Raw genomic sequence first — 278,765 nt, forward strand, 5'->3', positions numbered from 1 at the left:
ATTGCTGTGATAAATGGAAACTGAATTTTGTTTGTTGTTTTTTGTTTTTGGGTCACACCCGGCGATGCACAGGGGTCAGTCCTGGCTCTGCACTCAGGAATTACCCCTGGCGGTGCTCAGGGGACCATATAGGATGCTGGGAATCGAACCTGGGTCAGCCACGTGCAAGGCAAATGCTCTCCCCGCTGTGCTATTGCTCCAGCCCCCCATTTCTTTTGTTTGTTTGTTTGTTTGCTTGTTTCTGGGAAAACTGAATTTCTGAAGTAGACAGCATCAAAACTAAACTCCAGGTGGCCCCAGCTCTGACCGAGCTGAGGCCTGGCCAAATGAGTGCACTAGCAATGTAGCGGTGTGGCACATGGGGGGCCCTGGGAGGAAAGGTGACCTGACTTTCTAAGGGAACAAAACATTGTCTGAGTTTGTGTCGGTTTGGGGGGGTCAGGCCCATTGATGCTCAGGAGTTACTGCTGGCACTTTACAAAGGAATTACTCCTGGCAGTGCCCAGGGGACCATATGAGATGCTGGGGATTAAATTCGAGTTGGCCGTGTGCAAGGCAAACGCCCTCCCCGCTGCACTATCCCTCCGGCCCCTGTCCTAGTTTTCTTTTTTTTTTTTTTTTTGCTTTTTGGGTCACACCCAGCGATGCTCAGGGATTACTCCTGGCTCTGTACTCAGGAATTACTCCTGGCGGTGCTTGGGGGACCATATGGGATGCCGGGGATCGAACCCGGGTCGGCCGCGTGCAAGGCAAACGCCCTACCCGCTGTGCTATCGCTCCGGCCCCTCTTTCTATCTTTTTCTGTTTTTGGTTTTTGGGTCAGGGGTTAAGTCCTGGCTCTGCACTCAGGAATTATTCCTGGCGGTGCTCAGGGGACCATATGGGATGCCAGGGATCGAACCCAGGTCGGCCGCATGCAAGGCAGGAGCACTGTCCGCTGTGCTATCCTCTGGCCCCAGCCCAAGTTTTCTTATCCTGTGTTCACACAGTCTCTATGGCTTCGTGTTGGATTCCAGTCCTGATGGCCTCATCTCGTTTATGAACTTCTGAGAAGCAGTGAGGAACCGGGAGAAGGGAGAGGCAAGGACAGCCCCCTCCAACTCCGATGTTAAGCTGGAATGATCCCTCCCACCCACAGCAGCTGCCTCCTTCAGTGGCCCTGACAGAGCCGTGAGTGCGGGCAGGATGGACTCCTTGGGCAGTCAGTCATCGCCGTTTGCACAGAAGCCCGGGAGGGGCAGGAGCGCTGCCCGTCAGAGTAGGAACAGCCAATCCTAACCCTCCCTCTCCCCAGGCCCCGCCCCAGCTGCCGCGGGATCAGTTTCACCTGAGGTTTCTGTCTGTCAAGGCCTTTTTGTCACGGGAGACTTGCCAAATTCTAATCCTAAATGAAAAGCTTCAGGACTTGAGGGTAGAAAGGGAAGCTTAGAAGAAATATTTTAATCTCTGAAGAATTCAATTTCCACGGTTTCCATTGTCAGGGCAATTGATGACCTGCAGCATTAGAAAAAAGGATGAGTTCTAATATTTTTTTAATACAAAAAAAATACCTTTAATCTAGCCCTACCTACCCAGACAAATTCAAACATCTTCAGTGGAAGTATTCCAGGCTTGCTCTGCAAGCCAGAGTTCTTCTTAAGCAGCTATGTTGCTTCTTTGCCAGTTTCCACTCCGGAGAAACCTGTGCGCTCTCTCTCTCTCTCTCTCTCTCTCTCTCTCTCTCTCTCTCTCTCTCTCTCCCTCCCTCTCTCTCTCTCTCTCTCTCTCTCGCTCTCTCTCTCTTTCTCTCTCTCTCATTTTTTTTTTCTTTTTGGGTCACATCTGGCAATGCACAGGGGTTACTCCTGGCTCTGCATTCAGGAATCACCCCTGGCAGTGTTCAGAGGATCATATGAGATGCTGAGAATCGAACCCGGGCCGGCTGCATGCAAGGCAAACGCCCTCCCCGCTGTGCTATTGCTCCAGCCCCTCTCTTTTATTTTAATGAATCACCATGATACAGTTACAGACTTACAGACTTTCATGATTGCGTTTCAGTCAAACAATGAGTACCCATACCTCCACCAGTGCCCATTCCCACCAGTGTTCCCAGTATCCCTCCCCTGACCCCACCCCAACCTCCTGCCTCTGTGGCAGGCACATTTTCTCTTACTCTCTCTGTCCTTTTGGGTGTTATGGTTTGCAATGCAGGTACCAAGCGACCATCATGTTTGGTTCATAGTCTACCTGTGTTCTCTCTTAAACACACTTCTCTCTTTCTCTCCCCTCACATCTTGCTAAATAAGTTTCAGTAAAAACTATCTTGCTTCACCAAAACAAGTACAAGTTCATGAGTCTTAAAATCTAACATCCAGAGCGCCACGGGACTTAGCCCCATGGGCCACCCCAGATTACAGTGGAGTCACAAAGGAGAAGGGGTGCATTATGGTTTCCTCTAACTCAGTAATTCGGCACTGTCATCCCGCTGTTCAACGATTTGCACCATTAACGTCTCCACTGTGAGACTTGTTACTGTTTTTGGCATATCGAATTTGCCATGGGGAGCTTGCCAGGCTCTGCTATGCAGGCGGGACTCTCGGTAGCTTGCCAGGCTTTCCGAGAGGAATGGAGGAATCGAACCCAGGTCAGCCACGTACTCCAGTCCCTCTACTCCAGTACTAAAACCAAAAATAATGATGCTGGAGACTGGCTGTTCAGTGACTAACAACCAAGGCCTCGTTTAGCACGTCATGGGACCCAGCAGTTTTTAAAAACTTGAATAATGACCTTGCCGTGATAAAAACGTTTCTGTTCAAGTTCGCTAGTGGAGAAAATGTGCTTGCTCTCCCAGCAGCCGTCGCTGGGGGCGCTGGTGAGAGAGAGTAAATGTGACCAGGTGGCTTGGAATCTCATTTGAAGCAGCTCTCAGGCGGCTGTGCCCATCACAGCCTGGGGCTGTTCGGGCACTCGAGACTATGGACGTGCTATTTCAGTCGGGTAGGGGGTCTCTTGCAAGGGGTTGAAAGGAACTTCATACACATTAGGAGTTTAAGAGGCGGGGGGCTGTAGCTCAAAGATGGAGCATGTGTGAGGTCCTGGATTTGACCTCCCCCCCAAAAAAAAATTAAGTACATTTGAATATTATTCCTCCTTTCCACAAAGCAGGGCCTGGCAGTATCTTCTTCATCTTTTTTTTTTTTTGGTGGTGGGGGGAGGGAGGCTGAGCCACACCCAGAGATGCTCAGGGGTTACTCCTGGCTCTGCACTCAGGAATTACTCTTGGTGGTGCTTTGGGGACCATATGGGATGTCGAGGGTTGAACTTTGTGCTATCGCTCAGGCCCCAGCAATGTTCTCCTAAAGTGTCATCTTAATATTAAATCTCATTTTAGAAATTTAATAAAGAAAAATTGTACATCCTGCTTCCTTTTGAGTCAGACATTAAGGCCGGTTAATTCGTGTGTTTCTTTTTGTCTCAAATCTCAGGAAGCATAGAACTAAATTTAATTCTCGGTTACGGTAATTCTGTTAGCCTTGTTTTCGAGGGTATTTGTTTTTTTCTCTATGACTTCTATACTCTCTTATTAGGTTTTCCTAATAAGAGTGATTTTACAAATCACTAAAAAGACTTTCCGAAAACAAGCGTTTAGAAAACAGAACCTGCTTCTAAAATCAACCTCTTCTTGTTTGCCAGGCTCCACACAAGATAAAAAAAAAAAAATTCTTTAAACCACCTGCCTAAGTATTCTCTTCATTCTTTTTTTTTTTTTCCCTTTCTGGGGTCACACCCAGCAATGCACAAGGGTTACTTACTCCTGGCTTTGCATTCAGGAATTACTCCTGGTGATGCTCAGGGGACCCTATGGGATGCTGGGAATTGCACCGGGTCAGCCGTGTACAAGGCAAACGCCCTCCCCGCTGTGCAATCGCTCCAGCCCCTCTCTTCATATTTCTTTTGCATCTTCTTCTACTTCTCAGGATGCAAGTCGCTTAAGGGTTCCCATTTGCCATAAAGGTCTCTGCTGCCGCCCTCCTCCTGCTCCCTGCAATACCTGTTCCTCTCTCCCCAGGCTCTGGGCAGCCTCTGCCTGGTCCCAGCATGCAGCACCCCCTGGTGGAAGGGGAAGGTACTCACCGACCCTTCAGCCACTCAGACTTCCTCTGCAATGAAAGAGAGAAATGGTCTCTGCTTACAATCAAACCTTACTTTCAGGAGCATTCCCTGTCCACGACTCCCTCTTTCCCTCTCCCTTGTTCTAATGTCCACCCATTTGTAACTCCTGTCACATGACCATCTGTCCCCCTTATGAGGCCTGAGGTCCAGATTCCTTCATTCCCACTGTATCCCGGTGCTAAAAGATGTCCGTGGGGCCAGAGCCATAATACAATGGGAAAGGCATTTCCCTGGCATGCAGCCAACTAGGTACTATTGCTGGCACCCCAAGTGGTTCCCGGAACCTGCCAGGAGTGATCTCTGAATGCAGAGCCAGGAGTGAGCCCCGAGCACCGCCACGTGTGGCCCCAAAACAAACAAACAAACAAAATATTCATGGGCGCAGGAGCTGCGACTGGTTGGAAAAGTAGATGATGTCAGGGGCTGGAGTGATAGCACAGTGGGTAGGGCGTTTGCCTTGCACACAGCCGACCCGGGTTCGAGTCCCAGCGTCCCATATGGTCCCGTGAGCACCACCAGGAGTAATTCCTGAATGCAGAGCCAGGAGTAACCCCTGTGCATCGCCAGGTGTGACCCAAAAAGCAAAAAAAAAAAAAAAAAAAAAAGTAGATGATGTCAGAAATAGGCTTGCTAGTGATATAATACAGAGGGTAAGGCACTTGCCTTGCATATGGTCAACTCAGATTCGGTGACCAGCACCCCAGACAGTCCCCCATGCTCCATCAGAAGTGTCCCTTGAGTGTAGAACTACTGAGCACCACTGTATACTGGTGGGTGTGGCACAAAAACAAAGCAAAAGGATTTGCAAGGAAAAAGAGAACTAACATTGATGTTCAATGATGAATGAGTAAAGTTCATGAATCACCTCTCAGGGACAGGCACTGTCCGTGCTCTTTATAATGCAGGAGTTCTCAGCAGTATTTTTCTTTGTTTTGCAGAGCTGGGGAGGGAGGGGGGTGTTGGGGCCACACCCAGCTATGCTCAGGGCTTACTCCTGACTCTGCACTCACCAACATCAAGTTTACTTATTTAAATTGTGTGATTTGGAAGCCTGAGAAATAGTACAAGAAATAGTACTTGTCTTGCATGTGGCTGTCCCCAGTTTGATCCCCAGCATCACAGAGTCTGAGCAATCATACCTCATCCTCCGCCCTCACATTGAACCACTTGGGGTGGGGGGGGACTGGAGAGAAAAGTGCTTCCGGCTCTGTTTGACCCACCTCAGTCACCAGCACTTGGGAAATGCCTCACCTGGGTCAGGACTGGTCAAAGTCAGCTGCAAGCCCTTACAGGGCACAATGTTTGTGTCCCACCTGCCCCACGAGTGAACAACCTGGAGTCCACTTGTTCTGCACGGCATGGGAGATGACCCCAGCCACCTGACTTCCCAGAGAGCCACAGACTCAGGCTGGAACAAGGAATTGCTTTTTTCAGGAAAGGAAAGTATGTCCTCACTCAGCACAGGCATTCTGGGTCCCACCCTCCCTCGAGGAGGTGAAATTGAAATTATAAAGCAAGATAGTCTTGTTTGTTTGTTTGCGGGCCACCCCCAGTGGTGCTCAGGGCTTCCTCCTGGTTCAGTACAAAGGAATTACTTCCGGGTCGGAAAACAGTTAACCCCCTGGGCTGTTGCTCCAGTCCCACCCATGGGATTTTAGACCCAGCCGACTCCTGCCTGGGCGGGAACCACCCCAGCCCCCAACCCCCCAGGGCTGGACCAGAGCTCAGAGACAGAGCGGGCTGGAGGACGTTACGGTCCCTCACACACGCCTATTGCCCACGTCACTGGCAGGCTGTGCCCTACCCCGGCCTTGGCCGCTGGTGCCCCTGCGAGAGGGGGCGGGAAGCCCGTTACCTTTTCCGTCCGCCTTGTAGTCGTCGGGGAGCAGCTTGTCCTGCCGGTAGCCCAGCACAAAGGCCAGGAAGGAGAGGATGAGCGCATCCCCGATGCTGAGGATGGCCAGCATGAAGGCCCAGCGGATGGTGCAGTGGCCCAGCGTGTACTTGCCCGTCTGCTCCCCACACATGCGCCGCACCTCGCTCGAGTCCCACCCATCCGGGTAGACCAGGCAGCCGATCATCAGGCCCGTGGCTGGGGGACACAGGGCCACAGAGTTAGCTCAGGAGTGCCCAACCGGGCGGGGCTACAACTTGTCACCTTCTTTCTCCTTTTTTTTTTTTTTGGCTTTTTGGGTCACACCCAGCAATGCTCAGGGCTGACTCCTGGCTCTGCACTCAGGAATTACTCCTGGCGGTGCTCGGGGATGCTGGGAATCAAACCAGGGTCAGCTGCATGCAAGGCAAACGCCCTACCCGCTGTGCTATCGCTCCAGCCCCACCTTCTTTCTCCTTTGACTTTTTTTTTTTTTTTTTTTGCTTTTTGGGTCACACCCGGTGATGCACAGGGGTTACTCCTGGCTCATGCACTCAGGAATCACTCCTGGCAGTGCTCAGGGGACCATATGGGATGCTGGGAATTGAACCCGGGTTGGCCGCATGCAAGGCAAACGCCCTACCCGCTGTGCTATCGCTCCAGCCCCACCTTCTTTCTCCTTTGACTTTCTATCAGAAAGGCTCATTTAAACAGTTCATGACAGGTCATCAAAATCCCCCAAGTGCCAATTTTCTCTCACTCCTGACAACAGTTAGAGCGAATAAGCCATAATTTCCCATTTGACAGGTTAGAAAACTGAGGTCAAATAGCTGAGGAAGTGACTTTCTCAGGCATACAGCCATGGCAGCAGGAAGGCCGGAATTCACAGCTTCGGGCTTTCTTGACTTCAAGGTTAATTCTCCTCACATGCTTCGCACTGCACACATGGGCCCCTGTGCACTGTGCAGAGTGACTCCTGAGCACTGAACCTCGAGTAACCTCTGAGCATTGCTGTGTATGGCCAAGAATAATAAAAAAGTTTAATTCTTCCTACACCTGTCTAGAAGCATCTCTCCAAAGAGTTTAATATATTTTGTGACATTTCAGACTTAGCAGCAACCTGAGCACTGTTTTGGGAAGATACTTTGGGCGGGGAAAGGGAACCTGCCGGCGCCTTTGGTAAAAAACGTACACTTTCCCCCATTTGGGCCTGGCCTGCGCAGGTGAAGGGGCAGAGGAGCACCTGCTCCAGACTCTCCCTCCTCCTCTTTGCTCCTCCCTTTGCCCTCCCCTAGTGCCTCCCCTTAGGCGCTCTGGACAGACCCTGAGAGTTGGAAACAGATGGTTCCTCAGGGGACACAACTCACCCACCTACAGGCCCGGGCACAGTAAAGGTCACCCCCACCCGGGAAGCCTCCGGGCAGCGGCCAGCTCCGCATTCACAGGCTCTTCTCCCATCTGTGAGGCCGGGGTCTGCAGACTAAGGAGACCACGAATAGAAAATGCATGTGCCCGTGTCTGGTACATGGGTAAGCGGCCCACTGAGGGTGCTTCCTGTTAGTATCCATGGCAGTGGAGCCAGGGAGAAGCAGCTTCCACTGGGGTGAGGTGGCCATCGTTAGAGCTGCCCCCAGGGCAGACATGTGGCTCAGGGGGAGAGGGCTTGATGGACACATGTGAAGCCCTGAGTTTGATCCCTGGCACTAAGAAAGGAAAGCAAAGATAAAAGGGAAAGCAAAAGAGGGAGGAAGGGAAGGAAGGAAGGGAGAAAAGGAGGGAGGAAGGAAGGGAGGAAAGAAGGAAACAAGGAAATAAGGAAGGGGGGAAAGGAAGGGAGGGAGGAGCTCACAAGATGGGGTGCAGCTCATGGGGCTGGAGTGATAGCACAGGGCATTTGCCTTGCACGTGGCCGACCCCGGTTCGATTCCCAGCATCCCATATGGTCCCCTGAGCACTGCCAGGAGTAATTCCTGAGTGCATGAGACAGTAATAACTCCTGTGCATTTTGAGGGTGTGACCCCCCTCAAAAGAAGCAAAAAAAATGGGGTGCAGCTCAGGGATAGAGACAGACCTTGCATAGACCTTGCATATGTGAGGTCCTGGGTTCAATTGCAGGAACAGGCAGAATGGGGTGGGGGAGGGGCAGACAAATTGTTCGCAAAGGTGCCAGGTACTTAGTACTTAGCTGTAGGGTACTTAGTACTTAGCTGAAGGATTATGCAGCCTTGCCCCAATCCCTTGGTTTGTTGTCGTTGTTGTTTTCTTTTTGGGTCACACCCAGCGGTACTTAGGGGTCACTCCTGGAATTACCCTTGGTGGTGCTCAGGGGACCATATGGGATGCTGGGAATCGAACCCGGGTCAGCCGCATGCAAGGCAAACGCCCTCCCTGCTGTGCTATCACTCCAACCCCAATCCCTTGGGATCGGGCCGGGTCATATGACTTATTTGGCAAACCCAACCCGAGCAGAAATGCTTTCCAGGCCACAGCAGGGCTGCTGGACTCAGGTCTTGCTGAGTTGTCCCCAGCCCTGCCAGTCATGTGCTGGGAGCTGACAGCCCAGCTGCCTGGATTCCAGAGAACAGCAGAGCTGGGCTCCCAGTGGCTCCTCTGGGAGAAACAAACCACGGGGGGTGTTTGCTGCGGAGGCACCAACCACCTCTCCCATCCTTACAAAGCTCTCGTGCATTGTTTTTCCCACTGCTGGGGCACCTAATAATCAGGCATTATTCCAGGTGTCTTTTTCTTTTTTTTTCTTGGATTTTTTGGGTCTGACCTTGGCCCTGCACAGGGGTTACTCCTGGCTCTGCACTCAGGAATCACTCCTGGTGGTGCTCCGTGATGCTGAGGATGGGATGCCTGGGATCAAACCTGGGTCGGCCGCATGCAAGGCAAATGCCCTCCCCAGCTGGACTATCACTCCAGCCCCCTCCAGGTGTCTTAAACGCATGGTATCAGCCCGTCTTTGAAAGAGCCTTGGGCGAGGTGTACCGGGGTGAGCTGGACGCAAGCCCTGAGGCTCAGAGAGGCGAGCCTGCCCTGCCTGCATCCCTTGAAGCCACGCTCAGGCCCAGTCAACAGTTGGCGCCCAGAAGAAGCATCGCCATGTTGAGCTCCAGGCCCACCATCTTTCTCTTTCCCTGGCCCCAGGCTTCCTGAGGTTTAGCTCAGTCCCTGAGGCCCCTGGCAACCCAGCCCTGTCCCAGCTGCCGGCCAGGGGCCTGTGCCCCCCGTCAGCCCTCCCTGGGCTCATCTTGCATGGAACATGAGCCGCCTCTGCGCTCCCTCTGAATGTTTCATGCAACGGCGCCTGAAACTCTGTCTCGGCTCAGTGACCCAGGCTGGGCCTTACTCAGGTGTCCTGGGGGCCCCCTGCCCCCACGACCCCCAGCACTGCTGGTTCAGCAGAGGATGCCTGTTGCGGGTGGTTGAGGAAAGGAACAGAGTAAGGAAGGGCCAGGTGGGGGGGACTCCGGCACCCGTAACTCTGAGAGAGGCCCAGCCGGCAAGCAGGCCAGACTCCCCTCCACAAAGCTCACCAAACGGTCTTCCCGCTCGGCCTCAGCCTCATGGGGAGGGGGGTGGCAGGGCCGTGCGGAGGGCAGAGTTGCCTGGAATCAGCCGTGGAGTTGGAGTCCAAGAATGGGAATCCAGGCTTGGGTCGAACCCTCCCTGTGGGGACAGACAAGAGCCGCTTCACGGGGCTATGTGGAGGCTCCTCCAGGGAATGTTTTGCAAATCATTTTACTTGTGCAAACATGTGGTGCAAGAAAAATGTCCCGAGAGTAGATCCAGGATCCATTTCTTGGATCTCGCCACCTTCATTCTCCCCGGGCATGTCAAATTTGATTGTGTGTGTGCATGTGTTTGTGTGTGTGTGTGTGTGCGCGTGTGCGTGTGCGCCACACCCCACGGTGCTCAGGGGTTACTCCTGGCTCTGCTAAGGCACTCCTGACAGTGCTCAGGGGACAATATGAACACCGGGAACCAAATCCAGGTTTGACCACATGCAAAGCAAATACCGTATCTGCTGTACTATTGCTTCAGCCCCTCAAATTTGATTTTCTATAGCCTGGCCGAAGTCCTGTCTTCTCTCTGAACCACAGATTTTGCATCTGTAGTTGGGTTAGGCAGGCTAATAATCTCTGGGGTCCCCTTCAGCTTGGCTATAGTCTGAGACTGTGCCTGATGGCCTGAGTTCAGATCCCTGTTCTGTCCCCAACAGCGCACCATCAGGGTCATTCTGATGCTCCTTCTAAGCAATAATTCTGAAATAATTTCACCCTGGCCTAAAGGCCGTATGAACACTGTGTGTGAAAACCAGGTGTTGGTACCCCATTTCTTTCTCTCTCCCTCTCTTTTTTTCTTTTTTTTTTGGCGGGGAGGGAGGCACAACTGAAGGTGCTCAGGGCTTACTCCTGGCTCTACACTCAGGAATCACTCCTGGCAGGACTCAGGGGACCATATCGGGTGTTGGGGGATCAAATCCAGGCTGGCTATGTGGAAGGCAACTACTCTACCCACTGTGCTCTCTCTCTGGCACCACAATACCCCATTTTCTCCTTGGCCCTAGAGAGCAGAACAAACTGGCCCAAGGACCAAGAGGCTTGTTTGACACAGGAGCAGGAAAGGAGATGGGGTAGGCTTTGCCCTTGAACATGACCACAGCCCCCCAACACACATATTGTTTTAAAAGATCCTACTCTCTCTCTCTCTTTCTCTCTCTCTCTCTCTCTCTCTCTCTCTCTCTCTCTCTCTTTATCTCTCTCTCACGCACACATCATCTCATCCTCACTTGCTGGAGTCATATCATCTGCTCACATTGACATTCACTGTACAGTTAAAAAAATTAAGGGAATTTAAATATCAGGTTCTACAGGTCAGGCCTCGCTCAGCCTAACCGTCCCAGGTTAGCTCCTGTGCCCAGCTGGCTGACAATGACAGACACGTCCCTCCTTTTCCCTCCCAGGCACTCTGGGAGTCAGCTCAGCTGACTGTAAGGTGCGGGCCTGGACGAGGAACTCTTGCTGTCCTTTTGTATTCATCTATTTATGTTCTGGGGCCACATCCGGGGTACCCAGGGCTTAGTCCTAGGGATCACTCCGGGTAGGGCTAGGGCGACCATATGGGGTGCCGGGGAGTCAAACGTGGAGTCAGCCACGTGCAAAGCTGTACTCTCTCTCCCTGTTTGGGATCCTTTTGGAGTCAGACATTCTAAGATTCTCCACTCCTCGGAGACTTCAGCAGAGCACTGAGCAAGGCGGAAGGAGTCAGAGCCCCCCAGCAAGCTCAAAGCGGGGGAGCTGTAAGCTGTACCTGCGACCTGGGCTGGGGGTCCTGCCTGCCATTGCCCCGTTGCCCCCTCCCCCCGCTCACCCGCGGCCAGCTGCATCCACGCACAGATCTTGTAGACGGTGGCCGTGTTGCAGACGAAGAACAGGCTGAAGCAGATGATGGAGCCAATGATGAGGAACATGGCCAAGGCGATGAAGAACATGGCCGTCTTGAACGCTCTCGACGGGATGGAGGCGAAGTCCAGCGGGCCCCCCTTGCAGATGAGCTCGGAGGACAGCACGTTGCCCACGCAGTAGGAGAACAGGCCGAAGTAGCCTGCCTGGGGCGTGTTGACGCTGTCTCCGATCCAGTAGGGCTGGATGAAGAGGGCCATGACCAGCACGGAGAAGCAGATGGTCAGCGTGCCCCACATCACCCCCACGGCCCTGGCATTGCGCACGTAATTGGTGTGGTAGATCTTCGCGGCCTCCTGGGCGGGCAGTAGCTTCACCATGGTGAGGGGCCTGCAAGAAATCGGGGCTCTCGGCACCGCAGGACCTAGAAGGGAACTGGGAAGGAGGCTGAGGTCAAGGTTCTGGCTTGGGATTCTTGGCGCGCAGGAGAGGGCCAGGAAGGAGGACCACCCTGGCTGCTGGATGGGGAAGCCGGTCGGCGCGGTGCCGGTGTGCCCGCTGCCCGGTGCGTTGCCCCGCTGCCGGGCGCCCAGACAGCGCCGCCCCGCTGCCCCGCCCCGCCTCCACCGCGGGCGCCGCTTCAGCACCGCGGACAGCGCTCGGCGCCCGGGGAGGCGGGGCGAGCGCGCCCGGGGGTCCCCGCGCCGCGCACCCAGACCCGCGCACCCCGCACGCGGCGTCACGCTCCCGAGCCAGAAGGTCGAGCCGTGGCCCACGCAGCCAGCTCCAGCCCTGCAGCTCCAGCCCCGCCGCGGAACCGCTTCCGGGGTGCTCTCCCCACCCCTCCGGGCCCTCGGCTGGCTTGCTCGCTCCCTGAACCCCCAAAACCCTGGAGCGCAGCAAGGTCTGGGTCTCCTGCCTTGCTCTCAGCGGTCACTAAGCGCCTGGGCTGGGGCTAAGCCCTTTGGTTGAGGCCGCCTTCCCTAAGCTAGAACCGGAGACTTGAAGAGGTCAGGGCTCCTGCTCGCCTATGTGCACGTGTCTTTTCATGCACCTATGTGTTGCCTGGATTCTTTTTCAAACTCCTACTCTCATTACTTCTGAGAGTGTGATGACAGAAGCAGCTAGGAAGCACTGCAAGCTGTCTTGGGTCGGGAAGTTATCTGAACCAGGAAGTTATTCAGCAGCGAGAACGCATGCTTCGCCTCCAGGAACCCTGCTTTTGAGCTTGAGCACCCATGGTCCTCCCCCGTGGATACCACCAAGAACGAGCTGGAGGGAGCACTGAGCTGAGAGTAGTCCCTTCCTAGCGCTCCAGGATGTGCCTCCCCGTTAAAATAAATAAATAGATAAATAAAGTCCTGCTGTCTTTCTTCCTCTGAGCCTCCTCAGACAAAAAAATAAATAAACTTTTTGTTCTTTTCAATATATTTCTTCTCTTGTTTTTCTGTTTTTGCTGCAGATTTTTCCTCTTTTTCAAAACATGTATTGCTGGGGCCGGGGAAATAGTGCGATGATTAAGTGTGCTTGCCTTGCACGCGGCTGAACCAGGTTTGACCCCCAGCACTGCATTTGGATCCCCTCAGGGCTGTCAGGGTGATGCCTGAGCACAGAGTAAGCCCTGAGCACGACAGGATGTGGCCCCAAAGCAAAACATTCTATCACATATCTCATATTTATGTTAGGTAAGGTAACATGTAAAATTGCTAGCCCATGCTCTCACACATTTTAAAAGTATTGAAAATGTTCAGTATTGGTATTGGGTTTTGGTTTTTAGTTTGGGGGCCACACCTGATCATTTCTGCCAGGCTTAAGGGACCACATGGGGTGCCAGGGACAGAATCTGGATTGGCTGCAGCAAGGAAAACACGCTACCCACCGTACATCCTCTCTGAGCCTCGAATTAATATTTTTGTCTCTATTAACATATTGGTATATTCCTTTCCTTCTACAAACTTTGCATTACATGGCTGGGTAAAATTTAGTGTCTTTTTTTCCCACTCATTTCATCATTAATATTTTGATATTAAAAACATTTTAGGGGCTGGAGCGATAGCACAGCGGGTAGGGCATTTGCCTTGCACGCGGCCGACCCGGGTTCGATTCCTAGCATCCCATATGGTCCCCTGAGCACCGCCAGGGCTAATTCCTGAGTGCAGAGCCAGGAGTGACCCAAAAAGCAAAAACAGAAAAATTAATGCCCATACAAGGATGTATAATATGTACATATAAAATCATTTAGTTGCTTCCTCTATTTTTTAAAAATTTTTTTCTTTTTGGGTCATGCCCGGCGATGCCGTCCCTCTCAGAGAGCCTGGAAAGCTACTGAGAGTATCCCACCTGCATGGCAGAACCTGGCAAGCTACCCGTGGCATATTCGATATGCCAAAAAACAGTAACAAGTCTCACAATAGAGACATTACTGGTGCCCGCTCAAGCAAATCGATGAATAACGGGATGACAGTGCTACAGTGCCTTTGGGCTACTGCCTGCAGGGCTAGACTCTCTCTCATATATATAATATATAATTATATGTATTTTATATATTACATATTTATATATAATATATCATATATAATATATAACATATATTACATAGGCCATACGATTCCGATAGGCAGGTGGTGTGGACAGACAACACAAGCATTCAGTCTGGTGGATGACAGATGCAGACTGGAGGTCCACAACCAGCAACTGTCCACAATGATGACCAGCCAGTCGCCAAACAGCAAAAGTCTCAGGCCATGGCCCGAGCAGCGGAGCAGCGGAGAGGCAGAGTGGTGAGGACCAGCCCGTCCCAGGCAGCAATGCAGCTGCGACGCGGGAATCAGTGAAGAGCCACTGGTGCGGCTCTCCCGGCCACAGGGGCCCCAGGCGCCAGGGCATCAATCTTCCGGAACTGTTGGAATAAAGAGCCGTTTCACCAACGACATCTGGTGGTGGGCGTGGGCATCTTCCACACTGCCCACCAGGACCCACAAGTTAGCGAGAATCCACTGTCACAGCTTTCTCTCAAAGGGGCTATTTCGGTGAAATCATGAAGACACTTCATTTCCGGAACCAGGTCCCAGCTGCAGTCACATTACAAGGCAAACGCGTCACCTCCTGGGGCTGGAGTGATAGCATAGCGGGTAGGGCGTTTGCCTTGCACGCGGCCGACCTGGGTTCAAATCCCAGCATCCCATATGGTCCCCTGAGCACCACCAGGAGTAATTCCTGAGTGCAGAGCCAGGAATAACCCCTGTGCATCGCCAGGTGTGACCCAAAAAGCAAAAAAAAAAAAAAATGTGTCACCTCCTGCAGTGTCCCACCAGCGCCATTCCACTTCTTTCATCTTTATTTGTGGTGCTTCCATACTCTGGAGGCTCACTCTTCAGTGGGGTGCTCACGCATTCTGATTGCTCACTGAGAGGTAGAACGGTGCTCACGTGGGTACTTGACAGGGGTTGCACTTCCTGGCCAGGGTGGTCAGGTGTGTTGTTGTTGTTGCTGCTGCGGCTATTGTTGGACCACAACCAGCTGTGCTCAGGCCTGCTGGCTACGTGTTCAGAGACCATATAGAGTGCCGGGGATCAGGCCCGGGTCAGCAGCATAGAAGGCAAGCTAGCACCTCATCCTCTGTGCTATCTCTCCGGCCCCCTCACAAGTCTTTTGTTTAGTGGGATTCAGCAGGAGTCACCCACCTTTCACTTGGGGTGCTCACACACACACATCTGTTTGTAATGCCACGGGCAGTCATTTGCGTGCTGGAGGTCACAGCAGAGCTGCCAGGCTCAGATCCCAGAGCAGCCAGGACCATGCATGGCACATGCAGAAATAGGAGGGATTGAACTCTTAGTGTGTGCAGGTCACTGAGCCATTCCCAGGGGCTCAGGGGGGATTTTTATTCATGTTCCTCACACCCCAGGTCAAGACTTCGAGTCATTCCCGCACTCCAGACATCCCTCTCCTGCCCCTTCCCGGTCAATATCCTCCCACACAAGACTTGTCTCACGCGAGGTTGATTTTGCATCTCTCAAAGCTCATGTCTGTGGATCACGGGCTCGATTCTTTTGTTCTGTGGCTCATCTTACTCAACATCAAGCCAGTGAGAGTAAACCATAGGGTTGCATGTGGAAGTCAGAACTTGAGCCATTTGTTTTATTTCTTATTTATTTATTTTTGGTTTTTGAGTCACAGCAGGTGGGGCGTTTGCCTTGCACACAGCCGACCCGGGTTCAATTCCTCAGTCTGTCCTCAAGCCCGGCAAGGTACCTAGAGTATCCCACCCGCATGGTGGAGCCTGATAAGCTACCCATGGCGTATTCTATATGCCAAAAACAGTAACAACAAGTCTCACAATGGAGACGTTACTGGTGCCCGCTCAAGCCAATTAATAAACAACGGGACAACAGTGACAGTGACAGTGCTACCCAGCAGTGATCAGGGCTTCCTTCTGGCTCTGCACTCAGGGATCATTGTTTGCAGAACTCAATAAATCATACAGGGTGCTGGGATCGAACCCAGGCTGACCGTGTGCAAGGCAAACACCCTGCGTGGTGTACTATCTCTCTGGTACCCAGGTCTTTTTTTTTTTTTTTGCTTTTTGGGCCACACCCGGTGATGCACAGGGGTCACTCCTGGCTCATGCACTCAGGAATCACCCTGGCGGTGCTCAGGGGACCATATGGGATGCTGGGATTTGAACCCGGGTCGGCCGCATGCAAGGCAAACGCCCTACCCACTGTGCTATCACTCCAGCCCCCCAGGTCATTTTTTAAAGGGGAAATCCCCCAGCAAAAACACTTTAGATCAGGAAAGGGCTGGTTAAATCTTGTGAGGCTCTGGTCCAGGAAGTACCTAATAGTTCTGTTCGCATTTCAGAAGCACATACATGGTTAAAATTTTCTTTGCCACACTTTTCACTTATCACAGACAAAATGCCAACAGGATGTGTTCTCCGTTTCATTCACAGATGGAAATAACTTGGCTGGCTTCTACCCAAGTCTCCCAGTCTTGTGAAAAGGAAAAGCAACTATACTGCCCCCTCTCCACAACCAAACACACACACACACACACACACACACACACACACACACACACACACGCACACACTTCAGCTCAGCTCAGGAGTATGGGGGTGGGGTGGGGGGGTAGAGACAGAAGAAGGGACCAGATGAGCTCACAGGGAAAAATGGTTTTGGACACTGAGCCCATTCCTCCAGTAAGAGAGGCTGTGCTCCTTTTAAAGTGCTCTTTGGGGAGGTGAGAGGTGCTACACCCGGTGACAGTCAGGAGCTACTCCTGGCTTTGTGCTCTGGCAGTGCCAGAGATTGAACCCAGGTCAGCCCCGGGCAATGCAAGTGCCCTATTGGCTGTACGGGGCTCCAGTCCCCCAGGCCGTGTTCCTTCATCAGGGGCCTCCTCTGTCTTCGGATGGGAGAGTTTTCTGGTGGGTTCCTCCAGCTGCTCTTCTCGAGTCCCAAGAGTGGTGTAAAGGGGGTGGCACCCACCATGTGCCCCTTCACAAGAACTCCTGAGACGGGGGGTGGGGGGAGTGTGAGGGGGGTGGTGCGTGGTGTTTGGAAATTTCAGTCGGTCACTTCATGCTGCGGCCAGGTCTGCGGGTCAGAGCCGAGCTGCGGCCGTCACCATCCAGGACTTTCATCGGGAGCTGTCCTCCTCCTCCTGGATGGCCTTCGAGAATACCAAGCAGTGGCGGGGAGCCTCTTTCTCAGGGAAAACGCCAGTGGGCCCCAGCTGAGCACACAGCCACAGCTGCGGCTTCCCAGCCCGGGGGGACCCTGGCCGCGGGACTCCTCCCTCTCCGTGCGGCCCAACAAGCCAGCAAACAGGCACGGCCTTGGCTGGGGGAAGCATGGGCGGAAGCTTTAATGGGGGGCGTGTCTTCCGTGCCAGCATGGAGCGAGGTGGGAGGGAAACACAGAATCACTGAGAAGTGCCTCCTAAGGGTCCCAGTTGAGGGCAGGACAGGGGACACTCAGAGCAAGCTCCCTGACCCGCAGTCGCAGGGCCCAGCAGGTCCTAAAACCCCCAAGGGGACTGGGAAAGTTGGGATGCAGGAGGCAGGGCCCCTTCTTCCCTGAGTCTGACCATCGTCAGGAGCCGGCTTGAGCAGACCCAGAGCAGGGTCCAGGCTGGGCTTAGGAAAGAGAGGTGCCCAGGCAAGCAAAATGTAAGGAAGTCGCCAGCTGGGGTGACTCTGCTCTCACCTGTGCCCACGTCGAGGTGCTCAGGGCACAAGAGAGGGTTACATGACCACATTGGAGCAACGTCCACGACCTCTTTCCTGCCAGGCCTGTTCTGTGTATGCCTTAAGCATGTATGACCTGAATACAAAGAAACAATGTTTACTCTCTTGACCTTCCTGTTCTTGAAATGTCTTCTGCACACTTGCCCTCGCGAATGCCTCGTCAGCCTCCTGAGACAGGGGGTGGGGGGAGCGTGAGGGGGGTGGTGCGCGGTGTTTGGAAATTTCAGTCGGTCACTTCATGCTGCGGCCAAGTCTGCGGGTCAGAGCCGAGCTGCGGCCGTCACCATCCAGGACTTTCATCGGGAGCTGTCCTCCTCCTCCTGGATGGCCTTTGAGGATACCAAGCAGTGGCGGGGGGCCTGAAATGGGGGTCCCATTGACATAGAAGGAGTCTCAGAATAAATCCTCCAGAAAGAACCTGGACAGCAAACGGTGTCCCGGCGCCCATAGGCTGGCCCATGATGCAATAGTCCCTGCCTCCCCACAGCTGCCAACACACACACACACACACACACACACACACACACACACACAGAGGCACAAGTGCAGAAGGAACAGGTGCCCAGGTGCTGCCCCAGCGGGCTTATCAGGAACCCCCCAGCCCCCACCGCCAGCAGCTGAGGCACAGCTGGGCCAGTGCTCACGGCAGACCCTGAAGCCGAGAGGGTGGGTCACACGTGGACGTCCGCCCCTTTTAAAGTCGCCGGGCCCCAACGGACCCTGCCTTCTGCCGCCTGCCCTCCTGGTTGCTCCCGCGCTAGCCCTGCTCCTCATCATGAAGGTTCTGGCCCTCCTGCTTGTCGCCGCCATCGCGGTGGCCTATGCAGTCCCTGACCCCCGGGGCATCATCATGAACCTGGTAAGGATTTCCGCAGGGCCCCCATCTCCGGGAGAGAGTCCCGGGGCTGAAGTCCCAGTTAGATTTCTGGCACTGTCTGCCCCTACCCACCCCCACCCCCCACCCAGCACTAAGCCAGACTGAAAACACGCCCAGGTGGGGGTTGTTACAGCCTAGACCCCAGGGAGGTGCGGCCTCAGGACCCCAGAGAAGGCTGATCCTAGAGAGGATCAGCGGCTGAAGGAGCTTTGTGCAACTCCAGAGCCCAGGAATCCTGCCCCCAACCCTGGTCCAGAACGTGCAAAATCGCTTTTGCACTTTCTGAACCAGGTGCGCAGACATCGCTCTGGGCCTTGCAGGTGTCATGGGTCGAGGTAGATGCAAAATCCCAAGCGGGTAGAGAGAAGGGGTGGAGGTCGGGGAGAGATGTTCTCCAGGGAGGTCCTCTCACTCATGTAAGGCACAGGTTTGCAGAGCCTGTCTGGGGTCACCCGTTCCAGATGGGAATACTGAGGCACGGGAAGGAAGCGGATCGCAGGGGGTTGGTGGCGCATCCGCGGCTGAACTCCCAGGGTGGTGCCCCTCCCAGGCTTCTCACCCGCCTCGGAGGTCGGAGGTCGTCGCCCACCCTCCCCTCCCTTGAATTCCTTCATTCGGGCCCCGCCCGCCCGGGGAGGCATTGTCGGCGGTCGCGGATGGGAGCGGGGGCGAAGGGGGCCTGGTGGGGGGGGGGGGTCCCCGCTGACCGTCGCTGCCCGCAGGACGAGGGTGAGCTCTGCATGAACAGCGCCCAGTGCAAGAGCAAGTGCTGCCACCGCACCAGCGGCCTGAGCCTGGCCCGCTGCGCCCCCAAGGCCAGCGAGAACAGCGAGTGCTCCGCCAAGGTGGGTGCCCCGGCGAGGGGCGCGGGGGAGGAGGGGGCGCGGGGGTCCTCCACGCCGCGGGGTTGCTCGGGGAGGGCCATCAGCCTGAAAGGGCGGGGGGAGGTGAGCAGACATCAGAGCACTGAGATGGGTGGGGATTTCTTGTTTCTAACTCTTGACTGGGTACATCGGGGACACCCCCACCCCCACCCCACCCCATCCCACCCCACCCCACCCCGAGATCTCTTGTTACTAAGAGCCACGGTGGCAACGGGGACGCGGATGCTCCGGCTGCACAGCGCCCCCTGCTGGGGCAGCCCGGAGACGCGCCAGTCGCGAGACCCGCCCCGTGTCTCTGCAGACCCTCTATGGGGTTTACTACAAGTGTCCCTGCGAGCGCGGCCTGAGCTGCGAGGTGGACAAGACCATCGTGGGTGCCATCACCAACACCAACTTTGGCATCTGTCACGATATTGGCCGACGATCCCAGGAGTGAAACCAGCGTGTGGCCGGCGCCTAGCCCAGCGCGCCCGAGCCCGGTCCTCCTCCACCCTGGACCAGCATCTCCGTCTTCTGATTGGGTTCTTGGCCATTAAAGCCTCTCCTGCAAACCGCCCCAGGCTCCGGGATGTTCTTGCCGAGTCAGCGTCTGGCTCCGCGGGATGAGGCGGACCGTCTTGGAGGCCCCCCTCTATTTCTGGGGAGCAGGAACCCCACCTTAGCAGGTGCTGTTCTGAGTTGTCCCATATCCGCTGTCCTGCATCAAAACATCCCAGTTCCCTGTCCTGGGCTCTCAGCGTTCCTCCGGCCCCGGCTTGCAGGCACAGCCCACGAGGCCAGTAGTGGTGGTCCAGAGCGCAGGCGCTTCCCTTGCACACAGCCAAGCCGGGTTCAGCCCCTGGTACTCCACATGGTCCCCCAGACCCCTGAGCACAGAGCCAGGAGGAAGCCCTGAGCACCGCTGAGTGTGGTTCAAAAAACAACAAACAAAAGACCGCTAATGATTTCTGACTCCTAGAGGGTATTTATCTCCTTTTTATAGATAAAAGAAATAAGGTTCAAAGAGTTAAGTAACTTGCCCAGTGCCACACAATTAGAAAAAGTTGGAGCTAAACCCACGTACTTCCGCTGCTTCCTCCCCCAACACACACACACACACACACACACACACACACACACAACATGCGCCCTTTTACCATTCCCTATTTTTGCTCAATTGTCCGAGTGAAACAAATAGTGTCATGGTAGGGAATTTAGTGTGGGCTTAAGGTAAGTATTCCAGGGCCAGAGAGATAGTACAGCAAGTAGGATGCTTCTCTTGCACGCAGCTGACGCAGGTTTGATCCTTGGCATCCCATATGTTCCCCTTCCAGGGGTGATCCCTGAGTTCAGAGCCAGGGGAAACCCCTGACCACCACCGGATGTGGCCCAGGGAAAAAAATAGAAATAGGAAAGATAAATATTTTAAGGCTGGGAATGTAGGACAGCAGGTGAGTACTTGTCTTGTGTAAGGCTCTGAGTTTGAACCCTGGCATCAACCACACACACACACACACACACACACACACACACACAGTGAGAGAGAGAGAGAGAGAAGGAGGGAGGGAGGGAGGGAGGGTGGGAGATTGTAACTTTGGGGGTCCCTGGGTTCCCAGATGATGCTGAGGTCTTCATCCCTGATAAGGATCACAGAGCCTCAGTGAGGACACTGAGGAGGGGACGCACACACAGATCCGGGGGCTGTGAACAGAGTGAAACTGGGGTGCTCCAGACTTCACCATTTCCAGATTCTGAAATCAGTGACTTCTCGGGGAAAGCACTAGGTTTAGGAGTTAGATCTGGATTCGGCTAAGTCACAAAACCCCAAGTAAAGATGGTTGGAACGAATCGGGGTGTGGACGTCTCTGGAATTAGAGATCCCGAGATAGGCTGTGCTGGCATGTGTGTGGCAGCTGTGGGCTGGGCTGCTCTGCCCGCTGGACACAGGCTGGCAGCTCCTGGCTTCCTCTCCTCTTCCCCTGGTCCAGGCTAGGAAGCAGTGGGAAGGAGTGGGGGCAGGGGTGAGGGGAAGTGTTTCTCTGATTGTTCTCGGAACCTTGCCACAAAGCCTCCAGTCTGCCTTCCCCAAGGCTCCGTGGCCACAGCTAGCTCTGCTGTTTGTAGCTGCAAGGGAGGCTGGGAAAGCAAGCCTTGGGCAGTGGGAATGCAACTACTGTGACTGGTAATAACAGTTGTCTCCCTGGTCCCTCTCCCTACCCACACGATCCTGGTGTCAGGGAGCTGGGAAGCAGTGAATGGCTCTTGGGGAACTGAGTGACGGTGTCACGGCTGCCTTACATTCAAGGAGAAGCTTTCCCATCCTTACCTCAAAAGAGGACTCTGGCCCCAAGGGAGACCTGGGCTCCTTCTTGCTGGTGTCCAGAATTGGCAGTGAGGGAGGGACATCCATTCACTTCTTCACACAGCTGCTGAAGAGCCGCAGGGCCCACCACTGCGTTACGGACATGCTGCATCACTGCGTTACAGTGTTAGGGACACAAGTGTCCCGAGTTTCCAGGAGCAAGCAGAGAATTGGGCCCTATAGAAGCAAATGGCAAAGCCCCCAGCCCCTGCTCCCCTATGTTAAAGCCCCTCCACCTGAAATACTCAGTTGGGAAGGAGGGAGAAAGGGGCTGAGCTTGTACTTTGCATCCGTGAGGCCCAGGTCTGATTCCTGGCGCCACATGGTCCCCTCTGCACTGCCAGGAGTGAGCCCTGAGGACTGAATGTAAAGTGGGCTCTGAACTATGACCTACTCCCGCTGCCACCCCCAAATTGAAAAAGTAAATACGCAGAGAGGTTCTTATTTTTCTAGACTGAATCGGGCTAACACAGCCTGCTGGAAGAAGCGGCGCATTGGGTGATTTGGTGGTGAAAGTGTTTTGACTTCGTGTGGGGTGCTACATCTGGCAGTGTCCTGGAACTGTGTAGGGGTCACTCCTGGCAGTGTATGGGCACCACGTAGTGTTGGGGATCAAACCCAGGCTTCCTAGGTGCAAAGCATGTATACCCCAGCCCCTTGGGGGGTGCTTTGTTTTGTGTTTTTTATTTTGTTTTGTTTCTGGGCCACACCTAGAAGTGCTCAGGGCCTAGGCCTGGCACTGTGCTCAGAGCTCACTCTTGGCTTGGGGGACCATGTGGAGTGCCAGTCAGCTGTGTACAAGGCAAGTGCCTTATCCGCTGTGATATTTCTCTGGGCCGTGGAGGTGGTGGTGATTAAAAAGCGTCTTTTTTCTCACCAAGCCCAGAGTCCACAGGAATCACCACTCTCAAACTCACATAAAAATGTCCTTGGAACTGCGACCCTGGCCTTGGCACTGCCCCCCTTCCTGTCCCCATTCCAGGAGGTTCTGTCATTGCAATAATTTTGTTTCTAGATTTTCAGCTATAGGAGCAGGGTGCTTCCAGCCTCGAGCCCATAACAACTCCCAGTGCTAAACCCTTAGACTCTTGTGTGATATGGTGAAAAGTGCCAGCTCCACGTTAAGTGCTCAATATGTGGCTTATCCAAATTGGGATAAGTAGAATGTACAAATTAGGTTGTTTTGTTTTGGTTAAGGACCACACCCAGCAGTGTTTAGAGGCGATTCCCAGCTCAGGGGCCACACACAACCGAGTCAGAGAACCACGCAATGCAGAGGATCAAAGCCTGGGCCTCACCAATGCAAAATCCAGTTTGCATTGGATTTTGAACACCAAAAAGAATGAAGAGAATATGGAGCACTTTAACATGATGACCATTTGGAATTGGGTTACATATGATCAGAACTGGTTCCACCTGTTTTTTTCTTCTTTTTTTTTTTTTTTTTGGCAGGGAGGGGCCACACCCAGTTGTGCTCAGGGCTTACTTCTGGCTCTGTGCTCAGGAATTACTTCTGGTAGGAACCTTGTGAGGATCAAACCTGGCTCAGCCATGTACAAAGCAAGTGCCCTAACCACTGTGATATCTCTCTGGCCCCTCCACCTATTTTTGTTCATGTTGTCACGATAGCTTTAGAATAATCCTAAATAGATTATTTATTTATTTATTTATTTATTTTCTTTTACTCTTATTTTATTATATTGAATCACTGTGAGGAAAAAAATACAAAGCTTTCAGGTTTAAGTCTCAGTCATACAATGATTGAATCCTCGTCCCTTCACCAGTGCACATGTTTCACCACCAAGAATCCCAATATACTCCCTCCCACCCGCCCCCACCTAAGTAGCTAATGATCTTCATTTTATTCTCTATACTTTGAATACATTCAATACTTCAATAGAGAACTCACTATTATTGTTTGGAATTTTCCCACAACAATCAGGCCTGCTAAAAAGGCATCATTTAAGATTCTATGAGCTCGGTTTTGGATTTCTGATATTTTAGTTCAGTTTACAGTCTAGATGCATGTCTGTAAGAAGCCGCTCTGGGTGCCAAAATGGGTTAGAAGACCTCTTGGGTCATAGTCTGTACTAGCAGAGGGTCTGTTTCATGAGCAGCAGCTCCGGATCTTATCTGGGCCGAGGGTGTGCCGGTACCGCCCCCATCCCACGATAACCTATGAGCCACAGCATTGTGAAGTTCCTACCTCTGGGTGCAGGTCTTAGGGGGTGGCTCTCACCACGTGGATGATGCCACCACCGCCATTTTCCACACAGAAAAACAGGGTGGAAAGGGAAAATCCCTCCCTGGGCGGCACATACTCGTAGTACAGCTCACAGTCTAGATGCATGTCTGTAAGAAGCCACTCTGGGTGCCAAAATGGGTTAGAAGACCTCTTGGATCATAGTCTGTACGAGCAGAGGGTCTCCTAAATAGATAATTTAGAATAATTAAAATAAAGTTGGGTTTTTCTTTTTTTTTTCCGCTTTTTTTGGGTCACACCTGGCGATGCACAGGGGTCACTCCTGGCTCTGCACTCAGGAATCACTCCTGGCGGTGATCAGGGGACCATATGGGATGCTGGGAATTGAACCCGGGTCGGCCGCATGCAAGGTAAATGCCCTAGCCGCTGTGCTATCGCTCCTGCCCCTTATAGCCTAGTTCTTCCTCTGGGAGAAACTGGCAAGCTGCTGAGAGTTTCCTGCCCACATGGGAGAGCCTCGCAAACTCCCCATGGTGTATTCATATGCCAAAGCCAGTAACAAGCTGGGTCTCATTCCCCTGACCCTAAAAGAGCCTCCAATGCGGCATTGTTAGGAAGGGCGAGTAGAGAGAGGCTTCTAAAATCCTAGGGCTAGGATGAATGCAGATGTTACGGAGACCACTCAAGAAATTCAACAATCAACAGGATGATGATGGTGATGATGATGATGATGGTGATGAAAGCTGGGGTTTAGCAGGTCTTCACACGCGTGTGCAGCTCACATTTTCTTCCTGGGTGCTGTAGAGAAGCCTATTGCTTTCTTTTTTTTTTTTCTTTTTGGGTCACACCCGGTGATGCACAGGGGTCACTCCTGGCTCTGCACTCAGGAATCACCCCTGGCGGTGCTCAGGGGACCATATGGGATGCTGGGATTCGAACCTGGGTCGGTCGTGTGCAAGGCAAACGCCCTACCCGCTGTGATATCACTCCAGCCCCAAGAAGTCTATTGCTTTCTACTGCTGGTGGTTCCAGGGACCAAACCCACAGCCTCGCATGTGCAAGGCAAGACTTCTACCACTGAGCAGCACCCCCAGGCCTGAGGAGTGACTTTCTCGGCCTTCCAGCATCAGAGAAGCTCCTCTCTCCTGCAGTGCAGAGGCAGCGCAGCTTTAAGCCCTAGGGCCCTTTCTCCGCACAAACATCTCCAGTCTGGCAATGGTGCCACACCACGTGTGCACCCAGGGACCTAGGGAGCCAATAGGGAGCCAAGCTTTGTGGAAGGGTCCAGAACATATCACAGTGGGATAAAAATATTGAATGCACTTGAAAATAGGCTTTTTTTTTTTTTTGACGGTGCGTGGCACACCCAGCGGTACTCAGGACTTCAGGACTTACTCCTGGCTCTTCACTCATCGATCACTCCTGTCAGGGCTCAGGGGGTCATACGTAGTGCCAGGAACTGAATCTGGGCCAACCACTTGCAAGGCAAATGCCTTACCTCCTGTACCCTTCTTATGTGCCTAATAATAGCATCTCCGAAAAGATCTCAGTTGCCATCTTTTCCACCTGGAGCTTGACTTACTGGATGCAATTCCAGGCTGCAGCTAAAGAGAGGGCTCAAGAGCTATTCAAGGGGGGCCGGAGCAATAGTACAGCGGGTAGGGCGTTTGCCTTGCATATGGCCAATCCGGTTTCGAATCCCAGCATCCCATATGGTCTCCCAAGCACCGCCAAGGGTAATTCCTGAGTGCATGAGCCAGGAGTAACCCCTGTGCAATGCCGGGTGTAACCCAAAAAGGAAAAAAAAAAAAGAAAGTCTTTGGGGCTGGAGCGATAGCACAGCGGGTAAGGCGTTTGCTGACCCAGGTTCGATTCTCAGTGTCCTATATAGTCCCTTGAGCACCGCCAGGAGTAATTCCTGAGTGCATAGCCTGGAGTAACCCCTGTGCATCGCCAGGTGTGACCCCCCAAAAAAAAAATATAGCCAACTGGGTTCCATCCCCAACCCACTAGGAGTGATCATTGAGTTCAGTTGAGTTCAGAGGCAAGAATAAGTCCGAAGCACAACCAGGTGTGGCCCTGCAAAACAAAATAAATAAACACAAATTTGGAGTGAATGCACAGACTTGCCAAGTGCAAGCCTCTAATAAATTAGGCGGCATCTTATCTCCAGAAACAGGAGGGCTCGGAGTGGGAGGGATTTCAGAGTCTCCCCGGCAATGCAGCTGTGCAACATCAAACAAGCGAAGGAATATCTTGTTTCTCAGATGAGCTGTGGGAGACCAGAGAAGTTGCAACATTGCCCCCACAGGGCTATCAAGTAACAGAACTGAAATTCTAGCTTTGGTCTTCCCACCTCCTCTCCGCTGTAATTATGATTTCAGGGACTTGGTCTCCTGTCTGAGTGCATTTCTGTGGCTGGTTTGGCGAGCCCCAGAATGCCGAGCCCAGGATGTACCACCTGTGTGTGGGCAGTGGCAGCCAACAATTGCAACAGACCCAGAAGGCCTGGGTCAGGGCAGCGGGAGCAGAGGAGACAGAGCGGGGAGAGTCAATTTGTTATTTTTATTTATTTGGATTTTGAGCCCCTCTGGGTGTGCGTGTGAGTGAGTGAACAGGGCTTACTTCCTATTCTATGCTCAAGGATCACTCCTGGCAGGGCTTAAGGGACCATAAGGCATGCAGGGGAGAGAACCTGGGTCAGTCTTGTACAAGGCAAGTGCCTTCCCTGCTGTACTATCTCTCTGGCCCCATGAGACTCTGTTTAAAATGTGCCAAGAGCAGGCTCGGTGCTGCTATGGGGGAATGTGCCCCAGAATCACACAGACATCACAGGGCAAAGCTTGATTTCAGGGCTGGAGCAATAGCACAACAGGTAGGGTGTTTGCCTTGCATGCGGCCGACCCGGGTTCGAATTCCAGCATCCCATATGGTCCCCTGAGCACCGCCAGGAGTAATTCCTGAGTGCATGAGCCAGGAGTAACCCCTGTGCATCGCTGGGTGTGACCCAAAAAGCAAAATCAAAAAAACAAACAAAAGAAAACTTGATTTCTTGGTGGTTATTTCTTGGGGGGAGTTGGAGGGGGGTCACACCTGGCAGTGCTCAGGGCTTCCTCCTGGCTCTGTGGCTATGGCTCACTCTTGGCAGAGCTCAGGGCACCCTATGGGGGGCTGGCATCAAACCTGGCTTGAACACCTGCAGGGCAAGCACCCTCCCCATTGTACTATCTGTCTGGCCTGGAAGTGGATTTGTTGCTGAAGCCAAGCCTGCTGGGTGTTGGGAAACCACCAAGGCAGCCAGCCTTCCTGCCACCCTTCCTGCCACCCTTCCTGTCACCCTTCCTGCCACCTTTTCTGCCACATTTACCTCCCCTGCCCAGCCCCCACAGCTCAGCATCAGGGCAAGGAAAGAGAATTGGAACAAACATCAGTTTTCTAGGAGGCTCTAGAAAGGTGAACTCAAACCCTGCTCAAAACTGGTTCCGAGGGGCCAGAGGGGTAGTATAGAGGGGAGGGCGTTTGCCTTGCACACATGCGCTTGACCTAGGTTTGATCCCCAGCATCCCATCTGGTCCCTGAGCACTGCCAGAAGGAATTCCTGAGGGCAGAGCCAGGAGTAACCCCTGAGCATCACTGGGTGTGACCCAAAAAACAAACAAAAAAAATGATTAATTAAGGAAGAAGAGCTTAAACAAACAAACAAAAACCAAAAGAACTGGTTCTGAGGCCAGAGAGACAGCTCGGTGCTGAGCTGAGGTCCCGCCTACAGAGCCACACGGTCCCCTGGACACCGGCAGGAGTGAGCCCTGAGTGCAGGGTCAGGCGTAAGCGCTGAGCACAGCTGGTTGTGGCCTCAAAATTAAGCGAAAGACCGATCAGTGGCTGCCTCCCTTTTTTGGTGGGTATGGGCCATTTTTTACAGAACTTGCTCATAGCAAGGTTGAGTCTTGCGGTTCAGCTATGCCTCAGTCCTCGGAGATGCGATGCTTTCAGAATCTCCTGTTCTTGGTGCGGTTGGGAGTCCTTGGCTTTGTTGCATTGGAGGAAAGAATATGTGGATTTGGGTTTGGATTTTCCCTGGATTAGGAAGCTCAGGAGAAAGGCGTGCTCTCCCTGTGTGTTGACGGTGGGAGTCAGGGAGGAACCTCCGGTTTCCCCTGCCCAGGGGCTCCGTTTAGCTGTGCCCATTCTCCATTTTAAATAATCCTGTGGTTTCCGGAACTCTCTTTATGTCCCTCATTTTTAAAAATTGTATCACCATGAGTGATAGCATAGCGGCAGGGCATTTGCCCTGCACGAAGCCAACCCGGGTTCGATTCCTCCGGCCTTCTCAGAGAGCTCGGCAAGCTACAGAGAGTATCTCGCCCTCACGGCAGAGCCTGGCAAGCTACCCATGGTGTATTCAATATGCCAAAAACAGTAACAAATCTCACAACGGAGACGTTACTGGTGCCCGCTCGAGAAAATCGATGAGCAATGGGATGACAGTGACAGTATCACCATGAATTTCAAGGTGACAGAAATATTTATGATTGAGTTCCAGGCATACAATGTTCCAACCCCAGTCTCTTCACCAGTCTCCATGTCCCTCCACAAATGTCCCCAGCTTCCCTCCTGTCCCTCGCTTTGCCTTCCCTAGTTTATCCCCCAACCTGAGTCCAGCAGCCGGCTTCTTCCTGAAGACCAGGGGTGCTTGGGACCTAACCTAGGGTGGCCAAGAGCAAGGCAGTATTTAGTACTCGCTGTACTGTTGCTCCAGCCTGTCTGCCACTTAATGTTTTTAAAAACGCTTTGGTGACAAGGGGGGAATAATTATGGTGTAATAATAGAGAAGGGAAAACGAGTCCTGATTTCAGGGTGAGGTGAAGGACTTGAACTACCTGGTGGTTATGTCAAATAAAGGGTGGCAAGTGCATCCAGGACAAGGTGGCCCTGAGGACAGATGGGACTTGGGGTGAGGCAGAGTCTTGGGGTTCCAGCAGGACATAGGGGAATGGAGTGGAAGCTGGCCGGGAAATGGGTGGTTCGCCCTCGCCTGTGAAGACACGGGACCAAATCCACGCCCGCTCCCATCAGCATTTGCGCCGTCTCCACCCTGCACGGAATCTTGAATGTCATCATCGAACTCCAGAGGCTGATTCAGGGGTGAGCTTCAAGAGGGAGCCCTCTGGGTCAGAACCAGTCTTGGCATATTGGATGGTTGCCTTGTTTTGGAGGTAGGACCACACCCACCTCAGGGCTAAGTCCTCAGGGCTTCCTTCCTGTTCTGTATTCAAGGATCACTCCTGGCGAGGCTCAGAGAACCATATGGGGTGCCGGCCTTTGAACCCAGACTGACCGTGTATCTACAAGGCAAGCGCCCTCCCTGCTATGACTCTGGCCTGTTTGACATGTTTACAAGCATTATGGGACAGAGATGTTTCCGTTCTCTGAAAGGCATGATCGAGGACGGATTGATGGTTTAAAAATCTGTGTTTTGGGGGCTCGGAGAAGCAGCACAGCAGCTTGAGAGCGTATGGTCATGAGTTCAAATCCTAGGGTCCCACATGCACCAAGCATGATCCCTGGCACCGCAGCCCAGAGCATGAACACCCCATAAAAAGGGGTGTGAGCCCTGGTGAAGAACTGTGAACACCAAGACCAGAAAGGGGCACCATGACAGCACCCCCATCATAGAGAATACTTGGGGGATTAGGGTTTTTCAGGGGGTGCAGGGGCTCCCTAGTAGAGCTGGAGAGCCTGGGTCCACTCCCAACTGTCCTTGCCCAGTAATGTGTGCCTGATGGTTCAGGGCTCCTGGGGTCCGACAGGGCTTGGGGGCCACCCAGCCTATATGGTATGTGGTTTGGGGTGTCCTGCAGTGTGGGGCTGGGATGCTTCTTCTTTGGCTGCCTGCAGCACAAAATCAGCCTTCCCTGACACCCCAAAAGGTGACTTGGGGAAGGCATGTAGCTGTCTGGACCCGCTTCTCTCTAAAACGGACCAGAGGAGCTGGAGTGAGAGTACAGGAGGTAAGGCGCTGGCCTTGAACATGGCGGACCCGGTTCCACCCCCCCGCCCCCGAGCGCAGAGCCAGGAGTCAGTAAAATAATGAGAAAATAAAATGGAGCAGATGCATGAAGTCGGGAATGGGCAGTCTCCCCCCATTTCCCTGTTCTTCTGGGAGTCTGGCGTCACACTCACGAGCTGCCTCTGGGCGCCATGTAAGTTCATTAATGGCCATGATCCAGAGACTCACAAATGAATCTCAGAAGAGAGCAGCTAGCTGCAGAGATGCCTCCAGGTCCCAAAGTCACCATCCAGTTAAAAATTTGACTCTGGGGGCTGGAGCGATAGCACAGCAGGTATGACATTTGCCTTGCATTCGGCCAACCCAGGTTTGATTCCCAGCATCCCATATGGTCCCCTGAGCACCACCAGGGGTGATTCCTGAGTGCAGAGCCAGGAGTAACCCCTGTGCATCACCAGGTGTGACCCAAAAAGCAAAAAAAAAAAAATTGACTCTGTCTGTATCACCCTATTTAAAATTTTAGAATTCCTGGAGCGAATCCAGCCATGCGACATCTCATATTCTACACCACTGATGTACCATATTTGGTGAGGTGTAAAGAAGAAAGCATCCTACCTCAATCAAATATATATATATATATAAGCACACAAGACTCAGCCTGTAACAACATGTTAGTAGTATCTTATATAAGGGCTTCATGGCTCGAAAGTGAGATACAGCAATCTTCATACACTTCCTCTAAGGAAATCTTTTTCGATCATTTTTTAGCAGATTATTCATAACAAGCAATATAAAAGAAATTATTTAGGATCTGTCTTTGGGGCAGGCTTGGGGGTGGTGGGAAAATTTGAAAAAAAATGGTGGTAGTAAGGTGCAATGGTGGTGGGACTGGTGTTAGAATATTGAATGTAACAAATTATTGTGAAAAACCTTATATTGTATCACTGTTATCCCCGTGTTCATCGATTTACACGAGCGGGCACGAGTAACGTCTCCATTGTGAGCCTTGTTGTTACTGTTGTTGGCATATTGAATACAGGTAGCTTGCCAGGCTCTGCTGTGCGGGCGAGATGCTCTTGGTAGCTTGCCGAGCTCTCCAGGAGGGATGGAGAAATCGAACCCGGGTCAGCCGCATGCAAGGCAAACGCCCTACCTGCTGTGCTATCACTCCAAATAAAATACATAAAAAATAAAATAAATGGAGCAGAAAAGGTGTATGTGAGAGGGTGGGTCTTTGGCCCTCCCAAGCTCCAGCGTGTGCCCGGCACATGCCACACTGAGGCTCACCACCCTTCTCAGTGCCCCTCACTGAGGGAGACCCTCGGCCGGGATTCCCACACACCCCTCCATATTCCTGAAGCAGACCTCTCCCCCCCCAACCCTCCCCCCAACCCTCCCGCCAACCCTCCCTTCTCCCCACCCCTCCTGCCCCCAGGACCCAACCCCCTCTCCCAGGAAGCCAGGCAGAGGCTGAGCCTGGACCCACTTTATTGTCTCCGGGGCTGGTGCCAGGCAGGCAGCCTGGTCCTCGTCTAAATCCAGTGGCATCGGCGGGGACAGTTGGGGTCTTGGCTTGAGCAGCTCAGAACCCTTCTGCAGGGGCATATGATGTTGAGGGCTCCCTTGGTCTGTGTGTGGGGTGGAGGGGAGAATTGGGGGTCAGTGGGGTGCAAGGGGAATAGGGGCATTAAACTTCGTGGGGGGCAAGGGCACGGAGGGTGGGTGGGTGGTGTGAGCGAGTCCTGGGGTCAGACTCATGAGCGTCTGCGCCTGCGTCCTCATCAGCACAGGACACCCAGCTGTGGGTCTGACCGGTTCCTCGGGCTCCGGCGGTGCAGACAGGGCCTCGGGGCGGAGGGGGTGGCAGGAGGAACTGACCGCGCTGGGCCCTGAGAGAGTAAGGTCTCCCGGCTCCGCCGGCTCACGGCCCTGCTCAGGGCGCATGCTCGCAGCCAGGCTCCGACCCGCTTCCCAACGGCCCCGCAGAATCTGTTCATACTGGCGGGAGCGTGAGGTGCTTCCAAGAAGGGCAAACTGAGCCCCAGGGCCTGGACCCTCCGCCAGCTCTGGTTCAGTGCTCAGATTCCACCATGCAGTGCTGCTGGCTGGCCAAGCCGCCTGGTTCTCCTTTAAATCCAGACCCAGGACCACACCCGGTGGCACTTTGTGGACTCTATCCAGAGGGAGTCCCCGCAGGGGAGGGATCAAACCTAGGGTCCCCCTTACAGGCATATGCCCCATCCCTGAACTGTCTTTCCACCCTGGAGGGAGTTCTGAAGCCCCACTTTACAGATGAGAACACTAAGGCTCCACCAGCAGATATGCCCTGGCTGGGGTCATAGGAATAAGCCCGGACTCCAGTTCAGGTCCTGCTCTCAAGCTGCAGGGCCAGGCTCTGGGCAGACCGTCAGGTCCTGGTGGCAGGAGCAGGGCCGGGAGGAGCCTTTGCCTCTGTGAGGCGGAATGGATGGTCTTCATCCCACAAGCCTTTGCAGGGCACCTGGGTGTGTGAGCTCGGGCAGGGGGTCCCAGGAGGAAGGCGCTGCCCTGGCCACGCGGGGAGAGTGCCCCAGCCAATAGCAGAGGCAAGGAAGAGGGCACAGGAGGTCAGTTCTGTGGGGTTGAGCCTGGGACAAGGAGCACTGTAGACAGAGGCTTCCTGCTGCAGACGGCTGGTGTAAAATTGCAGGGCAGGTAGGAGTTTTCCAGCACAGGGAGTCAGAGCAGGTGTGCCAGGCGGCTGTGTTCTTTTATTACTGCTTTGGTGGCCACGCCTGCTGGTGCTGGGGTCTGCTGCCGGCCCTGAGCCAGCCGGGCTAGGTGGGCTGGGGCCACAGCCTGCAGGGTCAATCTGGGGCCTCCCAGGGCTGGAGCCCTCGCACAGCAGCTAAAAGGCATTTTACCTTGAGTGTGGCCAACCCGGGTTCAGTTCCCGGCATCCCATAGGGTCCCCTGAGCACCACGAGGAGTAATTCCTGGGCACGGAGCCAGGAGTAACCCCTGAGCACCGCCGGGTGTGGCCCCCAAACAAAAACAAAACAACAACAGAGCCCAGGCCCCCAGCCCCCAAAGCAGGAGCTCAGGCCCGTTGAACCCCTCTCTCTCCAGCCGCCTTCTGAAACCTCCCCCACCCTACTTGCCCAAAGGTCCCCCCCACTACCCCCCCCTCCTGCTGCACCCGGCCTCACCTGGGGCAGACACAACATGGTAAGTCGTGCCCTGGGGGCACAGAAGGCGCCACCGAGATCGAAGTTGATGAGGCAACAGTCACTGGAGCACTGGGAGTGGTGGGAGCATCTAGCCCCTTCCTTCTGTGGGGATAGCCCCTGTCACCGGCAACACTCCCCCTCCCCCACCCCACCCTGCAGTGCAGCAAGAAGGGTCCCTGCCTTGACAAGGCTCTGGGGATCCTGGAAGAGAAGCCCAGGGGGTCACGCCCAAGAACAAATCCTCCATGGGGCGGGGGTGGGGGGGCTTACTGCCGACTCTCTCTGCACCCACCCGGTTCACAGCAGGCCACAGTTGTCTCACCTTCGAAGACTGCCTGTGGAGATGAGCCCCGCAGAGAAGCAGGGCCCCGACCAAGGTCACCAGGGTGTTGCCCATGGCCTTGGCGGCAGAAGTGGGGCTCTCTGAGCCGGAGGGAGCAGGCAGGATGAACCCCTCCATGGGCGGAGGGGAGTTAATGGTTAACGGCTGGCTGTAGGCGGGAGACAGCCAGGAGGGAGGGAGGGAGGGAGGGAAGGAGCAAAGACGCTGCTGTGAGAGCCGGTGAGAGCCTGCAGCCACTGGGCCCCAGCATTTAGGGGTCCAGGGGGGCTTCTACACATGTTACTTTTTTGGTTTCGGTTTTGGGGTCACCCAGCAGCACTCATGCCCTCTGCTCAGGAGACTCTCTACCACCCGACCCACTTTCCGGTGGGGGGGCGGTGAAGGGGAAAGTAAATGTTGAACGGGGCGTAGGAAGGAGGCACAGCCCAAGCTGAGCACATGTGGGACACCAAGGATTTGAACTCATAGCCAGACTCTTGTAAGGTAGCCACTGTAACCCCCCTGCTCTGTTATTCTGGGTCCTGCTTTCTGTCTGACTGGCCAGCATGTGAGCATCATCCCACCAAATCTTACCAATTCTCAGCCAATTGCCATGGACGCGGCATCATGGCCCACGAAGGGTTGGGTCCTCTCTTTCCTGCGGGCAGAACACCGGGTCCTTCCTGGAAGACTGGTGTCCAGTCTCCTTTGGGTCCAGGAGTTAAAGAAGCAGGCACAGGAGATGAGCCGTGCAAGAGGAATCAAACATTCTTTAAAAAAAAAAAATTGTACATTTTTGGGGCTGGAGCCAGAGCACAGCGGGTAGGGCATTTGCCTTGCACGTGGCTGACCCAGGTTTGATTCCCAGTGTCCCATATGATCCCCTGAGCACCTCCAGGGGTAATTCCTGAGTGCAGAGCCAGGAGTGACCCCTGTGCATCACCGGGTGTGACCCAAAAAACAAAATAAAATAAAATTGTACATGTTGTTTTTGGGCTCAGGGCTTGCTCCTGGCTCTGCACTCGAGGGTCACTCCTAGAGGGGCTTGGGGACCTTATAGGATGCTGGGGATCAAACCTGGCCAGGAGCAGGGTATGTGCCTCTCCCCTGGGCTACTCAATCTGGAATTGAGCTTTCTTTCTTTGAGGGGGGGTGTTGGGGCCCACACCCAGGATGCCAGGATGTTCAGTGCTTACTCTGCACTCAGGGATCACTCCTGGTGGTGCTCAGGGGTCTATATGGGACACCAAGGATCGAACCCAGGTCAGCTGCATGCAAGGCAGTCGCCCCACCCGCTGTATGATTGCCCTGACCCCAGATTGGAGGTTCTTTGCCGGCGCATTCCCCGGCCCCACACCCTGTTCCTGGTCTCCACAGGGCAACATGTCTCTGACAGTGGCCTTGGCAGCTGGCTGTGGCCCTTGGCCGTGGTCCTGCTGTGCTGCTCTCAGGGCCCCTGGCGGCCTGTGCCTTTCAGGCCTCCCCCAGCTCTGCGTTCTCTCTCTGGGGGTTGGGCAGTGGTGACCTCCTGGACCCCCCTCTGCTCTCTGGGCCCATCCCTCTGGCTGGGCGCTGCTCTTTGGCTAACGCACCCCTGCAGTGCCTGTTCTCCCGAGCTCCCTCCCTCTGTCTTACAGGAAACCGAACAAAGCTGGCTCTGGCCCAAGGCCAGTCCCGAGCACAGATTCAAGGTCTCTCTGTTTTCTCTGGGTCCCACTCCCAAGGCCCCGCTGTTTTGCCCAAACCAAGAACTCTTTCCCGTTCCCAAACGTGCTCTCGGGCACGGAGTCAGTCCCTCGGCCTAGCGAACTGCCTAGTGTTGGAGAAAAGATTACTACTAGAATCCTGCCTGCCTGCCTCCTGCCCTCCTTCCTCCCTTTCTCTTCCTGTCTTTCTCTCTTCTTCCTTCCTTCTTTCTTTTCTCTTTCTTTCTTGCTTTCCTTCCTTCTTTCCTTCCTTCCTTTCTCCTTCCTTCCTTCTTTTCTTCCTTCTTTCCTTCCTTCCCTTCTCCTTCCTTCCTTCCTTCCTTCCTTCCTTCCTTCCTTCCTTCCTTCCTTCCTTTCTTTCTTTCTTTCTTTCTTTCTTTCTTTCTTTCTTTCTTTCTTTCTTTCTTCCCTTCCTTCCTTCCTTTCTTCTTTCTTTCTTTCTTTCTTTCTTTCTTTCTTTCTTTCTTTCTTTCTTTCTTTCTTTCTTTCTTTCTTTCTTTCTTTCTTTCTTTCTCTTTCTCTCTCTCTTTCTTTCTTTCTTTCTCTCTCTTCCTTTCTCTCTTTCTTTCTTTCTTTCTTTCTTTCTTTCTTTCTTTCTTTCTTCCTCTCTCTCTTTCTTTCTTTCTTTCTTTCTTTCTTTCTTTCTTTCTTTCTTTCTTTCTTTCTTTCTTTCTTTCTTTCTTTCTTTCTTTCTTCCTCTCTCTCTCTTTCTTTCTTTCGTTCTTTCTTTCTCTCTTTCTCTCTTTCTCTCTCTCTTTCTTTCTTTCTTTCTTTCTCTTTCTCTCTTTCTCTCTCTTTCTCTTTCTTTCTCTCTCTCTTTCTTTCTTTCTTTCTTTCTTCCTCCTTTCTTCATTTTCTTTTTCTCCTTCTTTCTTTCCTTTCCTTCTTCCTCTCTTTTTTCCTTCTGTCCTTTCTTCCTTTCATTCTCTTTCTCTCCTTCCTTTCTGTCTTTCTCCCTCTCTCTTTCCTTCTTTCTTTTTCTTCTTTTCTCTTATGCCAGGATTGAGCCCACAGTCTCACATGCCAAACAATCTCACATGCCAAACAAGTGCTCTACTGCTGAACTGAATCCCCGGCCTCTGCTTTCTTTTCTTTTCTTCATTTGAATTTATTTTATTAAAGAACCATGAGTTACAAAGTTCTTGATAGTTGAACTTTTGACAAATAATGTTCTAGCACCAATCCCAACACTGTGTCAACTTCCTTCTTCCAGTGACCCCAAGTTCCCACCCCCTGCCACCTGGACAGACATATTTTAAAGTTCTGTGGTTGTGGTTTGGATCTCGTGTTTTCAGTGTCGTTGGCTCTGTGGCTAGCACACTCCTCCACGTTACGGATGTACTAAGGCCCCTGACCCTGCTCCCCCTAACTTCCCTTCCTCATCTTCTTACTTCCCCCCTTGATTTCTTTTTTTAAATTTGACTTTGGCCTACAATATTAATTTCAGAGTTTCACCTCAAATCTCCATCTCTGTCATTGGTCCTTCCACCTGTTTTCTATTTTTTAATTTTTTGGGGGGGCCCTACCTGGCAGTGCTCAGGGCTTACTCCTGGCTCTGCACTCACAGATTACTCACATATGAAGGACCATAGGGGGTGCCAGGGATTGAACCCAGGTCAGCTGTAGAAGGCAAGTGCCCTACCCATTGTACTATCTCTCCAGCCCCACCCACCTATTTTCTAACTCCACAAATCCCCCCTAACCCATGCCCCGGTCCTCTCTCCTATCTCCTTGGCAATGCTCTCTCTTTTGTGCTCTGTTCCCAACTCACTGACTCCAGCACGGCCCGAGTGTTAGGAGAAGGTGCAGTGAAGCTTCCCTCTCCTTGACTGAGCCTGGCCGGCCTGATTCACGGGCCGAACACAGCGGCCACTTGACTCCCCTTGTAAGCAGTGCTGAATTGCTTCCTGCCCGGCGCATGTCACTGGGTTCCCACTGCACGGAGACGCCTCCCTCTTTCCAGGGACTCGGTCTGAGGGCTAGAAAAATAGCACAAGAGTCAGGCACTCGCCTTGAGTGTAGCCGACCCCAGTTCCATCTACCTTGCGAAATTAAAAACCTGAGGCTGTAACCGGGGGCACCTCTAGCCTTGAGAGCCTCCTCCGACCCCGCCACAGCAGGGGTCAGAACTCAGGAAGGACCTGAGCCTCACCCCGACTCGTCCAGTCCTGCGAATGCTCTTGTGGGACCCCAGGAAGGGGCAAGAGTCGTCGGGATCCACGGACTCAGCCCTCTCTGCCTTCCTGCTTCCTTCCTGCTCCGTTGTCTGGATCCGGGCCCCGGCGTCTCCAACAATCACACAGCGACAATTTTCAGAAGTCACCTCTCTCTGTTCTATTCCTATTGACTACTCACTTATTGTTTTGCCACTTGTGACTCATCAGCAGATCGGGCGGGAGCAGGTGCCAAGCATGTAAGGGAAAAAATCTCTCTTCACGTCTGTTCTCCCTCCCCGGGCAGGAGAGGAGGTGCTTGCTGTAAGGCAGCTATGATGGGGGAAGAGAGGGAGAGAAAGGTGGGGGGGCGGGGCTGGCAGTTGAGCTTCTGCTTCAGCCTCTGGCTCCTTGGCAGCTGGTCACAGAGCTCTCAACGGCCCCAAAGTTCCCACATTTGAGTGGAAAGTTGGGAACTGGTCTGGTTTCTTGGGTTTTGTGATTTGAACCACCACTGGCAATGCTCAGGGCTTGCTTCTGGCTCTACACTCGGAGATCATTCCGGGTGGGGTTTGGTCGCTGGGGATAGAACACATGCAAGGCAAGCAACTTACCCGATACACTATTGCTCCTGTCCCAGGAAATAATGTATATATATTTTTTGCTGTCTGCACGGGGTGGGGTGGTAAGGCTGAGGGGGCTACATGGTTGGGGGGTGTGGTCTGCATGGTGGGGGTGGGGGAATGCACTGGTAGGTGAGGGGGCTGAACAATGGGGGGGTGTAGTCTGCATGGTGGGGGTCGGAGGCTGCTCAGTGAGGGGGGTGGTTGTACTGGTGGAGGGTCGTGTTCTGCATGGCCAAGGTCACGAGGCACCCACAGAGGACCGGTTGACGTGGAGGCAGGAAGGGAACTAATTTTTTTTTTTTTTTTTTTGCTTTTTGGGTCACACCCGGCATGCACAGGGGTTACTCCTGGCTCTGCACTCAGGAATTGCCCCTGGCGGTGCTCAGGGGACCATATGGGATGCTGGGAATTGAACCCAGGTCGGCTGCGTGCAAGGTAAATGCCCTACCTGCTGTGCTATCGCTCCAGCCCCAGGGAACTAATTTTTAAAATAAATTTAAAGGTTTGGAGAAAGAGTACAGAAAACAAGGCGCATTACGTGGTAAGTGATCAACCTGGTTCCATCCCTGGCACCACATCTGGTCCCCCAAATACCTTCGGGAGTGACCCATGATCAGAAAGCCAGGAAGAAGCAGGTTGAGGCCACAGAAATGACAAACCAAAACAGTGGCTGAAGTGATAGTACAGCGGGTAGGGCATTTGCCTTGCATGCAACCAACCCAGGTTCGATCTCCGGCATCCCATATGGTCCCCCAGGGCACCACCAGGAGTAATTCCTGAGTATGGAGTAGCCCAGGATTGAATCCCGCTTGGCCATGTGCTAGGCTAGTATTTCACTCCCTGTACGATCTCTCCAGTCCCATCACACATTTTATGGCAGCGATAAGTTTGTGGTGGTGCTCAGGGAGATGGGATCAAACCAGAGTTGGCCACAAGCAAGACAAGCATCTACCATTGTACTAACTCTCTGCCCGCTCACACCCCTTTTTCGTTGCGATGCATGCAGGGGTGCGATGCATGCAGGGGTCTCGCCCCTCTTGGTGGCTGTTTGGATGCACTCTGCTGCATTGCAGCTGGAAACCACAGTGGCATGCCAGCTTGCTGACGTCAGAGCTGCCGGAATTGTTCTGGGCACCTACATATACCTGGGACTCGGGGTCCATACCCCTGTAAGGCAGGCATTGCAAGCTGGAGTGCCTAGACTGTGGCACTGTTGCTCTGGGAGCTTGTTTCTTAGCTTGCTTCTTCCTAGGAGCAGCTCTGCAGTTACTTGCAGGTGAGGATAATGCAAGGAGAGGAGAGGAGAGGAGATGCTCAGCATTTTGGGGTGGTGTCACACCCAGCTATGCACAGGGGTTACTCCTGGTCATGCACTCTGGAATCACTCTTGGCGGTGCTCAGGGGACCATATGGGATGCTGGGAATCGAACCGGGGTCGGCTGTATGCAAGGCAAACGCCCTACCCGCTGTGCTACCGCTCCAGCTCTGAGAAGCTCAGCTTTAAGGCAACCCCATTAGCTCAAGAACCTGGCGAGACCAATCTGCAGGAAGTTGTCTCCTGAGGGCCACATTCCCTTTGACCTTTTCTTTTTGAAACAAATTCAAAACAGGGGCTAAAGCGATAGTACAGTGGATAGGGCATTTGCCTTGCATGGGGCTTATCTGGATTCGATCCTGGCATCCCATCTGTTCCCCCAGAGGAATAATTCCTGAGTGCAGAGCCAAAAGCAACCCCTGAGCATTGTCCGGTGTGGCCCAAAAAGAGAAAAAAAAATTTCAAAACAGCTCTTTGAAATGCCCTATTACCTTGCTTACAGCAAAAAAATACATTTTCCATCATTTTCAACATGACTTTAAAAATGAGACACCAGGGGCCGGAGTCCAGGGAGGAGGGCATTTGACATGCACGCGGTCGACCTGGGTTTGATCTCTGGCATCCCATATGGTCTCCAGAGCATCGTCAGAAGTAATTCCTGAGTGCAGACAGGAGGAACTCCTGAGCATCGCTGGGTGTGACCCAAAAAGCCAAAAAAAAAAAAAAAAACCCAAACCAAAAAACAGACAATAGTTAAATGTATCTGAATAATCCCACAAGTAGGAACTTCAGTCTTATTCTCCTGCCTCTATTTGCTCAGTGCTTCAAAGATGGCAAACTTGTTACAAAAATGAGTCTTCTGGATGCCTAGCCTAAGAGGAACCCAGGAAAGCATCATCTGCCTGCACTGGCCTTCCCTGGAGAAGCTGTGAAGACGCACACACAGAGTATGAAACTGTTTCCCCTATAAACGCTGCCTCAAAGTTCCTGATAATTGTTGCTGGCTTGTTTTTATTTCCAAGAACTGGGGATGGAGCCAGGCTCTCTACTTGCTAGGCACGTGCTCTCCTTCTGAGCCACACCTTTGTTTTCGCCTCTCCTACATATCCCGGAGGAAAACAACTACAGAAGTCTTGGCAACTTAGAAGCCAAATACTTTCCACCAGCACCTCAGACTGTACCGTAATTCCATCAGAGGGGAACTGATTTCGCCCTCCTAAGCCCAGGCAGCCTGCCGTCATAGAAAACTCTTCCTTCCATTTCCTGGAAAAGCAACCCAGCCCCGCCTCTTCCATGAAGCCTTCTTAGAATCAACAGAGAAGATCAAATGTTTTCTTGAAGACATAATGTTCAATCCTCCTGAGCATCTCGTAGGATCCTCTGAGCATCACCAGGAACGATCCCTGAGCACTGAGCAAGGAGTTAAGCCCTAAGCACTGCCTGTGTGGCCCAAAATTAAAACAAACAGACAAACAAACAGGATCCAAATGTTATTTTAGCAGATTACTGTTTTATTTAAAATAATTCCCCCCAGGGGCTGGAGCGATAGCACAGTGAGTAAGGCGTTTGCTTTGCCTGCAGTCAACCCGGGTTCGATTCCCAGCATCCCATATGGTCCCCTGAGCACCACCAAGAGTAATTCCTGAGTGCAGAGCCAGGAGTAACCCCTGTGCATCGCCAGGTGTGACCAAAAAAAAATTAAAAAATAAAATAAACTAAGATAATTCCCCAAAAAAATATATAATTATTTGCCTAATTTGATGATACTCTGCCATTTAACTTCCATTGATACATAAAGATCATCAGTCCAGTTTAAAGGACAGGGTGAGCCCATGTGGTGTATTTAGGAGGCCCAAGTTCAACTCCCCAGCACCTTATGGTTCCCCAAGCACTACCAGCTATGCCCTCTAAACTACACCGAAACAGCCATTCACCCAAGCCCGAGGTTTTTCTTCAACAGTCTTTAGTTGATCACAACTGTCGTCTTTTTTACTGTTGTTTTTTAATGTTGAAATTTTCTTTTTTTTCACTATTTTTTTTTAATTGAATCACCGTGAAAAAAGTTACAAGGCTTTCAGGTTTAAGTCTCAGTCATACAATGATCAAACTCCCATCCCTTCACCAGTGCACACGTTCCACCACCAAGAACCCCAGTATACCTCCCATCCCACCCCCACCCCCTGCCTGTGTGACTAATGATCTTCACTTTACTCTCTCTTTACTTTGATTACATTCACTATTTCAACAGAAAACTCACTATTATTATTTGGAACTTTCCCCCCAACAATCAAACCCGCTGAAAAGGCATCACTTGATAATTTGTTTTCCATTGCTGAGAATGAAGAGTATATGAGGTCGAGGCTGCGCGGTTTTGGATTTCTGGTATTTTAGTAATTATGTCCAGAGAAATTTCTGCCAGAAGTCGCGTCACTGCAAGCTCGTACCTCCGGTTAGTGGGCTCTATAAGATGGCGGTCGCCACGCGGCCACCACCGCCGCCGCCACTGTGGAAAGAAAAGGCCGAGAGAGAAAAACCTTTCCCCTCCCGGGGCGGCATGGGGTCGCAGCTCAGTTCATAGTCTAGAGGCATTTCTGTAAAAAGTCTCTGGGTGCCGAAATTAGTTAGTGGGCCTCCAGGATCATGGTCTTTCAGGAGCAGAGGAGCCATTCGTGTGCGGCCACTCGGGGTCTCATCTGGGCAGAGAGCGTTTAACGTTGAAATTTTGCCTCACAAATTTGTTGTCATTCCTTTTGGGTCATACCCGGCGGTGCTCAGGAGTTACTCCTGGCTCTGCACTCAGGAATTACTCCTGGCAGTGCTCTGGGGACCATATGGGATGCCAGGGATAGACCCTGGGTCGGCCGCGTGCAAGGCAAACGCCCTACCCTCTGTGCTATCGCTCTGGCCCTTGCTTGTCATTCTTGCCATGGACCTGGTTTCAGTTTATGTTGACTTTAGTTCATCCCAGCTTTAATATATGTTCTGCCCAAGTGAACATTACAACAGCTTCTGCTATTTTGTGCGCCTGGGTTTTTTGTTTTATTCTCTTGGTGAGGGGGAACATACCCAATGGCACTCAGTACCTGCTGCTCCTGGCTCTGTGCTCACCATTCACTCCTGGTAGTGCATGGAGAGGGGGAGGGGCATGTGGTTCTGAGGATCCAACCATGTGTGAGGCAAAAGCCTTGTCCCACCGCCCCCCACCCCACCCACCTGGCAAACGCCTTGTCCCCCCCCCAACCCCGTCTGTCTCTACGGCTCCATTATTGTGAGGTTTTCTTTCTGTGTTTGTCCACACCTGGTGTTGCTGGTGGCTTCCTCCTGACTCTGTGCTCAGGCATCACTCCTGCAGTGCTCTGGGGACCATGTGGGGTACCCACGCAAGGCAAGTGCCCTCCCTGCTGTACTATCTCTTCAGCCTTTATTGTGGTTCTGAAAATCAAATTCCTTGCTGCTCTCCCATTCACAAGCTTATAGAGCCTTATTTCCTTGCCACCGAATGTTGGCGAGAACAAAACTGCGTTGGTTGTAAGCACGGTTATTTGTCAGATCATAGGACTTTGCTTTGGGACTGAGAAAGGGGTCACTATGGCAGCGGGAATCCCTGAAGCTTTCAAGCATGCTGCAATACATAGCCGGGGGTGTGTTGGGATAGAGAAGACCAAGAGCAGAAGGCATAAAATGATGGCACCATTCTTAATGTGGGCAGCAGAAACGGGAGAACGGGGAGCCTCTGAGAGGCTCAGTGTCGCCATTATAGGTGTGGTATGAGGCAGAAGCTGAAGATCATGACCTAGCTGGTTGAGGAGTGGGAAGAACAATTGTTATTTTCAAACGTGTTCTGTCGGGGTTACTGTTGTGTACCCGTGTCTCAGGGAGAACTGGCCAGCCAGACTCAGGAGTGACAGGACTGATGATTAGACAGCACGCAGCCTCCAAGGTGACAAATAATCAGGATTGTCCCTTACTAGGAACTGGCTCTTCCCCATAGGCCTGTCCCTAGTCCCAATCCCACCAGCAGTCTCACATCTCGCTCAAGGATGTGATCTTGAGTCAGGAATTCAGTTGGGACCGATTTGCTCAAGCAGTTCTGTCCTGAGCTGAACTGAACTCAGCGCGACAAGCCAACAGCACTGAGGTCCCTCTCGCGTGCCAGAGCCCGGCTCAGCCCACCCTCTGGGGGCTCACGCGGGGCAAGGCCTGTGCAAGCCAAAGCCTAAGACGAGGCGGTTTTAATTCGATTTCTACCCCGGACCTGTCACTTTTCCTTATTTTCCTTTTCAGTGAGATGTCAGGGTTGGCCTGAAAACCGGGCTGTGGTTTTCAAATCCTGCCTTTGAAAAGTTCTGGGGTTCCAAGCCGCGCCAACATGGTCTGCCCCCTAAATCAAGTAGTGGTAGAGTGTGAACAACTCCAATTCAGTTGTTTTTTGCCCCTTTTTCTTTTCAAAGTAAATGTTTAGTTCATTAGAAAACCATGACCTCTACAGTGATTGATAGTTGAGTTGAAGCTTATAATATTTCAGCACCAACGCCACTGCCAGTGTCAACTTCCGCCCACCAGTGTTCCCATACTCTATTTCCCCCCGACCCTCTGGGTTTTATTTTTTTCTTTCATAACATTTCCTTTTTCAAACCATCGGCAACCACTAACAATTTACTTGTGGGCAAAGGCTCCCAGATAGCAAATGAACAGTCATGTGAAACACACAGTGGGGACGGGGTGAGCATCTTTGTTTGGACTCTCCTTTCTTGAACTCTCGCATCTTCCTGGCTATGGTCTTCCAGGGTGGCATTGCAGGGCTCTTCACAAATGGCTCTGGGGTTCCCCAGATACCCCCCAAAGTGGCCTGAGAAACACTGAACTCAGCTCACTGGGACCTGGCTCAGCAAAGCTTCCCTTCTCTCCACATGATTTCATAGATCCCCGAGAGCCAGTCTTCGATAAACTCATGCTGTGTGCCCTGTACTCGGGACCCCTTCTTAGTCCCCATGTCACCCACCAGCCTCCAGAGATAAGTGAGAGTCTTCATGTCACAGAGAAGGGCACAGAGGCTCATCCAGGGTCCTCGATTGGTCCCAGGTTTCACAGCAAGTGACAGAGCTGGGATTTGGACTTATTCTGATTCTAGAGCTCTCACGTATATCCCACAAACATTTTTGGTCACTAACGCTCTCACCAAATATGTTCAGTTCTTCCTCATATATATGGTAAGACTGATCTTTCTTATACAGTAAAATTCCTCTCTGCGGCCAGAGAGGGTCGAACAGCGGGGAGGGCGTTTGCCTTGCACGCAGCCGACCCGGGTTTGATCCCCGGCATCCCATATGGTCCCTGAGCACTGCCAGGAGTAATTCCTGAGTACAAAACCAGGAGTAGCCCCTGGGCATTGCCAGGTGTGACCCAAAAAGTCAAAAAAAAAGAAAAAGATTCCTCTCTGGCCAGTGAAATGTGGGCCAAAGTGATGAGTATCATTTCAAAAGGAATTAGAAAGAGCCTGTGACCACAGTCCATTTGTTCTCCAGGAGTTAAAGAAATTTTCATTTCTTTAACTGGAGGGGGCTGGAGAGATAGTACAGCAGGTAGAATGCTTGCCTTGCATGTGGCCAATCCAGGTTTGATCCCAAACTCCGGGTATGGTTCCCCCAAGCCCTGCCAGCAGTAATTCCTGAGTGCAGAGCCAGGAGTAAACCCTGAGAATAGCTGGGCGTGTCCCAAAAAACAAACAAGAAATTAAAAGAGAAAAAGAAAGAGAGAGAGGAAGGAAGGAAGGAAGGAAGGAAGGAAGGAAGGAAGGAAGGAAGGAAGGAAGGAAGGAAGGAAGGAAGGAAGGAAGGAAGGAAGGAAGGAAGGGGGGAGAGAGGGAGGGAGGGAGGGAGGGAAGGAGGGAGGGAGGAAGGGAGGGAGGGAAGAAGGAAGGAAAGAAGGAAGGAAAGAAGGAAGGAAGGAAGGAAGGAAGGAAAAGAAAGCTAAAAGGAGGGAGAGAGAAAAGAAAGAAGAAATGAGGGAAAGAAAGATAAAAGGAGGGAGAGAAAAAAGAAAGAAAGGAGAGGAAGGGAGAGAAAGGAAGGAAGGGAGAGTAAGGGAAAAAGAAAGAAAGGAAGAGAGGAAGAGAGAAAGAAAGAAAGAAAGAAAGAAAGAAAGAAAGAAAGAAAGAAAGAAAGAAAGAAAGAAAGAAAGAAAGAAAGAAAGAAAGAAAGAAAGAAAGCGAAGAGCTGTCCTTATCCCAGGTGCCTGCGAATAGCCAGTGTCCCTACTGACCATGTCCCTCCACCCCAGCTGACCTGGGACATTATGCAAATCAGAGAGAAAACCTTGTGGGTTCTGTTTGTTTGTCTGTTTGTTTGGCCAGGGCCACACCCGGCAGTGCTCAGGGCTTACTCCCGGGCTCTGTGGGCCTAAGAGGAGTCACTCTTAGCAGTGGTGCTCGGGGGAACTTATGTGGTGGTGCTGGGAATTGAACCTGGGTTTCACCTGCAAGCACTTGTCCTGTTGCGCTATCTCTCGGGCCCCAGAACCTGGGTCAGGTTTAAGACTAAGATTTGGTGGCTGTTCCTACAGCACCGCCAGGCATTTCTCGACCATAGTCGCCTTCTGAATACCCTGCGAAATGACAGGGACGGTCACAGGACCCCAGGGTGGGGAACACTGGCCTGGTTTTAACCATCCTGACTCATTCACTGCTCTAGCATGTCATGTTGATCACTCTCGACCCCCCAAACCTATCGTCTCCCCAGAACTTCCTGAAAACATCAGCTCCACACCCAAATCTGAGAAGCAGCAAAAAGGAAGTGGGTCCCCTAGACAGAGAAGCGGGGCTGGGGTGGTGTCCATGCTGCGGGGTGGGGTCACGCAGGATAAAATCTATGCTCACAGGGCTGGATGACAGCACAGCAGGTAGGGAGCTTGCCTTGCGTGCACCCACCCAGGGTTCGATCCCTGGCACCACCCCAGATCTCCACCAGAAGTGATCCCTGAGCACCGAGTCAGGACTATGCCCAGAACACAGTTGAGTGTGGCCTCAAAACAAACCAAAACAGAAAAAAAATCGACGACGCCCAGCGCTGGACAGACATTGTCCCCCCCAAGCTTCTTTCCCTCTCTGAATTTATTATGCGATCCTTAAGTGCTACTCCCCGTTAGCAAAGAGAGAATTACTGGGCTGACAGGTGGGCTGGAAGGGAGATCGGCACCCCAGATCCGGGGGGCACTGCAGGCTGACTATGACCTTGCAAGCCTGGATCTGAACGTCCTCCTCCGGGTGAATGACCAGGGCGAGTAGTCGGTCGGCCAGGCGCGAGTTAGCCCCAAAGAGCGCTTCGTGCAGAGACTGTTCGTTGTACTGCCACTTCACAGCTCGGTAGTGGGGGCAATTCCGGCCCTCACTTAGCCGCTCGGCAAACACCAGGATCTCATATAACAGATTCGAGGGGCGACAGCACTGAAAAAGGTTCAGGAAGGTGGGGTGCACCTGAGAAGGGACAGAGCGGGCGTGAGGAGACTGCCAAGGCGGCCTCTGTAGTTCTGCTTCTCCCAGCCGACCTCAACTCCTGCTCCATGACGCAAAAGAATTATATCAGGGTCCACTCTCCAGGAATTGTCTCGTTTTCTTTTTATGACCATTCTCAAACATTGTGTTTTGGGTTTGTGTTTTTTTTTTCACTTTATTTTTAAAAATGGTTCTTCTGCCACACTCAGCAATGCTCAGGGGTTACTCGTGGCTCTGCACTCAGGAATTACCCCTGGTGGTAACCATATGGGATGTTGGAAATCAAAACCGGGTCGGTCTCATGCAAGGCAAATGCCCTACCCGCTGTACTATCTCTTTGGCCCTGTCTCAAATATCATTGCACTGTGGTGTGATTTACTCATAGCGAGTCCAAGACTTTTGCTGACATCAACTTGAAGGCTTACATGTGGCTGAGTTTTAGAAATACTTTGCATGAGGGAAATGTGGATTTATGGAGTTCTAGTTGTGTTTTTGGAGGGTTTTGTTTTTGTTGGGGGGCATCCACACACCTGGTAGTGCTTAAGTGTACTTAACTCTTGGGGGTTGCTGTGGAGGTGGGGGGAGGGGGGAAGGGGTGTTGGACACTGAACCTGGAACCTGGGCCTCCTGCTTGGAAAGCAATTATTCCATCCCTCTGAGCTTTGCTCTGGCCCTGTTCTAGGTGTGTTTAATAGCCAATCTTATTTGTGATTTCTATTTTACCCTTACTAGTTTGCTTTTCTGTTTGGTTTGGATTTGGGGACACACCCAGCAGTACTCAGGGGGACTCTCGGTTCAGTGCTCAGGAAGATGCTCCTATCAGGGCTTGTAGACCAGGTGGTGCTGAGTTCAAATCTGGGGCTCCTCTATGCAAAGCATCTTTTCCAGCCCTTGAGTCATCTCTCTGGTCTCAAGCCTTACTAGTTTTAGGCTTTGATTTGTGAACTGCTGAAAGAATAGTTTACATCTTGCCAATTTCCTGCTATTATAGTAACTATATTAATTTTTTTTTCTTTTTGGGTCACACCCGGCGATGCACAGGGATTACTCCTGGCTCTGCACTCAGGAATTACTCCTGGTGGTGCTCAGGGGACCATATGGGATGCTGGGAACCCGGGTCGGCTCTGTACAAGGCAAACACCCTACCCACTGTGCTATCACTCCAGCCCCTGACTATATTAATTTTTAACTGAAAATTATTCCATTATAAATAGAAGGGAATTATGTCATTTGCATTAACATGGATGCACCTTGAGGATGTTATGCTAAGTGTAATAAGTCAGACAGGGAAATATATTAGATGGTATCATTTACATGTGGAATCTGTGATCCTGTTGCTCATCGATATGCTCAAACAGGCATCAGTAACGTCTCCATGTCGGATTTGTTGTTACTGTTTTGGGCATATCAGATACACCATGGGTAGCTTGCCAGGCTCTGCCATGTGGGCGAGATACTCTCGGTAGCTTGCCAGGCTCTCCAAGAGGGGCGGAGGAATCGAACCTAGGTTGGCCGTGTGCAAGGCAAATGCCCTACCCGCTGTGCTATCACTTCAGCCCCGAATGACTGAGACTTAAACTGAAAACTCTGTAACTGCTCTCACAGTGTTTATTTTTTTTGCTTTTTGGGTCACACCCGGCGATGCTCAGGGGTTACTCCTGGCTTTGCACTCAGGAATTGCTCCTGGCAGTGCTTGGGGGACCATATGGGATGCCGGGAATCGAACCCGGGTCGGCCGCGTGCAAGGCAAACGCCCTACCCGCTGTGCTATCGCTCCGGCCCCCTCTCACAGTGTTTCAATAAAAATTTAAAAATTAAAAAAAAAAAGAAATGTGGGGGCTGGAGCAATAGCACAGCGGGTAGGGCATTTGCCTTGCACGCAGCCGACCCGGGTTCCATTCCCAGCATCCCATATGGTCCCCTGAGCACCGCCAGGAGTAATTCCTGAATGCAGAGCCAGGAGTAACCCCTGTGCATCGCCGGGTGTGACCCAAAAAGAAAAAAAAAAAAGAAATGTGTACTGGTGAAGGGATGGGTGTGGAACTTTGTATGACTGAAACCAAATCATGAACAACTTTGTTACTGTGTGTATCATGGTGATTCAATAAAAAATAGAATAAAATATTTTAAAAATACGTAAGTAAGTAAAGCCAAGCTTATAGAAACAAAATATAGCAGATTTTAGGGGCAGTGGGAAATAGAGGAAGTAGCCTGAGAACAAATTCTGAGGAACTCAGGTAGAAAGTGCCAACTATAGCATAAGTGTGTTACACAACCGAATATGCTGAGATAAAAAAATTATGTGTACTCATAGATAAATGGGGCTGAAATCCTTCCACAATTTGTACATATCTCAAACCACAACAATGGACACTTGAAGTCTCATAATTCTATATGAATTATGTCAACCTATCTTAATAGAATTGAAAACTTCTCCTTATACAAATTTTGCCATGTCTAGTTACTGTTGAGATTATGTTTTTAGGTGCATATAACTTTCGAGTTGCTTTTCCCTTCTGAATCAGCCATTGTAATGTAATGACTATCTCTACTCCTAAGGATGAGATTTATGGCAAGTCAATTTCTCCTAATATTAAAATATCCTCACAGGAACTGGAGTGATGGGACAGTGGGTAGAGCACTTGCCTTGCACCCGGCTGACCTGCGTTTGGAAGATGCCATTCCCTATGTTCTCCCAAGCCTTCCAGGAGTGATTCCTGAGCACCAAGTGAGGAGCAAGGCCCATAAATAGCCAGGTATAGCCCAAACAAACAAACAAACAAAAAATCTAGGTAACTGTTGTCTCCTGTGTGTTTAACTCTGCATTTGGAAGAATTCTCGAAGGAGAACTCTCCTTCTACTGAAAGAACCGAAAGGGTGAGGGCAGAGTCAGGGGCAGGGAGGGGGGTGTTCCGTGTATCTGGTGCCAGAGCAAGAGGAACAAGACGGCTTTGTCTAGGTGGGTTTGTCTGGAGCGTCCATGATTCCCCCCCGTCCCCAGGTGAAATTCTCGCGTTCCTTCCTCACCTGGCAGTTGAGAATATCATGGAGAAGGTCTTCCTTCTGCGCCAGCACGCTCAGCAGTCGGATGGCTTGTACCTGAATAAAGGAAGGAGGAAAGCGTGAGAAGGCGGGTCAGCTGGGCACGTGCTGGCGAAGGTACAAACCTCTGCTTTCGAACTGGGCTCTGCACTGGGGCCAGGCCGGGTCCCTGGGCACCTGGGCTGTGGTATAGTCTGACTGCACGATCTCCATCAAGGCAGGCATCACCCGTCGCAGTTGTGGATAAACAAACTCGGGCACTGGGAGGTTGTTGATGACTTTGAGGCCTGACACGTGTAACTCTGAGTCCCAGATAGTGGAAATCAGTTCTAGGATCTTGATGAAATGTTCCTGGGGTGGGAGGGAGGGAAGAAGAGAATCTTCTCTTACAGGGTGATCTCCAACACTATCCTCTATTTTCACTCTTCATGATCCTTAAAAAAATTATTTTCAAATATAATTCTACTCTTTGCAATTTGGGGGGGGGGAGGAGGTGGGGCTAGGACCGCAACTCAGGGCCTCACACACACACACACAAGGTAAGTGCTTGACCATTGAGCCACCCCTCCCCTGTCCCAGACCCTTCATTACCCTTCCCCCAAGACAATGAGCCAACCCAGTAAACCATCCCCCTAACTTAAACCTGCCAACATTTTTTTTTGGCTTTTTGGGTCACACCTGGCAATGCACAGGGGTTATTCCTGGTTCTGCACTCAGGAATTACTCCTGACGGTGCTTGGGGGACCATATGGGATGCTGGGCATCGAACCCGGGTCGGCCACGTGCAAGGCAAACGCCCTACCCGCTGTGCTATCGCTCCAGCCTCAAACCTGCCAACATTTTTAGAACTAGTGAATCATGTCTAACTCCTTGAATTATTTCTTCACTTGGCTTCTTTTTCATGGCCTCTTGTTCCTGGTTCCTCTGCCCAAAGTCTTCTCTCTCTTAATCATGTCCTGAAGTGATAGGATCTGGACTCAACAGTATTAAATACCATCCACAGGCTGACGACTTTAGAATTTCCATCTCCAGGGGCCGGAGAGATAGTACAGTGGGTAGAGTGCTTACCTGGGTTCAATCTTCAACACCGCGTATGGTCCCCTGATGGACCAAAACTTAAATCAATTAAAATTTCCACCTTCAATTTAAAAATCAATTAAAATTTTTCTGGACACTAGGCTCATATTCAGGTGCCATGCTGCCTTCTCTCCCTACGGTGAAAAATGTAGCCTCACAGAATTAACACGCTCCCCACCCCAGATTCGCTCCCTCCACCACCTTCCCCATCTCAGCCTTCCGACTTCTCTGGCCCCAGCGCTGGGGCGCTTCTTCTTCACATTTTATTGAATCATGGTGTTGCATATGGTTACAAGTTGCTCATGACTGCGTCTCTGTCATACAATGTTCCAACACCTGTCCCTTCACCAGTGCACATTTCCCACCACCAATGTCTCCAGTTTCCCTCCCGCTCGCCTCCCCTGAAGCCTACCTTTATGGCAGACACTTATTTCTTTTCTCCCCCCCACCTCTCTCTTTCTCTCTCTCCCTTTTTCCTTTTAGTTACTGTGATTTCCAATACTTTAATTGTAACAGTATCATGCATATCACTTTAGCAGTTCTTGCCCAGAATGATCATTTCCAACTATCCTTGTCATAGTAGTCCCTTCTCTGTCCTCCACAACCCTCCCGCCGGGGCCCTCCTTGGCGGCCGTCATGCTCTCAACCTCTCCCAATCTCTCAGAAAGCCCGGCCAGTCCTTTCTTCAGAAACCTCTGGCCCCCTTCTCCCCATCCATGAGCATCTCACTTCCACAGCCTGGCTGCAGCCACCTCTCTCCCTCTGGCATTTCTGCATAGGTTTCTGACTCCCTGCTTGCAAGTCTTCCCCAGCCTCACATCTGTTGCAGAACAGCTGGTGGATTAGGTGTGTCCTTCCTCTGCTCAAGAGTTCATATATCCTGGGGCTGGAGCAATAGCACAGCGGGTAGGGCGTTTGCCTCGCATATGACCGACCCAGGTTCGATTCCCAGTATCCTGTATGGTCCTCTGAGCACCACCAGGGGTGATTCCTGAGGGCAGAACCAGGAGTAACCCCTGTGCATCTCCAGCTGTGACCCATAAAGCAAAAAAAAAAAAAAAAGAGTTCATACATCCTGTATAGTCTACTCTGGCTACCTCCCCCAAACCCACCCCCCACCTAGGGTTTCATGGGCTCTCACGGGTTCCCTTCCCATGGGCCTCGTGCCTCTTCCTTGAGCAATGCCAGGCACACACCTTTACACCTTTCTTAGGTTTCTACAGGCTGTTCCCCAGAATCCCAGAATGCTTCAAGACTGCCTTAACGTCTGCCCCCTTCTCCCTGAGATCTCTGAGCTCTCTCTCTCTCTCTCTCTCTCTATATATATATATATATATATATATATATGTATATATATATATATCACATTCATACACACACACAACTCCTATCCCACTGTGTTTGGGGGCCACACCGGCAGTGCTCAGGGCTTATTACTCCTGGCTCTGTGCTCAGGGATCACTCCTCATGGGACCATATATGGTTCGAGGATAAAACCCTGTTCGACCACATACGAGGTACCATAACCTCTGCAGTCTCTCCCTAGCCCCTCTATTCCAGGTCCTTATTTTCCTGTTTGCACTGATACCTGGGGCTCATCTTTGAGCTATTTTAGAATAAGGATAAATTCCCAGAAAGTTACATAAAAGTAACCCAGAAACGTCAGGTATACTCTTTTCCATGTTTCCCTCAGTTTACCCTTGACATCATTATTGTATGATCCTAATGTATAGTTGTATAAATACATTACTGACTCGAGAGAACTGTTTGTTTTGTGGTCGTGCCCAGCAATGCTCACGGCTTCCTCCTGGCCTCACATTCCTGGTGGGGGGACCGGGGAGCCACATGCAATGTCAGGAATAGAACAGGTCAGCTGTGTGCAAAGCAAGCACCTTACCTACGGTACTATCTCTCCGGCCCAAGAACTTATATATAAATATATCAAGCAAGGATGTTGGAATTGGTATAAAGTGTGTCTAGTTCTGTGCCATTTTGTCACACCTGTAGGTTTGTATAGTCACCACTGCAAAGGACAGCAAAGGCCATCAGAATTGTCCCTTCTCTACAGAGGTCTCCCTTATGGGATCCCTGTCTCACATACTTACCCCTTCCCAGCCTTAGCCGTCTACACCTCTCATCCGTTTTTTTTTGGGGGGGGTCACACCCGGCATTGCACAGGGGTTACTCCTGGCTCTGCACTCAGGAATTACTCCTGGCGGTGCTCAGGGGACCATATGGGATGCTGGGCATTGAACCCGGGTCGGCCGCATGCAAGGCAAACGCCCTACCCGCTGTGCTACCGCTCCAGCCCCCTCATCCATTTTTTAATTCTAAAATTTTGTCACATTGAAATGGTAATCGGGGCTGGAGCGACAGCACAGCAGGTAGGGCGTTTGCCTTGCATACACCGACCGACCCAGGTTTGATTCCCATCATCTCATTTGGTCCCCTGAGCACTGAGAATTACCCCTGAGCACTGCTAGGGGTAATTCTTGAGTGCATGAGCCAGAAGTAACCCCTGTGCATCGCCGGGTGTGACCCAAAATGCAGAGAAAAAAAAGGAGATTAAAAAAAAAAAAAGAAACGGGAATCATACTTCCTCTTTTCTTTTTCAGTTTTTGGGTCACACCCGGCAATGTTCAGGGGTCACTCTAGGCTCTGCTCTCAGGAATAATTCCTGCTGGTGGCCATATGGGACCCAGAGATCAAACCTGAGCTGGCCTTGTTCAAGGCAAGTCCCCTAGCCACTGCACTATCTCTCCAGCCCCAGAAAATCACACTTCCTGGCCTTCTGCAATGGACTCTTCCACTCAGGACAGTAACCCTGGAGATGCACCCCTGTTGTTTATTCCCTGTAATTTCTGAGTGCTAGCCTGTGTTTACCCGATCCTTCACTCAGACACTTCGGTTGTTTCTCTGTGGAGACCATTACAAGCAAAGCTGCTATGAACAATTGTGACCAGGTTCCCGCACAGACGTATGTTTTCATTCTTCTAAGATAAATGCCCAGGAGTGTTACTACTGGTTTGTATGGCAAATACACAGCTAGTTCTTTAAGAAATGGATGAGGGGCTGAAGCGATAGCAGTGATAGCACAGCAGGTAGGGAGTTTGCCTTGCACACGGCCGACCTGGGTTCAATTCCCAGCATCCCATATGGTCCCCTGAACACTGCCAGGGGTAATTCCTGAGTCCATGAGCCAGGAGTGACCCCTGTGTATCACCGATTGTGACCCAAAAAGAAAAAAAAAAGAAAATTGAAATGGATGAACTATTTGCCCAAATGACTCCTGTATTGTTTCAGACTCCCATCAGCAATCTGTAACAGATCCAGTTTCTCTACATCCTCACCATAATTTGGGAGCATCGCTAGTTTTGAGTTCAGATCATATAATGGCAGAGGGCGGGGCATGTAGACCTTACTGAGGTCTTACTATGCATTTTCCTAATGTTAAAATATCTTTATTGGATGGGGGAGACGGAGTAGCCTGTGGAACTGAGCCATACCTGGTTGTGCTCAGGGCTCACTCTGGGCTCTGGGCTCAGAGGTCACTCCTACTGGTGCTTCGGGGATCGTGTGTGGGCCTGAGAATCGAAACCAGTGTTGGCCACACTCAAGGCAGGTGTCCTATCCCCTGGACTATCTCTCTGTTCTCAAGATTTTCTCCTTTGATATTAGAGCTCACCTCGATGTCAGCCTTTCTTCTTCCCATCTTAATTTTATTCCACAGCACTTGTCGTGGGAAACTCATTTATCTTTCTCATTTCTGAATAGCCTAACTTGCTTTGCTAAAATATAAGTTCCCCGGGGACAAGAATCTTTGCTGGCCCATTCACTGCTGTAAGACTTGATACAGTGCCCCCTCACAAAGCAAGTGTTTCAATGCACACTTTGTTAAATAAATACAGCAATCCTGGCTTCTTCCAGGTGCTTGGGCTAAAGGCAGTTGACTTCATAAGCTGTCTTTTTGTGGAGCACGTAAGAGTGAGACAAGAACCCAGAAGCAGGAACCCCTGTTCATTAGGACACTGCTCCCCCACCTCCCTGCTGTCCACACCGCTCTGCTGAAACAGGCCAGCAAGCCCTGGGCAGAGTTTCAGGTGGCAAGGCCGGAGAGTGAGAGCTTGAACCAAGCAGTGTAAATGGCTCAGGTTGGGGCAAGGAGGTGGGGTGGATCATGCGTTCATTTGTTGTTGTTTATATTTTAGTTTGGGGGCCACAACCAGTGATGCTCGGGGCTCCGTGCTCAGGGACCATACCCAGATGAGCACATGTGGTGCTGAGGGCCAAACCAGGGCTGGCAGTGCACAAGGCAAGCACCGTCTCCGCTGCACTATCTCTCTTGTACCCCTCTCAACTCCACAGACACCTCCATCCTGTTGGAGCACCTTGAGGATGCCCACACAGAGGCTGATGAGCCTCAGGGGAAGGCGGCTGGGGTGGAGACTGGGGTCAACTCCATTTGCGCCTGGGTCAGAGCCTCTAGGCTGTGGAAGTGAACCAGTTGGTCTGGAGGTCAGCGGAGACCCCAGGCTGTGGACAGACACCCAGATGGAAAGAAGGCTGGGACGTGATGACTGCTTTCAGCTTTCATCCCAGAGAGAACCGGACGAAGGACTCTGGGGAAAGGCGGAACCCGGGCAGCAGGCCGCCTCCTTGCTGAACTGGGTTCTCCGTGTAGGGGAGAGTCTTCATTGCTAGCTAGCTGCCAAGGTAAAATCCACACATTTGGTTTGGGATATAAAACACATAGCTTGAGGGGCCAGAGCGATAACATAGCGGGTAGGGTGTTTGCCTTGCACGCGGCTGACCTGGGTTCGATTCCCAACATCCCATATAGTCCTCTGAGCACCGCCAGGAGTGATTCCTGAGTGCAGAGCCAGGAGTAACCCCTGTGCATCACCGGGTGTGACCCAAAAAGCAAAACCAACAACAACAACAACAAAAATACATAGCTTGAGAGTATTACCTAAGGACAGTGGAAATGAGGGCCAGGAGGACTGGCCCACAGTTGGAAGCTTGCCACAAGTCGGGGGTAGGGCTAGAGGGAGCAGGTGGGATAAAGAAGGGACCACTATGACAACAAGCCTTAGAAATGATGACTCTGGACAAGAACTGAGTGCTAAAAGGAGGTAAAGGAATATATATGATAACCTTTCAGTACTTGTATTGGAAACCATAATGCCCAAAAGGAATGAGAGGGGGAGGGAGGAGGAAAAGTGCCTGCTTGCCCTATGTGGAAGCAGACGGGGGGGGGGGGGGGGGGAGGAAGGAGAGGGAGGAATGGAAGAAGTGAAAGTGGGAACATGTGGTGGGAAATGTACACTGGTGAAGGGAGGGCGTTGGAACATTGTATGACCCAAATGCAATCATGAACAACTTTGTAACTGTGTATCTCACTCTCACAATGATTTAATCAAAAAAAGAAAGAAAGAAAAAGAAGAGAAGGAAAAAATATCAACATGGTTGGGAATCACCACCTAGGAAAACTGAGGGGACCTTGAGGTGAAGAAGAGGCAGCCAACAAGTGCAGGGCTAGAGACCTTTCTTTCTTTCTTTTGTTTTTCCCCCTAAAAGTTTGATTTGATCATTGTGTGATTGTAACCCGAACATGAAAGCTTGTAACTATCTCACGGTGATTCAATAAAATTAAAAAAAAAAAGTTTGATGCCAAAAACTGTAATTGTACAAATATCAAACAGCAGGATGGGGAGATGGTTAAACAGGGGGAGGGCTCAGGCAGTGCTGCTGCCGGGGTTAGAAATGGATGCGGGAAGGGGCCAGAGCGATAGTACAGAGGGCAGGGCATTTGCCTTGCACGTGGCCAACCTGGGTTCGATCCCTGGCATCCCATATGGTCCCCCAAGCACCGCCAGGAATAATTCCTGACTGCAAAGCCAGGAGTAACCCCTGAGCATCGCTGGGTGTAACCCAAAAAGAAAAAAAAAAAAAGAAATGGATGCGGGCCTTCTTGCAAGGGGTGGCAGCCCCGTGGGCCCTACAGCCCGGAGCCCACTCCAGCGGACACGCCCTGGAGCTACCACCCCCCTCTTGGGAAGCCCCAAACCACGTGGGCATGGGAACAGGAAGTAACCGATGCCTATGCGCATGCGCATAAGGGTGACCAACATGGCAGAGCGCGCCTGAGCCCACGTGTTCCTGCAGCAAGAGAGGAAACCGCTCCTGGCATCGGTAAGGAGGCGCTTTCTGAGTGGGGTTAAAGACAGACCTCAAATTACGAACTATATGTTTCAGTTCAAGATGTTTAAAAACATATTTTCAAAACGATATTTTGCCCATTCATGTATTCTCTGCTTTCCCCACCACAGCCCCCGTCCATTGGCATGTGTAGGGCTATGTGGATTCAAGGTAAAGCCACAGTGAAAAATCAGTGAACCAAGGCCAGAGAGAGAGCAAGGTGGAGTGCATGCCTTGCATGCGGAAGGCCCGGGCTGCATCTCTTGCACCGTCTAGCACTGCGGAACAGTTCCTGAACCCTACTGAGGAAGGCCCCAAAACACAAAGTAAAACAAAAGAAGAGAAGCGAATTAATAACCTGGTGGACAGGCGTCAGGTAATGCTGGACCCTGGTTTCAGAGGTTAGGTTTGATTGACATGAAGTGATCAAGCTCTCTTTGTCTGAGTTCTGGGTAGGAATGTTTTGTTTTAGTGTTTGTTTTGTTTTTCTACTGCCCATATACAAATTTTGGAGAGGACTTGGTGGTTGGGCCGCACTCAGAAGTGTTCAGGACAACTCCCAGGCCGATGGTGGTGGTGGAGGAAAGAGGCGTGGTTTGCTTCTCAGATCCAGGGATCATGTGGTACTGAGGATGGAATCTGAGTCAGCCATGTGCAAGGCAGGTGTTTTAACCCTCTGTACACCCTCTGTACTATTTCTCCGGCCCCAATGTTTGTACATTTTATTTTTCAAAAATTTGGTGGGGGTGGGGGGCAGAGGGTGTTTGGGCCACACCTGGTGGTGCTCAGGGCTTACATCTGGCTCTCAGGGAAACTTAGGGTGTGCCGGGGATCTTGCCCACGGCACTGTCGCCCTGCTGGTACATTTTAAATGTTGATTTTTTTTTCCCTTTCTTTTTGGGTCACACCCAGCAATGCACAAGGCTTACTCCTGGCTCTGCACTCAGGAATTACCCCTGGCGGTGCTCAGGGGATCATATGGGATGCTAAGAATTGAACCCGGGTTGGCTGCGTGCAAGGCAAACGCCCTACCCGCTATGCTATCGTTCCAGCCCCCCTAAATGTTGATTTTTAATTGGTGATTTAATTTGGGAGAAATGTTAAAGGGAGAGTTGGAGGTCAAGGAAGAGGTATTTTTTGATAAAAGTGCAAAGGCATGGAATTTGCTAGGAATAAAGGGAAGGAGCTGGGGGAGCCCTTTCAGACAGAGGGCCTTAGGAAGAATGGGGTGCTAGACAGAGACTGGCCCAGATTATAGACTGGACTCGCTGGCAGGAAGCCAGGAAAGGATGGGTAAGGAGACAGGTACATCTGGCAGTAGATGCAGAGGACGTTTGGGAGAGGACGTTTCTCTACATAGTAGTAAAGAAGCCACCAGTGGCCCAGGTGCTGGCCTCTGACCAACTCAGCATAGGGCAGTGGGGGTGGTGAGGGAGTGATAATAAATGTTGAGTCTTGGGGGGATGGGGTGCGGGTGTCAGGAGGGATACTAGGAACATTGGTGGTAGAGAATGGGTAACGGTGAAGGGATGGGTACTCGATCATTGTATGACTTGAAACATAATCACAGAAGTTTGTAAGTCTGTAACTGTATCCCATGGTGATTCATTAAAAAAAAAAAAAAAGTTTAGTCTTTATACGTGATTCCAGGGCACAGTACTTAAAATTTCTTGGAATTTCCCGATTGACACATCTTTTGGTTATTTATAGGTAACAAAGGAATCACCTAATGTAAGTGCCTCTCCACCCCTGAGTTTATGCTAGTAAAGTGACCTTAGAGTGCTTCCAGATGGGGACTGGGGACCAGGAAGCTCAAGCAGGCTTAGAGGGCGGAGTTTGCAACAATCTCCCTACTGGCTGGGGAGAAAAGCGAATCATGGGGTCACTGAGTTATAATCACCATGGGCCAGTGCTAAATCAGTCGTGTCTACAGAGTAAATGGCCCTCAGCCCCCTGACAGAGTCCAGGTGATTTCTGGGATGGGGAGAACGTGCAGGTGGCTGGGAACACCCTCTCCCCCAACCCCCATCCCGTGCCCTTGGCTATCTTCTGTTTGGTGCCCCCTCCTCTGTTGTAGAACAAACCGCCAATCCCCGCAACACGATTCTCCTGAGTTTGTTGAGTCAATCTTAGTGAATTCTCAAGGTGTCATGGAAGGGCAAAGAGCCAGGGACCCCGCCACCTGTCCAGCCAGGGATTTGTGGGTCCTCTGCTAAGACCAGGTGGACCATGTCAAGGGTGAGCTAGTTGGTATCTGAGAATCAGCGGATGTCAGAACCTTCGAGGATGCTTCCTGAGGTCTGGGGTCCAGAGCGACTCTTGCACCCCCATTCTGTTTACTCTTGACATTCAAAGGTCTTTCTGGGCCTGGGAATCCGGGTGCTATTTTACCCACTTATTTCCAAAGAAAAACCTGCTTCTGGGTGACCAACCCAGGCCCTTCTCGCCTATAATTCAGGAGGCCGTGGGCAGCGAGCGGGTGGACTCCCTGCTGCTCGTTCTGGTGCTCACCTGGATCTTAACCCTGAATTTCCTGATGCCAGAGAAAGCCTTAAGTGCGTTCAGAGCCTGGATTTTGACACAGTTGTCCTTGTCATCCAGCATGCAGCCCACCAGCCTGATGTCATCATTAGAGCAAGAGGAGGCCTGGAGTGTGCCAGAAGGAACAAAAGTCGGAGGCTAGGGCATGTTGGGTCACACTTGGAGGTCACCACTCCTCCCCTTCACCTCCTGAGTTGCAGTTACCCCTTAGCACAATCCCACCAGCAACCCGAGAGAGAGACACGTCCTATCCCCGGGACACAGTCTGGTCGGTCAAGGGCGGGGGGCGGGGAGGATAGTGCCACCCGGGCCGGCAGTGGCCCCGCCCTCACCTCAGCCTCCAGCAGGTACACACAGCGGGTGATGCTGTGCAGGATCATGCTCTTGGTGAACTCGTCGTGGTTGTACTCCAAGGAGTTGAGGAGCTTCCGGAGCTCGCCCGAGTCCCGCCCGAGCCGCTCTCGCTCCACGGCCAAGCCTAGAGAGCCATCGCCAGTCACCTGGGGCCGGGGCACTGGGGCAGCGAGGACAGAAAGGGGCGGGGGAACGGGGAAGAAGAGCCCAGGGACACAGCTGCCATGCCCCTCCCTGAGAAGTCTTAGAGGCAGGACCTTGCTCGGGGCTAAAAGAAGGTTAAAGGGACTTCCTGCCCCGGCCCTGCCCTGTCCGGGTCTCAGGAATCCCAGGGAGGAAGGTGGAGCCCGGCAGCCTCGTGGCTTCCAGCAATGCTGAGCCTTTCCCACCACCCGCACGCGCCAGGGCTGTTCCGCAGCAGAAACAGAATCGGGACCCCCCACCCCTTTTTTTTTGTGTTTTGGTGGGGTTAGTGGTTAAACCCAGGGCCTCACAGGTGTGAGACAAACACTGTATCGATGAGCCACGCCCCCAGCCCTGGGGTCCCATTTTTAACCTGGTACCAATACGTTAGCTGCACTCAGGGAGGGTCAGGGCCACTTTCCCTTGGGGATAACCACCCACGTGACGTTTGCCAGGAGACCTTGTCCCGGGTGCTGGGGCGAAGCTAGAATTTGGAGACGGGCCAAGAGGGTTCCGAGACTCCGCCTGAGTGCCGCCCACTCCCCCAGGGGCCCCGTGCTGGTGTCTCCGGCCCTAGGGCCCCGGTGTGGGAGGGTCGGAATTAGAGAGGGAGAGAGGCGAGGGGAAAGCGTCACCTTTGGGCCTTCCCATACTGGACGCCTCAGGAGCAGGCCCCCGGGGGCTAGAGCCCTCTCCCCAGGGACGGGGCACTCACGGGCGATGCAGACGGGGGAGTTGGAGAAGAAGGGAGGCTGGCATCGTAGGCCAGTCTTGATGGCCTTGTAGCAGAGGTAGATGGCTCCGGCGCCCGTGACCACGCTCACTACCACCTTCCGGATGTCCAGTTGCTTCACACTGTGAGGGATACAAAAGCCCATATCTTCAAGTGCTGCCCGGTGCCCAGGTGGGAGCGAGGCCTGAGGCACCTGGGAAGGGCCTCCCGGAACTAGAACCCTGAGCGCCGCCAACCAGGGTACCAGAATCGGAACCCCGGGCAACAAAGGACACTGGGGCAATGATTGGGCGGCCAGTGTGTCTGAAGACAGCAAGGTTTGGCGTTGGGGGGCCGGCCGGTGAGGGCCAAGATTTGAGGGGAGCGTGCCTTTCCGCCCTCTTCTTTAGGGGAGCCAGGTTGGTGGGGGAGGCGGAGGGGGGGCCGTGAGGCTGCCTGTCCTCCATTAGAGGGCAGCAGAGGTCCAATTACTGGGCTAGGGCCCCCATGTCCACCCCCTCCGGGGGACCTTCCTCGGAGGGCGATTAGGGGAGTGTCCTCTGGCAGTCATGTCCCCTCATTCCCGGGGGCCCCCTGTCTTTTAATCGATTCAGCAGAGATCGACTCCCGGGCTTCTGTAGGCTCAGTGACACCCCCGCCCACACCCCCATCCTTGGAACAGCAGAGACAGCAGCTCAGTTTCAAGGTTGGCCGGCTCGCCAGCTCCAGCCCCTAGGGTGGAGGGTGCTGTGTCGCATGGGAAGGACAGGTACGGGGCTCCAGGCCTGCCCTTGCCTGTCTCCCTGCATTGGGTGACGGGGTGGAGGCTACCTGGCTCTAGAACTCCAGGGTTAGGATGCGCGCAGGGACCCAAGTGATTGTACAGCAGGCAGGGCACTTGCTTTGCACCCAGCCAACCCAGGTTGAATCCCCAGTGGCACATGTGGGACCCCAAGCACCACCTCCAAGTGTGACCTAAAAGCAAAAAAAAAAAAAAAAAGAAAGAAAGAAAGAAAAGAGAAAGATCTGTCTGTTCCTGCCTAAATAGGGGGTCTTAAGGCTTGAGTCCCACCACAACCCCTCAGGCCGCTCACCCTTACCCAAGCGGAAGAGGGTCCAGCCTGGAGGGCCTGACCCCAGCCCAGCGACGGGGCAGGGGACACCAGAGCCTTTCTTCTGCTCCTTGAGCAGCCCCGTCCTCAACCTTGCGGGTTACGGAACAGGGCTGAGCTTCACCTGCCTGGCTCTGAACGGGTGAGAAGTGGACCCAGGCTCTGGGCCTGGGCTGCAGCTGGGCTTGTGTTTGTGTTGTTTTGCTCCGGGGCCACGCCCAGCGGGTGGGGCCTGGGGAACCAGGCGTGCTGGGGATTGATCCAGGACCTCTGGCATGCACTCTGCCCATTGGAACTCTCTCTCTTTCCTCTCCCTCTCCCTCTCTCTCCCCTGCAGCTGGGCTTGAGGGAGGTAGGGAAACAGGAAGTCAGCATCCCCGTTAAACTGAAGTCTTCACCCGTTGTACCCAGTCCACAAGAAACCCCCCATGAGCTGACCACTCTCTTCCTGCCCTCTCTTTCAGCATCAGCCTCCTCATGGCTCATTCCTGTCACTCTGTCAAGTCCAGGGTGGAATGGGGGCCCACAGGGACTCCCTGCAGAGCACTTTGATGAGTGGAGACCCCAAGGCCTACCCACTGCCGAAGGACTGCCCCCTAGTCCCCCCACAGCCAATGAACTCCCACAGGGAAAGACAGCTTGGCGTGGAGGCTTCCCTGGGATGACTGTGGAGACAGCCTTCGGCACACGGTCCAGCCATTGGTCCTCTGGGGTGGGACCCTGAGCGAGTGGCCTCTTTGTCCCATGGGAGTTGACCGACTGCACACGGGCCTCACAGCCTAAGTAAACAAGATGTATTTCCATTCTTTTTATTTTTAAAATGGGAGTAGGGATGAGGGATGGGGATGATCACACCTGGCAGTGCTCCCGGCTCATTCCGGGCAGGGATCACTTCTGCTGGTGCTCAGGTGACCAGCGAGGCGGTGTCAGGGACTGACTTCATGTGCCCTGCCGGCTTGCACTTTCTCTGGCTCCATGTGCCTGTTCCATTTTTTTTGGGGGAGGTTGGGGTTTGGGGCCACATCTGGCTGTGCTCAGGGCTTACTCCTGGCTCTGTGCCCAGGGGTCACTTCTTGCAGTACTTGAGGAATCATTGGGGGTGCCAGGGATCAAACTGGGCTCTGCCGCATGCCAGGTAAACGCCTTATCTACTATCCTAGCTGTCTGATCCCTGGGTCTGTTCCTTCAAGACCTCCAAAGGATCGTCACTGGCTCTTGGTTCATAACCTCTGGCCTGCTGTATTTAAAGTTCTGTTGCATTTGGTTCTGCCTTTCAATGATTCAGAAGATAGGGCACGGTCTTCCCCATGTGTCATCTTTACTAGTGCACAGCATGAGGGGAAAATAAAGACAGGAATGTCCCTGCTGCTCCAGAATCAATGGCAGTCATTTGGTTGGGGGGGGCGCGGGGGAAACGGCTGCTTTTGATTCAGACAGTGTCTTTTCTTACTTAGAGAACTAAAATGCGCCTGGTCTGACGAAACGATGGTAATAATAGATGGTAGTTGTGTTTTGAAAGTTCTTAGGGAGCATAAACGAAAAGCTGCAACTCTTTATGGGAACTTGGCTTTTGTTTTGTTTCTTGTTCTGCTTTTTTTTCGGTCAAATCCAGAAATCTGGAACGACCGGCTAGAGAACTCTTCGATTATAAACACACGCTGCCAGCCCTGATTTTCTTCCCTGGCCTCAGCGGAGGACGTGGACGCCCTGGCCAGCATCTCTCCTTGCCAACGGCACTCTGAACAGCGATGTTCTCCGTGGATTAGCTGCAGCTGAGCCTGTGCTGGCACTAGCCAGGCGGCAGGGTTCAAAACCAGTTCAGCCACTGACTTTGCCATTTTGTGCCTCATTTTCCCCATGTATAAAGCGATAGTAATAATATGGGGGTTGGGGGGGTGGGGCGAGGTTTAAGTACCTGGAACAGTGCCAGCACACGCTTAGCCAAGGTCGAATATACTGTAATTGCTACTAAAAGTAGGTTTCATCTGGACCGAAAATGTTGGTGCTGGAAGCCGGTGACTGTGAAGGTAAAAGCAGAAGGTTCTCAAAGAGGCCTGGGAAGTACTTAACTCGGCTCCCCCGTCACACATACCCCTTCCCGGCCTTCCACTTCCCTGCCGCCACCCTAGATGATCCTCCGGCCAGTCAACTTCAATCCTGAAAACCAACCACTGAACCGTTCTGAGAGACTTTAAAGTCTCTTTGAAGCACCCACCGCACCCCGAAACACGTAAAGCTCCCCAGTGCCCCTGCCCCATCTCTCTGAGCTTTGGTCCCTACTACTCCCCCTCCAAGCTGTGAAACTCAAACCACCTCCACATTACCCCTGACTAGGGCTAAGGAGGCTACGGGGCGGGAGGGGTGGGGGCCGGGCGGGGCGCGCGCTCGTGCCCATTCCGGTCGGGCGCGGTCGGCAGCCGCTCCGCGCCCCTGTGCCTAGGACGAGCTGTGGGGCTCCCGCTAGGCACTTGACAGGCTCGCTGGCGTTCGACCGGCTCGGGAAAATTCCATCGGAGTCTCCGTTTTCTCCTCGGGACCGGGGCTCCGAGCACAGTTAACCGTGCGCGCGGGGAAGCACCGCGCTCGGGATTGAATGGGAACGCGGGCGGGCTGGGACGGGGCGCACGGGGCGCGCGCTCCACAAGTGCCAGCGCCCCCAGCACGAGGCCAGGACGCAAAGCCTTTGGAGAGGGGGGCGGATGAAGGGCGGGGGGACACACGGACGCCAGGCAGCCAGAGCCCGGACACTGATCCCACTCTCTCCCCCGAGACCGTCCCCTCCCCAGCCCGCGTTAACCCCCGCCGTGCCGTGCCGGGAGCCAGATCCCGGGGGCGTCTCCGGAGCTCGCCCCTCCGCCGCGGGCGCGGGGACCGGAGGAAACTAGGCAACCGCCCCGGGCGCGGCGGGGGCCGCCCCCCTCCCCCGAGGAACAGGACCGCGGGGGCCGGGCGGAGGCCGCGCCTTTCCCCACCCCGGGCCTTCCCCGGCTCCCCCTCCCGCACCTCCTCCCCCCGCGCGCATCCGGCGGCGGGCACAGGATGTTCTTTCGCTCCGTTCCCCCACCCCCCGCCCCCGCTCTCACTTTCCCTTCGCTCCCCTCCCCCACCGCCGCCGCGCCCGGCGCCGGCACCTAATTTAACTCCTTCTTTCCCGCGCTCCGCGGCGCCCGGCTGCCCCCGGAGGTTTCTCCTCCCCCCCCTCCACCCCCCTCCCCGCTTCCCGCCCACCGTCCAGGGCGCAGCCCGAGGGCTGTCCGGGAAGGGGCGGGCCTGGGCCCAGCGCCGGGCCCCGGATCCTTCTTCAGCAGGGTCGGGGGAAAAGGGTGGAGAGGGGGTTCCTAGGACCAAGACCGGCGATCTCCGACCCCCCCCCTCCCCCGCCAGTTCACCGGTGCGCGGTGGGCTGGGGAACGGACCACCCTCGAGCGAGCCACGCGCCCCAGGAAGGCGGCCGGCAGGAGTCGGGGGCGGAGGGGCTCTCGAGATCGGGTGTGGAGCCTCGGCGCGTCGGACCCCAGCCTCAGCCCCAGCGCCCGGGAAGGGCCGGGGGCTCCGCCAGTGGATGGAGACAGGCCACGCCCCGCGCGCTCACGTCACCGTTTCCAAGGCAACCGGGGCGGGGCAGCGGGTGGGCGCGGCCAAAACCTCGGAGAAAAGACTGTCCAGTGCTCCGGGACGCTGCGGGCGCGGGGGACGGGCTTTTTCAATGGTCTCCTCTCGCTGGAGGCTGCGGGGAAGGACAGGGACAGGCGTGTTTGTCTCTATTCAGCAAACGTTCATTGAGCCGGAGCTGTGGCGGCTCCAGGCTCAGCCGTTTACTGGGGCGCTTAATCCGACCTGCCCGGGTGCCCACATCCCGGGGTGCGCCTCTAGGAACGCCGTCACTACTAACATCGCCCCAGCACAGGCCCATGTCCTCCAATTCGGGGAAGGGTCTGCATCTGGAGAAAAGAAAAAAGTACACACAAACACACACACACACACACGCACGCACGCACTTTGCGGCTCACCCAGAAAGGTAGCACTAAAGCAGCCCTTTCCAGAGAAGGGACAGGCCCAGAGAGGTTAAGGAACCTGCCCTAGGCCAAACAGCTAAGTGCTGGGATCAGGATCCACGCCCTGTTCTAGGTGACCGCCAAGGCCCTCCTGCCTCAACTCCTGCTTCCTTCTCTAAATGAAAAGCAAATAGAGACACCGGTCCCTGACCTGGTGGAGCCTGGGTATACTCCGGGAGACTGGAAGTACTACCAGACGTTAGGAGGCAATAAAACACAGAGTCGGGGTGACTTTCAGTTGACAAAATGATCCAGATCATCCGGAGCTGGTTTTGAGCGGTGCTGGGAGGTGGTGATGGAGCCCTCGGTTAGCAGGTGTTTGCGCAAGGGAGACTGAGGTTGTGCGGAGACAGAACAATCTAAGGGACCCAGAGATAGGCAGGTGCGAGCCTCCAGTGACAGGGTCCCTCTGTGAACCCCAAAGCCGCCGGCTGCACCCACTGCCTGCCTTCCTGCTTCTCTTTGGGACAGTGTCACTCACAGACTTCATCCGAGGTCTCTGCTGGTAAATTAGACACAGGTGTCCCCCCAACCCCTGCCCTCACAGCCCTCCCCCCTGTCAGTTTCAGCTTCTCCCTTTCCCACCCCACTTCGAAGAGTTTGGGAAATGAAAAATAACGCAAGGGCCCCTGTATGGGCATCAGGACACCAACAGGCTTGCTACTGGGGAGACCAATGAGGGGAGAACTGAAAGAAAAGGGAGGTCCCACCCACGCCCAGACAGACTCAGGAGCAACCTTCGCTGCCCTTTTGCCCGGCCCCAGGCCTGGGGCCAGCTCGGGGTCCTGGCTCCACCCCGGGGGAATGGGATCTTCCTAGGAACACAAAGGTTAGCAGCTGGTGTACCCAGCATGCGAGGTGGAGGAGTCTGACGTGATAACTGACACAATAAACCGTGTTTGAGAAAGATTATTCCTGCAGGGTGCGGAGGAGGGAGGGAAAAACCTGGGTCAGAAGGGACAGTGTGGGGGCGGCGGTGGGGATCTGGGCCAAAGGCGCCCTCTGTGGTATTGGAGAGGAAGGGGTGACCAAGAAACTGGAGATGGGCTGCTACCAGGCGATTTGTCCTGTAACAGTCACATCCAAGAGAAGAAGTCAATAATGGATCAGACAGAGGGTGGGCGAGGGAGAGAAACTAACTTACAGGGAGGCGCCCAGGGGCGCTGAAGCTGGCCCTGCCTCTGGCCGACCCTGGTCCCAGCTGTTGCACCCCCAGGGACTAATCCTGAAACTCAGAACAGGAGGGGGCCCCTTGAGCACCAGGGGATGTGGCCCAACTCCCCCTCCCCCAAATGAATGGTGAGTTGGGGGAGGGGGGCTGCTGGTGCCAGGAAGATGAGCTCAGTCACCGGAGGGGAGGGCGTGTGCGGGCAGGTGTCCGGGGGTGCCTGCACTTGGAGACAGAGTTCAGGGAGACGAGGGCAGTCTCCTTGGGGGCGGGGTGAGGGGGGGACACGGCAGTGCTTCTAGATCACTCCTGGAGGGCCTGGGGACTCCACGGGGTGCTGGGCTGGCAACTGCGCTGGCTGCATGCAAGGCACGCACCCTACCCACTGTACTATGTTACAGGCGTCGGGTCCCCCCACTTTTTGGTTTGTTGGTTTGTTGGTGTTTCGGAAAGGGCACTCTTGGGAGAGTCCCTGTCCCAGCAGTTTCTGAACAGTCACCGAGCTGGGCCACCAGAGGCAGGTCTCAGACACGAGGTTGGCGTGTTGGCTGGTGATCCCAATTGCGGGAGGCACACCTGGAGGCGGGGGAAGGTGGTCCATGGCCTGGACCTGCGTTGGCATCTACCCGCTCACCTGTGGGCACAGAGTGCCAGAGATGCCCTCAGAGGGGCCCCAAGGTGTGGGGCTCAGGTGAGGCCCATCAGCAGCCCCGGGTCCCTCCCCCAGCCCCACCCTCAGGCCCTGGAACCCAGGCCTGTGTGGACTGCCAGGGCCTTTCCTGGAACTCGCCGAGGTCGGTGCCCCTCCCTGCCTGCCCTGGCACACTCCAGGCACATCGTGTCCCTTGGGCACCTTGCAGACACCGCAGGAGGCTGGGGCGGGGGACATGTCCCCACCCCCTCAGGAAGAGTCTGGCCGGGTTTTGAGCAGAGAACTGAGTTCCCCGCCCTGGGGCGGTCACCCTACCCGTGGCCCCAGCAGACCGCAGGGGACAGCAGAAGCAGCATTGTGGTAGCTGGCAAGATTGCCGGATCTTTGTTGTGGCTTTGGGTGGGAGGGTAGGCTGGGCAGAAAAACGGGGTCCCGGGCTTCAAAGTACCTCCCCACCTGCTTTTCCCTCCCTCGGAGGCAATCTTCAGGGGCCTCGTGGTTTTGACAGAAGGGGACAGGAAGCGGCTCTGAACTCCGGGTTGGTGAAGGACAGACCCAGGACAGACCCAGGCCACCGTGCTCTACATTCCAGCTCTCCCAGCATCCTCTTACTCCGCTCCCCGCCACCCTGAGAACACCTCCACGTGCTGGCTGAGTTACACCATCATCACCGCCCACCCCCACCAAGCATCCCTAACCCACGGGGTGGGGGTGGGGAGGGATGTGGCAAGCGGCAGCCCGGGCAGGCTGCCTGCCCGGCCTCACCTGGGGAGGTAGGGGTGAGGGGAGCCCCCTCCCGTGAGGGCCTGGTGGGGCAGGACCCGCGGTGCTCGGGTGGTGGGCAGGGAGCGGCCCAGATGCGGGGCCGAGGACGCCCAGGGATGCGCCAGGCGGCCACGTGGAGGCCGCGCGGCGGGCAGGGGCGGGCGGAGTGCGCGCCCCAGCCGCGGGGGGAGCCGCGGAGAGAGCCGGGTCGTCGCCGACCGCAGGCTGCGAGAGCGGTTGGTCTGGTGAGCGAGCACACCCACTTCCCCAGCTGCTGAGTCAGGCTGTTCTCGCTCCCCGCTCGCCCGCTCGGGACATTGTGTTCCAGCCCCGGCGCGCTGGCACGGGGCCCAGGCGCTCGCACCAGCCTCCTCGCCCTGTTTGTGCTCGCGGCTTGCGCTCGGGCGGCGCGCAGCCTCCCCGCCGCCTGCCCAGCGCTGCGTGCTGGGGACACCCCCGCCCCCGCCGCCGCCTCCGGGTCCGGGTCCCGGGGTGCGCCCGCGGCCGCGGCTCCTCGGTCCGGGAAGCCCCGCGGCCTCGCCCTCCTCTCACCTGAGCCCCGGGTTTGAAGCCCTCCACGCCCCCCCCCCCCGCCCCAGATGTGCGTGAGGCCCGGAGGAGCAGAGTTGAACGGGCAGGTGCAGGACCCCTCCCCACCCCCACCCCCACATCCCCGCCCCACCTGGCCGAGCGGTCCCCGCACCCGGAGGAGCCGGGCGAGAGCCGGGCTGGGAGCGCGCCAGCTCCGGACGTGGGAGACCTGGGATGCAGCCACGTGACATCGAAGCCCGGGCAGAGGGGCCCTGAGTCAAGCGATCCCCAAGGAAAAGCCGCCCCGCTCCTCGCCCCCCTTCCCTGAGCCCTTCTCGAGACGGAACTCCAGGGATTCCATAACTTGGGAACCCCCTGGCGCCGCGCCTGGAAGGAAGAGCCTAGACACCAGCCGCTGGCAGGGGAGAGGGAGCCGACCCCCGCCCGAGGCGGGGCCCTGGCGGCCCCTGGCTCCATCCACCCCAGCCCCGGGGCTATCCGGAGCCCCGCTTTCTCTCTGTCCAACCTGCTGCCAGAGACGGCCCTGAGCTGTCTCTCTCTGTCTTCTCTGAACCAGGGGCCAGTTGAGCAATAGAGGACTTGGACACTGGCCCTTTAATATAGGAAAGGCACCCGCAAGATTGAGAAGGGGGGACTTAGGGGAATTGGGAGGGCAGGTCTGACAGAAAAAGCCTAGAACCGGGCAAGAAAGATTGTATAGGGGATAAAGCCCTTTCCTGGCAGGTGGGCAATCCCGATGGATCCCTGAAACCACACGGTCCTCACCTGCCTTCCCTTCAGCACCACCAGAAGTGACCTCAGAGCACTTCCGGGTGTGGCCCCCCAAACTCCCCCCCTCCAAAAAAAAAAAGAGATTTAAAAACTTCTTATGGAGCCCTTCTCCCTTATTCCCACCTCCCCCGTTTGTGAGACCATACTCCACCCCTAGGGCAGTGCCCTCCTCCAAATCTCCCCCATCTCCAGGTCCTGGCTCCTGAAACCTGGAGCAGAGCCAGCTGAGCTGATTCTTCCCGGTCCTGAGTGGCCAGCACAGCCGCGAGTGGCCAGCACAGCACGCTCAGTCTGTCCCTTTCTCAGGGCACAGCTTGTGGCCTGTCTCATATTCTAGCGATCTGTTTACTAATCCTGTTCTTCTAACCAGATTAGAAAAGTCCTTGAGGCAGAAACAAAGTCTGTCTCTGAGACCTTCCTCCCCTCCCCCACCAGCCCGGTCACTCGGGCTCATCCCCCTCAGAGGCCCAGCTCGGCCGCCGCCCACCGAGGAGGTTCGATAGATCGGGGTGGATTGAAGTGATTTCCTACCCTTGGGGGCCCAGGGAAGAGAGGGACAAACACTGGGTGTGCGAGGTTAAATAGTAACCCAGGCCGGGCAGGTGGTACCAAGTGTGGGAAGCGAGGTACTCTGGGCCCAGAAGGAAAAGAAGAAAGTGCCCCGGGAAGTCCTGGGCCCTGAGAGGGGTTCGTGGAGGAGGCGGGAGGAGGAGTGGGTGTGTGTGTGACTCACTCTGGGTGACATCACCCCAGGCCGGCCTCCTGCGAGGCTGCTCCACAGGCACTATCTCTACTCTTCCAGGGGGAGGGGCGCCCCAGCCAGACCTGCCTGGAGCCAACCAGAGCGGCGCGGCCGCCTTGGTGCGGGGTCCCCACCCTCGGTCGCCGGGCACAGCCTGTTCTCGGGCCGCCACTCCCACTCTCTTACACCCTCGGGAGCTGCCCGGCGCTGCCTGGCGCTGGATGCGCTCCGGGCCCACCCTGAGCCACCTCGGGGGTGTGTGACCTTGGGCAGGGCACTTCCGTCCCCCGTGGCTCTGTGCCTCCTTGGCCTTAGCCCCAGGGTGTGACCATGGGTGCAGGTCCAGGGGATGCAGCCACCTCCGTGGGCGTGACCGGGGCTGCTGGGGCCCCCTCCGCCCCCCTCCCGGGCGCTGCTTTCCATCCCCCCCCATTGCTCCCCTCCAGAGTGTGCGCCGGGATAGAGCGGTCAGGCGTCGCAGCCCGCACATCAGGGGGTGGTGCTGGGGAACCCGCGGGGGAGGGGGCGGCGGGGGCCCAGCTCGAAGGAACCTCTGCTCTCTTCCCTCCCCTTCGGAGTGCTCCCAGCTCTCCAAAAGGCTGGTACAGTTTGTTACTCCAGGGCCGGAATGTCCCGTGTGTTTCATGTGGTCGCTGTCCAGTCCTACGCTGGCCGCTTGATATTTATACTTCCTTCTTCAGCGGGGGCCGCCAGCTGTCAGTCACCAGGTTCTTGGCTTCCCCCGGCACCCCCCGGCGCCAACCAGGGCTCAGTCCCTGGCGGAGAAAAGTGGGATTTGGGGGCAGTGAAGCCCCAGCCTCCTCTCTGCCATCCCCGGTTCCCAGGCTGGAACGCTCTCTGCTGTGACTAAGGTTTCGCCAGGCTTTTGCCATCAATGCCCCTGCCCTCCCTTAACCACCTCGTTTTCTCAAGCACTCCAGCAATAAGTACTTATTTTTTGGGTGCCAGGCATCAAACCCAGGGCCTCACAAATGCATTGAAAACTCACTGACCACTGAGTCACCTTCCCAGCATTGTTTGTTTCTATTGGGGGCTTCCCCAGGGAGGCTGGCACCCCCCAGGGCTACACCCAGTGTTGCTCTTGAGGCCAGATGGTGCCAGGGTAGAACCCAGGACCTGGGGCATGCCAGGCTTGTGCTCCAACCCTTTGAGTTTTCTCCCTGGCTACTGTAGCAATGTTTTGGAGGCCAGCTAGAGGAGTGCAGCTGCAGGTTCTGTCTAGACCTCTCTCTCTCTTTCTCTCTCTCTGCCCCCCCCATGATAATCCACCAGAGGTGACATAGAGACAGTGGTCTTTGGCATCTTTGGCACCAGGTGGGATGTAGTAGCTTTGTGCAGGAATACCTTAAACTTAGAAGACCCTGTTTGTAACAATGTTCTCTAGCATAACAAATTAAATTTAAAAAAGTAGATAAGTTGCACCCCCCCAATATAAAACACGGGGCTGTCCCACTAATCTGTGATCCTTACCCACCAGTCAGAGCAGTCAGTGATTCTGTCCCCGCCCTCCTCACCCCACCCCTCCCTTGTCACAGTCCTAAGGGAAGCTCCGTGCTTTGCCGAGTGACTGTTTTCTGAGTTGTGACCATTTATTTGATCTGTGAATGGCTCTGCTCTTCAGAGTGGATCTCACAACCTGGCCTTCCTCCCCCAGTACATGCAAAACGACCCTTCGCCAAAAAAAAATTATATATATATATATATATATATATACACACACATTTTACACATACATATATATGCATATGTGTATGATGTACACATATATGTATAAGATATGTACACATAATATACACACAGATACATCTTTATATACATTTATACATATTTATATATGCATATACACTAAAATATATTTTGGGGGAGCAAAGGGTCATTTCACATGTATGTGTATATATATATATATATATACATATATACATATATATAAATTTGGATTTTTGGGTCACACCTGTCTGTGCCCAGAGGTTACTCCTGGCTCTGCACTCAAATTATTCCTGACGGTGTTCCAAGGACCAAATGGGATTCAGGGGATCAAACCCATGTCGGCTGCGTGCAAGGAAAATGCCCTACCTGCTGTACTATCACTCAGGCCCCTCGTCCCAAAGTATTGCTGTTATTGGGACATACATCCCAAGAAGCCAGCATTGGGCCCACTTTGTCCTGGCAGCAGCTCTGAGTGGTGAAGACCAGGGTTCAGCCCCTTGACCATCAAGAGAATTGAGGCTCAAAGACATGACCCAACCGGGTCTCCCTGACATCAGAACAGACACTCGGACTCTTAGCTCAGGACCTAAATTGTAAACTCTCCGTTTCTCAAGTCGCAGAGTCTTAGCCCCTTGTCCTTTCCGTGGTTCCAGCAAGTTGGCCTCTGTGGATCACGTGTACGCCTGGAGGTGTCACCTGACAGGCAGGAAAGTGTTTTCAGCTCTTTTGACAAGCTCTGGGCCCTGGCGCACATGAGTGACAGAGTGGCATGGTGGACCATCCCCACTGCCCACTGCCAGCTGGCACCCCTGTGGCTACTTACACCCACACCTCGGAAGGAACATCACCTCATTGTGCTCATCTGACACCAGGATCCAAAACCCACAGTCTGGGCTTGGGGTCTGGGATTTGAACTCACATCTCTCCATGGACCCAGAGCCAGTACTTTTTTTTTTTTTTTTTTTTTTTTTTTACTTTTTGGGCCACACCTGGCGATGCACAGGGGCTACTCCTGGCTTTGCACTCAGGAATTACACCTGCCGGTGCTCAGGGAACCATATGGGATGCTGGGAATCAAACCCGGGTCGGCTGCTTGCAAGGCAAACACCCTACCTGCTGTGCTATTGCTCCAGCCCCAGAGCCAGTTCTTTCACCAGACCCAGTCACAGGGGACTCTGGCAGAATTCACTAGGCTGTGACTCATACATCCTGTCTCCCTCCGATCAGGATCACTGTAGCACTGTCCTCCCATTGCTCATCGATTTGCTCAAGCGGGCACCAGTAACATCTCCACTGTGAGACTTGTTACTGTTTTTGGCATATCAAATATGCCATGGATAGCTTGCCAGACTCTGCCATGCGGGTGGGATACTCTCGGTAGCTTGCCGGCCTCTCTGAGAGGGGCGGAGGAAGCGAACCCCTGTCAGCTGCAGTGGCACAATCAGTTAGTGCGCGGTATACAATATCTGGACAGGATATTCCTCTAAAGTAAGGAGAATGGCAACCCATCTTCCTGGTGGGAAAATGGAGGCCAGAACAACTCTTGTTGCTCACCCGAGGCCAAGAAATCATCAGTTGTTTCTTTTCCTTTTTTGCAGAGGGGCTGGGGCCACCCCTGGCAGTGCTTAGGGGCTATTCCTGGTGCTGTGCTCAGGGAACCAGAGATGGTGACGGGGATTTGCACCTGGGTCAGAGCTGCCACCGCCACATATACAAGGCAAGTGCTGTACCTCCTCCTGTGCTATTCTCTCCAGCCCCAAGAAATTTGATTTCCGGGAGTGGGAGGCGGCTCAGCACTAGAGTGCCTGCCTTGCGTGTCTGGGGTCTGAGTTCGATCCCTGGCACCAGCAAATAAGAAGGAAAAGGAGAAAGAAGCTAGGCCTGTGCTTGGGATGTGTGTGACGGTCATTTCCTGACCCAGGGCCTCTCCTGAGCTGGGTGAGAGCAAGAGTTTTCCAAGAAGCGCCCCCTACCCCCTGCCCCAGTCTAGAGACACGGGCCCTTCCCCCAGCCCTGTCCGTGCACCCTGTTACCCGCTAGACTCTAGATAGCAGCTGGTCAGCCCGCCCGGGTCGTGAGCTTCCTGTCCTCTGTGCTCTCAGGGGCACAGTGTCCTTTCCGAGGCTGGCTGCGTCGTTCCTCTTTTACCCTTCCTCCTCTCTTGCTTGCCTGCGTGCATCTGTGCTGGCTTTTTACCGCTTTCTTTTACTGGGGAGGGGAGGGATGGGGCTGCCCCCGACTGTGTTCTGCGAGCTCCTTGCTCAGGTGGCTGCTGGGGAACGCCGTGGCTCGCCAAATGCTCTAGTCCTGGGGCCTAACTCCCTCCTTCGGTTTGTTTGTTGGCCCACATCCCAAAGTACTCCTGGCTCTGTGCTCGGGGGTCACTTCTGATGGGGCTGGGGGACCCTTTGTGGCACCCGGGATTGAACTCGGCTCAGCCACTTGCAAGGCAAATGCCCTCACCTCTCTACCACTCTACTATTACTCTGGCCCTGTGTTGTTTTGTTTTTTTTTCCTAAGTTTTGGGGTCACATCCAGCAATGCTCAGGGGTCACTCCTGGCTCTGCACTCGGGAATTACTCCTGGCAGTGCTCGGCGGGCCGTTATGGGATGCCAGGGAACAAACCTCAGTCGGGCGCGTGCAAGGCAAGCTCCCTGCTTGCTGTGATATGGCTCCACTCCCCACCCCCACCCTCTGTGTTTGCCTTTAGTGTGTCCAATCTCCTGGACAGATTCCCAAGGTCCCCTCCTGTGTCTTCCCTTCCCTGCCCCCTGCCTGCTGCAGATGGCTGAAGTATCTGCATGCACTGGGCACTTTATGGGGCTTTGGGGAGTGCATTTGTTTTTTTTTTGGGGGGAGGGGTTCCTCCTGGCTCTACACTCAGGAATTACTCCTGGAAGGGCTCAGGGAACCATACAGGAAGTCGGGGATTGAACCTGGCCGGCTGCATGCAAGGTAATACCCTAACCCACAGTGCTATGGCCCCAGCCCCCTCCGTGAGCACTTGATGAGTGGCTACTTTATGCCCCAGGACTTGTGTGGCCAGGGAGGTGGGGCAGAGTTCTACCTGAGGGGTCAGGGAGTGTGACTTTGAGATGGTCCTTCTGAAAGGAGCCTGCCAGGCAGAGCAAGGGTGCAGGGTGTTCCCGGGAAGGAACGGCGTGTCTACAGGCAGCCGGGCACGGGCAGCTGTGCTCTCCAGCCCACGCGCGGTTGTTTGGTCTGGTCTGGACAGAGAGTGCAGGTTGGGGCGCCCAGGGAACTGCGGCCAGATGCAGGCGGGCTCCGATGGTGCAAAACCTTCTGTTCCAGCACAATTGACCTTTCTCCTGGAGCTGCCCAAACTGCTTCACGGCAGCCGGGGCGCTCCAGGGCTGTGCCTGAGTGGGGCTGGGCCGTGTCCAAAGCGCTCTCTCCAGCCCGCCCCCCCACCCCCGAGCCCACCGTTTCCACCTGTTGGCTCTGAGTTGCCGGTGGAAGAGTCTGACACTTACATAGGATGTTCCCAAAGCACCATTCTTTCATTCATAATTTTTTTTTTTTTGCTTTTTGGGTCACACCCAGCGTTGCACAGGTGTTACTCCTGGATTCTGCACCCAGAAATTACTCCTGGTGGTGCTCGGGGGACCATATGGGATGCTGGGAACAGAACCCGGGTCAGCTGTGTGCAAGGTAAAATTGCCCCTACCCGCTGTGCCATCACTCCAGCACTCATTCATAAGTTTTTTTTCTCAGATGATTGCCAGTGGTGGTTCTGGGAAAAAGGCGATGAACTCCAGAGATGTCTCAGCTCTCACGGGAGAAAAAAAAATATATCCTTGGTAGCTGGGGAGGGAGACAGGCCATTAACAAAGAATCTAGCAGATAAATGAACGAGATAGTTTCAGCTGGTGCTAAGAAATGAAACAGTGTGGGGGCTGGAGTGATAGCACAGCGGGTAAGGCGTTTGCCTTGCACGCGGCCGACCCGGGTTCGATTCCCAGCATCCCATATGGTCCCCTGAGCACCGCCAGGGGTAATTCCTGAGTGCAGAGTCAGGAGTGACCCTTGTGCATTGCCAGGTGTGACCCAAAAAGCAAAAAAAAAAAAAAAAAAAAAGAAATGAAACAGTGTTATGCTGGGCAGTCAGGGAAGTACTAACGAAAGGTACTTTGAGCTGAGAGCCAGAGAGCAAGAACAAACGGGCATGCAGTGGGGCTTTTGGGCTCAGGCAAAGGACACAGAACATGTAAAGATCCTGGGGCAGGAAGGAACGTGAGGATTTCCATGTGTAGAAAAACTAAAAAGTTCCAATTCATTGTCCCCCCAGCATTTTTTTGGACCAACGGGTATAAGCACTCATTTCATAGAGAGAAACCTAGAGTTTCAGAAGTTCAGAGGGCTTCAGTTTCTTGGTTGAAATCAAAACCGGCAGCACAATTTTTTGTTTTCCTTTAAAGATTACTCTTGAGCCAGAGAGATAGCACAGGGTTAAAGCCCTTGCCTTGAGTGAACGACCTGGTTTGCTCCCCAGCACCACGTGTGATCCCCCCAAGCCCCACCAGGAGTGATCCTTGAGCACGGGGCCAGGAGTAAGCCTTGGGCATGGCTGGGTGCAGCCCAGTTCCTCACTCCTTTCCCCTCCCCAAAGAACAGTGCTTTCTTTTTTTTCCTACCACATATCAGATATAGCAACTGGGTGTTCTAAAGTGATTCCAGTTTCTGTGATTCTCCCTCCTGTTTTTCTTTGCTCTGTCTGGGTTCCAGCAGCTGGCTTAGCTCCCGTCCTTGTGCTGGGAGCCAGGTGAGCACTCGGTCACCGAAACCCTGCATCCCCTCCTCGGGCCACGGGCTGAGAGATGGTTTCACCAGTGCGGACTGGCGGCCGGGATCACCTGGAACCATCCCGGGGCGGTGCAGTGTCCTGGACCGTGGCTGCCCCCGGATTCCTGGTAGGTCTTATTTGTTACACTAGAAGGCTGAGGTCAGCTCCAGAATGGGCCTGGCCGCGTGGGGCCTGTGATGCAAGCAGCCAGCAGGGGAGGCAGGCTGGGCAGCTGGGAGGCCGCTCCTCTTTACTCACCCCTCGCGCTGGGATCCCACGGACACATCGTGTACTTCCCATTTCCAGGGAAATTCCTCCCGCCGGGCCGCACCCGCCCCTGTGACCTCCCCATTTCTTAGGGCCGAGCGGAACCAGACAGTCTGGCTACGAGGGACAACCCTCTGCTCTGGCTGTGCGGGGAGCTCCCCACAAGTGCCCCGGGAGGGGGGAGGTGCTGCATGGGGAGGGGTGACGGGGGAGGGGGCGGGGCCCCGGCTGAGGGACAGGGGGATGGCCTCTCGTCTCCACATGCCCAACTCCCAGGGAGGCCTGTCCACACACCACACACGCCATGTACCACACCACACACACACCACACATGCCACACACTGCACATATTACATATGCCACATAACACACACTGGACACACCACGTGCCACACACTATACACATCACACACACCATACACTGCACACATCATGCCACATATCATACACACCACACGTGCTGCATGCTGCACACACCACACACACCTCATGCCACATATAGCACACCGCACGCCACACACTGTGCATAGCATACACCACACACAACATACCACACACTACACACACCACACACTGCACACACCACACACTGCACATACCACACATCAGACATGTTACACACTACACACGCCACACACCACACATGTACCAGATATGCACATACCACACATACCACACCAGACACTCCACATACACCACACATGCATATAAACATACACACATAAAGAGCCACACATGCACACATACCACACATATGCATATCACACGTTTTTATGCGTATTCATACACCCCCACACACAAATGTGCATACCATATACATATGCACACACATGCACACACCCCACACAAACATGCATATCATATACACGTGCATACTCATCCCCACGCACACCCCCCATCCAGGCGTGCTGTCTGGCTCCGTGGCCTCCCCCCCACCCAGAACCCTCCTTGGCCCCCAGTTCTGAGCAGTGAATGAGATTCCAGCGAGGCCTGGGAATGTCTGTCCTGGAATCTGTCCTTTTGCTGGGGGCTGGCTTTCCCAGGGGTCTCAGAGGCGCTTCTCCTGGGCTCTCGCTGGGACACCCGCACTCCCCCCCGGGTGACTGGGTCTGGGGAGGCCACACGGAAACCCCCTCCTAGAAAGGGGAACCGGCCGTATTTTTTGTTTGTGCCGCTCACCAGGGCAGGATTTACAGTCAAGCTTGGGGTGGCCCTGATGGGAAATTCTGGGTTCCAGGGCCCCAGGGCCCCGCCCCAGCTCTAGGCTGTTTGTCCACATGAATGTGGGGAGCCAGAGTCACGTGGTGTTCGAGTCCAGATGCCCATTTATGGTCATTAGGACCCAGGGGACACCAAGTCCTTTGTGGGGGGGGTTTCAACATAGCATCTCCTCCTGTTTCACGCTGAGATAAGCACAGCATGCATTTGTCTTTCTGTCTGTGTCTTTTCCAAGCCAGCCAATCTTTCTTGAGTCCAGTTACATACAACTGTTACATACAACTGTGTGTGTATCACCCAGGGGCCGGAGAGATAGTATAGTGGGTAGGCCACTTGTCTTGCACTCGGCCAGCCTGGTTTTAATCCTAGGCATCCCATAGGGTCCCCCCAAACCCCCCTAGGAGTGACCTTTGAGCACAGAGCTAGGAGTAAACTCTGAGTGTAGCTGAGTCTGGCTCAAAATAAATAAATAAAGCCTGACCTAGACCAGGCTTCGAAACATCTCAGCACCCCTAAATTCCCTGTGCTCCCTCCCAGAAGTGACAGGGTCTGACTTTCATCCCCATAAGTGAAGGATGTGTGTGTGTGTGTGTGTGTGTGTGTGTGTGTGTGCATGCGCGCGCGCGTGCGCAAGATTAAAAGGAATTCAAAACTCTCATAGAGGAAGGCAGAGGGCAAGACGAATTTTCAAGAAAAGGGGCCCTAAACTGGCCTAGGAAACAAGCAGTTCCAAATATGGACGGGGAGCTGGGGGGCACTTCCTGAAGTGGCGAGTGGGAGAGTGGGAGTGAGGGAGAGGCCACCAGGGCCCCCCAGGGCCCGGCTGCCCCTGCTGGGGCGTTCCCCAGCCCCCACGCCGCTGCAGCACTCAGGAAGCCAGGGGCACTCTTGAGCCAGATGCCCCGGAGCGTGGAGCTGGCTGGGCCCCGGGACCTGTGGGTTCTTTCTCTCCCACCTTCTCTCCCAAGCTCTGTGGAACTCGGGTCTCTCGGGGGATGGCTGCCTGGAGAGGAGGGGCAGAAGCCCCCGGCGCTGGGAGGAAAGTCTGTCACTCCTTGCCTTTGTTCAGAAACCCTGACTGGGGGCCTAGAGGGATCATACAGTGGGTAAGGCTCTTATCTTGCACACAGCTGACCCAGGTTCGATCCCCGGCACCCCATTTGGTGCTCCGAGCACTGCCAGGAGTCCAGAGCCAAGGGGTAACCCCTGAGCACCACCAGGTGTGATCCCCAGCAGACACAAAAAAATCATACACACACAAAAAAGCCCCAACAAGCCTGATTGCTCTGTGTCTCTCCCTCAGTGGACAGAACACAGTACACATGGTGCCAACATGCAAACACACGAACACACATGCGTGTGCAACACACAGGGGACTCACAGAGCAAGCACGAGCCCACTGTGCATGCACACATGAGTGCACGTCATACAACCCAGCATGCCATGATGGAGGGTGCCCCTCCACTCTCAGACTTGCCAAGTTGTGGATGTGCCAGGACATACGGGGTAAGATCCAGGATTGAACCCCAGCAACACTTTGGGTCCCCCAGGTCCAGCCAGGAGTGATTTCTGAGCACAGAGCCCGGAGTAAGCCCTGAGCACATATAGAATATGCGGGAATGTTGGTGGGCAGTGTAGGGGGGGGTGGGTGGGAGGAGGGTCAGACTCAGTCACTCCTGTAAACAGGTGTCTTCAAAGAACCCTGTTCAGGCGACCAGGAATATAAGGATGACCTTTGACCTCACCATTCCCCACACTGTGACCCAAGTCGCAGGACCATGGTCCTGGGGAGGAGATTCCATTCCCAACAGAAGCCCTGCAGCAGCTCTCCGAAGGGCTCACTCCCGGCTCTGTGCTCACGGCTCACTCCTGGCTCTGTGCTCGGGGCTCACTCCCGGCTCTGTGCTCGGGGCTCACTCCTGGCTCTGTGCTCGGGGCTCACTCCTGGCTCTGTGCTCGGGGCTAACTCCAGCTCAGTGCTCAGGGCTGACTCCTGGCTCTGTGCTCAGGGCTGACTCCAGCTTAGTGCTCGGGGCTGACTCCTGGCTCTGTGCTCGGGGCTGACTCCTGGCTCTGTGCTCAGGGCTGACTCCAGCTTAGTGCTCGGGGCTGACTCCTGGCTCTGTGCTCGGGGCTCACTCCTGGCTCTGTGCTCGGGGCTCACTTCTATCTCTGCGCTCAGGGCTCACTGCTGGTGGGCTCAGGGAACCGTATTGGGTGCCAGGGATCAAATCCTACTCAGCCGTGTGCAAGGCAGACGCCTCCCCACTATCCTCTCCCTCTGGCCCCTTCCGCCTCTCTGGTTTCCCCTGAACTCCGCAGGGCAGTGCACGGGGTGTGGACCGCGGGGTGGAGAGCGGGTGTGCTGTGGACACGGTCGGTGACTCTAGGGAACAGGCTCGGGTTCCTGGCAGCCCGTGTCTGGCACAGAGCTGGGGTGGGCAGGACAGGGAGGTGGATCAGAAGTGGAGAAGACCCAGAGACAGACAGACAGACAGACAGACAGACAGACAGACAGAACCACCCTGGTGAGGGGACTCAGATACCACAGTCCCACACTGACGTCTGTGCCCTGCAGCCCCCTCACCCCAGTCCCACAAACTCTACCACCTGCCCAAGCCTCCTGCTGTACTTCCTGTTTTCTTTCTTTGTGGTGGGGGGCTCCCAAGCAGTGCTTGGGGGGCCCAGAGGCTAGTCTGGGGGTTCTTTGGCCGACCCGGCCACCTCATTCCCATGCTCACACCTCACAGTGCTCTGCTCTGACCCAGCAGGGCCGGGGGCCACCAGGGCCACCCGCGGCTGGGCTCAGGGGCCGCGCAGAGCTCCAGCTCAGGGCCCGTGCAAGGCGTGTGGCCCTGCGTCCTGAGCCAGCGCCCAGCCCCTGTCGCTCCTGTTTAGGTGACACCCAGTGGCTTCCTGGGGCGAAGACGTGGGGGCCAACCCAGGTGTGGCCTCGCCTCACCCCGTGCAGTCAGCCCGCCACCCCGTCCTCCTGCCCACTCTCCGCTTTCTGGGCTCTCTGCCTTGGCGTCTCTCACCCAGCCCCTCCCGGGACTGTGAATGGGGGAGGGGTTCCGGCTCCAGGCAGATGCCATGTATGCTGTGACCAGGCCCTTGGCCATAAACACGGCTCATGTGTGACTTCCACAACCCTTCACCGACCCCCGTCACCATTGGAAAGAAGAGCCTAACCCCTGATAGGGCACAGTCACTCAGATGTGCACAATCTGCACAACCTGGTACCCCCACCTGCCCCCTAAGCTGCACCACCCAATACCCCACAACCTGCCCCTCAACCTGCACGACCAGGTACCCTCAGCCTGCCCCTCAGCCTGCCCCCAACTCCCCCACCGCCAACCACACACTATACGGTGCCACCTGTTTTCCCGAGCTGGCCATGCAGAGTCTTAACATTCTCCTCCTATGCTTGGGGCCAGACAGATAGCTCAGTGGGTAGGGCGCTTGCCTTGCACATGGCTGACCTTGGGTTTAATTCCCCGCACCCCGTATGAATCCCCTGAGCATCACCAGGAGTGATGCCCGAGCACAGAGCCAGGAGTAATCCCTGAAGCAAATAAACAAAACAAAACACATAAACAAAGAAGCATTTTCTTCCGATCACCTGGACACCCTTCCCCTCCAGGGCTTATCAAAGATCTTCTTATCTCTTTAGATTAAGGGGGTTCATCTTCTTTTTTTTTTTTTCCTTTTTGGGTCACACCCAGCAATGCTCAGGGTTTACTCCTGGCTTTGCACTCAGGATTTACTCCTGGTGGTGCTGGGGGAACCATTTGGGATGCCGGGGATCGAACCCGGGTCTGCCGCATGCAAGGCAAATGCCGTACCCGCTGTGCTATCACTCCCACCCCCTAGAGCACATTTCTTCCGGGGCCTATGTCCAGAGATTCTTTTTTCAGCCCACCAGGCCTCAGGATTCAATTCTGGAGTGGGAAGACACAGTGCCCCTTGGTGACCTAGTAGTGCTGGGACCACAGGGGACCGGGGCAGTGCTTGGGGCCTCCCGGACTCCATCCACTGATGCTTAGGAGGTTCTCTGGGGCTGGGAATCAAACTGGGTTCAGCTGCATGCAAGGCATGTGCTCTAACCCCTATGCTATCTTCCTGGCCCCTAGAGCACCTCTGAGAATTTTAATGTTGGCAATATGATTTAAAACCCAGCATTTCTGTCTGTGCCCATCAGGCACTGCGTCTGACCATGTTCTATGTTGTATACATGAGCACCTTTACTTCTCAGAGCAGATAAGTGCTGACATTGTCTTCTCCACTTTCTTTTTTTTACTTTGCTTTTGGGCCACACCAGACAGGGCTCAGGGCTTTCATCTGGCTCTGCGCCAGATGAAATGATGATCTTGATCATTCCTGGCAGGACTTGGGTGGAGGGCATAGGTGGTGCCAGAGATAGAACTCGGGTCAGCCGTGCTCAAGGCAAGCACCCTCCTTGCTGTCCTAGAGCTCCGGATCTGCCTTCTCCACTTTATAGTGGGAAAGCTGGCAGCCATCGTGTTTACGAGACGCCCTGGAGTGGCTGCTTAGCAAATGGGACTTACCACGGACTTCAGCACCGAGTGCGTAGTTAGACTTGTCTGCCTGTCTCCCCATTCCGTGTGTCAGTGGGCAGAGCTTTGGATCAGCCAGCATCAGTAAATGTCTCCTGAATGAACGAACCCCTTGAAGTTGAATGCCAGGAAGACGTCAGGCTCATCTTGGTTCGTACAAGATGTGTGCCATGCCAAAGCTGTTCTGTGTTCATGGAACATAGAACAAGGCTAGAGAGAGCACAGCGGGTAGGGTGCTTTCCTTGCATACCACTGACACAGGTTCCATCCCCGGCAACACATGGAGTCCCCCAGCCCCCAATCCTGAGGGGGTGGGGTCCCAATCCTGACTCTGCGCTTGGAGATCTATAGATTCCATTTTCTTTTCTTTTTTCTTTTTGGGTTATACCTGGTGATGCATAGGGGTTACTCCTGGCTCTGCACTCAGGAATTATCCCTGGCGGTGTTCGGGGACCATATGAGATGCTGGGAATTGAACCCGGGTCGGCTGCGTGCAAGGCAAACACCCTACCTGCTGTGCTATCACTCCAACCCCTATAGATTGCATTTTAAAAGCAAGGAGAGGGGCTGAAGTGATAGTACAGCAGGGAGAGTGCTTGCCTCGCATGTGGCCAACCCGGGTTCGATCCCAGCATCCCCTATGGACCCCTGAGGACTGCCAGGAGTGATTCCTGAGCATACAGAAGCAATATCTAAGTGTGTCCTGAAAACCAAAATGAATAAATAAACATAGGATGATAACAGGCACATCGCTGTTCAGTGGTTAAACCCTGTATATCATGCTTTCATCATGCCTTCCCTTCCCACCCCTTTCCTTTTTCATTTCAGCGGCAGGGGGTGGCACCCACTTGGCGGTGGTTCAGCACAGAGGTGGGGGTGGGGACTGAACCCCTGGCCTCGTGCTTGCAGTCAGGCACTCTGCCCCTGAGTCACATGCCGGGGCCCCTCTCCTCACTTTTTTCTCCCCCTTCCAGTTTTAGGGCCACATCTGGCAAAGTCACGGGGTTCCTCCGGACTCTGCACTCAGGAGTCACTCCTGGCAGGGCTCAGGGACCATATGGAATACTGGGAATCGAATCCGGGTTGGCTTTGCGTGAGACAAGCGCCCTCCCTGCTGTGCTATCACTCCAGCCCCTCTCCTCGCTTTAAGAATGGAATCTATAGATCTCCAAGCGCAGGGACGCGTCCTCGGGACCCCTTCACATCCTCCTGCTCACAACACTGGCCGCTGTCAGCTCCATCTCGAGCGGTCTCTGGGGTTGGGTGGGTCACCAGGGAGACGGAGGCAGCAAGGGACCCAAATAAAGGTGGTCTGTGACCAGGGCTGAAGAACCATGGGCCAGGGACAGATGTGTTCCAACCAAGAACATCTGGGATGACTTTTGGTGAAATTTGAGCTGAGTCTCTTTTATGGGGGGTGGGGGTGGGGAGAGGTCTCCCCAGTCATTCTCAACCTACCAGCTTGTGGTTCCATGCAGGGGTCTCAGGATACAGTGCTGCCCAGGCCCTCCAGGGGATTACCTGGACCACCCGGCAGTGTTTGGGGGTCTCCAGGATCTCAGCTGGTAGTGCTGCACCTGGCGATACTGGGGGACCTTGTGGTATTAGGGATAGAACAGGGTTGGCCACATGCAAAGCATGCACTTAACCGCCCCCCCGCTCAGCCCCCAGACCCTGGAGCTGGTTCTTGGATGATTTCCATAACTGCAGAGAAGGGAGAACAGCGAGGTCCAGAGAGTGTGCGGGGGCCTGGGATGGTGGGATGAGGGCAGGGCTGGAAGGCAGGAAGGGGTGGTGAGTCGGAAGGAGAAACAGAGCCAGACATCAACTCCACTTCTCCGCCGAGGAGACTATCTGAATTTGGGCAGGCAGCTGCCGAGTGAGCACTCTCAGAGTGAGCTCCGGGGTAAAGTGCAGATGAGACGAGGAGAGTCTGTGCCACCCCCCCCCCCAGCACACGCGTGGCATGTCCCATCACCAGCCAGCAGCTTCCACTTTAAAAGACGGGGGAGGGCCTGGAGCAATAGCACAGTGTGTAGGGCGTTTGCCTTGCACGCAGCCGACCCGGGTTCGATTCCCAGCATCCCATATGGTCCCCTGAGCACTGCCACGGGTGATTCCTGAGTGCAGAGCCAGGAGTAACCCCTGTGCATCGCCAGGTGTGACCCAAAAAGCAGAAAAAAAGAGGCGGGGAGTGGGGGAGTGATAGTACAGGGGAGAAGGCGCTTGCCTTGCATGCGGGGGGACCTGGGTTCAATCCCTGGCACTCCCTAAGGGCACCACCAAGAGTGATCCCTGAACATAGAGCCTTGAATAAATCCTGAACACTCTTGGGTGTGGCCCCCTCCCAAAGGGGGGGGAGGTGGGGTGTCGGCAGAGAGGATGAGCAAAGTTCTACCCTTGCTAACGTGGCTCAACATTCTGTGTCGCTTGCCACTCCAGGTGATTGTTGATGAAATTAGTCATCAGCAGGGGACTTCGGGCCCCTAGAATGTGATCCAGCTTCTAATAAGCGCCTGGTAGACATCAGTTAGTTTGGTCCGTGTCACCGGAGCGCTTCCTGCTGATGTACAGTTACCGTGGGCTGGGGCCTGCGAGCCGGCACGAGCCCCGCACGGGCCTGCCGGGAACTGGTTTCCCCACATCACGTGCCTCCGAGCCAGCACTGTCGGACGTGGGCCCCGGGCAGTGCGACATCACCAGGCCTCAACCCCGAAATGTCGGGTCTGTAGCATCACTCCATCTGCCCCCTTTTGCCCCTCTAGGGGTGGTGCCCATTGAATAAAAAAATTTTAGAATATCTTTGGGGTGTCCTGCTTCAAGTCCACTGTATTTATTTATTTATTTATTTATTTTTAGCTTTTTGGGTCACACCTGGTGATGCACAGGGGTTACTCCTGGCTCTGCACTCAGGAATTACCCCTGGCGCTGCTCAGGGGACCATATGGGATGCTGGGAATTGAACCCGGGTTGGCCGCGTGCAAGGCAAACGCCCTACCCACTGTGCTATCACTCCAGCTCCTCTTTTTTTGGATTGGGGATGCTCAGGGGCTGCACCAGGCTCTGTGCTCACCACGCCGGTGGTGCTGGGACGGCCGGGGAGTGCTGGAGACCAAGTGGGATGGCCAGTGGGCGAAGTGCAGGCACAACCCATGGCTCCGTCCTTCGGGCCCTAAGGTGGCAGAGTTTGGCCTCGGCTGCTCCTTCTTTCTCATCCCAGGATTCTCCTCGTGCGCGTGGCTCCTGCTGCCCCCGCCATGTCCTTGTCACCCACTAGACGCTGTCTCGTGGGCTCTGCCCGCATCTGCCCACCCGATCAATCGGCTTCTGGGGATAAAGTTCCTTGTGCCTTGGAGGGCGCCGGGCCTGGCCGTGGAAGCCAGGCGGCCCTGAAACCTGAGAACATACTTTCTGGGAGCACTCGGGGCGCCTGGCCAGCCCTGAGGGTCAGCCAGGTTCCAGACAGCAGCGCTAAGTCCGCCGAGGGCAGGCCTGGTGCCTCCGCATCTCCCCTGGGGCCGCCAGCTCGCAATGCCGCTCCGAGCCAGGCTTGGGAAATACCTGCGAGTTGTTTGCCCAACAGGGTGCGAGCAGCTGCCAGCTGCGCAGACAGAGCCCAAAGGTTTGTGAGTGCCAGGCTGGATGGGCCACAGACCCGCCGCCTCCTGGGGATGGGCAGGTGGAGCTTGTAAAGCAGCAGGCTCTTGCCCAGGGTCGCGCCCAAATGGTGGCTCCTGAGAAAACCAGGAGGGCCTTGACAGGTGTGTGTGTGTGTGTGTGTGTGTGTGTGCGTGTGCGTGTGCTGAAATGAAGTGTAGAGTAAGGGAGAACCTTTAATATAAGATCTCCATGTGTGCTTACATGCATGTAATGCACATGTGTCATAAGTGCCAGGAATCGAACTCAGGGCCTCATACATACTATTGAGCTATACCTCCAGCCCTTGGCAAAGGACTTTGAACTAACTTGATTCCACCTTCCTCTTACTCTGCCCCTATTTCCACTTCTGGGCTTTTTATTATTATTACTAGTATTATTATTATTATTACTATTATTATTATTATTATTGGGCTGGAGCGATAGCGCAGCGGGTAGGGAGCCCAGCAAGCTACCGAGAGTATCTCGTCCACGTGGCAGAGCCTGGCAAGCTACTCGTGGCGTATTCATATGCCAAAAACAGTAACAATAGGGGCTGGAGCGATAGCACAGCGGGTAGGGCGTTTGCCTTGCACGCGGCCGACCCGGGTTCAAATCCCAGCATCCCATATGGTCCCCTGAGCACCGCCAGGAGTAATTCCTGAGTGTAGAACCAGGAGTAACCCCTGTGCATCGCCGGGTGTGACCCAGAAAGCAAAAAAAAAAAAAAAAAAAAAAAAAAAAAAACCCAGTAACAATAAGTCTCACAATGGAGATGTTACTGGTGCCCACTCGAGCAAATCGATGAGCAACAGGATGACAGTGATACAGTGATGATGAAATGATGATGATGATGATGAAAATGATTATTATTATTAAATCACCCTGAGATACACAGTTACAATGTTGTTCATGATTGAGTTTCAGTCATGCAAGGCTCCAACACCCGTCCGTCCACCAGTGTACATTTCTGCCACTAATGTTCCCAGTTTCCCTCTTAGCACCCCCACCAGTCTGCCTCATGGCAGACGCTATTCTCCTCCCCCCTCTCTCCCACCCCTTTTCCTTTGGGCATTGTGGTTTGCAATATAGGTACTGAAAGGTTATCATGTACATCCCTCTATTTCCTTTCAGCACTTAGTTCTTGTCCAGACTGATCAGTCATTGTCAGAGCGGCTCCTTTCCTGTCCTAATTGCCCACCCCCCACTCATATCCTTGGGTATTAGTCTCATACTTTGTTTTATTAATATCCCACAAATGCGTGCAATCATTCTCTGTCTCTCCCTCTCCCCTTGATTCATTTCACTCTCCATGTCTATGGTACTCTCCGTGTACCATAGACATGGAATTTTATGTCTATTTTACGTCCATCCATTTATAAGAAAATTTCATGACTTCATTTTCCCTTGTGGCTGCATAGTTTTCCACTGTATAGATGCACCAAGTTTCTTTGCCCAGTGGACTGTTCTCGGGCACTCTGGCTGTTTCCAGATTCTGGCTATTGTGAATAGCGCTGCAATACACATAGAAGTGCAGGTGGTGGGGCTGGAGCAATAGCACAGCGGGTAGGGTGTTTGCCTTGCACGCAGCTGACCCAGGTTCAAATCCCAGCATCCCATATGGTCCCCTGAGCACTGCCAGGAGTGATTCCAGAGTGTAGAGCCAGGAGTAACCCCTGTGCATCGCCGGGTGTGACCCAAAAACAAAAACAAAAACAAAACAAAACAAAAAAAGAAGTGCAGATGGCCTTTCTGCTGTGTATTTTTGGATCCCTGGGGTATAATACCAAGAATGGTGTTGCCGGGTCAGTTTCTAGTGTTTTGAGGAATGTTCTGGGCTTTCTTTGAACACTCCTGCTCTAGCAGGTTTTTTCCTATGTTTCCTGAACAAGAGTTTCTCTTTATCACTCTGTTTGCTGTTTGTATTTTGGGCCACACTCGTCTGTGTTCAAGGGCTTACTCCTGGCTCTGCACTCAAGGATCACTTCTGGCGATGCTCAGGGAACCATATGGGGTGAAGGGATTGAAGCCAGGTTGGCCACATGCAAAACAAACACTGCCTCATGGACACCCCACCACCACCTTTTTTAATGTAACAGTTTGATTATGGTGCAATTCAGTGAGATTTCCCTGGTGTTTTCCTGCTGGGGTTTTATGAGTGAAAATTGGCCTCACTTCAGGCCAGACTTAATTCTTGTTTTTTTTTTTTTTTTTTTGCTTTTTTGGATCACACTTGGTGATGCATAGGCGTTATTCCTGGCTCTGCACTTCTGCACTCAGGAATCACTCCTGGCGGTGCTCAGGGGACCATATGGGATGCTGGGAATCGAACCCGGGTCGGCCATGTGCAAGGCAAACGTCCTACCCGCTGTGCTGTCTCTCCAGTCCCCAGACTTATTCTTAAAGGCTTCTCTCTGAGTGCTTCTTCTGTCTGGTTTCCTTCTAAACATTCCTTCTGCCCCAGCCACTGCTTCTCAAGGATGTCCCGAAAATTGGAGAGCTGCCTCCAAAGCGAAAAAGCTTCAGGGAGTACAGCAGGCTGGGCTGTGAGAAGGCTGCAGGCAGAGACGAGGGTCCCCTGAGTTCAGACCGCTCGGCAGAGAGACTGCGTGCAGAGACTGAGTGAGGAGACTTGTGTGTGCAGAGACTGAGTGAAGAGACTGTGTGTGCAGAGACTATACGTGCTTCCATGATGGCAGAGACTGTGTGCAGAGACTGTGCATGCAGGGACTGTGTGCAGAGACAGAGAAAGAAACCGTGTGTGCTTCCACCATGGCAGGGACTGTGTGTGCAGGGACTGTGTGTGCAGAGACTGTGTGTGCAGGGACTGTGTGTGCTTCCATGATAGCAGACACTGTGCATGCAGGGACTGTGTGTACAGAGACTGTGTGTGCAGAGACTGTATGTGCAGGGATTGTGTGTATAGGGACTGTGCGTGCAGGGACTGTGCATGCTTCCATGATGGCAGACACTGTGCATGTAGGGACTGTGCGTGCAGGGACTGTGCATGCTTCCATGATAGCAGACACTGTGCATGCAGGGACTGTGCATGCAGGGACTGTGCGTGCAGGGACTGTGCGTGATTCCATGATAGCAGACACTGTGCATGCAGGGACTGTGTGTACAGAGACTGTGTGTGCAGAGATTGTGTGTGCAGGGACTGTGTGTACAGAGACTGTGTGTGCAGAGACTGTGTGTGCAGAGACTGTGTGTGCAGGGATTGTGTGTATAGGGACTGTGCGTGCAGGGACTGTGCGTGCTTCCATGATAGCAGACACTGTGCATGCAGGGACTGTGTGTGCAGGGAATGTGTGTACAGACTGTGTGTGCAGGGATTGTGTGTATAGGAACTGTGCGTGCAGGGACTGCGCGTGCTTCCATGATGGCAGACACAGTGTGTGAAGGGACTGTGTGTGCAGAGACTGTGTGTGCAGAGACTGTGTGTGCAGGGAATGTGTGTGCTTCCATGATGGCAGACACAGTGTGTGCAGGGACTGTGTGTGAAGAGACTGTGTGTGCAGAGACTGTGTGTGCAGGGATTGTGTTTATAGAGACTGTGCGTGTAGGGACTGTGTGTGCTTCCATGATGGCAGACACTGTGCATGCAGGGACTGTGTGTGAAGGGACTGTGTGTACAGACTGTGTGTAGGGACTGTGCTTGCAGGAACTGTGTGTGCAGGGACTGTGCATGCTTCCCTGATGGCATGTCATGTGTCATGTGTCCCCTGTTCCCATGACTGTTCAATCGAACACTGCAGCAAGAGTTGCTCCTTGCTGAGTCAGAGGACGGATGCTGCCATTTTTCTCCTCGGTTCCGAGTGCCTGATGCTGAGTTTTGGCCTCAGTAGCAGGGAAGCTCTCGCACCTGCTGCCTTCACTCACCTTTCTCCAGGGGACGAAGATGAACATTTCCGGGATGGGGAGTCTGACGTGATGGAGTCAGCCACAAAGTGCTGAATGCTTTTTGAGTGAGGAGTGGGGGGGGGGGGAATTAGTGAGCAGGTAAGAAATTGTTATCTGCAACCTACTTCCTGGAAGTTACCGAGAGCGGCTGGCAGTTAGGACATCAGCACAGCCGGCGACGTGTTCAGATCCGCGTTCATCAACCCTACTACGCCTCTCCACTGCTTCCGGGTCATAGAGCAGAAGTTTTCCTCTTCCTTCTCCTCCTTCATCATCTTCATCTTGTTTTTCTCCTCTCCTTCTCCCATTTCTTTTCCTCTCCCTCCTCCTCCTCCTCCTCCTCCTCTTCCTTCTTCTTTTCTCCTCCTCCTCCTCTTCCTTCTTCTTTTCTCCTCCTCCTCCTCCTCCTTCTTCTTCTTCTTCCTCCTCCTCTTCCTCCTCCTCCTCCTTCTCTTACCTCCTTTTCTTCTCCTCCTTCCCTCTTTCTCTTCTTCCTTTTACTTTGCTCTTTTCTTGGTTGTGCTTGGGGCTTACTTCTGGCCCTGTGCTCAGGGATCTCTCCTGTGGAGACCACGTGAGGTGCTAGAGATCAAATCAGGGTCAGTTGTGTACAAGGCAAGTGCCTTAATCCCTGTATTTAATCTCTGGAGCTCAGGCTCCACAGACAAGTGCTTTTCAACCTTTCTATCCAAGTGGACTGGTCCTGGTACACAGACCACTGGTTTAGATCCATGGTATTGAGATGTGATTTACATACTCTACAAGGCTCCCATTTAAAGGGACAGTTTGACAAGTACGCTTGCCTGGGTAACCTCTGTCCCAACACAGATCATTTTCGTCACTCCAAGAGTTTCTTGGTGCCTCTGTGTATCAGTCCACACCTGGCCTGAGAAGGCCCCCATTTGCTTTCTCTTTGGTTAGATGGGCATTGCTGAGAATTTCAGCTGTGCGACTTATGCCGTGTCTTTTGTATCTATTGTCTTTCATTTAACTGATGTTTGTGCAATGTGATCACATCCTTGGATGTATTTGGCCACCAAGTCCTATATAACACTGCAAGACACACGAACAAATCTCAGAACTGAGTGGCTCTTGGCAGAAATGCCTCAGGACTTTGCACTAGGCCACCTTCTCTAGGCCACCCCCGATGGGAGCAGTGCCGTCCCTCCTCGGGTTCCCCAGGAGGCCCGGCGGCCGCCATCTTTCAGAACTCAGTGGAAAATGCAGGTACAGGCCAGCAGTGATGACACACCTGGGCCTCATGAGACAGGGGAGGAGTCGGTCCTTCTCCTCCCCCGCCCCAACGGTACCCTGAGATGACACCCACGAACAGCCCCCAGCTACTTAGTAAGCTCCTTGACAGCCACGATCCCAGAGACACACAAATGAATTTTGGAACCGAGCTGCTCCTGGTAGAAATCTCTCCAGACCCTAATTATTAAAATTTTAGAATTCCAAGATCATGCACCACGCCATCCTATGCTACTCATAACCAGCAATACAAAACAAACTGTCTAATGATACCTTTTTGGCAGGTCTGAGCATTGGGGGGAGGTTCCAAATAATAATGGTGGGACTGGTGTTGAAATATTGAATGTAATCAGAGTAGAGAGAGAGTAATGTGGAAACCTTCTGCCGCACAGGCAGGGTGGAGGGTGGGATGGGGGGTATACTGAGGTTTTTGGTGGTGGAGAATGTGCACTGGTGAAGGGATGGGTGTTTAATCATTGTATGACCTAGACTCAAACATGAAAGCTTTGTAACTGTTCTCACGGTGATTCAATACATAAGTAGTAGTAGTAGTAGTAATAATAATAATAATAATAATAATAATAATAATAAACCTCGTGGTTTTATTTTTTTTATAAGAAGACCTCATGGCTGCCCACCAACTAGCTGGTCAAATTTCTCCGTCAAATCCCTGAATGAATGATTTGAGGCTCTTCCTGTGCCTGGAGCAAGCAGATATCATTGGGCTGCACTAGCATGCAACAGGGACAAATGGAGACATTACTGGCGCCTGCTCGAGCAAATCGAAGATCAACGGGATGACAAGTGATACAAGTGAATAATAAAGCACTGCTGTCCGTGCTGGACACTCACACACTCATGCTGCTGAGGGTCAGATTAGCTGAGGAGGAGGCTGCACCACCCATGTTTGTATCATTACTTAGTAATGTTCACCCACGGCATGGGACAGAAAGACCTAATGATGCATCTCCCAGTCAGCATTCCGGTTGCTAAGCAAAACAGGGCTGCCAGTCCTTTTCACTGTTGTATTATATTCCATGGTGTGGCTCTGTCACATTCGTTGCTATGGTTTCCTGGTGGTCGAGATTATGGTTTGTAGTTTGAAGCTATGAGGAACAATTGCAACAGACCTTCTTGTACAACTCATTATATGAGCATGTTTTTATTTCTTTTAGATGCAGACTTGCTGGGTTCTATGCCCTGTGTATATGTGTCACTTCAGAAGAAACCACCAGCCTTCCATGTTTCAGAGTCGCTGTCTGTTCTTACCAGCAAAGTAAGAGAGGTTTTTTTTGTTTGTTTTGTTTTGGGCTTTTTGGGTTATACCCAGAGATGCACAGGGGTTTACTCCTGGCTCTGCACTCAGGAATTACTCCTGGCGGTGCTCAGGGGACTGTGTGGGACATTGGGAATTGAACCTGGGTTGGCCGTGTGCAAGGCAAATGCCCTACCCGCTGTGCTATCGCTCCAGCCCCAAGTAAGAGAGTTTTAGTTATTCTACCTCTTTGTCATTGTTGCTTTTGTTTTTTTCCCCTATGATTTGTTTGCAGTGTCAGGAGTTGAACCCATGAGTTTTAGTGATGTGGCACATCCCCAGCCTGTGTGGCTGTTTGTGTCTGTGAAGAGTGCTGGGTAGGTGTGTCGAGATCTCTTCCTGGAGCACGCCAGGCCCACCCTTCCACCTCTCTAGCTCCCACTTCTCCACTTCCTCCGTCTCTCCCACGCTCCAGGCTCCTTTCCTATAATTTCCATCTTCTTGGAGTTTCCCTCACTGCTTCTTTTCCTTCATTCGGGTCTGGCACGGTCACCTCTTCAGAGCGCTTGTCTCTCTCACACAGTATTCAACACTGTGGTCTCCACATTGACAGTCTGATGAGAATATCAGCTCCGTGATCAAAAGCATGCTCTTTGTTGTGTTTGCCTGGGGGCCACACCTCACAGTGCTCTGGGACTCCGCCCAGATCAATATTCAGGGAGCCGTGGGGTGCTAGGGTCGGTACCTGGGCTACTCTATGCAAACACATGTCACCAGTCCTCTGAGTCTCCCGGGCCAGGCAGCCCATCAGCTTTGCTTATCTAGAATACTGCCCAGGGTATGCAACAGACCATACAAGTGTTCATTCTATGTTGATGTTGAATGGATTTATGACCCAAAGTGTATATTCAATATATTGGTTTTTTTTTTTTTGCTTTTTTTTTTTTTTGGTCACACTCACCGATGCACAGGGTCACTCCTGGCTCTGCACTCAGGAGTTACCCCTGGCGGTGTTCAGGGGACCATATGGGATGCTGAGAATCGAACCCGGGTCGGCGCGTGCAAGGCAAACGCCCTACCCACTGTGCTATTGCTCCAGGCCCTATATATTGTTGTTGTTGTTGTTGTTGTTTTGAGGTTCTGGGAATTAAAGATTTGAACTATGAACAAAACAGAAATGTTGGGCTGGAGAGATAGTACATCGGGTAGGTCATTTGCCTTGCACACTGCCAACCTGGGTTCGATCCCTGGCATCCCATATGGTCCCCCAAGCACCACCAGGAATAATTCCTGAATGCAGAGCCAGGATAACCCCTGAGCATCACTAGGTGTGACCCCAAAAAAGCAAAAAAAAATCAAAAATATTTAAGGCAAGAAATATTCCTATTGTCTGGAACTACTTGAGTTTGCATGTAAATTATGCTTAGAACCCTCAAAATATAGAAAAGCAGAAAGAAAAGAAAAGGCAACCAGACTTTTGCAAAATTATCGTGGTTTTCAAAAAGCAGAAGATGGGGGGCTGGGGATATGGCTCAAAGGGCAGAGCATGTACGAGGCCCCAAGTTTAATTTGTAGCACCACGTGACACCCCTGACCCCCAAGCATTGCCAGGTGAAGTTTTGGTGACTCCAGCACCCCAGCCCAGTGCTCAGCCTAAACACTGATCTATGACAGTGCCACCAGGACGCCCAAAATATTAATTAGTTTTATTTATTTATTTATTTATTTTGCTTTTTGGGTCACACCCGGCCACTCAGCGTTGCACGGGGGTTACTCCTGGCTCATGCACTCAGGAATTACTCCTGGTGGTGCTCGGAGGACCATATGGGATGCTGGGAATCGAACTTGGGTCAGCCGCATGCAAGGCAGCCGCATGCAACACCCTACCTGCTGTGCTATCACTCCAGTCCCAACTAGTTTTATTTTTTTAAATTAATGCTTAAAGTTAACCTTTGGCTAAGTAATATTTGCATATGGAAAAATTCAAATATATTCAAAATATTCAAAAAGCAGACTCTTCCCAAAAAAGATTGCTTGGGGCCAGAGAGATAGTACAGTGGGTAGGGCACTTGCCTCGCACGCAGCTGAGCTGGGTTCAATCCCCAGCATCACATATGGTCCTCAGAGCACTGCCAAGAATGATTCCTGAGCCAGGCGCCAGGAGCAAGCCCTGAGCACCACTGGGTGAGGTTCCAAAACAAATAAACAAAAGAATTTAGATTAATATGCTAGCCAAATACCTTTGGATCTTTGTCCGTCGTGGGGGGGGGGGGCACACCTGTCAGTGCTTAGGGGCCACCGCATGGAATGCTGGGATGTGAGCAAGGGTCGCGGCTGCAGCCACACGGTAGGCAAGCACCTCAACTCTGTGTCGTCTCCTGATCCCAACAGTTCTGAATCTTAAAAGCATCAGGCGAGGAGGGTGGGGATGTTGCTCAGTCATAAAGCATTTACCTTGTAAGAGTGAGGCCCTGGGTTTGAGTCCAACAAGGGTTGGAGCGATAGCACAACGGGCAGGGCGTTTGCCTTGCACTCAGCCGACCCGGGTTCGATTTCTCTGCCCCTCTCGGAGAGCCCGGCAAGCTACCGAAAGTATCTCGCCTGCACGGCAGAGCCTGGCAAGCTCCCCGTGGCGTATTCAATATGCCAAAAACAGTAACAAGAAGTCTCACCATGGAGACGTGACTGGTGCCCGCTCAAGCAAATCGATGAGCAACGGGATGACAGTGACTCAAGAAAAAAAAAAAAGACACACAAAGGTTGGAGAGATAGTCCAACCTTTTTACTCAGGAGGTAAATCCCTTGTCTTGCATGCAGCCAATTCCAGTTGGATCCCTAACATCACATATGGTCTCCAGAACACTGCCAGGAATGACCTCTAGGCGCAGAGTCCAGGAGGAGACCCAAAGACCACTGGGTATGCAAACACCCCCTCCGACCCCTCAAATGACATGTAACACGATAGAAGGAATTACTTCACCAAGGTTCATGAGTTGGGAGAGTCCGGAGAGATGAGTGTTGGACAGACTACCAGTTAACTGTTGGTTAACACAGACAGACTTAATAGTTAACTGTGTTGGTTAACAGAGGCAGACACTAACACTTAACTTGTTGGCTAACTTAGGCAGACTAACAGTTAACTCTGCTAGCTAAAAGGACTCCCAGTTAATTCCCAGTGTCAGTTAAGCAACAAAGGTGTTTTAAAAGCATAAGCGTGCCCATACAATACCTAGGACAGATACTAAACGTTCAGTTCTTTATCTTGAATTTGAACTTGACAGGCTGTGCTGTACTTGTTCAAGTCAGTAAGTGACTTTGCCAGAGAAGTGGGCCCAGCACGTGGGTTCTTTATGCTGGAAGGCATTTGCATTTGCCAATCTGAGTCATCAGGGAGCCTAAACTCTGTTCTCAAAGCTCCTGCGGGTTTAGGGTCAAGGAATTGGAGCTCAGGGTCTTCCAAGGAGGGGGAGACTCATATAAACCACTGCTGGTGTTGTCTTTTGCTTTAATGAGCCCCAGTAAACCATGGCTCTGTGTATTCATAACTTTCCTGACTGTGCTGGTGCTATGACCCACTTAACCCTGTGGCAGAAGGAGGGCAGGCCTAGTTAAGAAAGAAACTTCTGGGGGCCATAGTGATAGTACAGCAGGTAGGGCGGCATTTGCCTTGCACACAGTCTATCCAGGTTCAATCCCCAGTATCCCTTATGGTCCCCCAAGCACTGCCAGGAGTAATTCCTGAGTGCAGAGCTAGGAGTAACCCCTGAACATCACTGGGTGTGAGAAAGAAAGAAAGAAAGAAAGAAAGAAAGAAAGAAAGAAAGAAAGAAAGAAAGAAAGAAAGAAAGAAAGAAAGAAAGAAAGAAAGAAAGAAAGAAAGAAAGAAAGAAAGAAAGAAAGAAAGAAAGAAAGAAAGAAAGAAAGAAAGAAAGAAAGAAAGAAAGAAAGAAAGAAAGAAAGAAAGAAAGAAAGAAAGAGAAACTTCTGGGGCCAGAGATATAGCACAGTGGCTAGGGTACTTGCCTAGCACACAGCTGACCTGGGTCGATCCCATAAGGTCCCCAGAGCCTGCCAGGAGTAATTTCTGAGCGCAGAGCCAGGAATAACAAAAGAAGAAAGAAAGTCACGTCCATATTTTGGCTCTAGGGAAAGTCAGCTGCCATGTAAGTAATCCCTACAAACAAGGACCTACCCGAGGAATTGGTGACGTGTTCACAGCTGGATTTCAACTGGTATGGATCTGTGGCTATTCCCTGTGTGTCATTTCCTCCCTTTTGAGTATCTATTAAGATTTTCCTTTCTCCGCCTCACCATTTCCTGTGGGGGGCAGATAACCCGTCTCTTTCATTTAAAGGTCTTCGGGTCCAGAGGAACTTCACTTGAGAAACTTCTTTCAGACCTGGATCTGATTTAGATGATGCAAATGATGAACTTTTAAGTTTGTTGCTGGTACATAAATGGAGTGAGACTGGGGGATGTCCAGGGGGTGGTGAGTATATTTCACATGGGGGAGTGAGTGAATCATTGGGAAACAGAGGCCCGACTGTAGTAGATTGTTACTTTGGGCTTCCCCAGTGAATCATACATCTGAGTACTCACACCATTATTAGTCCCCTCCCATTGAATCTGGACTGGCCATGACCTGCTTAACCAATAAAATATGGGTAAAGTGATGCTATCGGTTCCAGGCCTAAATCTTTAGAAGGCCTGGAAGCTTCCACACTGGCCCCTGGGAGGACTCCTCTGGCCATGTTTAGAAGTCCAGCTGTCTTGAGGCCGCCACCCTGAGAAGCTCACCAAGTCTCAGAGGGCCATGAGTGAGGAAGGGCTGGGGCCCCGACTTCAGCTCCTGTTGAGACCTTCCACGCAAATCCCGTCAACTTGGAAGCAGGCCTAGTTAGGCTGCCCCGACAGACGCCAAAAAGAACAGAGACCAGTTGTCTCTGCCGAGTATTTTCCAAGTTGTAGGATTAGGAGCAAAGAAATACAATAGTTATTGTTGTAAGCCAGGAGTAAGCAAACTAGGAACCTGCTGGTTGCTAGTCCTTTGTGGGGACAAATGAGGGACCCACATGTGACAATACTCAAGGGATCCTCTTGGCGATACTCAGGAGTTGCCAGAGGTTGAACCTGGGCCTCCCACATACAAAGCATGTTGTCTAGCATTGGAGCCTGTGTTTGTCCTTTGTAGTTGTTTCAAACAAAACAAAACCTTCCTAGGCCAGAAAGATAGTACAGGGATTAAGGCAGTTGGCTTGCACACTGCGGACCCTGGTTTAATTCCCAGGATGGTATGATTCCCTGAGCATGCCAGGACTGATCCCCCAGTACAGAGCCAAGAGTAAGCCCTGATCACCACTGGGTGGGACCCCAAACTAGGAAAAAGAAGTTCATGGGGTTTTGTTGTTGTTGTTGTCAATAACATTTATGGCATTTTTGTTTTGTTTTGTTTTGTTTTGTTTAAAATGTATTATAGCTGGAAGTCAAATTCCAACTAAAGTCTTAGCAATGGAATTGAACAGATTTATTCCCTTCATGTTATTTTATTTGTTGTTGCTCAGGATTTACTCCTGGCTCTGTGTTCAGGGACCACGTCTGGTGGTCTAAGGGGATGGTCTTGGGATGGTATGAGATGCTGGGGATCGAACCCAGGTCGGTCACATGCAAGGCAAGTACTGTACTATCACTGACCTGATAATTTTATTCTTTCTAAAGACATGTTTCTTGATCGAGGTTCCGTGATTTGCAGTATTGCTAATTTAGTTGCCCATGCACATAATTACTCCATCACACTCATCACTAGTGAATCGGTGACCCAAAATTAAGGAAAAAAGAGCTTATAAATATTTGTTTATTTTAAAAAGGGGTTATCCCTGGCAGTGCCTTGGAGGTGGGTGAGAGCATTCCGGGAAGAGGTCAAGCAACAACCAAGAGGTCACTGGCTGTGGTCAGGTCCCCCCCAGGGCGCTAGTGCCACTGGGGCTGGGGCTGGGACACAAAAGCCTGGCACATGCTAAGCACATGTGCTACCACTTGAGCTATCTCCCTAGCCTCTTAAGCAGCTTTAATTATTCATTCGCATTCCATACAGTCCCCTCCTGTAAAGGATATAACTCAATGTGGGTTTTGTTTTGTTTTGTTTTCAATATTCACAGGTATGTGCAACCTTCATCACAATCCACTTTATCACATTTTCTTTTTTTTTTTTTAAACCATGTTCCCTCTTATCGGTATCAGAACTCGTACAGAACAATGAGTTCTGGGTTACAGAAGAGGATTTAGTTTTTGCACCTGTCTCCAAGTTTTTGTTCACATGTCAGACAAACACCCACATAGGTGCTGAGAAGTGAAATTTCTCATGAGAATTTACTTTGCTTATAATTTTACTTTTGCTTGTCTGGCTAGTTGTTCCTTTATGCCCTTGAATTGTGCTCTGTTCTTCATTGCTCTGTGATGCTATTTTTGTCAGATCTGTTTTTGCTAGAATTCTGTATTGTTCCTTGTATTTACTATTTGTATATATTCCTGCAATTGTATTTATTTTATTTTCTCTTTGATTTTTTTGTTTCTTTTTGAATCGCATCTGGCAATTCACAGGGGTTACTCCTGGCTCTGCACTCAGGAATTACCCCTGGCGGTGCTCAGGGGATGCTGGGAATCGAATCTGGGTCAGCCGTGTGCAAGGCAAAGGCCCTACCCACTGTGCTATTGCTTCAGCCCTTTAAAAAATTTTTTTTTAATTCATTGAATCACTGTGAGACCAATTACAAAGATTTCAAATTTAAGTCTCGGTCATACAATGATCAAACACCCATCCCCTCACCAGTGCACATTTTCCACCACCAAGAACCCCAGTATACCCCCCATCCCACCCCTCCCCCTGCCTGTGTGGCAGATGATTTCCACTTTACTCTCTTTCTCTACTTTGATTACATTCAATATTTCGACAAAAGACCCACCATTATTATTTGGAATTTTCCCCCAACTATCAGACCTGCCCAAAAGGCACCATTAGATAATTTGTTTTTTATTGCTGATTATGAAGAGCATATGATGTCATGTGGCTGCTATTGCGGCTGTGCAGTTTTGAATTTCTGATATTTTAGTAATTAATTCCAGACACATTTCTGCCAAAAGCCGCTGGGTTTCTAGATTGGTTTATGTGCCTCTGGGATCATGGCCATTCAGGAGCCGGAGGAGCCATTTGTGGTTGGCAACTTGGGGTCTTGTTGGGGCAGGGAGGAGGGCTGGTTCCACCCCCACCCATCCCGTAAGGCCCCACATGTCTTGTCACTGCAGGCTCGTACCTGGTTGTCCAAAGGCTCTGAAAGATGGTGGCCACTGTGCCTGGGGCGGGGTGTGTGTGTGGGGTGGGGGGAAGCGTGAAATTTTTGTTTTAATGAGTCACCATGAAATGTTCAGTTACAAAGTCGTTCGTGATTTGGTTTCAGTCATACAATGTTTCCACACCCATCCCTCTACCAGTGTACATTTCCCACCACCAATGTCTCTAGTTTCCCTCCTACCCCCCTCCATCCTGACTCTATGGCAGGCACTTTTCTTCTCTCTCTCTCTCTCTCTCTCTCTCTCTCTCTCTCTCTCTCTCTCTCTCTCTCTCTTCCCCCCCCCCCCCCCGCCCTTTTGGGCATTACAGTTTGCAATGCAGGTGCTAAAACAACAGCCCAATTCTAAACTTGCATTTTGAGGCTGCGCATACCACAATTTACCATGTACAAACCCTTACTGTAACCCTAGCCTTTATCCCGATTTTAACCATTTCTAACCTTGAACCTATCATATTCTTTTTTTGGGAGGTGTCATATTTGGCAATGCTCAGGGGTTACTCCTGGCTCTGCACTCAGAAATTACTCCTGGGGGTGCTTGGGGGACCCTATGGGATACCGGGGATCAAACCCCAGTCGGCTGCGCACAAGGCAAATGCCCTCCCCGCTGTACTGTTGCTCCAGTCCCCACATTCTTTAAACAACCTAAAAGCCTAAATTGAACAATAGGCCAATATGTAACTTTCTATTTTTACTTGATAGGCAGTTAAAGGTAATACCTACAAAATACCTTAATCTACACCTAACCCAAGCTGAATTCTAATCCAAACCCTAACCCAATACTAAGCCTGGTCATAGACTTGGCTCATATCTACCCATTAGCCTAATTTTAACTGTCATCCAATGCTTAACTTGGATTTTTAGCTTGAACATAGCAAAACCTAAATCTTTTTTTTTTTTTTTTGCTTTTTGGGTCCCACCTGGCGATGCACAGGGGTTACTCCTGGCTCTGCACTCAGGAATCCCCCCTGGCGGTGCTCAGGGGACCATGTGGGATGCTGGGAATCGAACCCGGGTCAGCTGCGTGCAAGACAAACGCCCTACCTGCTGTGCTATTGCTCCAGCTCCAAAACCTAAATCTTAACACTGAAACAATAGAATCCCTAAATCTAGCCTTTATCTTCCTAAACTTATCTTATACTAATTCTGACTATAGCCTTTAAAAAAAAATAGATTGTTTTATTGAATCACTGTGAGTTAGACCTTTACAATGCTGTTCATGATTAGGTTTCAGTCATACAGTGTTCCAATACCCACTCCTCCACCAGTGTACATATCCCAGCACCGGTACCCCCAGGTTCCCTCTCATCACCCCCCACCCCCCACCCCCTGCCTGCTATGGCAGGCACTTCCCCCCCCCTCTCTCCCTCCCTCTCTCTGTCACTCCTTTTCTGCTCTGTCTGTCTGTCTGTCTGTCTCTCTTTTAAGTCATTGTTGTTTTAAGTACTGAGATACGAATGTCACTTAATCACATTTTCATCAACCCAAAAAGAAGCCTTATAATATAGCTTCATTTATCTGTTCTTCCGTAATATTCTCAGTTCTGAAGCAATCGACTAATTATTTTCTATTTTCCCTGTTCTAGATATTTCATAAGGATGGAATCACACAATATATGGTCTTTTATGATTTTGCTTCTTTTATTGACTTGGTTTTGGTTTGAGGGCCACACCCAGTGGTACTCAGGGTTTACTCCTGGCTCTGCACCCAGGGGACCAAATGGGATGCTGAAGATCAAACCTGGGTCTGCTGCATGCAAGGCAAGAACCCTACCTACTGTACTAAAGACTCCAGCTTGATTTTACTTCTTTTAATGTTTTTAAGATTTCATCCATGTATCTCGCCCACATGGCAGAGCCTGGCAAGCTACCTGGGGCATATTCAATATGCCAAAAAACAGTAACAAGAAGTTTCACAATGGAGGCATTACTGGTGCCCGCTCGAGCAAATTGGTGAGCAATGGGATGACAGTAACAGTGACAGTGACAATCCATGTTGTAGCACCCCCTTCAATACTTTATTATTTTTTATGGCTCAGTAACCTTCCATTTCATTTTATGGTTATACCACAGTTGATGGACACTTGGGCTGTTTTGGCTTATTATGAATAATGTTGATATATACAACTTGAGTCCCTATTTTAAATGCTTTGAGCCTATCTATATAGCAATATAATGGCTGGGTCCTAGGATAACTAGTTATACGTCTTTTTTTTTTTTTTTTTTTTTTTTTTTTGCTTTTTGGGTCACACCTGACAATGCACAGGGATTACTCCTGGCTCATGCACGCAGGAATTAACTCCGGGGCAGTGCTCAGGGGACCATATGGGATGCTGGGAATCAAATCTGGGTCGACAGCGTGCAAGGCAAACACCTTACCCGCTGCCCTATCGCTCCAGCCCCATATCACTGTCACTGTCATCCCGTTGCACATCTATTTGTTCGAGCGGGCACCAGTAACATCTCTCTCATTGAGAGACTTATTGTTACTGTTTTTGGCATATCCAATACGCATGGGTAGCTTGCCAGGTTCTGCCGCACGGGCTCGATACTCTCAGTAGCTTGCTGGGCTCTCTGAGAGGGGCGGAGGAATCGAACTCAGGTCGGCTGCGTGAAAGGTGAATGCCCAACCGCTGTGCTATCCCTCCAGCCCCCAGCCCCATATACATCTAACATTTTAAGAAGTATTAAATTGTTTTCACAATGGCTATAATTTTTTACTCACTCACCAGTGATGTAAGAGGAATCTCATTTCTGGCATACCCAATAGCACTTAATACCCTTGCTGAAAATCAGCTAGCCTCAGAAATAGACTCAATTCTACTTCATTGACTCATTGACTTATTCTTGTCCCAGAATCAAGGGCTGCTTACTATGGCTTTGTAGTAGGTCTTGAAATCAGGAAATGTGAGTCTCATTTTGCTTTTCTTTATTGTTTTGGGGCAACATCTTTCAGAGGTTGGGGATTTCTCCCAGTAGGGCTCCAGGACCATGCTGTTACCAGGGACTGGACCTGGGACTCTTGTATGCAAAGCAAGTGTTCCACCCTTGGAACCATCTCCCTAGCCTCCCTACTTCATTTTCCATTTTATTTATTTATTTTATTTTGAGGACCACACCCAGCGGTGCTCAGGGCTGACTCCTGGCTCTGTACTCAGGGATCACTCCTGGCAGGGCTCGGTGGACCATATGGGGTGCTGGGGATAGAACCCTTTGACAGTCGCGTGCAAGGCAAATGACATATCCATCATATTATCTCTCCAGCACCATCATTTTCCTTTTAAAATATTATTTGGTATACAATGGGGTCTCTTGTAGACCCATATAAATTTTATTTATTTTAAAATGAAACTTTTAAAAAACGCCATACAGCTGTGCTCAAATCCAGTGATACTTAACCTAGAAGTGCTGGGACTATTGGATGGTTAAGTACATGAACCTGTACTCAGTGCTACGTGTACTGATGGGCTGGGGGTCACCAAGTCATCCCCGTGATGCCCAGGAAGGCAGGGATCTGTGGTGCCCGGGATTGAACTCTGAGCTCTGGTCACACAAAAGCATGAATTCCACCCCTTTAGACTGTCTCCTCAGCTCCTCCACATGTATTTCGGAACAACTGTTTGATTTCTATAAAGGACTAATGAGTTTAAGCAACATTTGTAGATTAATTTGGGGAGTATAGCCATTTTTTTAAAGGAGATTTTATTTATTTATTTATTTTAATTTTTTTGGTCACAACTGGCAATGCACAGGGGTTACTCCTGGCTCTGCACTCAGGAATTACTCCTGGCCGTGCTCAGGGGACCATATGGGATGCTGGGAATCAAACCCAGGTCGGCCGCGTGCAAGGCATATGCCCTCCCCGCTGTGCTATTGTTCCAGCCCGGAGCATAGCCATCTTAACAATGGTCTTTTGATGCATCAACATGGAATATTTCCCCAGAAATTTAGTATTTAAAAATTTCTTTCGGGTTCGATTTCCAGCATCCCATATGGTCCCCTGAGCATGGCCAGGAGTTAATTCCTGAGTGCATGAGCCAGGAATAACCCCTGTGCATCACCGGGTGTGACCCCCAAAAAAAGTCAAAAAAAATTTCTTCAGCATGTTGAACGATAGTACAGCAGGTAAGGTGCTTGCCTTACACATGGCCAGCGCAGGTTCGATCTCCAGCATCCCATATGGTTCCCTGAGCACAGAGCCAGGAATAACCCTCGAGTATTGCTGGGTATGACCCTAAAACAAAACAAACAAACAAATATTTCTTTTGGGATTTTTCTCTTCAAGCCCGTGTTCTCTCCTGAACAATGATTTCGATTGCTTGTCTTGATGTTTCTTTGCTTGCCTATTTCCACTCTGGAAAGTTCTGTGTTCTCGCCCTGTTGGGGAACAGTTTTACCCAATGTGCCCGGACACATTGTACACCGGGTTTGGGCAGACGTGAGGCGAAGGATGACGGGCGCATGGAGAAAAACCCCTTGGGAGCAGCTGATGGCTGTTCACCTTATTGTCGAATATACACATATTTTATAGAAGGTCTTGGCTTACAAGAAAATCCAATCACATAAGGTTCCGTATTATTGGCCTATCACCTCTCCGGCTCCGCTTAGCCCTGGTCCAATCCCAATCAAGGCTAGATGCTGCAGTTAGGATGACTTGCTAAGCACACGTGACAGTTTCTGTGTCTAGGGCTCCCGTGACTAGGGGGTCGAGGGAAGCTCAAGGCCGAACACCTGGTGCTGGCTGACACTCCGTTCTTGCCAACTTTGCCCAGACACTCCCTCTTGAGAGGCTTCGAGAGTGGGCTGCTTTGCAAGGTCGGGTCTTATCTGCCCCAGTGCCTGTCACCGTACGCCACATCTCTCAAACATGTACTTCTCCCTGTCTCTCCTCTAACAACTTCCTAAATAAGTTTCAATAAAAAAATTTCTTGCTTCACAAAAAAAATTATTATTTTGGGGCAGGAGAGATAATATAGAGGGTAGTGTGCTTAGCTTGCATGCAGCTGACATGGGTTCAATCCCTGGTACCATGTGGTCCCACAAGCACTGCCAGGAATAATTCCTGAGCACAGAGCCAGAAGTAATCCCTGAGCATTGCCCATGTGCTGTACCCCCTTCCCCCCTAATTTTTTCTTTCAATGATGTTTAGTATTTTTCAGAGAATAAGTTTGGGATTTCTTTCATTAAACTTATTCTTTAATGCTACTATAGTTTTTCTTAATTTCATTTTGAATTGTTAAATTGAATTTTAGTCCTTGATCTATATTCCGCAATCCTGATGAATTTATGCATTGTAATTATTCTAGATTATTTAAAATTTCCACATATAAGATGATGTGATCTATAAAAAGACATAGTTTTACTTCTTCCTTTTAATTTTTATTTACGGCTGTTCACCCTGGTTAGAACTGTGAGAACAATATTAAAGAGAAACAGCCAAAGTGGAGATCTTTGTGTTGGTCCTTTTTCTTGTTTTGGGTGAAAGTATCCGCTCCTTCACCATTAAATATAATATTCATTGTGGGATTTTCATAGATAGTTTTTCAGACGGAGGATGGTGGCCCATTTTTTAAATAAAGCTTTATTGGAACACAGCCGTGACACTCATTTCTGTATTGCCCATGGCTGTACCCTAATGACAGAGTTGTGTAGTTGTGACAGAGACCATATGGTCCACACGCCTAAAATATTTATCATCTGGCCCTTTAAGAAAAAGTTTGCTGACATCTGTTTTAAACGGCTACATTTGGGGATCGTTTGCTATGGAGTAATATATAACTAAAACAACTCCCATCTTCCACTGGGATCTCAAGGAACTGCAGCAGGAAGGGGGAAAACACAGAGAAACAAACCCTCCCACACACTCCTGTGGAGCTTCCAGTCACTTGGGAGGCTCCAGAAATCAGAAACCCCCACAACAAGCAGGTTCAACTGATCCTGGTTTGCTCATGTCCCCTCCCCCCTCCCATGTCTGGCAGAAACACATGGAAATCCCTGCCCATCATAGTCGTGGTCGTCGTCGTCATCATCATCATCATCATCCCCTCTGACAATATTTCAAATCTAATGCCAGGCAAAAGAGGAGATAATGAAACAGGAGGAAGAACCAGTAGTAAAAACTGACAGGGGATGCGCCCTCAGGGATTCCAGATGGGAGTTAGCAGCCGGGGACCATAAAACTACTACACTTACTACGGAGACAGGAGCCAAGCTGGAAAACGAGGGCAGGGCGCTTCAGAATATAAAAAGGCATCTGGGAGGTCTGGAGTGATAGTCTACTGGGTAGGGCACTTGCCGTGCATGCAGCTGACCCGGGTTCGATCTTGGCATCTCCTAGGGTCCCCCAAGAGTTATTCCTGAGTGAAGAGCCAGGAGTAAACCCTGAGCATCGCCCGGTGTGTCTCCAAAACAAAAACAAACTAACAAACAAAATAGTCACCTCGGGGGCCAGAGCCATAGTATAATAGCAGGTAGTTCTTGCACATGGCCGACCCGGGTTTGATTCCCCGGCACCCCATATTGTCCCCTGAACCCTGCCAGGACTGATTCCTGAGCATAGAGCCAGGAGTCAGCTCTGAGCATTGCCAGGTGTGCCACCCCCTATCCCTCCAGAAAGTGATCTGGCAGATCTGAAGAAGGATCAAGTAAAAATTCTAAAACTGGGCTAGAGCGATAGTGCCACAGGTTGGGTGTTTGCCTTGCATGCAGCCGACCTGAGTTTGATCCCTAGCACCACATATGGTTCCCTGATTCCACCAGGAATAAGCCCCGAGTACTGCCAGGATGGCTCCGACACCACTCTCTCTCCCCCCCACACACACTCTCTTTTTCTCCCTCTCCCTCCCCCTCTTACCTCCAGAAATTGTAAAAGAAAAAGAAACAGGAACAATAAAACAAACTGGGGGAAGAGGGCATCCAAGCAGTGTCCAGGAGGTCTGAGGGCCCCACCACGATTCAGGCCCAGCCTGTGCTTCAGGGCCAGGGAGCCCGGAGTCTGTGTGCCCTCAGGCCCCTGCAGCCCTGGGCAGGCTCGGCCACCCTGGCGGTGCTGGGGGAAAAGCAGCTAACGGAAGGGCTCAAGGCACGGGTTTAAGAGGGACATTTCCTAAAATGTTGAAAAGACAGTGAACGAAACATTGTCAGAACTTTTAGAATAAAGGATGAAATAAAGAGAAAACCCAAGGGCTGGAGCGATAGCACAGCGGGTAGGGCGTTTGCCTTGCACGAGGCCAACATGGGTTCGATCCCCGGCATCCCATATCATATGGTCCCCCAAGCACTGCCAGGAGCAATTCCTGAGTGCAAAGCCAGGAGTAACCCCTGAGCATTGCTGGGTGTGACCCAAAAAGCAAAAAAAAAAAAAAAAGAGAAAACCCAGGGAAAAGGGCAAGCGTGAGGTCTCCTGTGCAGTTTATTTTTCTTACTTATTTTTTAATATTTATTCTTTTGCTTTTTGGGTCACACCCGGCGATGCACAGGGGTTACTCCTGGCTCATGAACTCAAGAATTCCTCCTGGCGGTGCTCAGGGGACCATATGGGATGCTGGGAATCGAACCTGGGTTGGCCGCGTGCAAGGCAAACGCCCTACCCGCTGTGCTATTGCTTCAGCCCCTCCTGTGCAGTTTAATGGGGCTTCAGAAAGAAAGAGGTAAAAGTACAGAAACTGAATTTGGACTTACAATGGCTAAAATGTGTTGTTGTTATTGTTGTTGTTGTTGCTATGTTGGGTCACAACCAACAATGCTCAGGGGTTACCCCCTCATTCTGCACTCAGGAATCACTCCTGGTGGTGCTTGCTGGGGACCATATATATGGAATGCCAGGGATTGAACCTGGGTTGCCCATGTGCAAGGCAAATGCCCTAAATTATGTTGTTTTTTTTTTGCTTTTTGGGTCACACCCAGCGATGCTCAGGGGTTACTCCTGGCTTTGCACTCAGGAATTACTCCTGGCGGTGCTTGGGGGACCATATGGGATGCTGGGGATCGAACCCGGGTCGGCCGAGTGCAAGGCAAACGACCTACCCGCTGTGCTATCGCTCCGGCCCCCCCTAAATTATGTTTTTAAATAGCACTGTAGCACTGTCGTCCTGTTGTTCATCTATTTGCTCAAGCGGGCACCAGTAACGTCTCCATTGTTAAACTTGTTGTTACTGTTTTTGGCATATTGAATACACCACGGTAACTTGTCAGGCTCTGCCATGCGGGTGGGATACTCTCGGTAGCTTGCTGGGCTCTCTGAGAGGGACGGAGGAATCGAACCCGGGTCGGCCGCGTGCAAGGCAAACGCCGTACCCACTGTGTTTTTATTTATTTTTTTTAAGTTTAAATTTTTATTTATTTATTTATTTAATTTCATTTTTATTTTATTTTTTAATACGTGAGTCACCATGAGGGTACAGTTACAAATATACCCATCTTCGTCCTTGTATTTCCCTCATACAAAGTTCGAGAACCCATCCCTCCACCAGTGTCCATTCTCCACCACTAATGAACCCAGTATCCCTCCCACCCTCCACTCCCGTCCCCCACTCTGCCTCTGTGGCAGGGCATTCCATTTTGTTCTCTCTTCTTTTGGGTGTTGTGGTTTGCGATAGGGGTATTGAGCGGCCATCGTGTTCAATCTCTAGTCTACTTTCAGCACGCTTCCCTCTTCTTGCGTGGGGTCCCCAACCACATTTTACTTGGTGTTCCCTACTCTATCCGGGCTGCCTTTCACCCGGCATGTGAGGCCAGCTTCCAAGCCATGGAGCCAACCTCCTGGTATTATATACTGCTATTCTTGGGTGTTAGTCTCCTACTCTGTTATTTTATATCCCACAGATGAGTGCAATCTTTCTATGTCTGTCCCTCTCTTTCTGACTCATTTTACTTAGCATGATACTTTCCATGTTGATCCATTTACATGCAAAGTTCATGACTTCATCTTTTCTTACAGCTGCATAGTATTCCATTGTATAGATGTACCAAAGTTTCTTTAACCAGTCATCTGTTCTCGGGCACTTGGGTTTTTTCCAGATTCTGGCTATTGTAAACAGTGCTGCGATGAACATATAAGTGCAGATGTCATTTAGACTATACCTTTTTGTTTCTCCGGGAAATATTCCCAGAAGTGGTATTGCTGGATCAAATGGAGGCTCAATTTCTAATTTTTTGAGAAGCATCCATATTGTTTTCCAAAGGGGCTGGATGAGTCGGCATTCCCACCAGCAGTGTAGAAGAGAACCTTTCTCCCTACATCCTCTCCAACAGTGGTTGCTTTTGTTCTTTTGGATGTGTGCCATTCTCTGTGGTGTGAGGTGGTATCTCATAGTTGTTTTGATCTGCATCTCCCTGATGATTAGTGATGCAGAGCATTTTTTCATGTGTCTTTGGCCATTTGTAGCTCTTCCTTAGAAAAATTTCTTTTCATTTCTTCGCCCCATTTTCTGATGGAGTTGGATGTTTTCTTCTTGTAGAGTTCAGCCAATGCTTTATATACCCTTGATATCAAACCCTTATCGGATGGGTATTGGGTGAATATCCTTTCCCATTCTGTAGATTGCCTTTGTATTTTGGCCACTGTATCTTTTGCGGTGCAGAAGCTTCTTAGTTTACCCACTGTATTTTTTAAATAATGAAAAACAATTCAAAAAGTGATAGCCATGAAATTAATTAGCTATTCATTCCACGCTGGAGGGTTCTGAGTTTTTGAGGGGAGATCAGCAGATCTGGGCCCCCTCCCAGGGCTTCTTGGCCAGAGTTGAGGGTGGGGGAGCTGTTCAATATGAGGAACTGAGGATGCATTGCTGCTCAGACCCTGCAGTGTGGGGGGTTACCCTGGCCACCCTGGAGGGGCTTGGGGCCTCCAGGACCAAGATCAACAGTGCTTGGGGGCCCAGGGCTGCACCCAGCAATGCTCAAGGAATTGTGCAGTGCCGGGGATCAAACTAGGCTTGACTGTCTGAATTGCCTGCGCCTTAAATTCTGTACTATTTCTGGCTCCGGCTTGACTCTTAAGAAAGTCAATCCTTTAAGCACAGATTTGCCCAGGAAAAGGATAGGAAACTGAAGCAGGAAAGGGCCCCGTGGCAGTGAGTTCTTGGGAGTTGAAAAACCAACTAGTCCTAAAGCTGCCGGGGCTGGGGGAGGGCCGGGGGGGCAAGTGGGGGGAGGGAACTAAGGCCTTACACTGCTGCCAGCACAGACCCAGGGAAGGCTGGAGCCCTCTCCCCGAGGAATTGCAGCAGGAGCAAAGGCCTAGAAAGGAATGCCAAGAAGACCATCCACTGCTCCCAACTCGACCCCTTGGTAACCGTCCTAGCAACAGACTCTACCTAGCTAGGAAGTCTCACGTGGGGCAGTTTGAGAGAAACCCTATGAAAGCCAGCTTGGAGCAAAAGAGATGCGCACATGTGCTGCCCAAGTACATGAGCACACATACCCACGAGCACGTGTTGCTGCCGGGAGTATGGTACTCGATATCTGCATCTCCCATCTCTTTTTTTGGGGGGGCAGTAAAGGGGGCACAACCAGCTGTGCTCAGGGGTTACTCCTGGCTCTGCACTCAGGCATCACTTCTGGTGGACTCGGGGGACCATATGAAGTGCTGGGAATGGAACCTGGGTTGGCTGCATGCAAGGCAAGTGCTCTATAGCTCCAGCCCCAGACTTCCCCTCTTTTTTTTTTTGCTTTTTGGGTCACACCAGCAATGCACAGGGGTTAGTCCTGGCTCATGCACTCAGGAATTACCCCTGGTGGTGCTCGGGGGACCATATGGGATGCTGGGAATCAAACCCAGGTCGGCCACGTGCAAAGCAAATGCCCTACCCGCTGTGCTATTGCTCCAGCCCCCACACTTCCCCTCTTGAGATGTGTCCTTTCATACTTTAATGCTGGGATGAGTGTGTTTCTCTCCCTTTCTCTCTCTCTCTCTCTCTCTCTCTCTCTCTCTCTCTCTCTCTCTCTCTCTCTCTCTCTCTCTCAACATCTAAGATAAAAGTTGTTTTTCTTTTTCTTTTTTTGGGTCACACCCAGCGATGCACAGGGGCTACTCCTGGCTCTGCACTCAGGAATTACCCCTGGCGGTGCTCAGGGAACTGTATGGGATGCTGGGTATCGGACCCATGTCGGGTGTGTGCAAGGCAAACGCCCTCTCCTATGTGCTATAATTCCAGCCCCGCTGTCTTTCTTTACTGCTTGTCTCCTACAGAAAACTCCTTTTCTGCAAGGGAAAGGCAGCGGACGCGAGAGATCCGGGGAAGGTCTAGGACCGACTTTCCTGCAAAGAGCGAGGCTCAGAGCAGGTGCTTATCAGCCCCAGATTTCCCCAGCCACTTCCCCGCTTCCCCGGGGTGGCAGAGGTGGACAGAGAGAACAACAGCAGATTTCCTTCTCAAGAAGCCGCCATCTCTCTCCTCCCAACTTCACATAAGTCACCCGGGGGCCCCAGCAGCATCAAAAACAACTAGAGATCACTGCGCAGCAGCAAAGGGCCAGAGGGCTGAGTTCTAGCATCAGCTTCTCACCTCTTACTTGTACCCCCTGGAGCAAGTTGCCAAATTTCAGTTTCACAACTAATAAACCGGACTAGTAATTATGGCCTACCTGACTTGGCACTGGGGGGGCTCCCATGGATGCCAAAACCTGTGAACAAATATAGTGAAGGCTACATGATTTCCAAATGAAGCTTGCTTCCATACAACACAGCGTTACCACTTCTGGGAATATACCCTGGGGGCCCCAAGACAGAAATGCCATCTGCATTAACCTATGTTAAATTGCAGCACTATTCACAATAGCCAGAATCTGGAAACAACCCAAGTACCCGAGAACAGATGACTAGATAAAGAAATTAGGGTGCATCCACACAAGGGAATACTATGCAGCTATTAGGAAAAATGAAGTCATGAGGGGCTGGAGTGATAGCACAGCGAGTAAGGCATTTGCCTTGCACGCCACCAACCTGGGTTCAATTTCCAGCATCCCATATGGTCCCCCGAGCACAGCCAGGAGTAATTTCTGAGTGCATGAGCCAGGAGTAACCCCTGTGCATCAAAGGGTGTAAACGCCTCCTCCCCGCCCCCCCAAAAAAGAAAAAAAATGAAGTCATGAAATTTGTTTATAAATGGATGGTCATGGAGAGTATCATGCTGAGTGAAATGAGTCAGAGGGAGAGGGACAGACATAGAATGATCACATTCATTTGTGGCATATAAAAATACATAGTATGTGGGGCTGGAGCAATAGCACAGCGGGTGGGGGCGTTTGCCTTGCACGCGACCGACCCGGGTTCGATTCCCAGCATCCCATATGGTTCCCTGAGCACCACCTGGAGTAATGCCTGAGTGCAGAACCAGGCCCTAGGCACCTCATAGGGTCCGTCCCCCCTGCCCCCAACTCACCAGAAGTGATTCCTAAGTGCACAGCCAGGAGGGTCCAAAACCAAAAAGATTAAAATTAAAAAAAAAATACATGGTATGAGACTAATACCCAAAGACAGTAGAAACCAGGGCAGGAGGACTGGTCCACTATTAGAAGATCGCTACAAGTGTCGGGGTGAGGGGGAAGGCAGTTAGGGTAGAGAAGGGGCCACACTGACAATGATAGTTGGAAAGGATCACTCTGGAAAAGCACTCAGTGATGAAAGGAGGTACAGCGATATACATGATAGTTTGTCAGCACCTGGATTGCAAACCATAATGCCCAGAAGAAAAGAGAAAGAGAAAAAATGCATCAGCCACAGAGGTTGGAGGGGCAGAGGTTAGTGAGAGGGGAACTGGGGACATTGGTGGTGGGAAATGTACACTGGTGAAGGGACAGTGCTAGAACATTGTATGACTGAAACCCAATCATGAACAACTTCTTTGTAACTCTGTATCTCACAGTGATTCAATTAAAATTAAAAAAAAAAAAAGAAGAGGAAGAAGAGGAAAAAAGATTGAAGTAAGCTTTGGGCCGGGGAAATAGCACAGAGGGGAAGGGGCCCCTCCTATGGTTCCTTGAGCACCGCCAGGAGGAATCCCTGAACACAGAGCCAGGTGTGACTCCCCCCGACTAAAAAAAAATAAATATGATTTATCACAAATGTGCCCAGGGGTAACTACTAGTGACGGGGGGAGGGGAATGACAATCTAAATAGACAGGCTCCAGGGCAACATAAAAATGGGGAGCCCCTTGTTAAAAAATTGTTAGTCATTTCAAGACGGGGACCGGAGTACATTTAAAATAAGCGTGGGGGTGGGGGGGTGGGTGTGACTGTAAGGGTCACATGCCCTTGGTGACAGTTACTGCGGAGGGCTGCTGTTGCACTAAAAAGAGCTACATGCCCACCCCACCTCCAGGTGCCGGCAGCCCAGCCCAGGGTAGCGCTGAAAGCCGCAGGGCAGCAATGTTTAGGGAAATGCGCGCACACTTGTTTCCAAACGCTGAAGACGCTAGCGCAGGACCAGAGCTCGTGTGCGGTTTTTTTTTTTTTTTTTTTTTGAGAGAGTGGGTGGGACCAGCTCGGCTGCCATTGGAACTGTGGAACTGCCTGTTCCCCACAGACTCTGGCCTAGAAAAAAGAAAAGAAAGAAAGACAGAAAAAAAAAAAACCCAAACCCTGCAGCTGTATCTACAGGGCCTGTTGTTGTTTGCTGCGGTGTGTTACAACACAGCCTGGCAGCTTCCCGGAGCCTTTCACTCTTCCTTCTGGAAGAGTCTGGACCCTGAGCACGTGACATGGCCACACAGCCCTGCAGAGTTGCCCACACTGCTCCTTCCTTGGGGTTTTCTCCATCGTTGGGGTCTGCATGCTTTTCACTCATGCAGGTCCCCCAGTCCCTTTCCGTCTTCTTCCGCATCCTTCTGTTTGGCAAACACCCTCAGTTAAGACTCCATCTACGGGGCCAGAGAGAGAGTAGAGTGCGTAGGGCGCTTGCCTAGCACGTGGCCAACCAGGTTTGACCTCAGGCATCCCTGAGCACTGCCAGGAGTGATCCCTGGACACAGAGCCAGGAGTAACCCCTGGGCATTGCCAGGTGCAGCACAACCCCCTACCCCTACAAAAAGTAGACATCTAAGACTCACCTCTAGTCTCGCTTCTTGAATGAAACCTTGATCTCTCTCAGGAAGAGCCAACTGCCTCCTCCTGGGCTCCCTCCCCTGTGCCCCACGCAGGTATCTCTCACAGCCCTTGTAAGAGGCACAGTGAAGGGTCCTGTCTCGCAGGCAGAAGTTCTCAGAGTGGGACAATGCTTTCTCAGCCCCGGGTCTCCTGCACGTAACACACTATTGGTCACCATTGCCCAAGTGTAAGCAACTGGTGGATGTCCAGAGAAACGTTTGAACCACTGTTCCCTTGCTGAATGAGTGTATGCATACACGATTTTGGCGATTCTCCCTGACAGCTGGTAGGAAGGGAAGCCTCCAGACATTAGACAGGGATGCTGCCCTACGGGAGGGTTCAGTGTTGATTCCAGTTGATTTTTTTTTTTTTAGGTACCACCCTTGGAAGGCTGAGTATGGCACCACACAGGTCCTTTGTAGAAGGGGTACTTCCTAAGTACCTGCATAGCCTCAGAGTCATTCAGCACCGAAAGCACCTTTGAAATTAGATGAGGCAGCCAGTTGCGCTGAGACTTGAGGCTTCCAGAGGTGGTAACAAAGGACTAGCTATGGGACTTGGGTTTCTGTCTTCTTAAAATTATGGGGACAAAGCTGGTTATACAGGCAGATGCAGCCGCTGAAACTCCCAGGGAGAGCCTGGGGTGATCCCATCTAGTTGGAGGGGTCGGGACCCCAGTTGAAACTGAGTTTGCTCAGCAGGGCTTCTTTGCAGGAGATGGGGGTGGAGGGTGGGTCACATTGCCCCCAGGAGTGGGGCTTCTTGGTTTAATCTTCTGGGCGCTCATGTTTGAACAAAGCATGATCTTTCACAGTCATTGCGTGTTCAGAGGCAAAGGTTACGTGCTGAATTTCCCACCCCACCCCACCCCCCCAGTTCCGAGTGGGCATCCTTGGCTCCTTGAAGCTGTTTCCTGGCTTGACCTGAGTCTCCTTACCAGACAAAGAATCTGGACGGCCCCTCTCCATCCCCAGGCCAGAGCTTTCAAAGAGATGATTTTGCTGTGAAGTGAACTAGTTTGCTTCGGCATTACTTTCGCAGGGGGTTAGAAAGGGATGCTGATGCGGGGGGTGGGGGGTGCGGGCCAGCTTCCTCTGGCCCTTCTCTCCGGTCCCCAAAGGCCAAGGGCCAGACACGTGGGCTGGTGTGGAGAGGCGGAGGTTACACTAAGGCGGAGGTGCAAATGAACGAGGGGCGGGGCTTCATTTGCATAGACCGCCGGCGGCCGCCAATCCCGAGCGTCAGAGCCACAGCCCGCGCGCCTTTTGGGGGCGGACTGACAGCGGCGGGACCCTATGGAAGGCGGGTCCTGCGGCCCGCGGGGGCGGGACGGCGCCGGGCGCTGCCCGGGGGATTCGGGCCGATTCGCGGGCGCTGCCAGTCTCGGGCGGCGGCGTCCGGCGCGCGGGCGGCCTTCTGGGCGGGCTCAAGGGTGTGAGCGGCGCGCGGGGGAGACGGAGCGAGACTGAGCGGACCGGCCACCGCGGCTACAGGTACCGGCGCCATGGCTACTGGAGGGATGGGGCGGGCGGCCGAGAGCTGGGACGCCCTCCCTGGGCCGTCCGGCCGCCTCCCCGCCCCGGAGCGACGCGGCGGGCGCCCGCCGGACGGGGAAACCCCGCGTGCGGGACCCCCGGGCGCCTCCCCGGGCCGAGGCGCTCGGGGCGGCGCGGAGCTGAGCGGCGGCGCGCGCGCCCCGGCGCAGCCCCCCGCCGCCCCCTCCGCCCCGGCGAGGCTGCTTCTCCCCAGCGCGTCCCTCCCGGCTTTTGTTTCCCGCCCTGGGGGGGACCGACAGGTCCCGGCTCCGGGCTGGTGGGTCCTGCGGAGTCCCGGCGCGCGCCAGCGTGGCCGCCCCCCAAACACCCCCTCCCCCGCCCCGAGCGCCCCGAGGGAGCGGCGGGGACCCTCGGAGAAGCGCGCGCGGCGAGCGCGAAAACTTGGGCGTCCCCGGGCCGGGCGGAGCCGCGCGCTCACCTGGCCGGCCCGAGGAGCGGGGATAACGGGGCCGCCCGCACGCCCGGCTCTTTCGGTTCGCGCTCCCCGGGCGCCGCGGTGCGGGATGCGCGGTCCCCGCCTTCACCTGCCGCCCCGGGACGCGGAGCAGCATCGGCGCCCGCGGCCGCGCCCGGCTGCGAACAGGTGATCGCGCCCCGCCAGGTGAACGGCGGCGGTGGGGGGAAAAGTTGTCTCCGGGGCGCCCGCGCTGTCCGCTCCTGGGGGGCCGGGGACCTTAGAAAGAACAGGCCCGTCCCCCCCCCCCCACTTTCCCGCGGGCCACCGCACGGGGCTCATTGATCCAACGCATCGGAGCGCGCGAGGGTGCGGGCGGCCGGGCGGTGGCCTGTTCTCGCCCTCTCTCCCCTGGACCCGCCGGCGGGAGCCTGTCGGCGTCTTTGCAGCGCTTTTCTGCAGCGGTGGCAAGAACACAGCGGAGGGACAAGTTGTAAAGACAGAATGCACAGCGCCAGATAGCCGGCCCGAGCCGTTCGGGACAGCGTGTCCAGCGTTTGGCCGCCATTCAGTAAATTCTGCACCCAGCACTTGGAGCTCGTGGTTTTGGATGAACTTTTCAGGAGTGTGTTTTCCAGCGAATAAGGCTTAGCTTTGAATGGGAGCTTTCTTTTTGCCTCGCTGAGAAGAGGGAGAAAAAAAAAAAAGGACCTAGACAGGAGTGTTTATTTTTATTGTCTTCCCGTTTTGTTAGGTTGGGGACAAGGGAATAAATGTGCCAAAGAAGGCAGGGTTCTCTTTCTTTTCTTTCTTTATTTTTTTTTTTAAAGGAAGGCAGAGTTTCCAGTATTTTTAATAGTCCGTGGGAGTTCTGTCCCACACACCCACTAAAAAAAATTTTCTTTAACTTTTGAGAAGTGTAGTAGCTTTTTCTCTTAGAATGTAAATCAAAATTCAAGGGTAGACTTGAAAAAAATTCTTTGTTCTCACGGGAAATCTTTGTCATACTTGTATTTATCATTTTCCCGTGTTGATTTTCCCATTGCATTTATCATTTTCCCGGTTGATCATGGCTAAAGAATTTTACAATGATGGCCCGGATCCGTTTAGGACATCTTTAGAAATAATATTTTTTAAAACAAGGTTCTTAGTAACAGTCATTTATGGCAAACACCATTTAGCTTACTCAACTTAAAAAAAATAGGTGTCTTGTTTGACTCTGACTTAAGAGATACCGTTTTAATTCTTTGTGTGTGTGTGGTAAGGCATGCATGTCCTTTAGCACCGAGCCACATTGGCCTCTCATTTAATTTCTTTAAAACAAAAGATATTTAAAAATTTAGTTATCCTACTTTGTTATTGGCACATGGATGGTAATTTTACTTAACCAGTTCATTAGTAACTTCTAAAGACACTAACCACTGGGCTAGTTGTGACTACATGAGATTAAAAAATTAAGATGGTCTTTTATAAAATGTTTAAGTTCTCTAAAGCAACAGGTGTATCTGATATGCGGTCTTTGTTTTCCCATTAGTTAACCAAACAATTTTGTTTCTGAATCTTTATCTTTTTTTTTTCTTTTTGGTCACACCTGGCGATGCACAGGGGTTACTCCTGGCTCTGAACTCAGGAATTACCCCTGGCCGTGCTCAGGGGACCATATGGGATGCTGGGATTCGAACCCGGGTCGGCCGCGTGCAAGGCAAACGCCCTACCTGCTGTGCTATTGCTCCAGCCCCAATCTTTATCTTTTTTTTTTTTTTAAATTATGGGACCTTGGGTGAAATTTTAATATTTCTTTTTCTTGTTTGAAAAAAGACTTTGTGTCTGTGTGTGCTGCCTGGGATCAAATCAGGGCCTCACACATGTAAGGCAAGTGTTCTACCAATAAGTAGCATACCTGGCCCTTAAAATACATTTTAAAAAGCTAGGGCCAAGAGTATGGGTCAGTGGTATAAGACTTGTCTTGCATGTTTAAGACCCTGGATTTGATACCCAGTTGTGGCCCTCCACACCAACACAGACACAAAATGCTAGAAAAATTTTAACCAGCTTAATGTGAAACACCTAAAATGTTGAATACGGCTAGTACATAAATCTTCTGTTTTCTGTTTGATTTTGGTTTGGAAAAGAACAGCTCTTTGGGGGCTAATTCTCTTTCTAAAGGCTTCTTATAAGGAATCATCTAGAAAAGAGCAAACATCCTTTTTTCTATAGCTATAGAAGTTATTTTTACTAAATTTGAGTTGCTCTTTTTTTTTCATGTTGGACCACACCCAGCTGTGCCCAGGGCTTATTGCTCCTGCCTCTCTGTTCTGAGGTCATTTCTGGCTGGGCTCAGGGGACCAACTCTAGTGTTCGGGATTGAACCTGGTTGTGTCCTGTCAGCTGTATTCTCTCTCAGACCCTGAGTTGACTTTTTGATGGGAGTAAGAGAGTAGATGAGTTGAACAGTGAGTAATTCCTCATACAAAATGGGTTTAATTTAGAATACTTATTTGTAAGTAGGAATTTCATTGTTAACAATATTCTACTGTGAGGAGTCTTTTTTTTGTTTTTGTTTTTGTTTTTGGGTCACACCCGGCAATGCACAGGGGTTACTCCTGGCTCTTCACTCAGGAATTACCCCTGGCGGTGCTCAGGGGACCATATGGGATGCTGGGATTAGAACGCGGGTCGGCCGCGTGCAAGGCAAACGCCCTACCCGCTGTGCTATCGCTCCAGCCCCTACTGTAAGGAGTCTTAAAAGGGACTGACAGTTGTTTTGGATAGTACTGTTCTTCATAAGGTATAGGACTATATTTGCTTAATTGTTATGCAAATTAGAACATTGATGAGACTTAAAGACACTATAAGTACAAGCATTTTTAGGAACTCTAATTATAAAATGCATTCTAAAATAAAAAGTACATTTTCATACTTGTTTTTTAGCTTTTTTAAAATTAGATTTGTGTCCACATTAACTTGTGGTTGACCATGTCACAAAATTATCAGCCACATTTTAGTTTCAATATTGAGCATCAGTTGAATTCTCGCATTTACCCTGTAAACATTGTCAATGTTTCCACATCCTCAGTTGTGGATCCTTTTGAGTTCTGTTATAGGCAAATTATTTCTAATAAGTAAAGACCCGAAAGATAGGACTATATATTAAGGCAAGCGTCACGAATAAACAAAATGACACAATGACACTGCCAAGGCCTCGTATGTTCTATTTAACAAGAATTTGCAAGATATACTTGGCACTGACTATCATCTATAGGTCTTTAATGTATTTCCTTCCCAAAATTCCCACAAAGAACTATATTGTAAATATTTTTGCACACCAAATTCTGTAATTATTTGAGCTAAGCAATAAGATATACAGTTTATAATTCTCCTTAACCTGCCGGTTGTTAATTAGATTGTTTTTCCTTATTTAATATTTCTAGGTTTTTCTGCAGTGTTTTGTGTGTTGTTTTGTTTGGGGGCCATACCCAGCAATGCTGAGGATTTACTCCTGGTTCTGTGTTCAGGGAACACTCCTGGCGGGTTCAAGGGACCAGATGGGGTACAGGGATTGAACTCCGGTTTGGCCACATGCAAATAAAGCGCCCTACCCTCTGTACTATCTCTCCAGCTCCTTTGGTGTTTTGTTTTGTGGTTCTTTTTTTTTTTTTTTTTTTTGCATCACGCCCAGTAGTACTCAAGAGTTTACTCCTAGCTCAGTGCTTCATCTTGACCTGTGCTCAGGGAACCGAAGCATATCCTCCAGTCTGTTACACTCTCCCTGGCCCCCTACAGTGGACTTTTTTTTTTTTTTTTTGACATCAGGAAGTATTAGGAGGGCTTACTCCTGGTTCTGTACCCAGGGATCACTCCTTGTGGTAGTGGGGGATTGAACCTGGGTTGACCACATGCAAGGCAAACAGCTTAACCCCAGTACTGTCTCTTTTGCCCTCTATAGTATGTTTTTCAGCTTTTGACATTTATCTCTAAAATTGTAAAGAAAATTAAATTTACACACATTGGAAACTGAGTAGATATTGGTATATAAGTCACAGAACTCTTGATTTAAAAACAACAGCCACATGGGGGCTGGAGCGATAGCACAGCGGGTAGGGCGTTTGCCTTGCACGAGGCCGACCCGGGTTCGATTCCCAGCACCCCATATGGTCCCCTGAGCACCGCCAGGAGTAATTCCTGAGTGCAGAGCCAGGAGTAACCTCTGAGTGTCGCCAGGTGTGACCCAAAAAGCAAAAAAAAAAAAAAAGAAAGAAAAAGAAAAAAACAACAGCCATATTAAAGTGTGCTTGAATTTGCAAATAAATAATATTTGCTCTGGGAGAACAGTTCTGCCAAATAAGACAGGTTATAATAATTGATAGTAGGGCCAAAAGTAGCCTTATAGGTTAACAGGCTAGTAAGAATATTTTAGCAATATTTGAAACTAAAATTCCAGTTCTCATAATAACTTGTGATTTATGAAGTTTGTTTTAAGTATTGATCAGCATTCAGCTGAAATTTGTAAGACCATAATCCTTTCTGGAGCAAGTTCATTTTGTGCTTAATTTAGTAATTACTTCTTGGTTTGAAGGGGGAAACATTTGGTTAATGAGAGTGAAGGACCACCAGAGGGAGTGTGGGGGCACACATTTGCGATACTTTCCTTCTGTCTTTGGTGCAGAAGAAAAACATTTTCAGAATAATGCTTTTGATACATCTGTGCATCTTTCGGGTCTGTAAATTTCATTTTATTTGTTTATTACTTTTGGACCATGCCCAGCTGCGCTCAGGATTGACTCCTGGCTTTTTGCTCAGCAATTTCTTCTGGCAGGATCAGCCATGGTGGTGCTTGGTGGGCCAGAGATGGAGATGCTGGAGAATGACGGAGGGTCAGCCAAATGCAAGGAAAAAGTCTTAACCCCATATAGTGTCTTTGGTCCTGAACTTTTAATAAGAAAAAAAAACAAAACAAAAAACTCGTTTTGTCTGAAAATAAAATCTTTTAATTGGAAATTAGATAGTGCTTTAATAATACTGAAAAGGGGATTTGCTGGCTTTTTTTTTTTTTTTTTTTTTGCTTTTTGGGTCACACCTGGCGATGCACAGGGGTTATTCTTGGCTCTGCACTCAGGAATTACCCCTGGCGGTGCTCAGGGGACCATATGGGATGCTGGGATTCAAACCTAGGTTGGCCGAGTGCAAGGCAAATGCCCTACCCGCTGTGCTATCGCTCCAGCCCCTGCTGCCTTTTTTTAAACTTAATTTTTATGCTGCTTCTTAATCAGATTTTATGAGAACATATTTCTAGGAAGAAAGAGTATCCTGAAAATGGTTCGAGGGAGAACCGACTGGTTGCCGAGGGGCAGACAATGCCACTTTTTCGCTGGACTTGCCTCCTCGTGGTAAAGGCCCACTATTATTCTTACTAGCCAGTTTGGTCTCTTCATTCCTTTGCTTTTGGGCCACTCCTGGGGTGCGTAGGGGACCAGATGCAATGCTAGGATCGACCTGCGGTTGACTGCATGCAGAGCAGGTAACCCCTGTACTGCCTCTCCAGCCCTCTTTTATTTCTTTTTTTTTTTTTTCTTTTTGGGTCACACGCGGCAGTGCACAGGGGTCATTCCTGGCTCATGCACTCAGGAATTACCCCTGGCGGTGCTCAGGGGACCATATGGGATGCTGGGATTCGAACCTGGGTCAGCCGCGTGCAAGGCAAACGCCCTACCCGCTGTGCTATCACTCCAGCCCCCCTCTTTTATTTCTTAAGCTTAGTGTATCACTACATTGACTCTGTTTCTGATTTTTTGTTTGCAGGATGAACAGGGATTGGGTCACATTTGGCTGTGCTCAGGGGGTACTCCTGGCTCTGTGCTCAGGGTTCATTTGTAGCTGAGCTTCGGGTGCCGGGGATCGAACCAGATTTGATGCTGTGCAAGACAAATGCCTTAATGTCCCTGTACTCTCTCTGGCCTTATTTCAGATTGTGTAATTTCTCCTTTTAAGTTCTAGTTCCTCCCCCCCCACCACCACCCCCTAACCCCACAAGGATTATGTTGATTTAGTTAGGAAGCAGAAAGTTATCCCTGTGTGTTCCTAAAGTAAAATGAACTTTGTCTTCCCTTGTAAGAGTACTTCATTCAGCATTATATGTAACAGTAATTTTTTTTTTAATTGGCGCAGGGGACTGGTGGTGTGCTCAGGGCTCACACCTGTCTTGGGAATCATTCAGTGCCAGGCACCACACCTGGGTTTCCACATGAGAAGCCCTATGAGCCATCTCCTGAACCTCACAGAAGATGCTTTCGGGGCCACACCCATCTGTGCTTAGCGCTTACTCCTGGCTCAGCACTCAGGAATCAGTTCTGGTGGGGCTCGGGGGACCATGTGGGGTGCTGGAGATTGAACCCCGGTTGGCTGCGTGCAAGGCACGTGCACTGCCTGCTGAGCCATCTCTCCAGCACCCCCGCCCCAAAACATAATTTTTAAGGCCTGGGTAACTTTTTAAGCCAACGTGGTAATAGAAAACTTCAAATCACTTAGCTCAGAATAACCTGGTGAGGAACCCCACAGCCTAGGCATGTAAGGCGTTTAAACAGTAGGCTTTCAGAGACCAAGAAATGGCCCAGGACAATGGGCCCAAGGGCTTTGCTGTGATGAAAACACCAAATGTCTAGAACACATTCCCAGGGCTTCCTGGTGTTATTATGACTCAAAGTAAGGTCTGTGGATTTACAGGAAAATTCTTATTCTGGCTCTTCTCCCTGCACTGTCCTCTTGGTTCCCATCAAAAGCCCTCCTTTGCTAAAAGTGGCATGGTACTCTGTTTCGTTAATTTCCTCCTTTACAGGCACCTGGAATTGACATTAGTCAGAAAGATAGGAGCCTGAGCTTAGCTGAGAAGAGACAAACGACAAAGGGGAAACTGGTGGTACCCATTGCACTTCCTGTTCGCAGTCACTCAGCCTTCTGAAGGTGCTGAGCCCGATTGTTCTCCAGATTCTATTTTATCAGCATGGCTTGCTTCCCTTCTCTCTTCCTTTTGCTCCCGTAGGAACCAAGACCCAGTTGAAGATGACTAACTTCGGCAGGGTTAAGAGAATGAAAGTTTATATTGTTTTAGACAACCTACAGTAGCTAATTATTTCTTCTGTGGAACCAGAGAATACAGACATTTTGAGGTTTTTGCAAAAGTAACTTGAATGTTTTCCTAACTGGAAAACAGAAAGGAAAAAGACCCCATTCCTAGGGTGGCCACTGTGATAAGGATAGGGATCAGGATGTGGTATGGACACCTCCAGGGCCACCCAGCTAAGGCCACACCCAGTGATGCTTGGGATAGGTCAGTGTGCAGCGCCTGGGGCTGAAGGAGGTAAGGGGTAGACTTTTAAGAGTTGTAATAGGAGGGGGCTGGAGTGATAGCAACAGCGGGGAGGGCGTTTGCCTTGCACACGGCCGACCCTGGTTTGATTCCCAGCATCCCATATGGTCCCCTGAGCACCGCCAAGAGTAATTCCTGAGTGCACAGTCAGGAGTAACCCCTGTGGATTGCCGGGTGTGACCCAAAAAGCAAAAAAAGAGTTGTAATAGGGACCAGAGCAGTAGTACAGTGGGTAGGGCATTTGCCCGACCTGGGTTTGATTCCCAGTACCCCATATGGTCCCCTGAACCTGACTGGAGTGATCCTTGAGCACAGAAGTAGGAGTAAGCCCTGGGTACTGCCCCAAAACAAAACAAGGAGTTGTAATAGTGCATGAAATATTTGGCCTTTTTAAGCTTCAGTTTCCTCATCTATAATTCTGGGGGAGGCAGTGTTAATACCTTGGGGTTGTTACATGTTTAAATGAGACAAGTGCCTAGTCTAAAGTTCACTACATATCTGTAATGTTAAATACTATTATATATTTTATTAAAAAGCTTCTCTGTGCCAGGTATTTAGTTCTGTTAGTTTCTGAGTTGTATTACAGAATAAGCCAAGATCCTGTTCCAGGAAAAGACAACTACATATGCACAAAAAGATGATTAACTCGGGGCCAGCGTGATAATCCAGTGGGTAGGGCATTTGTTTTGTACATTGCCAACCTGGGTTTGATCCCTGGCATTCCATATGGTCCCCCAAGCAACACCAGGAGTGATTTCTTTCCTTATTTCCCCCTTAAATGTAGGAGTACTGCTATTTATTCAGCCACTGATTAAACTGAAACAGGTATGAACTCCACATTACTTTTAAAAATTTTTTAAAAATTTTATTTTCATAAAGTTGTTCACAATAATTGTTTAAAATCAACGTTTCAACACCAATTCCACCACCATTGCACATTCCCATCACCAATATTTTCAATTTTCCCACCACCACCACCCAAACCTGCCCCATAGGGACAGATGCTAAATAATTTATTTTGTATTGCTTGTTATGAATAGTATGAGATGTTGTGCAGCTGCAAAAGCGGCCAGGCACTCCTGTAATTAAATTTGTTTTTAAATTATTTCGGGTCCAGAGGCATCTCTGCAGTGTGCTGCTCTCTTTCGAGATTCGTTTGTGACTCTTTGAATCATGGCCGTTAATGCCCTTAAATAGCACCCAGGGGCAATTTGTGAGCATGACTGCCAGGAAACCAGCATGGGGGAGGTCACTCGTTCTGACTCCTAGAAGCCTGGAGTTTTCAGTCACTAGTCCTGCATACCTGGGTTTTTCAGCAGATTCATCCTCATATTTGGGGCCTTGGGACGAGTCTGTGAAAGTCAGTGGTGAGAGTGGCAGCAGTTCAATTCTGGAGGTTTGTGGCTGCCGGGGTTCATTGGGAGCCGGTGAGGGACACACCACCACCCTCCAGAATGCCCTGGTGAAATCAGCCTGACGCAGGGTGGGGAGACATCTCTGGTGTGCTGTCCTCTTCCAAGATTCATTTGTGAGTCTCTGATTCATGGCCATTAATGCACTTAAATGGCCTGATTTTCATCTCTTTTGAGATTTATTTATGGGTTTCTGAAGCAAGGCTGATAAATGAGCTTGTATAGCTGAGCCGCAGGTGGTTTGTGGGCATGATCCCCACATACCTAACTTGTGGCTGTTTAATTTCTCGGGAAAGTTAGTCCCAAGTTGTTGGGATCTGGCCTGATGCACAGCGGCAATCTTGGGGTATCAGGAAGCCTGAAAGCACCACTAAGCAGCTGTTGCACTCACCCCGCAGGTGCAGTTAAAAAAAAAAACAAACCCTAGGAGAGATTTCTAAGTGCAGAGGGAGGAGTAACCTTTGACCAACACTTAGTGTGACCCTAAAAGCCAAAAATAAATAAATAAATAAAAAGATAAATAACTCAACATCCACAGTGCTTTGTGCTGAGTGCTTTGCTTAAGGAACCAGGAGGCAAAAGTAATTCCTGAATAGACGAGAACTTCAGGAAGATAACAAAATTTGACTTGAGGGGTTGGAGAGATCACACAGTGGGCAGGATGCTTGCCTTGCATGCAGCTGAACAGGGTTCAATTTCCGGGGCCCCATATGGTCCCCTGAGCACTGCCAGGAGTGATCCCTGAGTGCAGAGCCAGAAGTAAGCCCTGATTACCACTGGGTGTACCTTCCCATGCCCTCACCCCAACTTTTACTCTTCCTCCCAAACAAAAAAATAATTAAGAACAAAGACTAACTTGTATTTTCCTTTTTTTTTTTGGTTTTTGGGTCACACCCGGCGATGCTCAGGGGTTACTCCTGGCTCTGCACTCAGGAATTACTCCTGGTGGTGCTCAGGGGACCATATGGGATGCTGGGAATCGAACCCGGGTCATCTGCATGCAAGGCAAATGCCCTACCCGCTGTGCTATCACTCCAGCCCCTGGACTTGTATTTTTAATCACTAGTTAGCTGGTTAATGGATAGGTTTCTTAGATCTTAACTGCCCTTTGAGAATCCAAGCTCTGTGTAATCTTAACTCCTTACTTTCCTCTTACGGTTGTTGTGAGAATCAAACAAGTTGGTGTTGGCGAGCACTTAGAACATGGGTAGATAAAATTTAGGAGGGAGGATGCATTTCAGATCAAACAATGAAAATGAAGGAGAAATATCTTTAGTTTGTTTGAAATGATGAATCCAATTTGACTGGAGGGAATCACTGTTTGGAAAATAGTAGGTTGGGTGGAATTAGGATCATTAAATTAGGGGATTTAGGGGCTGGAGCGATAGCACAGCGGGTAGGGCGTTTGCCTTGCACCGGCTGACCCGGGTTTGATTCTCAGCATCCCATATGGTCCCCTGAGCACCACCAGGAGTAATTCCTGAGTGCAGAGCCAGGAGTAACCCCTGTGCGTCGCTGGGTGTGACCCAAAAAGGGGGAAAAAAATTTAGGAGATATAGCAAATTTTCCATATGTACTGGGGGTAGATTTCTTTGTTTACTTATGACGCACTCTTGTGTGTTATAGATAGTATTTCTGGGTCTGTATCTCTAGCATTTTCCATAGTCCCTCTGATTTCAATATAGCTAAAATTGCAGTTTTCTAAGTTTTGATAATGAAGCTCATTTTCTGAACCATTATGCCTCTTTAATTTTTCCATTCCATTTTGTAAATATGTTTTTGGCTAACTTTTTTCACTCCATGGTCTAGTGTACAGAATCCCATTTCTTTTCTCAAAAGTTTAGTGAATTTCTGTTTTTTCTCTGTCTTCAGATACACAAGTTTAGAGACCCAGTCACCAAAACTATAAAGTGGAATGAACCAGAGAGAGAGGCAAAGGAAGGGAAGGAGATATTCTCGTCAGCCATCTAGTATTACAGATGAGGACATTGAGGTCCAGAGAAAGTACAAATACATGCTCAAAATCTGCAGCTAATTAATGGCCAGGCCTGCATCTTTTCAGGTTAAACTAGAGTTTGCTTTTTTTTTTTTTTTTAACTGTCAGCTGAACATAAATCTCAACCATCTGGGTGGGAACTAAAGTAGGAGTATCAGTAATTTTTCTGGTATCAGAAATAACGTACCAGTTCGCTCTTACTAATGAGGAAAGTCACCGTTAGATTTCTTGTCGGGGGAGTGGGAGCAGATTATAGGCAGAGCTCAGAAGCCCCAGGAGCAGCTCCCGGCAATACTGAGTGGGTTTGATGGATCCGGGCTGGAGCCCAGTGGTGCTGGTGGGGGGGGGGGACGGGAAACTGGGGGGCACATACAGTGCTAGGGATTGAACTTGGGACCTTGAGCAGAACCTGCAAGGCACATCCTCCAGACCTTTGAGCTAGCTTCCTGACCAATGAACGTTCCTTTTCCCCTACCCTCTGCTGGTGGTGTGGAACCCAGGGCCTCTCCGTGCGCAAGCCTTGTGTTCTCCCTCTGAGCTTTTACCCCTTAGCCCTATCAGGGCTTACTCCTGGCTCTGCACTCAGGAAGTACTCCCAGCGGTGCTCGGGGGACCATAGAGGATGCCGGGGATCGAACCCGGGTCAGCCGCGTGCTAGGCAAACACCCTACCCACTGCCCTATCACTCCGGCCCCAGCATTATGGTTCTTCAATGTTTAAAACCAAGATTTGAAAATCAGCTTTAAGAAGATAACATCTTTTTTCACTGTTAGGATTACATATCATAAACATAGTTATGCTGTAAACTTAGCTGTCTCCAAAAACTGCACTCACACAGAAAGTTTTTTTCTTCCCAGTGATGGGAAGATTACTGTGAGAAGTTCGAACTGTTCCTTGCCCTGGGTCTCGGGCGTTCGAATAATTGCCGGTAACGAGAAGCTTATTTAAGCCAAATGTTCCCACCTATAGGGCCAAGGTGATGGGCCATTGCCTTGTACTTCGGGTCCAGTTAGGCTCCTTCGGCATTTCTGAGAACCGGGCCACCTGGTCAGCTGTGGGCTACCCAGGATATTTTAAGGGGGAAATTCCATATACGGGGGTCCCGTGGCACGAGATATGTGGGGGAGGCCGCACAGGAAAGAAGCAAAGTTAGAAGAGGACCATGGGTAGGAAGGGTTGAGAAATACAGTTCCGTTCAGAGGTTCCCAAATTCGGCCAGAGTGGATGCGACGGTGCAGCCAGGAGTTGGGTGCTTGACCTGGGTTTGATCCCTGGCATCCATTTGGTCCCTCAAACCTGCCAGGAGAGACCCCAGAGTGCGGAGCTAGGGGTAAGCCCTGAGCACCCCTGGGTGTGGCCTCTAAACAAACAAACAGAATATCAAAACTCACTTGGCTATTACTCCCTCTTTGGAAATACAGTACTCTCTCTCTCCAAGAAATCTACCTTCTTTAAGTAAAGGAACAGAACCCCCTCACCCGCACCCCCCCCCCCCACACACACACATTGATTCCACCTTAGACTACCACCATCCCCTCTGCATTTCCTGGGGCACCCCCCTCTCCCTAGCAGAACCATACTTCGAGGACTACTGCTCTAGTTGCTTAGTCAAAGTATTTTTATTCCCTGTTTACAGAGGTTATTTTCCCCTCATATATGAATAATGTCAGTTCCTAATCACTAAGTCACTGTTACACTGCTTCCATTTTCCCTTAGAAATGTATTGTTTTTGTATTGTTTTAACTTTGGCAGGATGCCATTCCTGCATTTTGAAAATTTTCGTGGTATACAGATAGATACCTTTTGACCTCCTTAAGCATAATTTTATGATGGAATCATTTTGCAGCCAACAATCTTTTCATGTTCTATCATCTTTCCCATGATTAACCAAAGAAAAATTGGCAGTTTATATAAAAATGCCCCAGACCTTTGCTCATCCTGCCTTATTCCTTAAATTTAAAAAAAAAAAAGCTAGATTGGACTAGATTAGTTTTTACCGAAATGCTCGTTTTTATTTTCAAAACGACAGAATTCAAATATATAGTCCACAAATGTCTAAACGCACAGGGATGGATTCAGACCTTGACACCACACACATGCTCACATAAAACATTTTCCCCCAAGTCATTACTGCCTTGGATCAGATCAATTCTGTTTTCCATGCGTTGGTTTCTTTTTTCCTGTCTTTATTTTTCTGAAGGGAGAGGAAGTTTTTCCCCTCCATGATCCACTATGCTTACTTTGTATTTGAATAGTTAAACAGTTTCTTTGGGGCGAGGGAGATGACTCAAAGGTCTGGAATCTGCGGTTCGATCCCCGGCACCACGTGGTCCCCGGAGCACTGTTGGGTGTGCCTCCAAGAGGATACAAAGAACATTATAACAAAACAGAAACAATGTCTCTTATTTATTGCTGTAGGGAGGGGAGAAAAGTGCTTGAAAATTCTGGGTTTTTTAATAGGGCTGTGTGTGTGTGTGTACAGATTTCCCTAGCCCTCTTCTTCCATATACTATGTAGGATTTTATGTTTCTGTTTTTGAAAATGTTTTTGTGTTGTATATTGTAGCTTGAAAGAAATTTATTAAGCTCTATATTTGAGTGGTTGCTAGCCTTTCTAATCTAACTTTACATAGTGATAAATGCTGTTACCATCAATCTTAGACAGTTTTTTTGGTAGCATAACTTCTTTTAGGTATAAGCCTGCAGATTTCAGACATTGAAAGAGGATAATTGTTTTTTTGCTACTTTCATAATAGAATTATTTGGTTGCCTGGCTTCTTCATTTTATTGTAATTTTGTTTTTGTAGCTACTAAAAATGGAAAGCTTTAATATCATCTTACATATTTTTGTGTTCAGAATGTTGACTTGTAATGCTGTACATCTGAAATTGATGTTATAAGCCAGTGTTGCTTTAATAAAATTTTTTTTAGTGTTTTCATTTTTTCCTCATTTTTAATATGATTATAGGTATTCTGTTTTGGGTTGCTGTTTCTTTTCATATTTTTTATTTTATTCATACTTTCCTGATCTCCATTTAACAAACTTTTATATTATGCAGAACATTACCAGTTGTGTATGTAAATATAATTTCTAAACAAGTGTGACTGAGTTTTATTCTCTATAAGATTCTCAAGTGATTTAAATATTTTTATAAGTATGAGAATATGGATAACAGCATTAAGATTTTAATATATTTTGTATAACTTAATTATTTTTAACAATCATCTGGCTTTGCCAGATCAGTTTAAAAACATTCAAAAACCACTAATCCCTTAATTTGGTATCTTTCATTTACTAATTTGTTTTGGGCCTTTTGTAATTTTATTATTTTATTTAAAACATTTGCCAATGGATTTTTATAAAAATGAATCATGAACTCTGTAAAATAATTAACTTTAAAAGAGGAAAATATTTCAGAACCTGTAATTTATGTAAACTGGGTTAATATGTTGTACAGTGATATGAAGATAACATCCTTTAATTTTTTTGTAATTTATATTTTATTAATTGAAAGGATTTAATAGTTTGTCATTAAACCAAAAAACACAAGGACCATTAAAGATAAAAAAACAAAGAGAAGCATAAATTACTTGAGAAATAAATGAGCAGAATGAAATAGAGTAGAAAGAAATCTTTAGACATAATCTGAGGCAAGAAAGTTTCTATATTTGAACATTAGCTTTAGCTCTGAGCTTCTTGGCAAGTAAGAGAGAAAAAGAAGCAGGATGAGTTTCATAGTTATTGTTTGATAAAAGAAAACTTACCAGTTTTTTAGATGAGAGAAAACTTTCTCCAAATTCGAAGTTAGGAAAGGCATTTGTAAAATGAGTTCTTGTATAAGGAATATTTATATTTCCATTTTTGAAAATTGCTAGGTTCTGGCTCCGGTTAGCCGCTATGTACCATTTATGTGTTCTGTAATTGCATTTGGTCTTATTAAGTTCATGTCCACCGCTGTCATAAGTGGAAATAACCATGGCTAGGGTGTGTTTATGCATTGCCTTAGTGTTATAGCCATTGACGAACAGGAAACTGAAAGCTAAAAGTTCAGGAAATGTATTGTATTTAGACTGTAGAAAAAAACACATATATGATCCTTGACTGAAATCCATGGACATTTGGGACGGAAACATTTGCATATGTGTTTAGAGATGAATATTATGGAGTCTTATAACAATGCTGTCAGATGCTTCCATATGATAATAGATACAGTATGTGCGTTGAAGGCCAGGAAAATTGTGCAATGCTAGAAAAAATGTGGCAGATTGTTGTATGTGTTCAGCTATACTCTTTCAAGAAGCAAAACAGCCGGCACATCAGTTGAATTCTTCAAGGATGTCTTATTTTCAGAATTTTGGTTTTAGTTTAGTTCCAAGGAAGGAGGAACGGTTCCTGTTTTAGAATGTCTTAGGAAGTTCTAATTTTATTTTTTCATATTCGAGTGAACTTTGTTTCCCTATAATTTATGTATGTACTTTTCAGCTTAGTGTGGAAATGAAAATGACTAATTGATTAAAAATAATTTTAAAAGTTCCGCTATCTTCAGTATCATTTAAATGCCTCAGAAAAAATACATGAAATGCCTGTAAGGGATTGAAAAAAAAAAGTTACTTGTAAAGTTATTTGAAATTTCTTTGTCAGAGTACATGTTAGATATATATGCGTGGTAACCTGTGTTTTCTTACTGTTTCTATACTTGGCTGTTTTCACAGGATGTGATTTCTATGGATTTGGCATGCTTATTCTTTGAGACAAGGGAGAATTTTTTTCCCTTAGGAGCCACTCCCAGCATTGCTCTCGAGCTCCTGTGTTTTCGGGGGGATTGACACTCAGGGCCTCGAATATGCCAGGCTTCTGCTCTCCCCTTTAAGTTTTCTCCCTGCCAAGCACCCACTTTTAAAACCTTCTTAGAAATATGACTGTTTCTAATATTTTTTTTTTGGGGGGGAGGGCGGTTAGGAGAGTTGACTTACCGCTGACTCTGCAGTCAGCAATCACTCCTGGCAGTACTTGGGGGACCATGTGGGATGCCAGGAATCGAACCCAGGTCGTCTGTATGCAAGGCAAGCGCCTTACCTGCTGTACTGTCTCTCCAGTCTCAAATATTTTTCTGTTGCTGTCTCAGTGTTTTTGCCTTTTGTGGGAATATACATGACTTTCAATGCCAGTTTTGTCGTTTGAAATGATAATAATACAACATTCAAGGGCTGCATTAAATGAGGATTCCATTTTATGAAGTTTTTTTTTCAAAGGAAAGGACTATGATATGTTGGGCTGGAGCGATAGGACAGTGGGTAGGGCGTTTGCCTTGCACACACACAACCGACCCGGGTGTGATTCCTCCGTCCCTCTCGGAGAGCCCGGCAAGCTACATAGAGTATCCTGCCCGCACAGCAGAGCCTGGCAAGCTCCCCGTGGCATATTCTATATGCCAAAAACAGTAACAGCAAGTCTCACAATGGAGACACGGTACTGGTGCCCGCTCGAGCAAATCGGTGAACAACGGGAGGACAGTGCCACAGTGCTACATGATACGTCAGTGAGTGTAGTCAGTCTCCTCTTTGAAGTAAGAGGATCCTTTGATGACCGATTTGGTTTTGTTTGCTTTCGTGTCAGACATTCACCTCTGAACTGTTTTTACTTTGATTTTTTTGTGTCACCCAAGTGGTGCCCAGGTGCAAGTCCCAGCTTGGTACCAAGGGATTGTTTGGTGCTGAGATTTGAATCTGAGCTTCCCCTATGAAAATCGTGCCCTTCCCCAGAGCCATCCTTGCGGCCCCACCTCTGAACGATTGAGTATCTGGGGGAGATAGAAAGCGCTGACTGGAGAGACCGTATGGGGCTCCAGGGGGTGCTGAGCAGCGGCTTCCCCAGTGGAATGTTCCAGAATACACTGGCCAGCAGAGGGAGGACTGGGCTTTGCACTGACCAAACGGCGAGCCTCCTCAACAAAGCCAGACAGAGAACAGGGCTCCTGGGAGCGGGATAAGGAGTTGGACTTTGCGAATTGGCTGATCTATTGTAGAAGAGAGTTCTTCTCAAAAATAACTTACACTTAATTTTATTTTGTAGCACATTTTTTTGTTGTAGAAAATTTAGTAAACATAGTAAATCAATGAAAATAGAACTGGCTGTTTCCCCCCCTTTAGATTTTAACTAATTTCCTTAAATTTCGCTTAGCACTCAAGCTACTTTAAAAAAAAAAATTTGAAAGTGTGCTTGCTAAAGTGTTCTTTCTGGGAACTAGAGTGATATAGCACAGCGGGTAGGGCGTTTGCCTTTCATGTGGCCGACCCGGGTTCGATTCCCAGCATCCCATATGATCCCCTAAGCACCGCCGGGGATAATTCCTGAGTGCAGAGCTAGGAGTGACCTCTGTGCATCACGGGGTGTGACCCAAAAAGAAAAAAAATTTTTTTTCCTTCCACAGTATATGCTTCTAATAATTTTTTAAATTAGCTGTGAGAGTAGGAGTTAGAATATGGAGAGTAGAAACCTTTTTTGTAAGCTCTTTGGAAGCCAGGATTAAGTCCTTTTTCTCTTAACCATTCTTTCAGTATAATTAGGCATAGTGCCTGGATCACAGTAAGTGTTCCATAAATAGTTGTTTTTTAAAAGTAGAACAATTTGGGGCTGGAGAGATAGTACAGCGGGTAGGGCGCTTGCCTTTCATACAGTCAACCTGGGTTCGATGAGCTCATATGGTTTGAGCATCTCGTATGGTTCCCTGAGCCCACCGAGAGTGATTCCTGAGCGCAGAGCCAAGAATCTGGCTCTGCCAGGTGTGGTCCCGAAACCAAAAAAAAAAAAAAAAGAATTTTTCGGGCCATAGAAATAGTCCAGCAGGGCAGGTGCCTGTGGCTGACTCAGGTTCGATCCTCGGCATTTTATATTGCCCCGCCCCCGCCCCCCCCAGCACATCCAGAAGTGATCCCTGAGCTCAGATCTGAGACTAAGCCCTGAGCACTGTGGGTATGAACACCCCCTGCCCCCGAGTTATTTTATAGGGGCTTATACCCCGTGGTGGTGCACTGGTGGTTCTGGTCACTCCTGGTGCTGCCCAGGCCAAGGCTTTGAATCTGGCGTTTAGGGCTCAGGGAATGGCATTCTGCTGCTGGCTTCCTGGTACTTCTTGGCATGCCCCGTGGTTCTTGGAGGGCTGGGAATCAAAGTTGGGGCCTCTCGAATGCTTGATTTGTGTCCTACCACGTTAGCTGTCTCCTCCGCCCCATAGCTTTGAATGAAGGGATGAATTTCTCATTAATCACTTTGAGTAGTTTGCTTCAAGAACTATGGAAAATCAAAATCACATATTCATCCAAAGTGAATAATCTTTTCTGTGCCTAAATTTTTCCTCTCCTTTTTTTTTTTCTTTGTTTGGTTTTTGTATTTGGGTCACCCTCAGTGATGCTCAGGGGCCACTTCTGCCTCTTCACTCAGGAATGCAGTGCTCAGGGGACCGTATGGGATGCCCTGCATTGAGCCACATGCCGGACAAGCGCCCTACCCACTGTACTCTCTCTCCAGCCCCGAGATGTTATTTTCTGATAAGCGTACACTTATGTTGTGGATTAGATGTGTTCAGTTTTGGAAAATCAGTTTTTCTCATGGTAACCCAGGACCTTTGGGAGATGATGAGCTAATATATTTCCACGGCCTGATGGAATGTTTAACGGTGGAAAGCGGTAGATTATAGTCTCTGCCGACCCAGGGGGAATGCCTGGTACTGTTGGACATACAGAGAGCATCAGGGGGTGGTTGCACTTGACTTTTGTGTCTTCGGATGCTTAAGATAAACTTTGCTAGTGACAGCCTGAGGGGAGATAGGTAGTTGCGGTTTACGAAGTTGGCTTCTGTTTTGCTGGAGAGCTGTGCAGGGTGCTTGAATCAAGGAGTGGACAGAATGGCCTAACTGGCCGCTCGTCTAGAGCGTAATGGAAGTGAGTATGTCGGGACTGACAGTAAGCAAATAAACTGGAGAACTGTGGTCACTCAGGAAGGAGATTCCGAGTATGTTCATAGTCACGGAGTTGGAAGGTAAGGAAGTAGGAAAGACAGTGAGCAATGGGCAGATCCCAGTCGTTAAGTGGAGGAACGAGTGTACTCAGGTTGCAAAACTACGGAGAGTAACGGATACTGCAGATAGTGAAATAGAGAAGGGGCCAATTTTAATAGATATATTTTTTTGGGGGGTCCACACCTGGCAGTATTCAAGGCTTACCCCTGGTCTGTCCTGGTGGGCATTGGGGATGGAGGGGGTGCACTATGAGGTGTTGGGGATCAAACCTGGGTCAGCCATGTGCAAGGCAAGACATCGCTCTGGCTCAAAAAAGGTGGGCTTGGGGACTGGAGCGATAGCACAGCGGGTAGGGCATCTGCCTTGCATGTTGCTGACCTGTGTTCGATATCCAGCATCCCATATACAGTGGGTAGGGCATTTGCCTTGCACGGGCTGACCGGGTTTGATTCCTAGCATCCCATATGGTCCCCCGAGCACTGCCAGTAGTAATTCCTGAGTGCATGAGCCAGAGTAACCCCTGTGCATCGCTGGGTGTGACCCAAAAAGCAAAAAATAATTAAATTAAATTAAATTAACTTGGTCTCTGAGAAAGCCTGCTCTTAAATGGATTCAAGAAAAGATTAAAAAAAAAAAAGTGGGCTTGGGGCTGGAGCAATAGCACAGCGGGTAGGGTGTTTGCCTTGCACGCGGACGACTTGGGTTCGATTCCCAGCATCCCATATAGTCCCCTGAGCACCGCCAGGAGTAATTCCTGAGTACAAAGCCAGCAGTAACCCCTGTGCATTGCCGGGTGTGACCTAAAAAGCCAAAAAAAAAAAAAATGGGATTTTTTTTTTTGGAAAATGTACAAGAGCTCTGTGGTACTAGTTTTTAGGTAGTTAGCGAGGGATCAAAAACTGGAGAAAGGGTGAGAGTGAAAGTATTCCTAGCTGGGGCAGTTGTACCTGATAAAGGTAGTTTTTGACATTGAATGGACGGGTGGTTTTAAGTCGACAGGGGTAAAGCTGCATTTTGAAAGCAGACACTTGTGGTAAAAAAAAAAAGGATTAAAGATTAATCAGAGAAAGGAGAAATTAGTCATCCGAGGACTAGGAAGATGTTACTGAGACTTCCTTTTCCTTTAGACAGAATGCTAGAGTGGATGTTTTCCAGACGGAGACCGGGTGTTCTGTGAGTAGTAATGAATGCCTCTGGGGAAATTTCTTTGGCTTTCCCCGTCTCTTCTCTTCCCTTTGCTGTTTCTGTTTTGGTGGTGACTGGGTTGCGTGCTCACGGTCACAGTGCTCACACACAGTTTGGTCTCTGTATTTGCCAGGGCATGCCCCCGAGGTTATGGCTTCTAGGTCCCAAACAGCAGAGTTGCTGGGATTGCACTTGCATAGGTGGTGGTGGGGGATGAGGGGGTGGTGTTGGGGTGTAGGGGGGGTGCCAGACTCATGCCGGCCAGGTGGGTGCTCCACTGCCGAACTCTCCCCAGGGACCCAAGGCCCAAAACAAATACACACAAAAAATTGATTTCAGGGTAAGGGTAAGGTTTGATCCCTGGTACCCCATATGGTTCTGGACCAAACCCCGAAAGGGTCCCTGAGCACAAAGCCAGGAGTTAGCCCTGAAGCACCAGGGAGTGTGACCCATAAACCCAAACAAAACAAAATGATGGCATTCATTTTATTTCTGAAATTGTATGTCATCCCTGGGAGAAGTGTTGAAAAGGTATTGGTGTTACGTGACAGAGTGATCAGGTACAGGTAAACTGTAGTTGGGGCTGGAGCAATAGTACAGTGGGTAGGGCATTTACCCTGCACGCAGCCAACCCGCTTCAGTCCCCGGCATCCCATATGGTCCCCCAAGCACTTCCAGGAGTAGTTCCTGAGCGCAGAGCCAGGAGCAACCCCTGAGCATCGCTGCATGTGACCCAAAAAGAAAAATAAATAATCACGATAGTAAAAACAAAAAAACCCCCCAAAACTGTGTGTAGTTATGGTAATGTCTAATTTCTTGAAAATTTCCAAGATAGAGCGGAGTTTTATTTATTTATTTATTTATTTTTTCAGGGGGGGTCACACCTGGTGATGCCCAGGGGTTGCTCCTGGCTTTGCACTCAGGAATCATTCCTGGCGGTGCTTGGGAGACCATATGGGATACTGGGAATCGAACCCAGATCAGCTGTATGCAAGGCAAACGCCCTACCCATTGTGCTATCGCTCCAGCCCCAATAGAGCGGAGTTTTAAATCCAAAATCTGCTTACTGTGCAACAAAATGTCAGATTCCTTGAGAGTTTTATCTTTTGTGTGTGTGTGTGTGTGTGTGTGTGTGTGTGCATTTTTGAGTCAGACCCGGCGATGTGCTCAAGGGTTACTCCTGGCTTTGCACTCAGGAATCACTCCTGGCAGTGCTTGGGGGACCATACGGGATGCTGGGACTTGAACCCGGGTTGGCTGCATTGCAAGGCACACGCCCTCCCCGCTGTGCTATCGCTCCAGCCCCTCCTTGAGAGTTTTAAATGATTCTTTAAGCGTTGGAAAGAACTGAAAGTGATAAGCATTTGGGGGCCAGGGACACTCCCAGGCTGCTCTGAAGGCCTTGGGGCCCACCTGCAATTCTCGGCTGGCCCTGGGCCCCCCAGCAGTGTTTGGGGGCCTCTCGTGCTATGCCCAGAGAAGCTTGGGGTCCCGTGCATGGCCGGGGAGCAAACCTGGGGATCGGTGTGCACCCGATGGGCGGGGGCTGGTCCACGCCTGTATCAAAAGCCGGAGCCCGACTGCCTCCAGGGCCGGCGTGGGATGGTGGTGGGCACAGGCCCGGCGGGGTGGTGGTTAGCGCACAGGCCCGGCGGGATGGTGGTGAGGCCCAGGCCCGGCGGGGTGGTGGTGAGGCCCAGGCCCGGCGGGGTGGTGGTGAGGCCCAGGCCTGGCGGGGTGGTGGTGAGGCCCAGGCCTGGTGGGGTGGTGGTGAGTGCACAGGCCCGGCGGGGTGGTGGTGAGGCACAGGCCCGGCGGGGTGGTGGTTAGCACACAGGCCTGGCGCTCCGGCATGGGCCCTTCATCTCACCATCTAGTACAGCGCAGCTCCTGGAGCGTAGGCCGCTGGACAGCTGGTAGCACGGAGCTTGCCTCTGAGTAGGGACAGTGTGCAAAAGTGTGTCCGGTGGTTCCGCGGAGAGAAGACAGGTGGCCTGCTCTCGTTAGGGGCCCTTCTCTCCTGGGCGGTGAGGAAGGCCTCCCTGGGAGGGAGACCCGGAGGGAACAGGGGAGCAAAGCCACGTGACCGTGCACACACAAGTCTTGTTCATCATTTTGGAGTAGGTCTTGGCCTGGGGTAGGAGTTCCAGGTCAAGGGGAGAAGCCCCAGGGGCCTCGCTGGAGCCGGGGAGATGGTACAGTGGCTAGTGCTTGCTGCTCACTGGGGTTTGGGTTCCAGCTCCACCACCCACGGGCCCTCGAGCACCGCCAGGAGTAAGCCGTGAGCACTGCTCGGTATGGCCCCCAAACACATCAAAAAATGGGGGGAGGGCTGGTGAAGATGACCAGAAGAAGGTCCCTGGGTAAGGAGAGAGAGGGGGGGGGCGAGGGAGGGAGGAATGGAGGGAGGGAGAGAGGGAGGAGGTGGGGGAGAGAGAGAGGGAGGGAGGGAGAGAGGGAGGGAAGAGAGGGAGGAGGTGGGGGAGAGAGAGAGAGCGAGAGCGAGAGCCACTGACCAGTATGAAGGGTTTGAGCCCGAAGGAGGACTTTGTGTGATGGGAAGCCGCTGGAGTGTTGCCAGAGTGATTTCTAAAGCCAGTCTGATGTTCACTTCTTTTCTTGAAAACGCCTCAGTTCTGTTTCCTTTGGAACGCAGTCCAGCGCTTTCTTCTGGCACACAGGGTCCTGCAGAGTCAGGCCTCTGCCTATTTATTCAGCATCGTTCGCCTCCTTCCCACATGTATCCCTCGCTGCAGCCAAATTGGATTTCAGGCAGTTCCCTGGATGGTCCTAATGATTCCCGTCTTGGTGTCTTTCAGCCTGCTGTTTGTCCTGCGTGAAACCCGAGCCCTCAGCTCTCCAGGGACAGGTTCTGTTTTTTGGGGGGGTGTGGGGGGACGGTCTTCATTGTGTCCCGGGAACACCTTGTGACTTCTTGTTCTCTCACTGTACTGTTCCCGGCCCCCCTTTGCTACTTTGTACTCGGGCCACATTGTCTTGGAATGTGCTGTGTTCTTTTACAGCCTGATTCTACTCTTGTCACACCCTTTGCCAGCTGAAATTATGCCCATCCTTCAAGAACCAGCTCAAAATTGCCATCTTTGCCCGACTTTATAAACATTCATAAGTAGCTGTCTTTCCCCGCATAGCTCCTAGCCGTGTCTTAAGCTTAATCTTTAGTTGAGATGTTTCTTCTCCTGACCTCATACAGAATCTTTGACCTTCGTCCTGTCCGTGTTCCCCTCATAGCTCCCATTGTGGGGTCTTGCAGAAATCTCACGCTCAGCGGGTATCCTCAGTGTATGCCGTTGGATTTCACGCGGTGGGGAGTCAAAGTCAAAAGCAAAAGTGAACAAAGTGAGATGTGCAGAACTAGCACAACAAACTTACTCTTTGAAAAAAAAAATTGAATCACCGTGAGATACAGCTACAAAGCTTTCATGCTTGAGTTTCAGTCATAAAATGATCGAACACCCATTCCATCACCAATGTCCCCAGTATCCCTCCTGCCACACCCATCCACCCAAGCCCTGCCTCTATGGCAGACAGTTTCCTTCTCACTCTCTTTCTGTTTCTGGGCATTATGGTTTGCAATACAGATGCGGAGAAGCTATCACGTTTGGTCCTTTGTCTACTTTCAGCACACATCACCCATCCTGAGCGATCCCTCCAACCATCATTGACTCAGTGATCTCTTCTCTATCCCAGCTGCCTTCTCCCCCAGCTCATGAGGCAGGCTTCCAACCGTGGAGCAATCTTCCTGGCCCTGTCTCTATTTTCCTTGGGTGTTAGTCTCACCACAAACTTACTTTTAACATGATGCTTATTTTTCTATTTTAATTTTTATTGAAGTGATTATTATGTTTTTTTTTTTTATATTTGGGACATACCAGCATGTTCAGGGCTTACTCCTGCCTCTGCGGTCAGGGTTCTCTCCTGGCAGGGCTTGGGGGACCAAATGAGGTGTCAGAGATTGAACCCAGGTCAGCTGCAGTAAGGCAAATGCCCTACCTGCTGTACTGTTGCCATGGGCCCCAGTAATATTGGTTTATAACATTAAATAGGTCTTAGGTGCATAGCAGGGTCATTTGACAGCTGTATGTACTGCCTTGTGATTGCTGCAAAAGTGTGGTTCGCTGCCATATAGTTCACCTTATTTTCTTGATTTCTCTACCCTTCTCTCTCCTTTCCATCTAGAAACCACTGTTTATTCTAATAATAGACGCTGGTAAGATATGAACCAATAGGAATGCTTATTCTTGGCTACCAGGAATAGGAAATGGTACAACCACTTTGTAGGATAATTTGGTGGTTTCTTACAAAACTCAACATACTCGGCCATACAGCTCGGTAATTGCACTCCTTGGTATTTGCCCAAGTGAGTTGAAAACTGCGTCCACGCAAAGATCTGTAGATTCATGTCTACAGTACATTTATTTAGAATCGCCTAAAATTGGAAGCAGTGTGTGTTTCACTAAACCCCAGGACAGCCATAAAACTGTTATTCACTGCTAAAATCAATTGACCTACTGAGCTTTGAAAAGAGGTGGGGGGGGGGGCAATCTAGATATTTAGATGAAAGAAACCAGTCTGAAAAAAAATCTACCTTTTATCTGATTGCAACTTACATGACATTCTGGAAAAGACAGAACTGGAAGTAAGAGGACCCACCCGAGGTGGCCAGGGATATGGGTGATGGGGTGTGTGGTGTATAAAAATAAAAAGAAAAGGCGCGGGCGAGGAAAGGGATGCCTCACCACACCGAGCCAGGCACAGGGCCTAGGGCAGCAGCTGTCTCTCCCGCCATCCGAGTTCGGTAGCCTCCAGCCACTTCCCCCACCCCGGGGAGGTTGATGGCGAAGATGTGGCAGGCGAAGGAAGGAACGGAGCCAAGATGGCTGGTCTCACTTGCAGTTTATTCCAGTCTTCCCTCTATACACTCTCCGTCCTCTCTACACCTTTCCCCCCTCACCTTCTCTCTGACCCCTTTTATTGATCATGGCCCTTCCAAAGGGCGCAATACATTGACGTCACCAAAAGCACCAAAAGATCTTACAGGAAGAACATTGAGGCAACATAATTCTCTTGTATCTGCAGGCCCTTAATCTAGGTCCCCCCCCCCCAAAGAAGATACAAAACCAAAACCTAAGCCTTCTTTGGGCTGAAAGCACTCGGATTTACATCCCTAAGACCAGGCTGGGCTGCAGCAAGAAATCTACATGTCAATTACAAACTAGACCGCACCTGAAATTTACATCCCAAAGACTAGGCTGGGCCAGAGCCTGGAATCTACAATGTCAAGTCAAACCTGGCTAACACCTTAGATCTTCGGGTCAAAGATCAGCTAGGTTTCTGTGACAAAAGGTTTCTGTAACAAAACTCCAGAAGGCAGCTGGAAAAGGGGAAATATTCCAACAGTGTGGAGAGAGGTGAACAGGCAGAGCGGAGGGTTGTTGGGGCTGTTCTGTACTGCAAGGCTAGATATGTGTCTTCCATTGGAACTCATGGTATGTGCCACACCAAAGGCCAACCCAAATACAGGCTGTTGCCTCTGGATGGTAACACTCTGTGACGTACAGTCGCTGGTGGTGACGAGTACGCATCGTTCAGGTGGTGGAGGATGTTGATGGTTCGGCGGATTATGTGTTGGGTGATCCAGGAGCATAGTACTACAGCACTGTCCTCCCGTTGTTCATCGATTTGCTCTGAGCGGGCACCAGTAATGTTTCCATTGTGAGACTTGTTACTGTTTTTGGCATATCGAATACACCACAGGTAGCTTGCCAGGCTCTCCCGTGCGTGCGGGATACTCTGGGTAGCTTGCCGGGCTCTCCGAGAGAGATGGAGCATAAAGCAACTTTTTTTTTTACTTTTTGGGTCACACCTGGTGATGCTTAGGGGTTACTCCTGGCTCTGCACTCAGGAATTACTCCTGGTGGTGCTTGGGGGGAACCATACGGGATGCTGGGAATCGAACTCGGGTCAGCCACGTGCAAGGCAAACGTGTACACTGTGCTATTGCTCCAGCCCCCATAAAGTAACTTTTTGTTCAGCTTTTCTGTGACTTTAATATTGCCTTAACACCCCCCCCCCCAAAAAAAAAGTCTACTGACTCATTATTGAAAGCCATCCACACCTAAGGCAGGAAGATGGTGGGTGCAGAGGGGAAGGTCCTTGGGATTGACCTTCAAATCCAGGTTCAATTCCAGCTCCAGCTCCTTCGGGAAAGCGGAAGCACATGCTGTCTACAAGCAGACTGTAAGAATGCTCAGACAAGGCAAAGCAAAACTGGCCGTCCTCATGAGCAGGCCTGGGGAATTTCCCACCTTGAGGAAATCTGGGATTGAGTAGTATGTGGTACAGGCCCGTCCTGGGGCCCAGACTTAGCAATGGCAATAAGACTGAATTGGGCTCATCCAAAAAATACCAAGAGTCTGCACGCTGGCCCCCACAGACTCAGGCGGTTCTGAAAGCATTAGAAGCATGCCAGTGTGGCTGGGTGAAAAGCCAACCGTTCAGTGGGGAGGTATACCGCGATTCTTGGTGGTGGAATATGTGCACTGGTGAAGGGATGGGTGTTCGAGCATTGTATAACTGAGACTTAAACCTGAAAGCTTTGTAACTTTCCACATGGTGATTCAATAAAAGAATAAAAAAAAAAAGAAAAGAAAAGCCAGCCGTTCAGATGAGGTGGACTGGATGTGACATGTGACAGTGGCGGAGGGGTGGGGGTGAGTACAGGAACTGTGCATTCAAACCCTAAGTGTTGGAATTGCGAACATGCGATCTCCGCTATGACTAAGTTAAAGGAAAAAGACTTTACCAAAGGGGTGGGTAAGACATGGGTGGAGGGCATCGTCACTGGTGTTGGGTGGGAAGTCAGAACACGGTTCACCTGAAACTGTTATCGGCAATGTTACAAGTCATGGTGCCTAAATAAAAATGGGGAAGAAAATCATTGGCAAGTTTTCGGTAATAGGACTGGAGCAGTAGTACAGCTAGCAGGGCCTTGCCCATGACTGATGAGATTTGATCCTCAGCATCCCATATGGGTCTCAAGCCTGAGTGAGTGATCCTGAGCACAGAGCCTGGAGTAAGCCTTGAGCACAGTTGGGAGTGGCCCGAAAACAAAAACCGGGGAAAAACATAGAAAGGTTTCTGTAATAAAATCACAGAGCTTGCTTTGAAAAGTAAGGGGCCAGGCACGAGGCTTAGCAGGAGGACACTTGCCTTGCATGAGTGGGGCCCGGGATTCAAGCCTTGGCACCACTAAATAAAAGTATATCTAAATGGGTAATATTGGGATTAACGTTATTTTTTTCTTTAATTTTCTAAATTCCCCAGACCTTATAGAATAGTTGAAATTTATAGAATTTACCATTATTTAACCTAAATTTTGGCTAATAATTTTTTTATAACTAAAGAAGCAACTCGGGGTTGGAGCGATAGTACAGCGGGTAGGGCGTTTGCCTTGCACGTGGCCAACCCAGGTTTGATTCCCAGCATCCCATATGGTCCCCTGAACACCGCCAGGAGTAATTCCTGAGTGTACAGCCAGGAGTAACCCCTGTGCATTGGCGGGTATGACCCAAAAAAAAGAAAAAAAAAAAAAAGAAGCAACTCTTAGCTCTGCCGAGAAAATCCGGAGTTCTATGCCTCATCAGAAGAGTGTACGGAGACGGAGAGCGGGGCTGGAAAGTTAAGGGCTAGACTGAGGCTTTGACATTTCCTTTCCGTCTCTCCAGTTTCTCCACCTTTTCACTCTTCATTAAAGGCCTTCCTCTTTCCCTTGTTGAGGACTTTCCTCGGAACTGTTAAATGGAAAAAAACACAACAACCTGAAATCTGGTTAGTTTCTGTCACTGCTCCTGAGACCTGGAATGAATGGTGGTTGGCTGGTGGGAGGACCAGGAGCCAGGCTTGGGATGGGGAATGATTTTGAGAGAAGTCATCCAAGGGTGCTGTTTACCATCAGGTCTGTCCCTGTCTGTCCGTTTCTTTAATCTGTGACTTGTTTTCATATGAAGTCATACGGTTTTAAGGTCCGAGATCTTCAGGTGGTGCTGAAGCTTGTTAAAGGTTTCAGCAAGCGGTAGCTCAGCTACGTCCTCTCATCACTGACCGGCCTTGCGTGTCTGAGGCCCCGGGTTCTATTCCTGACACTGCAAGGAAGAGAGAAGCTCCAGGAGGCAGCAGAATTGCGTCCGCGGGGCTTGTTGGCAGACTTCTGTTGACAGACTTGTGTTTGTAAGTGCCACTGCACATCCGTGTGTGTAGCTAGTATGTTTCCTTCATGGTTGGAGTAGTTTTTAAAAATTTGGTATGTATTGAATTGCATCATAGGTGTTGCATGCAATAGATGTCCATGAGAAATTTGTTTCAGAGCAAAAGAAAGTTTCATGGACCTGCTAAAGACAATGTGTGTGTCAACCACAGTGAACATTTGTGTTTTGACTTTGAAGTCTTGCAGTAAATGATCTGTTCATCATGCTTTTCATGCCTGCATCATTCCACCTGTCCCCACTGCGCTCATGGTCCTCCACCAGTGTCACAGGGGCCCCTCCCAGAGAGCGCCTGTGCGGTGTAAGCTCAGTTCTGTGGACACTACTTCTGGTTCCAATGACTTTGGCCATTTGTTGTTCCCTTACTGTGTTTCTTCATGTTCTGCATTTGAGAGAGGGGTGTTGCTGTTGTTGTTGTTGTTGTTCTTGTTTGTTTTTGTTTTGGGGGGCCACACCTGGCAGTGCTCAGGTGTTACTCCTGGTTCTGTGCTCAGAGACCACACATGGAAGGCCCAGGGAACTGTATGGGATACTGGGGATCAAACCCAGGTCAGCTGCATGCAGCTCTATCTTCAGTTTGTTGCTCCAGCCCCAGAGAGAAGTGTTTTTTTTTTAATTGTGGAGTGTTGACACCTACACGCGTATATTAGATGACTAAAGCCAAATCCCTGAAATTCCACAAAATTGTCAATGATAAGTTGAAAATGATTTCCCCAAAAACTAATTCTTTTACTTTTTGTAGCATATAAATTAATAAAAGTAAGAGCGTGAACAAGTATGTGCTGATACACTTTAAAATTAACATGAAGTAGAGAAATCCCCAAAGTGTGCAATGTAAGAGTGAGGAAATTAAGAAAATATTAAGGGAAATTTTCTATAATTGAATTAATCAAAAGAAGAGGAAATTTTTGTTTTGTTTTGTTTTGGGCCACACTCAGTAGAGCGCAGGGGTCTGCACTCAGGATCACTCCTGGTGGGGGCCAGGGGACCACATAGGAAGTCTGGGATGGATCCAAGGTCAGCTGTGTGAAAGTCAAATGCCCTACTTGTCACACTATCTCTCCAGCCCTGAAAAATGGTTTTTAAGTCTACCTCATTGTTATTATTATTATTATTATTATTATTATTATTTTAGTGATGTATTTGTTACTGATGTTTAAAATGTAAAATCAGGGCCTGGAGCAATAGTGGCTCAATAGTACAGTGGGCAGGGTGCTTGCCTTGCATGTGGCTAACCTGGGTTTGATCCCTGGTATCTCATATGGTCCCCAAGCACCGCCAGGAGTAACCCAGGAGCATCTCCAGGTGTGCCCCCCCCAAAAAAAAAGTTTTAAAAATGTAAAATCACAAGGTTTTCATTTTTTTTTTATTAAATTTATTTTTAATTAGAGAATCACCGTGAGGGTACAGTTACAGATTTATACACTTTTGTGCTTATACTTCCTTCATACAAAGTTTGGGAACCCATCCCTTCACCAGTGCCCATTCTCCACCACCCGTAAACCCGGCGTCCCTCCCACCCTCCCCAATCCCATCTCTCCCCCACCCCACCCTGCCACTGTGGCAAGGCATTCCCTTCTGTTCTCTCTCTCTAATTAGCTGTTGTGGTTTGCAATAAAGGTGTTGAGTGGCCGCTGTGCTCAGTCTCTAGCCCTCATTCAGCCCGCAACTCCCTTCCCCCACATGGCCTTCGACTACAATGTAGTTGGTGATCGCTTCTCTGAGTTGACCTTTCCCCGGAACGTGAGGCCAGCCTCGAAGCCATGGAGTCAACCTCCTGGTACTTATTTCTACAGTTCTTGGGTGTTAGTCTCCCACTCTGTTATTCTATATAACAAGGTTTTCATTTTTAAAACATGAAATAGAAAAAAGTGAGGTACTATAATTACCCAGATTTCCAGAAATTGCACAAAACCAAATTTTGACTCCTGTTCTTTTTTTTTTTTTAATTTATTTTATTGAATCACCAAGTGGAAAGTTACAAAGTTCTCAGGCTTATATCTCAGTTATACAGACTCCTGTTCTTAAGTTGAATACCTATTAGTTTATGAGGTTTTGTTGTTGTTAGTTATAGACTTTGACTTTTGCAATGTCGGTGCACAACTCTACCTTCAAATTTCAGACTGGCAGAATTTGTTCTGAATGACGTTAATTTTATCAGCCATTTTTCTTTCCCTGCTAGGAATGCCACGATGCTAACTTTACTTTTTTTGCTTTTTGTGTGTCTTTTTTTTCCCCCCTGATATAGAAATGTACAATGGACTTGTGCTCCTGGCCAGTACGGAGTAACATATTGGCTTTGTTCTGGCTGTAATCACATAACGAGTTAACAGAGCCCCCCAGGGTGACAAATATGTAGGACCATTGATTCCCGCAATAGAGGAGGAACAGATGAACCCTGCAGTTAGGCCCCGACTTATTTCCCGGAGAGTCTGTCGGCTGCAGCGTCAGGAGAGGAAACCCCGGCACCACCCACCAGACTGAGCAGAAAAGCAATTGTGATCCCGAGAGAGCAGGATGGCTGCAGCCGGGAGGGAGAGAGCAGCTCGGGGAGTGCTCCGGCGAGTACGGGCCCTCCGAGTCCCTCAGATGAGTCCTGAGCAGTGCGGTGGAAAATTCCTGAAAGCTGAGAAAGAAACACCCGGAAGGGCTAGAAGGCGCAGTTCTCCTTTCTGGGGCTGAGAATAGCTTGTTCCCGCAGCCGGAGGGGAAAACACCTCTCAGGCCACAGGCTCCTGGTGCAGTGAGGCCTCTTAAGCTCGTCTCAATTGCAACCAATTTTTTTTGCCTGAGAAGTGCAGCGTGGGCCAGCGGGGTCATAAACGCTTTCAGGAACTCTGTATTCTGACCAGTTTTTTTTTTTTTTTCTCAGCTCCTGGGTTTAGGAAGCTAGGGGTATAGGACTCAAAAAAAGAGGGTGGGGGGTAGAGCTCAGTGGTAGAGCACTCACCTTGCATGTGTGAGGCCCTGGGTTTGATTCCCAGCACAGAGAGGGCTGGGTGGTGGGTGGGGGGAGGGAGGGGCAGGATATTACCTCAGTACTGGTGCAACTGTAACCCTGAACTATAGGGATTTAAGTATAAATTCCCTGTAGCAGAGCTTTGAAACAGGTCTCCAATAATGCAAACGGTTTCCGAGTAATTGCATCAAAGAGCAAAATTTAATATTACAGTCAGAGAAAAAAAGATATTTATCCACCTCTAGTCAAAAGTCACCACTAGTCTTGAGATCCTGGAATGACTCAGCTTGCTGCCTTCTAGCTCAGGTCTGATCCCCGGGGCTGCCCACGTGCTCTGGGTACATTCCTGACAGCGCTGCTCTTTGGGTGTGATCCCCGCCACAGCAGCCTGAAGCACTGCAGCTGAGCTCTCAGTGATAACAGACCCTTGATTGCAGAACTTAGATTATAAGCAGGGCAGGGACAGGGCGGGAGGAAGGGAGAAGTGGACTAGAAGGAACCTCCGGACATGAGTGGGGATGGTCTTGAGCACTGGGGTGGTGCTGTGTCCCATCATGACGGTAAACGCAGCACTAATGTGACACTACAGCTGATAGCACAGTTCTGCACCCCGAGGGAATTGAGATACGGCTCAAGGGGCTGGAAGACATGCCTGGCGCATTTCTCATTTCTGCCCTCACCTGTTCTTGTGCTTTGCCGGTACCTGTAGCGTCGTTTCTCTGAGCTCATTAACCATCCTCAGTGTGGTCCCACAGAGCACTTTACGGAACCGTTGGATACAGGTAGGACTCTGTGTTACTCTTTTCTCTCATTGGTGAGTTTGTTTGTGTCTTCCCCTTTGGGTTTGCTGTGCTGTGATGAATTTTGTAGCTCACCCCCTTGTAGCTCACCCAACAGGCCGCCTGTTGCTCTTTTCCTTCCCTGCCTGTCTTCAACAGTGACAGGACCTGAACAGTGTGCGTTGTGATGAGTGGATGTGGAGGTGGAGCCCTGAAATGACAGACGTCTCCAGTTTGCCATGTTTTAAGGAATTTTCCGAATGATGTGTATGATTTAATTAGAGTACGCTTACTGAACTAGATGGTAAAAGGCAAGAAGGAAGGCTCTGAGAACCAACCTTTAGCATACAATGGAGGAAGTCGGCCCGGGTTGTGGTGTGGTCGGTGGTAGGGCACCTTCCTTACGGGTATAGGGATGAGGGTTCAGATTCTGGCATTGACCCACGCGCCAAGTGCAGCCCTGGTGGCACAGCCAAGTCTGGGATCTCTGATACACCACAACTAAATGTTGTGTCCCCTGGCAAGGACTGCAGTGAAATGTGTGAGCTTTCCAACCAAGTGTGCAGCGTAACAAACACAAGGGGAAGAGGGAAACGAGATACTACTACATTATATATATATATGTGTGTGTGTGTGTATGTAAAATATACGTGTGTGTATATATGTAGTTTTGTTGTTGTTGTTGTTTTGTTTGTTTTTTGCTTTTTGGGTCATACCTGGTGATGCACAGGGGTTACTCCTGGCTCTGCACTCAGGAATCACCTCTGGTGGTGCTCAGGGTACCATACGGAATGCTGGGATTCGAACCTGGGTTGGCCGCGTGCAAGGCAAACGCCCTACCCGCTGTGCTATTCCTCCAGCCCCTATATGTAGTTTTTAAAAGTGGAGGAAATGGACAGAATTTCCTCTATGATCTTGATTGAATGGCTGCATTATTTATCGTAAGTGGAATATAGTCTTTCAAAGATGTCTGTGTCCTAATCCTTGGGGTTTGTTCATACTCTCTCATAGAGCAGAAGGGGATTTGCAGATGTGATTAAGATTGAAGATTTTGAGAAGAGATTACCCAGATGGATCCAGCACAGTGGGAACCCGAGAAGTTTCAGAAAGCTGAAAACTTTCTGAGCTGGGCTCAGAGGGAGATGTGACTAGAGTAATTATCAGAATGATGAAACGTGACTGACTTTGAAGTAATAGGGGGCATGCATCACACTGGGGGTGCACACGTGAGCCATAGGATGAGGATGTCCACTAGAATCAGGGAAAGGCAAGGACAGAGATTTCTTTCCTAGAGCCTCCCAGGAACACAACCCTGCTGATAACTTGATTTCAGCCCCATGAGACCATCTTCTGACCTCTAGGGCTGTTTGTTATATAGAGATGATGCAGGAGGTCTGGCATTTGCCCTGCATGTGCCAACCTCTGCCACGAGTCTAGTTTGAATCCCTGGCACCATTTCTCATCCTCTAAGCACCACTAGTTATGCTCCCCCTGCCGCCTCCCCCCCCCCCCCCAAAAAAAAAAGCTGTAAGATAATTGTGTGCTGTTTACGCTGTCCAGTTTGTGGTTGTGTGTGGTGGCAGCCTCAGAAGACTAAAACGATGTTTCAGGGGGCAAAGCTCAGCACTGGTGATGTTTTGCCTGAGGGTCACAATGGAAAATGAACTCAGATTCCAAAATAACCTTTTCCATTCCTTGGGAGTTGTTTTCCACATATCAAACTTAATTTTTCCCACAAAGCGGAACATGTATTTATTGATTAAAATGTAATTCTTTTCTCTTAGCCCCTCCCCCTTCCCTTCATCGTTCTCGATGACGTGGTTGGATCCCTGAGGTTTGCACGCTCACTCATTTTCAGCTCACCCTGGGGTTTGCATTCCTGTAGCCTGCTCCTGGTGCCAACCCCGCTCTTTTGAGACCTTGGCACCTGTGCATCTTTTTGCTTGGTGGCGCCCCCCTGGGTCTTGCACTGTTTTATGGTGCTTGAGTTCACCTGGCTGCAGTGCAGTCGGGCAGTGGCAGGGCAGAATTGTACTGGACACAGCACAGGCCATCCTTGCGACTCTGCTCTTAGCCTTGATGCCTTGGTAGGTCTGATCAGGTCCTGAATGCCACGCTGGGGGCAGTGAGGTGCTGCTGTCTCAGACTGTGCCACACACCTCAGCATCACCCCTTGCTCAATCCCGAGATTGCTTCTGTGTCAGAGGTGCCCAAACTTCTTTGATCTCTGCACCTTTTTCAGAAAAAGAAAAAATAATAATGATTTGGTGCCTTCCTGAAAATTATTTAAGGAACAACAAAAAGTGTCCCCCCATGACAGACATGCTCTGCTCCCCACTCCATCATTCCTGTGCCCCCAGGGGCGATCCTACCTGCTTTGTGGGGAAGACTGTGTAGACGGCATGCCCAATTTATTTTTTTGTTTGTTTTTTGTTGGTGATGCTCAAGGCTTACTCCCAGCTCTGCACTCAGGAATCACTCCTGGTGGTGCTCTGGGTACCATATGGGATGCCAGGGATCAAACCCAGGTCAGCCACGTGCAAGACAAATGCCCTTCCTGCTATACTATCACACTGGCCCCTGTCTCAAATATTTTAATAAAATTGAACAGCAAGAAAAAAAATAAAATAAAATAAAATTGAACAGCAAGAATAAAAATCTCTGATGAGTGCAACTCTGAAGAGTTTATCTTTTTGGTCTTAGTTTCTTAAAAAAAAAAAAAGGAGGGAAAAAAAGGAAGTGGGCCTGAGGGTTGTGGCCCCCAGGGTAAGGTGTCTGCAGTGCACGTGAAGCTGAAAGTTTGATTCCCAGCACCATGGACCTGACCAAGTATGACCAAGTATGTCCTTGGCACACTGGCTCCGGGCGACAGCTGCGACCCTTGGTGTCAGAGAGGAGAGGAAAGCGGAAAGACTGCTCTGGGGGGCCTCCACAGCGGGGTCTTGGGACCAGATTGGAACTCACGCCCAGAAGCTGGCATGGCAGGCGTTCTAAGCCCCCCATGATGACCCCCCCCAAAGGAATTCTAAAGTCTGGAGGGGGAATAAATGGGAAAACCCTGGCCTAGCCCTGAAGTTTATAGGTAGAAGAACTGAATGCGGGCCAGAGACGCCAGAACGCGTGGCCTCGAAACTCTGCTCTTAGCCTTGTCGTCTTTGTGCGTCTGATCAGGTCCTGAGTGGTGGTGCTGCTGCCCGATACTTCGGTGCTGCTGGGGTGCCGGGGATTGAACTTGGTGAGTTGTGAAATTGAACATGGTGAAGAAGTGAAATGGAGGCATCACACCGTCGTTCTCAGGAACGCCGTTGGCAGCTCCGTGATGTCTTTCACCTTTGCCACGGGAAAGGCGGATATTGTCTGGTCTTGTCTTAATGCCAGTATAGCCCTTTGCCCCATCACTTGAACTTCAGAACAGCAGTTTGTCCAAGGAAGCGGTCGGTGGCTGACGTCTGTTAACTTTGCTTTCACCAGTGGTTTCTTACGCTGAGAAGAAAAGTTAGTTTTGCAGAACGTTGAGCGTGTCCCAGAGCTCCGTAAAGGAGGAAGGCATTCGCCGGGATGGTCCGTCCCATTAGAACATCTCGTTCTTTCCCCTTCCCTGGTGACCGGACAGCTGGCCCTTGGTCCCCAGGGAGTAGAGCAGCCACTGTGGCGGTTCACCTGCCTTCGCAGGCGCCAGGACATGTGAAAGGCACCGCCCTCCGCTCAGGGAAGGGCAGGGGCAAACTCAGGTGGGCCAAGGAGACCCGTTGGGACACTTCCCTGCACTCGGTTACAGCTTTCTTCCTTCCCTCCTTGCTAACTTCCTTTCTACCTCTCTTCCTGTCTCTTCTTCTTTTTTTTTCTAACTATGCTAAAGTGTGATAGAAAATTTAACACTTTCACTAGACATTGTATTGGCATTAGCTACATTTTAACTGCAGCTAGAGCTACATTTTAACGTTTTAGCTACATGTAACTATAGATCGTTGTACTATGTATCACGCAGGTGCTCCAGAATACTTTCATTTTCCCAAACAGAAATTCTGTATTTGTTATAAAATTCTTCATTCTCTACCAGTCCACTCCCTGATCTTTATTTAATTTTGTGTCTGCATTTGCCAACTCTGTGTACATCATATAAGTGGAATCACAAAATAGTGGTCCTTTTGTATATGGTTTGATTCATTTGGCCTGTTCTTTTCAAGGTTCATTCATGTTGTACCGTGTATCAGAATTTCATTCCTTTTTTATGGTTGAGTATTATTCATTTTCATGATAAGATAGAGTTTCATCGGCCTAACTGCCAAAATTTGTTTTCATTGGAATTATGTGTATTTGTTGGGCAGAAAAGTCATATGCTTTACATGCAGGAGACTTGATTTTGATGCCTGGCATTGCATGATCCCCTGAATACTGCCAGAAGTGACCCCCAAACACCAAGCTAGGACTGACCCCTGAGCCTCTCCAGATGTGGCCCTCCCCCCCCCCCAAACGAAACATAAAAGCAACCACCTTGGACTTGAGAGATAGACACACCTCAGAGTGCTGCACATGTGCTTGCATTCAGGACCCCCAGGTTCCGGATCCGGCACCATGTGACCCCCAAGTGCTGCCGGCTATGGCCCAAAACCCCACCACCAAATAATAACATGTAATAGATGGCATTGTAAGTAATGGCATAACAAACGTATAGGGTTCCTTTGCTATGTGAAAGAATGTTCTTATGATTTTCTTTTTCCTTAGTGCTGGGGATCGAACCCAGGGCCTCGCATGTGAAGTATTTATTCTACCACTGAGCTACATCCTCAGCCCTCATAGGATATGATTTGACAGGTTATATTGAGGGTTTGTGGATGGGCAGGTTTCTTTTCATATGAAATTGTTGTAGCAATATTTTCAGACACTCCTCCTCACCCCCCAATAATCAGTCAAATCACATGAAATAGTGTGTTTTATATTCAGCTAGTGGAGATATGGGTAGACAGCCGCATGCCATATTTTGTTGATGGTCACTTGAATTGTTTCTGTCTTTCAGCAATTGGCAGGCAGTAGTGCTGAGGTGTCCTCTGGGGGATGCTGGGTTTTTCCATCTCTGCCTTCAGTTTGGGTATAGCTGGATCACAGGCTTGTTCTGTGTCTGACATATAGAAGAATCACCACTTTTTCACAGACTGCACCACTTTATATTCCCACTAGCAATCATGAGGGCTCTTGTTTCTTTATATCCGTAACAAAACTTGGCATTTTTTTCTTTTTTGAAACTTGACATTCTCATGGGTAGTATCTTGTGATTTTGATTTTTTTTTTAAACAATTTCAGTTTTGGAGCTACACCCAGCAGTGCGTTGTCCTGGGTCTACATTCAGAGATCATCCTGGCAGGGCTCCAGGGACCATGTGGAGTGCCAGGGATAGAATCCGGGTCAGCCATGTGCAAGGCCAACTCCCTACGTGCCGTACTATCGCTTCAGCCCATGATATTTCTTAGGACTAGTGATTTTGAGCATCTTCTCATGTGTTTATAGCCATTTGTATTTTCTCACATGTTTCTTTTTTCTTCATTTTTTTTTCTTTTTTGGGTCATACTCAGTGATGCTCAGGGATTAATCCTGGCTCTTCACTCAGGAATTATTCCTGGTGTTGCTTGGAGGATCCTACAGGGATCAAACCTAGGTCAGTCGCATGCAAGGCAACGCAGTATACATCACTCTGGCCCACTTGTTTCTTTTTTAATTTAATTAAATTTTATTTTTTACTTTTTTTTTGCTTTTTGGGTCACACCTGGCAAAGCACAGGGGTTACTCCTGACTCCGCACTCAGAAATTACCCCTGGTGGTGCTCGGGGGACCATATGGGATGCTGGGAATCCAACCCGGGTCGGCCACGTGCAAGGCAAATGCCCTACCCGCTGTGCTATCGCTCCAGCCCACATGTTTCTTTTTTTAAAGGAGAAAAAAAAATAATATATGAGCACATAGAAAGGTATGGTTCATCATCTCCCCTTCCTAGTTCCTCTCACCCTCCGCCCCTACCCAGTTGGGAGAAAAGGAATTTCCAGCCCTGGGGAGGGGGGGGAAGTAGATGAATAAATATGGTATGCAGTCTGATATATATTATAGTCTGCTTTTATATTTGATCTTGTTCCCTCTGCATTCATATTTATCTCTAGAAATAGATAGCTATTCCTGGCCCTCTGTGTAACCGGGCTGAAATGATTGGGAGAACTGGGCTTGAAAAGAAACTCAGGTGGCCCAGAGATGGCTCAGTGACTGGCTCAGGCAATGCCCGGTGTCGAGTTCAAACCCTGCTACTGACACATGTGCTAAAATGCTCAGCATAGTCCTGTTGTTGGTGACCCCCCCCCCGCCGAGAAATCAGAAGAAGGCCAACTGGCTTACAGAAAGCCCGTGGGAAGCGTGAGACCCTAAGCTTAATCCCCGGGGCCACACGTGTTTTGAGGAGTCCAACCACCCCATGGTTTAATGTTATTGGCGTGGCGGGGAGGAAGGGAGGGGATAATAAAAAAAATTTTTTTTTTTAACTTTTTGGGTCACACCTGGTGATGCACAGGGGTTACTCCTGGCTCTGCACTCAGGAATCACTCCTGGCGGTGCTTGGGATGCTGGGAATAGAACCTGGGTTGGCCGCAAGCAAGGCAAACGCCCTACCCACTGTGCTATCGCTCCAGCTGCAATAAAAATATTTTTAAGTAAATAAAGAAACCAGAGACAATGACAATGAGAGTTGGAAATTGTCACTGGACAAGGACTGAGTGCTGAAAGGAAGTAATGGCATATATGTGATAACCTTTCAGGGTCTGTATTGCAAGCCATAATGGGGGGGGAGAGGAGGGAGAGAGAGAGAGAGCGAGAGACAGACAGACAGACAGACAGAGAGTGAGCTGCCATAGAGGCAGGATGTGGGCAGGAGGGAAACTGGGGACCCTCGTGGTGGGAAATGTGCACTGGTAAAGGGATGGGTTCTGGATCATTGTATAACTAAAATCCAATCATGAATAATTTTGTAACTTGATCTCATGGTGATTCAATTAAAAAAAAACTGGAGAGATAATACAACCAATAATGTGGTTGCTTCGTTCCCAGCTGACGTGGGCTTGATCCCTGAGCACAGAGCCAGGAGTAAGCCCTGAGCACAGTTGGGTACAACCCCCAAAAAACTCTTTTTCAAAAAGATAAAGGAGCACTTTACAGTTCATTCATATACAAATACATCCAACATTAAGACACATTCCATTTGCAGCCAGTTACAAGCTCTAGTCTAATTTCTTTGCGTTTTCTTTCTTTTTGCTGTAGATGGGGTGGGTGGCTCTTATGACCAAGACGTTTGTGCTACTAAGAGGGAATGCTGCTCTGATTTTCTGTACTCCCAGTAAACTAGCAGTTCCTCTGTCTTGCCTGTTTTTTTCCGAACACGCTCCTGTTACTCCGGAGGACAGCCTGAGTCCGTGTATCTACATTTCAGTAAAGAGCAGCCGAAGTGCCGTAGGGGGGAGTTTGTGGCGAAGGCGAGAGGACGTCTTCTCGCGTGTGCAGGTCGGCAACGCAGTTCATGTTAGCTGAAGTTTCCAGCACACCGTGGATGAGATTTTCAGCGTATTCTCGTTTTTCTGTTCTGTCTCAGGTGTTTGCTGACTAGCACTTTGGAGAGTGCTTATCTGTCATGTCCGGAACAGAAGGAACTGTGTGTTCCTTTCCGACCTGCCGGGGAGCGGTTTCCCCCATTGGGCAGTTGGGAGCAGTCGCTTTGGCGTAGATTAATATCCATAGCTACACGGTGCTTTCAGTCCGGAATAAACTGAGGGTAAAGGCTCTCATGACAGAAGTGAAACTCTTGCAGGTTTGTAGGAATTGCCTGTTCTTGCTGCTTCTTTTTTTTTTTTTAAATAGCACCAGAGCAAGGGAAAAGATGTTGTTGTTTTTTAATTTGTTTGTTTATGAAAATCTGCATCCCAACTTGCATAAGTAGAAGTAAGGGGAAATACTTAGAAAGTTAGTCATTTAAGTTTTACTTATCCATCTTTGAAAGTTCAGAGAAGTTAATTCATTTTTATTTATTTAATTTTTATTTTATTATCTTTAATTTAGATTTTTTTTTTTTTGCTTTTTGGGTCACACCCAGCTATGCTCAGGGGTTACTCCTGGCTTTGCGCTCAGGAATTACTCCTGGCCGTGCTTGGGGGACCATATGGGATGCCGGGGATCGAACCCGGGTTGGCTGCATGCAAGGCAAACACCCTACCTGCTGTGCTGTCGCTCCGGCCCTTTACATTTTAATTTAAAAAAATTTGGCCCACACCGAACTGTGCTCAGGGCTTACTCCTGGATTTGTGCTCAGGGATTCTTCTTGGTGGTACTTAAGGGACTATATGGGGTGCCCAGGATTAAACGTGGGTCACTACGTGCAAAGGCAAGCACCCTACCACTGTACTATTTCTCTGGCATATATATATATATATATATACATATATATACATATTTGCATTTTTTTGGGTCACACCTGGCGATGCACAGGGATTACTCCTGGCTCTGCACTCAGGAATCACTCCTGGCGGTGGTCAGGGGACCATATGGGATGCTGGGAATCGAGCCCGGGTCGACGGCGTGCAAGGCAAAGGCCCTAACCACTGTGCTATCGCTCCAGCCCCCTGGCCCCATTTCTATTTTTTTCTTTTTGGGTCACACCCGGCAATGCACAGGGGTTACTCCTGGCTCATGCACTCAGGAATTACTCCTGGCAGTGCTCAGGGGACCATATGGGATGCTGGGAATCGAACCTGGGTTGGCCACATGCAAGGCAAACGCCCTACCCGCTGTGCTCCAGCCCCCCTATTTCTATTTTTTAAATGATTCTAAGAACAGATGCCTGAGGAACCCCTGGTTTAAAGCAGTGGGCACATTAAAACTACTAGGTGAAAGGGGGAGCCTACAGCTTACAGGACCACCAGATCAAAGCCAGGTCGGTCACATGTGAGGCAAGTGTCCAACCCACTGTACTATCCCTCTAGTCCATGGTGAAAGTTTATTAGGGAACAGAACAGCCACGTGGTCTCAGAGCATGAACCTACCTGTTAGCTCCTGAGACCAGTGTCCTGCATCATGACGAAACTCTGCACCCCCCCCACAGTAACACAGCCCACTGTGACCGAAGCCCCTCGGGATGTCGCGGGAAGGGTCCCTTACCCAAGTGGTTTCCTATCCAAACTGCTTCGTCCAAAACGAACCAAGAAGAAATGGCAAAAGCACACATGGCACTTTCTACAAGACAGCTGACCTAGACGCCTCAAGAATATTAATTATCGAAAACCAAAAGGCATCAGAGAGATAGTACAGAGGATTACGGGCTTGCCTTGCACAGCTGACCTCCTTTCAACACCACATGTGGTCTCCCGAGCACTGTTAGATTAGATCCCTGAAGCACAGAGCCAAGAGCAAGCCCTGTGCACCACCAGGTGTGACACCCCCCCCCCCACCGTCCATCCCCGGCATACATCCCCAAACATGTCCCCTTTTATTAATACGGGTACTCTAAAGAAATATAACGATGGGATGCAGCAGTGAGCCTTGGCTGAATCTAGGCTTAGGGGGAAGTTATAAAAGCACATTTTGGATAGAATTAGAAAGGTTAGACAAACAAGCTTACCTGCTGTCCTCTGTCTCTGGCCCTTCTTCAACTTTTTTTTTTCTTCTTGAGGTCACATCATGTGTTCAGGGGCTATTCCCGATTTGGAATGGAAGTGGCGGGGGGCTTTGCTGGGGGTCAAGCCCAGAGCTTGCACGTGCAGGACATGCACTTCAGTCTTCTGAACTCTCGTCCAGGTCCTGCTGTTGATTTTTAGTTCTAACATTGCAAGAGGTAGGGGGCCTGAGAGATAGTACTATGAGTAGAGAATTTGCCTTGCATGCAGTCAACCCAGGTTCAATTCCCGGCACCCCACATGGTCCCCTGATCTCTGTACACACAGCCAGGAGTAACTCCTGAGCATCGCCAGGTGTGGGCGTGCCCCCCCCCTCTAAAAAACATTAACATTGCAGGAGAGAGAATCAGCAATTTCAGAGAACTGTTCTGAGTAGCATGGGAATCACCTGAAAAGAAAAGCATAAATAATTGAAGATAATAAAAAAGAAACTTTTGAAAAGAAGAGATTGTGGGGCTGGAGCCAGAGAATAACTGGGGTGTCATGGGTGTTCCCTCCTGCGCCTCACCCCAGGGCCCTTGCACAGCCAGCAGAGTATCGCCAGCACACTGTTTGGATAGCCAAAAGAAGCTACGCCATCTCTGAGGCTCTTTGTATCAGACAAGTCTGGTGATTTCTAGAAGCTGGGAACCAACCGTGTTTGTCTGACTTCCCAACTTCTTAGCCCAGCATCACAGGGTGTGTGTGTGTGTGTGTGTGTGTGTGTGTGTGTGTGTGTGTGTGTGTGTGTTCTTGTTCTTGAAAATGATTTGTTTGGGTCATTTTGCACTTACCTGAGCCAAACATTTTGGGTCTTTTGTGTTTTGTGTAAACTCTACTAGAAAACGCAGCCAAAAGGGCCTTTGCTCCGATTACTCCATATTCTCTTGGAAGATTGTTTGACACAGCACACTCTGATTTCTGTTTCTGCTGATGCAGGAGCAAATTTAGGTCAATAAGATGCGAGCTAAACCACCAATAAGATGGGAGTGAAACCATGGCAATATGATTGTAGTTGTCTGATTACCAGATATATCAAGGTATTTTCCTCAAGTGTAAAATAGCGCTTCCTCTTGGTAGACAACAGGCCCAGCAATTTACTTCTTGGCGCCTGGTGTCTTTTATGAGCCCACAGTGGAATAGCCCTGCGAGTGATTAATTCTTGCTTTTCCTGCTTGCCTGGAGAGCAGTGTGGAGCGAATCATAGCTGTGATGGGGAAGTGCGCGTTGTTTGCTCTGTTGATTAGCCTACACGGGTCTACCTTGCATGAAAAGCTGCCTGTCGGTGACCAATAATAACCAGAAGAGCTAATATTTAAGTAGTATACTTTTCAAAAGATACTCTGCGGCATTAAGCCAGTCAATCACTCACTAACAGCATGTGCTGTTTTATTTTAATTAACGCAGGAAGGGGGAGACAGGTTTCAGGAAGTAAAAGTGCTGGCATCAAAACAGCTTACAAGGTGTTCCACATCCCTGCCCCTTTCTGTCTTACCCGTCCAAGAGGATGAAACATTCGAGGGAATCAAGAATCGAGCGCGGCACTTGCTCTCAAGGATCTCATAAATCTAACAGATGGGCCTTATAAATGTATTTCCAGACGGCATGTCAGGGAGGCGCCAGGGAAGGACAGGAAAGGACAGCCAGCCTTCAGCAGAAGGTCACGGCTGGTAGGGACGTGTCGCTGGAGAGAGTTACTGGAAGCGCAGAGATGAGGGGCCGGAGTGACAGTATAGCAGGATTCGATTCCCCGGCATCTCATATGTTCCCCCGGGTACCACCCAGAGTGATTCCTGAGTGCCAAGCCAGGAGTAAGCCCTGAACATTGCCGGGTGTGGCCTAAAAATCAGCAAAGAAAAGACAAGCACAGAGAGGAGAAAGCAGAGAGGTCTGTGGGAGGAGATCTGGGGGAGGGCGTGAGCCGCATGGAAGAAAGTAGTGGAAACTCCACCTGAAAGAGTGCTTAAAATCGGCCAGGAAGGGCCGTGAGGTCACGCCAAAGAGTCCCTGAGCAGGAAATGAAAATTGTGGGCTTGAAACTAGTAATAATCATGATAAATGCTCACATGGAAATGAGATTCAGTTTGCAAATGTCTAATTTATACTGCTGGGACTCAGGCTATGGTCTGTTAGCAGCCAAAACCCTTCTGTTTACCACTGTGATACACTGCCATTTCTTTTCTCTTTATTGTTGTTGTTGTTGTTGATGTTGGTGATGGTGGTGTTGGGGTGTGTGTGTGTGTGTGTGTGTGTGTGTGTGCCCAGGGACTCCCATATGCAAGGCATGTGCTCTCTTGCTGAGCCACATCCCTGGACATACCAGATTACCTGATAAGTTCTCAATTCTGTCAAGAGTACGGCTCTGGGAAGGTTTATTTCCTTGGTTCTCAGAGGACCGCGTCTCTCTGTGTCATCATGCTAGGGTGTGTTATCACCACAAATCTTACTTGTTCTTTTATTTGCCGCAGACCCGAATGGGAAATGGAAGAGTTGATGATGATACTTGCTTGATTCACGTCATCAATTATATGATCATAGCAAACGTTTTTGCTTTTGTCTTCTGACCTGAATAAGTGTTAGCTTGGGTAAAACTTGGATGCTTGAGACACTTTGGGGGAGACGGGGGGGGGGGATTTGCACCCCCCCTAGCAGTGTTCAGAGACTACCCCTTTTGCTCTGTGCCCAGAAGCACTTAGGGTGGGCATCATGTGGGATGCGGATGGGAGCGGAGTGGACCGTGTGTGACCATGTGAGTTGACCATGCACGCAAGTACCTTGTCCCTGGACTATCTTTCTGGCCCCCTCCCAGGGACATTTGAAAGATGCATAACAAAGTGATATTGTTTCTAGCTAAAATACGTTTCTTCTCACCAGGCTTCCGACCCACACGAGACGATGACTACTGATGAAGGAGCCAAGAACAATGGAGAAAGCCCCGCCGCAGCCGTTGCCGAGCGGGGAGAGGACATCACCTCCAAGAAAGACCGAGGAGTCTTAAAGGTGAGGCCCCGGCATGGGGACGGGAGGCAGCATTGCTGTCTGGAAAGAGAGCTTAGAAAGAGCTTTTAAGTTTAGTTTTTCACTGGCGAGCAAGTGGATGATATTTATGGAGGCTTACTAAAAGCACCAAAATCTCTGGCGTGAGTCTCATTTCATTTTCACAGCTAAGGGTTTTATTTTCCGCCCCAGATTGTGGATGGTAAGGGTGAGGCCCAACTGAATAAATGAATTTGCCTAATAACAGGTGGATGTTAACAGGTCTCAAAATGCTTTCTCCTCTGTTGCTAGGAAGTACACATGGGGCTGGAGAGAGAATACAGCGGGTAGGGTACTTGCCTTTCATGCAGTCGACCCGGGTTTGATCCCTGGCATCCCATAGGGTCCCCAAGTACTGCCATAAGTAACTTCCAAGGTGCAGAGCCAGGAGTACCCCAGTATTGCCAGATGTGGCCTCCAAACCAAAAAATAAATGCAAATGCTAATTTTTAAAAAAGCCCACAAGGATCATTACTTTAGTGTAATATGTAAGATTACTAAATCTAGTTAATGATAACTCATAATGTTATTTTGGTTTGGAGGCTTAGGGCTTACTCCTGGATCTGTGCTCAGGAGTCACTCCTGGAGGGCTCGGGGGACCATATGAGGAGCTGAGGATTGAACTTGGGCTTGACCCCATGTAAGGCAAGCATCCTACCAGCTGTCCTATTGCTCCATTCCCCGAAAAGAGAATGTCTGGGTTTGTTTTTATCTAATTTTGTTGATGTGAACATTCTTTTTTTTTTTTTCCGTGCCTGACTCTTCTGAATCTATATGTGTTTAGCTGTTCATCTGCTCTGTGCCAAACCAAGATTTGTAGACTTGCCTCTATAGAGTATGGACTTTATTCTGTTGTGTATCATCTCTTCGTTCAGAAGGCTTCTCTACCTGGTAGCTATGTGAATTATACACCCCAGGTTTCAGAGTGCATCTTAGGAGAGTGGAAATTTGCAGGCTCTGCCCTGCGTCTCCCTCCTTTGGTTAAGTTCTTCCCTGATCTTTTCAGAGCACTCGATGAGAGCCCCCAGCTTGCCTCGGTACCTCTGTTCTAGGGGGTATTTGTTGTAGGGGGTATTTGTAACTGGATCTTTAGAGTAAAAAAAAATACGTAAGACTTGGAGAACTGGAGAGATAGGATAGCGGGTAGGGCGCTTGCCTGCATCCCATCTGGTCCTCCAACTACCTCCAGAAGTAATTCCTCATTGCAAAGCCAGGAGTAACCCCAGAGCATTGTTGGGTATTTTTTAGATTTTTTTTTTGTTTTTAGATTTTGTTTTGTTTTTGGAACTCCCAAGCAGTGCTCAGGGGAGCCAGGGGCCACACCTGGCATTTCTGGGCCAATTCAGTAGTAGGGCCACAGAATGTACTGCATGGGTCCTCAGTACTGTGCATAACCTAGAACGTTCAGTAGCGCTTGAAGGCTTCTAAGGTCCTTCCCTCAACATTTTCCTCTTTCCACCCCCCCAACCTTTAGTAACCCCCGCTGTACTCTCTGAATTCAGCTATTTTTAAAAGTCTTTTGTTTTTATGGTTTTTGGAGGGAGGGCAGGTGTGTCCTTGTACATCTAGTAGTATGTGGGTAATCATATGTACCAGGCATAAAACCCAGGGCTCCTGCAAAGTTGGTGCTCCAGCCCTTTGGCCTGTCTCCCAGTGCACAATGGGATTCCACAGACAACCCGTGGAGGCATCTCAGTTACACAATCAACAGACCACATGTACGCTCTTGGTCCCCACAGGCTACGCAATGCAGCGTCCACTGGGAGTCGGCAGCATCGTCTAGGAATGTGTACTCAAGTTCCTCAGTCTCGGGGTCACTGCGTCAGCCAGCAGTGCACTTTTCCCATATATGTATGATCTGTGTGATTGATCGCATGTAGTGTTGTCTCTCCTGGGTACCCTACTGCACTTTTCCACAGACGGGCACTTAATTGTTTCCTTGGTGTGGCAGCTGTGAATAACGCTGCAATGGACGTGGGAGTGCAGGTTGCTCTGATTTTATTTCCTTTGAGTATATTATATCCAGAAGTGGAGTTGCTGCATCGTTAGGTAGTTTTCATCCCAGTTGTTTGGGGAGTCTTCTTGCTAGTTCCTGTTGTGTCTGTTCAGATGTGTATTTTTGCCATCACTACACGAGTTCCCTTTCCTCCTCATCCCCCCGACCCCAGCACTTGTTCTCTCTTGTCCTTGGCGTTTGGTTTTGAGGCCACACCTGGCAATGCTCAAAGCTTACTCCTGCCTCTTCACTCAGGGGTCACTCCTGGTGGTGCTGGAGGACCAAGCCCTGGTCAGCCGCATGTGCGGCAAGCGCCCTGGCTGCTGGACTGTCATTCCAGCCCCTCTTGTCCTTCCCTTTCCCCCATTCTCCTTCCTTTTGCTGTCATTAGTGACTGGAGTCACAAATACCGGGTTGTGGTGCATGTACACTCAGCTGTGGTGCTTACACACACCTTGTTGTGACACACCAGAGACCACACTCTTGGTGGTGATCACGGAGCACTGAGCTTGTGGGCTTTGCCAGGGCTGGTGCTCAGCAGGCACAAAACTGTCCCCTGGCCCTTTTGTCATCTGTCGGATAACAGTCATTCTCCTACGTGTGGTCACTCTCATTTGGGCAGAATGGTGTTCCTGGTGCTCGGTGGAGCCCAGCATCTGCCGCTTCCTGCCGGCCATCTGTATATCTTCTATGAATGCTTATTTCTCCACCCATTTTAAAATGGGCTTTTTTTAAAATGTTGACTTATATGTGTTCCTTACTTTTTTTTTTCTTTTTGGATCACACCTGGTGATACACAAGGGTTCTACCTGGAATTACTCCTGGCAGTGCTCAGGGGACCATATGGGATGCTGGGAATCGAACCTGGGTTGGCCTTGTGCAAGGCAAATGCCCTACCCGCTGTGCTATTGTTCCAGCCCCCTCCTTACATATTTTGGGTTTATCAGATATATAGTTTGCAAATACTTTCTTATTCCCTGGGTTTCTTTTTTCATTTTGCAGGTTGGGATTTTTGCTGCTGAGGCTTTTTGTTTGTCGTGCCACTTAGTTATTTTTGCTCTTGTTGCCTGTGCTGTTGGTACTGTACCCAAGAGCTTGTCACCATCGTCATTGGCAAGGAGCTTTCCCTGTGTTTTTTTTTTCTAGTAGTTCTACAGTTTGAGGACTTAGTGTATTTTCCTAATGAGTGCTGTAAGGTAGGGCTCCAATTTATGCATATAATTACATAGTTTTCCAGCATCTTTATTAAAAAAATTATCCTTCCCCTTTTAGGTATTCTTATCAAATTATTGTTTGATTTTGGGCTAAAGAGATAGAACCTCTTACAAATAGTAAGGTGCTTGTCTCGCACATAGCCTCTGCCGCGTTTGATCCGCAGCATCCTATATGGTCCCCCAAGTGACACCAGGATTAATTCCTGAGTGCTAAGCCAGGAGTGACACCTGAGCACTGTTGGGTGTGGCCCCAAATAAAGGAAAAATTTAGTTCACTTGATTTGCTTGAGTTAATTTCTTGACTATTCTGTTCCATTTATCTGTGTACCTATTTTTTTTTTCCTTTTTGGTCACACCTGGCGATGCACAGGGATTATTCCTGGCTCTGCACTCAGGAATTACTCCTGGCAGTGCTCAGGGGACCATATGGGATGCTGGGAATTGAACCCTGGGTCGGCCGCATGCAAGGCAAATGCCCTACCTGCTATGCTGTCACTCCAGCCCCCAATGTGCCTTTAAAAAAAAAGTTTGGGGGCTTCCAAGTAGTGCTCAGGGAATCAGGCATCATTGATGGTGATTATCTGCCAATTGGGCCATATTGTTTTGAATATTAGGACCCATGAATTGGCTCTGCTTGAGTCCTGGAGTGTTGGGGACCACCAGGACCACGTCCAGTGATGCTTGGGGTGATACTGGTGATTTTACGAACCATGTGCTGAGGATTGAACCAGGGTCAGTCAAGTGTTGTCATCTCTTCTGTCTCACCCCCATCACCCCTCTTATGTACCTATTTTAATTTTGTACTGAAACTGTTTGGGTTATTTTACTTCATAATGTAGTTTGAAATCAGGAGATTTTATGTTTTCAGCTTTTTCCTTCTTAGGACAGATTGTCTTAACTAATTGAATTTTTTTTTGTGGTCTCATATGAATTTCAGGATTTTTTTTAATTATTATTTCTGTGGGAAATGCCATGGGAATTTTGATATTACTTGCATTGAATCTGGAGGTGGCTTTGGTAAACTGGACGTTTTAACAATAGTTGACTAGTTCTAAGAAAAGAAAATCAAATCCAGGGGCAGGAGCAATAGTACAGTAGGTAGGGGATTTGTGTTGCACACGGCCAACCCAGTTCAATCCCAGAATCCCATATGGTTCCTGAACCTGTGGTCCGTGGACACAGGCTCCCTCTCAATGTGTGCATGTCTTCAATTTCTTTTGTTGGTCTTACAGTTTTTGATGGGCTGGAGCAATAGCACAGTGGGTAGGGCGTTTGTCTTGCACTCGGCCGACCCAGGTTCAATCCTTCACTCCTCTCGGAGAGCTCGGCAAGCTACCAAGAGTATCTCGCCCACACAGCAGAGCCTGGCAAGCTACCCATGGCGTATTCGATATGCCAAAAACAGTAACAACAAGTCTCACAATGGAGACGTTACTGGTGCCCGCTTGAGCAAATCGATGAGCAATGGAATGACAGTGACGGTGATAGTTTTTGATTAAAAAATGTGCTTCTCCTGGGCAGACTGATTGCACAGTAGGCAGGGCGTCTTCCTTGCGTGCACCAACCTATTTGGTCCCTGGCATCCTCTGTGGTCCCCTGAGTACCACCAGGAATAATTTCTGAGTACAGAACCAGAAGTAACCCTGAGTATTGCCAGCTGTGAATCCCAAAAGCAAAAATAATTAAATAACTTTAAAATAATGGTAAAATAAGAATTTCCACCTCCTTATTTCTTCTGAATGCTTTATTGTTGATACCATTGCAAAGGCAAATTTTTTTCCCTTATTTCTTTTCAAGATATTTTCCTTGTTAGTATATGGACACACACCTGATTTATGAATGCTAATTTTTATATCCTGCACCTTCTTTAGATTGAAGCCGTTCAATCTAAGAACTAGATAGAATTAGAGTTATGAGTCTTTTCCCTTAAAGAATGTCTGTACTTTGGAGCTCAGGAAGTCGTAGAATCTCATTACACCAAGTTTATGTTGTGATGTGTGGGTCAGGTAGGAGAAACGTCTAGAGGGTTTAGGAACAAATAATTGAATTATTTGTTGTCTTGGGGCCACACCAGTGGAGTTCAGAGTCATTCCTGGAGGTACTAGATGGCGGTAGGGGACCAGATGGTGCCGGAACCTCCCATATACTAAGCACGTGTCTGTTCCAGTCGTGTGAAGCCCCTCCCCTGCTCCCAATAATTGAATTCTTTAGATGAAAATTCAGATTCTTCCCCACAAAGATATTCATGGGTGTTATGACCTGAAAATGATAGATTTTTAAAATTTTTTTCATAGAGTAATAGAATAAATTATACTCCCATGGGTCTGGATTTTCAGATACTGCTCAGGGGTTACTCCTGTCTCTGCACTCAGAAATTACTCCTTGGAGTTGCTTGGGGACCCTATGGGATTCTGGGATTGAACCCAGGTTGGCCATGTGCAAAGAAAACCCCCTACCTGCTGTACTATTGCTCCTGACCCCTGGATTTGGTTTTTCTTTTCTTAGAACTGGTCAATTGCATTAGGAGCATGCTTTGCCAAGAACAAAATAAATACATTGGATTTTCTAATAGCTAGATATTTCTCAAGTTGGAACTTTTTTGGTATTTCCTTTCCCAAAAGTTAATTTGGTATATCAGACTGTGCATTGACACTGCTTTTCACACATGGAATATTCTCGACCCGTTAGAGGTGTAACATACTACCCTAGGAAGGCTGAACTTGAAATTAAATGAAACTATTGGGATCCTGTCCAAAACTAATGTTTTTAGCAAAGGAGAGACGTAAAAAATGTCTCACCTTTAAAGGTTTGCTCTAAACTATGTTTTAAAATGTTTCTGAAAGCCCATTAATCTTTTGGTATTAGAATACAGTTTGTATATGAACTAGCTGTGTTATTTCAGCAGAGATTAAACCAGTAGGACCATTAATCCTATAAAGCAGGATATATTGATTTTATTTTTGAGGGAATAGTGTGGTAAAAAATAAAGTTAAATATAACATTAAAAGTTCGTTTAGGGGCCAGAGATCTAGTACGGTGAGTAAGGTGCTTGCCTTGCACGCAGCTGAGCCGGATTTGATCCCCAGCATCCCACATGGTCCCCCAAGCACAGCCAGGAGTAACCCCTGAGCATGGCTGAGTATAACCCCCCCCAAACCATTTCCTCTTTTTTTTGAGGGGGTGGGTTTTGGGCTACACTGGAAGTGCTCGGGGGGTATTCCTTGTCCTGTGCACAGTAGTAGTGGGACCCCTGGCAGTGCTTGGTGGACCCTGTGGTGCTGGGGATTGAGTCGGGCTCAGCTGCATGCAAGGCCAGTGCCTTTCCTCCTGGGCCTTTCCTCCCTGCTGTCAGTACCTTCTCCAACAGGCTCATCCCGAGAACTGGGTGGGACTCTCATAAAAAGGACAGACAGGTATCTGCAAATCTGAGTGGGGGCTTTTCCGTCCGCTAATCAGAAGTAAAAATGTTGGAACTTTTTCTTGGTGTTTGTCTCCTGTAGATTGTCAGAAGAGTGGGAAGGAGTGAGGAAAAACCCATGATCGGAGACAAAGTGTATGTCCATTACAAAGGGAAGTTATCCAATGGAAAGAAGTTTGATTCCAGCCATGACAGGAACGAGCCGTTCGTCTTTAGTCTCGGCAAAGGTAAGAGGGCATTATCTGAGTTTGTTCTGCTTCGATGTACCCTTAGATGAACACCTACTAGATCCAAGCCATAGCAGAAGTATGTAGCACAATAAGCATTGTAGCATAATAAATCCCAAAATATGGTCCACAGACCCCTGGAAGGGTGCATGTCTCTGAGATCCTCGGTGGTACTTCCTTAGGTCAAAAATATTTTCTGGGCTCGAGTGGTGATAGTATAGTGGGTAGAGCGTTTGCTTTGCACACAGCTGACCTGGGTTCAGTCCCCATTGTCCCATATGGTCCCCTGTTAAAAACATCTGGCAGGGGTCGGCTGGGGGAGAGTCCCGGCGGCTCTCCCCATCAGCCGCGCCTGGGTTCAGGGGGTCAGTCCTGGGCCGCTCGCCCAGCCGGGGCGGCCCTGGCCGTGGGGTAGACAGAAGAGGAAACGAGGGCCAAGCCGGTTGATTGATCAGTTGCCGTTTATTCCACTCTCTCCACGCGCCTGTTCCCGTCTCTCTGAGCTCCCCATTTCTCCCTCTCCTCTCTCTCCCCCAGCACGCTTCCTCTCTAGCTCCTCATTCCTCCATCCCAGCTCTGTGGATTCTTCTCTTCTCTAGTCTCTCCACGCTTACTTGTCTCCTTGGGCCCAAGCTATTCCCAGCAAAATCAACATAAGAAAGCTCTTCCCAGGGCTGGAGGAATAGCACAGCTGGTAGGGCTTTTGCCTTGCATGTGGCCGAAGGCCTACCCAGGTTCGAATCCCAGCGTCCCATATGGTCCCTGAGCACTGCCAGGGGTGATTCTTGAGTGCCTAGCCAGGAGTAACCCCTGTGCATCGCTGGGTGTGACCCCAAAAAAAGCAAAAAAAAAGAGAAAGCTCTTCCCAGGGCCCACCGGGTTCAAAGGAAACACCACCTAGAGCCATTCCCCCTCCTTTTCCCCCTCCTCCTCCTCCTCCTCCTCCTCCTCCTCCTCCTCCTCCTCCTCCTCCTCCTCCTCCTCCTTCTCCTCCTTCTCCTCCTTCTCCTCCTTCTCCTCCTCCTAGCATCTTAATTAACATCTCAATATTAGTTATTTTTGTATGGGCACAGTAAGAGATAACATTGAGGCTTGTAGGGCAGCTCTCCAGGGAATGTCTTGCCACAGACTTGGACTACAGTGCTCAGGCCAGATTAATCATTCCCAACCCTAGCAGGGTCCGAATCTAGTTATTACTTTTTGGATCATGACAGCATTTGTCCATGACCAAGCTCTTAACTTACAGTTAAGCATTAGGCACTTTGGCCAGGCCCATCTCGATGCCAGGGTAGCACATAACTCACGGTTTGCCCTGGGTTCATCCCATCCCTAGTCGGGACCCTGCTTTTGGGGGTGCTAGGAAGTAAGGGCAGCTGAGGCTTAGGTCGAGAGAACAGATGCCCACAAGGAAAATAACATGTAGAGTCAAATAACTCCGAGGTTACAAAAGCATAGCATTTGCTACTGTCTTCCTGTGCCCATACAAAAGGACATGGCTCTGAATAAACTATGCAAAGGACTCAAGGAGAAGAGAAAAACAGTATTTACAAGTCAACAGAACATGAAGAAAGAACTTACAAATAAACACAGAGGAATGGGAGCACTGTGATGGGAACAACCCAAATAAACCTAAACTACCTGAGGCTATGTTATCCTACAATCCCCTGAGCACCGCCAGGAACAATTCCTGAGTGCAGAGTCCGGACTACCAGGTGTGACCCAAAAAGCCCCAAAAAAATTTTTTTTTAATTTTTTCCATAAAAAATAAATTTTTTATTCATTTTATTCTTTTGATATTTGTTGGCATCAGTAGTACAAACTGCTGGTGCTTTTTTTTTTTCTTTTGCATTTTGGGTCACACCCAGTGATGCAGAGGGGTTACTCCTGGCTCTGCACTCAGGAATTACCTCTGGCGGTGCTCAGGGGATCATATGGGATGCTGGGAATCGAACCTGGGTTGGCCGCATGCAAGGCTAACGCCCTACCCGCTCTGCTATCGCTCCAGCCCCAAAACCGCTGGTGCTTTGACACAAATCCAGGCAGTGGCATTGAACTTTACCGAGTCAAGGACCTTCACTGCTTATTGAAATCAGAAAAGCCAGTTTCATTTGAGAAGGTCCTAAGTGTTGATTTAAAAAAATAATTATTATATTACATATTCTAACTCTTGAGTTTCACATAATAGTTTCACATAATACTTTTTGATTAAAAAAAATCAAAAGAAAAGTATACTTACCGGCCGAAGGGGGAAAATGGTTCTGCACTTGTAGTTGATCAGTGAACTACCCTGTTTGGTTTTGTCTTTTCTCCCATGAAATACCATCTTTATTTGGAAGGGCAAACTTTGATTATTCAATATTTGGTTATTCCGATTTGATTATTCAGTATTTTCTTTAAAACCAACCTTTCACTTCAAGGAAAATGACTGGTAATATTTGTTGGCATTGAGTTTTCAAGTGAAAATTACAGTTTCAGAAAATTTGTGTCTGTCACCGGCAACTTCCTCAACCTCAACCTCTGATGAGATCAAAGAGCATTCATACATGTGATTTTAAAATATGACCCACTGAAACGTGTTGCCATTGGGGAGATCTTTATAACTCAGTCAGCCTGTATTTTCCTAATGACTAATGCAAAACATTACAGAGCCATTCACGAGTAAAAGACCCATTCACTGGCGCCTAGTCCAATGCCTTTTAATAGAATACAATTTTAAAAGTTCATTATATGCTTCCAGATTCTACATTACAGGTAACCTTTACAAATCTACCACTTGTTCAGTTATAATATAGTATCAGATGATTGTAGTCACATTATTTGAGGTTATTAAAGTATCCTAGTAGTACTATTACTCTTTCTAGACACTTACCTTTCCCACGCCCCAACCAAAATTTAAACATGAATGCAAACCTAGATATGTGAATTCAGTTGTCTTTTATTAAATCAGACTCATTTGCATTTGTAAGGGAGAATGTGTATGATCTTGGGATTTTGTGTGTGTGTGTGTGTGTGTGTGTGATCTTGGGATTTTGTGTGGGGGGTGTATGGGGGGGTGTGGTGTGGTGTGTGTGTGTGTGTGTGTGTGTGTGTGTGTGTGTGTGTGTGTGTGTGCGTGCGTGCGCGCGCGTGCGTGGACCCAGGATTGAACCCCGGTGTCAGGCATGAAGGTCCTGTGCTCTGCTGCTGAGTCGCATCCCTGGCCCCTAAAAGGTCACTCTTGACTCATTTCTCATTTTTTTTTTGTCCTATAAAATACGGTGTTTCTATTGTTTTGTTTCTGCTCCTCATGTTTTGGGGTCACACCTGGCAGTGAACAGAGCTTACTCCTGGGTCTGCACTCAGGGACCCATCTGGGGTGCCGGGGATTGAACCCGAGTTGGTCACGTGCAAGGCACCTTACCTGCTGTATCACCTCTCAGGCCTCTAAAAGTAATTCACCTTAAAATATAGAAAAATGATAGTTTACCCCCCTCTCTGGGGCCGTGTGCCCAGCGGCGTTCCAGGGGCCCAGGTCTGAGCATGCTGTGCTGACGGAGCGCCCTGGCGGCAGATGCTCAGGCCCGGCTGCTCCGTCCTGCACCTTTGGGCAGCGTTACGGGGGAGCGGGGGCGCAGTGCAGTGCTGCTTGAACTGGGGTCTTATCTGCCCTTGGAGTTGTCCCTCCAGCTCTGCAGTTACTTGTTTGTCTTTGGACCATACCTGGCGGTGCTCAGGGAACCGAGTGCAGTGCCGGGGCTCAAGCCCAAGCCTCCCGCATGCAGATACTGTACTCACCCCTCAAGTTTATCTCCCAGCCCCTGTTGATCTTTTGTTTTTGTTTCTGGGCCACACCTGGCAGCACTCAGGGCTTGCTTCTGTCTGTGCTGGGGAACCCCGTATAGGATGCTGAGAATCGGACCCAGGTTGGCCGCACTTTACCGGCTGTCTATCTCTCCAGCCCCTGGATTTGTTCCTTTAAAGCTTCTGATAGCAGATCTTCTCTCAGTGGTTATCTCTGCAAGCTCGTGGATCTGAGAATTGCAATGAGTTTATAGTACTGCCTTCTTTAGCCAGTTTCTCAGTAAAACTGTCTGGTGAATGAGTTGTTTTTGCGCTTCCTAGAATTCTGAGCAGAAACCAAGAAAGGCATCTTTCAGTGGGTTTAGTGATGCCAATCCAGACAGACTGCCCGTTGGGTGTTAGGCAGCCGCCCTGCCCCTATGAAAAAGGGTCTCATAGACTTATTTCTCTCATTTTGGAATATAAAGAGACATAGTAGGGGTGTAACAGATACCCAAAGGCAACAGAAACTGACAACTGGTCCGCAGTAGGGAAAAATCGGGGTGGGGGGGAATAGGCTGAAGGGTGGGGTGGACCCTGGGACAATGGTGGAGGGAAGTGGTGCTCTGGGGGAGGTGTGGTGAGGGGATTGTGTTATGCATGAAGCCCTCTCAATAATGATAAACCACGCTAGCTGACAAAACAGAGCCTGCAGGAGCTTTAAGATCAGGCATGAGTCTGAGGTTTCCGGTTTGTATCTTCTGAGGGAACAAAACTAAATCATCATCCTAGTGACGGTCTGGAGCTCCCCATAATATGGGAATTGGAAATTTTAGTACGGAGCAGTATATTTCTGGTACAGCTTTCACAACGTAATATGTTCTGTTGCCTATAAAACAAGATGCACTGGGTAGGCCGTTTCTGGCTCTATACTTCTCTATGGTAAAGTAGTGACTTGACTCATAACGAAGAAAAATAATGTAATGGACTGTCATATAAATGTTATGATTCAACTCTCTTGTTCCCTTGTATTGTACCTGTCCTAAGGGAATAAACAGATATTTCAGTCTGAAGTCAGATGAATTGCATTTAAAATGGAATTGTGAAAACTTATCTCTAAATGTTTCATTAAAGATACATTTGGTATAAATTGGAAACTATCCCAACATATTGTAAATGTGACCGTGGTTCCTTCTGTATCACTATTAAAACTCTGCCTTCCTGCCTTCCTAGGTGGGCATAGTAATTACACTGAGGGTAATTACATGAGATACCAGCCTTCCACAGAGGAAGTCCTCAAGTGCTTATTACGGTTGCTGTTACAGTATTAAGATTATTGACTGGCTTTATAGTGGGACAAACAAGAACTCCATGGTAGCAGATTGGGTTCTGAATTCCTATTGTTCCTATATGTGCATAGACACTTTTTGAAGCATCTTTAATAGCCCCAAGACTCAGGTTTTTCAAACATGCTTCTTTGATAAAAAGGAGTTTGTGGGCAGAGAAGATAGAGGGCTGAGCACATGCATTGAAAGCGAGAGACCCAGGTTCAATCCCTGGGGCCCCATGGTCCCCCTGAGCACCAAACTGGGAGTAGTCCCGAACCACCATGGTGTGACCTCAAAACTAAAGTAACAACCTTCTCCCAAAAATAGTAGAAGAGTTTTTTCCTTTTTTTCCCACTCCAGCAAATATTGCTAAAATTGGGAAGAAATAGATTTAAAGGATTATTTCAGGGGCTGGAGCGATAGCACGGTGGGTAGGGAGTTTGCCTTGCATCTGACCGACCCAGGTTTGATTCCCAGCATCCCATATGGTCCCCTGAGCATCACCACGTGTGCTCCCTCCAAATTAAAATACATTTTAAGGGGGCCGGAGCGATAGCACAGCGGGTAGGGCGTTTGCCTTGCACGCGGCCGACCCGGGTTCGATCCCCCGCATCCCATATGGTCCCCCAAGCACTGCCAGGAGTAATTCCTGAGTGCAAAGCCAGGAGTAACCCCTGAGCATTGCTGGGTGTGACCCAAAAAGCAAAAAAAAAAATACATTTTAAAATGTATGATTTTTTTCCCCTAAATATAATACAGGGGCTGGAGTGAGAATGCAGTGGTAAGGCTTGACCCCCAGCACCACCAAAAGTAACCCCTGAGCACAGAGCTAGGAGTAAGCCCAGACACAGTAGAATGTAGCTCCCAAACCTACACCTGGTTTTATTCTTTTTTTCTTTTTTTGCTTTTTGGGTCACACCGATGATGCACAGGGGTTACTCCTGGCTCATGAACTCAGGAATTCCTCCTGGCGGTGCTCAGGGGACCATATGGGATGCTGGGAATCGAACCCGGGTCGGCTGCGTATGAGGCAAATGCCTTACCTGTTGTGCTATTGCTCCAGCCCCCAAGTTTTATTCTATTTTTGAGAGAATTCCATCCACGCTGGTGTTCCTGCCAGAGTAGTGACCATGCAACTAATAAACCTGCATCAGACCTGTATTTTACAGTGTGTATATGGTCCTTCATGATCTGATGGGGGAAAGTTAACACTAAGGCCCCAGTTCAGTCTGAACCACCACAAAATTATGTAAATAGCACTCCTAGGAGATAAGCTAGTATTTTATGAATGGGCAGAAGGAAGAAAATAGTGTATTAAAAAATTAAAAAGGGAAATGTAATCAAATATTGTAAATTACTTTATAAAATAAATAAAATTGAAAAAATCAACTATAAACACTTTTGTAACTCACGGTGCTATAATAAAATAAAATTGGGGGGAAATTAATAAATTTATCTAAAAATGAATAAAGTTTAATTCAGCTGACAAAAAAAAAATTTAAATGAAGGGGCTGAAGAGATAGTACACTGGGTAGAGTAGTTGCCTTGCATGTGGCCAATGTGGCTTTGATCCTCAGCATCCCATATGTTTCCCTAAGCACCGCCAGGAGTAATTCCTGAGTGCAGAGCCAGAAGTAACCCTGATCACTGCCAGGTGTGGCCCAAACAAACAAATTAAAATTAAAAAGCAGATAAAGTAGTGGCTGAGAGATAGCACAGAGGGTAGGGCGTTTGCCTTGCATGAGGCCGACCCAGATTCGATTCCCAGCATCCCATATGGTTCCCCGAGCACCGCAAGGGGTAATTACTTAGTGCATGAGCCCTGTGCATAGCCAGGTGTGACCCAAAAAGCAAAAAAATAAATTAAATTAAATTAATAAAATAAATTGTGTTTCTGTAAGACTGAAGTCCAGATCAGTGCACAGATAAATTGTATAATTGTATATTATTGATACACCTGCATTTAAGATTCTAAAGATCTTAAATTAAAAAAAAAAAAGATTCTAAAGATCTTAAAACCTCAAGAGTCTTGGGGAGCCAGAGACCAGTGGTGGAGTACTTGCCATGCATGTGTGAGGTCCGGGGTTCGACGCCCCTTCCTCACAAAAGGACCTTTAACATGTGTCTCCTTTGACCCAGTGGTCCTCCTTCCAGGAATGAGGCTGAGGAAATACGGTAGACGTTTGCTTACCCGGCCAAGTTCGGCACTGGGCGTGCCATGGTTCGTGCTTGGCTCTAGCTTGAGTGAGCCTCGTCAAGCGCCCTTCAGCCACAGACCTCGGGAAGATCAGCTCGAGAACATGGCGTTTTCTACTTTCTAGCATGCGAAACAGCGGGTTGATTGCCAGTCAGAAAGGAGAATGCACGCCAGGGAAACCTCTGGGTGTTGGAAGGAATTGGTGTAGGATTGGGGCGCAAGCACCGGATCAGTGTTTCCTACTGGAGAGACGGCTCAGGAGGCCAGGCCCCTGCCTTGCGTGCGGATCACAACGACCGCAACATTGCTTCAGATTCCTGACCCCGAATCTCTGAGTCACACACACACACACACACACACACACACACACACACACACATACACACACCCTCTTCACTAGATCACTGTTTCTCTCTCTCTCACACACACACACACCCCCTCCCCTTTTTGCTAGATCACTGTTTCACACACACACACACCTTCTTTGCTAGATCACTGTTTGCCAAAGGCGATACTCCTGAGCACCACTCAGTGTGTAATCACACACACACATACACAGCATTAAGCACCACTTGGTGTGTAATCACACACACATACACACACATACCCTCTTTGCTAGATCACTGTCTGCCAAAGGCGATACTCCTGAGCACCACTCAGTGTATAACACACACACACACACACACACACACACACACACACACACACACACACACACACACACACCATTAAGTACCACTCAGCGTGTAATATCACACACATACACACACATCCTCTCTGCTGTATCACCGTTTGCCAGAGACAGTACTGCCCCCCGCGTGGTGTTGGACTACTTGGGAAGCAGTCGGCTCAGAAGCAACCAGGAAGTACTGTTTGTTTTCCACTCTTGAGGGGGAGCCCTTCCCAAGCAATGCTCAGGGGACCCAGGCGCCACTTGCAGTGCCACTTGGCTCTGCTGGGCTGCTGGCTCCGTGCTCGGGCTTGAGAGTGTGTGGTGTCCGGGGCCTGTTGAGCCTGGGACAGCCCCCTGCTACCCGCACAATAGCAACTTACGGTTCCTTCAGGAGGGCAGATTTTCAGGGGTGCTGAGGACGTTTTTTCTGTTTTCTGGAAGGGGGACAATAGGCCGAACAAGTTTGGGATGCTCTGTCCTGGGTAATCTGGAGGCTTTTTAATTAATTAATTAATTAATTAATTAATTAATTAATTAATTAATTAGTTTTAAACAACTTGGAACGACGGCTGTGAGGCTGGGGGGTGATCCTCTGCATTTTGGAGGCGCAGCTGAAGCGATGGAAGCTCCACCCTCTGGAAGCAGCAGTCCCCCGGGTTAGCCAGGAGGGGGGGGTGTTCGGTGCCTTGTGAGCTGTGCTTTTGGTCCGAGCGCAGGCACGGTGTGGAAATCCTCTTGTTCTGTCTCACCCTCCCGTGGCCGTGGCGCGAGCCTGGTTGGGATGGCGCTGTTTTGCTGAGACTGTTTACATCCAGTGGAGAAGATTGCGGCCTCGCGGTGTGCCCCAGGCCGGCCCCAAACACGTCAGGGCTTGGTTGCATCAGGCAGCTTCCAGATGTCAGGACAGAGCTGCCCTTTTCTTCCCGGCACCCTTAGAAGGAGCAGGGAAACCTGTTTAAAGTCCATTGTACTGCTTATGATCATAGTTCCACAAGGTAGAACGGAAAACACGGAAATTTCATGGACAAGGATAGGGATGTTTTCTTTTTCACATGTGTGTGGGGGTCACTCTCCTGGGGGGCGGGGGAGGGTGCCACCCCCAGCAGAACTGTGTGACCATGCGGTGCCAGGGCTCAGACGCAGGGCTCCTGCATGCAAGCTTCATGCTTCGGTCCTTGAACCAGCGCCCTGGTTCCTGGAAAGGAATTGCCCCTATGCGAACAAACTCACCGAGTGTTGCGGGAAGACTTCATCGGGTCTGTGGCTAAAAGCCTTTGTCAAATGACTCGAATTAGGGTCAATAAAAGGTGAAACCAAGGCCAGAACATGTACACTGCACACAGGAGCCCTGCTTCCATCCTTGGCACCACATGGTCCCCCAAGCACCCCTGGGTGTTGCCCACAAACAAAACAAGACTAAGTAGGTCACTCAGAACACATTTTTACCGCAAGGATTCTACTTAAAGATGAGTATACAAGTGTAGTTCACTTCTTAGTCCACTATTTTTTTTTCCCCGCTTTTTTGGTCACACTTGGCGATGCTCAGGGGTTACTCCTGGCTCTGCACTCAGGAATTACTTCTGACGGTGCTTGGGGGACCATATGGGATGCTGGGAATCGAACCCCGTTGGCTGCGTGCAAGGCAAACGCCCTACCCGCTGTGCTATCGCTCCGGCCCCCTTAGTCCACTTTAAAGAGAGCCAGACTGTAAGCGGCAGATGGCGTAAGTGTGATTTGTTGGTCAAGAAGAGGTGGAAGCTTGTGATAAGGCCGAGGTTAGTGGATCCTCAGGCTAGTGGATTACTTGGGTATGTTTAAGTTAAAGGATTTTTGAGTTACGTGCCTGTTCCTACAACGCCCCACTTCAAGTAGCATCTGTCATTAACCGACCAACCATAGTCCTGCTTCCGTCAACTAGAGGTGTTCACTGTGCAAAAATTGATATAAAGACTTAGGTGCCCAGTCGTTTGTTCAAACTTTATTTATTTATTTATTTATTTTTGCTTTTTGGGTCACACCTGGCAATGCACAGGGGTTACTCCTGGCTCTGCACTCAGGAATCACTCCTGGCGGTGCTCAGGAGACCATATGGGATGCTGGGAACTGAACCTGGGTCGGCCGCGTGCAAGGCAGTCGCCCTACCCGCTGTACTATTTCTCCAGCCCCTGTTCAAACTTTTATAATGGGTCAGAGATGTGGCTCAGTGGTGGAGCATGTGTGAATGCATGTGCATGTGTGAGTCCTGTGGGGGGGTTCAGTTTCCAGCATCATCACAAAACAAATATAAAAATTCCTTAGGGTGTTTTTTGTTTGTTTGTTTCTATTTGGGGGCCCCCCACACCAGCAGTGCTCAGGGCTTACTCCTGGCTCTGCAGTCAGGGATCACTCCCGGCAGGGCTTGGGGACGTCTTAGATGGTACTATCACTCTGATTCTAGGTGATTTAAGAACAAACAGTAACCCAAAAGAGCACCTAGGGGTTGGAGAGATAGTACTGGGTGGTAGGTGCTGGCATTGCAGGAGGCTGGCTATTCGACCTCATGTGGGCCCTGAGCATAGAGCTAGGAGTGGAGCCCGAGTACAGATTTTACCTGTAAACCATCACCACCTCCACAATATTAATCAATGGAGCGATAAAGCACATTCAAAAGATAGACTGGTATATAGCTACCTGGGGTCCCGTTTTCAGATTTTTTTTGTTTTCGGGCCACACACAGCGATGCCCATGGCTTATTTACTCTTGGCTCTGCACTCAGGGATCACTCCCGATGGGGTCGGGGGAACCGTAGGGGGTGGTGGGAATAGAATCTAGGTCAGCCTTTGTCAAGACGGTCACCTTATCTGCTACGCATGTGTCTGGCCCCTTCAGATATGGTTTAATAAGAGAAACGCTGCTCTAGCAGTGAGTCCAAAGAACAGACTCATTGGAAGGGAAAGAGCGAAAGGAAGTTGACAGTTTATCACGGGGGGTTGTTTTTTAAATTATATTCTCTGTGCTTTTCTGCACATCCCAAATGTTCGAACAACTAGTGTGCATCATTTCTCGTAAATCAAGGGGAAATGCTGCTAGAAAAAGGGTCCCGAGACTTTCCATTCTAGAAACACCCCGGGGTTCCTTTGGTCTGCCTCTCAGCGCTTCGTGTCTCATTCGCAGAGGCTGACTGTAAGGGACCATTGAATGTTCCCAAGTGAAGGAGAGAAGGCGTGGTTTCTCTCACTCTCGCACCTGTGGATTTCATTGGCAGGCTGATTTCAGCAGGAGGCTCCCCCTGGAGTAGCAGGCCTTGGCTGACCACTCTCACCCCCGCTCCAAGCCACGGGCCCTTGTCGGTCCTGTCAGGCTTCCCCCACTCAGCTCCAAAGATGCTCACACAGTAGCGTATCCCTGTCTTCCACTCGCTGTCCTACAGCAGAAGGAAGGAGGGAATGGCATCTGTGTGCTCTTCGTCCCTACATAGACCTAGACAGCCCCTCGGCGACTGGTTACATGTCCTGAATAAACACAGACTCTTAAGTCCGTGTCCCCAAAGGGGCTTGTGAAGTGTTGGCCCTAAGGCGTCCGAGACGAAGGTCAGTGGCAGAGCACATGCTTAGCACATGCAGGCTGAGTCTGAAGCCCCTGAGTGCTGCTGGGTGTGGCCCCGGTGGTCCCTACGCAACCCCTTCCTTGGGGGCCAAGCTCTGCCAGAAGTGACCCTGGGTTCTTAGAACACTGCTGTTTTAAAAAAAAGATAGGAGTGTGTGTGTGTGTGTGTGTATGTATGTGTGTGTGTGTGTGTGTGTGTGTGTGTGTGTGTGTGTGTACTCACGTACCTCAGGGGTAAGCACGCAGCTGGAAACAGCGGGCATCCCATGCCCACGGCTGACTCTGAACTGCTCTCACAGCAGATCCATTCGCGGGCGTAGAACTGCATGGAGCCTTTTTGGAAGGGCCCCTGGGCACTGTCCCTCGGGTTTGAAAATGCCTGTCTCCTTTGCCTTTCTCAGAAAGGCACCTCCGTCTGCACTCTCACAGAGTAGACCAAACACTGGGGACGATTGTTGGTGATATTTTTTAAATTTTTATTTTATTTTTATAAAGTTGTTCATAATAATTTATTACATTCGGTATTCCAACAGTTGGTGATATTTTTAATCAGAAAGCAGCTGAAGTATTACTCAGCAGTTTAGAGTATTTTTAAGATATGCATGTGCTGGGTACCATGCATTTGACATAGTTTATATAATAATGGTGAGGGGATTTATTATTTTGGCCTTGGGGGCTACTCCCTGTGGTGAGGTATTGGGGATCAAACCCAGGCCTCCTTCACGTGAAGTATGTGCTCAGACCATTAAACCATCCCTGTCTCATACTTCAAACAGCTGTACATTGCCAGAGGAGGGGACCAAGGCATCCTGGTTAAATAACTTACAGTGTCATGCCACTAACAAGGGGGGCAGCCCTGGCGTCTGAATCCAGGCAGACAAAGGTTAGAGCAGACTGAGTTTTTGACTTCTGACAGACTGGTATTGGGTGGGGGGCGGGTGGGGAGTGATAGTACAGGGGGTAGGGTGCTTACCTAGCACATGGCCCACCCAGGTTCGATCCTCTGCTTCCCATATGGTCCCCCCAACCTCACCAGGAGTGATTCTTGAGTGCAGAGCCAGGAGTAAGCCCTGAGCACCGCCGGGTGTGGCCCAGAAGAGAAAGAAACACAGAAATGCTTTTCCTGGCCCTGAGCGCTTGCCTTGCATTGTGGAGGCCCCGGGTTCCTCTCCTGCCACCGCCGGGCTAGTCCCAGTGACCCCAGCTCCACAGGGCCTGAGGAGCACCAGGCTGGGCACGTGGCACCAGGGGCCCCTGAATTGAACACGGCTTGGAAAATACCTCTGAAAAGTTCCGTAGCCTTTCCACTGTTGGAGAAAGGTGAGGATATATTTAATGAAAATGCAGTTCAAAACAAACGTGCAGTATGTAGTCATTTTGCGTATAAAAAACAAAACTGGCAGGAGGGGCTGGAGAGACAGTGCAGTGGGTAGGGCGCTTGCCTCGCATAAGGCCGACCCAGATCCCATCCCCAGCACCCCCTATGGTCCCCTGAGCCTGCCAGGAGTAGTTCCTGAGCACAGAGCCAGGAGAAACACTCAAGCATCACCAGGTGCTGCCAAAACACACACAAAAATAAATGAATAGAATTAAAAAATTGGGGGACTCCACACCCCAAAGTGCTCAGGGAAACAGCCTGCTGTGCCAACAGGGGTCCAACCAGGGTCAGAGGCAAGCTCTCCCCTCAATTTTTTTTTTTTTTTTTTTTTTTTTTTTTTTTTTTTAGTAACAGCATGCTGAAAAGATACAAGACACATTAACTTCAAGGAGGGGTGAATCACTTTTTTTTTTTTTTTTTTTTTTTTTTGCTTTTTGGTCACACCTGGCAATGCACAGAGGTTAATCCTGGCTCTGCACTCAGGAATTACCCCTGGCGGTGCTCAGGGGACCATATGGGATGCTGGGCATCGAACCCGGGTCGGCCACGTGCAAGGCAAACGCCCTACCCGCTGTGCTATCGCTCCAGCCCCGGGGTGAATCACTTTTTAAAAAATTATCTGATTTGTTTTGTCTTGTTCTGTTGTTTTAATAATAGCCATGTAGACCAGTTGCTTAAAATAAGTATCCAATATCATGAAAAAATAACTTTGTCATGCTTAATGAAGACTCAACTTATTCATTAAGTCATCAAAACTTTAATGTCATGAGTCACAAAATGTTTTGCCAGCCCCGTTTCCTTGCCTTAGCGGAGGCTGCTCCCTGCGGGCACGTGGGATCACACATGCACATGCTTGCACAAGTACACGCGCGCGAGCGTGCACACACACACACACACACATGCATTATCAGACTCTACCATTAGCTCACCATTCAAGATAATATCTCCTCAAAATTCACTTCTGTGGGGTTCATTGCTAACCCGATCCCACTTTGACTACTTAATCTTTCTTTTTTTTTAATTGACAGTCCATGTCAGTTTTGCCTTTTATCCTTCTTAAGTCGCCTGCGTTTCCTTTCATTCCCACCGGATGGATCTGAGGCTGCTTGTTGTGAGCTGTGATAATTACGGTTTCTGTGGGTGACTAGTGTCCTGCCCGCGGGCAGTCAAGTTGACTCTGCATCTTCTGGGAGTCAAGGCCAGAAATCCAGATGGTCTGGGGATCCTGGGGAGAGCTCAGTGGCCAAGGAAGGGGCCGGCCTTGAAGCCCGAGACCGGTAAGGCTGGAGCCCAGTCCGGGGTCTCTGCTGCTTTGGAGCCTGGTGCCCCCACAAAGGGAGTGGCTGCCTCCACTCCACCACAGCCGCATGGGTCCGAGTTCCACGTGGGCGTACAAGCCCCACAACCAAATGCGTGACCCCTGGAGAGCACATCCCCGGCCACACAGCCAGGTGTTGGAGCACCAGGCCCGGGGGGGGGGGGGGGGCAGCAAAGGGAAGCAGAATACATTTTAAACACTTTATTTATCGGGGGTGAGGGGTGGGGTATTTGGATCACACCCAACAGTGCTCAGGGTTTACTCCTGACTCTGCATACAGACACCAGTCCGGGGGGCGCTCAGGGGACCAGATGGCATGCAGGTACTAAGCTGGGGCTGGCCTGTGCAGGGCAAACACCCTCTCTGCTGTGCTACCGCCCCGGTCCACATTTTTAGTACGTTTAAGTACATAAATAAGAACTAAAGGTTGTGTGTTCCAGGCCACATGCACTAAAATGACTGCAAATGGTGTTCCAAGGTTGTTGTTGTTGGTGGTGGGCTGTTTTGAGGTGTGGGAGGGCACCATCAGTGGTGCTCAGGCTACTCCCACACAGTGCTCTGGGCTGCTCCTCCAAGTGGTGTTTGGGGAACCGTGCTAGAGCTGGGATCGGACCTGTGCCCCCCTGCAAAACAGCCATCTCTCAGCCCTAATCTGAACTTTGTCATTTTGGTATTTTGACAAAAATTTTCACATACACTTTTGGGCGTTTTGGGGAGTTTAAAAAAATTATTTTTTTTTTAATTGAATCTCTGTGAGATAGGCTCCTACAAAGCTGTTCGTGATTAGGTTTCAGTCATGCAGAGTTCCAACACCCATCCCTCCACCAGGGTACATTTCCCAGCACCAGTGTCCCCAGCTTTCCTCCCATCACTCCCCAGCCTGCCTCTATAGCAAGTGCTTTTCTTTTTTTCTTTTCTCTCTCTCTCTCTCTCTCTCTCTCTCTCTCTCTCTCTCTCTCTCTCTCTCTCTCTCTCTCTCTGTCTCTCTCTCTCTACTGTCTCTGCCTCTCTCCCCTGCTCCTTTTAGGCATTATAATTTGCAATACAGGTACTGGGTACTGAACTGCATTCCAACAGGAGGCCCAGTTTTCATTCCCGGCACCATTTGGTCCCCAGTGCACTGCTGGGGTGACCGCAAGCACAGTCAAGAATAGCTGCCACCACCCCCACTCCCACACCCTCGCACCTCTGGGTGTGACCCAAAGCCAAAACAAAACTAGCCTTTAAATTTAAAAACCTATTAAAAAAAAAAGGGGGGGGGACTCTTTAAGGGAAGTCATGAAGTTTGCTTATGCATGGAGGGACACGGAGAGTATCATGCCGAGTGAAATGAGTCGAGGGAGAGGGACAGACAGAATGATTGCACGCATTTGCGGGATATAAGGAAAACATAGTGTGAAACTAATACCCAAGGTCAGAAGGAACAGGGGCCAGGAGAGCGGGTCCGCGGTTGGACAGGGGCCAGGAGAGCGGGTCCGCGGTTGGAAGTTTGCCACAAGAGTGTGTGGGAGGTGGAGTATAGTTAGGAGAGAGAAGGAACCGTTATAAAGTAATAGTTGGAAGTGGTCGTGCTGAACAAGAACTGCGTGCTAAAAGGAGGTAAAGGGATATACGTGGTGACCTTTCAGTGTACTGTATTGCAAGCCATCGTGCCCAAAAGGAGAGAGAGAGAGAGAGAATGAGAAAATGTATACTGAGCAAGGGATGGGAGATGGAATATTATATGACCGAAACACAATCATGAACAATCTTGTAACTGTAAAGGAAAAAAAGATAATTGAGCTAAAAAAAAAAGCCCTTAAACTTTTCTTAGTCCAGATTTTGAGGCCGTGTGTGTGTGTGTGTGTGTGTGTGTGTGTGTGTGTGTGTGTGTGTTTGTGTGTGTGTGTTGTGTGTGGGGGGTAGAATCTCTTCATGGGCCCTGTGATGCAATTCTAACTTTTTCCGTTGTTTCTCATTTGTTGTCTTTATCTGCCCAACTAGCTTAGAGGCTTCCTTAGAAAAAGTTCCACTTTCTAACCTGTTTTTGTTCCATTTCTGCCCGGAGAACATGTTCTTCTTGTTAGGGTTGAAATTAGAAAGGAAGCAGCACCCGCCACCCGGACCCGTTTCAAAGACGGCGTCACTGTCACCTTTAAAAGACGCGGTCTCGGGGCCAGCACAGAGGCCGAGAGTCCTGCTTGGGCCCAGCTCCTCAGTGCCCCACAATGGCTCCCCAGCACTGAGTGGCACCCAGGCACTGCCCGCGTGGCCCTGGTGACCCCCTGCAGCACCCTGAGGTCTGAACATTGGACCGTTCAGCCGTGTGGATCAAGGATTACTGGGACACTGGAGCCTGCGTGGCCCAGGGCCGTGGGTCACGCTCTCCTCCCAGCTCCTCAAAGACAAACTTAACTTTTTTTGAGTGTTTTATTTATTTTGTTTGTTTGGACTATACCTGGCGATGTTCAGGAGTTACTCCTGGCAGTGCTCAGAGATGATCTCTCTGGCCTCACTTTTGAGTGTTCTGGAAATTGGTAGTTCTTGACCCTCCTCAACAAGAAGTCTTTTCTGAGAGCTCTCTAAAAATACATGTATTTTTCTAGTGTTTATTTGTTTTTCTAGCCCTTCCTAGCTGTGTATAGAGCGTAGCACTGTAGCACTGTCGTCCCATTGTTCATCCATTTGCTCCAGCGGGCACCAGTAACATCTTCATTGTGAGACTTGTTGTTACTGTTTTTGGCATACTGAATATGCCACAGGGAGCTTGCCAGGCTCTGCTGTGCGGGCAGGATACTCTCCGTAGCTTGCCGGACTCTCCGAGAGGGATGGAGGAATCAAACCCAGGTCAGCTGCGTGCAAGGCAAACACCCCACTGGCTATGCTATCGACTTGAAATTTAGGGGTACCCGGAAGACAGTGCAGAGTGCAAGGCTTGCTCCCCGGCCCTCCATTCTGTCTCTGGCACCACTTGGCATCCCGGGCATCACTGGGTTTCCCCTGCAGGCTCCCAAGCATCTCCAGGCGTGGCCTGGTGGTCCTCAGCCCGCAGAGCCTGAGCAGCCCCAGACCCTCGGGCGCTCACTCTGAACCCCTGGCCCAGGTGACCAAGGACCACCAGGAGTGTCTCCAGGTTCCCAGAGCACCCCTTGAGAGACAAGCGCCTTTTTTTTTTTTGCTTTTGAGGTCACATCCGGCGATGCACAGGGGTTACTCCTGGCTCTGCACTCAGGAATTACCCCTGGTGGTGCTCAGGGGACCATATGGGATGCTGGGAATCGAACCTGGGTTGGCCACGTGCAAGGCAAATGCCCTACCTGCTGTGCTATGGCTCCAGCCCCACTTTTTTTTTTAAAAGTACTAAAATTGGGGTGCCGGAGACGTGGCTGAAGTGGTAGGACACGTGCCTTGCCTGTGTGTTGCCCTGGGTTTGGTCCCAGCATTCCCGTGGCCCAGAACGGTGTCAGGGGTGGCCCTGATGACCCCCCCTGAGCGGCGCCCGGCCTGAGCTGCGCCGGGGGGGGGGGGTCCTCGAACCAATGAAACAGGAAAGGATTTGGAGCTCAGGGCCCATGACAGTTGGAGTTCCTTAAAACGTGGTTTTCAACTCCCTTTGTCTTCCTCGCAGGTCGGGTCATCAAGGCATGGGACATCGGGGTGGCCACCATGAAGAAAGGGGAGATCTGCCATCTGCTGTGCAAACCTGAATATGCGTACGGCTCTGCCGGCAATCTCCCCCAGATTCCCTCCAACGAGACGCTCTTTTTCGAGGCAAGTATGTGTGCGCGGCTGCCTGGCTCCCCGCTACCCCCCTTCCGCCGTGCCCGCGGCCGGCTCTCACACAGCAGGCAGCAGAAGCAGGGGCTCAGCTCCGGCGATTGCGAATCAGACCCAACTTATTTATTTTGGAGCTCGGCTTCTTGAATTGTTTCCCACAAACCCGGGGGGAAGGCGTGCCAGCACTTTCTTAGAAGCGTGTCTCTGGCACGGAAAGGTCATGTCCAAATAAACAAAAGATACCAAGGCTTTGTGATAAAAGCGCCGGACGCGGCGCGGAGTCCGACCCACTCACGGTTGATCGGAAAACCACGTGGCCGCGCAGGAGCTTGATGTCGGCCGGGCGCCTCTGCCAGGTCCTACGGCCTGTTCCTACCAGTGCGACCCAGACACGGCCGACTTCACCTCGCCCGTTAGAAGCCGCCGGTGACGGCAGAGACGTGCCGCCCGTTCCATGCCGAGCAGCGCGTTTGGCCGGGCCCGATTTTAAAACGGACACGGAAAATGCCTGCAATGTTGGAACGAGGTGAAAGGCACTTTTGGTGGAGCACAAGTGCCACATGTGGGTTTTTTTATGGCTTCATTTTCAGACGGGAATTCCGCGAATCCAGGGTGGAAACGTGGCGGCCTCCCGCGTCAGACACAATAGCTGAGTGCCAGCACTTTGTCGCCCTGGCTCGGTGCCCACGCGGCCGTTTTCCTAGTATTTCCTGTCTGTCTTTGCGCCGCAGCCCCACAGGATGTAGTCGGAGACATTATCATTACATGGAGGTTCTTTCCAGGTATTGAAAAGAGCAGAGTTTCCCCCTCCCCCCTGCTTTTCCAATCACCAAGATGCGCAGATAAACACAAATGTGTGTTCTGTCAAATAAAAGGAGATTCGGGTGTCTCTGCCTTGGATGGTGTGTCACATTGGCTCTGTTTGCCCACTTCTCAGCCGGCTCCCTTCTTCCTTTCTAGATCGAGCTCCTTGATTTCAAAGGAGAGGATTTATTTGAAGACGGAGGCATTATCCGAAGAATCAAGCAGAAAGGAGAAGGCTACTCCAACCCCAATGAAGGGGCGACCGTGGAGAGTAAGGACCACCGCAGCCGGACACGGGCCCCCACAGCCGGGGGCCGCCCATCGGGCCCGAGGGTGGCCCAGGAGACAGAGTATGCCCCAGGCTAAGTTCAGTGCCCAGCAGAGAGGGGCACAGTTGCTGGTGACCCGGCAGCACCCTGACCTGTGCTGCTGGGCTGAGCATGGCTGGGTATAGCCCCCTCCTGCCTCCGTCAACCAGATGTGCAGCCCCCCAAGGAATACCAGGGTCAGACGTGTGTGGTCCCTGGCCATTGCCTCAGAAAAGGGAAGGGAAGCGGGAGACACAAAGAACTCACAACCTTGAACAAGGATGGTGACGTGGGGAGAAGCGGTTAGAAATGGCGTTCACTAAATCTGGCAAGCCAGAATTAGCAGCTTTCTTCCTTTCGAATGCCGTCACTGTCACTTTGGCCTTCTTTGTCTTTCCCATGAGTCTGGTTGTTGCCGAATTGAGGACAGTCGTAGGTAGTATTACAGTAGGCGTGCGGGCGTGCAGTTTAAATGTTTACATGATTCTCATGCGTGACCGGTTTTAGGGTAAGCAGAGAAGAGCCCAGATGTGTGCGAGGTCAGAGTAGTGGGACTGGAGGTGGAAGGTGGGACTCTGGGCTCGGCGGGCGCACAGCAGGCCTCACCTGGCTGCACTCTAGCCCCGTGCTCAGACAGCACTCCTGCTGGGGCTGGGGGCGGGGGTAACCACGTGGGGCCCGGGGGATCGAACCCAGGTCAGCCACATGCACGGCAAGTGCCCTACCCACTGTACTATCCTTCCGGGATTGTCTGCTGTTCGCACTCGGGCACTTGGGGGCTGCGCGTTTCCGGGGATGCGCTGAAGCGAGATTCTCTGCTCCCGGTGCGGTGTGGCAGGAGCTCCCCGCCAGACGGTCCAGATACTGCGATGTTGTTCTCTCTCTGTAATTACTGAGTGGCCGGGAGGGCGGGGAATGCCCGGAAACTCTGTAGACAGCTTCGTCTCTGACGTCACACCTTCGCCCACTAACTTTAGCATCTTTCAATGATTGGCCAGGGGCTGGGGGTCGGGCTAGGGGGCTTGGGGCCTGTCTGTGCTTAAACGGGGTGATGCAGTGCCCGGTGGTGCTGAGGGACCAGCAGGGTTGTACCCATTGGTGATGAGGGACCTCCGAGGCCATCCTGGGGCATCCTGGGGTACTTGGGGGTGGGAGCTGTGGCAGCAGGTGGTGCTGGATTGAAGCACTCTGGTCCGTGCTTACTTACTTGGTTGGTCAAATCGCCCCAGTATTTGGCTGTTAGAAACTGTTCATCGGGGCCGGAGCGATAGCACAGCGGGTAGGGCGTTTGCCTTGCACGCGGCCGACCCGGGTTCGATCCCCGGCATCCCATATGGTCCCCCAAGCACTGCCAGGAGCAATTCCTGCGTGCAAAGCCAGGAGTAACCCCTGAGCATCGCTGGGTGAGACCCAAAAAGAAAAAAAAAAAAAAAAGAAACTGTTCATCGTCTTTGCATCATCCTTCCATTGTTTTTTTTTTTTCTTTTTTGGCGGGGGAGAGGAGGGTCACATCTTGTGGTTCTCAGGGCTTACCCCGACTCTGCTCTCGATCGCCCCTAGTGCTGCTGGGGGAGCAAATGTGATGTCAGGGATCAAACCTGGGTCAGCTGCACTCGAGGCAGTGCTCTCACTGCCGTGCTCCCTCTGGTCCCTTGTTTGTTCGCTTTCAGTTGTAGGGGCAGCTCCTGGCAGGGCTGGGGACTGGACATGTGGGTCCAGCAGTGCTCAGCTCCAGTGCTGAAGCCCATTCCCAGTGGCGCAGGGCTGGGGTTTGGGGCGGGGGGCGTAGGAGGCTGGGCGAGGCTCGGACAAGGCTCTCTACCTGCTGAGCTGTATTCCTGGCCACCCCATTGGCTTTTGTTTTCTCTTTTCCGCACGCTGCTGCTTTTGGCACTACAAGATGCTCTAAGCTCATTCTGTAATTTTCCTGCCCGCATCTGGGATTGGCCATTTCTCTAAGGAACTGTGATTCCTTTTACTGGAGAGTGGTTAGAAACCAGAGGTATCGGTGCTGCTCGGTTTGTTCACTTGTGGCTTCTCACGGCTGCCAGCACCTCTTAGCAGACAGAAGGGGGAGAGAAAGAAACACAGGTGGGCTCAAAGCCACAAGGACATCTTGACCCTCCAACTCTGACCCCTCCGCCTATTTTTCAAACAGCGAGAAACCTAACCCCCCATTATCCGCCGCAGTGAATTCTTTGTCTGTTGTAGTATAGACTTAGTTTCAGAATTGCTAAGCCCTGCTCCTGTGCATCAAACATTTCCTAAGTAGAAAATAGTTGTGCTTAGTTCTGAGGCGGTTCAGGGAAAGTCACCCCAAAATGCGCCAATTGGGGGCACAGTAATTACTTTGAGCGTTGCTTACGACACAGCTGGTGAAAGAACACGCCGGCTCTCTTTTCTGTCCTAGAACACGGGCGAGAAATTCCCCGTGTGAAAGTCCCTCCCTGTAACAGGATAGAACCAGAGCGGAGGCTGACAGTCACGTAAGCAAACTGGGTCACTTGGCTGCTACGCCCCGAGCCTCTGTTTTCTTGTCAGTCCGAAACTCTGGCGGCTGCCTGAGCCTGATGTGTCTCAGACCCTAGTACCTCGCTCCTGCTCATGGTGGGTTTTCTTGTTAGAACAGCCAGTTTCTCTTGCCTCCAGTTTCTCTTCTCCTTATTCACCTCTCAGCATTCATTGAAAACTGTTTTCCAACTTCAGTTCTCTTCTGCAGTTGCTTCGCTATGCTTTTGTTTTTCTACTCTATGTATTATGATAGTATCGTTGGTTTTGCTTCCTTTAAAATAGACATACGGGAAGAAATTAACTCCTTTTCTCTCACACCCTATCTCCTATGTGAAAATCCTTTCACCTCCGCTGGAGTCGATCTGGAACCCAGGATTAATCTGTTTTTGTCATAAATAACATACTTTGCATGAGTTATATATCTTCTTTCCCGCCCCCACCCCCTTATTTGGTTTTGGGGCCACACCTGGCTCAGGCTCTGAGCATCTCAGTTTCCTCCTGGCTCTGCTGCAGCCAGGAATCACTCCTGGCAGTGGTTGGGGCAATAGATGGGATGACGGGGATCAAACCCAGGTCAGCCACGCGCAAGGCCGGAACCTTGGCCACTGTACTCTCTTTCCGGTCTATTACCTTCTTTTTTTTTCTCTTTTTTTTCCCCTCGGTCTATTACTTCCTTAATAGCTTTCTTAACTCAGTCGTAACTCTCTGGCTTATTTGCTTCTTTTGAAGCATTACAGATGGAATCAAAGACTCTTGCCAAATTGTGATCCTTTTCTTCTTTTATTTCTGTGTGTTTGTGGAAGCAGCACCCTGCAGTGCTCAGGTTTTACTCCTGGCTTTATGCTCGGTAATCACGCCTAGTGACGCTCAGGGGACCGCTCAGGGACGTGCGGCTGGGGATCAAGGTGGGACTGGCTGCATGCAAGGCGAGTGCCTTCCCCCGTCCTACTTCTCCACTCTCCCTTTGCTTCTTTTAATCATGTCACTGAGTGTCCGGGGAGATGGTTCCAGGGGCTGAGGCACATGCCGAGCATGCGGGAGCCCTGAGATTGGTCCCCAGCACCCTGTGGCTCCCCGAGTACCACAGGGCTGGCCCCTGGCCTCACCAGGAGTAGCCCTCGCATTCCACTGAGTGTGCCCCTCCCCCATAATTATTTATATTTATGAAAGAATTGTATTAGCTTGACAGAATTTTCTTTCTCTTGTAGAAACTTCAAGTTTTTATTCTCTATCAGGATCGCAATGCTTGAAAACCAATTTCTAGACTTGGTACCAATGTGATTTTCCTTTTCTTCTCTCTCTTTTTTTTTTTTTCTTTTTGGGTCACACCTGGCGATGCACAGGGGTTACTCCTGGCTCTGCACTCAGGAATCACCCCTGGCGGTGCTCAGGGGACCATATGGGATGCTGGGACTCGAACCCGGGTCGGCCACGTGCAAGGCAAACGCCCTACCCGCTGTGCTATTGCTCCAGCCCCTTTTCTTCTCTTTTTTAATAAATTTTAAGTCACCATGAAATTACAAAGTTATTTATGATTAGGTTCCAGGCATCTAATGTTGTAGCACCGATCCCTTCACCAGTGTCCTCTTCCCTCCACCAGTTCCCCCACCCTCCTGTGCCTCCCACCTACCATCTGCTTCTACACGGGGCTGTATATATGTGTGTTTTCACACGGGGGTTTACAGCACCGTTACTGGGGGGCTTCATACATCACACTCTACCCCCTTCCAGCGCCACCTCCTCCTGGTTGAATGCTTCCCTCTACCGCAGATGCCCACCCCCTGTCCTACTCCCCAGCCCTCTCAACTGGCATGTTTCCTGTGAAGGTGGGCTTTGCTTCCGTAGTCTTTGGGTATTCATTCTTCCACTGTTATGTTTCTTTATATCCCACCTATGCGAGAGTTCTGTCTGTGGCGCTCTGACTAACTTCCCTCGGAGTAATAGTCTCTAGGTCCTTCCATTAGCAGCAAATGCCATGACTTTATCTTTTCTTATGGCCAAGTAATATTCTGTTAAGTATATGTGGTGTTTTTTTTTCTTTGTCTCTCCCAAAACTCTGAATGATGGCCTGTAAAAAATATAAAAACGTGCGCGCAAAAGGGGGTGATGTATTTATGTGTGTGGTTCGCGGGGCGGTGCTCTCTCTCTCTCTCACTGCTTGTGTTCAGTGCTCTCGAGCCGCTGTGTTTGGACCGGATCGGGATGGCTCCTTGTGCTCTGCTTCAGTGTGTGCCGCTGTGCTCTCTTCTGTCTGTCTCTGTGTCTTCTCCCCCCACTTCTCTTACAGTCTTAGTTTATATAGCAATCACATAGGGTGGTGATACAAAGGTGGGTTGAACATTAACAAATCAACAGAGGGGTAAGACCACTCCTCCAGGAGATTAACAAAATCTCATCTAAGGAGATTACTCCAGATTACTAGGATATCCACTCAAGGTTGGGATCCAAATAAGGATGTGTCGCTTTCTTCCTTCCTCAGCTAGTAATCCACTTAAATCACTGTCACTGTCATCTCGTTGCTCATCAATTTGTTTGAGTGGGCACCAGTAACGTCTCTCATTGAGAGACTTATTGTTACTGCTTTTGGCATATCCAATATGCCACAGGTAGCTTGCCAGGCTCTGCCGTGCGGGTGCAATACTCTCAGTAGCTTGCCGGGCTCTCTGAGAGGGGTGGAGGAATCAAACACAGGTCAGCCACGTGAAAGGTGAACGCCCTACCACTATGCTATTGCTCCAGCCCAATCCACTTAAATAGTTGTAGTAAATCTACTTCTAATATTTCTAGCAATGTCATTCTGTATCAGCACAGTAAGAGATGTAAACTTAAAGTTTGGTTCTTCCTGAGGACATCTCATTACATTTTCTAGACCACAGTCCTCAGGTCAGGTTAGTCTTCCTAACCCCAGCAGGGTCCTAGTCTCGTCGTTACTTTTGGACCATGACAGCATTTGTCTATAACCATGCTCTCAACTTATAGTTGAGTATTGTGGCACTTTGACCTGGCCCATTTCGATGCCAGGGTAACTCACAGCTTTCCTGGGTCCATTCCGTCCCTCATAGGGACCCTGCTTTTGGGGTGCTAGGAACTAAGGGCAACTGAGTCAAGAAAGCAGATACCCAAGAATAAATGTTATTGGAGTCAATCAGCTCCCAAGTTACAAAGCATGATATTAACTGTCTTTCTGTGTCCATACAGAAAGGACATTGCTTTAAGGTAACCTAAGTTCCCTGTGGCGAGGCTGAAAAGACAAATCCAGTGTTTTCCTACATCTATGTGTCACAGTTTCTTTAGTCATCTGTTCTCAGACACTTGGGTTGTTTCCAGATATTGGCTATTGTGGATAGTGCTGTGAGGAACCCAGGGGGTACAGATGTCTTTTCTCTGTCGTATTTGGGCCAGGGGATATATTCCAAAAAGTGGAATTGCCCCATCAATGGAAATGCAATTCATAGATTTTTTTTTAGGAATATTCATATTTTCCAGAAAGACTGGACCAGTCATCAGTCCCACCTACGGTGAAGGAAAGTCCCTTTCTCCCTGCTTCGGCATCAGCACTGGTTGTTCTTTGCTCTTTTGATGTGTGCCAGTTCTGTGGTGTGAGATGACATCTCATTGTTGTTTTCATTTGCGTCACCCTGATGATTAGTGGTGCAGAGAATTTTTTCATATGCCTTTTGTTCTCCCCATTTTTTTGATGAAGTTGAATTTTTTTTCTTGTAAAGTTTTACCAGTGCCTTGTATATCTTTGATATTGTTCCCTTATTCAGTAGGTGTTGGGTAAATAATTTCTCCCATTCTGTTGACTATCTTGGTATCTTGGTTATTATTTCCTTTGAGGTGTGGAAACATCTTAATTTAATGTCATCCCATTTGTTTTATCTTTGCTTCCACCTCCTTGATCAATGGTGTTTCATCCTTGAAGATGCCTTTAGCTTCCATGTCATGGAGAGTTCTGCCTATGTTTTCCTCTATGTACCTTGTGGATTCAAGTCTGATATCAATATCTTTAATCTGTTTTGATTTTATTTTTGTGCATGGCATTAGAAAGAGGTCTGAGGTTTTTTTTTTTGTTTTTTTTTTTTTTTTGATTTTGGGTCACACCTGGCGATGCACAGGGTTATTCCTGGCTCTGCACTCAGGAACCACTCCTGGCGGTGCTCAGGGGACCATATGGGATGCTGGGATTTGAACCCGGGTCGGCCGCGTGCAAGGCAAACGCTCTACCCTCTATGCTATCATTCCAGCCCCGAGGTCTGAGTATTTTTTTGCGTGTAGCTAACTCATTTTCCCAGCACCACCTGTTAAAGAGGCTTTTCTTGCTCAACTTCATATACTTTTGCTCTTTTATCAAAAATTACCTGAGGGTCTTGTGATATTCAACTCTGTTCCATTAATCTGAGGGTTTCTTTATTCCAGTACTACCTACCACTTTGAAGTATAGTTTGAAGTTGGAGAAAGTGATACCATCTTCTTCTTTAGCTTTAGCTATTTGGGGAGAAGGAAGGGGTTATTGTTTCATATGAACTCCAGAACATGGCTATTTCTTTGGAAAATGTCTTGGACATCCTTATAGGGACTGCATTGAATCTGTACACTGATTTGGGAAGTATTGCCATTTTGGTGATATTAATTCTCCCTAGTCCATGAACAGGGGGTGTGTCTCCATTTCCTGTATCTGCTCTTATTTCTTGAAGTGTTTTGTGGTTTTCTTTGTATGGATAGGTTACCTCTTTAGTTATGCTGATTCCTAGGTACTTAATTTTTCTGAGGCACAATTGTGAGTGGGATTGTTTTTTAAAATAATCCTTCTCATCTCTTTTATTATTTGCTTTTAGGAAAGCCATGGACTTTTGCACATTTAATTTTGCAGCCTGCCACTTTACCATATAAACCTGTTGTTTCCAGGAGTTTTTTTGGTAGAGCCTTTAGGATTTCCTAAATATGGTATCATGTCATCTGCACGTAGTGAGAGAGCTTGACTTCTTCCTTTCCTGTTCAAATTCCTTTGATATCTTTCTCTTGCCTAAGTGCTATGGCTAGTACTTCAAGTACTTTATTGAATAGGACTGGTGAAAGAGGGCAGCCTTGTCTTGTGCCTGATCTTTGAGGGAAGGCTTTTAGTTTTTCCCCAATGAGTGTAATGTTTGCTATGGGCTTGGGGTAAATGGCTTTATGTTTTGGAAAGATCCTTCAGTTCCCCATTTTGTTGAGAGTGTTTATCATGAATGGGTACTTAATATTGTCAAATGCTCCCTTTGCATCTATTGATATATCATATGAGTTTTTTAAAATTAATATAGTTTCTTAAGTTGATTAACTTGTGTGTGTTAAACCATCCTTGAATCCCTGGGATGAATCCCACTTGGTCATGGTGCATGGTCTTTTTGATGAGTTGTTGAACTCTATTTGTTAGTATTTTGTTGAGGATCTTTGCATCTGTGTTCATGTGTTCATCAAGGTTATTGGCCTGTAATATTCTCTCTCTCTCTCTGTCTCTCTGTCTGTCTCTCTCTATCTCTCATTCTGTCTTTCTCTCTCTCTCTTTGGTGGTATTTTTTTGTTTCTGTCTTCTTTTGGTATCAAAGTGATGTTTTTCGCTTCATAGAAAGTGTTTGGGAGTGTTTCTGTTTCTTCAGTTTTCTGCAAGATCCTGAAAAGGACTGGCAGTAGGTCCTCGTTAAAAGTTTGAGAGAATGCTAGTGAATCCATCTGAGCCTAGGCTTTTGTTTTTGTTTAAGAAAAATCTTAAGGAAGATTTTTCCTTACCGTTTCAATTTCCTTGATAGGTCTGTTCAGATATTCCAGATCACCTTGGTTCAACTTTGGGAGGGCATAAGAATCTACGAATCTATACATTTCTTCTAGACTCTCTTGTTTCATGGTATAAAAATTCTCAAAGTAGTCTCTAATGATTTTGAATTTCTGTGGTGTTTGTTGTAATGTTCTACTTTCATTTCTGATTTGGTTTCTCTCTGTCTCTTCTCTCTCTCTCTCTCTCTCTCTGTCTCTTTCTCTGTGTGTGTGTCTGTCTTTCTTTGTCTCTATCTCTTTGGCTGTCTGGCTCTCTCTATATATATATACATATATGCATATTTGTGCATATATATATATATATATGTATATATATGTCCTCCAACCCTTCTCTCACTCTTTGAGTCTTGCTGGTAGTTTATCAATTTTGTTTATTTTTCTTGGTTTCATTGATCTTTTTGTTTTTGTTGTGTTTTGTTTTGGGCCACACCCAGCTATGCTCAGGGGTTACTCCTAGCTCTGCATTCAGGAATTACTCCTGCAAGTATTTGGGGGGCCATATGGGATTTCAGGAACTGAACCCGGGTTGGCCGTGTGCAAGGCAAGCTCTCTACTTTCTGTGCTGTGCCTGGCCTCTGGATTGGCTTTTTTTGTTTTTGTTTTTCAATTCTAGTTTATTAATTTCTGCTCTTCGGTTTTATTATTTCCTTCCTCCTGCCTGCTTCAGGCTCCTTTTGTTGGTCATTTCCCAGTTTCTTAAGTTGTACAATCAGGTATTTGTGTTGGCCCTTTCTCCCTGGTGAGTGCTTGCATAGCAGTGAACTTTCCTCTGAACACCACTTTTGCTGATAGGTTGTGTCCTCGTTCTCATTAGTTTCCAGGAATCTTTTTCATTTCCTCCTTCGTTTCCTCTCTGGCCCATTGCTTGTTCAGTAAGGAGCTATTTAATCTCCAGGCACTTGAGTTTTTTCTTTGTTTGTGATTAACTTCTATTTTCAGTTCCTCATGATCTGAGAAGATGGTTGAGAAGACTTGCATCGTCTTGACTTCATAGAGATACGTTCAGTGTCCTGAGATTGTGTCTTCTATCTTAGAGAATGTCCCACGTCCATTGGGAAAGAGTGTGTATTCAGCCCTTTGAGGATGAAAGTGTCTCTTCCACTTCTTCCTTCAGAGCAAGTATTTCCTTCGTGAGTTTTAACCCAGTTGATCTATTGAGAGGTGACAGAGCAGCGTGGAAGTCTCTACCTATTGTGTTGCAGTCAGTGGCTTTCTTCTAATAGTTGTTTTAAGTTTTGTTGGTCCCTCATTAAGTGAATATGGTTTCCCCCATACTCTCTCTCTACTTTTGGGCATTATGGTTTGTAATATAAATACTAAGAGGCTATCACATTTGGTCCTTTATCTACTTTCAGCACACATCTCCCATCCTGAGCGATTCCTCCAATCATCATTGACTTAGTGATCCCTTCTCTGTTCCAGCTGCCTTCTCCCCCAGCTCATGGGACAGGCTTCCACCTATGGAACAATATTCCTGGCCCTGGTCTCTACTGTCCTTGAGTGTCAGTTTCATATTTTGTTATTTTATATTTCACAAATGAGTGCAGTCCTTCTATGTCTGTCTCTCTCTTTCTGACTCATTTCACTTACTCTCCAGGACCATCCACTTATAAACAAATTTCATGACTTCATCTCTCCTAACAGCTGCATAGTATTCCATTGTGTAGATGTACCGAAGTTTCTTTAACCAGTTGTCTGTTCTTGGGCACCCGGGTTGTTTCCCAGATTCTGGCTGTTGTGAACATGCTACAGTGAACATATAGGTGCAGATGTCATTTCTACTGTGCTTTTTATACCCTCGGGATATATTCCCAGAAGTGGTATTGCTAGGTCATAGGGAAGCTCAATTTCTAGTTTTTTAAGGAATGCCTATATTGTTTTCCAAAATGGCTGGACCAGTCAGTATTCCCACCAACAATGACAGAGTCTCTTTCTCCCCACATTCGTGCCAGCACTGGTTATTCTTGTTCTTTTTGGTGTGTGCCAGTCTCTGTGGTATGAGATGATATCTCATTGTTGTTTTGACTTGCAGCTCCCTGATGATTAGCAATGCAGAGCATTTCTTCATGTGTCTTTTGGCCATTTGTATTTCTTTTTTGAGGAAGTTTCTGTTTGTTTCTTCTCCCCATTTTTTTGATGGGTTTGGAGGCTTTTATCTTGTTCAGTTCTACTAGTGTCTTGTATATCCTGGATATTAAACCCTTATCAGAAGCCCAAGGAACTTTTAAAGTCCTGATGCCCAGCTCTCAGCCTGGGCCAGTTAAATAGTATTTTCAAATGTGGATCTCATCTTTAAAGATAGAATTCCAAACATATTTTTCCTGTTTTTGTTTGTTTGTTTTTGGTGACTCCCTAGATGACCAGCTTGTAGCTGGGAAGTGAAAATTCCTCCTCTCGGGTCAGACTCTGGCTCTTGCTCCCCAGCTAAAGCCAGCAAGACCAGAGTTCTCAAGGAAAATGGACAGGTGCTCCCAAAACACCATGTGTCAGAATTTGCACCAAATATACCATGTCTCCAATTTTTAGGAGGTTTCTAAGGGAAAGAGAGGGATTCAAGGTGGCAATTCTGCCAAATATGATCAAGTATTTGTCTCCTGAAATAAGATTTTATTCACACCTCACCAGTGGGGAGTGGTGCCCCCCACCTGCTAGGTGTCCACTGTGCTCAGCACTCTGTAAACACACAGCACCTGTGTTTGGAATACCCACCCAGAGAGCTCCGTAATCAGCCTCAACTATGAGTTTTTGAAACTAGAACTCTATTTTATCATTGAAGTGTGAGAAAAAGTTTTAGAATATGCAACTTGGTACTTGAAAAATGTTCCTCTGGGGCTGGAGCAATAGCACAGCGGGTAGGGCGTTTGCCTTGCACACGGCTGACCCAGGTTCAATCCCCAGCATCCCATATGGTCCCCCGAGCACCTCCAAGGGTAATTCCTGAGTGCAGAACCAGGAGTAACCCCTGTGTATCACCAGATGTGACCCAAAAAGCAAAAAAGAAAAATGAACCCCTGCGTTATACTATGTTTAAGAAACATCCTAAAATATAAATCCAAGGATTAATGACTCAAGGCTAATGCAGTAATTAGTGTACAAAAAGTAATTTTTATGATATGACAATGATACTGTATATATTTACCCCTAAAAGAGCTTCATGTGGGAGAGCTGTCATGTTAACTGTCATTATAATTTAGTGGTCGAATGACTCTCGGACATTTTAACAAAACGTAGGGAAAGGAATGGAGGCAGATTGTCTCAAATTATTTTCTTCCTCTAGGGAGAGATCGTGATGATTAGTTCTTAACATTGGTAAAAATGTATTCACTATTTTAAAATCAAATGGCAAGTACTAGTAAACATGGCTTATAATTCCTAAACCACCCTGTGTGGACTTAACGAAGTTAAAAAATGTTACTGACCCAGTAAAAATAATAAAGGAAAAATAACAAGAAAGCATTATATGGAGAAAATACTGACCAGAGGTATGTCAAAGATGATAAATTTAACGTATCTTCTGTGAGATAGCAAGAACAATGCCTAATAGTTCTTCACATTGCACTCGAGATCAACTTTCTAAATTTTTCTTGCTTGTCAAGCTATACTCTAAAATGGTAAAACATTAAAATAAAGAAAGCATTGTGTAAAAAGTCCTTTGTAACAAAACCAGTCATGACATTGATAACAAAAAATATGGATAAGATGAAGTTACTTATTAGACAGCAAATCTCATCATCACTGTCATCATCACTGTCATCCCATTGCTCATCGATTTGCTTGGCGGGCACCAGTAACGTCTCCATTATGAGACTTGTTACTGTTTTTGGCATATCGAATATGCCACGGGGAGCTTGCCAGGCTCTACGAGAGGGACAAACGCCCTACCCACTGTGCTGTAGCTCCAGTCCAAAACAAAATAAGCAAAAAAAAAAATTCATGACATTGACAAAATCCAATTGTATTCTACTTATAAATAAAATACCCAGAACAAAATGGTACCAGTAATCAAAAACAGAAGGGAAACTTCAGGTATGCCCTCATTGAGATATGCTAGACCTTTAATTACTAGAAAGTAATTAAATAATTACTTTCTGACCCAAAATTTCATCTTGGGCTCTTGTAGAATAGAAGAAAGCATGAGACAGAGTTTGCCTTCTTTATATTTTATTTGACAGCTCCCCGCGGAAACATTAAGTGGCACATTAGACTGAGTTCATGTTTAACCTGGTACTGTTTACCACTAATTGAAAAAAACCATAGTTACCATTCACTATCTGTATAGCCACATATAATGGTGTTTTTACAGGGTAGGCACCCCCGCATATGAATGAATGAGTGAATGAATGAATGGCAGATTACAAATGTTCATTTAGTTCCTAATTTAATCTCTTAACCACTGTAACTTAGCTAATAGTATTTCCCCTTTTCTATAGAGGAAAGGACTGAGCTTCAGATCTTTTTTTTTTTTTTTTTGCTTTTCGGATCACACCCGGCGATGCACAGGGGTTACTCCTGGCTCTACACTCAGGAATTACTCCTGGCGGTGCTGGGGGACCATATGGGAAGCTGGAAATCGAACCCGGGTCGACCACGTGCAAGGCAAACGCACTACCCCCTGTGCTATCACTCCAGCCCCACAGATCATTTTCGAAACCTACACAGCACCACAGTTAAGGTGGCAGAATGGGCAGGGCATTTGGGTCTGTAAAGAGAAGCCGGCGAGGGTTTGGCCAGTGTCGAATTGATTGATGTGTCGGCTTCCTGTTTAGACTGAGATCTGTGCTATTTGCATAAACGGTATCGATTCCAGCAGCCAGGCTCCCTGGCAGCTCCCGAAGCCAGCCGGGCGCTATTTGCTCGCCGTCATCCAGAGAAGAGAGGGAGACAGTTCTGGGGAAATTGAAATTGGACCTCAGGGCCTAATGGGAACAGTTTCTCTCCTAATCAGTGATTAATATGCTCCTCCGGCTTTTAGAAATCCATCCCTGCTTCCTCCTTCGCCTTTTCAGGGGTCATTAAGCCCTCCCCGTCTCTTGGGTGCTCGGGGCTATTAGACCGGAGAGGCGAGCAGAGAGTTCTCCTTTGGCAGAATGAGCAGAGGAGATTCCCGTGCCACGGGGCACTGACCTGTCCCAGCCAGGACCCGTCCGAGTGTCACGCCGTTCTCCCATTCCCTTTCAGATCCCCGTGACCCAGTAATTGTTTGAGTCCGGAGCGATCAGACACCAACTTCTATAATTAGGAAAGGGAAAATCGCTTACCAGAGCTAACGTCTTTTCGGCTGGAGCATTCACAAGCACCGTTTTTTTTTTCCTTTTTTTTTTTTTTTAATTTGTAAAAGCTCACGGAGGAGCCTCTTTCTCAGTTTTGCTTCCTAAAATGCAAATTAAACAGTTGAGGGGGCAGTCCTTTGCATTCCAGTTTTGGTTACCGCAGCACACTCTTTCCTTTCCCCCCTGTTTTAATTGGAGTACAAATTGCTGTCAGCACATCGAGTTCATGTGCCAGCCACATTCGGAACAGGGTGTTCTGTGCTCTTCAAAACAAAATTGCTGTAGGGCAGTCAGAGAACAATAAGTCAGAGCTCCAGTTTAAGTGAGGTTTCGCAGCACCCCGAGCGCACTTGATGTGGTTGCTCTGGGATTGCGCAGCCGGCCGGGGTGATTGGGTTTTCTCCGCCTCTCCTGGGTCTGCAGAGGACCTCCCCCGTCGAAGCGCCTTCGCGTCCAGGGAGATTGTTGTCCCTTTTTAACTTTGTGTATTTCTTTCCCTACCAAAAATGTCCTAAGTAGGAGCATCCTGTATGTACTTTGATTCTCTCTGTGCACGTCAGAGATCATTCACTTCCCGTAAGTCCCGCTGGTCAGAATTAGCAACAGACCTCCTGAACCCTAGAGGCCGAACTCCCAGTGAGTCATGCTGGTTATTATTAAATATTTATTAAGTGACTATTTGCACCAGGACCTGCAAGGTCAGAAGGGACCACAGGTCTGCCCCCAGCCAGAACTGCCGTGGCATTTCTCTGGGGATAATGGCAGAAACTGTACGGCCAGAGGAGGGAGGAAGGTCCGCCTCTGTCCCCAGCAAGGGGCGAGCATTGCTTGGGCTCCAAGGTGGTGTCTGAGTTCCTGTCAACAGTCTTGTAGAACTGGTCACACCAGTGTTCCAAGTTTAGAAGCCAGTTAACAGAGCAATAGCCATCACTACATATCGATGTAAGGATCAATAGTAAAGGGCCGGAGACTCCCAGGGGCCATGACACCTCTTCTTGCTTAGACATTCCAGATAGGATCAATATTAAAAGATGATGACTATATAATACATATATATATATGTGTGTGTGTGTGTGTGTGTGTGTGTGTGTGCTGATGTGTTTGTATGCACCCATCATTTTATCAGCTTTTTAAATTTTTTTTTGTTTTTAGTTTTTTGGTCACACCTAGCTGCTCAGGAGTTACTCATGGCTCTGTACTCAGGTATTACTCCTGGCAGTGCTCAGGGGACTGGCACTCGAACCCAGATCGACTAGGTGCAAGGCAAATGCTTTACTAGCTGTCACTCTAGCCCCTCAGCTTAAAATTTTGTTACTAGGACCCAAATAGATAGTACAGGAATTAAGGCATCCTGGTGACCCTGATTCAAATCCTGGCACTACATGTGGTCCCCTGACCACCACCAGGTGTGGCCCCAAATCCACAGCAACAAGCTATATGGTACTGTTGGGGCCAGAGGGATGGTACAGCGTGTAGGGCCCTTGCCTTGCACACAGCCAACCCGGGTTCAAGCCCCAGCATCCCATCTGGTGCCCCAAGCCCTGCCAGGAGTAAGCTCTGAGCACTGCTGGGTGCGTCCCCAAACCAGAAACCCCTGTATGGTGCTGTAGGGCAGTGCTTGCTCTGATCCGGTTTTTTCCTGGGCTTCCGCCCTCTTTTTGGGTGTGTGTGTGAGGGGGTGTTACACGCATTTTGTTGTGGTACTCAAGAACATTCTGCTTGTCGTGCTTGCTGAGGGTCTGTGTCTGTACCCACCGAGGGTTGTACTTCCTGGGCACCGTGTTCCAGAGAGTCTCACACAGTAGAGCTACAGGGAGCAAGAGTAGCACACGCGAGTGGCACTGGAAATCGAACTTGGGGGCAGGTGACAAATTTAGAAGGCACTTTAGCCATTGAGCCATTTCCCAATTTAGAAGAATCAGCCTTCTCAGGAAAAAAAAAAAAAGATTTTTCAGTGTATAAGGTGGTAGGTTTTTATGAGGGCATTGTAAATGTCCAAAGTCTGCCTTCCTGCCCGGTGGCTATAAATACCGAATCTGTGATTTATGGCGTCTCTCGGAGAGGCGAGCTGCAGTGAATGTTTTCTTTTCTTAATTACCTTCCTTATAGCTTGACTTGGACTATTTTGTTTACTATCTTGCTTCATTTATCTTTCTCACCATGTTTATTGGTCACTTGGCCCCACCCCGCTATCATGGGTTTTTGCACCTATAACACCTACAATTAAAATTATAGAGTTTTTCTATAAGGGGTATTAAGGGGGCCAGAGAACTAGTACAGTGTGCAGTGTGCCTGCCTTGCTCAAGGCCAGCCTGGGTTCAGCTCCTGGCATCACTTAAGGTCCCTTGAGCACCACCAGGAGTGATCCCTGAGCACAGAGGTCCATGTAACCCCTTAGCACTGCTGGGTATGTCTCGGCACACCCCGCAGTGATCAAAAAAGAAAAAATATATATTATTAAGGAACTGTCATTTACAAAGTTATTCATGGCTGAGTTTCAGATGTGCAATGTTCCAATGCCAGTCCACCATCTGTCTAGACTTTGCTTCTCTAGTATCCCCCACGCCCCTCCCGCCCCCTCCTGCTCTCTTGACAGACAAATTGTTTTGGGGGGCTCTTTTGGTTGGTTTGTTTTTGTTGTTATTTGCTTGGGAGCCACACCCAACCTGCCCAGGGCTTACTTCTGGCTCTGCGCTCGGGGACCAACCCCGGGTCAGAGCTTGCCCGGCAAGTGCCTACCCACTGTGCTATCTCTTCTGCCCCGACAGGCACGTCTTTGAGTTTGGTTGTTGCAGTTTGGATCTCCTGTTGACACTGTTGTTGACTCTGTGGCTCGAAGATTCACATACACCACACTTCTACAGTGCCCGGAGCCCCAGCCCCCTGCCCCCTGCCCCCTGCCCCCTGCCCTGTCACCACTTCTTACTCACCCCTCCATTCCTTTCTTTCTTTCTCTTCCCTTCTCATTGCTATAATCTAAGGTCATGGGTAATCTAGGCTTCCCCCTTCTTGGTACTTTGCATTCCCTCATCCTGTTATTCTATATACCGCAAATAAGTGAGATCATCCGGTACACTGATAGAATTTTAGCATCAAGCTGAAAGCGAGCCTAGGAAACTGACACACTGACAGGAATCCTTTACAAGTCTCTGGATTTCCTGTTTTGAAAACACATTCAGACTTGATCAACCAAAAACCACAACGAATGTACTGATAATTTCCTCCACCACAAACTGTCCTCTCCTTTGAGGAGGAAGATGATACTTCTAACAATGAACCTCAAGACAAAAAAGATCTGTCAACTAAATTGTGAGCTCCAAGGGCATAATAAATGCCATTGCTTGAGATATTCCATAGTATGAGAGCTGAAATTCACCTGGCTCAGCAATATTTTTTCCATGAAAAATTACCAGCACATTAGTCTAAATTAAAGTTTCTTAGATCTTAAATTATTAAGAACACATTTTTTTAGGAACGGCAGTGTTTAATCTAGTGACTCTGTCATAGACTTAGATTCCTTACCAAACATCTCTGGTGTGTGTATACATTTTAAAATAATGCAGTTGAATTTATTTTGAAGATAAGTTGTTTGAAAGAATTTTCAGGGGCTGGAGCAATAGCACAGTGGGTAGGGCGTTTGCCTCGCACATGGCCGACCCGGGTTGGATTCCCAGCATCCCATATGGTCCCCCTGAGCACCGCCAGGAGTAAGTCCTGAGTGCATGAGCCAGGAGTAACCCCTGTGCATCGCCGGGTGTGACCCAGAGAGCAAAAAAATAAATAAACAAATTTAGGAAAAAAAGAATTTTCATCATGCTGCACATTGATTAAGTTTCGTTTTATCTTAGAGTATTCCAAAAATTGAGTATAGGGGCAGGGCACTTGCCTTGCATGCTTCAACCCAGGTTCCATCCCCCGAGCACTGCCAGGAGTGATTTCTGAGTGCTACGCCTAGGAGTGAGCCCTGAACGTCACCTGATGGGCCCCCAAACAACAGCAACAATAAAAAATCAAGTGTCATAGAATCATCTTTGAGATTGGCACATAGAGCAAAAATCCGGTCTCTCCAACTGAAAGTCAGATGAGCTCTTGCCTTCACTTAGAGTGTCTGACTCAAGAGCCAGGCCCGGGGCCAGAGTGATTGTACAGTGGACAGGGCTTGCCTTGCATGCGGCCAGCTCAGGTTTGATCTCCAGCACCACAGCTGGTCCCCTGAGCATCACCAGGTGTGGCCTTGCGCAGCTAAAACAACAACAGCAACAAAAGCGCAAGATCTCCTCCAGCCTTCCTGTGCTCCGACACCAGCCTGTGTCTTCCGTGGAATGAAATCAGGACGGCATCCGTCCCAGTGAGCGAGAGCAGACTGGGTGCCTCATTGCACAAATATCCAGGTGACACTGGGGCCTCGTGTGTCTGCGTCCCTGCTTTTCACTCCGTAGACACTCTCCCATTTCTCAGGCCTGGCCCAAAGGTAACTCCACCCAGGGCTTAGCCAGAATCAGCTTTGAAGCTAGTTTCCTGTCTGTAGTGGGGGTTATATTGCAGGGTCACAAAATCAGAGAAGAAAGACCTTTGAGATCACAGAGCTCCAAAGTAGAGTAAGTCAATTAAATTCCTAGATGGAAAATGATTAGTGTCATGAAATGAATGTAACAGAAGGAGTGATTTTTTTCCTTTTTTTTTTCTTCTTTCTCTTTTTTTCAGTCTCTAAGGCAAATTCTAGATTTAAAGTTAGATCAACCAGGGCGAAAGCATCTAGGAGACAGTTACATTTGAATTTAGGTATTTGTGTTACAGAAGTCGGAATGAAGAATTTTCTCGCAAAAGAGAAATTCTGATATTGCTTTGTATCTGTTTGGTATGAATAGTCTTACTGTTGAAAAATAGCTGGGAAGTTATCCTGTGTGGAAGGGATATATCCGCAATCGATGAAGAAACAGAAATGCCTACCTCTGTGGGGGGTGTCTGTGTTTTGTCTTGAAAACATCGAAGCTTCTCTGGAATTACTCTGGGAAGGAGCAGGGTGAGTTTGAGGGGAGTGGGAAATAGGTCCCAGGGAACAGACCTTCCCACTCGTCTTTTCCGAGGAGGTGGCTAAATAACTGAAGTTACTATTGTTGATTGATTACACTTTAAATTTATTATTTCTCAAGGCTGGGGCATAGGACAAAGGGGAAGGCATTTGCCTTGCATATGGCTGACCCAAGTTTGATCCCCAGAACCCCATATGGTCCTCTGGGGGTGTCCGCTGGGCATGACCCCCAAACAAAAAAAAATTGACTACTTCTCTAAGGGATGCATCTAAGTTACCTACTGATGAAGTTGTCTTTGAATTTTCCACTTTTCACTCCAATAATATTTGTGAATGATATCAGGGTTCTTTAAGAAAAAAGGCCTCTGTGTTCTGTTAACCTTTATATGTCAGGGGAGAAATTATCCAGTCACTTGTTTTTCATGCCAACATCTGGAGCCCAACTAGAAAGGTTCAGGGGGCGGAGTGATAATACATCGGGTAGGGCTTTTGCCTTGCATACAGCCAACCCAGGTTCAATTTCTGGCATCCTCTATGGTCCCCCTGGCATCACCAGGGGTGATTCCTGAGTGCAGAGCCAGGAGTAACCTGAGCATCGCCAGGTGTGCCCTTCTATGCCCTTCCGCCACCCCCCCCCCAAGAAAAAGAAATGTTCAAACCATTACGTACTTGATACAGTCTTTGGCATTTTCACCTTTATCTATTAACTAATCAAGTGCCTCTTACTGCTAAATTATAGTTGAGAAAACCATTGTCATTTAATGGATTTAAATGAAACCTGTGTTTCCACTTTATTACAGCCTACCCTATCTTACTGATACAATTATCAGTGGCTGAGTTTAGACTTAAAGCAGGGCGAGAAAGTGCAGGGGTGAGGTACTCCCCTTGCTCGTGGCTCCATCCCTGCCATCGCCTGAGCCCTGCTGGTAGTGACTCCCCCTGTCCCGAGCACAGACTCAGGAGTAGTCCCTGGGTACCCCAGGTGGAACCCCAAAACAGAACCAGAACACCACAAACAAAAGCAGAGATGTGACGCTCCTCAATTTTCAGGCTTCAGCTTTGACAAAACCTACCACGAACCCCTCTAGACGAAGTAATACAAAAATCTATTTTTTAAAAACACAGCTTCTGTTGGAGCCAGAGAGAGAGGAGGGGCTCAGGCTACATGCCTCGCAGGCAGCTGACCCTAGCTCAGTCCCCAGCACCACATGGTCCCTTGAAGCATCACCAGGTGTACACCCCAGGAAGTCCCGAGCATCCCAAGGTGGCCCGGGCAGTCCCCCGCAGCAGTCCGTCTGGCCGAGAGTCTCGGGATTGGGCACCAGAGCCTCCTGCGCGCCGCTCCCCACCCTACCCCCGTGTCCAGTTAAACAATAAAAAACATCCCTCAAGTCAGCCGGGCCCCGGGGGCAGCCTCTGCGTGACCGTCCACACTTCTCTCCCCCAGTTCACCTGGAGGGCTGCTGTGGAGGAAGGAGGTTCGACTGCAGAGACGTGGTGTTCATCGTGGGCGAGGGCGAGGACCACGACATCCCCATCGGGATCGACAAAGCCCTGGAGAAGATGCAGCGGGAGGAGCAGTGCGTGCTGTACCTCGGGCCACGGTGAGCGGCACTCCAGTCCCGCCCGCGGGGGGTTACTGTGGGGGCGGGGGGCGGGGTGCTTGCTATTCACGCCTTATTTGGGTGTTTTCCCTGACGATGCCAGTGCCGGCGGTAGGAACGGAGTCCTGGGGCGAATGAATGGATGAATGCATGAATGAATGAATGAATGAATGGATGGATGGATGAATGAATGAATGAACAAGCGGTGTGCTTGGGGTGCGACTCAGTCCACGTGGGCTTTCTGTGCGTTTGGTTTTGCTGCCCCGTCGCCCGGGCGAGCCCCCTGCCCTCTCTCCCCTCCTCTCTAAACTCAGGAGGCGGCAAGAACGCGTGGGGGGCGGGGGCGGGGAGCAGGCACCGCATTCGGGTGATTTATTACCCGCTTGAACTTGTGCCATCTGTTCTTATACAAAGTCCCTGAAAAAGAGTGTTCTTCCTGGACCTCCAGGCAGCGGAGATGACTCATTTTTGCCTCAATTTTTCCCATCATAAGGATATCCATTAGCACTTCCAGGCTGAGAGCTATCACACACTAGCAGTCTCTCTTGTGAAAACATGTTTGGTATTATTTTTAGATCTAAAATTATACCATGGACCCAACCTTTCTATCTTGAGCAACGGACCCTTGAGAGAAACCAGGGTATTTTAGTTCTGCGTGCATGAAAGCGCATCTGCTGATGGTCTCCCTCCCTTTCGGCTCCTCGGGCCTCGGGCAGTGGAATTTGGGGTTTCTGCCGTCTCCGTGCCCCGCGCCTAGCATCAGAGAATAGTGCGCCTTTTTTTTTTTTTTTAACAACCGTTGGCCTTTTTGTAGCTGCGGGAGGGATCACGTGGCATATTTACCTTTGCCCTAACACTTGAGCCATTAATCAGATTTCTCAAGTGGTGTTTTGGCCATGTCTCTACCTACTTGAAAATCCTTCCCAGATGCCCTAACACCGCCAGCTCATTCCAGCCTTCGCTGAGGCACCTTTTAAAAATTGTCCTTGTGTCTGTCAGGGCCCTTTTCCATCACTATATTCCCACTTCAGCATCTTTCTTTTTTTTTTTAATCTGTTTTGTGTTTGTAACTCATCCTTAGGTCAACCAGTTCTCTCTTTTCTGTAAAGAACTTTTTTTCTAAGCAAGTAGAACATAGGAAACTCTATCTCTAATGTAGCCAATAAGATCTGGTTATTTTTTATTCTGCATTTTTTAATTAGAGCAAGTCTAAGCTCGTACAAAGAGGGACTGGAGCGATAGCACAGCAGGTAGGGCATTTGCCTTGCACGAGGCCAACCTGGATTCAATTCCAGCATCCCATATGGTCCCCCAAGCACCGCCAGGAGTGATTCCTGAGTTCATGAGCCAGGAGTAACCCCTGTGCATCTTCAGATGTGACCCAAAAGAAAAAATAAAATAAGAATAAAATAAACTCATACAAAGAGAAAAGTATTGGTGCTGGAGAGATAGTTCAGCAGGTAAGGCACGTACCTTACAAGTGGCTGGTTCCTCTTCTATCCCTGACAACTCCTGTGTTCCCCCAAGCTCTGCCAAGACTGACCCCTGAGCACAGATCCAGGAGTCAGCCCTGAACAAAGCCAGCTATAGCTCCAAACCACACACCCACCCACCCACCCTCTGCCCAAGAAAGTGCAGTATTTAATTGCAAGGTACAGTGTCAGATTTCAGCTCTTTAACCATTCTGTATCTATTATGAGCACTTAGCAGTATATTAATCAGTTTATTACTTTGTCACCTGCCTGACAAGGCAGTCATGGGAACAGATGTCTCACGTTTACTGGCAAAGAGAAACGGAAATGACCCTCATTTCGATTCAGGCAAAGCTATGCCCACTTGGGCAAAGTTACATAATTCTTCTATGCCTCAGTTTCTCCTTTTGTAAAATGGAGATAGCAGAGTTGTCCAACTCCATGAGATGATCCCAGGCACGTTGAAGGCCACTGACATTCATTACTAACCATGTGCGTCTTCTCTCTCTCTTCCATTTTCTTCCCTTTTGCCACTCAGCCCGCAAGGAAGTAGAAATCCTGCTTGAACGCAGTAGTATTTTCAGATCTTCCCGTATAGGTGGTCGGCAGGTCTCAATCAGGACCTCAGCATGAGGGTGTTTTTCATATGTGCTGGAAATCGGCAGAGTGAAGCGGAGCGTGTGACTTTGTCGCACGAGTCAGCACGTGGAGGAGTCACATGACATGTGTCCCCTCCCCTCAGGGTTACTCTCCACTCACTGGACACATGACAGCAGCCACACGAGTTCGGGGAGTGCCCCCAGGGCTGCGACCGCCTTTCCCAGACCCCCACCTAGCCTAGTGCTCCACTTCCGAGCGTTGCCGTAGTCACGGGGGCAGCTTTGTATCACCACTGTCATCTACCTGTCGGTCACCGGAACATTCCGAGGACGGACTTTGGCTATCCTGTCGCTGTTTCAGAGAATATTTTCATGAGAAGAAATTCATCAGACACTTTGAAAGAACCTGTTTTCTCAGGGCTGGAGCGATAGTATAGTGGGTAGGGTGTTTGCCTTGCATGCGACCGGCCCGGGTTCGATTCCCAGCATCCCATATGGTCCCCTGAGTGCAGAGCCAGGAGCAAGCCCTGTGCATTGTCGGGTGTGACCAAAAAAAAAAAAATTAGAAAAGAAAAGAAAGAACCTGTTTTCTCTCTTCACAACAGAGAAATGGCTTTTGTATAGCTCAAGTACTGTGACTGGTGAATCTTTTTCATGTTAGTCATAGTATGGTGGCTTTAATTATTTTTTTCTTCCTTCTAAATTTTTGGTTTCTGAGCCACACCCAGTGGTCCTCAGGGCTTACTCCTGGCCTGTCTGTGCCTGGGAATCCTCCTGGAGGGTTGTGGGCACTCTGGAGTGCCAGGGATCAACACCTGGCTAGGGCCTGTGCATGCGGGCACCCAACCCTCTGGGCCGTCTCTCCAGTCCCACTTTCATCTTCTTTAATTTTCTAGTTACAACTTTAATGTTTCTGTGCTGCACTAAACCCCTACAGAAGCACAGGTTTGCCTACAAAACCATAGTGTTTAATCCTGAGAAGGCAGTGTGGTCAAAAATGAATTATTTTCTGCGGGCTCACAGTGTCTGAATGTATTTTAGTGAATCAGGATAGTTTTTACTGAATGAAACGCGCTTAGAAAGATGCGGGGGGAAGAAGAAAACGGCCCAAGGGAGACTTGAGAAAGCAAGCAGGCAGAGAGAGAGACAGACACAGAGAGAAGGAGAAGCAAGCGGGAGATCGAGAGATGTGGTGGAGGGAGAACACGGGCTTCAAGAGCTTCGGGTCCGAGTGTAAATCCTGTCCCTACTCCTGCCTCTTTGTATGACTCTCAGGAAACACTTTCCTCTGAGCCTCAGTTTCTTCATCTGTCAAAAGGGAGCGGTGGGTAAGAACTCTACGAGCAAGTGCTCCAGGGCGGGGGCACTTGAGGGCTTCCCGTCGGACGACGGTCGTTTCTTGTGCCTCTACTCTCGGGGCAGCTCTCGCTTCGAGAACGTCAGTCCTGCCATCGCGGTGCAGCCCGGTGAGGCGGCCGCCCTGCAGTCAGTGTCCTTGTGTGCCCTGGGCCCGCGCTTGCCCACCAGGGTCTCGCACACGGCAGGCAGCCTCCCGTCCACAGGGAAGTTGGGTTAGGACGCACAGAGCCCTTTGGCGGGGGCCACTGCCTCCCGGGGCTGTCCAGGGTCTCTTCACTGTACACCCGAAGAGATGATGTGATGGACGTGGTTTGCTCCCCTCATCTTCCTGGGCCCCGCTGGCGAGCGCGCCCCGCAGCAGCTCCCCCTGCAGCCCCCGCCCGGGCTCCCCCTGGACGTTCTCTCAGGCTGCCCCTCTCCTCCTCAGCACTGGCGCCCCTGGGGGCCGGAGACTCCCTGGGACAGGAAGTGTCCTGTGCACTGTGGAAGGTGTTCAGCCGCGTCCCTGCCTCTGTCCGCGCGCTGGGAGCGGCCCAGAATGTTCCCTGGGAGGGGAGACCTGCCCGATGGTCAGCCCCTGCCCCATGGCTGTGCCGTGGGGTGGCAGCTACTGCAGCTGCTGTCCGGGGAACCCGCCCCCAGCTCACGTCAGCGAAGGCATCCTCTTCACTGAGGGCAGATGGCAGACCTCAAGCCAGAGATAAAAGGGACGGAGTGATAGGACAGCGTGGACGGCATTTGGTTGCCTTGCACGCAGCTCAGCCACATGCCATCCCCCGCGTCCCATCCGGTTCCCCCGAACACCACCAGGAGGGACCCCTGAGCATTGCAGGGTGTATACCTCCCCGCAAAAACATCATTTTAAAAGAGGAGCTAGCTGTCCAAGAGCTCAAAGTAGAAAACTCGTCACCCCTTCCTAAAACCGGCCACTATAATTACCCACGACGGTTGGTGGTTTTGTCCTCCTTTATTTCTCTGCCCGAGAGACCCTTTGCCCTGCTATTAAGGCCGCCACGCCCCACCCCTGCCCGCTCGCACGGTACCTCCAGGCCTGCATCTTGTGCAACGGTGGAGGTGAGTGAGTAAGCACTTTCTTCTTCTTGGAAAATCCACGCAAGGGGTAAAGAAAGTGACGCAAGCAGCAGAACAGCCCAGGAGGGATTAGCTGTGACCTGGCCCGGGCGTCTGGAAGTTCGGGTTCACCGAGGCTCCGGGCGCTCCTGCTCCGCTTCCTGTCTGCAGTCCCGTTCTGTGTGGGGGACCCAGTGGGAACAGAGTAGGTGGATGCCCGGTAACCTGCCCTCACGCACTGGGCACTGTTCTCTGCGTGGGAAGCCGCTGTCCCGGGCACACAGCTGTGCCCTCCCGCCCGGCTGGAAGAGGGGCATCCTCTGGACACGTGCATCTCCGCAGGATGGCAGATGGGGAAGAAGCCTCGTTTGTGTAGGGGGCGAGAACTTTGGCACCCCAGCGGGACTGCCCGTGCCCGCGGGGTTGGGCAGTGCCAGGCACCTCTCTTTGCGCTTTTCCTCACCTTCTACACACCCCCCTTGTAGTGGTTTTCTGCCCACCATGCGAGCGATCCCCTTCCTTTTTCACCCTTGCTGGAAGGACCTTGGGGGCATAAGAGCACTTGCCAGCCCAGAGCTGCTGTTGAGTGACCCCCGTGGGCAGTGCTCTGCGTCCTCCTGCTGCTAATTGCTCGGGGTGGGTGGTGGGGAGGGGCGGGGGACAGTAACGCCTGCTCTACTGTCGTTAGAAACAGCTAGAAAGAAACAGCTAGATCAGAGAAAGGCCGGGCGTTCCCCAGCACGTTAAACAAGCTCTCCCCCGGGGAGAGCCAGTGTCCACGCCACAGGTGACCGGAGGGAGCACCAAGTCAGACCTGAGGTCTCCGCACAGCCACCGCTCTGGCCTCCGTGCCCACCCTGCCCGCACACGCGGCTGGCCCGTCGCCTGGGCCCTCTGCGGGGTGTCGTCGCCTGGGGTAGCCCTTCCTGCTGTGCCAGGCCTCCCACGACTGCAGGAAGCGTCTGGAAATACACGGATTCTCTTAAAGTTTCATGTCTCACTCTCCGTTTCAGATATGGTTTTGGAGAGGCAGGGAAGCCTAAATTTGGTATTGAACCTAATGCTGAGCTTATATATGAAGTTACACTTAAGAGCTTCGAAAAGGTGAGAAAAATACCACTTTCTCTGAAATCGTGGGAGGCTCCTTCTCCGTCCACCGGTGCCCGGGTGGCGCTTCCCCCTTTCCCCCGTCACGGCCCCCGCCCGTCCCTGACGCTGCCCTGGGAAACGGGGCAGCTGACAAAGGCGCATCGCTGAGCTATGGCTCCAAGTTCTTATTTTTGTTCCTGTGCGTCAGCTTTTTTGCCTGGTTTCTTTATTTTTTTTTTTAACTTTCTTTTTTCTTTTTTTTTTTTATTTGGGTAGAATCCAAGACTTGTTCCCTTATTTGTTCTTAAACTTGTTCTTTTTGTACTTTTTTCCTGGGTTGAAGACAAAAAGGTTCACGTTCTGCCAAGCAGCTCCTGGGGCGGAGGGGGGGGGGCGGCGAGGAGGGGCAGGGAGGCAGGGAGGGGGTGAGGGGAGCTTCCCGTGCTGAACGGATTGTACCTTCTCGGGGCCAGCAAGGGGGCCCTTTGCTGTGCCTCCAAGTCCTTCTCCCAGACCCGAGTTTTTGTAGGCCACCTGGCGCTGTGACAGGGGCCGGAACAGGCTGACCTCTAGCCCAGCCTGCTCTTTTCATACCTGTCCAAGGAGGAGAGCCTGTCCGTTGCTCTGTGCTCTGGAAATAGCCGGCTTTTCAGGCACCCCGCCCCCAGGGCCCCAGCTCCGTGGCCACTCACAGATCCTGTGCCCGGCGGGTGCCCCGGGGCACCCTGAGTATCACAGAGCCTTCCATGCTCTGCTAGGCCTGTGCTTCACGGGCCTTGCGTGTCCCCGAGGTGCTGTTCCCGTGCCCTCTCCGCTGCCTGTGGACCGGAAACAAGGCCCGTTCCGCTCTCAGCTCGTTGCCCTGTGGGCCTGTAAGTGCAGAGTAAGAAAATTCGAGAAAAACGCTTTTAAAGATTCCCCCCTCTCCCAAAAAAAAGCAAAAAAAAAAAGGGGGGGGCTGGAGCAATAGCACAGCAGGTAGGGCGTTTGCCTTGCACGCGGCCGACCCGGGTTTGATCCCCAGCATCCCATATGGTCCCCTGAGCACTGCCAGGAGTAATTCCTGAGTGCAGAGCCAGGAGTAACCCCTGTGCATTGCCAGGTGTGACCCAAAAAAAAGCAAAAAAAAAAAAAAATTCCCCCCACCCCCCCCACACACCTCGTCACACCCACTCTCTCATGTTGCCCCAGACACACATCTGCCCCCTGCTTGCCCTCCAGGGTGGTCTGTGTGGCCCCCAAGGCCCTTTTCTTGCCAGGACAGGGGAAGGGGGGTGAGGGGGCAGCATCTTTTGCACACGGTCACTTGGGCTATTTTCATTTCCCATCCACTCAGGCCTCACGGGGCTGGGCCGGCCATGGCTCTCCGGGGCTGCCCGCGCACCCTGCTGAGACCCCACTCGGGGAGGCATGTGCTGGGGGGCAGCAGGAGGGCACTCTCTGCCCCCCATAGCAAGAATGCGTTGACCCTCTCTGCAGGCTGGACCCAGCCTGGGAAGCGCAAACAGACCGTTTTCTGGATGTTGTCAGTAGCAGGGCCGAGTGGTCAGGACGCCTTAAAGACTGAAAGCTCCCGGGGCCGGAGCCTTAGCACAAGCGGGTAGGGCGTTTGCCTTGCACGCGGCCAACCCGGGTTCAATCCCCAGCCTCCCATAGGGTCCCCCAGCACTGCCAGGAGTAATTTCTGAGTGCAGAGCCAGGAGTAACCCCTGAGCATCACTGAGTGTGACCCCCCCCCAAAAAAAAAGAACCCTAAAAACTCCCTCCTGACAGGCAGGGGGCGCTGTGGCTCGCGGTCCATGGACTGGAATCCTTTTCTGTTCCCTACAGACGGGGCTTTACCCCCTCGACCTCCTGCAGTGAGGTAGCCTTAGTGAGCTAGCCCCTGGGACACACGGAGGACGCCAGGAGATGCCCCTTTCCCTCAAGGACCACGGATGGTTCTGCCTCTTGGGGGCGCTGCTGCACCCCCGCCTGGGCCCCTGCAGGTTTGCTCGAGGGGCATCTGGACTGCCTGAGCATGGGGAGACCCGGACACAGTGACCTGAGAGTCTAAAACAACGCGTGCGACTCGGTTACGGTCGCGTGGCCATTTTATAGTCAGAAAACTGAGGCTTGAGAGAGCACTTGCCGAGACTCGGCGAGCACCATGAAGGGGCAGATGGCCGGCGGGACTCGGGGGACACCCCCTCCCCTGCTGCAGCCCGTTCTTGTCCTTCCCTCCCTCCCTCCCTCCCTCTCGGGCCGCCGGGCCACGCGGCAGCTTTCTCAGTGGCCCAGGAGCGATCAGAGAAAGGCCCCTGGAGCAGTGCTCCCGCCCGTAGGCTGCGGGTGGCGGAAATCGGATGCTTCCCCCTTCCCGTCCCTCTAACCATTGTCACGCATTTGCACGCAGGCCAAAGAATCCTGGGAGATGGATACCAAAGAAAAGTTGGAGCAGGCCGCCATTGTTAAAGAGAAGGGCACTGTGTACTTCAAGGTGTGTGAGTCTTTCCGTCCGCCCGGCTCAGAATTTACTCGCGTGCCAAGGAATTCTGCTGATATTCCCTGCGCTGAATTCTGTCGCCGCCCTTCTGGGTAAAAATAAGCCTGGTTTCCTACAAGTCTGCGTTTTGTCAGCCCAAGATGGGAGGGAGCAAATACCAAGGCCAGACTGAAGTGACAGTACAGCGAGTAGGGCACTTGCCTTGCCCGTGGCCAACCCGGGTTCGATCCCCGGTACCATACCATATACGGCCCCCCACGCTCCGCCAGGAGTGATCCCTGAGCGCAGAGCCAGGAGTCAGCCCCGAGCACACTTCTGGGTGTGGCCCCAAAACAAGAATAATGCTTTACGCTGGTCTGGTTTGCCCGTTCACCGCTGAATAGCTCCGGGCCTCAAGCCTGTTTCTTGGCCCTTTGTTGGCCCTCAACAAATACTTGTGAACCAAAATGAAACATAAATAGATCAATTGTTAGCAAGCAGTAGAATCCCCTGGGTAGATTTCGCATGTAGCGAAGGCACATAATAAGAGGAAAGAACATGCACCAATTTCAGAGGAAACTGACTGGAGAATATTAGTTTCTTCTCATAAGCCCTGAGATAAGCTTTAGAAATTCCCAGCTCACACCCCTCATTGCTCGCGTCCCAAAGATACGCTCCTGTGACCTCTGGGACTATTTTATTCCTCGCTTAGACTATAACCCCCAGATATATATATATAGGTTTGTGTATATATATATCCATTATATATTTATATGTCTATAATACATATTTATATATGATACATATTTTTAAAGAAAATTAAAAAGGCAGCATTCAGGTCTGTTCTAATCAGAATATTCCACTAGTTGCTTCCTTCTCTCCATCTGGCAGAAAAGACTTAGAGGGAAAGAGAAAGAGAAAGTAGGGAGTTTGCCCCTTCATTTCTTCTTCCCATGAACAAGTAGGAGGAGAGAGCCGGTTGTTTTCTCTTGGAGGGAGGGTGCAGGCTACTGAGCCCGGAAGTGCTGACGGCCGCGGGCGCGGTCAGCGACCCTCTCAGGCTGCACCCGCAGAACCCGGGGGCCTCTGGAACTCTCCCAGTCAGCGCGGGCCCGTGTCCAATCCCAGATCTCATAGGGTCCCCCAAGCACCAGGAGCCGTCTCTGAATGCAGGGCCAGGAGCAACCCCTGAGCACCACCGGGTATGGCCGCGAGACAGAAATAACGATATAAATAAAGCAGTGAGGCCTGCAGGAGCCTCAGGAGGAGTTTGTGGAACAGGGTTACCTGCAGGCTCCTGCATCAGCCGCCTTGCCTGGGGGAAGAGGCGATGACAAGTCACGTGAGACAACCAGAGAATGATCCAGGGGTCCCAGACAGCATAATCAGCACAACATTCACACAGCCAGAGGACTTGCTGTATGATTATTGTATTTTTTTCTATATGCCTATATGTGTGCATATGTATAGGCGCGCGCACACACACACACACACACACACACACACACACACACACACGGTGCTCACAGAGCTCTCTCTGATTTTTTTTTCTTTTTGGGTCACACCTGGCGATGCTCAGGGGTCACTCCTGGCTCCGCACTCAGGAATTACTCCTGGTGGTGCTCAGGGGACCATATGGGATGCTGGGAATCGAACCCGGGTCAGCCGCGTACAAGGCAAACACTCTACCCGCTGTGCTATCGCTCCAGCCCCCGGGAGGTTCTCTGATTTAGGGGGTTCGACTCAGGGCCTCTCTGCAGCTTGAATTACCTCCCCAGCTCCTGATAAGTATTTTCCAGACTTTGAGAAGCAACTCAGTCCTTGGGTTCATAAATCAATTTAGCGGAAGTATATGTAGAATTTTATAGTAAGGTTAATTTTATTTCATAAAACTTCTGTTCAGTGGTGTGAGAGGGAACTGGACGATAATTTAAAACTTTCTGACTATGGTAAGTTATTAAACAAACTTGCAAATTCACTGGTATAGAAAATGTCATTATATGTATATTTGTAATTATTATACATTATTAGAATACTAGATGAAAGGCACTGGGAAGAAGATCCAAACTGGGAATTGGGGAAAATGAACTTTCTGGCTCCTAGGAACTTATGATCTTAAGGTTTTTTGGGATTTTTGTTTGTTTCTAGGGTATTGGGTTTTTTGGTTGGTTGGGGCTTTTTTTTTTTTTTTTTTGGTTGGCTAGTTTGGGGGTCATACCCAGTGATGGTCAGGGCTTACTCCTGGCATGGTGCTCAGGCAACCATATGTGATTTGAACCCAGGTCAGCCGCATGCAAGGCAGACACCCTCCCCACTGTACTGTGGTTTTGGCTCCAGGGGGGTTTGGTTTTGTTTATGTGAAATTTGTGAGAAGTTTAGACTAGATGACCCCCTAGCTTCTTTCCAGCCCTAAAATTCTAAACCCTTTTCAAAGCAAGATTGGCTGTTTTAATTCTGAGTATACTGGATACTTCTGAATTATTCGAGAAAGATCGAGATGGGTTGTATTCATGTACCCCAGTCCTCCGTGCGCTAGAACATAAAGACAAATTTCTGTGCAGTGGCTCAGTCCCATAGGTCAGGAACAGTGCTTCCTTGGTTCTTAGAGTCTATAACATGCCTTGTTTTCTTTTGTGTTGTTCTGTATTTCCCAAACCTTCTGAATAAAATACAAGTCGTCTGGGGGAAATTGAGGCTTTTGGCATTTGACGGGAATCGGGCCCACTCAGTGAAGTAAACAGCTCCGCTGCTCAAAAGCTGTAATTGGTCGCTGATGACTCAGATCTTTGGGGGCACTATACTTGGTGACAAAATAATGCTGCAGAGCCACTCGTCTCAGAGCTGGGTCTTGACTATCCATGAACATACATCGGGGGGCGGGGGGGGCAGCTGTAGAATTAGGGCTCAGTGGCTGAAAGCACCTCTGAAGTGTCCCGTGCCTTCACATAACCCCGGCCCAGTGCCGTGCTGGCTGCACCAAGGGATTCATGGATGTCATATGCGAACCTATTTTTAAAATTGTTTTTATTATAACACCAAACTTTACCAGGTTGTTCCTAATATAGTTGTTTCAGGCTCTGAACCCTTTAAAAAGAAAAAAAAATTTAACTGATCTTAGCTAAAATCTGGATCAATCGTCACACATATGGAACATATTATTTATAATATGCAATTTTATAGACAACATCTCTAAAAACATTAGTCCATTGCGGGAAAATTAATGAGAGATTCAGAACCACTGACCTAAGACTTCTTTCCCAGAATGTCTGAACGTTTTGTACTTCAAAACTTCCCTGGAGGCACCTTCATAATTATAGGTAAAAGGGTCCCAGCAGTGAACCTCATTCCAGCTCTGAGAGCTCAGGCTGGCCGCTCCGCAGTTTCCGGGTCTGATTTCCTTGGGGAATTTCAGGGCAGGTTTCGATCTGTTCTTCTGGCCTCCCGAGCGTCCTCTTTCCAGGGCATTCGCCTTGGAGTACGGTCCACGAGCCGAGAGCAGAGGCGGGTGAGGGAAGCAGCCACGTGCTCCTCTCCTCTCTGCACCGAAGCGCGTTTTCATTGACTCGTCGGTTGGGTTGACACGTCAGTGGGGCAGCACGTAAGGTTGACTCGTATTCAACTCTGAGGTGGGAGTGACCGTGATTCCCGGTCAGTAAGTTGTCATCCCAGCCTCTGGACGCTAGGAGTAAAGGGAGAGGAGGCTTCATTTCACTTTGAAAATGGTTGTCAAGCACAGATAACACCATGGCGTTAGGGAGGCGTCCTGCAAGCCAGTCGCACAGACCTGGACATCCTTTTTCTTGGTGTTTGGTTCACTCCTGGGAGTGCCAGGGACCCAAGCCAGAGCTCCAGCATGCAAAGACCTTCGGCTCTCGCCCCAACCCCTGGACAGACCCGATTTTTACCCTCGGAACTGACAATATCCTGTAGTACCGAGATAACCTTTTAATGCTCTTGGTGTCACCTGCTTGGCAACTGGCGGAATGTCTGGAAACGGCAGTGATGTGTGGGTGTGGCGCCCCCGTGTGGTCGTTGGGAGTAAAGTTTTTCTACAACATGCTCGTTAAGAAGCGTCTTGAGGGCCAGCGCTTCGTGGTTTGGCCTGTAGGAGGCACCGCTTGGTCTCTGAACGCAGCCAGGAATAACCTCTGAGGTGGGAATAACCCCTGTGCGGCCTGGGGTGCTTTCCCACCTCTGTCCCCCTTCCATAGCTACTACTACATCCTTTTTCAGATAAACTGCTCTTCGCTGTTACTTAGAAACAAACGGTAATTCTAGGATTTTTAGGATTAAAAAAAATTCCCAAGTTCCTCTCCTCCCCCGCCCCCTTTTCCTCCTTCATTCTTTTAGTGACAGGACTCCTCAGCGTGAGCACTTCCGACATTTGGGTCTCTGTAATTCTTGCTGGAGAGGGCGCTGTTGTGAGGTCACCGTGGCTGGTATGTTCAGCCGGCCCTGTTCACTCGGTGTCCAGGAGCACATACTTCTCTTGCCGTCACAATTAAAGATGTCTCTCAGCATTGCCATCTGTCCCCAGTGGGACAGGGGAGTGGGGGACCGTGGCAGTCGAGAGCTCCTGAGATAGCGTATCATGAAGACCTTTGTCTTTGGAAGTTGAGGTTTAAATAAATTTAAATAATGATCTCTGCAAAAGCTTTCACGTGTAAGTGTGGTGGAAGCGGTCGGCACCCCTGAGATACTCCAGGGTCGGTTCCAGACCATCCCAGTGAGGCAGTTGTTACCACATGAAATATTTTTGGTTTCCCAACACATAATAAAATTGTGCTTATTTTTTAAAAGATGTGTTGGGGGCTGGAGTGATAGCACAGCGGGTAGGGCGTTTGCCTTGCACGCGGCCGACCCGGGTTCAAATCCCAGCATCCCATATGGTCCCCTGAGCACCGCCAGGGGTGATTCCTGAGTGCATGAGCCAGGAGTGACCCCTGTGCATTGCTGGGTGTGACCCCAAAAAAAAAAGCAAAAAAAAAAATGTGTTGATGCCATGTTGTAGTATACCAAATGTGAAATAGCGTGTCTCCAAAAACAAAGCCATGTATAGACCTTCATTTTTAAATTTCTTTATTGCTTAAAAATGCTTATTCTGGGAGGCTTCAGCAACTGGTGATGTTTGTGTGGGTCAGAGTCTTGCCTGGGTATTGGTATTGCGCTATTGCGCTGACAGACTCCGGCAGCAGCGGCTAAGCTGGGGTGACAGCAACAATGTTTTACAATGAGGCAGCAAAGAAATTTGCTACGTTGGTTGACTCTTCCCTGATTTACCTGTAGCTTGCATGCAGTGCTGTTTGATAAGGCTTCACCGCCAAGTAGCACATCTTTCGATATTGGAGTTGATCCACTGCTTTAGCTGTTGGGTTTACGTGATCATCTGAATCCTTGGTCATTTCGACACACTTCACAAAGCATCTTCATCAAGAATAGGTTTCATCTCCAGAAACCACTCTCGGGCTGGCGATGTCGCTCAGTAGTAGCGTAGTAGCTCACACATGAAGGCCATGGTGTGTGTGTGAGTGTGTGTGTGTGTGTGTGTGTGAGTGCGTGTGTCCATGCACACACGCACACACACACACTTTGCTCGCTCCTTCATTTGAAGTAATTTCTCAGCTCCTCAATGTTACGGTGCTGCTGGGATCTCACTTCATCTTCAAGCCTCACTTCTGACTCTTGTTCTTTTGCCATTCCTGCTACGTTGGCGGTTCCTTTCTCCCCGAAGCATTGAGCCCCTCAGAGCAGTCCCGGGGGTGGAATCAGGTTCCTCCACACTCCTGTGAATGCCGGATCTCACCTCTCCCTGTGGAGAGCGTTAGGAAATGGCATCAAGAACCCTTTCCAGGCTCCCAGTGCTACTTTGCACGGACCCACCAGAGGAAACGCCGGGGTGGCAGGAGCCGGAACGGATATCTGGCAGTGGGGGGGGGCGTGGGGCAGATACTGGAGACACTCAATATGGGTGACGGTCTGAGCCTCCCGCTGTGGTGGAGGCCCGGGGTGTGGTGCCGGGAGTAGGGCCCCTGCCTCCTGCTTTGAGCCTGTGTCTAGCCCTTTCGTTCATTTTGCTAAGAGGGACCACATACTGCGGTGCGGGGGCAACAGTGTGGCCCCAGGAATCAAACTCGGGGCCTCACTCATGCGCAGTACGGGCCACTCTAAGTCTTATCCCTGGCTCCAAATTTTTTCTTTCTGGAAGGCATTGGGTCACGCCTAGCAGCGCTCAGGGGCTGCTTTTAATTCTGTGCCCAAGGATCACTTTCTGGCAGTGCCTGAGGGACCACGTGTGGGACCACCAGTGCTGGTGGATTGGCCACATACTAGGCGAGCACCTGCCCCTCTTGGCCCCATGTTGCAAACAAATGTCATTCAGGGTTTATTATTTCATTAATAGCACAAGGCAGTATAACTCTTAAAGGCTTAGGACTTTTTTTTTCTTTTTTTTTCTTTTTCTTTTTTTTTTTTTTTTGTTTTTTTTTTTGTTTTTGGGTCACACCCGGCGATGCACAGGGGTTACTCCTGGCTCTGCACTCAGGAATTACCCCTGGCGGTGCTCAGGGGACCATATGGGATGCTGGGATTAGAACCCGGGTCGGCCGCGTGCAACGCAAACGCCCTACCCGCTGTGCTATCGCTCCAGCCCCCATTTTCTTTTTTTTTTTCCCCCCCTCTTAAACACTGTGGTTTATGGTACAGGCATTCATTCTTCCAACACCTACCCTACCCCCGGTCACCTTCCTCCAGCAGTGTCTCCATTCTCCCATTTCCCTCAAGCCTGCCCCCATAGCAGTCTCACAATAATCTCTTTTACATTACTTGTCACCACTAGATGGCCAACAGAAGCAGAGGCCTTGGGACTTTTTTGGGAGGTGGGGGCACACCCATCAATGCTCAGGGGTCCTGGCTCTGCGCTCAGGAATTACTCCTGGCGGTGCTCGGGGGACTATATGGGAAGCCAGGAATCAAACCCAGGTCAGCCTCGTGCCAGGCATATGCCCTGCCGCTGTGCTACCACTTTAGCTCCGTCCTGGGACTTGCAGTCTGAGCCCGAGCGTGAACTCCTCCTCCTCAGCCCTGTCCGTCCCCGACGGCGCCCTTCCAGCAGTCTCGCCTGCCGGGGCCTCATCTCTCCACCACTCTTGCCGTTTCTCCTGGTCCTGTGAGTGACAGGTTCTTACACCTCAGGACCCAGCCGCTGCGAGCGTCGGCCCTGCCTCCCGTGGTCCTCACCTCTCACTCAGGATTCAGCAAGCTCAAGAGTGATCCTCTGAATGAGAGTTTGGCTTCAAGAAACGCTGTGGCTGGTTTGATCTGCTGTCAAACCACAGAATTGTGGTGTCAGCAATGAGATATCCTCTCCTCTCTTAAAAAAAAAAAAAATCACTCTTGGCGGGGCGGGGAGATAGTACCGTGGGCGGGGCACTTGCCTGGAGTGTGCCCGCCCAGGTTCAGTCTGCAGCACCCCTTAGGGTCCCCTAAGCCCCTCCAGGAGTGACCCTGAGCACAGAGCCAGGAGTAAGTCCTGAGCACTGCTGGGGGTGGTCCAAAAACAAACCCCCCAAAAAAAACCTTTTTATTTTGCATTCACAATTTAATGAACTTGGACACCAGTCAGATTTCAACCAACCTCTGCTTTTTTTTTTTTTTCTGGTAGGTGGGAACCACGTATGGCAGTGCTCAGGGCTTACTCCTGACTGTGCTCAGGGATCACTCCTGGTAGTGCTCAAGGATCAAACCCAGGCAGGAGCAATAGCACGGCGGGGAGGGTGTTTGCCTTGCATGCGGCCGACCCAGGTTCGATCCCTGGCATCCCATATGGTCCCGCAGCACTGCCAGGAGTAATTCCTGAGTGCAGAGACAGCAGTAACCCCTGAGCATCGCTGGGTGTCACCCAAAAAGCAAAAAAAAAAATAAAAAGGGATCAAACCCAGGTCAGCCACATGTGAGGCAAGCACCGTGTCCACTGTACCACCTGTCTTTGACATGCGTCCCTCACAGAGTCGTCATTTCTGACTCTTGGTCTACAGCAAGAGAAGCACAGTTCTTTCACTTGAACACTGAAGGGTCCATTGTAGGCATTTAGTTGCCCTGAATTCAGTGTTGCTGTGTCTGAGGGAACAGGGATGCCTAACTAGGGACGGAGACGAGGGAATGGCTGTGGCAGGTGACACACTGATGGTTAAGTCCATCATCTTAAATGGGCACGGTTGATGGCACCCCAGAAAGAAATAATAACAAAGATCACAGCTCACCCCAGTTTCAAGGGTCTGAAGTGTTATGGCTGGGAGAGCGCCCCAAGGATTAGAGCCTGGTTAGCACTCCCGGAGCGCCATTCGATCCCCAATACTCCATGGTGCCCTGAGCACCTCCGGGAATGGCCCCAACCACCAGCCAGTGTGGCCCTCACACACACACACACACAGTAACCCCAGTTTGAGAATTGACAAGAATTAGCCGAGTGTGACACAAGACATTAAATAACTGCACTGTTGAGGAAATGGCACCAATAGAATTGTTTGACACAGAGTTGCCACAAGCTTTTAATTTGTTTAAACCCCGAAGTACAGAGACCAGAGCGATAGTCCAGTGGGAGGGCACTCACCTCTCGGCCAACCCGAGTTTGATCCCCAGCATCCCAAATGGTCCCCCAAACGCCGCCAGGAATAATTCCTGAGTGCAGAGCCAGGAGTAACCCCTGAGCATTGCCGGGTGTGGCACCCCCAACCCCCCCTTCCCCCCCACACACACACGCAAAAACACTTTGGGAAAAAAAAGTAATAAAAACTACAGTATATGATATGCTGAGATACAGTAAAATTCAGTATGCCTGCGTTGTGGAGTCTGTTGCTGTTTTGGAAACAGCCCATAGCCTCCTGCCGTTCTGATCACTCGCAGTGATGAGGTCTGGTCTCCTTGGCTTGGCTCAGCTTTCCCTACTAGGAGATCATCAGAAAAATGAGCAGCTACATTACAGAGGAGAGGGAGGGAAAAGGGAAGCAGACCTTACGGGAACCGCCTGCCCCTGTGAGCTCAATCAAATCAAATCAAACCCTGTATTTCTGCCCACATCTCCATTTTTTGTTTCGCTTTTTTTTTTGGGGGGGGTGGTGTTTGTTTTGTTGTTTTGCTTTTGGGGCTGCACCCAGCGGTGCTCAGGGCTTACTCCTGTCTCTGCACTTAGGGGTCACTCCACTCCTGGTGGGGCTCGCGGACTAGATGGGGTGTTTGGCATGAAACCCAGGTTGGCCGTGTGCAAGGCAAGTGTCCTACCCGCTGTACTATGTCTGCGGCCGCGCTGTCTCCATTTTTGCTCACACAATGTAGGAAAGCACTTTGGCTCCGTAGTTATCCCTCTTTCACCTTACTGTGCAGCAGACCTCAAGGGGGCCTCTGGGGAGGGACAGCAGCGCTGCCTGTTCTCGAGGCCTCACGCAAGGAAGTGAGAAAGAAGACGCCAGCTTGGAAGCCAGCGAGAACCTCATTGTCCTTTTGTGGTGCCCCCACTCCTGTGACAGAACAGAGAGACTTGACTCGGCTCAGGCCGCCCCGTCTGAGAGACCAGGGCCTTGAGCAGCAGCAACTTCCCCACAGTTCTGGAGACTGTCTGAAGAGTGTCTCCTGGCCGTCTCCGTGCGTTCCCTCACATGACCTTTCCTTCTTGCGTTCTCACACATGACCTTTCCTTCTCGCGTTCCCTCACATAGCGTTTCCTGGTCATGCTCCCTCAAATAGCATTTCTTTCTTGCATTCCATCACATGACGTTTCCTCCTCACATTCACTCACACAACCTTTCCTTCTCGAGTTACCTCACGCGACCTTTTCTTCTTTGTGTTCCCTCACATAACGTTTCCTTCTGGCATTTCGTCACATGCCGTTTTCTTCTTGCAATCCCTCACAGGACGTTTCCTTCTTGCGTTCCCTCACGTTGTGTTGCCCCAGTTGAGGGTTCCTTCTTGCCTTCCCTCACACGACCTTTCCTTCTTCATGTTCCCTCACATGATGCTTCCTTCTTGCATTCCCTCGTATGACGTTTTCTTCTTACATCCCCTCACGTGACATTTCCCAGGTGTTTGCGTGTGTGGAGAGAGGAGGAAGTGAGGTTTCCTCTGACAAGGAATCTACTGTCACCCTCAGGACCCGCAAGACTCCATCTAAACCTTCCACAAAAACCATCCCACTAGGGGTAGAGCTTCCACATGCAAATTTAGGGGAGACGCAATATAATTTCCTCAAGAAACTCAGTTGTTTGTTTTTTATGAAAGGGCTTGGTTTTGTTCTGTTTGTCAGCAGACTGATAATCTCTCCCTGTCTTCCCCTCCCTCTACAAGTCACTCATGAAGAGGGACGGTGGCGACCGGGGAGGGAGCACGGCCCTCATTCGGACCCAGGTCCCACACAGGGAACTGGTCTGTCCCGTCACCCAGCGCGGCCGGCCTGCCTCCACCCCCTCCCCGTAAAGCGAAGCTTTGATTTCCCTCAGATTTGCAGGCTGAGTGGTTTCTTCTCTGGGGGGAGGGTCACACCCGGCGATGCTCAGGGGTTACTCCTGCCTCTGCACTCAGGAATTAACTCCTGGCGGTGCTGGGGGACCATATGGGATGCCGGGGATCGGACCCGGGTCGGCCACGTGCAAGGCCAACGCCCTACCCGCTGTGCTATCGCTCCAGCCCTGAATGGTTTCTCAACTATTGTTTAAGCCCTGTTCTTGCTCTGGAGGTCGCATGGTTTCCAGTGGCGTCAGTGTTGCCGCGGGAGGCCTGCGGCGTCACTGCACTGAAGCTCCAATATCTTCTCACCCGCCCTCTCCTCTCCCTTCGCTCCGAGCTTCCGCCTCAGCCCTCACTCCTGCCGGGTCACCTCTGTCCCGTTGTCGGCGTCTAAGGGCTTGTTTTCATCGGCCGTTGTCTGTTCCCTTGGTTTTGCTTTTTCACATACGGCACATGAGAGCGTCTGGCATTTGTGTTTTCCTCCTGAGATTTTTTTTCCCCCCTTGCTACGACGCTCTCTGGCTTCATCCAACTTGAAGCCACTTGCAGAATTTCGTCTCTCGGTGTCGCCGCGTAGCGTCCCGTTGTGTCTGCGTTGCGCCCTGTCTTCCTCGGCTGCCCCGTGGGCGGGCACAGGGCTTTGTTTCCAGAGCTGGCTCCTGGCAGCACGGGGAGGCGGCTGTCCTTTCAAGTTGGTGCTGGTGTGTTCTTGCCGAGAAAGGGAGCTGCAGGGTCACACGGTCGTTCTGTGTGGAACTTCCGGAGAAGTCTTGCGCTACTGTGAACCGGACCGCCAGCAGTGAACGAGAGTTCCCCGCTCGCCACATCCCGGCCGTCTCTGCTTGATTCCGACCTGTTGATTACTTGCCTACTGGCGCAGTGACACCTCTTTATCGCCTTGGTTTTCATTTCCCAGAAAATCATGAGAGTAATAACGAACACTTGGTCATAGGCCTGTCTTCAGCTCTTCCCCCTGCCTTACTTTGGTGGGGGTGTGGGGAACGGCACACCTGGCGATGCCCAGGGAGACCACATGGGATGCTGGGGATTGAACCTGGGTCGGCTGCATGCAAGGCAAGCACCTTCCCCGCTGTCCTGTCGCTCCAGCCCCTCCCCTCCCCATTTTTTGATGTTTGTTTTTTGCTGTCGAGTGCTCTGTGCGTATTGGACATTAGCTCTTTGTCAGATTGCAAATTATTTTTCCCCATTCAAAGAAACTAGGGTTTGTTTGTTTTCACCAGTTTCCTTTGCAGTGTGAAGGCTTTTTTAGTTTCATATAAATTTGTTGTTTGGTTTTGATTTTTTTTTTTTAATAGGGGAGGATGGGAACTTGGGCCATACCCAGTGATGCTCAGGGCTTAGTCCTGACTCTGTGCTCTGGATTCACTCTTGGAAGTACTTGGAGGACTATAAGGGGAACCAGGGATCCAGCTGAGGTCAGCCATGTACAGGGCAAGAGCCTTGCCCCCTGTACTGTCTCTCTGGCCCCTGATTTTGCTTTCTTTGCCAATGGGAATTGAATCATTGAAGACTGTCTGAAATTTATATGTGTGTGTTATGTTATATATATATATGTATGTGTATATATTTTTTTTATATCCTGGGAAGTTCTGCCTATGTTTTCCTGTATCACTGTCATCCCATTATTCATCGATTTGCTCGAGCGGGCACCAGTAACGTCTCCATTTGTCCTAGCCCTGAGATTTTAACAGCCTCTCTTTACTCATTCTTCCCAAGGGTGCCACATTGGAGGCTCTTTCAAGGGTCAGGGGAATGAGACCCATCATTGTTACTGTTTTTTGGCATATGAATACGCCACGGGGAGCTTGCCAGGCTCTGCCGTGCAGGCAGGATACTGTCGGTAGCTTGCCGAGTTCTCCGAGAGGGAGAACTAGACAATAAGAGGTTGCACTTCCAGGAGCTTTGTTTTACAGTCTCTGGATCTTGACTGTTGATGAGATTACATGGTGCCAGGGTCCGTTTGTGGGTATGTCTGCCTAGCTACTAACAAATGGGGGATCTGGGTGGAGCAGGCTTGGAGATCTCAGCCCCGGGTCCCGCACACCTGGGTTCTTTTGCCGGTTCCTTCACGCGTGAGGCTCATCCGAGCGTGTGGAGAGGGGCCTTGAGCATAGCTGTGTCTGGCTACCAGGGCTCTGCTTGGGATGGGAAGGGAAACTCAACCCACCCACTCCGAGGGGCCCCGGTGAAGACAGCCAGGCGTGGGGTCATGAGACTTTGTGTTCCTATATGTATTTAATGGATTGAAGTGTCTAATATCAAGATCTTTGGTCCATTTTGAATTAGTTTCTGTGTATGGTGTGAGACAAAGATCTGGTGTCGCCATTTTGTATGTGGCTCCCAAGTTTCCCTAGCACCATTTATTCATTTTGTTTGTTTGTTTTTCGGCCACACCCAGTGATGCTCAGGGCTTACTCCTGAGCTCTGCACTCAGGAATTACTCCTGGCAGTGCTTAGAGGACCATGTGGGGTGCCAAGAATCGAACCCGGGTTGACCGTGTGCAAGACAAGCACTCACCTGCTGTACTATTGCTCCGGCCCCACCATCGGTTATTTATTTAGAGAAGAGTCTTTCCTTCTAGTCTCTTGAAGCTCATTGCTTATGGCATCCTATACAATCCCCTGAGCACCGCCTGAGGGGTTCCTGAGTGCAGAGCCAGGAGTAAACCCTGAGCATCACCGGGCATGGCCCAAAGACTAAAGTAAACTGGGTGCCACTCCTCAGCTCCGTATGTCCCGTTACCTGTATCTCAGCATCCCACAGCCACGTTTTGTCAGTTTCCGGGAGCCTGGCCACGCGTGTTAACGTGGTCTGTCGCCACTTGTTGCAGTGTCCGGGACAGAGTTGAGACCAGGACTGGTCTGCAGAGCGTGGGATGTTCACTTTCTGCCTCTTTGCAGGAGAAGCTGCGCCCCCTCGCTCCGGGTGGCTAGTGCTTGTGGGGTGGGAGGTTGTCACTTCCCCAAATCATTTCCTGCCTGACGTTGCCAAGGGTCAGGAGATAAGGGAAAAGTGGGTCTCCTGCAAGAGTGTTCGTGACAAAGGGTAGAACTGCTCCCGGCCTTTGGAGGAGCTGCTACAGGGGGGGCCCAGGTGCCTCGACGCCCCCCGTCCCGGGGGAGCACTCCCTCTGGGAGGGAGGAGGAGTAGACCCCAAAGGAAAGGGCTTACAGAGCTTGCCGGGGGCTTCAGGAGGGAGGGGGCAGGGGCGGGGCCTCGCCTCCTGAGAAGGGACAGGGGTGCTGCGTGCAGGTCCCTGGGGGGGTGCTCTTGGGTGGAGCGTCTGGGTTTCGGGGTGGCGGGGATTCTGCATATTGCCTGCTGATGTGGCTGGTTGTCACGTGCCTCACGCCGTGATGGTCACCCGCCTTTTCTCCCTCCCTCGTCTCAGGGCGGGAAGTACATGCAGGCGGTGATCCAGTACGGGAAGATCGTCTCCTGGCTGGAGATGGAGTACGGCTTGTCGGAGACGGAGTCCAAGGCTTCCGAGGCCTTTCTGCTCGCCGCCTTCCTGAACCTGGCCATGTGCTACCTGAAGCTCCGAGAGTACAGCAAAGCCGTGGACTGCTGCGACAAGGTAGCCGGCCGCCGCCTCCCCCAGCCCGTCCCCCCAGCCTCCCCCTGCCCCGCCTCCTCGGCCTCTCCGGCCTCCTTCCAGGTGCCCTTGACGCTCTTGACACATCTTTCCCTTCGGCTTTGTGCTGTTTATCTGTTTCTCAGTTTGAACTGGGAAATTCTGAAAGATTCCTTTGGGGGCCACCCTAGGCGGTGCTCAGAGCTGCCTCCTGGCTTGCTCTGGGATTATTCCCCGTGGGGCTGGGGGTTGTTTGCATACCAGACAAGCAAGCTGCCAGCTGTGCCATCTCACCCCAGAGAGATTTCAGTTACTTTGTGTGTGTGTGTGTGTGTGTGTGTGTGTGTGTGTGTGTGTGTGTGTGAGTTTTATACATTTTATTTTCATAAAGTAGTTCATTACAGATAATATTCAAACAGCCACCCCATGGAGAGCATCTTCCCACCACAATAAGAGGGAAGTATATGAAGGTTGTTGTATTTCACTCTAGAGCAAATTTAGCTGTATATAAGAGAATACAAGCAAGTATGTTAAAGCCAAACAAATGTGTGCTACTTTAGTTATATAAGTGGGTTCGAGTATAAGAGGTTCGAGTATAAGAGGCTGTGTGGTCGCATTTGTGGCTGCGTGCTCCAGGAAATACTGCACCACTCTCTTCTGGGAGCTTTATTTTATAGTCTCTGGGTCTTGGCCGTTGATGAGATTACATGACACCCGGGGGCAGTTTGTGGTTGTGACTGCCAAGCTACTGGAAAACTGGGGAGCTGGGTGGAGGAGGCCCAGGCCCAGTCCTGATCCGAGCAGGCTAGGAGATCTCAGCCCCGGGTCCTGCATACCTGGGTTCCTCTGTCGGCTCCCTCACAAGTAGAGGTTTCACTTATATTGGATGTTAGAAAGCTTTTTTTTTCCTTTTGTGTCACACCCAGCGATGCACAGGGGTTACTCCTGGCTTTGCACTCAGGAATTACTCCTGGCGGTGCTCAGGGGACCATTTGGGATGCTGGGAATTGAACCCGGGTCGGCCGCGTGCAAGGCAAATGCCCTACCCGCTGTGCTATCGCTCCAGCCCCCAAGAGGTTTCACTTATAGTCAGACCTTTCTGATGCCTATATTGGGTCGTGATGTAGTATGAATAAATGTTTGATTTAACGGTGGGGGACAGGGGCTGGGCCACACACAGCGGTGCCCAGGGGCCATTCCTGGCTCTGGCTCTGGCTCAGGAGTGGCCCCTTAGTGGTACGTGGGGACCATGAGTGGCAGCAGGGACCCAAGCAAGTGCCTTAGCCTCGAACTGTCTCTTCCACCCAAATAAGAGTTTTTATTAAAAATGTCTTGATTTCATTTATGATCGAAAGCAATGGCATTTGATATCAGATTACACACATAACCCTTTAATAAGAAGAGATTTAAGCCTTTCAGGACTTATCTATAACACTACAGCTGTTTGTCTGCAAATCAGTTGTTATTATTCGCTGATGAAGAAAAAGCACAAATAATTTGAAAAGTCCATGAAACATTAGCAACTCTTTCCCTTAATACCTATGTTGGCTGGGGCCAGAGCGGCAGTACAGCAGGAAGGGCGCTCACTTGCACGCGGCTGACCCAGGTTTGACTTTTGTCATCCCATATTCCTGAGCACTGTCATCCGTGAGCACCGCCGGGAATGATCCCTGAGTGCAGAGCCAGGAGTAAGTCCTAAACATCGCTGGGTGTGACACAAAACCAAACAAAAAAAAAAAATGATGTTGGTCATAGTTGATTCGTCTTTCAGCATCTTGGTGCTGTACGACTGTTGTTTATCAAATGTGCCGTGCTGGTATTTGGGGACCACAGCCCACGTTGTTCCGTGGGCGTCTGGTCTCTCACCGTGAGCACTGTAAAAGGTAGTAATCACATGTGCATTATAGAGAGACAGACAGAACAAGAAAAACATTGTTGTACATTCTTTGTAAGATTATTGAGTTTTGTTCATCAGTATGTTCCCTGTCATGCTTTGCAGGATTTCCTCCCAAGAAAGAAATGTTTTTCTTTACATTTTATTTTTTTTAATGCTTCTTTATTAAAGGAGAAATCAAGTTACTGAAAGTTCAAAAATTAAGGAAGCAGGTGTAGAGTGATAGAGCACTTCCCTTGCATGGGCGAGGCCTGGGTTCAATCCTTCAATCCCTGGTCCTGCAAAATGCATAAAGCACCACCGAATGTGGCCCAGAAGGCCCTCTGTTCCCCCCCCCCAAAAAAAAAATCAAGTATTACAGAAGCAAAATGAAAGCCTATTCATAAAATCCCATGGACCAGGGCTGGAGCTAGAAAGCCCCGGGGCCCAGGCCGTGAATGCAGGAGACCCGGGTCCAGGTTTCCTCCTTGGCACCCTCTGTGGCCTGAGCCACACCCCCACCACCCCGAATTCCCATGAGCCCCTCTCTCATTTTGTTCTGATTTATTTTGGTTTGGGGCCAAACACAATGGCCCCAAAGCCCAGGGCTTACTCCTGACTCTGCAGTCTGGAGACACTCCCAGTGGGCTCGGGGAACCAGGCGGGACGCCGGGGATCGAACACAGGTTGGCCGCGAGCCAGTGCCATCTCTCCGGCCCCCTCCTGTGAACTCCTTTCTCCCAAGAGCAGAGTCTTTCACTGCACGAGTTCTCCTTCCATTGGGCCACTCGCACCCATCCACTAACACGCATGAACGTCATGACGAGAGTGTGGAGCCCTCGCCAGCGTTTTATAAAGCAAGGCCGTCTTCCTGTAGCTGAGCACTAACGCCCGGAGCCACTGGAGGCATCTGTCGAGCTATATTTAACCAGTCCCTTTGGCAGATTTCTTTTTTTTTTTTTTTTTTTGCTTTTTGGGTCACACCCGGCAATGCACAGGGGTCATTCCTGGCTCATGCACTCAGGAATTACCCCTGGCGGTGCTCAGGGGGACCATATGGGATGCTGGGATTCGAACCCGGGTCGGCCGCGTGCAAGGCAAACGCCCTACCCGCTGTGCTATCTCTCCAGCCCCTTTGGCAGATTTCTAAATGCTTGATATTATATATCAATACATAGATGTTACATATTAGACAGCACCTCTCTGTGTACTGAGGAATTGAATTGTCGAGGTCCCTGACCCTCGTGGTAGGTGGGGCCACTTCAGCAATACTCAGCCTCACAGCCTGAAAGGTCCATGCTGGGGCTTCGGGACCATGAGGGAACCCAGCAGTGTGGGGGACCGGCAGGTGCCAGGGGTCCAACTCGGGCCTCCACCTGCTAATACGCATCTGAGCCCTTTGAGCCACCTCCCGGCCCTGGGTAAATTTCTCACAGGATGTTTTTTCATAGGATAAATTTCTAGAAGTAGAAACACTGGGTCAAAACTAAAAAATGAAAACACCCAGGAAAAAGAAAAACAAATTATTAAAAAAAAAGAAAAGAAAGAAAAAGAAAAGAAAACAAGGTCTGGGGACTGGTCGTAGAACACAGGCTGCAGCGGGGGGGGGGGGGGGGGGGACCGGAGTTTGCTCCCGGCCAGCCCCCGGGGCCTGAGCAGTGCCGAGCATCCCTGTCCGATCCACCCTCAGCCCCACCGTGCCGTGTGTCGGGGCTTTGTGGCTGCGGCACAGACACTCGGTCAGGTTTGTTCCGGCCTGGCTGCCGGCTTTTCCACTTCTCTCCTCCCTGGCAGAGCCGCCGTCTCGGCCCCGTCGACGCAGGCTCAGTGCCTGCTCTGCCCGTGGTCTCCGCGTGTCGCCCTGGCCCTCGGGACAGTGTGTGTGTGAACGGGGAGCCACCCTGGTGCGGGTTTGGGGGCCCAACCTGGCAGTGCTGCGGGGCGGCTCCTGGCCCGGTGCTCCAGGGAGCACGCAGAGGCCGTGTGCAGCCCTGAGCTCCAGCCTCCTGAGCCGCCTGCCCACGCCCACGTCACCGTCTCACCTAGAGGCAGCGTCTCCTCTCGCGCTCTTTTCCAAGACTGTTTTCAGTCGTTCCTGGGCCTGTATTCCCTCTGTTGAAATTTTTTATCATCATCTTTATTCTTTTTTTTTTTTCCTTTTTTGGGTTACACCCAGCGATGCTCAGGGTTTACCCTGGCTCTGCACTCAGGAATTACCCCTGGCGGTGCTTGGGGGACCATATGGGGTGCCCGGGATTGAACCCAGGTCGGCCACATGCAAGGCAAGCGCCCTCCCCGATGTGCTATCTCTCCAGCCCCTGTTATCATTCTTATCATTTGGACTTTGGGGGCCATACCCTGCAGGGCTCAGGGCCTGTATCTGGCCCTGCTCAGTGGCTCCTAATGGTGCCCAGGGAACTGTGGGTGATGCCAGGGACCGAGCCTGGACTGCGTGCAAGGGCACCCGTGACTACCTGTTCTCTCTCTCCCACTCCCCACTTCCCACTGAAATTGAAAATGAATTTTTTAAGACCCGCAACCCCAGCCTAGAGCCCCATTTCTTTCCTTTTTTTTTTTTTTGCTTTTTGGGTCACACCCGGCGATGCACAGGGGTTGCTCCTGGCTCTGCACTCAGGAATTACTCCTGGCAGTGCTCAGGGGACCATATGGGATGCTGGGAATCGAACCCGGGTCGGCCACGTGCAAGGCAAATGCCCTACCTGCTGTGCTATTGCTCCAGCCCCCCGAGCCCCATTTCTTTTCCTGTGCCTTTTCTGAGAGCTCTGGTTAATGATTCAAGCCCAGTTTCTCTCTGTGTCCCTCAAGTTCCGTTCCTTCCTTCTGAAACATCACCCTCCCTTCCTTAGGCCCTTGGCCTGGACAACACCAACGAGAAGGGCCTGTACCGGCGGGGGGAAGCCCAGCTGCTCATGAACGAGTTCGAGTCGGCCCGGGGCGACTTCGAGAAGGTGCTGGAGGTGAATCCCCACAACAAGGCGGCCAGGCTGCAGATCTCCATGTGCCAGAAGAAGGCGAAGGAGCACAACGAGAGGGACCGCAGGATCTACGCCAACATGTTCAAGAAGTTCGCAGAGCAGGACGCGAAGGTGCATGCGGGACCCTGGCCCGAGAGCGAGCTTTCCCCGGGGCGGGGGGGCGGGGGTGTGCACGGGACAGGCACAGACCCAGGGAAAGGGCACCCAGCTCTGTTCTAAGGTGTTTGCACCTGGAGGGCCCCGAGCTCCCCTCGGACATCATGGAGACTCGTGAGGCTCCGGCCCGGCCGTGAGTGACGTGAAGGTTGTCCTTGAAATCCAGGCAGGCCTTTGCTTTGCTTTTTTTAATTTTTTTTTTAATTGAATCGCAGTGAGATACACAGTTACCTGAGGTTGTTCATGATCAGGTTTCAGTCACATAATGTTCCAACACCCATTCCTTCACTGGTGTACATGTCCCACCACCAGCGTCCCGTTTCCCTCCCATCCTGCCTGTCTCCGTGGCAAGCACTTTCCTTTCTTCTTTCTCTTTCTCTCTCTCTCCCTCCCTCCCTCTCTCTCTCTCTGTCTCTCCTCTCTCCTCTCTCTCTCCTCTCCTCTCCTCTCTCTTCTCTCTGTCTCTGTCTCCTCTCTCTCTTCTCTCTGTCTCCTCTCTCTCTCCTCTCCTCTCTCTTCTCTCTCTCTATCTCCTCTTTCTCTCCTCCCCTCTCTCTCTCTTCTCTCTCTCTGTCTCCTCTCTCTCCTCCCCTCTCTCTCTCTTCTCTCTCTCTGTCTCCTCTCTCTCTCCTCTCCTCACTCTTCTCTCTGTCTCTCTCTCTGTCTCCTCTCTTCTCTGTCTCTCTCTGTCTCCTCTCTCTCCTCCCCCTCTCTCTTCTCTCTCTCTGTCTCCTCTCTCTCTCCTCTCCTCACTCTTCTCTCTGTCTCTCTCTGTCTCCTCTCTTTCTCCTCCCCTCTCTCTCTTCTCTCTCTCTGTCTCCTCTCTCTCTCCTTTCCTCTCTCTTCTCTCTGTCTCCTCTCTCTCTCCTCTCCTCTCTCTCTCTCTCTCTCTCTCTTTGTCTCTCTCTCTCTCTCTCTCTCTCTCTCTCTCTCTCTCTCTCTGCTTTTGGACATAGTGGTTTGTAGTACATGTACTGAAAGGTTATCGTGTATATCCCTTACCTCTTGTTCAGAGTGACCATTCCCAGCTGTCGTTGTCATAGTGTCTGTTCTCATAGTGTCATAGTGCCATAACTGCCCTCCCGCCAGCCTTTGTCGCAAGCCTCTAACCATGAGCCAGTCCTCCTGGACCTTGTTTCTAGCGTCCCTGGGCATTAGTCTCACGGTGCTGTTCTGTATCCTGTACCCGAGTGCAGTCCTTCCTTGTCTGTCCCTCCTTCAGGCTCATGTCACTCAGCATGATGCTCTCCATGTCCATCCATGTGTAAGCAAACATCATGAGTGCATGTTTCCTGGCAGCTACATGGTATTCCATGGTGTGGAGGTACCACAGTTTCTTTACCCCGTCGTTTGTTCTCCGGCACGTGGATTGTTCCCAGTTGCTGGCTCCTGTGCATAGTGCTCCAATAAATGCAGGGGTGCAGATGGCGTCTCTGCTGTGCTTTCTGGGTCCCTGGGTGTATTCCCCAAAATGGTATTGCTGGGTCGTATGGAAGCTCAGTTTCAGAGTCTCTCTCCGGGAGCCAGCCTGCCCCGTGCATGGGTCGGAGAGGGTCTCCCGGCGGCACCTGCTGCCCTGGTGACTCAGCATCGTGACTTCCCGAATGGATGCCCCAACGCCCCCCAACACACACACACACACACACACCACACACACACACACACACACACACACACACACACACACACACACACACACATCCTTGCTAGGCTTCAGGCTCCCAGCCTGGGAGTGGCGGAGAGCAGCAGTGACTGGACTAAACATCTTCTCTCTGTCTCTCTCTCTCTCCTCTGGGTTGATTTCCCCCTCCCAGGAAGAGGCCAGTAGATCCCTGGGCAAGAAGCCGCGAGAAGAGGCCCGCGGCCCGGGGAAGGAGGCCGAGAGCCAGGCCATGGAAGAGGAGAAGGCGGAGGGCCGCGTATGACGCCGCGCCCCGGAGGGCAGAGTGCCGCCCTCCTCCGCGGGCTCGCCCCTCGCAGGACCCAGCCGCGCCCCCCGTGACGCGGGGAGTCAGGGGCACGCGCAGTCGCTTCCCTCCAAGCCGCCGCCCTGCTGCCGCCCCGCGCGCCCACGGAGGGCGGGCGTGGGGCTCCCCCCGAGGGGGCGGTGGGTGCGGAGAGACTGAGCCAGCAGCCCCAGCCCCTCGCGCCGGTCCCCTCCCCAGCCCCGGAGGCCCGTGTCCGCCGGCCGCCAGCAGCATAGCACTGTAGGAAGCGCCAGGACGCGCCCCGCAGCGCGCACCGGTACCCCTCCAGGCGCCCAGGAGTGGGAGGGGCCCAGGGCCGTGCCCGGGGTCCACCCTCCCCCTCTTTGTCCCCCGCGACCCCAGCTGAAGACAGGACAGCCTGTTGGCGTGAGTCAGAGCCGCACGCTTCCCCTCGTACCGTGGCCCCCGAGCGGATGCAGCCGGGGAACCATGTAGGACCCCGGCAGCTTTGTGGTTTTATTTTTTTTTTGTTTTTTGTTTTTGGTCCTTATTTCTGATTACTGTCCCATAAACGTGTATACTGGTTTATGGAACTTTTATTTACACTCCTATCATGCAAAAAAAGAAAAAGAAAAGAAAAGAAAAAAAGGACTTGATACTACTAAGTAGCTTTATTTTTACAATCCAGTCGGCGAGGCTGAAAGATGCCCCCCAGCTTGCTCTTGTACCGTCCGGATCTTCCCGGCCCTCCTCCAGCGCCCAGCGGTGGGAGGGGCCTGAAGCGGCCCCCAACTCCAGCACTCACTCGGGCATTGAACTAGGGCGCGTCTTCAGGAAGGCCAAGTAGTGAACTGTAGTTTCTTACGGGTATATGAAACTGAGCACCGCCCTCTGTTCCCACGGGCGCACACCCTCCTGAAACCCCCGAGGCAGCCCAGGGATACTCCGCAGCATCTCACATCTTAGATTCCAAAGAACACTGGCAGTTAACATTATAGCTGGGTTGGGTTGGGTTGGGTCGGGTTGGGTTTTTAATGTGATTTAACAACACTTTTGTCATGAGGTAAGGACCCACTAATAAAACGTTTCTGGGCTGGAGAAATCACAGGCTAGGAGTTGGGTGCTTGCCTCGCTCGCGTGGACCCAGCCCAGGTTTAATCCATGCCACCTCACATGGTCCCCTGAGCCCCGCCAGACGTGATCCCTGAGCACAGAGCCAGGAGTGAGCCTTGAGCACTGCCAGGGGTGTGGCACCAAAAGAAAACAAAAAAATATTTTAAATAGTCATTTCTATGAACCAGTGGAATTTGTCGTTTCTCCATTAATGATGACTAAGGTCCACGTTAACTTTTTATTTACACGTTTTTATGGGGTTTTCCCAAAGTCCCAAGCTCACCTTGAACATATGAAAAGTCGAAGTTCATTTTGTTGCTTTTCCTCGCTAGTATTTGTAGGTCTGTGGGCTAGAGCCGGGGTTCCACCGAGTCGAGTTGGAGATTTGGTCCACGAAGGACAAATCTGTGTTCCCAGCTTTTATTTTGTTTTTCAGGCACAAACAAAACCAGTCAAGAAATTCGATTTTCCCAGCTGTCATCACCCACCTGGGCCTCAGGGCGGGAGGAGAGGCGGGGCCGGCCAGGAAGGCTGGTGAGCCTGGAGGATGGCGTTACCCATCACCCTCACGGAAAAGAACTCCCAATTCCAGTCTCCGATCCCGCCACCTAACCAGTCCATCTAGAAACCAGATGTTTTCTAACTGCTTACCGAGTGGTGAGGCAGCATATGAGGAATTAAAAGTTGTTTTTTTTTTTAATGATGCTCATTTTTGTGTTCCTTAAATAAATCTAAAAACAAAACAAATGTTAGTTCCCATTCCTCTCGATTTGGCTGAAATCGTCTGCAGGAATGTGTTTCGAGTGGAAAACTCAGACGGGGTCAAGCAGAAGAAATGAGACTTCAGGAAATGACCTGAAGCAACGGGCTTGGCCCCCAGCTTCTCCGAACACGCAGAAGCCACCTGGGACGCTGCTTCTTCGGCAGGGAATGGAATAAGTGTTCTTCCAATGAACCAGATAATCCGAAAAAGGGCTTGAGTCGGGCTTGGTCGTCTCATTAACCCGTGAATCCCCTACAGTTAGTAGTGTTGGCTTAGCTGCTCTCGGTTCTGTTTGGGAAATGAAGAGATTGTCACGGTGCCCGTAGTAGGCCCCTGAGACAGGAGTGCGCACCTGAGGGGGCGTGGCTAACGTTTTGGCTGCTTCCAAAGGTTTGAGGAGCCGTGCGCATGCCTGCCGCTTCCCGGTTCCCTCCGGCCGGGCGGGGGTGGGGTGCATCTCTCCAGCCACAGCACCCAGGCCCGTGCGGGCCCCTTTCCTCGCTGAATCTTGTCTCGGGAACAGATTCGGACTCTCCCCGTTGCGGTTAGATTACTTAGTAATGAAGAGCTCCTTTTTTATTTTTCCGTGTGTTTTCCTAAGCCAGTGGTGATTACTCTCCGGATTTTTGCAGATGAGCTGGAGGAGGTTTTCCTGGCTCTAAGTTTGATGAGTCTTCCTAGCGGCCAGAGCTCGGTCAGCACGGCAGAGCCTCCGGCCGATGAGGGGACAGGGCCTGGGGGCCCGGGGGTCTGGCCTCTGAGAAGAGCTGCGGTGCCCCTCTCTGCGGCATGTCACAGTATCCTCCGGGGCTGACGGCCCTGGAGATGCTGCTCGGATGGATCGCGGGTGCCACTGTTCGTTGAATTTGAGCTGCTTCCCGTCAAAAGTCAGAAAACTCAATTCCCCCAGTCTAGCGGGACTTTTTTCCTCCAACACCAGAGACAGCCCACGTGTGTACACCTTCAGAGTCCTCTGCCACCTTCAGAGTTCCTGGGCCTTTCTGCGCTTCCTTCCCTTCATGTTGATTTTTCCTCTCCTACAGTCTGACAGATTTCTTTGGGACGTGGCGGAGGATATAAAGAACACGTGCTCGTTTGAGCACTGCTGTTTTCCTGATCTCGCTATTCTGCAGTGACACAGAGTTTGCCCACGTGACCTTAGCCCTCGGCATTGCTAAACAGGACTCACCAGCTTCCTGTCGCAGCATGCGCCGCGAAGAGATTGCCCTGTCCGTCTGGTTGGGCCGAAGGCGTAGTACAGGGGGCTAGGCGCTTTCTCTGCATCTGGCCTACCCTCTTGAATCTCCTGAGCACAGAGTCAGGGAGTGTTGCTGGCTCAAGAGATGCTCTGAGCATCCCTCCCCCCTCCCGAGAAATTCATCTTCCATGGATTGGGCAACTGGGAATGTAGCTCAGTGGAAAGCATATGCCTTGCCTGCGGTGAGACCTGAATTAATTCCCCAGGACTAGGAAAGTGAAGAGAGGCGACAATTTTAGCAGTCACCTGTAATGCAGCTTTCCGTGGAGACCCGGAGGAACGAGAGCTCGGAGTGATCATACAAGCATCCCACAGTACCCAGGACCCCGCGTCCTTCCTTGAACGCTTCTCTCACCGGTCTTCTGCTTGCCTCCGATGCTTATGACTCGCTTTTCCTATGGGCCAAAATGTTGATGGTTGCCTCAAGAATCCCAAGCATTTGGTTGAATTGAAATGGCTTCAGATTCCTTCCTCTGCCTCACTTTCTCCTTGCAAGGAAAGATAATGCGGAGAATTCACGAGCCTATTGGGGGGGGGGGGGGCGAAATAGCTGCTTTGCAGCGCAAGGCACCCCCTGGTCTGAGCTGCGGGTGGCGGTGGGCTGAGGGAAGCTGGCGGGATCTTGGGTCATTGGCTTCCAGATGACCGCTTGCAGTCTGCTTGAATGAAACGAGAGGTTTCCCAGGGCTTTTTGATCATTTTGAGAATTGAACTTCCCACGCTGTGAGACTCCTCACTTTTAACATCATCATGGCCGTGCAGTCAAATGCAGTGACCTGTGATGGGGTGGTTGAGCACCAACCAGCTCTTTTAAATCTTTTCAAAAGGGTGGGGGAACAGAAAGATAGTACAGAAAAGAAAGTGCTTGCCTGGGGCTGGAGCAATAGCACAGCGGGTAGGGTGTTTGCCTTGCACGTGGCTGACCCGGGTTCGATTCCCAGCATCCCATATGGTCCCCTGAGCACCGCCAGGAGTGATTCCTGAATGCAGAGCCAGGAGTAACCCCTGTGCATCGCCAGGTGTGACCCAAAAAGGAAAAGAAAAAAAAAAAAACACCAGAGAGGACCAAAGAGATAGTGCGGGATTAAAGATTTAAGGTGCTTGCCTTGCACACAGCTGACCCAGGTTCATTCTCTGACTCAGTCCCTGACACCACATGTGCTCCCCGAGCACTGTCCGGAGGGACCCTGTGCACAGGAAGTGCTGCCCTGCAGTCACACCCCAGAACTGAGTTGAATGATCACCATGCCAGGCAACAAACCCCTTTCCACTGCCAACAAGCCAAATAGTCACTGCATCACTTCCTCCTCAGTCTCACAAAAGACCACGTGGTCCTCGGCCAGACTGCAGGGAAGAAATTCGGGGGCATGTGTTTGGGGGTCCACACCTGGCGATGCTCAGGGCTTACTCCTGGCAGGGCTCAGGGGACCATTGGGATGCCGGGATCAAACCCAGGTCAAGGTACCAACTTTCACAGCCCTGGGACGTGTATTTTACTGTTTTTTGGCTTGCGGCCACACTTTGATGCTCAGGAATTATTCCGGGTGGTGCACGGGGAACCATATGGAATGCCGGGGTTGAGCTCGTGTGCAAGGCCAGCGCCCTGCCTGCTATGCTATCTCTCCAGCCCCAGGGGCATGTATTGTAAGCCTAACCTAGTTTGAGCCTTTCTTGAGACATTAAATATTTCTACTCTGGGTCTGCTTTGGATAGTGTTTTCTTAAGAGAACGCCATGCTGCAGACATTGTAGCTGCAGTCATCTTTGCAAAGGTTTCCGGGGAGTTTCTGCCAAGTCACAGAGGCAGACGAATATACGGGGTTTGGAGATATGGATGATAGTTCTTATTACTCAGTGATATATTTACAATCATGTTTTCATGTTACGAACTCCTGCTCTTTGGGATCTGAAACCTTAAACCCATGTTCATATATTCTTACCTGTAGATAGCAAATCTTCCTAAAGATGACAGCAACTTAATGGGCAGCTTAAAAAATTATACCCACTGGGGCTGGAGCGATAGCACAGCGGGTAGGGCGTTTGCCTTGCATGTGGCCAACCCGGATTCGACTCCCAGCATCCCATATGGTCCCCCAAGTGCTGCCAGGAGTAATTCCTGAGTGCAGAGCCAGGAGTAGCCCCTATGCATTGCCGGTGTGACCCAAAAATTTAAAAAGTCACACCCACTGAGGGTCTAGGAATTCATTTCTCATCACCATCTGCAGCTCCATCTGTAGCATCACCAGTCTTGTACATAATAGCTGCTCAATTAATTTTCTGCAGAGCGTGAGAGACAGTACCTCAGGTCAGGCTATAATGAAGACTAGGACATTCCAAACCACCCGCGTATGCGGGGGAAACTAGAAAGTAATGGCAAATGCCCTAGAAATTCTAAGGCTCAGAGAAGACTTGAGTTTAACTTCAGGCCTCAAGCTCGCTCCTTAGCCCAGAAACAGCCTCCCAAGATCAAGTTCAGAAGTGGTGAACCCTCCTCCAGCACTGTACAGTGGCTGGGCTTGCTGGTCTCCTGGTATGTCCACCTCAGACCCGAGCACCAAACTGTCTGACCCTACTTGACCTGGTACCTGGAAGTTGCCCCTGGGCCTGCTGAGCATGGCTCAGGGAGCCTCGAGGGCTAAGAACAAAACAATAGGGGCTGGAGAGGTGGTGTAGCAATAGACCACTTGCCTTGCAAACATCTGATCTGGATTTAATCTCTGACATACCATGTGGTCCCCCAAGCTTGCCAGGAGTGATCACTGAGCACAGAGCCACGAATAAGCCCCTAGCACAACTGGGTGTGGCACCAAAACAATCTCTAGCCACTCAGCAGCCAGGAATATGTGAACCCACAATAGGGCTGGAGCAGTAGCATAGCAGGAAGGCCACTAACCTTGCACGCAGCTGACCTAGGCTCTATCTCCGGCACCCAGTACGGTCCCCTGAGCACAGAGCCAGGAGTCAGCCCAGAGCATTGCCAGGTATGGCCCCAAAAAACAGAAAAAAAAAAAAGCCAGAGAGATAGGACAGCAGGTAGGGTGCTTGCCTAACACAAGGCAGACCCAGGTTTGATCATTGGCATCCCATATGGTCCCTGGAGCACTGACAGGAGAGAGTCCCCTGTTTTTCTTTTGGTTTTTAGGGTGACACCCAGAGATACTCAGTGGTTACTCCTGGTGTTGCACTCAGAAATTACTCCTGGCAGTGCTCGGGGATGGGGGATGCAGGGATCAAACCCAGGTCGGCTGTGTGCAAGGCATTACCCCAGCCTCAGCAGGAGAGATTCATGAGTGCAGAGCCAAGAGTAAGCCCTGAACATTGCCAGGTGTGGTCCAAAACCAAGAGTTAGGGAGGCCATCTGCACTGTCAGCTCCACTGAGGAAGGGTGGTGGCTGACAGAGGAGCCCCCTTCCCGGGTGAGCGTCCTGCCTGCAGCCCCACTGGAGCTGGAGGGGACCACGTGGGGAGAAGAGACAGACGTGCCTGAAACAGGCACTGATCCCCTTTGTCCCTTTGTCCCTGCAGGAAGGAGCTGCATGGGACAGGAATGTCTATTATTAATTATTATGATGTGGGTAAATACATTTAAAATTCTGAGCCATCAGTGACAACACCAACAAAACACACCACCAGGGCTGAAGTGATAGTACTTCAGGTAGGGCACTTGCCTTGAACACGGCTAACCTAGTTAAAATACCTGGCACCACATAAGGGTCCTCTGAGACCCCCCAGGAGTGATCCCTGAGTGCAGAGCCTGACCGCTCTCCACAGGCTCAGATGAGAATCATCCATGAATGAATCTGCTGAAAAACCCAGGTATGGGGGGCTTGTGACTGAAATCTCCAGGCTTGCAGGGAATCGGGAATGGGCGGCTTCCCCCCATCCCCCTGAGCTTCTGGTACCTGGCAGTCAGGCCCACAAACTGCCTCTGGCACCATATAAGCTCCTTAACGGCCATGATCCAGAGACTCACAAAAAAATCTGTTGGGGCTGGAGCAAAAGTACAGTGGGTAGGGCATTTGCCTTGCATATGGCTGACCCAGGTTGAATCACCGTCATCTCATATGATCCCCCAAGCACCACCAGGAGTAATTCTTTAGTGCAGAGCCAGGAGTAACTCCCGAGCAGTGCTGGGTGTGACCCGCCCCCAAAAAAAGTCTCGGAAAAGAGTAACAGAATAATACACTGCAGAGATGCTACCAGACCCCAAAGTCACTGTCCAGTTTAAAAAAAAAAAAAGTAACCTCAGCTGTATAACATATTTAAAATTTTAGGATACCTGCAGTGCACAGACATATGTTAGTAATCTCATACACGGGTTTGCTGGCTCCAGGGTGAGATATAACAATCTTCACACACTTTCCTCTAAGGAAATTTTTTGGATCATTTTTGGCAAATTATTTATGACAAGCAATACAAAATAAATTATTTAGGTCCTGCTTTGGGGACAGGTTTTGGGGGTCAGGGTGGAAACATTTGAAATATGGTGGTGGGTAGGTATAATGGTGGGATTTGATGCTGGAATGTTAAATGTAATAAATTATTGTGAACAACTTTATAAAAATTAAATTTTAAAAAGGAGTAAGTCCTGAGCACCACTGGCTGTGGTCCAGGAACCCACACCCCATCTCACACCCTGAGGGGGCAAAAAAAAACAGTCTTTAAGATTACTCAGAGAACTAGAAGTAGCAAGGCAGAGACGCATGAACAAAATGGAAATATCAATACAGAGACAGAAAACACTCAAAGAAATTGGAAGAAACGTTGGAGCTGTAGAGCATGATTAGAGAAATGAAAATTCACTAACACAAAGTCACATTTAAGCAGACAAGAGTGGGGAAGGGTGAATCTGTGAACTTGAAGGTCTGAGAGCAGAAATGATGGAGACAGAAAGAGAAAAAAACAGGAAGAACATGAACAGACCTAACAGGACACCATCCAAAGGCCCCACATACACAGCATGGGAGCCCCAGAAAAGTGGGGACAGAGAATATAGGAATAAGCAGTGGCTGAAAACGTCCCAGATTTAATGAAATATTTGGATTGAAACATCCAAGAAACTCAGCACTCAGAGATACGGGCAGGAGGGGCTGGAGTGATAGCACAGTGGGTAGGGCGTTTTCCTTGCACACGGCCAACCCGGGTTCCATTCCCAGTATCGCATATGGTCCCCCGAGCACCGCCAGGAGTAATTCCTGAGTGCAGAGCCAGGAGTAACCCCTGTGCATCACCAGGTGTGACCCAAAAAGCAAAAGAAAAAAAATACGGGCAGGAGACAAAGTTTGAAAAGACAAAAAGATAAATCTTGAAAGTAGCAAGAGTGAAACAAATCATCAAATGAATGTACCTCAAGATGACCCATGAAATCAGAAACTTCCTGTGATAGTAGGGTGTTTGTTTGCCTTGCACACAAACAGCTGACCAGGATTCTATCCCCAGCATCCCAGATGGTCCCCCAAGCACTGCCAGGAGTAATTCCTGAGTTCAGGGCCAGGAGTAACCCCTGAGTATCGCTGGGTGTGGCTCCGGAAGGAAGGAAGGAAGGAAGGAAGGAAGGAAGGAAGGAAGGAAGGAAGGAAGGAAGGAAGGAAGGAAAAAGGAAGGAAGGAAGGAAGGAAGGAAGAAGGGAGGGAGGGAGGGAAGGAAGGAAGGAAGGAAGGAAGGAAGGAAGGAAGGAAGGAAGGAAGGAAGGAAGGAAGGAAGGAGGGAAGGAGGGAGGGAGGGAGAAACACCCTACCCACTAAACTATCACTCTGCTCCAGCCCAGAAATAATAAAAATAAATGTAAGTCATGACCAAGAGAAGACAGTGCACGGGTTAAGGCTCTTGCCGAGCTGGGGCTGACCTGCTTTAATCCCAGCACCACCTGGTCTCTGCGCTCCAGGCAGCCGCATGGAGCAAGACCTGAGCAGGGAGCCAGGAGTAGCCCTGAGGCCCGGGCCTGAAAACAAACACAAAAACTCTACAATCGGCAGAAATCGTCAAAGGGAGTGAAACATAAAATCAAACTATGTGCTGCCTGCAAGAGAATCATCTGGGACCAGAGCCATAGTCCACCGGTTAGGGCGTTTGCATTGCACACAGGCAACCCATATGGTCCCCTGAGCACCGCCAGGAGTGCTCCCTGAGGTGCAGAGGCAGGAGTAACCTCTGAGCATCACCGGGTGTGACCGAAAAAGCAAAAAATAAATAAATAATAATTTTAAAAATTTAAATCTCAAAACTCCTCCCTGAGAGAATGGGGTCGCGGGGAAGGCGGGGTTCTTTTCCTGGTGTCTTGCGGAACCCCACTCTCCTTGCTGCTAACACGCGCGGAGTCCCGGGTCCGGGTTCCGCACGCTCTCTGCGCTCAGGCTGTGGTAACTGCATGAAGCCTTGAACGGCGTTTGTGTTTTGATAGAAAGTCGGCCCACAGCGCCCCCTTCAGGCCGTGCGTCTGCACCGCAGAACTTTGGCCAAGTCACTCCCGCTTGGTACCTCAAATTCTTCACTTGTAGCATCCGAGTGGCTAATGGGTCGTTTGACGTGTACCTGTTTGGTTCTGGTTTGAAACGCACATGGAGTTGGCTGCCTTCGCCATGTTTAAGGGTTTTCATCACTCACAGAGCTACTCACCTCTTCCCCACCAGCGTGTTTTCATCTTACAAGACTGAAACTCTTTACCTATTAACTAAGGCTCTCCACGGTCCTTGAGCCAGCCCCATAAAACACTCTTCTGCTTTGCTTCTCTGCATTTATTCTCCATGCCTGCCATATGTCCAGCCCCACCGTGTGTGTAGCTTTTGACTGGCATCCTTTAATCAGCTTACGGGTCTAAAAATCTATCTAGAAAGGCTGGGTAAGGGGCCAGAAGTACTAGTACAGTGTGTAGGGGCGCTTGTCTTGCACGCAGCTGCTCTGAGTTTGATCACCAGCATCCCATATGGTCCCCAGAGCCTGCTAGGAATGATCCCTGAGCACTGCTGGTGTGGCCCAAACAAACAAACAAAAAAAATTTCTTTTTAAATGATGTTTATGGTAAGAAGGAAACTGGGGACACTGGTGCTGGGAAATGTACACTGATGGAGGGATGGATGTTGGAACACTGTATGACTGAAACCAAATCTGCTTTTTAGGGTGTATCTCATAGTGATTCAATTTAAAAAATTTTAATGGTGGTTATGGGGCCGGGTACAGCGGGTAGGGCACTTGTCTTCCCCATAGCCAAGTGGAGTTTGATCTCCGGTGTCCCAGATGGTCCCCCTAAGTACTGTGAGCACTGCCAGGAGTGATTCTTTCTTGAGTGCAGAGCCAGGAATAACTCCTGAGCAACACCAGGTGTGACCCAAAAAGCAAAAAAAAAAAAAAAAAGTATTAGCCAGAGCTGCGTGCTGTTATTATTGTAATATATAACTGTATCAAGTCAGTGCATGGAATATCTTTTTGGTGTTGTTCGTGTGGAGGCCACACCAGTGATGCCCAGAGGGTACTCCTGGCTCTGCACTCAGGTATTATTCCTGACAGTGCTCGGGGCATCTTACGGGATGCTGGGGATCGAACCCGGTCACCTGAGAGCAAGGCAAGTGCCCTCCCCTTGCTCTCCAGCCCCACGTTGTACCCTTCTACAGTGTCCTGTGTCACCAGCATCTCAGGGAGGGAGGGGGCTCGATGAGAGCAGCTCCTGCCAGCCCCCAAGTTTGATCCCCAGCACCTCAGGGCTTCCCTGGCACTGCCAGGAATAGCTCTGGTGACCCCCAACACTGCTAAGAAGTTCCCCCGTTATATGTAGACTCATTAATTTACATCTCCTGGCTACAGGATGGTACCTGTCTGAACAAAAAGACTTGGTTACATTTTACAATCTATATTATAAATGCATATATACATGTATATGGACTGGATAGATAGTACAGTGAGTAAGGTACTTGCCTTGCACACAGCCAACTGGGGGTTTGATTCCCAGCATCCCGTATGGTCCCATGAGCATCACCAGGAGTAATTCCTGAGTGCAGAGCCAGGAGTGACCCCTGAGCATCTCCAGGTGTGGGTCAAAAGCATGTGTGTGTGTGTGTGTATGCATATGTGAAAATTTTTCAAATAGTCTTTCCAATATTCCCAAAGAGTTGGAAATGTCACCAACTTTTCTGAGATTCTCTTTCTCTTCCATTTTCGAGTCTCATCTCCAAACCGGATACCTTCTCGGGAGCCAGAGTAAAGGACTTTGGATCTCAGTGAGGAATGACTCACTGCAACCCCGTGAGCAGCAGGCCAAGCATTACTCAGCCTTGCACACGGCGCCAAGTGCCGGGTGCAAGTGCCAGCCCCTGGCGACGGAGCCCTTGCAAGAAGGCTAGGAGGGCGCGGGCGGGCGAGGCTTCCACGTCCGCAGGGGGGCCGCTCTCCTCGCTTAGATAAGGAGCTGTCTGCAGAGCCTGCATGCCCCGACACTTACTTCTGATTTATTGAGGGAAATTTTTTTTTTACACCTCAGACATGTTTTTCCCACAGATAAGTGTTGAAAATACTGACAACCACGTAGCCAACACAAAGCATAAACAGATGTGCTAACACTTTGTGCCATATTTTCCTGAGGTTTAATTTTGCTGTTACTGTTGTTTTGGTTCTTGCTTCTCTCTCTTCCTTTTTTCTTTCTTTCTTCTTGGCCTTTGGGCCATACCAGGAGATGCTCAGGGGTTATACTCCTGGCGGTGCTCAGGGAAACTTACGGGATGTCGGGGATTGAACCCGGGCCTGCTGCTTGCAAGGCAAACGCCCTCCCCACTGTACTATTGCTCCAGCCCCTGTTTTAAGGTTTTCTTTGGGGCTACCTAGGTGGTGCTCAGGAGGCCTAGGGGCCCATCCCAGAGATTCTCAACTGTGCCATGGTTTCAAGGTGAAGGCTGGGGTGTCAGGGCACCTCCACAGCTCTCGGTGGCTCCAGGGCTCCACTCAGGGATGCCTGGGGGACCCTGTGCTGCTGGGGATCACACTTGTGCCAGTCGCATGCCAGGCAGGCACCTGAGCCTCTGTACTATCTCTGCTCCCCCTACACGCTGATTTTATTTTACTGTATTTTATTTGTTTTTTGGTTTCAGGCCACATCCAGCAGTACTCAAAGTTTACTCCTAACTCTGTGCTCAGGGATCCCTCCCGGCTGGCCTCAAGGGACCATATAGGGCCCCAGGGATTGGTCAGCACATGCAAGATGGGTGATTTAACAAATAGATTACCTCTCAGGCCACCAGGGATGTTTTTGTCTTGCTTTGTTTTGGGGCCACACCTAGCAGTGCTTGGGACTTACTCCTGGCTCTGTGCTCAGGGATCACTCCTGGCTCAGTGGGCCATATAGGATGCCTGGGATTGAATCCAGGTCAGCTGCATGCAAGTAAAGTGCCCTACCCACTGTACTATCACTCTGGCCCCAGGTCTTATTTTAAATGGGTAAGATCTGGAGCCAGATAGCTAGAACAGGAGATAGAGCACTTGCCTGGCATGGGACCGACCCAGGTTCCATCCCCAGCACTCCTTATGGTCCCTCAATCGTCGTCAGAAATGACACCTGAGCACGGAGGCAGGGGTTGTTTCACATAGGTTTGCAGTGAACAGTCATAGGTTTGCAGTTGGGGCTGGAGCGATAGCACAGTGGGTAGGAAGTTTGCCTTGCACGTGGCCGATACCACAGTGGGTAGGGCATTTCCCTTGCATGTGGCTGACCTGGGTTCGATTCCCAGCATCTCATATGGTCCCCCAGCACCGCCAGTAGTAATTCCTGACTGCAGAGCCAGAGCCCCTGAGCATCGCCAGGTGTGACCGAAAAACCAAAAACAAAAAAACACACACACAAAAAAAAAACTGAAACTTTGCCTTAGGTTTGCAGTGGAGAACAGCGCCACCTTGTGTTTCTTTGTGCCCCTACCGCACACCCACAGGTAGAAGTTGACTATCAGGCATGAGCTTTTGAAAGCCGCTAGTTGCTAACAGACTGGTGTCTGCTAGTTAACTCGGTTCCCAGCGTGCAGGTGAGTTCTGTTTTCTCTCTTTTCTAATATCTGCTTCCGGTGCATATTAGCTGTTGCTGTTCTTCTGCTGCTCCATTGAGTGGTTGCTCACATTCCAGGTGACGCTGAACATCTCCCCTGTCTCTGCCTGGCTTTTGTTCCGGTGAAGTAATAGAATTTTGTTAAAAGAGGCTCGAGGGAAGCTAGCACAACCAGGAGAGAAGATGGGCTTCTCCGGAGAGAGGGGAGCCCAATGAGGCGAAAGAAAGGAATGACACCTCCAAATTTACAGACTGGGGCGTGCAGGAGCATCTTTCTGTACAAAACGCTGTTGGGGACCCCCAAGGTCTCGGCGCCTCCTTCCCTGGGGTTGGCCGTTTTCCCCAGAGAGAACTCTCCTCACTTCCTGTTTGGAAAGTGACCACCAGCTGCCCCTGCTGCCCCTGTCCCAGCACCCAAAAGGGGAAAGACTGTGACGTCCTCTTTCATACTTGCCACAACTAGGAATGTGGGTTTTGTTTGTTTGTTTGTTTGTTTGCTTTTTGGGTCACACCTGGCCTGGAGATGCTCAGGGGTTACTCCTGGCTCTGCACTCAGGAATCACTCCTGGCGGTGCTCAGGAGACCATATGGGATGCTGGGAATCGAACCCAGGTCAGCCACATGCAAAGTAAACGCCCTACCCGCTGTGCTATCGCTCCAGCCCTGGAATGTGTTTTTTTTTAATGCAATTTTATTTAAATTAATTGTGGTGGTGCCAGGAATCAAATCCAGGTCTCATGCTTGCACTTAACCATCAACCTCATCTGCATTTTTATTTTCTGCTTTTTGGGTCACACCTGGCAATGCACAGTGGTTACTCCTGGCTCTGCACTCAGCAATTACTCCTGGCGGTGCTCAGGGGACTATATGGGATGCTGGAAATGGAACTCGGGTCAGCCACATGCAAGGCAAATGCCCTACCCGCTGTGCTATCGCTCCAGCTCCCTCATCTGCACTTTTTAAGCCATTATACCCTCCCCCCAGTACCCTCTGCAGAGCCTGCATCAGGTGCACAGACTGCAGCACGACCTCACCGAAGAACAGTCTCATTTTCTGCCTGGGTTGAAAAAAGGCAACTGCACTAGGATGGGGGGGCAGCTGGGGAGTCAGAGGGTTGGGGACGACCATCAGCTTAGGCTGGGAGGGAGCACAGCAGTTAGGGTGTACACATGTGACTGACCCAGCAGCACATGACCCCCCTCCCCCCCAAGCATCACCAGGTGTGGCCCTCGAGACCCCCAGCCCGGGAGGGGAGTAGCCTCGGCTGTGCATCAAACTGCTGGTCCAACAGGCTGAGAATCCTTGGTGGGAACTCTGGGCCTCGTGAGCACTGCTTCGGGAGCCCTTCCCTCCCATAAAGACTTGCTCAGCAGTAGTCCTGTTCCCTGCCCCACGGTGACGCACCTTCTCCAGGACTCCAGGTGGGTCATGTGCCTCCCTCCTCCTGGGCTGCTGCGGTACCAGCCTCCATCGGGGACTGCAGCCCCGCTGCTGCGACCGTGGGTACCCCTCAGACACCCTCACTCCAGCCCTGCATCCTTGCAAGTCTGTGCTTTGCAAAATGCCCGTGGGGGCTGGGACGCAGCTCAGCCGCCAGCTCGTGTCTCCCAGCCCGAGTTATTCCGGGCCCCCGATACAAGAAAGAATGTTTCCCGGCGGACGGACGGGAACACCGCTTCAAGTCACATTTGGAAATGGAGACTGCACAGCCAGAAAGACAATACAGAGGGGAGGGCACTGGCCTTGCACACTGCTGACCCGGGTTCGATCCCCGGCATCCCATTTGGTCTCCTGATGGGAGTGATTCCTGAGCTGAGCCAGCAATAAGCCCTAAGCACCACTGAGTGTGGCTCAAACACTAAACAAGAAAAAACTAAGCACAGTTTGTTGAATGAAGCAGGGAAGCAGAGAAGTAAAAGGCAAAGTAGTAGGACCCACCAGTTGAGAAAGGAAAAATATAATTTTTTATTTTGATTTTTAATTATTGTTTACTTTTAAATTTTGTGCACTATGGTTTACGGGCTGGAGCGATAGCACAGCAGGTAGGGTGTTTGCCTTGCACACAGCTGACCCGGGTTTGATACCTTCATCCCTCTCAGAGAGCCCGGCAAGCTACCGAGAGTATCCCACCCGCATAGGAGAGCCTGGCAAGCTACCCGTGGTGTATTCAATATGCCGAAAACAGGAACAACAAGTCTCACAATGGAGACGTTACTGGTGCCCGCTCGAACAAATCAATGAGCAACGGAATGATAGTGATATATATGTGTGTGTGTGTGTGTGTGTGTGTATATATATATATATATATATATATATATATATACAATGTAGTATATATCGGGCTGGAGCGATAGCACAGTGGTTGGGCGTTCGCCTTTCACGCGGTCAACCCGAGTTCGATTCCTCCGCCCCTCTCGGAGAGCCCAGCAAGCTACCGAGAGTATCAAGCCCTTGTGGCAAAGCCTGGCAAGCTACCCGTGCGTATTGGATATGCCAAAAACAGTAACAATAAGTCTCTCAATGAGAGATGTTACTGGTGCCGCTCGAAAAAATTGATGAGCAGGGCCGGAGCGGTAGCACAGCGGGTAGGGCGTTTGCCTTGCACGCGGCCAACCCGGGTTCGATCCCCGGCATCCCATATGGTCCCCCAAGCACCGCCAGGAGTAATTCCTGAGTGCAAAGCCAGGAGTAACCCCTGAGCATCGCTGGGTGTGACCCAAAAAGCAAAAAAAAAAAAAAAATTGATGAGCAACAGGATGACAGTGACAGTGATAGTGACAGTATATATCAATGTAGTCATGACCTCATACACCTAAAATTAAAACAATGTTTGGAGGTATTGGGGGTGATCACGTCAACTTTCCTTTGGGGGACCAAAACCGACTTCAACTCATGTTTTGGGGGATATAAATCTATCACTGCACCCCCACCACTACAGAAATATTCTTAACCTTCTGTCTTCTTTCCTCTTTTAATTTTGTATCAGGATTGTTCTTGGTGGTTAACATTGCAGTCCAGTCTCCAGACAGCAGAATATGTAGCCAGAAGTGTGACCTCATTTAGGAATATGGAAATTTAATTAAATTAAGATCTGGTCGTCAGGAGGGGCCTAACCTGTCTCCCTAGGCCAGAGAGATAGTACAGGGGATAAGTCAGTGGCCAGCGTCCCACTGACCTCAGTGAGATCCCCAGGATGACCGACAATTCTCCCCAGCAACACTAGGGGTCGCTCCTGAGCACAGAGCCAGGACCATGCACCATCCCCAGACAAACTGACACAGCGGCGGCATCCTTCAGGGAGGAGGGACGTCCTCCTTTACATGACTTTTTACTCCCGCTTCTCCCCTTCCCTAGTCCCTGTCCCCTTTGTTTGTTGTTTCGTTTTTGCTTTTTGGGTCACACCCAGTGATGCACAGGGGTTAACTCTTGGCTCTGCACTCAGGAATTACTCCTGGCGGTGCTCGGGGGACCATGTGGGGTGCTGGGAATGGAACCCGAGTCGGCTGCATGCAAGGCAAACACCCTACCCGCTATGCTCTCGCTCCAGCCCGCCCATGTCCCCTTTGCTCACTGCCTGGCCATGGGAGTCTCTCTTCGAGGTGCTCTTGTTCGTCTTGTTTCCAAGGATCGTGGCTTCTCGGGGTAGCTGTTTGCTGGTGGCCTTTACGCTGGAATGTGACAGTACTCAGGGAGCGTTCCAGGTTCTAGACCCAGCTCTGGGGTCATCGTGTTACAGCAACCCAACCCGGTTCCCTGACACGGCAGCCCCAGACCCCACGACCAGAGAGAGCAGTGCTGTGTCTCACGAGGTCTTCCTCCTGCAGGGGGAGCTTGAGCAGCAGGTACCGGAATAGGAAGCGGGGCGGGGCGGGGGAGGGGGGTTCATAGTGCTGGGTGCATGCCCAGCACGCAGGGGCCCCGGGCTCCATCTTTTGCATGCCCCCTACGCCCCAAAGCCCCACAAGCACAGACCAGAGAGAGTAGTCCTCAGGACCCCTGGATGTGACTCAAAACAGAAAGCAAATGCACTTCGAGGACTACATTATTAGCTATGATTGTGAGAGGGACAACTCTCACTTCCATCCTTTGACCCCCCCAATTTGTATATTCTGGGGGTTTCTTCAGACAATTCCTAGGAGAGAAACTCACGTATATGTCTGGGGCCACACCTGGCTGTGCTCAGGGCTCACTCCCAGCTCTGCATACCTGGCAGGGCTTGGGGAACCATACGGGATGCTGGGGATGGAACCCGGGTCGGCGGTGTGAGACACAAGCACCCTCCCACGATCCTCTGGCCCCTGAGATGCTGTCTCACTGGGTTGGGTGCTCATGCAGCGTCACGGGCACCGAGAGTACACGGCTGCTTGTTGCCCCTTGGACCAGTGATCCGTCTCTGCCACGGACTCAGCCACCCAAGGCAGGCCGCTCCCTGGGAAACCGCCTGGCACTGCCCCTGGAACTGGCACTCACTGGCCCCTCTGCATGGCAGTGGCCCGCTCCAGAACATTCTTGCTGAGCCGCAGTGCTGGCCGGTGGCTGGGTTTGTCAGAGATGGCTCTGCTGTCACTTCATCTGCGGGACCCTAAAGGTGCCCTGAGCCCTGTAGCCTGCAGCTGAGGCAGAGTCACCCAGTGGCTGTCATCGCAGACACGAAGGAACACAGGGTCCTGCTTGGAGAGCTGAGACACGGGGCGTGATGCTGCTGAGCCAGCTCCTGATTCTGCTCCTGCTCCTGCTCCTGGTCCTGCTCCTGCTCCTGCTCCTGCTCCTGCTCCTGCTCCTGATTCTGCTCCTGATTCTGCTCCTGCTCCTGCTCCTGGTCCTGCTCCAGCTCCTGCTCCTGCTCCTGATTCTGCTCCTGATTCTGCTCCTGCTCCTGCTCCTGGTCCTGGTCCTGCTCCTGCTCCTGCTCCTGCTCCAGCTCCTGCTCCTGATTCTGCTCCTGATTCTGCTCCTGCTCCTGGTCCTGCTCCTGCTCCTGCTCCTGATTCTGCTCCTGATTCTGCTCCTGCTCCTGCTCCTGCTCCTGATTCTGCTCCTTCTTCTGCTCCTGCTCCAGCTCCAGCTCCTGCTCCTGCTCCAGCTCCTGCTCCTGCTCCTGATTCTGCTCCTGATTCTGCTCCTGCTCCTGCTCCTGCTCCTGATTCTGCTCCTTCTTCTGCTCCTGCTCCAGCTCCAGCTCCTGCTCCTGCTCCAGCTCCTGCTCCTGCTCCTGATTCTGCTCCTGATTCTGCTCCTGCTCCTTCTCCTGCTCCTGCTCCTGCTCCTGCTCCTGCTCCTGCTCCTGCTCCTGCTCCTGATTCTGCTCCAGCTCCTGATTCTGCTCCTGCTCCTGCTCCTGCTCCAGCTCCTGCTCCTGCTCCTGCTCCAGCTCCTGCTCCCGCTCCTGCTCCTGATTCTGCTCCTGTTCCTGATTCTGCTCCTGCTCCTGCTCCAGCTCCTGCTCCTGCTCCTGCTCCTGCTCCTGATTCTGCTCCTGCTTCTGCTCCTGCTCCTGATTCTGCTCCTGCTCCTGCTCCTGATTCTGCTCCTGCTCCTGCTTCTGCTCCTGCTCCTGATTCTGCTCCTGCTCCTGATTCTGCTCCAGCTCCTGCTCCTGCTCCAGCTCCTGCTCCTGCTCCTGCTCCTGATTCTGCTCCAGCTCCTGATTCTGCTCCTGTTCCTGATTCTACTCCAGCTCCTGCTCCTGATTCTGCTCCTGCTCCTGCTCCTGATTCTGCTCCAGCTCCTGCTCCTGCTCCTGCTCCTGCTCCTGATTCTGTTCCTGCTCCTGCTCCAGCTCCTGCTCCTGCTCCTGCTCCTCCTCCAGCTCCTGCTCCTGCTCCTGCTCCTGCTCCTCCTCCAGCTCCTGCTCCTGCTCCTGCTCCTGCTCCTGCTCCTGCTCCAGCTCCTGCTCCTGCTCCTGCTCCAGCTCCTGCTCCTGCTCCTGCTCCTGCTCCTGCTCCAGTGCCTGCTCCTGCTCCTCCTCCAGCTCCTGCTCCTGCTCCAGCTCCTGCTCCTATTTACCGCTCCCCGAGGGCGCCCACAGTCCTTGGCTTCTAGTCACATGGCTTTCATCTCTGCCCCCTTTTCTGCCTGTGTATCTACATTCTCACATAACTGGTTTCTCTCTGACACAGAAGAGTCTGTACACAAACCTGATGCATTAGGAACACCCCCCAAACACACACACACACACACACACACACACACACACACACAGAGACACAATGAATTCCTCCTGATTAATTATTTCTGCAAATACCCCCTTCCTTCCTTCCTTCCTCCCTTCCTTCCTTCCTTCCTTCCTTCCTTCCTTCCTTCCTTCCTTCCTTCCTTCCTTCCTTCCTTCCTTCCTCCCTTCCTTCCTTCCTTCCTTCCTTCCTTCCTTCCTACCTTCCTTCCTACCTTCCTGGTGTTTTTCGGGCCACTCCAGGCTGTACTCAGAGCTTACTCCTGGCTCTGCATTCAGGGATCACCTTGGCGGAGCTCAGGGGACCATGCGGGGTGCTGGGGATTGAACCTGGGCCAGCCATGTGTAAGGAAAGTTCTCTAACCCTATGCTGTCTCTCTTTCTCCCCAAGACCCAATTTTTTTCTTTTCTTTTTTATTTTATTTTTACTTTTTGGGGGAGGGGTCAATCCAGTGATACTCCTGGCTCTGTACTCAGAAATTACTCCTGGTGGTGCTTGGGGGACCACATGGGATGCCAGCGATTGAACTCTTGTTGACTGCATGCAAGGTAAATGCCCTACCCACTATATTATCACTCCAGTCCCCAGACCCGATTTCTAAGCATCACTGGGTGTGGCAAAAAAGAGAACCCAACTTGCTTCATACCACTGGACCCCCAGAATTATTTTTTGCTAAGATCTCAAGCCCCTGATCTCCTAGCCTTGGGGACTGATGCCAATGAGGCCTGTGCCCTGCCCCTGGGCTACTTCTCTGGCCCACCAAGCCCCTACATTTTTAAGGGCTTTGCCTCCCAGCTCTAGCTTGCTTGGGCCTCACTAAGGAATCTAAAGTTCTTGCTGCAACCTGCTCATCACGTCCAATTAGGAAAACATAGCAGTGACGTTCTCTGAGACAGGAAAGCGATTAGAATCTGCAGACGGGATGATGAGGGAAGAGGAGCGCCAACAGAGCCTGCGGCAGCCCGTGAGCACTGGAGAGGTGCAGAGTCGGGGAGTGGTGGGTGACACTACGCTGCTCCGGGCATACTGCAAACCATTACAAAGAGGAAACCACTCCGGGCTTGGCAGGGGAGGGCACTCCTCACCCACAGCCTCACACGGGCTGGAGCCATAGTTCATGGAGGGGGCGCTTGCCCTGCACACAGCTGACCCCGATCCCCAGCATCGCATATGATCCCCTGGGCACCACCAGGCGTGATTCCTGAGTGCAGAGCCAGGAATAAGCCCTGAACATCACCCGGTGTGGCCCCAAAACAAACACACAAAAAAGCCAATTGGCTTCACCCTCTGATGATGTCTACAATGAGTTTTCCAGCTTCTCTCAAGGCCGTCTGCCTTCTGCACAAGCTGAAGAGGAGCCTCGGAGCTAGAGCACTTTCCTTGCATGTGTGAGGTCCTGGGTTCAAGTCCCGGCACTGCAAACAAAGGAAGAAGAGAAGCAAACCCGAGGGAAAATTGCTGAAGGGCTACGGGCCTGCCTGGGGCTGTGCCTGACTCTCACCGAGAGTGTACCTGCCCCGAGCCCTATTCCGAGAGGCTAGGGATACGTCAGAGCCCCTGTCTAGTAAAGGTGTATGTGCAGGGGTGTGTATATGTGTGTGCATGTGTGCGTTGTGTGTGCATGTAGATGTGCATATGGGTTGTGTGCATGTGTGTGCGTATATGTTCATGGATGTACTTGTGTGTGGGTGGGTGTGCACATGTATGTGCATGTGTGTACATGGGGGATGTTTTGTGTGCATCTATATGCATGTATGTATGTGGGATGTGCATATGTATGCCCTGTGTACAAGGGGGTTTTGTGCACATGTGTGCATTGTAGGTGTGCATGTGTCATGTGTGTGCATGTGGATGTGTTGTGTGTCCATGTAGGTGTGTTATGTGTGTAGGTGTGTTTTGCATGTGGATTTGTGCATGTGTGCATGTGTGCACATGTGTGTGCATATAGGTGTGTGTACATGTGGGTATATTGTGTGTGCACGTGAGTTGTGTACATGTGTGCACATGTGTACATGTGGGTGTGTGCATATGTGTGCATGTGGGTGTGTGGGTGTGCATGTAGGTGGGGGCATGGTGGTGGCAGGGACCAAATCCAGGTCTCTTCCATGGTATCTAGTAACCTCCAAAAGTGCCGAAGAGATAGTACAGTGGAGAGGGCACTTGCCTTGCAAGCAATGGACCCAGGTTTGACCCCAGCACCCCAAAGGCCCCCCAAGTCCTGTCAGGAGTGGTCTCCAGGTGCAGAACCAGGAGTAACCCCTGAGCATCCCAAGGTGTACCCCCCACTAAAAACTGTGGCACTGTAGCACTGTCATCCCGTTGTTCATCGATTTGCTCGAGCAGGCACCAGTATTGTCTCCATTGTGAGACTTGTTGCTACTGTTTTTGGCATATCGAATACGCCACAGGTAACTTGCCAGGCTCTGCCGTATGGGCGGGATACTCTCGGTAGCTTGCTGGGCTCTCCGAGAGGGATGAAGGAATCGAACCCTGGTCGGCTTCGTGCAAGGCAAACACCCTACCCGCTGTGCTATCTCTTCAGCTCAAAAAACAAAGACAAAAAATAACCAACTAGTAACCTCCAACGAGCCTGTGAATGTTCTTTTCCCAAAAATACAGTTACTCAAGGAAGAAGCAGCAAAGCCTGGGAAGAAAACTTTGCTTTTAGGGCCAAAGAGGTCTGGGCCCGGGGCTGGAGCGATAGCACAGCGGGTAGGGCATTTGCCTTGCACGTGGCCGACCCGGGTTCGAATCCCAGCATCCCATATGGTCCCCTGAGCACCACCAGGGGTGATTCCTGAGTGTAGAACCAGGAGTAACCCCTGTGCATCGCCGGGTGTGACCCAAAAAGCAAAAAATTAAATAAATAAATGAAGAGATCTGGGCCACCCTCAGTGGTGCTGGGGTCGGGGCGGAGGGGGCACACAATGGTCCAGGGCTGGGACCCCGTACTATCTCCCTAGCCCTTGAATTCCTTTTTTATTTCTTTTTTTTAATTTTTAATTTTATTTTCATAGTTGTTCACAATAATTGATTACGTTCAATATTGCAGCACCAATCCCACCACCATTACACCTGCTTACCACCATTATTTCTAATTTTTCCACCACCACCCAAGCCTGCCCCAAAGGCAGACGCTAAATAATTTTTGTATTGGTTGTTATGAATAATCGACTAAAAATGATCCAAAAGGTTTTCCTTAGAGGAAAGAGTCTGAAAATTGTTGTATCTCACCTTGGAACCAGTAAGCCCTTGTATAAGAGATCACTAACATGTTGTTACAGGTTGAGCCTTGTGTGCTTATAGATATATGATATATAATATTATAATGTATGTTATAATATTATAATATGTATTATATGTGTTTGTGTGTTTTTGTGTACATGTGTGTATACATATATATTACATATTTATATATTATATATTTTATACATATTTATATATTATATATTTGGGGGGTCCGGAGGCATCTCTGCAGTGTGTTGCTCTCTTGTGAGATTTATTTGTGAGGCTAGACCATGGCCATTAATGCACCTAAATGACACCCAGAGGCAGCTTGTGGGGGTGACTGCCAGGCACCCAGAAGAATAGGGAGATGGGAGGCGGGGCCCAATCCCAACTCCATGTGAGCCTGGAGATTTCAGTCACAAGCTCCACGTACCTGGGTTTTTCAGCAGATTCCGTCTCATGTGTGGAGGGTTTGGGATGAGCCTGTGAAGGTCGACCATGATCGAGGCAGCAATTGGGCTTTGGAAGTTTGCGGCTGATGGAGTGTTTTTGGGGCAGGCAGAGAGACACACCTGCCCCCTCCGAGGTGCCCAGATGAAATCAGCCGGGTGCGGGGTGGGGAGACATCTCTGCAATGTGCTGCTCTCTTCCGAGATTCATTTGTGAGTCTCTGGACCATGGCTTCTTTATTTCTAATCCCTTCCCTTGTTGCTGCTTTGAGGGACTGTGCTTTGGCTGAAGCGCTCACATCATGCTCTGACTTCAGTGCTCACAGCTGGTTGCCCTTGGGGATCGCTGTGGGGTCACGGCCCTGGGCCCTGGACTCAAGACTCACGCATCTTTCACTGTGATGCTGGGAGAGAACCTTTTTTTTTTTTTTTACAGTTCTGGGATCAGCTTCCACACAGCCCGCTCTGCACCCTTCAGTCTTTGAAGAGTGTCCAGAGGGAAGCTCAGGGTAAATATATATACAACACACACACACACACACACACATATATACATATATATCTACACATACACACATATATATCTATAGATAGATAGATATGGACATAAAGATTTTCTACATGGCCCCTACCTACCCTCAAAGCTGGATTCTTTAGTTTCCTAATGCCTCATTCATGTTGGATGTTATTTATTTATTTATTTTTAATATTGCTTAAGGACTGGAGCGATAGCACAGTGGGTAAGGCGTTTGCCTTGCATGCGACTGACCCAGGTTCGATTTGTCTGTACCTCTTAGAGAGCCTGGCAAGCTACCGAGAGTATCCCGCCCGCATGGTAGAGCCTGGCAAGCTACCCGTGGCGTATTCCATATGCCAAAAACAGTAACAACAAGTCTCACAATGGAGATGTTACTGGTGCCCGCTCAAGCAGATCGAGGAACAACAGGACTACAGTTACAGTGCTACAGTTCTGTTGATGGCACAGCCCTGGTTGTGCCCTGCAGACCTCCCACACTTGTGCAGGGCTGAGGCTCTGACAGCCCGCCTCCCCCTCCAGGCCACCTGGATCCCCCTCAGTGGTTGTGGGCAGTGCCAAGGGTCAAACCCATGGCGTCCAAGTTAATGCCTGACCTGAAGTCACATAGGGTGTCCCAAGCACCACCGGGAGTGATCCCTGAGAGCAGCCAGGGTGGCCCTGAGCACAGTGCGGGGTGGCCTCTAAACCAAAACTGAAAGAAAAACACACAACCCAGTGTCCATCTCTATGCCAGTTTTCTAGTCTTCTCCTCGACTTCTCTAGCCCTGATGGGTACCACACTCCCCACCCACTAGATTCCATAAAAAGACTCCATGCCCGGGCTGGAGCAATAGCACAGCGGGTAGGGCGTTTGCTTTGCACGCGGCCGACCCGAGTTCGATTCCCAGCATCCCATATGGTCCCCTGAGCACCGCCAGGGTTAATTCCTGAGTGTAGAGCCAGGAGTAACCCCTGTGCATAGCCAGGTGTGACCCAAAAAAAAAAAAAAAAGACTCCATGCCCACTTGCGTCTGCTCCCCTCTTGCTCTCCTTTAAGACAGCCAGTCATGACCCTTCTATTCCACGCTGCCATTCTTTCTTTTTTTTTTTTTCCAGGTCACACTTGGTGATCCATAGGGGTTACTCCTGGCTCAGGCACTCAGGAATTACTCCTAGCGGTGCTTGGGGGACCATATGGGATGCTGGGAATCGAACCCAGGTCGGCTGCATACAAAGCAAATGCCCTACCCGCTGTACTATCGCTCCAGCCCCAGAAGCCGCCATTCTTGTTCTGTTGTTTTGTCTCCTGGGCCACCTGGTGGTGTTCCGGGAGTATGGCCAGCTCTGTGCCCGGAGAATGCTCCCTAGGCATAAACCCGGCTCAGACGCATGCAAGGCGCCTGCTGGGCTATCTCTCCCGTCCAATCAGTCACAGTTCCAAACAAAGCAGAACACACTGGTGAGGGGCTGGAGTGATAGGTAGGGCGTTTGCCTTGCATGCGGCCGACCCGGGTTCGAATCCCAGCACCCCATATGGTCCCCTGAGCACTGCCAGGAGTAATTCCTGAGTGCATGAGCCAGGAGTAACCCCTGTGCATTGCTGGGTGTGACCCTAAAAGCAAAAAAAAAAAAAAAAAAAACCACACTGGTGATCTCTGAATGCATAGATAAGTATGTTGTTCAGCATGGACTCTTCTAATCCTTTGACCGTTTTTTAAATTAAAGAAATAAAAAGTGACCTACCAGGGGCTGGAGAGACATTACAGCAGGTAAGGTGTGTGCCCTGATTGTCACGAATTTTCTTTAGCTGAAGTTTTTTTGTTCGTTTGTTTTTCGTTTTTTATCATTCCATTAGCCACTTAGCGGTGACAAGCAACATAAAATAAATTATTGTGGGTTTGCTATGGGGTCAGGCTGGAGGGGTGGTTGGGAAAATGGAGACAGTGGTGGCGGGAGGGTGACAGTGGTGGTGGGATTGGGGTTGGGAGACCGAATACCTGTCACCCACCATCACGAACAACTTTGTAAACCACGGGGTTTAAATAAAGTGGGGTGGGGAAGGTGCTTGCCTTGCACGGGGTCAACCCGAGTTCACTCTGGCACGACGTATGTCCCCTGAGTCCTGAGTGACCTGTGTTTAGAGCCCGGAGTAAGCCCTGAGCACTGCTGGGTGTGGCCCATATACCAAATGAGGAAATAAATAAAAATACAGCATGGTGATTATAACTAATAATACTGTATGACACCCTTGACTAGTTCTCACTGCAGGGAAACGCTGGTAATGATGTGCCAGGACACGAGTATTAGCTAATGGCAGAAATGGATCAAATCGGGCATCGGAGAGCTAGCACAGCGGGTAGAGCGTTTGACTTGCACTCGGCAGACCCGGGTTCGATCCCCAGCATCCCATATGGTCCCGCAAGCACCACCAAGAGTAATTCCTGAATGCAGAGCCAGGAGTAACCCCTGAGCTGGGTGTGACCCTAAAAGAAAAAAAAAAAAAGAAGAAAAGAAGAAATGTATCGGGGCCGGAGCGATAGCACAGCGGGTAGGGCGTTTGCCTTGCACGCAGCCGACCTGGGTTCGATCCCCGGCATCTCATATGGTCCCCCAAGCACTGCCAGGAGCAATTCCTGAGTGCAAAGCCAGGAGTAACCCCTGAGCATTGCTGGGTGTGACCCAAAAACCAAAAAAAATAAAAAAATAAGATAAAATAATAAAAGAAGAAATGTATCAAATCAACACACTGGACAGGAGTATTAGCTAATGGCAGAAATGTATCTGCAGACTGTATACCTACACAATGCTAACTGTATCACCGGGATCTCAGCATCCCCCTGAGCTGTCTAGACACAGGTTTGCTCCCAACCAACCGCTGTGGCTGATGGTTTGAAAAATGACAGTTCAGGAGCCTGTCCCAGGAGTCAAAAAAAAAAAAAAAAAAAGTCATCTCTCCCTCAGGGATGCAGGTCAGGGCAGAGCCCGGGTCTGAGTCTCGGGTTCAACCCCTAGCATCACAACATTTACAAAACAGGGCCAGAGCGATAGTACAGCGAGTAGGACACTTGCCTTGTCCACAGCTGACCCGGGTTAGATCCCGGCATCCTCTGAGCACCACCAGGAGTGATTCCTAAGATCCCGGAGTAACCCCCTGAGTATTGCCAGGTGTGGCCCAAAACCCCAAACATCACTCTCCCCTGCAAAAAAAAAAAAAATTACAATAGGTAGGGACTGGAGCAACAGACAGCAGATAAGGCACTTGCTCAACCAACTGGGTTGGACCCTTGGCAGCCCATAGGGTCCCTCGAGCCCGCCGGGAGTGATCCCTCGGCACAGAGCCTGCAGTCAGCCCTGAGCCCCGCCAGATGCAGCTACAAAGTAACAGCAACAACAAAAGGAATTCTCCTGGAAGAAAGGAGTGGGGCGAGCGGGCTGAGCCGCAGAACCGGGCCAGTGGGCTGGGGTCCCAGTGGGTCAAAGGAGGAGTGAGCGGAGGGCAGTGAGCCGGCCCCGGACCTGCGTGACCGGGGAAAGCCGGGTCTGAGCCGGAAGGTCCGAGGCGGGGCAGTTTCGGTGCTGCCGGGTGTGGCTGGCAGTGGGTGGCAGGGCCGGCTGGGCACTGCAGGGACCGCGCCCGAGGCCTCGCGGATAAGGGGGTGGCCCGACAGCACGAGCATCTCCAGGACAGCCCCGGAAAAGCATCTGATGCAAGAAATGCAACCCGGATTGCTCTAAGGAGTGACTCCACCAATTTTCCGTTCAGTGGGGGAGGGAGGGGGGCAGGTAGAGGGGAGGGGGTGGGCCACACCCACCCAGCCGTGCTCAGGGCTAGCTCCTGCTCTCCGGGCAGGGCTCAGGGGACCAGGCATGCCGTGGACTGAGCCCGTGTAGGTGGCCTGCCATCAAGCGCGATCCAGGACTCCAGTGTGCTAATCTGAGCGTGGGCCCTTCAGCTCACTCTCATCTGTCTTCAGTCTGTGTTCGGGAGGAAGCGGGAAGAGAGCGATGGAGAAGTCAGAGCTCTATGATTGGATTGGCTGGACTGGACGGGCCCGGGGAGAGGGGAGGTCTGTGGGGGCCACGTTCCTCCTGTCACCAAGAGCAGCAACGCCATCAGGAAGGCCTGGAGCAGCTGTGGTGTGGAGAGGTTAACTGACAGCTCCAGGTGCCCTGCGACCAGCCGCCCTTCCGGCCGGATGAGGAAGATGATGGGGCGGAGGCTCAGGCTGCAGTGACCGTCCCCTCAGTAACAGACTGGCCCCTTTTCTTGGTTTGTTCTTGTTGTGTGTTGGGGTTTTTTTTTTGTGGGGGGGCGGTAGAGTCACACCCAGTGATGCTCAGGGCTGACTCCTGGTTCTACGCTCATGAATTACTACGCCTGGCAGTGCTCAGGGGACCAGATGGGTGGCCAGGGATGGAACCAGTGCGAGGCAAGGGCCTACCCTCTGTGATATCTCTCTGGCCTCTAAACCAACTCTACTGATTGACTTTGATCACCAACATGAACTTGATGGACTTCGTGGAGTACACTGATCGCTACTTTAGGGAAATTTTTTCAGAGGCTATTGATGACATTGGCAGATGATAGAATTTCCACTTTAAATCTAATACATTTTTTTTTGTTGTTGTTATTGTTTTATTTTGGTGCTACACCTGAAATTGCTCAGAGGTTACTCCTGGCTCTGTGCTCAGGAATCACTCTTGGTGATGCTTAGGGGACCCTGTGGGATGCTAGGGATCAAACCTGGGTCAGGTGAGGCAAGTGCCTTATCCACTGTTCTATCTGTTCAGCCCTGAAATCTAAAAAAATTTGATGCACATTTAGACAATAACAGAAGTCAAATGATGAATGAATAACGCCCTCTCACCCAACGCAGGGAAAAGTGATAACAATCCAAAGGTGGTGAAGTTATGGAGAGAAAATTATGAATTACTATATTTGTCTTTTTTTTTTGGTGCTTTGGGGTCATACCTGGTGAAGTTCAGAGGTTACTCCTGGCTCTGCACTCAGGAATTACTACTGGCGGTGCTCAGGGGACCATACGGAATGCCAGGAATTGAACCCAGGTCGGCCACATGCAAGGCAAGTACCCTACCTGCTGTACTATCGCTCCGGCCCTACATTTCTCTATTAAGAAATAATTTAACAACATTCATCAAATTCCTTTTGATTCCCACAAAACCACTTGGCTTCTCTCACCACCATAATCACCCATCAGAACTAGTACAGATGGTCTGATTTTTTTTCTTCCAATTTTTAATTGTGGGGAAGCAGGAGCTAGTCCAGTGAGTAGGGCCTTGTACACAACTGACCCAAATTTGATCTCCAGCATCCCATATGGTTCCCCGAACCTGCCAGGAGCGATCCCTGAACTCAGAGTCAGGGGTAAGCCCTGAGCACCCCCAGGTATGGCCCAAATACAAAAGCAAAACATTTCATTGTGGTAAAATACATGTAACATAAAATATCTCGTATTTAAGTATATAATTCAGTGACAGTAAGTGCATTCATATCATGGTGCCGCCAGCCTCCAGAATGACCGTCCAGCAGAAACTCTACTGAGCTAAGTCCCCCCTCACACTCACCGCCCTCCACCCCGCCCCACGACCACTATTCCACTCTCAGCCCCGAGAAGCGCCCCCTAAGTGCAGTCCTGAAGTCCTCACCTTGGGAATAACTCATTTTGCTACTGTCTGCTCAGAGCACAGTCATATTGGGGTCAATTTTCACTCTCTTTAAGGCTGAGTAATATTCCATTCCATGTATTTAGCCCTGTTCTGCTCATCCACACCTCTGTCTGGACATTTGGATTATTGCAATGCAGCTTCAAGGGCTGCAGGGGACTGGATGCAGATAGGACAGTGGGTAGGTGCTTGCCAGGAGTAATTCCTGAGCACAGAACCAGGAGCAAGCACTGAGAATTGCAGGATATGTCCCAAAAACCTATTTTAAAGAGATAGATAGAGAGAGGGGGGAGGGAGGAAGAGGAGAGAGAGAGAGAGAGAGAGAGAGAGAGAGAGAGACCAGAGAGATGGTTAAGGCACTTGCCTTGCCTAGGCTGTGGTCAACCCTGGTTCAATCCTCCGCATGACCAGGAGTGACTCCTGAGCACAAAGCCAGGAGTGAGCCCAAATAGTTTGGCAGGGAAGGTGCTTGCCTTGTACACAGCCATCCCAGGCTTGACCCCGGCATCCTGTATGGTACCCCAAGCCCACCAGGAGTGATTCCTGAGCGCAGAACCACACCTAAATACCACCGGTGTGGCCCCAAATAAAAAAATCAAACAAACAGGGGCTGGAGCAATAGCACAGCGGGTAAGGTGTTTGCCTTGCAACGCGGCCAACCCGGGTTCAATTCCCAGCATCCCATATGGTCCCCTGAGTACCACCAGGGGTGATTCCTGAGTGCAGAGCCAGGAGTAACCCCTGTGCATCGCCGGGTGTGACCCAAAAAGCAAAAAAAAAAAATCAAACAAACAATACCCATCCCAATTAGCTCTTAAGACCCGGCTTTCATTTCTTCAGGGGGATATATACATTTAGTAGAATCTTTGGGTCATGGACCAGTGTCTCTCTTTTGTGGAGGGTGGTCTGGCTCCTGGGTCAGTGGGGTTGGAGGTCGAGAGGGGATGAGCTGTGTGAGCCGGAGGAGGTCACCTTCCCTCTCTGAGCTCCATCCAGTTTCCACACAGGAACTCTTGCTGAGCACACGCCATCCCAGGTTTTTCCCTAAGCTTCTAATTCAGGGTCTGGCCTGGGGCCCAGGAATTTGTCATTTAAAACAACAATAACCTCAGGTAATTTTGATTCTCAAACAGGTTCAGGAATCAAAGGATAGAGGCTTCCCAGAGGCTCTGCCGCTCTGACCTCGGGTGACCCCGATGATTAAGAAACTAATCCGGGGCAGGAGCAGTAGCTCAATGGGCTTTGCATGCAGGAGAGCCGATTACATCACCAGCACGGGCCCCCGCACACCCCTGCGTCATCGGGAGCAATCCCTGAGCACTACCGGGGCGTGGCCCCCAAATCTCACACACACACACACACACACACACACACACACACACACACACACACACACACACACATGTTTGAGCTGGTTCAGGTTTTTTTTTTTTTGGCTTTTTTTTTGGGTCACACCTGGCGATGCACAGGAGTTACTCCTGGCTCTGCACTCAGGAATTACTCCTGGCGGTGCCCGGGAGACCATATGGGATGCTGGGAATCAAACCCGGGTCAGCCACAGACAAGGCAAATGCCTCCCCGAGGTGCTATCGCTCCAGCCCGGGAGCAGGTCCAGTTCGAACAGGGGTTAAGGTGCTTGCCCTGCAAGGTTTTGATCCAGGGTTTGAGCCCAGCACCCCATGTGATCCCCTGTGCATCTCCAGGAGTGCTTGCTCCCTGAGCACAGAGCCAGGAGTAATCCCTGAGCACCACTGGGTATGGGCCAAACAAGAAATAATGCAAACCAAAAAGGAAGCCACACAGTACAGGAGGCAAAGAGCTTGCCTGGCAGGCGGCTCACCCCAGACTATCTCCAGCACTGCAAGCGAGGGCCCCTGAGTGACCCCAGAGCACTCCTGAGCACCACATCACCCCCCCCCAAAAAAAAAAAATCCAGGTCTGACTCACTGGCATAGCTACCAGCTACCAATGGCGAGCTACCAGCACTCTCTCAATTTCTTTATTTCCTAGAGGAAAAAAAAATTTTAATGAGTCTAGCGCCACCCTAAGAATACGAAAATGAAGAAACTGAGCCACTTAGTGTAGACACAATATTCCAGGTAAGTCCTCAAGCGCCCAAGAGCCCCGGGCCCACCCCAGAGTGGATTCTTATCGCCCCCTGGTGGTAAAATCAAGTCTGCGCATCCCCCAACCACCCAAGCGCCCAGGTGGCACCGCCCATTCCAAGCGCGGCAGATTCCTTTTCCTTTCTTAAAAAAATGCTCTTCTTCATTGAGTCACCGTGAGATAGACCACAGCGTCGAGGCCCCGGTGAGGACAGACGTCCGAGATGCAGCGTTCCCTGACGGTCCGTTGCAGAGTGCCCCGGCGGGCAAGACTCCTGTTGGGCATCCTCAGACCTGACCATTGCACCCTCCCGCCCCTGCGCAGAGCTGAGGGACACGCGCCTTATCCAGCACTGGGGAAGCTGAGGCTCAGAGAGGCCGAGTGACTGGCGCAGGGGCACGCAGCTCCCTCGGGAGCCGGTCAGGCCTGCCTGAGGCGCAGGTGGACCTGAACTGTGGTGAGCAGAGAGTTCCTGCTGGCAGGATTCTGGCCCCTCCGGGGCACCACACCGGGGAGTGGGTGGCGCCGGCCCTGCTCTCTGGAATATCCCCACGAGCTCTGTGCTCCCCCAGACCCCAGGGGTGCGCTGGAGGCCTGGAGAGGGGACCTTCGGGCTCTGGGGTCAGCACTGGCCCTGGCGGTCCTGCTGTGGCCTTGGGCAAGTGACTGCGCCCGTCCGGGAAAGAGCCCGTAGGGGAAAGGTGGGAATGGAGCGTCTATTTCATGGATCAAGGGACCGCTCTTCCTTCTCAGAACTTCCAGTCTGCAATTGACGGGGTGGGGGGCTGTCAATCACAAGGACCCATGACTCACAAGGGCACATGACTCCAGTCAGCCAATCAGAGCGCCCCATCCTCCGATCCAGTTAATCCAGGATAAGCCAGTGACCCAATTAGAGCCAAGCAGAGGGACTGTGGGGGGGAGGGGGAGATGTGGTGTGGCCCAGGAGATTTCAGGGGTCACCTTGCCCACCTGTGCAAAAAAAGCAGAGGGACGGGGTGTGTGCTAGCTTGCATGGAACTCATGCCACGGGCTGTCATCGGAACCCTGCCTGGCTTTAGGTGGGGGTTCATGGTCCCCGTCCCCCCCAGAACTCTGGGGCTATGAGTCTGGGCTTGAATTCTACCGCCACTCTCCAATCGCATCCGTGCCCTGCCCAAGCACCTCACAGGTAACTAACAGCAACGGGCCATGGGCATTCGGTGAAGAAACCAAGGAGACAGTCCCAGAGCAAAGCCCATCCTGGACCTTTGACCCCACGGCGGAGAGACTTAGGGAAAGCGCACAGGGTCTTCCGCCAAGAGCATTCCAGAGCCCTTTACATTTTTCTTGCGACATACGTGCATTTTTGAAAGGGCCTCAAAAGCAGAGTTGGAGAGATAGTCCTGGGCTGATGGCGTTAGTCTTACATGCAGCCAAGCCCGGTTCAAATCCAGGCACTTTTTGGTCCTCTGAGCATTACAGGAAGAGACTCTGAGCACAGAGTCGGGAATAGCCCCAGCTGCAGCCCAAGCCTCCCACTTCAAAAAAAAAACCCAAAAGAAGAGTCTCTTGGGGCCGGAGCGATAGCACAGCGGGTAGGGCGTTTGCCTTGCACGCGGCCGACCCGGGTTCAATCCCCAGCATCCCATATAGGTCCCCCAAGCACTGCCAGGAGCAATTCCTGAGTGCAAAGCCAGGAGTAACCCCTGAGCATCGCTGGGTGTGACCCAAAAAGAAAAAAAAAAAAAAAGAAGAAGAGTCTCTTAAGGTGTCTGCCCCATAGGGTTGGAGTGATAGGACAGCAGGGAGGGTGTTTGCCTTACACAGGATCAACCCAAGTTCTTCCGGCATCCCATAGGGCCCCCCAAGTGGCACCCCCGAAGAGCCCGGAGTAACCCCAACAAGCCAGAGTCCCTGTCACTCCCTAGAGGAGACAGGAGATGAGACAGGAGACGAGGCAGGCACTTGAAGGAGAAATTTGAGGCATTTGAGCAAAAATCCGTGTTTTCGCCCACTGGAAATGTGTCTCACCTGCTGTGGGCCGAGACAGGAGTAATTCCTGAGTGCAGAGCCAGGAGTAACCCCTGTGTATCGCCAGGTGTGACCCAAACTGTTCCCCTTTTTATTTATTTATTTATTTATTTATTTATTTATTTATTTGCTTTTTGGTTCACACCCGGCGATGCACAGGAGTCACTCCTGGCTTTGCACTCAGGAATTACTCCTGGCAGTGCTCAGGGGACCATATGGGATGCTGGGATTCGAACCCGGGTTGGCCGCGTGCAAGGCAAATGCTCTACCCACTACGCTATCACTCCAGCCCCAAAACTGTTCCCTTTTTTTAAAAAATGGGCACGGTTCATGGCATATAATAGGAGGCATTATTGAGAGTTGGACCAAGGATGATCGTGCAGGGGGTCCGGTGCTTGCCTTGCATACGGTCAACCCAGGTTGGATCCCTGGCACCTCAGATGCTTCCCCAAGCTGGCCAGGAGTGATCCCTGAGCACAGAACCAGCTTAAGCCTGAGCCTAGCCGGGTGTGGCCCCCAACCAAAAATAAACGTAATTTAAATGGATAAAGATCAACATGCATAATATCAGAATCAAATTTAAATGGTTTTGAAATTTTAATTCCATGTTATCAGATTGTTTTATTTGAGTTTGGAGGAGGAGGCCCAGGTCCGGCTCAGACGCTGCTCCCAGCTCCATACCTGAGCTCCTCCCCACAGTGCTTGGGGACTGTATGGTGCTAGGTCGATGCCTGAGCTGCCGGATGCAAGCATGCGCTCCAGTCTTCGGGGGTTTCTCTCTGGCCCCTTAAATATTTTTCTGCAAGCAAAAGGTTCCCAAGGTTGTATCCATGGGAGCCGAGGCTATAGCACAGCGGGTAAGGCGTTTGCCTTGCAAGCAGCCGACCTGGGTTCAATCCCCGGCATTCCATATGGTCCCCTCAGCACTGCCAGGAGTAATTCCTGAGTGCAGAGCCAGGAGTAACCCCTGTGCATCGCTGGGTGAGGCCCAAAAAGTAAAAAAAAAAAAAAAAAAAAGGTTGATTTCGAAGTCCCATTAGCTACTATATAAAGAACTGCCACACGCGTCATATGTATGTATGGACTGACCGGTGTGCATACCAGCTCAACTGCAGTAGGAATTGCATCACGTGGCAGAACACTCCTGTGTTGCCAGTAGCAACTACTACAAAAGTCTCGCTCAAGAGGACCTGGGGAGGGGGGGCTGGAGCTATAGCACAGCGGGTAGGGCGTTTGCCTTGCAAGCAGCCGACCTGGGTTCGAATCCCAGCATCCCATATGGTCCCCTGAGCACTGCCAGGAGTAATTCCTGAGTGCAAAAGCCAGGAGTAACCCCTGTGCATCGCTGGGTGTGACCCAAAAAGAAAAAAAAAAAAAAAGAGGACCTAGAGGGGGCTGGAGTGATAGCACAGCGAGTAAGGCATTTGCCTTGCACGCGGCCAACCTGGGTTTGATTCCCAGCATCCCATAATGGTCCGAGCACTGTCAGGAGTAATTCCTGACTGCATGAGCCAGGAGTAACCCCTAAGCATCGCTGGGTGTGACCCAAAAAGCAAAAAGAAAAAAAAAAAGAAATCGGACCTAGAGAACCTTCTCATCCTGAAAAGATGCCTGCACTCCCCACCAGGGCCAGGGGAGAGGGAAGCTCTGAGGGATGACGCCATCTGCTCTTGCTCTCTTGCACCCTGAGTCAGTGTCCATCCGTGATGCTGACCACGCAGCCCCAAGTACCCCAGCAGCCCAGTGCAGAAGACACCGTGGAGGACAATAGCGCAGAGCCCTGAGAAGTGTCACCCAGGGCCGGGCAGTCTGAGGGGGCCAGGCCAGGTTTGCAGTCCGCGCGGAGCCTGGAGTCCACTGGCTCTCGGTGGTCACTTGGGTTTTCAGAGCATCACAAGCCCTCCAGAGCGTGACTCTTAGTGAAAATCACTCTGGTGCTCGTCCAGGAAACCGGGCCTTTCCACTTCACAAAAGAATTCTTGGCTGGATGGGGGCCGGAGCGTTAGTACAGCGGGTAGGGCATTTGCCTCGCACACACGGTGCGTGGTCCCCAAGCACCACCAGGAATGTGCAGAGCCAGAAGCAACCCCTGAGCATCATTGGGTGTAACCCAGAAAGAAAAAAAAAAAAAATTTTTTTTTTTTTGGCTGGGGCTGGGGTGATAGCAGGTAGGGCACTTGCCTTGCATGTGGTCAACCCAGGTTCAATTTCCAGTACCCCATATGGCCCCTCGAGCCCGCCAGGAGTGATCCCTGTGCACAGAGCCAGGAACAAGCCCTGATCAGAGCCGGGTGTGGCTCAAAGCTCAAGTATAAATAAATAAATAAAATTCCCCTCCTCAGTCTCACCTGCCCTGGCGGTCGGAACAGGAACCCAGCTGCTCTCTTCTTTACCTCCTTGGCACTCGCTGTGCAATTCCGTGGAATGGTTTGCGACATTGGCACGCATTACAATGAATTGTTTGTCAGTTAATTATTAATCTATATACAATTAATTATGTATCACCGTGGCGTTTATCGCAATTAATGACGATGATGAGCTCACGGTGTGTTTACGCCTTGATTCTGCCTCTCCCACACGTTTGCGGGGGCGGGAGCGCGCCCCTTTATGCAGAACAGCGCGCGTTCCCGGCCAGCTGCTAACCCACAGCGCTTGCTCAGGAAATACGGACCAACTCCCAGACAAGCGTTTCTTCACCTTTAATACTGGGGTGCTAGTAATAAATAGACCGATTATATATGTAACCTATGTGTGCACATCTACCCACACACAAGTACACAGCATACAAGCTGGGAAAGGGGGTTGCAATATTACAGAGAAAAATTCTCACAGTGACTCCTTCAGAATGCTATCCTAGGTGAGTTTCATTTTAATCTTCCTTTTGAATTGTCTGAACTCTATAAATAAATATGGATGGATCTTATAATAAATGTAAAGGAGGCTGGAGACATAATACAACAAGGGTGCTTGCTTTGCATGCTGATGACTCAGATTTGATCCCTAGCATCCCGTACGACCCCTTGTCAGAAGTGATCTCTGAGTGCAGAGCCAGGAAGGAAGGAAGGAAGGAAGGAAGGAAGGAAGGAAGGAAGGAAGGAAGGAAGGAAGGAAGGAAGGAAGGAAGGAAGGAAGGAAGGAAGGAAGGAAGGAAGGAAGGGAGGGAGGGAGGGAGGGAGGGAGGGAGGGAGGGAGGGAGGGAGGGAGGGAGGGAGGAGAAGAAAGAAAGAAAGAAAGAAAGAAAGAAAGAAAGAAAGAAAGAAAGAAAGAAAGAAAGAAAGAAAGAAAGAAAGAAAGAAAGAAAGAAAGAAAGAAAGAGGAGGGAAGAGAAGAAGAGAGGAAGGGAGGAAGGGAGGGGGGAGGAAGGAAAAAATGGAAAGAAAGAAGGAAAAGAGAGAAAGAAAGAAAGGAAGGAAGGAAGGAAGAAAGAAAGAAAGAAAGAAAGAAAGAAAGAAAGAAAGAAAGAAAGAAAGAAAGAAAGAAAGAAAGAGGAGGGAAGAGAAGAAGGGAGGAAGGGAGGAAGGGAGGGGGGAGGAAGGAAAAAATGGAAAGAAAGAAGGAAAAGAGAAAGAAAGAAAGAAAGAAAGAAAGAAAGAAAGAAAGAAAGAAAGAAAGGAAGGAAGAAAGAAAGAAAGAAAGAAAGAGAGAGAGAGAGAGAGAGGAAGGAAGGAAGGAAGGAAGGAAGGAAGGAAGGAAGGAAGGAAGGAAGGAAGGAAGGAAGGAAGGAAGGAAGGAAGGAAGGAAGGAAGACTATCCAGGGGCTGGAGCGATAGCACAATGAGTTAGGTGTTTGCCTTGCGCATGGCCAACCGGGATTGATTCCCAGAATCCCATGTGGTCCCCCCAAGGACCACCAAGAGTAATTCCTGAATGCATGAGCCAGGAATAGCCACTGTACAGTGTAGGGTGTGACCCAAAAAGAAAAATAAAAGATAAAAACCCTGAACTTGACCTTGCATCAAACTTCCCCCTCTAATCCCCGTGACTGCATCGCACCTGCAAAGGGCCAAGAGCATGTGCCTTGCATGCATGAGGTCCTGTGTTCAAGTCCCAGCATCAAAGAAAGGAAAAACCATGCAAAAGTTACTGGCGACAGCCTACCAAGAGTCTGACCTGCCACGCTGCGACTCAGGGACACCCGCAGGAACCCCAGTCCTGCCAAGCTGGGGCATATCAGGGCACCCCCAGGCGACAGGAAGGGCCCAGAGAGGGTCACTAGTCCCCTGTCACAGAGGCCGTCTGCATATCGTCACAGCGGGCCCAGCCAATCTGCACCAGCTCACAGCCAGGAGGGGCCTCTGGCCGGGCCAGTTTACAGAGGCTGGGGCAGGGCCGGGGCCTCCGGCTTCAGTGCTCAGGCCCAGGACACCTCCAATAGGAGCTTCAGGAAACTCTGCGGACCTGTAATTAGGGACCATTCTCAGGGCTTCCTCAGTTTCCCTTCCCTCCTTTCTTCCTCCCTCCCTCCCTCCTTTACTTCTTTCCTTCCTTCTTTCTTTTTCTTTCTTTCCCTCTTTCTTTCTTTCTTCTTTTCCAATAACATTAAAATATTTTTTATTGATTGAGAATCTGTGGTTTGCAATACTATTGATAATGGTTTCTCATGCCCGTGATTTCACACCACATCCAATCACCAGTGTACCCACCCCTTCCCCCAAGGACCCCAAGGTCCGTGCCCTTCAAACCCCTGTCACCTCCCACTCAGGGGTGTCATCAGTTCCCCATTACAAAGACAGTTCCAACTTGTCTTTGGATCTTTGTTACTACTGTGTTGTGCGATTTTTTTCTTTTCTAAAAAAATTTTAATTAAATCTTCCTTCCTTCCTTCCTTCCTTCCTTCCTTCCTTCCTTCCTTCCTTCCTTCCTTCCTTCCATCCCTCCTTCTCCTCCTCTCCTTCCTTCCTCTTTCTTCCTTCCTTCCTTCCTTCCTTCCTTTCTTTCTTCCTTTCTTTCTTTCTTTCTTCTTTCTTTCCTTCTTTCTTTCTTTCTTTCTTTCTTTCTTTCTTTCTTTCTTTCTTTCTTTCTTTCTTTCTCTTTCCTTCTTCTTTCTTTCCTTCTTTTCTTTCTTTCTTTCCTTCTATCTTTTCTTCCTTCCTTTCTTCCTTTCTTTCTTTCTTTCTTTCTTTCTTTCTTTCTTTCTTTTCTTTCTTTCTTTCTTTCTTTCTTTCTTTCTTTCTTTCCTTCCATCTTTCTTTTTTTCTTGCCTCACTCAGGACTTACTCCTGCCCTGTACTCAGGGATCACTCCTGCCTCTACTTGGAGGACCCTGTGCCATGCTGAATTTCAAACTGGCTGCATGCAAGGTAAGTGCCTTATCCACTGTACTATCTCTCCCCCCTCCATATATCAGTCCCTCTGATTTACCTCTCCCCCAGTGACTGAGAAGGGGCGGGAGCTGGTTGGGGCGGGGGGGCTGCCCTGGGACAGGAATGACATCCTTTACCTTCTGGGGGGATGGAGGCTGAGGGGAACTGGGCAGAGTTCCGCCTGTGCTCAAGAACTCCGACTGGGTGGTGGTGGCCGGAGTCACCCCCAGCTCACTCTCAGGCGGGGATGAGCCGGATTACCTGGGGGAGGGGGCGAGGCGGGTTCCAGGAGCCGCAGACTGGCAGAGGAGGGGGTGGGGACGGGCCATGCCTTTGCAGGAGAAGACCCTGCTAGAAGTGTGGGCGTCGGACAGGTCGGGACCCCCATCTCCCCTTCACCTTCCCTGAGCCCTGGGGGCCCTGAGGGCGGGCCTGGTGGGACAGGGAAAGGCGGGAGGGAGACGGCTGGTCCCTCTGCTCCCCTCAGCAGCCATGAGGAGGAAGGATCGAGCGCCCCTGGGGCCCAGCGGCACGTCCAGCAGGTACGTCATGTCACCCCACCAGGAGGAAGGTAGGGGGGCCCAGAGCCCTAGCCCGGCACACAGCCAGCCCAAACTCAATCCCCGGCACCCAGGAGCGACCCCTGAGCACTGTCAGCAGTAAGCTCTGAGCACCTTCAGGTGTGGCCCCCGCCGAAAGAAGAGAAGGCGGGCGCAGAGGGACCCCTCAGCAGCTTGTGGGAGCCACATCCCTTCCCTGGATGACGCGCGGGAGTGGGCAGAGACGCCTGAGGCCAAGGGGTGTCCAGGGCAGGAACAGGGGCTCTGGGGGCCCTGACAGCGCCAGATGCACAAAGGGGTCCTCCTTCCCGACTCCGGAAGCTCCCCCCATGACCTGCGCTATTTCTGGCGGCTCAGGGGATTAGGGGTGACTATGGGCAGTCACCGGAGCCCTCCCTTTGCTCCTGTCCCCGCTTTTGTCCCCTCCTCTCAGCCACCTGCCAGGGGACAGAAGTTGAGGAAGAAAAGGCCAGAGGCCCCTGAATCCCCCCCGTCCCCTGAGATCCAAACCCCGGAAAGCTGGAGGCAGGTCCAGGGCATGTGGGGGGGTGGCTGGGTGAGGGGGGCTTGGGAGGGCAGGGGTGGGGGGACTGGGGCTGAGCCGGTGGCAGGAGTGGAAGAATGAGTGGCCCCTGGGAGGGGGGTGTGCGGGACGGGACCCCCGCCTGAAGCCCTTGTCTCGCTCAGCGGGGCGGCGGGGAAGGGCCCCTCGGGAGGAGCCGGCCCCGGAGACACCAACCATCTATGCCAAGTTCCTCAGGGACCCAGAGGCTAAGAAGCGCGACCCCCGGGAGAGCTTCCTGGTGGCCCGCACCCCCCACGTGAAGGAGGGTGAGTGAGGGCTGGAGAGGGGGCCGGGAGAGGAGGGGGAGGGGCTGGACTGGTTAAAACTCGGGGAACAGCCTCAGCACCTCTAGCTTTGCGTGTGGCTGAAAACCCTTTATTCAGGATCTCGGTCCCCAGCTGGGCAGGGGGAGCCATGAGTTAAGTAAGTTTTGGGGGGCCGGAGTGATAGCACAGCGGGTAGGGGCTTGCCTGGCATGCAGCAGACCCAGGTTTGATCCCGGGGTCATGTAGGGTCCCCTCAGCCTGCCCTGAGTGCAGAGTCAGGAGTAATCCCTGGACAAAGCCAGGTGTGCCCACCCTCTCCAAAAGAGAGAGAGAGAGAGAGAGAGAGAGAGAGAGAGAATTTACCTTCACGGGCTGGAGCAATAGTACAGCGGCAGGGTGCTGGCCTTGCAAGAAGCCAGCCAGGTTCAATCCCCAGCACCCCATCTGGTCCCCGAGCACTGCCAGGAGGGACCCCTGAGCACAGAGCCAGGAGTAAGCCCTGAGCACCATTGGGTGTGGCCCAACCCCCACCCACCAACCATAAAACGAATCTGCTTTCGGGGGGGCCGGAGCGATAGCACAGCGGGTAGGGGGTTTGCCTTGCATGCGACCGACCCGGGTTCGATCCCCGGCATCCCATATGGTCCCCCAAGCACTGCCAGGAGTAATTCCTGAGTGCAAAGCCAGGAGTAACCCCTGAGCATCGCTGGGTGTGGCCCAAAAAGAAAATAAAAACAAACGAATCTGCTTTCAGTTGCTACCAGCGCCCCCACACCTCCACACAGCCCCAAAGGTCAGTTTCAAGGTCAGGACTCAGAGAGCACCCAGAGCAGGTGCCATGGTGGTGGGCAAGGCTGGGGCAGGGGGTCTAAGGCCTCACAGAAAGAGTTGGGGTGCTAGAGAGCACAAGGAGCCTTCGGGAAGGGGGTTCCCAGCATTGAACCCCCAAACCCTCAGAATTCCCCCCACCCTCTGCTCCTCCCCGTCTTTGGACCTTCAGCCCCCTGAAGACACGGAGGTCCTCCATCCCATGAGGAAGGTGCCAAAGACCCCCTCCTGTGTCCTCTCTGGGGGGCTCCTAGCCCCCTCCCAGCAATCCCGAGGGATGCGGCTCCGCAGACCCCATTATGAGCAGTTTCTACCCACAGAGAAGAAGGAGGAGGAAGAGGAGGACGAGGAGGACGACGAGGAAGATGACGAGGAGGAGGAAAAGAAAGAGAAAATCCCTGTGCAGCGTCAGAAGCCCCCTAAGGAGAGGGCCCCCGAGGACGCCAAGGAGAAACAGGCTCAAAGGCACAGGGGTCGGTGCCCCCAGGGGTCAGCAACTGGCAGACCCGGCCCTGCCCAGCCAGAGCTTGGCACCCCCGTACCCAGGGCTGGAGCCTGCCCTGAGGCTTTGCGTCCCAGATGGCCCTTGGGGACAGAAGTCACTGTGTGACCTCGTGCCCACCCTGCCTCGGTGGGGCCCGGAGGGTAGAGAAGTTTAGTTTCCAGTGTGTGTGTGTGTGTGTGTGTGTGTGTGCGTGTGTGTGTGTGTGTGTGTGTGTGTGTGTGTGTGTGACTCCGTCTGAGCTGGAGAGATAGGACAGACACGACAGCACTTGTCTTGCATGCACGTGGTTGACCCTGGTTCGGTCACCCCCTTATGGTCCCTTGAGCTGTCAGGAGTGGCTCTTGAGCACAGAGCCAGAAATAACCCTGAGCACCGCTGGGTGTGCCCCCACCCCCAAAATGAAACCAAAAAAGCTTAATATGAATTGTTATAGTTTTCATACACATACCAAACCAATGGCAGTAAAAGTCAGACAACGAGCACCTGGGGTGAGGGGTCCCTGCCCCCCGCCCCTCTGTCCCTCCATTGGGAACTGCTGTCCCTCTCATGGGAAAGCAGTGGCCAGAGAGGGGGTGGGAGCTGCGATTCCGAGGCAAGCATTCATTCACCCACTTGTTCATTCATTCATTCATTCATTCGGTAACGGCTCATGTCAACCTCC

General features: G+C 50.6%; 6 protein-coding genes and 1 non-coding gene across 10 annotated transcripts in view; 3 read left to right on the forward strand and 4 right to left on the reverse strand.

Annotated features, from left to right (window-relative positions):
• LHFPL5 (LHFPL tetraspan subfamily member 5) overlaps nucleotides 1-12,365 on the reverse strand; it is a 16,036-nt gene extending 3,671 nt beyond the window's left edge. The window contains exons 1-5 of one of the 2 annotated variants that reach the window (XM_055127016.1): nucleotides 12,160-12,365; nucleotides 11,402-11,868; nucleotides 6,008-6,244; nucleotides 4,114-4,139; nucleotides 601-1,494 (exon numbers count right to left, since the gene is read on the reverse strand). In XM_055127016.1, coding sequence (XP_054982991.1) covers nucleotides 4,129-4,139; nucleotides 6,008-6,244; nucleotides 11,402-11,813 — 660 coding nt within the window. In that variant the 5' untranslated portion in view covers nucleotides 11,814-11,868; nucleotides 12,160-12,365 and the 3' untranslated portion in view covers nucleotides 601-1,494; nucleotides 4,114-4,128. The other variant, XR_008628544.1, reaches the window with a different exon arrangement.
• A 6,055-nt stretch (nucleotides 12,366-18,420) lies between these two features.
• CLPS (colipase) lies at nucleotides 18,421-19,996 on the forward strand. The gene is made up of 3 exons (XM_004617704.2): nucleotides 18,421-18,545; nucleotides 19,286-19,408; nucleotides 19,749-19,996. The coding sequence occupies exons 1-3, from the start codon at nucleotides 18,462-18,464 to the stop codon at nucleotides 19,881-19,883; spliced, it is 342 nt and encodes a 113-aa protein (XP_004617761.1). The 5' UTR covers nucleotides 18,421-18,461; the 3' UTR covers nucleotides 19,884-19,996.
• Nucleotides 19,997-31,533: 11,537 nt separating this feature from the next.
• Nucleotides 31,534-33,670, reverse strand: CLPSL2 (colipase like 2). The gene is made up of 3 exons (XM_004617705.2): nucleotides 33,533-33,670; nucleotides 33,190-33,312; nucleotides 31,534-31,629 (listed from the first exon to the last, which is right to left on the reverse strand). The coding sequence occupies exons 1-3, from the start codon at nucleotides 33,668-33,670 to the stop codon at nucleotides 31,534-31,536; spliced, it is 357 nt and encodes a 118-aa protein (XP_004617762.2).
• Nucleotides 33,671-46,375: 12,705 nt separating this feature from the next.
• On the reverse strand, nucleotides 46,376-65,590 carry ARMC12 (armadillo repeat containing 12). 3 transcript variants are annotated; one of them, XM_055127408.1, is made up of 9 exons: nucleotides 65,430-65,590; nucleotides 63,956-64,059; nucleotides 61,724-61,903; nucleotides 60,932-61,071; nucleotides 60,012-60,157; nucleotides 59,650-59,784; nucleotides 50,041-50,214; nucleotides 49,849-49,920; nucleotides 46,377-46,803 (listed from the first exon to the last, which is right to left on the reverse strand). In XM_055127408.1, the coding sequence occupies exons 3-9, from the start codon at nucleotides 61,735-61,737 to the stop codon at nucleotides 46,462-46,464; spliced, it is 1,023 nt and encodes a 340-aa protein (XP_054983383.1). In that variant the 5' UTR covers nucleotides 61,738-61,903; nucleotides 63,956-64,059; nucleotides 65,430-65,590; the 3' UTR covers nucleotides 46,377-46,461. The 3 variants fall into 3 exon arrangements, with proteins under 3 accessions (XP_012790217.1, XP_054983383.1, XP_054983382.1); XM_055127407.1 differs by having other exon boundaries at nucleotides 65,269-65,590; XM_012934763.2 differs by lacking the exons at nucleotides 61,724-61,903; nucleotides 63,956-64,059; nucleotides 65,430-65,590 and having other exon boundaries at nucleotides 46,376-46,803; nucleotides 60,932-61,094.
• Nucleotides 65,591-99,598: 34,008 nt separating this feature from the next.
• On the reverse strand, nucleotides 99,599-99,726 carry LOC129403077 (small nucleolar RNA SNORA40). The gene has a single exon (XR_008629060.1). It is a non-coding gene; the product is annotated as a small nucleolar RNA SNORA40 (small nucleolar RNA).
• Nucleotides 99,727-116,148: 16,422 nt separating this feature from the next.
• FKBP5 (FKBP prolyl isomerase 5) lies at nucleotides 116,149-241,588 on the forward strand. Its single transcript, XM_004617707.2, has 11 exons — nucleotides 116,149-116,306; nucleotides 161,305-161,430; nucleotides 168,177-168,321; nucleotides 186,167-186,309; nucleotides 187,276-187,390; nucleotides 207,502-207,658; nucleotides 213,173-213,263; nucleotides 215,644-215,727; nucleotides 229,620-229,805; nucleotides 234,543-234,782; nucleotides 236,642-241,588. Exons 2-11 carry the CDS (start codon nucleotides 161,326-161,328, stop codon nucleotides 236,750-236,752), a joined length of 1,377 nt encoding a protein of 458 aa, XP_004617764.1. The 5' UTR covers nucleotides 116,149-116,306; nucleotides 161,305-161,325; the 3' UTR covers nucleotides 236,753-241,588.
• A 34,119-nt stretch (nucleotides 241,589-275,707) lies between these two features.
• Nucleotides 275,708-278,765, forward strand: part of TULP1 (TUB like protein 1) — a 19,068-nt gene continuing 16,010 nt past the window's right edge. Inside the window, 6 exon segments of the mRNA XM_055124327.1 lie at nucleotides 275,708-275,754; nucleotides 275,868-275,922; nucleotides 276,374-276,427; nucleotides 276,429-276,465; nucleotides 276,628-276,761; nucleotides 277,925-278,056. Coding sequence (XP_054980302.1) covers nucleotides 275,708-275,754; nucleotides 275,868-275,922; nucleotides 276,374-276,427; nucleotides 276,429-276,465; nucleotides 276,628-276,761; nucleotides 277,925-278,056 — 459 coding nt within the window.

The sequence above is a fragment of the Sorex araneus genome, chromosome 2, assembly GCF_027595985.1.
Source record: "Sorex araneus isolate mSorAra2 chromosome 2, mSorAra2.pri, whole genome shotgun sequence".
NCBI lineage: Eukaryota > Metazoa > Chordata > Mammalia > Eulipotyphla > Soricidae > Sorex > Sorex araneus.

Coding starts and splice junctions, on each gene's coding strand:
- CLPS (XM_004617704.2), top strand. CDS start 18,462: ATGAAGGTTCTGGCCCTCCTGCTTGTCGCCGCCATCGCGGTGGCCTAT. Junction 18,546..19,285: donor GGGGCATCATCATGAACCTG/GTAAGGATTTCC, acceptor CGCTGCCCGCAG/GACGAGGGTGAGCTCTGCAT. Junction 19,409..19,748: donor ACAGCGAGTGCTCCGCCAAG/GTGGGTGCCCCG, acceptor GTGTCTCTGCAG/ACCCTCTATGGGGTTTACTA.
- CLPSL2 (XM_004617705.2), bottom strand. CDS start 33,670: ATGGAGGGGTTCATCCTGCCTGCTCCCTCCGGCTCAGAGAGCCCCACT. Junction 33,313..33,532: donor TCCACAGGCAGTCTTCGAAG/GTGAGACAACTG, acceptor CTATCCCCACAG/AAGGAAGGGGCTAGATGCTC. Junction 31,630..33,189: donor CCATGTTGTGTCTGCCCCAG/GTGAGGCCGGGT, acceptor CCCCACACACAG/ACCAAGGGAGCCCTCAACAT.
- ARMC12 (XM_012934763.2), bottom strand. CDS start 61,094: ATGGGCTTTTGTATCCCTCACAGTGTGAAGCAACTGGACATCCGGAAG. Junction 50,215..59,649: donor AATTCAGGGTTAAGATCCAG/GTGAGCACCAGA, acceptor CTCCCACCCCAG/GAACATTTCATCAAGATCCT. Junction 46,804..49,848: donor ATGATATTCTCAACTGCCAG/GTGAGGAAGGAA, acceptor GTCCCTTCTCAG/GTGCACCCCACCTTCCTGAA.
- FKBP5 (XM_004617707.2), top strand. CDS start 161,326: ATGACTACTGATGAAGGAGCCAAGAACAATGGAGAAAGCCCCGCCGCA. Junction 187,391..207,501: donor TGAAGGGGCGACCGTGGAGA/GTAAGGACCACC, acceptor TCTCTCCCCCAG/TTCACCTGGAGGGCTGCTGT. Junction 215,728..229,619: donor AGGGCACTGTGTACTTCAAG/GTGTGTGAGTCT, acceptor CCCTCGTCTCAG/GGCGGGAAGTACATGCAGGC.